Below are 286,619 nucleotides of genomic sequence, written 5' to 3'. Positions count from 1 at the left end.
ACATGACTGCTGGAGATTAAAGTCAGGTCCTTAAGCTCATGGGCTTTATTGACCGAGCCACCTCCCTAGCTCCCCTGACTCCCTTGCTCTTCATCAGTGTGTGGTAGTGTGAAATGGAAACATTAGGAGAAGCTGGGCAAAGGGACACAGGCATCTTCCCAAGCACACCAGCCTGTCAGCATTGCAACTTTGTCCTTTGTAAACTGTCATTTACAAAGTACATGCAACCAAGTCATTAAAAAAAAAAAAAAAGACGACATTCTTGCCGGGCGTGGTGGCGCATGCCTTTAATCCCAGCACTCGGGAGGCAGAGGCAGGCGGATCGCTGTGAGTTCGAGGACAGCCTGGTCTACAAAGGGAGTCCAGGATGGCCAAGGCTACACAGAGAAACCCTGTCTCAAAAAACAAAACAAAAAAAAAACCAAAACAAACAAACAAACAAACAAAAGACATTCTCATGATGAGTTATTAAGTAAAGTGGCAGTTTTGCACTGGGCCCTGTGCACAGCGGTCCTGGGGCAAGTGTCCTCCAGGGCCTTCAGGTGAAACAAGGTCTCTAGCCAAGGCCTCAAACTCTGTCAAGGATGACTGACCAGCTGACACTCCCGCCTCCACCTTATGAGTGGGGGGATTACAGGCATGTGCCGCCATTGCCTGTATACAGTGCTGGGGAGCGTGGGTGGGAGGCAAGCTTCCCTACCAGCTGGCTACATCACTAGTCCTCTTCTGTAAATCAAAGTTGTTGTTGTTTTTTTTTAATGTAAGCCAGGCACAGTGATGAATACCAGTAGCTGTAGCTAGTCAGGAGGTTGAGGCAGGAGGATTGCTTGAGCCCAAGTATTACAGACAAGCCTAGGCGATATAGAAAAGCCTCACTAAACATGTAAAAATTAAACGAAACAGGGACTGGAGAGGTGGCTCTCAATCATCAAAAGATCCACCCACAAATAACCGGCTTTGAGTGTAACTCAGTGGTAGAAGGGTTCCCTAGCAATGCCAGATCCCAGCAGAGAGGAGGGAACCCGGGTGGGGGGCTGGTGTTATGTATCTGTTTCCTCTGAGACTGAAGCATTCCATTCTCCCCAAAGCTCCTTAAACAGGAAGGTAAACAACCCAGAATGGCTTCAGGAAGTCCCTGAAACTGACCAGATTCCCTAGTCGCCTCCTGCCTAAGTATACAATAAAGGCTGCCTTATCCCTCCCAGACTAACTGAGCTAAACTGCTGAAAGAGTGGAGATCAGACCAGCCGCCTGCAAGAAACAGAAATGAGCCAGCCACCTCCAAGAAGTTTAGATTAGCTGAGGCCCCTGGAAAGGACACGCTCCAGCCTGTTGAGCTGCCTGCAGGTGCATCTCTGTGAGTTCAAGGCCAGCCTGGTCTACAAAGCAAGTCCAGGACAGCCAAGGCTACACAGAGAAACCTTGTCTTGAAAAATCAAAAAGAAAAAGAAAAAAGTAAAAGAAAAGAAAAAGAAAGAAAAGCTGTCTAGTGGTAGCCCACGTCTTTCTTTAATCCCAGCACTCTGGAGGCTGAGGTAAGTGAGTCTGAATTGGAGGCCAGCCTGGTTTACAGAGCAAGTTCTAGAACAGCCAGGGCTAACAGAGAAACCCTGCCTGAAAAAGAGAAAGAAAGAAAGAAAACAAAAGAGGCTAGGCATGGTACATGCTTTTTTTCTTCTTTCAGAAACTTGGTATTTATTATCAAAGTCATATTCGATGTTAACAAAATGCCACAGCTACAAAAAATTTTGCACAGGCTGCGATGTCGATGTAATCAGTCAAATGGAACCGCAGCCATTAAAAAGTTCTAGGCCGGCCCCTGTGCCTGGGAGCACCATGCACCCATGCTCAGGCCAATATGCTCAATGACAGGGCCCATGCATTCTGCACCAGAGCCCATGCGCTCAATGGTTTGGCCCACACAATCAAGGGGCATGGCCATGCACTCCGTGGTGCATGCCTTGGAGGCAGAAACAGGCAGATCTCTGTGAGTTCAAGACCAGCCTGGCCTTGAGTTCTAGGATAGCCAAGACTACATAGAAACTGTAGGGTAACAGGCCAGAGGAAAATCACCCTGCCCCTGGCCTGTCTCCTAGACCTGAGACTTGGAAATCTCAATCTTGTAACTGACTACGCTTTACCCACCAAATAATTCTTTCTGTCTCTCTCCCTCCCCCACACCCCCTCTCTCACCTAGGTTTTTTGAGACAGGATTTCTCTGTTACACAGAGCCCTGGCTGTCCTGGACTCACACTGTAGACCAGGCTAGCCTCAAACTCACAGAGATGTGCCTGCCTCTGCCTCCCAAGTGCTGGGATTACAGGCATGTGCCATCACACTGGGCTCACCAAACAATGTTTAAGCATTAACCAGCAAGCAATACTGGCTGCACTTTTCCCGCTAGCTCACTGTGAAAGAGCCAAAGGCCCTATACCCTCCTGCTCCTCTGCCCAGCCCATTGCTGTCTCCAAATTCTGTTCTTGTCCCCAATAAATGTCTTGTGTGAGGTTTGTTGTGTGGTGTGTAACTTGTGGTATTCCTTGGCTCCTGACTGCCAAGATGCCCCTACAGAGAATTTGTCTCAAAAAAACAACAGAAGGGGCTGGAGAGTTGGCTCAGAGGTTAAGAGCATAGACTGCTCTTCCAGAGGTCCTGAGTTCAATTCCCAGCAGCCACATGGTAGCTCACAACCATCTATAATGTGATCTGATGCCCTCTTCCGGTATGCAGGTGTACATGCACGCAGAGCACTGTATACATAATAAATAAATAAATCTTAAAAAAAAAAAAAAAAACCGAAAAGAAAAAAAGAGAGAGAAAGAAGAGGAAAGAAATTAAAATTCTATTTTAAAACTGAAATTGAAAAGAATGATATATACAGATAGATATATGTTTATATAAAATAAAAATTAATAGCCAGGCATGGTGGCACACACCTATAATCCCAGCACTTGGGAGGCAGAGGCAGGTGGATTGCTGTGAGTTCAAAGCCAGCCTGGTCTACAAAGCGAGTTCAGGACAGCCAAGGCTACACAGAGAAACCCTGTCTTGAAAGAACAAAAACAAAATAAAAATTAGTGTCAGGATATAGACCAAAATGTAACAGCGATCATTCTTTAGCTGATGGGTTATGACTCATTTCTGATTATCTTTATTTTTAAATGTTTCTACAATTAAAAAAACCACTATATTGACTATATGGGGGTTTTTTTGGTTTTTTTTTTGTTTTGTTTTTGAGGCAGGTTTTTCTCTGTGTATCCTTGGCTGTTTTGGGCTCACTTTGTAAACCAAGCTGGCCTCAAATTCACAGTGATCCACTTACCTCTGCACATGTGGGAGCATATTGGTTTGTGTGCATGTGTGTGGTGTGGGTGTGTGCATGCTGTGGCACACGTGGGAGCACATTTGTTTGTGTGCATGTGTGTGGTGTGGGTGTGTGCATGTTGTGGCACACGTGGGAGGAGAATGACAACTTGTGAGACTTGGTTTTCTTCTTCCACCTCGTGGGTCCCAGGGATCAAAGATGGTCAGGTGTGGCACCTTGTGTCTTCACTCTTGAGCCTTCTTAATGCCCTTAATTGGCTTGTTGTTCCTGTTGTTTTGGTTTTGTTTGTTTGTTTTTCAAGACAAGGTTTCTCTGTGTAGCCCTGGACTTTCTGGAACTTGCTCTATAGACCAAGCTGGCCTCGAACTCAGAGATCCATCTGCCTCTGCCTCTAGAGTCCAGGGATTAAAGGCTTGGGCCACCATTGCCTGGCTGATGCCCTAATTTTTGTTTCTTGAGACAAGGTCTACTGTGTAGCCCAAGTTCAGTCACCTTCATACTTGTTTGGTAGCACAGGCTGGTTGGACTTGCAATCCTGCCTCCTCAGCTGGAACAAAAGACATGCACCACCACGCCCATTTTAGCATGTTTTTAAGGTTCATCCAGGTTGTAGCATGTGCCAGGATTTCATTCGTTTTCAAGATGAATAATATTTAGGTCTGTGTATGCCTCACATTTAGTTCATCCAGTTGTCTGCACACAAGCATGGGCTGGGGGCTGAGTAAATGGCTCCATGGATAAACACTTGCTGTGCCAGCCTGAGGGCCTGTGTTTGGCCCCTACAACCTATCCGCAAAGCCAGCTGTGGTGCAGTGATTCTCTGATCCCATGACTCCTCAGGTTAAGTCTGAGGACCAGCTATTCTGGGATATCTAGCTTAGGAGCCGGAGCAAGAGAGAGACCCTGCCTCAGAACAAACTGGGAGGAAAGAACTGACTTATGAAATGTTGTTCTCTGGCACAATTGTGTCACACACACACACACACACACACACACACACACACACGCCTTTTTAAAATGTGGGTCGTTTCCACCATTTCACTATTACAGATATTTTCTGTGTCCTGCGTATCCTTAACAAGTACATTACCAACAAGCAATTACACTTACTTGGTAAGATTTGTCACACTCATTAATACCTCACCCAGGGCAGTCGAAATGCAAAGTTTGCTCTGTTTAATTCCTACTCCAAGTCACCTCCCAAACACCTTGCCTAAGAAAACAGGCACAGGGTTCTGCTGTGGGAGAGCAGGACTGGTCAGAGCAGAGAGGGATACCAAAGAGACGCTGTAGAGCCCAGCGCCCAGGAGAAACGGAGCAAAGCCTGGCTGGGGGGGTGGGGGGGGGGCTGCTCAAAGAGTTAAAGAACGGGGCCTAGATCTCAAAAACTCAAAGGAGATTTTGCCCAAACAGATGTATCAACAACTGTCACTCATCTGAACAAAGCCTGCCACCAGAAAATCCAGTTTGGCGGCTTCGAAGGCAGGGAAAAGCCAATGCTTCTGATTGGAAGATTGCAAACTCATCTGCACAGGACCCTCTCATAAGTCTGAACGTTTTTTTGTTTCTGTTTCTGTTTCTGTTGGTTTGTTTGTTACTCTGCTAATCCCTGCTCTGCTGTAAGCAATTTCAGAAATTAATCTGAGCAGTACAAATGCATAAATCATTCAGGTAGCCACAGATAGTCTTTCATCTGCTTTTGAAAATGCTTTCCTTTTCTCTTCCTTTTTTTTTTTTAGAATTGTTAAGGTTCTTGTTTTTGTTTTTTAGTTTTGTTGTTGTTGTTGTTGTGTGTGTGTATGTGTGTGTGTGTGTGTGTAACCTTGGATATCACTGTCCACCTAGTGTTTTTTGAGACAGGGTCTCTCACAATCCTAAATGTCATCAAGTAGCCCTGGCAACCTCCTGTGTCTGACCTGGAGCCTGACTGTAGCATCACCTGCACAGGCCAACACATGGATCTTTTTCAACATGGGCCAACATTGACCTAGAGCTCAAAGTCAGGCCTTCAGGCTTGTCTTACAAGCCCTTTACCAACTGACCTATCTCCCCAGCACTCCAGCTGGCTTCAAACTCTCAGAGTCGGCCTGTTCCTGCCTCCTAAGGGCTGGGATTAAAACAATGTGTCACCATGCCCAGCTGCAAAGGTTCGATAGCCATAGTCTTCCCCTCCCCCCCTTTCTTCATGGCCTTCTGCTCATGGTGATCCTCCTGCCTCAGCCTCCCTTGTGCTAGGATTGCCTGCATCTTTATACCTGGGGCTATACCTCAGTGGTAGGTTGTTTACCTAGCATGTGCAAGCCCTGAGTTTTACACACACGCACACACAATTAACTTCTGTGAATCTGAAGCCTTGGCCCACACCTGTAATCTCGGCACCCTTGAGCTTGTGTTTAAGGCCAACCTGAGCTACATACTGAGTTCCAGGGTAGCTTGAGCTACATGGTAGTAAGGCCCTGCATCAAATAAACAAACAAAACTGAATTTCTAAGTGGAAAATAAAAACTTAGAAATTTTTGACATTTGTGGTTGACAAAATGAACTTGTATTTCCAACGAAGCCTGAACTTGGCTCCCATCGTGCTAGGTTCGGGGTCCAGGGCCTTGTGCAGGCTCGACAAATACACTACCCCTGAGCTATCCGCAGCCCGTGAAGAGGGTTAAGAAGAAAGAGGCGGAGTGAGACTAATGGCTTTAGACGTATGTGAGGCCCAGTGGGATCCCTACCTAACATCATAAATAAAGTAAAAGCAAAAACAGTACTTACATGGACTAATAAGAGCTAGGAGTGTAGTATCTTACTTTGATCTGTATCTGGGGTGAGTAGGTGTCTGTTCATGTCTCCCCAGGAATAGAGTCCCAGAAGTAGAGGGAAAAGGCACACAAACACGCCCCTTAGATGAGAGAGACCATAAATATCAACCCAGGAAAAGGGAGGACCCATCCCAGAGATAGTAAACCGTAATCACAGGCTTAGTTCTGGCTGTGGGAACCAAGGAGACAGGAACAGGGTCTAAGGTCAGAGGCAAATCACCAGGCGATTGGTGACAATTAGATGAGACAGGTGGGCGGGGGATCAGGGCTGGGAAAGATAATGCGGCACCTTCAGGGGAGTAGGTCTGCCCAGCCAGTCTAGAGCTCAGGAGCTGTCTAGGAGGAGTCTCTGCGCAGCGGTAATTACAGGTCTGGCAGTACATGGATCTGCACAGGAGAATGCAGGAGGAAGAAACAGCGCAGCGAGTCTCTCGGTCCAGGTCCATGTGCCTCTCATCCCACACCTGGGCTGGACCGGTGATGCTCGCTGTTTTGTCTATGGTTTTGTTGGTTTTTGGTTTTTGGAGACATGGTTTCTCTGTGTAGCCTTGGCTGTCCTAGACTCACTTTGTAGACCAGGCTGGCCTCGAACTCACAGTGATCAACCTGCCTCTGCCTCCCGAGTGTTGGGATTAAAGGCGTGCGTCACCATACCCGGCTTTGTCTATGGTTTTGATTCTATGGGACTATCCACATTAAAAAAGGAATCAAATTGTGTACTTAAAAAAGAAATGGACAGCACTCGGGAGGCAGAGGCAGGTGGATCAATCTGAGTTCGAGGGCCAGCCTGGTTTACAAAGGGAGTCCAGGATAGTCAAGGCTACACAGAGAAACCCTATCTCAAAAAAACCAAAAAAAAAAAAAAAAAAAAAAACAGAAAAGAAAAGAAAGGAAGAAAGAAAGAAAAAAGAAATGGAGTATTTGGATGCAGTGGCACATACCTGTGATCCCAGTACTCAAGGAGGCAGAGGCAGGTGGATCGCTGTGAGTTCAAGGCCAGCCTGGCCTACAAAGCAAGTCTAGGACAGCCAAGGCTACACAGAGAAACCCTGTCTCGAAAAACAAAACAAAACAAAACAAAATTATGGAGCCAGGTGGTATGGAGCATGAGCATGCCTTTAATTCCAGCACTTGGGAGGAGGAGGCAAAGGCAGGTGGATTGCTGTGAGTACAAAGCCAGCCTGGCCTACAGAGCAAGTTCCAGGACAGCAAGGGCTACACAGAGAAACCCTGTCTGAGGGGGGGGAAAGCTGTGCGTTGGGAGGCTGAAAGATGGTACAGTAGTTAGGAGCACAGATTGCTCTCCCAGAGGACCAAGTTCAGGTCCCAGCACCAACATAGTGGCTCACAACCATCCACTCTCCAGTTCCTGAGGGTCTGATGCCCTCTTCTGGCATCCAAGGGCACCAGGCTCATATGAGGCGCACATACATATGTCTAGGCAAAACATTCATATGGGGGAAAAAATAAGGGAAAAAACTTGACTATCCATGAAAATTAAAACATAGGATGATGGGAAGAGTCAGATTCTGGGGCAGTTGATGGTAGTTAATAGAGTAATTTTTTTCTTTTTGAGACAGGGTTCTCTTTTATACAGATCCCCAGCTGTCCTGGACTCTCTTTGTAGACCAGGCTGGCCTCGAATTTACAGAGATCTGCCTGTCTCTGCCTCCCGAGTGCTGGGATTAAAGGCGTGCGCCACCACTCCCGGCTATAGTAGAGTAATTTTTTAAAGGAAAGGTTGGAGCCGGGCACAGTGGCACTGCCTATTATCTCAGCACTGCAGAGGCAGGCAGATCTCTGTGAGTTCGAGGCCTGTTTGGTCTACAAAGAGAGTCCAGGACCATCAGGGCTATACAGAGAAGCCCTGTCTCAAAAACCAAACCAAACCAAACCAAACAAAGCAAAAAAAAGAAGCCTGGGTTCTGATGACTCTCAGATGGCTGCTGTACCTCGATACAGGCTCCTGAGTGAGGCCTGGTGAAAGTACTGGACCATTGGACCTCAGGAACAGTTTCTGGATTCTTGGAAACATGGAGAACTTTTTTAAAGGTTTATTTATTACATATACAGTGTTCTGCCTGTACATATACCTGCACACCAGAAGAGGGCATCAGATCACATTATAGATGGTTGTAAACCACCACGTGGTTGCTGGGAATTGAACTCAGGACCTCTGGATGAGCAGACAGTGCTCTTAACCGCTGAGCCATCTCTCCAGCCCCAACATGGAGTTTTTTTTTAAAAATCTATTTATTCTTTGACAGTTTCACACAGGTATATGGTAGATTCTGGTCACACACATCCCCTTTGATCTTCTTGGCTCCCCCACCACGCATCCCACAAGTTTCCATCCCTTTTTCTCGTCTTTGTAGTTTTGTTTTTGTGGCCTGTGTGTTTAACCAGGGCCTTTCCAGCGGGCATGGGTGTGGAGCTACCCACAAGAGCACAAGGAACTCATCACTGACTACATCACTGGAGACCATGGCTCTCTCTCCCCAGCAGCCCTCAGTTGCCAATAGCTTCCCTAGACAAGGCTGGGCCCCATGAGCCTTCCCGGGACTATGCCTGACTGTTTATAGGTTCAGCCTTGTGCCGGCCCTGTGTGTGCAACCACAGCTACTGCAAATTCATGAGTGACGTGGTCATGCCATGCCCATGAAGCGCTTCCCAGGCCTCCTCCCCAACCTCCTGATCTTACATTGTTCTTTACCTTCTCATCTAAGGGACTCCCTCAGCCTTGGATAGGGAAATGTTGGTGCTACAGTTAAGGGTGAGCACTCAACGGTCAGTTGCTGTTCTCAGCGCAGTGACCACCAGCCTTGTGTCTCAGCATCTACCTGACATTCAATGCAAAGAGAAGCATCTTCAGTGAGGGCTGAGGACAACACTAGTCTACGTTTGGACAGCATGTCCATTCAGTAAAGAAAAAAAAAAGTGGGTTCACCTCTGGAGTCTTTAATCTCCCCAGACCAAGTCCACAGCACTGGGCCTGAGGCCCCTCCTGAAGAGGCGGCCTTAGATTTAATGGACTGACTATGTCCATGATAGTCATATCAGAACATACCTCTTGCCTAGCAAGTTTACACAGTAACATGCAAGATCCAAAGCTGAGAAAGCCCTTTGCAGGGGCTTCTCCAATTGCCTGCAAATGAACTCCTATGAAGGCTGGTCAGCTAGGAAGACGCTCGCTGCTCGGTTCCACTGTGATTTCTCTATGTTCTCCAGCTGGGGGGTGAGGGGTCTCCAGCAATAGGGTCTTACCATCCAGTCCCGTGGACTGTAACCCACACAGTTTGGGGGGGCGTGGCCCTGGGGGTTGCCTAGGCTATATCTGCTCTTAGGGAGGTGTACCACACCTGACACTTGGAGTTTTGTTTAATAGCCTGTGGCTTCTGGACTCATTACCCACACGTTCATGGTATATCTGTTCAAACTCTTTCTTTTCTTTTTTTTTTTTTTTTTGGTTTTTTTTTTTTTTTTTTTTTTTGGTTTTTCAAGTCAAGGTCTCTCTGTATAGCCTTAGCTGACCCGGACTTGGTTTGTAGACCAGGTTGGCCTCGGATCTTCCCACCTCTGCCTCCTGAGTGCTGGGATTAAAGGCATGTGCTACCACACCTGGCCAAATAAATAATTTTTAAAACAACAGCTCTTGCCTTAGCTGACCAGGAGCAAGAAGCCATCACTCTGCCTTTACCTTCCAAGTCCTAGGTTTACAGATGTACACAATGATGGCCAACTTGTCACTGCAGTATTTTAACAGTGTAGTGTGTGTGTGTTGGGGGGGGTGTTCATGCACCTATGCACGCATGTGCAGGTCAGAGGTTCGCCATCTGGGTTGCTTCTCAAGAACAGTACACCTTCTTTTCTGAGACAGGGTCTCCAGGGGTCTGGAGCACACTGATTGAGCTTGGCTGATTGGCCAGGAGCCCCTCAGGATCCCGCTGTCCACACATTTGGCATCTTTATGTGGGTACTGGGGATCAAACTCAGGCCCCCACACTTGCGCGGCAAGCACTTTACTGAGCTATCTCCACAACCTTTCACATACAGGTTTTAAATATGTTAAGGAATCAATAGCCTGGCGTGGTGGCCACTCCTGTAACCCCAGCACTCCGAGTCAGAGGCAGGTGGATTCTCTGGAAGATCCAGGTCAGCCTGGCCTGCAAAGCAAGTTCCAGGACGGCTGGTGCTACACAGAGGAACCTTGTCTCAAAAAAACACACAAACAAACAAAAATTTAAAAAAACCAAACAAATGTAAAAAGAATCAATATTACTTTAAAAAAATTCAGATTGTGGGGCGCGGGGCTAAAGAGATGGCTCAGAGGTTAAGAGCACTGGCTTTTCTTCCAAAGGTCCTGAGTTCAATTTCTAACAACCACATGGTGGCTCACAACCATATATAATGAGATGTGTTGCCCTCTTTTGGTGTTAGGTGTACATATAGGCAAAACATTATATACTTTTTTTAAAAAATATTTTTAGGTTTTAATTTATGTGCATTGGTGTGAGGGTGTCAGGTCTTAAGAGTTACAGACAGTTGTGAGCTGCCATGTGGGTGCTGAGAATTGAACCCGGGTCCTTTGGAAGAGCAGGCAGTACTCTTAACCACTGAGCCATCTCTCCAGCCCAACATTATATACTTAATAAATAAATCTTTAAAAAATAAAATTCAGATAGGGTCTCATGTATCAAGGTCCACATGTGGCCAAGGATGACTTTGAACTCATGACCCCCCAGCCAGCACCTTCTGAGCGTTGAGGTTATAGGTGTGTACGACCACACCCAGTTTGTGTGGCACTAGAGAGTCAATCCAGGGCTTCATATACTCCAGCCAAGCACGTTAAAATGAGTTACACCCCCAGTGCCAAATCTTATCTTTATAGCATTCTAAGCTTTTAATTTGTTTTCTTTTCTTTATTTTTATTTTTATTTTTAGACAGGGTCTCTCTGTAGCCTTGGCTGTCCTGGACTCGCTTGGTAGACCAGGCTGGCCTCAAACTCACAGCAACCCGCCTGCCTCTGCCTCCCGATCGCTGGGATTAAAGGCGTGCACCACCACCGCGCAGCTTGCTTTCTTTCTTCTTTCTTTTTTTAAGACTTATTTATTAAGTATACAGTATTTTGCCTGCATATACACCTAAACTCCAGAAGAGGGCACCAGATCCCATTACAGGCGGTTGTGAGCCACCATGTGCTTGCTGGGAATTGAACTCAGTACCTTGGGAAAAGCAGGCAGTGCTCTTAGCCTCTGAGCCATCTCTCCAGCCCCTGCATGCTCAGAGGGGAAAAGAACTATCTTTCTGTAGTGAAGTTGTTTTGCCTATAAATAAATACCAAAATATAAACAAATTTTCGGAGAAAAAGAAACTGTTGCCAAATGTGCTTACCGAAGTGGACTTTTCTAATTTAATGATATGCTTGTTTCTAAAATATTATATAGAGGACGTGGAGAGATGATATAGATGTTAAAGAGTGCCTGATGCCTCTGCAGAGGACCCAGGTTCCGCTCCCATCACTGACTGGCGGCTTACAACCAACTTAACTCCGGTTCCCAGGGACCTGGGACTGTTCTCTTCTGGTCTCCATGGACACCAGGCATGCACACTGCACACAAGACACTCACAAACACAAAGCAAAATGTAAAAATTGCAATTACATAGGGATGGCCAACGGTTTTATTACAACTTCATTTAGATTTCTGCTTACGGTGTTAGATAACGTTCTCGTGACAAAATACCTGACAGAAGCAGTTAATGGGAGGAAAGGTTTATTTGGGCTCACAGTTTGAGAGAACAAGGTGATGGGCAGAGGCGTGGGGCAGAGGCATAAGGCCACTGGATACATGATGGCCACAGCCAGGAAACACAAACCCTGGTGCTCAGCTTGCTTTCTCTTTCTCCTTTTTTTTTTTCTTGATACAGGGTTTCTCTGTGTAGCCCTGGATGTCCCTGTCCTGGACTCACTTTGTAGAGCAGGCTGGCCTCGAACTCACAGAGAGTGGCCTGCCTTTGCCTCCTGAGTGCTGGGATTAAAGGCATGCACCACCACGCCCAGCTTGTATTAACGTTTTATATAGTGTTTTCAGATATTAGATAGTCAGCATTGGTGACATGTATTAGGCAGCTAATGAATGTACTTCATTTTCAAACAGATCTGGATTCTTTTGAAAAAATTTTTATATGTTGTGGGTGCTTTGCTTGCAGGTTGTGTGGCATGTGTGTACAGTGCCCCTGGAGGCCAGAAGAGGGCGTTGATCCCCTGAAATTGAAATTAGACACAGTTGTGCGTACAGACAGTTGGGAGCCACCATGTGGGTGCTAGAAATGAAGCCTGGTCCTCTGAAACATAACCAGTGTTCTTTTCTTTTCTTTTCTTTTTTTTCTTTTGGTTTTATGAGACAGGGTTTCTCTGTGTAGCCTTGCCTGTCCTAGACTCACTTGTAGACCAGGCTGGCCTCGAACTCACAACGATCCACCTGCCTCTGCTGGGATTACAGGTGAGCACCACCACACATTTTCCATTTCTATTCAGCCTAGCACCCCAGGTGATGGGATGGTAACAGCTACACTCAGGGTGGCTATTTCCTCCTTAGTAACTAAGGCTCACACAGACAGAAGTGTGTCTCCTAATTGAGTCTGAATCCAGTCATGTTGACAATATAATTTGGCATCACTTTTAGTTAATGTCTAACCTAATAATGCCTTGCTTATGAACCAAACATTAAAGGATACGAAGTTTTATGATGAAAAATGTGAATCAGTGATTCTCACAGATTTATGTTAAACAACTCGAGTTTCCCTTGGATGTGTACAGTGTGAACACTTCTATTAGAAGTACCATTCTTAGCCGGGCGTGGTGGCGCACGCCTTTAATCCCAGCACTCGGGAGGCAGAGGCAGGCCAATCGCTGTGAGTTCGAGGCCAGCCTGGTCTACAAAGTGAGTCTAGGACAGCCAAGGCTACACAGAGACCCTGTCTCAAAAAACCAAAAAAAAAAAAAAAAGTACGGTGCTACTCACCTGTAATCCCAGCACTTGGGGAGACAGAGACAGGTGGATCGCTGTGAGTTCAAGGCCCGCCTGGTGTACAGAGTGAGTCCAGGACAGCCAGGGCGACAGAGAGAGACCCTGTCTCGAAGGGGAAAAAAAAAAAAGATGTAGCATTCTCAGCCCAGCTTTTGAAATAGTTCGTTCCTGTCCTCAAGCAGGGCTGAGGGGGATAAAAGACAGGAGGACATAGCAGGAGAAGGCACAGTCCTGGGCTGGGATAGGAAGACAGTGCGACTTGGCTTTCATGGTGCCACAGAGGAATCAGGGTCTCCAGGGCCCTTTGAACTGAAAGACAGAAGGATGGCTGCTTCTTTAAATGGTAGACCAAGGAGGAAGGTTCAAGGAAAAGGTACAAGGACAGGTATGTGTTTCCAACTTCAGCCACTAGAGGGCAGAACTGCAGCACTAGTAGCCGTGAGAGGCTTCCAGCCCCTAAGAAGCTGGTGGCCAAATTAGGGACACATCCAGTTGGTTGTTGTTGTTTGTTTGTTTGTTTTTGTTTGTAAAGAGAGAGCATGGCAATGGTGCACACCTTTAATCCCAGCACTCAGGAGGCAGGGGCAGGCGGATCTCTGTGAGTTCAAGGCCAGCCTAGTCTACAGAGTGAGTCCAGGACAGCCAGGGCTACACAGAGAAACCCTGCCTCAAAAAAACAAAAAAAAGAGAGGGGGATTGGGGAAGAGACAGGGAAAGGGAGAGAGAGAGAGGGAGGGGGGTAAAGAGGGAGAGAGAGAGGCACGGTGCAAGCCAGGAAAGGTACAGGAAACAAGGGCAGGGCAGGGCTAATGGGTGGAACCAGGGTGTGGACAGAGTAGGAACGCACTGCTGAGGTGGCACCTGACAACTGCTGATGGGACACACGGTGACCCCCAAGTCCTGGCATCGCCTCAATTGAGAGTGTCGAAGGTGTGTCCACCACAAACAAGAATCTCCGAGCCTGGAAGCTCAAACTTCTTCCAGAGTTGGGGGGTGGGGGTGGGGAGGCCACTAGGGAAGGAACTTTTCCAGGGGAAACTCCCAGGAACATTGGAGGGGATCCAGGAGCAAGTACAGGCAGAGCATGGGGGTGGCCTGTGAAAGGCAAGGGATGACTTTCCTGGGGAGTGGCGAAGAACTTCTCCTCAGTCGGTAAGATGATAATTAAAATCCTACCAGCCTGCTGCTTCCTGATCCCAAAGCTCTGATCAATAGCCAAGAAAGGCCGAGTCCTCTGGGTACCCGTCAGTCACCTAATGAATAGTGATACATTAATTGACGCTATCACGCACAATGAATATACAGTGAAAAGGGGTTTCAACTTACAAAAAGAAGTTTTAATGGAAACCAAGCATATTTGCATAGGACAGCAACTTCCTCAGGAAAATGAGGAAGGAGGGTCATTTGTTCAAGGCTTGTTGAAAACCAGTCCTGAAACAAAAAAAAAATTTTTTTTAAAGAAACAAAAAAATTTGTTAAAAAGAAAAAGAGCAGAGAACGTAGCTATGTGGTATAGAATGTGTGAGCCCTAGCAAAATAAAAGAAGGAAAGAAAGAAAATGGACATTTAGCCAAGTACGCCAGTAGAAACTGGTAATTCTAGCTCTTGAGAGAAAACATCAAGTCAAGGCCTTCTAGGCTACATCAGCATTTGGAGTCAGCCTGGGCTACCCGACACCCTGCCTCAAAATTAGTTCTACCCCCGGAATCTTGGGGGGAAGTTGAAAGCTAATTGAGCATATGGTTTGTGGGGCGACAGTAGCATTTTGGCTGCTTAGAACAGCAGATCATGAGAGACAAGAGAGGAGAAAGGAGAGCTGGGCAGGGTGGTGAGTCCTGGGAACATGTGGTGACAAGGCATCTCTCCGGGATGATGTCTGAGCCAAGGCTAACTGCTAGGGAGGTTGCAGTGCAAAGATCTGTGGGAAAAACCTTTCAGGCAGCCAGGGCAAGCACTGGACATGCTTAGGGCTTTATTATTACTTTTTTAAAAAGGATTTATTATTTATACAGTACTGTGCCCACACATGTGCCTGCCCACCACAAGAGGGCACCAGATCTCATTACAGGTGGTTGTGAGCCACCATGTGGTTGCTGGGAATTGAACTCGGGACCTTTGGAAGAGCAGATGGTGTTCTTAATCTCTGAGCTATCTCTCCAGCCCTATTATTTATTATTTAGACTTTGCAGGCTCTGAAATAAGGAGTTGGGTTTTATTCCATCACAAAACAGAGTCAGCATAGGATTTTAATAAGATGCTGGCTTGAATTAATGTTTATTTAGATTTGGGGTCAAATTCAGTCTCAAACATGCTAGACAAGGACTATAACCCAACCCCCAAATTCATCTCCCCCCCCCTCCGTTTTTAATAAGTGTTCAGTGGACTAGGTATGGTTCTCATGCTGTAACCCCAGCATTCAGAAAGCTGAGGCAGGAGAACCATAGCAAGTTCTAGGCCAGCCAAAGCTATATAAAGCAATCCCGTGTAAAATAGCAAAACAGGACTAGTGGGTAAAGGCACCTGCTGGCAAGTTTGATGATTTGTGTTCAATACTGGGGATCAGATGGAAGAAGAAGAGAACTGACCCCCACAAGTTTTTCTCTGAGCTCTACACACATGGCATGACATATAGATACACACATGTGTACATGTAGGCACACACACCATATATAACAACAAATTGTGATCAGCGGGATAGTAACCTTGAGGAGACAAGAATGGAAGCTGAGCACAGTGGCGCACACCTTTAATTGCAGCGCTAGGTAGCGGCAGGCTGCTCTTTGTGAGTTTGAGGCCAGCCTGGGCTGGGGGCGGGGTGAACAAGAGAGAAGAGAGAAAAAGAAGAGGAGGAGAAAGAAAAGACAATGACAAAGACAACAAGAAAAGAGGGGAAAAGGGCTAGGCTTCCTAGCAGAGCACTTGCTGGGCATGCAGGTAGCTTTGGGTTTCATTTCCAGCCCTGAGTTAAAATATGGAGCCAGAGGGGCTGGAGAGATGGCTCAGAGGTTAAGAGCACTGATTGCTCTTCCAAAGGTCATGAGTTCAATTCCCAGCAACCATGTGGTGGCTCACAACCATCTATAATGAAATCTGGTGCTCTCTTCTGGCCTGCAGGGAGAATGCTGTATACATAATAAATAAATAAATCATTTTTTAAAAATGGAGACAGAGACTAATTAGGAGCAATGACTGACCAGAGTTTGGACGAAAACTGACAGCACCATGATACGTGTTAGAAGCAGGAAGACAGGTGTGGGAGAAAATAAGAACCTTTCTCTTGAACCACCGCCCAGGTGAGGCGACAGCTGCCACCCAGATGGAGACCTGTTAAATGAAACAGAGCCAGGCTGGTGCCGTGGAGGGAGCAGGGAGCTCTAGTTTGAACGGGCACCTAATAAAACTCCAAGCAGGCTGCTCTGTAAAGCCTATTAGCTTGTTTAAAGTCAAATATTACCGTGGGATTCACCTATGGACAGAGTGTAGATAAAGCAGGAAGAAAAAAAACCAAACCAAACCAAAACCTAGAGTCCAGCACTGGAGAGATGGCTGTGGTTAGAGCCTTGGCACCCACATTATGCAGAGAGAGAAAAACAACCCTGAAAACGTAACTTCTGAGCACCACATGCATGCCACTGCGCTTGCATGGCCCACACACCATTTACATTTAAAACAAAACAAAAAAAGCATCCAACCAGAGCTCCTGGATATAAGGAAAACAAAGAAAACAAAACAAAAAGCAGAAAAGAACCCAGTATCAGTTCAGGACCCCCAAGAGCAAGTTTTCAGCACAAAAGAGATTTCTTTGCCCCAGAGGGACTGAGGGAAGGAAATAAAAGACAAATGACAGGAGACGGAGGTTGATAGAGAAGAGACGGGAACAGGGAGAGGGGCGAGAGGTGTTTGTCCCAGGGGACAAAGGACTGCATCTGGATAGAGAGAAAACAGACGCAGGCCAAAGGAGATGACAGTTTAAAGAGATAACAAGGGAAAAACAGTGTTAGGATAAAGTGTTTAGTTGTGTTGTTGTTGCTGTTGTTATTATTATTATTGGGTTTTTTTTGAGACAGGGTTTCTCTGTGTAGCCTTGACTGTCCTGGACTCGCTTTGTAGACCAGGCTGGCCTCGAACTCACAGCGATCCACCTGCCTCTGCCTCCTGAGTGCTGGGATTAAAGGCATGCACCACCACCACCCTGCAGAAGTGTTTGGTTTTAATTGAGTAGGTTAATTAGGTGAACCAAAGGGAGATTTTGGTTGCTGGACTTCGGTACTTTGATGGCTGGATCTTGGTGGTCAGTTTCAAGAGGAGGAAGTAGCTAAATAAGGGAGTGGGCTAGCCTTAGGAATGCAAGGCAGAGGGAACGGGAGAGAAAGGCAAGGCCTGCCAGAGTCGTGCTTGCTACACTTGAGCTGGCCGGAGGACTAGAGGGAGGGAGGGAGGGAGGGAGGAAGGGAGGGGAAGCAGAGAAATAATATTCTGAGGATTCTAAGACTCTCCCCTCAGGAAAAGGGTACCTGAGAGCATCTCTGACCAAGAAGTGTGGCCCAACATGCCAGCTCTATCTTTCAGTCTACTGCTTCAAAACTGTTGGAATGAGAGAATGAGGCAGACCAGGACAATATGGAATCCCATGCTAGAGAAATAGGAGCTCCCTGGACAAGGGAAATGACCTGGGGTGCTCTGCTTACAGCCCAGCCCTGAGAGGCAAACCTCTGTGAACGAGGCCTTACAGGAGACAGGAATACTTAAAGAGATGTCAGACCAAGTCAATCCAAGAGCCGGGGATAAATCCTAAGTAGGAGAGGTTCCCTCCTTGGTTGACTACCATAACCTTCCAAGGAAGTAAAACCAAAACATACTCGGCAGGGTCAAAGGTTAGATCGGGACCCACGCTCCTGCTCGCTACAGCCTCACTTACATTGTAAAGCCCTCCCTTACCGGATGGCGCCAAAACCGAGTTCCGGTGGCGCAGCCCCCTTCCGGCCAACCACCAGGCACTTGAACTACGACCTTATATGGAAAAAAGCCAGATCCTGCCATGTGCAGCACCCTTCCTTTTGAGTCTCGCATGACTTCTCTGGCCCCAGTGAACCTCGCCTGAGAGCTGCACCAATAAACCTGAGCTTGTTTGCTGCCAATTCGGTCTCATCTGGTCACGTTGTGTTGCTCTCGAGCCCCTCAGGTGTCCTGTGTCGGACAAGCCTGATGGTCTGAGTTACATCCTCAGGACCTGGCATGGTACAGAGTTGTCCTCAGACATACACACTTGTACATACACATCACAATGCACACACACACACATGTTACCACACAATAAAAACTTCCATTAAAATAATCAATGAGTCAGGTTGTGTCCCTGATGTCTGGGTCTTGCCTGTTGTGCTGTATACCACCCCTGGGTGTCACAGAGGACGACAGGATCTGGACCTTACAACCCCAGGACTGGCTCACTGCCTTCTGAGCAGGCTGGAAGAGGGCATATCTAAGCCTTACCCTTAGAGATACAGTTAAAGACAAGGAAGTGGATATCCCAGAGCAGACTTCCTAAAATGTTGCTGGCTTGAAAGCCAGGATGACCTAAATTACACTCAATACCACAATTAATTAATTAACTTTGGTTTTTTTTAAGACAGGGTTTCTTTGTGTAGCCCTGCCTGTCCTGGAACTGGTACTGTAGACCAGGCTGGCCTCAAACTCAGAGATCTGCCTGCCTCTGTCTCTCATGCACTGGGATTAAAGGCGTGTGTGCCAGCATGTCCGCAGACTGCAACATTTTTAAAACTCTTAAGTCATCTATTCTGATGCATTCTCTTTGAGTTTTCTTAATTCTGTGCCCAGATAGTGACTAGGGATAGTAGTAAATGTCAGAGAGGGTAAGAGAGGGAGCTCAGAGGTGTTTAAAATATATTTTTTTAAAAAGATTTATTTATTTATTTATACAGTGCTCTGCCTACATGTACACTTGCAGTCCAGAAGAGGGCGCCAGATCTCATTATAGATGGTTGTGAGCCACCATGTGGCTGCTGGGGACTAAACTTGGACCTTCAGAAGAGCAGGCAGTGCTCCTAAGGCCCGAGCCACCTCTCCAGCCCCGAGCTCTGACTGCTCTGGACTCTGAGGGCACCTGCAGAGGCACACACTTTTTTTTTTTTTTTAAGAAGAGAGGAAACTCGCTATGGTTTCAATGTGTGGGGTGAGGCAGTTGGAGCCAAGAGAGGCAATGATGACATTCTCCAAGCGACAACACGTGTGGCAGAGCCAGAGGTAAGGCTGGCCTTTACCCAGCCACCTGACACATGGCCGTCCTCCCTCCATGCCACAGGCTCCACCTGCACCCTCCTTTCTTTCTCTCTTTCTGTCCTATCGCTTTGGCTGCTTCTTTCTTCCCTACTTTCTGCCTCTTTTTCTTCACTTTTTTTCTTTTCTTTCTTTTTTTTTTTAAATATTTTTATTTAATTTAAATTTATGTACATTGGCGTGAGGGTATCAGATCTTGGAGTTACAGACAGTTGTGAGCTGCCATGTGGGTGCTGGGAATTGAACCCGGGACCTTTGGGAGAGCTGACAGTGCTCTTAACCACTGAGCCAACTCTCCAGCTTCTTCACTTTTTTTCATCTTGTTTTTTTTTTTCAAGACAGGGTTTCTCTGTGTAGCCTTGGCTGTCCTGGACTCACTTTGTAGACCAGGCTGGTCTCAAACTTACAGAGATCCACCTGCCACTGCCTCCCAAGTGCTGGGATTAAAGGCATGTGCCACCATGCTTGGCTTTGTTTTTCATCTTTTTGATATATCTTTCTATGACTGTGATCCCATTTTAATGAAAATAAAATATTCAAAATCACTAAAACCTAGCAAGGAAACCACTAGAGCCCAGAGACACATATGTTGGCGTTCAGTCCAGTTTTTCTGGTAGCCTTCATTGGCCTCCATTGGCCAACTCTCGTGGCGAGCGCTCCAGTGTGAAACAGCTTCCTGAGCAGCCCAGCTTTGCTGGTGGTCACAGAGCTGGACTTGCTGCCCAGGCAGGCACCTTCTCCACCTTGCCACCTGGCCTGCGGTACATGTTTCCTCACTGTCACAGGTGCCAGACCTTAGCACAAGTGACCCCATGATGGAATTCAAGCTATAAGCTAACTGTTCGTCCCCCACCGCCACCCCAAGACAGGGTTTCTCTGTGTAATAGCCCTGGCTGTCCTGGAACTCTCTTTGTAGACCAGGTTGGCCTCAAACTCACAGATATCCACCTGCCTCTGCCTCCCACGTGCTGAGACTACAGGCTTGCACCACCACACCCGGTTGGCTAGCTGAGGTATGTCAACCCAGAGCATGGGTTTGTGCTTAAAAGCTCACCCCGAGAAAAACTTAGGGTTCCACTGGGATCCCCAACACTCTGTAGTTGCTGGCCACTAGTAAAGACTTTCTATTGGCTTAAACTCTCGTCTGAGCAGTCTTCTCTGGTGGACGCCCCCACAACACTCACCTATAATACAAAAGAGAGCCACACCTCTGTCTGAAGCCATTTTCAGCTTTGTCTGAGTATGGGAGAACATTGGGAAGGGGTGACGGAGTACTGAGTAATCTAGGCCAAAAAGGAGAGCTTAGAGGGCCATGTCCTGTAGGCTAGGCGTTCTGAGTCAGCATGATCCCGGAGACCAATAGCCAAGCACGTGACACTCAAAGACTCTGCAGGGAGACACGTAATAATCCCATGTGGGCAGGACCTCTGAGTCACAGCAAGAGTGGAGGTGGCTAATCAGAAGAGGAGGAGTGATGGGACAGAATCATGAGAAAAGCAGGGCTTGGGCAGAATGACTGTCGCTGGAAAAAGGGGGGTGGGATGATTGCATCCCGCAAGGTACGAGAGGAGGTGATCCAAACAGTGGCAAGCAGAATGGAGGTGGCCGCATACTAGGACACTAAGTTAAGCCCTCTGTTTTTATCATTTGTCTAAGATGAACTGACAGAAGGGATACCCAACACCCCAAAGATCCTCTGGCAGCAGGAACCACACTGCAAGCCCATCTGGAGTGATGACTGCCCCTTGTCACTTCCGGGATATGCACTGTGCTAGCAGCAGGGGCCTCCTTGTTCTACAAATATATTGGCTGGGGCGCAAGTGTTCTGAAGTTACCTGAAGCCCTCCCTTGGCTAGCCAACTGTTGAAACATGGGAACCCGAGGGATTAGAAGTTCTGCAGGACCTCAGGCTGGGGAGGGAAGGAGCTGGCGGCTCGTGCCAGCCAGAGGAGGAACGGGTCTTGCAGGGCGGTATCTCTCACCGCCTGACTCTCTGTCAGGATACTTACATTCCTCATATTCCTTTCTCTGTGATAAAACACCATGTCCAAAGGCAGCACACTTTAAGGGAGGGAGAGCTGATTTTGGTTTACAGTTCCAGAGAGTCCGCCATGTTACCTAGGCAGCGCACAGCAGGAGCAGGGCGCCGAGAACACATCCTCCACTATGAACACAAAGCGAGGAATGAACTGGACACGAGACAAGGCTAGATAGAGCTCGGAGTACCCCTCGCAGGGACAGACCTCCAACAGCAAGGCCACGCCTCCTAAAGGTTCTATGACATCCCCCAAGGAGCACCACCAATTGGGACCCAGTGTTCAAACACCTGAGTCTACGGGCACATCTTCATTCCAACAACCACACCACTTTTCCGGAGAGACCGAAGCAATGGATTGTGATGGACCAGGATTGTAATCATGCTTACCTCTTGTCCTTTGTTTAAACATAAACCTCATGGCAGGATTTTGAAGATGGATTTGGGGGTGGAATGGGACACGGGATCTCTTTTTTGTTCCTTTTCCCAGTGTGGTCTCGCTGACTAAATCTCCTATCTCTGTTTTTTCTATTACATGTCTCTTTAATTGTCCTCTAACGCACTGGTGGCCAAGCCTGTCTTGTTAGGGCTGTCAGGGCCCAGACTTTGACCTTAGTAATTCTGGTAGTAACAATGTAGTGAAAGTGCATCTTTGCTGTGTTCTTTTCTTCCTCTTTTGGCCTTTACCTTTAAACCTTAATAGTAATATTGCAGGCCACGCGCATGACAAGCAATAAACAAGTGACTATCCAGTGAAAAGTGTTTGAGAACTTCTGTGTGAGCTTGCAGGATGCATCACTGCACTGCACAGAGAACGTTGGGAAAGGTAGCAAGAAGCAAGGCTGATTTGGATTTCCTGATTTTTGCTATGCAGATTTAAGGGGTGGGGATCAAATAACAGGAGAGTGTTGGACATAATAGATCATACCTAGAATCACAGTTCTTGGGAACTGAGTCAGAAGGAGTCCCCTGAGTTTGGGGCCAGCCTGAGCTACATGGTGGGTTCCAAACCAGCTTGGGCTGAGTTTCAGGGTACCATAGACTACAGTGTGAGATCCTGCCTCAGAAAGAAAAGGTTGCTCACCCCACCTTCCATTTCTCTGCCTCCTCCCTGGCTGGAGAGTGAGGCTGAAATGTCCAGCCCTCTAGTGTTTCTCTGGTCTTCCTAGTGACTGACTCCAGAAGCTACTAGAGCTACCAACCAATCAGCCAATCCAATAGCACAAAAATTAGGGCTTGTAGCCGGGCGTGGTGGCGCACGCCTTTAATCCCAGCACTCGGGAGGCAGAGGCAGGAGGAGCGCTGTGAGTTCGAGGCCAGCCTGGTTTATAAAGCGAGTCCAGGACAGCCAAGGCTACACAGAGAAACCCTGTCTCAAAAAAAAAAAAATTAGGGCTTGCTAGATCCCAGGGACTTTATGAGCTATTTGTTGGGACATGGATCCAAAGGCCAAACAAATATATGTCATATATTTTATCTCACATTATCCCAGGAATAGAGAATGAGGCTCAGCAGGAAGCCACCAAAATGCACTCCCAGAAAGAAGTGAAGGAGCAGCTATACACTCCAGGGGAAGGGGTGGGGCGGTGGGGGCAGAGAAAGGTGGATCTCTGTGAGCTTGAGGCCACCCTGGACTACAGAGCGATTTCAGGGTATCCAGGGATACCCAGAGAAACCTTGTCTCGAAAAAAATTAAAAAACAAAAACAAAACAAAACAGCAAAGGGAGGAGAAAGGTATGTGAAATGACGGCTTCTGGACATGGCAGAGCTGTTGTACGCTTGGACCCAGAGCAGTTGAAATGCATAGGATCTATACATCACTAGGCCCATCAACACTTTATCACGGAAGGAGAGGGGCTCTGCCCCTACCCGAGGACTTACACACAGTTAACAGCTGCTGGTAGAGGGAGAGATACTTTCTCCGTGGTGTAGCCACTGCTAAGGTGCTCCCAGCAACCCTCACTCATGCTCCTGTACACACCATAACGAAACTCCTTGAGACACTGTCTTAGTCAGGGTTTCTATCACTGCAACCGAAACACCGGCACCAAAAGGCAAGTTGGGGAGGAAAGCGTTTATTCGGCTTACACCTCCACACCAGAGTCCATCATTGGAAGAAGCCAGGACAGGAACTCAAGCACGGCTGGAACCTGGAGGCAGGAGCTGATGCAGAGGCCATGGAGGGGTCATGCTTACTGGCTTGCTACACTTGGCTTGCTCGGCCTGCTTTCATTGGACCACACTCCGGGGATGGCAGCACCTACAATGGGCTGGGCCCTCCCCCACTGATCACTAATTGAGAAAATGCACTACAGCTGGATCTCACGGAGGCATTTCCTCACCTGAGGCTCCTTTCTATCAGATGACTACAGCTTGTATCACATTGACACACAAAACCAGCCAGTATAGACACACACAGACATACACACACATACACAGACACACACACACAGACGTACACAGAAACTTACACATGCACACAGACAGACACACATACACACAGAAACACACACACACACACAGACACATACAGACATACACATACATACACAGAGACACAGAAACTTACACATGCACACAGACACACACAGAAACATACACAGACATACACAAACACACACACAGACATACACACATACAGACACACACAGGACATGAATATAGAAGGGGTGGTAGTTGGGAAGAGATTACTGAGAATGGTGGGGTGCACAAGAGAGTAATAGCGCTCGTGGGGAGAATATGATCACGATACATTATGTAGATATATGCAAATACAATGAAGCCCATTACCATGTATAATAAAAACATTCTAAAAAGCGTTACAAGGCTTTGTACTTTGTGTAATGCATTGAGCAGAAAGAGTGAAAGACAAAGAAAAAAGTCAAGCATGAAGCAGGATTTTACCTAACATGGCCCGGAAGAAAATTTACAAGGGTTAAGCTGCGTGCGGTGGTGCACGCCTTTAATCCCTGCACTTGGGAGGCAGAGACAGGTGGATCACTGTGAGTTCGAGGCCAGCCTGGTCTACAAAGTGAGTCCAAGACAGCCAAGGCTACAGAGAAACCCTGTCTCGAAAAAACAAACAAACAAGAAGGGTGAAAGGATCACCAGTAGAGAAAATAGTGAATTTGGGAACATGTGACATCTAAGTTGGTTTTGTTTTTAATATTTACTTGTTCCTTTTTGGGGGGGGGCGTTTGAGACAGGGTTTCTCTGTATAGACCTGGCTGTCTTGGACTCACTTTGTAGACTAAGCTGACCTTGGACTCACAGAGATCTACCTGCTTCTGTCTCCCTGAGTGCTGGGATTAAAGGTATATGCTACCATGCCCAGCTTTATTTTATTTTATGTGTATTAATGTGTTACATGTATGCATGTATGTATGTATGTATGTGTATCATGCACATGCCTGGTGCCTGCCAATGTCAAAACAGTGTTTCACTGGGTCTCCTGGGGCTGTAGTTACAGATGGTTGTAAACCACCCTGTGGGTGCTGAACTGAACCCAGGTCCTGGGCCAGAACAACGTGTGTTGTCTATTTGTATTTGTGTGTGTTGTGTGAGTCATGGTCACATATGTGAGTGGAGGTCAAAGGATAATTTGTGGGAGTCAGTCTCTCCTTTCACCATGTGGGGCCTAGGAATCAGAGTCAGGCTGTCAGGCTTGGTGGGCACTACATCACCCAAGACACCTTTAAAAGAAAAAAGACTCATTCTTATGTTTATTTCTTTTTTAAGGATTTTATTTATTTTATGTACATGAGTGCTCTATCTGCATGTACACCTGCATGCCAGAGGAGAGCATTAGAGGGTATAGATGGTTGTGAGCCACCATGTGGTTGCCGGGAATTGAACTCAGGACCTCTGGAAGAGCAGACAGTGCTCTTAACCACTGAGCCATATATCCAGCCCTCTTATGTTTATTAATATTTGTATGTCTGACTTACGAGATGCTATGGCCCTGCAGTGGCCAGAAGAGGAATTCCCCTTGAGCCCGAGGTTATGAACTACCCAACCTACCGAACTCAGGTCCTTTGGAAGAGCAGCAAGCCCTCCTAACCACTGAACAATCTCTCCATCTCGCTAAAGTCACCTTTTTAGTGGGTGGTAAAATCAGGGCTGAAGTCATGACGAAAGAGCTGGGTGAAAGGTGCACACTCCTAAATCCTAGCACTCAGCTGAGGCAGGAGGATAGAGTTTAAGGCCAGCTTGGACCACACAGAAAGTCGTAAGTGAATAAACAAATCAGTAACATCAGGAGTGAAGCCCAGGCTCAGACCTAGGGCAGACTAGCATAGAAACAAGACCGCCCACACCAACACCAGACTTCAGAGCTCATAAGCAAGTGACGTTCAGCTGGCACCAGGACAGAGCGTGAGAAGGGGGACAGAGTGAGATGGGCTTTAATGACAGCTGCTAACTGAGATAGGACAGTCTGTTCCCTTAAAAGCCAAGAGAAGGAAGAGGCACTGTATGTGGAGTGCCCTGGAGCAAGGGCTACAGGAGCAGCTTTGTGACTTAGCCTCTTCCGGTTCTCCACTTCTGCCAGGCTGTGCCGGCAGCTTGTAAAGGGACCTCAAACTACAAGCATGCTGGACGGAAACCTGGTGTTCGAAGGTTTGAGAGTGCAGTCCAGTGGTAGACAACTGCCTTAGGGATGCAAGGTCCTAGGTAGATCACCGATGCTGCAGAAACAAAAGGAGGGGAAGGAGGTGTGTGGGCAGAGGTCAGAGGTCAGAGGATCGCTTCTGGCTCCTCCCCTATGCTGAGATGAAAGTCACGTGTTGCCTCACAGTTTCCTCTGAGATTGAAACAATCCAAATGCAGAGAAGTTCCTTAAACAGGAAGGTAAACAACTCAAAACAGATTCAGGAAGTTCCCCAAAACTAACTGAATTCACCAGGCCCCTCTCCCTGCCAAAGTAAGCAATAAATAGGCGGGGGTCCCCTAGAAACTAGCCTACCAGAACAGAGCTGCCAAGAGGACTCGCAGGCAAGCTGAGCAGCAAAGAGGACGCTGAGCGCTGCCTGGAAGAAGTGGACATCAGCCAGCTTGGAAGTTTAGACCGACTGAGGCCCTGCAAAGGACACTCTCCAGCCTGTTGAGCTGCCTTGCAGGCTGTAGTGAGCTCAGGTGCCCAGCTTTTTGGAGCACACATTGCTGGGGTAGGCTTTGGTGCCGCAGCTGCTTCTGTAAATTACTCCTTACCCATGTTCCTGTAAGAAACTCCAATAAAAGTCATGGTTCCAAAAAAAGTCAAGGTTCACCTAGTTAGACTTCGGTGGCATCTTTGTTCTGTCATGGGTTTCCGATCTGGGGTGAGTAGAGTGTCTGTTGCATCTCTCCAGGAAATGTGTTTTGTTTGTTGTTGAGACAGGGTTTCTCTGTGTAGCCTTGGCTGTCCTGGACTTGCTTTGTAGACCAGGATGGTCTCCAACACACAGCGATCCGCCTGCCTCTGCCTCCCGAGTGCTGGGATTAAAGGCGTGCGCCACTACACCCGGCTGGAACCCATATTCTTATATATATAAAAAAAAAAAGTACTTGAGAAATTGCCCAAGAAGCTTACAAAGTGGTCCTGGCTATATGGTCCTGAATAACAAAATAGAAGACGTACTCCATGAATTAGAAGCGCTGGAATCAAACATTCACACCTCCCACAACCACACATGGCAGAATTTGTTTATTTGAAAACACAGTAACTTTAAGCTTTTATATATAGCAATATGTGCCAACAGTTGAGGTTGAGGATTGAGCTCAAAGCCACTCAGGACAAAGTGGGGGGGGGGGGAGGAGCGGACCGAGAAAGGGGTTATTTCACTCTAGATCCTTCTAATTCACATTTTCTGTTCTGTATTATTCATGGAGGGTCCCCACCCCCACCCCCTTACTCTAGCTAACCCTGAAGTCTAGGCTAGCCTGGAAAGTGCTGGGACTATGGGCCTGAGCCGCTGCTCCCAGTCTCCTAGTGACTCATTAGTAATTGTTAGAAAGAATATGGGCCGGCAACTTAGCTCACTCATTGAGTTTGTGTGAATGTAAGAATAATGACATCATTGTTAATCTCTTTAATATCTAAAATAAATACTCCTTTAAAAAGAAAAACAAAAACTCAATCACAGAGAAGTGATCTTTGGAATGAATGACAGTTCCTTTGTGGCCTGTGCTGATTGATCAGGCATCTATGCACTAGGCTATAGTCTACAGATTGCATTTCTATTCTCATTAACTCTGCACTTAAAAGTCTCATAGAAACCTATTTTCTCATCTCCATCTGCTGGCTTCCTTACTCCTTGATGGGTGTCTGCTTATAAAGTTGATGGGACATGCAGAAACAATTGACTCAAAGCTTGTTTGGCTTTTCAAGACAGGCTTTCTCTGTTTAGCCTTGGCTGAGCTGGACTCCCTTTGTAGCCAGGCTGGCCTCGAACTCACAGCGATCCGCCTGCCTCAGAGTGTTGGTGATTCAGTTTTAAAACAGCAAATCTAACAGTTCTCTGCTGCATTATTATTCACACACAGAAACAGCTGTTGTCTAGGAAGTCAGAACTTCCTGTCTGGCAAGGAGTAATGGGAAAAGCAACCAGTTAGCAGTCTTGGGGGGGGGGCAGTTGGGGGCAGGGTTAGGACTCCAAGCAGACTGTTGGCTACTACCTGTATGGACGTGAAGGAGTCGCTTCACACTCAGCAGCCTCATCGGGAATGAGGCCAGCACCTGCCTTGCATCATTCTAAGAGATTTGAGTATTAAGTGGAATATCGCATGTGAAATATTGATGTATGTATGTATGACGCCGGGATTGTACCTGTTTGGCAAGGGGTCTACTAAGCTACACCCCAATGTCCCCAATTCTTGAACAGTCCTATTCAAATGCAAGGCGTCGTCTCAAATTCTCAGAGAAATTTCCTGTGGTGTTAAGTCAAATAGAAATACCTCACCTAACAAGGGCCCTAGGACATCTGTCAGGATCAATTTGTTTATTTATGGGTACATCCAGAGCTGGGCACAGCCCTTGGGCAGAAAGTAAGTCCTGAATCAACAAAGGAAGAAATCTGGGTAGGAGGAGGCAAACAGGAGGTTTCTGGCTTTATTAGTTACTGGTTTTGTCTGTTGGTTCATCCATCCATTCTCTCTGTGGCGGAGAAAAACTGTGCAAAGGAAAACTGTGGCGGTTCTCTCCTTTTTGTTGTTGTTTGTTTTTTGTGACAGGGTTTCTCTGTGTAGCTCTGGCTGCCCTGGAACTCACTCTGTAATCAGGCTCAGAGATCTGCCTGCCTGCCTGCAGGGATCATTGGTGTACAGCGCCACCACTGCCTGGGTAACCCTCCCCCTTCTAACAGTGGGACCCAGAGAGCGACTCCAGTTTTCAGGTTTGGTGGTCAGTGCTGTCACCTGCTTAGCCACGTCACTGCCCCAAATAGGACTATGCTGATCTTAGATCTGTGGAAAAGTAGGGCAGAGTAACTGAGAATAGAGCACACCACTGTTTGTGTGTCAGAGACAGATGAACACGTTCCTGTCTGTCTACACGGTCAGACCTTATTGAACGACAATAACGTCACAATCTACTTGGTTCTGTTGGCTGCAATTTGTCATTTAGCCTCTAGTTCCCTTGACTGCTGGCCACTGGCCGTCACAGCTCCCTTATTCCAATCTTAATTACTAACAATGAGATGACACATCACACGTCACATAATTATAATATCTACCCAGGGACCAGAATGTCAGAGAAAGGGTTAAAGGCTTCCAGAGGTCAGAGCCAGGAGCTGGGACAGACAGGAAGAGTCTGTCAGCCACAGGTAATTGCTGTTCAGGTGTAAGGTGCCAGGTGTTTGCCTGGGCAGCAGGCCTTCTGAAGGTCAGCTAGAAGAATGCTCCTTGGAGCCAAACTGGATTCGAGCTGGGGCGTGGGAACAGAGGGAGGGTTTTTTTCTGTGATGTTTTCTTAGGTGAGGATCATTGGCAAATGTCCGGGTGACTAAGTATGCCTGCTGCACTGCAGTCTTAGGGTGCTTCTTTTCCATGGTCCCAGGTACGGTACTGTATCTGGTGTGATTGACAAGCTTGTGTCAGGTGTTTTCCCAAGACTTGATATATTTGCAGGGGTCACTTTTCATCGGCACAAATAAATGATCAGTGTGTGCCTCCTGGTATACAGACGTCGCTTGTGTAAGCAAGATGTAGAGTCATCGTTTCTTGGCACTTAGACTCAAAATGGAGTAACTCAGATTGCAGCTGTTGCTTCACAAAGTGGAGTCATCCAAGGCACGGCCTGAAAGCTGCTACTCCACACTATGCAAGTGATCCAAAATAGCCCTGCCTGTTCTCACGTGGTGGCCACTATAGATCTTGTGTGTGTGTTTGCACATGTGCATACTGGGGTGACATATGATAAACTTGTGCCTCATTGCCTAGCCACACCCATGTACCCCACCCTCAACTTTTAAGTCAGGGTGTCCAGAGTGGGCAGAGAAGGCTGTGGTCTGTCAAAGCTAGAGCTGCAGGGCTGGCAAGATGGCTTCCTGGGTAAAGGCATTTGTTGCCAAGCCTGATTCTCTGAGTCCAGTCCCTGTGACCTGCTTGGGGTAAGGGGAGAACGGATTCCTGAGAGCTGTCCTCTTGACTTCCACACTGCAGCGCACATATAAATAAATGTAACAAAACTTGGAGCATCTTGTTTTATTCCCGTTAGATCAATTTTACAGCTTTTGATTAAGCTAAGGAGGCAGAAAAGTAGAGAAAAAAAAAAGGCAGAAGCAGCATTTTGGCTAAGCCGCTGGGCCTAGGGCTGGGGCTCGGTTGTAGCCTCTGTAAGAAGTGCTTGTCCTTGTCAGCTGCTTAGCTCTTAAAAAGATTCCATCAGTGAATTAATTATGGGTTATCATGTTTTGTTTGTTTTTGCACTCGGGGGAAGGCATGAACTCAGGGTATCTCACATGGAAATATGAGCGCTCAATTGCAGCATCACACTTACACCTTCAAGTTTATTGCAGGGCCAGAATATACAGCCCATGTGAAGAGGAAGGGCACACAGTCTTAATTTACTAGGACAGGAATATGAGGAAACAGTCTTAATGCTATGCAAGAGGTTTTAAGGTCAGCTTTGACATACTGTTCACACACTAAAATGTGTCCTTTTTCAGTGTGTCTGTCCAAATGGGCTTTAGTATATCACCGTCTAAAAATCAACGTAACTATCTAATTCTAGAACATTCCATCACCCCCAAAAGAAACCTGAGATTCAGGAGCAGACATTTTCTGTTTCTTGCTCTTTTCTTCGAAGCCCATCGTAACACTTACTTTTGTCTCGATGAATATTCTTCTTGCCAGGTGGCAGTGGGGCATGAATTTAGTCCCAGCATTTGGGAGGAAGAGGCAGGTGGATCTCTCTAGAGTTCAAGGACAGCCTGGTCTACAGAGTGAGTTCCAAGGCAGCCAGAGTTACACAGGGAAACCCTGTCTCAAAAAACCAGGAGGGGAAAGTCTACTTCTTGGTATTTCATATGCACGGAGTCATACAATAAACAGCTCCACTGGTTGGCATATTTTGTATTTTCAAAGTTGATTCTCAATAGCACGTAGCAGTAATTCATTGTCTTAACAAAACCCTTTCCCTTTCTCCAGTGCTGAGGATCGAACCTAGGGCCTCTGAACATACACAACATATACTGGGCAGGCGCTCTACCGCCAAACTACTCCCAGCCTCTGTCACTGCTTGTCTGTAGCTGTGTAATACTCCATTGTAGGGGAGCATATCCTAACAGCTCCTGAGCTGGACAGCATCTGGGTTGTCTGTATGAGTGCTGTTGCTCTGAAGGTCTCTACACAACCTGCACAGGCCTGTACTTTGATGCTTCCATTCCCTCCTTCCTCCGTCCCCTTCCTCCCTTCCTTGTGGTGAACACTATATTTCAGCCTTGTGGGATTATAGGCAACTGTCGACTGCGCCATTTGTTTTCATGTTTCTTAGGTATGTACCTGACAGTACAACTGCCAGACCATATGGTAATTCTATGTTTAACCCTTTCAAAAGCTGTCAAGAGTGTCTTCCAGGGCCGGCATCCCACTGAGCAGTCCTTTATGCGACAAGGTAAAGGCATTCCAACAATCTTTGTATCTTACTGCTGCCTCTTTGATCTTAGATGAGCCAAGGAACCTAAACAGTGACTATTAACTAAGTATTTTCATGTGCTTTTGTCTAAATGCACAAATACACATTTCAGCACGAACACATCTGTGGCAGGGTCTAATTGTGTTGCAGAGGAATTGGCTTCAAATTCCCAATTCTCCTGCAGTCAGCCTCTCAAGTACACAAGGAGTGGGCTACTACTCGTTTGTTTGTGTTGGTTTTCAAGACAGGGTTTCTGTGTTAGCCTTGGCTGTCCTGGACTTGCTTTGTAGATCAGGCTGGCCTTGAACTCACAGCGATCCAGCTGCCTTTGTTCATATATATCCCCTCCCCCTCCCCCATTTTCTTCTTCAAATGCTAGGGACCCCACCCAATACCTTACTCACAGACGGCAGGCTTTCTCTCACTAAGTTTACACCCCTATCTCCCTGCCCTTTTGTATATAATCTGTAAGAATTTATTTACTAATGCCAGTCTTATGGTACAGGTCTGTAATGCTTTCATTCAGGGGAGTGACACAGGAGGCTTGAGAGTGTAAGGCTAGGCTGGGCTACATAGTGAGAGCTCATCTCAAAATAAAACAAAGCAGAGAGGGGCTTGAGAGATGGCTCAGAGGTTAAGAGCACTGACAGTCCTTCCAAGGGACCTGGGTTCAATTCCCAGCACCCACATGGCAGCTCACAAACTGTAATTCTGGTTCCAGGGGATCTGATACCCTCACACTGACATACACACATGAAGGCAGAACTTCCATGTACATTAAAGATTTTGAAAAAAAAAAAAAAAGCAAGAGTTTTGTGTTCCTGGGGCTGTGCTGTGGGAGTGTAGTGAGCAGAGGGCTAGACAGGCAGGCGGGATGAGTGAGTCAGCTCAGCAGGCAGTTGGCTACTTCTCCCAGGTAGGTGGCTGTCATCACACAGGAGCAGGGAGGCTGTGATGGAGTCATGGGAGGGACTCTGCATGCTCACTGCCAGTCAGCAGGAGTTGTGCCTTGGGGTGAAGAGTGCAGCCCCACTGCCTAATTAAAGTCGGTCTAACCAGTTGGAGGAGGTAATGAAGTGAGGACTCCACACAACAGATAGCCACACCGGACGCCAAAGGGTCAGAAGAGCCATCCCAGCCAGGTGTGGCAGCATCTGCCTATTGTCTCTCTAGTCTCAAGTGGAGGCAGGAGGACAGCTTCAGCTCAGGACCTACAGCTATCCTACAAGACCTCAGCTCTAACAAACGGAGGCGGCGGGGGTTGGAGACATTTGGCTAGGACACACAAGGCCCCAGGTTCAGCCCTCAGCACTGCAAAACGAGTGAATGAACAAACATTTCAGCCATGTGGGGTGGTGCCCGCCTTAATCCCAACACTCAGGAGGCAGAGGCAGCAGATCTGCGTGAGGCCAGCCTGGTTTGCGGTGAGTTCTAGGCTGGTCAGGGCTACATTGTGAGACCCTGTCTCAAACAAGTTAAACGGATAAGTAAATTAAATCTCTGAATATTTCAGAAAAGGAACGGTTATGTAGACCTCCCCATTTCCTGCTACTCTGAATACGCCATGCAACTGCTCCAGAGTCATCCCAGGAGGGCGGGGAGGACTGTGCTGGACAACACGGGTGACCACCACCTAGTCTGACATAAACAAGATCTCTCAAGAATGTGCTTTCTCTATCAAAACCTTTACCAAGAGAGCTGGGCTGTCTGTTAGGAGAGTGCTAGTGTACACGTTCAGCAAGCGTGAGGCCCCAGGTTTGTTTGCTTTTGTATGTATGAGTATGCTGTCTGCCAGTTTCATGCATTCATGTAATGAATTTCAGTAACTTTCATGCTCTATTATTTGGCCTTGGGTTTGAGCTGAGGAGAAACAATTTTAAGGAAAGCCAGCTACACAGATGTCTCAAATGCCTATCACCAAAACTTAGCGTATCCAGAGGGACCTGTCGGTAGCCATGAACACAACAGGGAAAGAGCATTGGCCCGGGAGAGCTGAGCACTGCGTACAGTAGTGCTACCAATTAGCTGTGTCATCTCGGCTGAGCAAGCCACTGCACTTCCTTGGTCTATTGCGAAACAAGGGTGTTGCAATGAAATAGATACTTGGCTATTCCTAATATGCAAATGTAAGGTTTGATTGATAGGTTTATTGCTTATTTTAGCTAGCATGGTTTTGTAAAGTTTTTTTTTTTTTTAAAGACGGTTTTTCCGTGTAGCTCAGGCTGGCCTTGAGCTCACAGGGATCCACCTGCCTCTGCTTCCCAAGGGATGGGATTAAAGGCTTGTGCTACCACATCTGCTTGTAAAGTTATTCTAGAGCAACTTAAGGTGTCTCAAATGTTCTTCACAATTCATGACTACAGTAAATAACGATGCCAGTACCACACAGAATTTACCACTTGACACTGCTTCCATAGTAAGTAGACTTACTGTAGCTTTCCGGTTGTGGTTTAGTATTGGGCACATGTAAGCTGACACATGGAAATATTTTTATTTCATTCATTCATTCATGCAGGTTTTTGAGGTAGGGTTTCTCTGTATAGCCTTGGCTGTCCTGAAACTCACTCTGCAGACCAGGCTGGCCTCAAACTAACAGAGATCCATCTGTTTCTGCCTCCTGAATGCTGGGGTTAAAGGCATGTGCCATCACTGGGAGATATTTTTATTAATTTTTTTTTTTCGAGACAAGGTTTCTCTGTGTAGCCTTGACTGTCCTGGACTCACTTTGTAGTCCAAGCTGGCCTTGAACTCACAGCGATCCGCCTGCCTCTGCCTCCCGAGTGCTGGGATTAAAGTCGTGCGCCACCACTCCCGGCTTATTAATCTTTTTTTTAACTATGTGTTTTGTTTTTTGAGACAGGATCTCTCTGTGTAGCCTTGGCTGTCTTGGATTTGATCTGTAGACCAGGCTGACCTCTAACTCAGAGCGATCCGCCTGCCTCTGCCTCAAGTGCTGGGATTAAAGGTGGGCGCCACCACACTCGGTTTAAACGACAACGTGTTTATGTGTACAGGTGTCTGAGTGTGAGGGTGCACTTGCTTTTGTGTATACTTATGAGGCCCAAAGAAAGCATCAGGTGTCCACTTCTACCACTCTGCCTAGTCCTTAAACCTTGGCCCTGCACTGTCTTGGCAGGGTGGATCCCTGTGAGCTCAAGGCCAGCCTGAGCTACACAGAAACACCGTCTTAAAAAAAAAAAAACAAAAAACCAACTTTACAAAACCATGCCAGCTAAAATAAGCTTGGCTGGAAGCTCTCCTTCTGCCTCTGCCTCCCTCAGGGCTGAGATTAGAGTCACGCACAGGAGATGAACAGCTTATTACATGGTGCTGGGATCTGAACTCAGTCCTTATCACTGTTCAGTGCGCATATGCTTAGCCACACACCTGTCTCTCTAGCCCTGAGAAGTGTTTATATGGCCAGTGAGCCAGTCCACATCCCCAGCAGTGTGGATGCCAGGGATCCAAATTCAGGTCTTGATGCTTACATTGACAAGCATTTATTTAATGACTGAGACATCTCTCCAACTCCTGGACAGTGTTTCAGTTGGTAACAGACTGCTCCAAGAGTTTCTCTCAGAACAGTGTGCCAAACATAATCACTGAAACTAGAGTCCCCTTCTTCCTTAGGAAAACACCAAATATCGATGCAATAGGAGGGTTGGGGTAGGGGTGGGGTGGTGGGCAGGATTAGGAGGCCCTGGTGGCAACAGTCTTAGGGGTCCTGGTCAAGGCTGCAGGGCTCATGGAGGCAAAACCGAAGACAAGGAGTGGATCCCTGTCACCAAGCTGGGCCGCCTGGTTAAGGGCATGAAGATAAAGTCCTTGGAGGAGATCTACCTGTTCTCCCTGCCCATTAAGGACTCAGAGATTATTGACGTTTTCTTGGGCACATCCCTAAGGATGAGGTTCTCAAGATCAGGCAAGCGCAGAAACAGACAAGAGCTGGCCAGCGGACAAGGTTCAAGGCTTTTGTCACTATTGAGGACAATGGTCACGCTGGTCTTGGTATTAAGTGCTCCAAGGAGGTGGCTGCTGCCATCCGAGGGGCCATCATCTTGGCCAAGCTTTCCATTATCCCTGTGCAGAGAGGCTACTGGGGGAACAAGACTGGCAAGCCACACACTGCTCCGAGCAAGGCGACAGGCCGCTGTGGCTGTTTTGGTGTGTCTCATCCCTGCCCCTAGAGGCACTGGCACTGTCTCTGCTCCTGTGCCCAAGAAGCTACTGATGATGGCTGGTATTGATGACTGCTACACATCAGCCAGGGGCTGCACTGCCACCCTGGGCAATCCACCTGCCTCTACCTCCCGAGTGCTAGGATTAAAGGCATGCACTGCTACACTTGGTGATGTAGTGATTCTTTAATATTAAAAACAAAATGTGTGGGGTCAGGGGGGGTGGAGAGGGCTTTAATCTCAGCACTTTAGAGTCAGAGAGAGGCAGATCTCTGTGAGTTCCAGGCCAGCCTGGTCTACAAAGCAACGTCCAGGACAGCCAAGGCTACAGAGAGAAACCCTGACTTGAAAAACCAAGAGAAAATAACAAAATAAAAAAATATATTGGTACGTTTTTTGGGTGGGGTCAGTTGGGAGGTGCACGCAACAGTGTGTGTAAAGTCGGGGGACAATTTGTGAGAGCCAGCTCTCTCATCCCACTATGTGGCTTCTGGGATGCTACTCAGTTTTAAAACTTATTAGCAAGCACCTCTTTCTAATAAGACCTCTCAGTGACTTCTCCCCACCGCCTCCCCACCACTTTATTTTCAGATAGGTTCATGGTACACAGCCCAAGCTGGCTTCATATTAGTGAGCCTCCTGCCTCAGCTTTCCAAGTGCTAAGATCACAGCCATGTGCTAAGATGTTGGCTGTAGCACAAGCAGTTTAGTGCTCATGTTTATTGACAGTACACACGGGTCAGTGTCTGCATCTCAGAAGGCCCCCTCTTCTCTAGGATTCCCCCACCCGCCACCCCAACTTAACTGAAACTTTTTAGGAAGGGATCTCTAGCATTTTCTAGCTGGACATCTTGTAACTATACATGCTGGCCCTTGTCCTCGTAGCCACATCACACATTTCCTGTGAGCCTCTGCTCAGCTAGTCACGTCCAGCCCAGGTTCTGGGTGCGCATCTTTGAGGCTAACACACCAGTCACAGCTGGCTTGCTCAGCGGCACTGGTCTACCTGATGCCACTAGGATGGTATAGGTAGATGTGGACTTGCAGTTTGTCTAAACACAGGCTGGGCAGCAAGGCTGTCAACCCAGTGAGCCGTCTTGAAGGCTCCAGGTTATACCTTTAGAACAACGTCTAACAGCAGGTAAGTGCACGGTGTTTAAAAATGACGCTATCTCTGGAAAACAGGATCAGAGTTTAGGAAGAGTACAGGGAAAGGACTGACTACAGAGTTCATCGTAAATCATGTACACGGAGCTGGGCCTGGTTGTTTAGGCCTGTAACTCCAGTGCTTGGAGGCTGAGGCAAGTAGGGTTGCCAGAAAATTGAAGCCAGCCTGGGGTACATAGCATCAGAACGATTGGGAATACAGAGCAAGATCCTGTTTTTTAAAAAAGAAAGGAAGAAAAAGGCCGGTGGAGAGATGGTTTAACGATTAGGAGCACAGGCTGCTCTTTCAGAGGGCCTGAGTTTGGGTCCCAGCATCCAATGTGCCTTACAACCATCTGAAACTCCAGTTCTTGCGGCTCCGATGCCTTTGCTGGGCTCTGCAGACATCTGCACCCATGTACATGCACAGAGACACATACACATAATTAATAATGAGTATTACAAGGCTGGGCATGGTGGTGCACGCCTGTAGTCCCAGCTCTTGGGAAGCAGAGGCAGGAGGATTGCTGTGAGTTCAAGGCCAGACTGGTCTACAAAGGGAGTTCAGGACAGCCAAGGCTACACAGAGAAACCCTGTCTCAACCGCCCCCCCCCAAAAAAAATTACAAACAGGGGAAGGTAGAAGCCAAAAATACCATGCAGCAGGACTGGGACACAGCTCAGTTGGTAGAATGCATGCCAAACCCTGGGTTTAATCCCAAATACAGTGCAAATGCTAGGACTACAGCCCAAGCCTGGAATCTGAGCACTCATCAGCAGAGCAGGAAGATCAGAAGCCAAGGTCACCCTCCACCATGAAGCAAGCTAGAGGCCAGCCTGGGCTACATGAGAGCCTGTCCTAACAACAACAAACAAACCATGTAAAGTATATAGAATAGCAAATAAATATACAGAAAACAAAAGTGGGTTTTGTTCGTTTTCAGAGAATATTAAGGTAATAGCTCTGAACCTTTGATATATGGTTTATCTTTTTTTATATGAAATTGATGCAACCAATTTTTCATAAAAACCAAAAGTTCTTTATTCTTGATTAGTCTTTTTGATATCAAAGCTTCTTGTTAGCTTTTTTTTTTTTTGGAGACAGGGTATCACTATGTAGCCTTGGCTGGCCTTGAACTCAGAGACTTTCCTTCAATTTAAATTCCTTCACTGAACTTGAGGTAGCCAAAACTGCATTTTATATGAAATGATATTAATTCACACTCACTATTTTTTTTAAAAAAGTATGTATTTCTTCAGGCCAGTAAGATGGCTTAGTGGGCTGGGCAGTGGTGGCACATGCCTTTAATCCCAGCACTCGGGAGGCAGAGGCAGGCGGATTGATGTGAGCTCGAGGCCAGCCTGGTCTACAAAAGCAAGTCCACGACAGCCAAGGCTTCACAGAGAAACCCTGTCTCAAAAAAAAAAAAAAAAAGATGGCTTAGTGGGTAAAAAGCAATTGCAACACAAGGCTGGTGCCCCAATTTTGATTCCCCAGAACCTACATAAAAGCCATGTGCAGTAGTGTGCACCTGTAATTGCAGCTTTTTTACTGTGAGATGGGACGCCCAGGCAGAACTGGCAGAAGCCCAAGGGCAGCTGCAGGGACGAGAGAGACTCAGCCTCAGACACAACCAACAAGGGAGAAAAACCAGCTCCCAGAAAGCTGTCCTCCGATCTCCATAGGTGTGCTCTGGCACACGTACACCTGCACTCACACAGAAAATTAAAGAGCCAGACTCATGACATCAGGGACGCTCCATGCACCCTGACGACCACTTGGACACAAGTCCAGAGCAGCTCCCAACCTCTACTCTGCAGACTGTCACCTTTCCTTCATTGCTCCAGTATGCTGTGAGCCCTCCCTACCTGCTTTTAAGTGTGCAAACAGAACTCTTTCCGTTTTGGATACTGCACTGACCAGGGGACTGGAATTCAAAGGCTATTTCTGATCTCCCTGGAGGAGTAACGTGCATCCCGCCATGGGGTCCCAGAGCCTGGATGCTGGCAGCACTGGGCACTGCTTTTTCGAATAGCTGTTCATCTCCTCCACCGACCAAGGACCAGGTTTGTTGTTAATCACAGTTGAGTGCCCAGCGCCCAGCATCTAGCTTGGTGCAAATGAGCCTGTCTACAGCAGGAGATGAACAACTGACTGCGTTGAAAGTCCACAGGTGAAAAAGAACAGACTACACTGTAAACAGCAAATATAGACCCATCATAAAGACTACCTTCCTTATCCTCAAACAGCGGTTTCTGCCAAACGTACTCTCTCAACGTAACACTGTATACTTTAGACATGCACGCAGCAAGGAGAAAACTATTTCCTGGTCCCAGGGTTATATTTTGCCAGACTAGCAGCATTAGCCCTTTATTGGTCAAAGGGGTACCCAAGCTGCCAAGGAAGCCAGAGACTTAGGAAATAAGAGTCAATACTAACTTTGCCTTTAAAAAATCAGTATACATTAATTTTATGTAGTTTCTTTATGACACTGCCATCCACGTACATGTTCTTTTTATCATATTCACTCATGTCCTTTACCTTTGTCGCCTTCATCCTCCTTCTGGCCCCCTCCCTGTAGTGGATGTAAACATGTTTTAATCCCAAGTGTGGGACCTGAAACACTCTTCTGTGAGGGTGTGTGGTATTTTTCTGCTGGAAACAGACTTGTGAGAGAACAGGTGGCGTTTGTCCACTGGAAGAGGAACCACCTCTTGCCAGGGCATAGCCTTTGCCAACTGATAAACATCCTAGTATGTTTATCTTAGTATCCTAAGAGGAGATATATATGGCCCCAAACAAGAAGCTTGGCTTTTTTTCTTCTTTTTGGCTCCATCTCCAAATGCTCCTAGAGAGAACTGCTCTAGAGGACGCTTCTAGGTTCCGGCTGCTGCTCCGGGTTCCGGCTGCTGCAGCTGCAGCTACCTTTGCAGAATTGCGGGTTTGCTATTCAACATGTCTGCTGATATCCTGACTGTGAACAGAGTGGAATCGCTCCAAAGAATGGAGTCTAAAAAAGTCCCATTAACCTCTTCTCTTACCTAGGGTAGGTGGGTTGGAAGGGAGGTATAAACATTAAATATCCCCAAATAAAGTAAAAAAACTTCAAAGCCTACATTTCCTCTTTCTAAGGCCCTCCTCCTTTTGCTTCTCCTGACTTTGAATTTTATCAGCATTGCTTACAGGAGGATTGTCACAGGGAGAGGAGCTGATGCTCCTGTTGCTGATGCCTCTAAATGTCCACCTGTCCACCCCACCTTGACGTAAAAGGTTAAGCCTGCTGCTAAGCTTCCACTTTGGAGATTACAGAAGCAAACCCACTTCACTGGGGATCTAGGTGGGGTGCGATGCCACCCAGACCTCTGTGTGTGTTTCTCTCTCTCTCTCTCTCTCTCTCCTTACTCTGACCTTTTTGTACAAATACCCTCTTCCGACCTGTTCCTTACCTGGGCCCCCTTTACAAATTCCAAAGTGGAAGCTTAGCAGCTTTTCTCTAAATTTGACTATGACAAAAAGGGTGTTGTGGCAAGGTCTCATTTAAACACCTTGACAGTGTCTTTTGTATAGGCTGAAACAGGGTCTCAATACGTAGCCAAGGTTTGCCCCAAACTTCCCATATCTGGAAGACTGCTAGGCTTGGTGTCCACCCCCACCCCCCACAGGGTTTGTGTAACCTTGGTTGTCCTGGATTCGCTTTGTAGACCAGGCTGTCCTCAAACTCATAGTGATCCACCTGCCTCTGTCTCCAGAGTGCTGGGACTAAAGGTGTGTGCCACCACTACCACTGCCTGGGTAGGCTTGGGGTCTTAAGTTAAGGCAGAGCGGAGTGTCAATAGCTCTGTGGATACCTTGGGCGAGCCTGGCCCTCTTAATGAGTCCTCTAAGCAGAACCATCCTGGCTCTTAGGCTTATTCTTTGTAAGGAGATACTTTACACGTCCTCATTTCCTTAAAGCCTATGAAGTCCTTGGTACTCCACTTTCACAGGTGAGAAACCAAGTCCCTTTGAGACTAAAGAATAAGCCCAAACCACAAGATAGTGGCAGGGCAAACTATGAAACTTATATTTTTCTGTATAGTCTATAATAATGGCTATAATAAAGGTTTAGGCTAGTAGTTTGTTTAAATGTGGAATACATAGAATAATTAATAGAAAGTTATAATTTAGTCACCTGACTATCTTTTTTTTTTTTTTTTTTTTAGCTTTCCACTGTGAGATTTGGCCTGATAAATGTGGAGTTAAAAATGAGATCTACAAGCCCATCTACAGTGGACATCTCAGAACTATCAAAGACTTCTGAGAGCCTCAGAACATGGATTTTTTTTACTTGATATTTTAAGAGCTGAGATGCCAGTTACATACTACAGTATTTTTCCTCCTCAGGGCTACAGTTCTATAGTTCTTAGTACACTCAAATGCGTACAGCCATGAGCACTCAGCCCTCCATCAACTCTGTCACGCTTTGCTTTCTGGAAAAGCAGATAGGGAGCGGCAGGGCTCCTGGCAGGCTGGAACTGGGTAGAGGGACATACACGTGGATCTGAGCTGGTTGCGAAATCATGGCAGCTCTTGACTACCCACTACAGAACATGCGTGGACACAGGTGTCGGTCTCACACGTATGGTTGCAGTTTTCAACATCTTAACCTCAGTTCCTATCTGGGAGAGAGTCTTTTTTTTGTTTGTTTGTTTTTGTTTTTTTCGAGACAGGGTCTCTCTGTGTAGCCTTGGCTGTCCTGGACTCACTCTGTAGACCAGGCTGACCTCGAACTCACAGAGATCCACCTGCCTCTGCCTCCCGAGTGCTGGGATTAAAGGTGCGCGCCACACAGCTGGCTCACTTTTGAAGGCTTGCATAGGTAACCACAAATGAGAACTCTATGAAAGGCGTAGAGGTTGCAAATGAAATTGTGATCGTCAATGTGGCCGCCCTCTGGCCTCCGCAGAAAACACACGCTCTCAAAGTGGCAATGTTCAAGGCCAGCCTTAGGCACACAGAATTCAAGGATATCCTAGGTTATAGGCACCCTTTTTCAAAACAAATGAACCCCCCCCTAAAATAGCAAGAAGTTCAATTACCAGCACCACGCAATACACACACCACACACACAGACGTTAAAAAGCAGAATACAGACAATCAGAGTGCAGGAACTGAAGAGGCTGCAGCTGTTCAGTCTGGGAAAGGTCACTTAAGAGCAACCTTACAGCATATGGAGACTGTTACGCAGGACAAGGGGGTGGGGGGGGGCTGGGGAGACAGCCCTTCAGAGTACTTACTGTTCTCATAGAGGAACGAAGTTTGGTGCCCAGCACTCAGGTCAGGTGACTTAGAACCGCCTCTAACTCCAGCTTTGGGGACTACAACACTTCTCTCCTCAACACGCACGTACTCGTGCCCCGACCCCAATTAAATAAAAAAATTTAAAACAAAAGAAAACTTTTTTTCCTTTACCTTTATTCTATTCACTAAAGTAAGGCAACAGAGATATATTAATTCGGGCTAGAGACCTGGCTTAGCTGTTAAGAGCAATGGCTGTTTTAGAGGACCCCGGTTCAATTTCCAGCACCCATAGGGTGTCCCATAACTACCTATAACCCTGGTTGCAGGCGATCCAACATCCTTTTTTAGCCTTAGCAGGCACCAGGCATGCAAATAGTACATGGACACATATGCAGACACAACACCCAAACACATTACATCACCACAGAAGAAAGTGGTGGCAGAGAGACTCGCTAAACACCTGCGTGGCCGCAGCAAAGGGCAAAGAGAGGCTGTAACAAAAACTAAAACAAAACGGTGTATGTCTGAAGGGACTGCAGCCTCACAGATGTTACAACCAATACTACAGAGGGTTCTCTCACCTGTGACTGAGGCTGCAGAGCTCTTATAGCGCGTGTGAGAAAACAAGACACTGGGACTGATCCCCAGCATTGGGAAGAGAGAAAAAAAAATCCCTCATTAGATTCTCAATATTAACATCCTACTGCATTTGTTTCATATCTACAAGGAGTTTTGTCTGAATCTATAGAGAGCAATTTTCAGACATTTTTCCTTATCCTTAATATTTTCATTCATACTTCCTTAAAACAAAGATATGCTCCTGCCTAAGCAGTGATATCTAATTTGTGAAATTAAGTGATACCACACTATTTAATTTACAGATTTTTACTGAAATTTCCTTGCTTTAAGTTTTTAAAATCTAATTACTTGAGACAGCATCTCTCCTATGTAGCCACGCACAACTCCCTAAAGTCTTTAAAGTATGGTGTGGGGGCGGGGAGTAGACCTGGGCTGCCAAATTATTTTTTTTTTCTTTGGAGGCGGGGTGGTTTCCAAGACAGGGTTTCTCTATGTAGCCTTGGCTGTCCTGGAGCTCACTCTGTAGAGCAGGCCAGCCTCAAACTCACAGGGATCCTCCTGCCTCTGCCTCCTAAGCCCTGGGACCAAAGGAGTAACACCACCCAGTTTGCCAAAGTCTTTACAGAACATTTGAGACTTCATCCCAGCACTTGGGAGGCAGGCAGAGGCAAATGGACCTCAGAGTCTGAGGCCATCCTTGTTTGTAAGTCAAGTTTTAGGACAGCCAGAACTATACAGAGAAACCTTGTCTTGAAAAAAAAAGTTTTTTCTGTAGACTGTCAGATGGAATCTTATCTTTACAGCGGTGACTTAACACCTAGGCTCCTAAGACAAGAGCTGCCAATTTGGGTGCATGTTACTACAATTATGCTAGGTCTCAAACCCAGGACAGGCTGAGCTGCCTATTAACTATCCAAACTGATGGCTCTCAGTAATCAACCACTTTCGTCTCATGAAAAATGATTGGATTTTAAAAAGGGCTTAAAGGTTATGTAAGTTTTGATGGTCCAAGAAAGTGCTCTAAGGCATATAAATACAAATTGTAAAGGTCTGAGGATATGAAAACTTAAGTAGTGTATGTCTTAAAAAGTGTTTTTAAGATGTGTAAATGCAAGCTATAAAGGTCTATGGAAGTGACTTAAGGCATTACGAAAAATGAGACCTGTTTCAGATTTCTTTCCCTTTCTCTGCTGTTATACTATTTAAAAGCTCAGGGTTTTAAGGTAAATCAACAAAGTTCTGATAAGCTATTACTCTAGCCCTGGTACACTGACTACATCTTAGTCACAGGCTCACGATTTTAAAGCTTCTTTGGCTATCTCCTAAGTATAGATTTAAAAATGCTTCTTATTGTGCTAAAAGCATCACTAAGCTTTAAAAATTCATATAAGCGTCAGAGAGTCGACTTGGATCCATCTCTCACAGGTCAAAAGGACTCCAGATAAGTACTGCTAATCAACAGCCTACTTTTCCCCACTATCTATTCTGGAGGGTGGGACTCCCCTCTACTGCCTACCAGAACCATGGGCCTGAAAGTGTACATCCAAGATAAAAATTCCCTCTCAACTCCCAAACTTTACCTTCTCTCCCTACTCTCTGTCTTAGCCGGTCCCAGGTGTTCCTTGGGAATTTACATCCCAGACAGCCCCAGAGCTGCTAGTCCTAGGAGGTCCAGCTACGCAGACTGCCCCACAGTGGCCTGGGCTGCCCTAGCTCCAGGAGGACCCGCAGAACCTGTGCATCAAGCACTCGACTCTCACTTCCCAGCCTTGGTCAGCATTCCAGGGTTTCTGGTCCCCGGACAAGGCCCCAATTTCAGCCCTGTAGTTATAGAAGAGACATCACACCTTTACCAACAACAAAAGCCTGGAATGTTAGGTCTTACCCCAGAACGAAGGGCTAACTGAGGTGCCAATTAACATATCAAAGCTGATTCTGCCTGCCTGGTTCTCCAGGATCTCTCAGTCCCAAACTGTTACAGGGTCCTCTTGGCTGGTATACCTTCCTTGCCCCCAACCAGAACTCTCCAGGCCAGTAACTGGGCTGGGCTGCTCTTTCCCCAATAACACAGACATTCTGACTATAACAGTAATTCCTCACCCCCAACCCCCGGCCTCTTGGACACGGATCTTGGTTTTGCTCCATCTCCCATCCTCAACCGGCCTGGCTCAGTTCACCCTATAGTCAGTCAATCAATCTCTCTCCCCCCCCTCATCCCCCGCCCCCCCATTACAGGGTTTCTCTGTGTAACAGCTCTGGCTGCCCTGGAACTTGCTTTGTAGACCAGGCTGGTCTCACTGTCTCTGCCTTCGAGATAGCAGGCTAAAAACTCTTCTCAACCAGCACCTAAAGCAGTCATATGTCTTCCTTTCCTTTTTTTTTTCCCCCTTCAAATTATTCAATAAATATTTGTTGAGGGCAGAGCATATGCCAGGCTGTTACAAACCCTGAGAATCTACCCAAGAACAGCAAAACCCGTTAAGGTGTATCAAGTTTGACAAATTAAACTAAATTTGAAAAAAAAAACAAAACAAAACAGAGAATCCAGCTTTTAAAAATGGGGAATGTAAAATCTCTTCAAAAGAGGGGCAGCTATGAGATTGGTAACTCTATAGTTTTCTACTGAGGCGGCACCTCCTAGAAAAAGCGCTGACTTTAAGCCTTCGGATCTTTGAAACTCGTTATACAAACGATGAATCCAAACTCCAAAGTACTGTCGGAGCCGCTTCAGGTGCAGTTGTAATCACTTTCTCTGCAACATTCGCTTGCCTGACGCGGGGCCTCCCAAGCCTGGTGTGCTGAGCGTTCCCGCCGAGTCCCGAGCCCTGTCCAGGTGTTGCCTCTTCCGTAGAGCTGAGCAACAGAGAACAGTGCGTCCAAAGAGCCCTGGGGCGATACGGCTCGGGGGAACCGGCTCCTCCAAGCGGCCTCGCCCACTGCAATGCAATCTGGGTGGTTTTTCCAGATTCCCCGCCCAGTCCCAGCCCCCGCGACTCCTAGGGACTAACAAGTCTGGCCCGGAGACACCGGGGCCAGGGCGGGACTGAGGCACCCAGGAGCCCTGGGGAGGCAGCCGACGACCCGGGGTACCACCAGCACGCTCTCGGGCTGAAAGCAAGCCAGGGCTCTCCCCCCCCCCCCCCCAGCTCTCCCGGACGCGGCCGCTACCTCCCCTCCGGCCGCACCTCGTGTTACCTGCAAACACGCGTCGCCGCCTTCGACTCCTCTCCCCCCTCCCCCCGAGTCTCTGCTCCCACTGGGAAAGTCTAGTCTTTAGTTTCTCCTGACAAGCATCCCCAGGAGGGTGCCGACGGGTTCCTGCGGTTGCAAGGGTGTGGCGACTTCATTTCTCTTCGAGAATATGCAAGGCCGCACACCTGGCGCCAAGCTAGTAGTATTTCAGAGGGAATTCGGCTCTCAAGAATAGACCGGTTTGAAACAGAAAACTCGAGGGAACTACACCTCTGGCGCTTTTCTAAAATGTCAACATGACCTACCTTGCCCCGTGGTGGCTCGTGGCAGGGCTGGGGTGGCTGGTGGTGGCGCTAGAGTCTGTGGGCTTAAATTGAGTTGGAGCCCTTGGTCAAGTCACACACTCCAAGAAGAAAAATCAAAAGGCAGGAGTGGACAGGGCAGGAAATCTAACAAAAAATTTGTTTAGCCTGATTCAGGAAAACCTTTATGAGGCCCGTGGGGCAGATGCGTTTTATTTCTTATCCAAGGCAAAACACAGTAAACTCTGCCCCAAGTCTTGGAGGGCGTTCACGGTCTCGGACTAGCAGCCAGCACGAGGAAAATGTGTAACAAAGTGTTTGATAGGGGTGTTCTTCCTCCCGGGGGTCCCACGGGCTGCTGGGAGGGCTGTGAGAGCGTCTCGGGACTACCCTAGGCAGCCGGGCGTCGGGTTCTGCGGCTGGGGGAGGGGGTGGTCCTCGCCCCGAGGTGGAGAGAGCGAACGCCAGCCTCCCGCGCCGCGTGGGGCAGGGCCCACAGGACTTCTTCCTCTGTCAGTTGGCACTGCAAGGTGTGCTGGGCTCGGGAGCGGCTTTTCTCGGGTTCCGCAATTGCCCGCACCCCCTTCCCGGGCCGCTGTAGACTGGTCCCTCCCAGGCGCCGCGCCCTGGGCCTCACCTCTGGCCTTCTTTTGCCTCTCGGGCGCCGTGGCCTTTTGCGCGACCCCTCAGCTTCTTTTCCCTACCGCCAAACCTTCCCTCCAAATCCCTCAATTCTCCGTCCTCGAGCAAAGACCCTTTCCCGCCGACGCCACCCAACCCCCCACCTTGATCTGGCCTCCGCTACCCACCCGGTGACCACGGGCTCTTCCCGGCCCCTCCCCTTCTCCGCCCCTCCCTTTCCCTTGCCTCCCCTCCACTTCCCTCCTCCTCTCCAGCTCTGGCCTCCCCATTCATCCAGCCTTTGTCTCCCGCCCCCTCCTCTCCCTCCCCCAGGCCCCCCCCCACCTCTGCCACGTCGTGGTTTGAAGGAGCCAATAGGCGGGCTCCGCCAGGTGTCTCTTACCTGCACCACGTGGGGGAGCGGGGGGGAAGGGGCGGGCAGGTAGAGCCACATCCCAAAACAGAAAAGCTTTCAGCCATTGCGCGCGCCTCCCGGGGGTGCAGCCTGGCTTCTCGTTTTTTTCATAGACGCACCGGCAATTGGATACAAAAAGGGCAGGCCTGCAGCTCCCTCCTTCCACCCCCCTTCCTGCCCAGGGTGTGGAGCGCCGGCCAGGTGTGGGCTTGGGTGGCAGGTTACCGCCTTTTGCCCTGGCGGCCGCGAGGAGGGGGGTGGGCGCTTTCTTTTTCTCTTGTAAGAGGGTTTTAGCACAGGTTTTCTCGTTCTCGCTTCCAACCCCACCTCGCCACCTCCCGACCCCCTCCTCCCCCTCCCCACCTATCGTCATGACGGCGTCTCCGGATTACTTGGTGGTGCTTTTTGGGATCACTGCTGGGGCCACCGGAGCCAAGCTGGGTTCGGATGAGAAGGAGCTGATCCTGCTGTTATGGAAAGTCGTGGATTTGACCAACAAGAAGGTACTTCACAAACATGCAGTGGGGCAACAACTTTATTGTAGAAGTTGGAGAAGGGGTAGAGGATTTTTGGTTTTATTATTTTTCCCCTCTTTTTTTAAAAAAGGCGTTTGCACGCTTATGAAGCGGGCCCCCGAGGCCTAGGGAATCCATAGTAGAGCCAAACCTGTTGGCCAGCCACCTGGGAGACATTTAAGTCTTCCGAAACCTGGCCAGGTAGAAAGGTCTCGCGCTGCTGAGCCTCGTTCTCTGCGGGTCGCGGGACGCCTATTTCTGGGGCGCTAGGGTCCCCTCCAGGGCCTAGGCGACTTGATCCGGGTAAGGGTGGGGGTGGGGCGGGGGAGCCGCGATAAGATCCCTAGGCGTCTAGGGAGCTTTGATTCTGCTGCCGGGTACCTGGAGAGCCTCGCGCGGCCGGGAGGAAGCCGGGGAGGAGGCAGAATTAACAAACTGAAAAGGGGGGGAACTCACCCCTTATTCTCCCCCCTCCCCAACTCGAGGTGGGACAGTTGCACGAAGTACTAGTTAGACCGGATCAGTTGGAACTGACGGAGGATTGTAAAGAAGAAACTAAAATAGACGCCGAAAGCTTGTCTTCCGCGCCGCAGCTGGACCAAGCCCTCCGACAGGTGACAGTTTTGGTCGGGCCTCGCCGCCCACCCCCATCCCGGAGGCCCCCCAAACCCGACCCAACCCTCGGGCTCCACGCCCTCGTGGGGCGGTCTCCGCTCGTTTCTGGGGCGGAGTGGCGAGATTCTCAGCCTTGTGTGTGGGTGTCTGCCCTGGGGGCGGGGGAGGGCCGCTCTGGAGGGGCTGCTGTGCTTGGCCTCCAGGCCACCAGGGTGTCGAGATGGAGATTCGCCCGAGTTCCAGTTTTCTTCCTAGTAGTTCTTTGGGCGGGAGAATCATTCGCGTTTTATCCTCCGGATCGCCCAGCGAAGTTTCGCCGGCTCCAGCAACTCTAAACTCAAATCTTGGCGGGTCTGGGTCTATAAGCCCAGCCTCTGGGTTGGAGGGGCAGACGGTCAATCACCACCCCGTGCTAGCGCTAGCCAGGGCCATAGTTTGATTTGCACCTGAATGCCCTCCTGATTTCAGCCGGGTAGTCTCAATTTCCAAAGGCTCGGCTTCTTCATTTCTTCTTTAGTGCCTTGATTGGGGATCCCGGGGAAGGGCTGCAAGTACAGACCTGTAGGGCTGTTTGTTGGGTCACCGTGGAACTGGCGGAATCCCATATTGGAATTGAGGTGACCTAAAAACTGGCTGCTCGCTGTGGGTTGCTAGAATCCGGGATAGGGTGGGTCTCAACACCTGTGTAGCTATGTATGCCCTGCGCCCTCCCAGCCTCTGCTTTAACACACGAGCTTCCAATTAAAGGGATAAGTTATTTCTGGAGTATTTTTCTAAGAAAAGTGATACCCACCTTACATAATAACTGCTTTTTCTTTACTCCGATAGTTTATCGGAAATGGATGCCTTAAACCTGAAGCATCCAAACATTGAAAAAGTAACATAAAATGATGTAATCCGAAGGCAACCTGTTAAAAAGAGACCTGATTGAGTCTCACGCTGAATATAAATAAGGGCTGCTGCAAAGTGACTTCTCCCGAACAAAAACTGCAGATTGTCCTGAAAGCTCCTTGCCTAGGGGAAAGGGGCAGGTTCGTGGGAAAAGGCATCTTTTGTGATATTGCCCAGATTCCTGTGTCCTGCTTCAGTCTTAGGGACAATTTTTTTTATTTTCTGGGCACATTGTTCTGCTTACAAATCCTGCTTTTGTTGCATCCTCCGTGTGTCTCTCTCCTTCTTGCAGTTTAACCAGTCAGTGAGCAATGAACTGAACATTGGGGTAGGGACTTCCTTCTGCCTGTGTACTGATGGGCAGCTTCACGTCAGGCAGATCTTGCATCCCGAGGCTTCCAAGAAGGTAAGAGTTCCGGCGTCTGGAAAAAGAGGATGTCCTCTGAGAAACAAAAACAAACGGTTTGTCCAGATCTGTTTGTTGTTCTGGCTTCTGGAAGGACGGCTGTTCCATCCTCCGAAATTATCCTACCTTTAAAGAAGGCCAGTGCGGAGTTAGTTGTTTAATGGTGCAGATTTTCGTTTTGGAAAGAAAAAAAAAAAAAAGCTCTGAATCAGAAGGATGATGCTGACAGTTGCAGAGCGTTAGTGAACTTGATGCCACTGCAGAAATGAGAGGCTGAGTGTGGAGCTTAGTGTTGGCGCTTTAAAAGGGTTAACATGGCAGTTTTGACGTTATGTGTATTTTACCACAATTAAGAAACACGTGTAATTCTTATGGAGATGTCTGGGATGGCAGTAATTTCATAGATATCCTTTGGTGATTTAAAACATTTTCTTTGTTAAGTTTTCAGCTTGACATTTCTCCATTTTCCAAAGCTAATATAAGGTCTGAATTTTTGTCAATTAAAATAGAAAAGCCTGGTATTTTACTGCAGTGTGATAATTTTTTTTTTAATGTGAAATGCTTTATCCTTCAAAGAGAATCAGAAACCTTCTAAACTCCTAAATCCTTATATTTCAGGCTGCTTAGTAACAATTACCAACATATGCAGTAAAATTACATTTTAGAACACTTCCCTTGCATATGAAGTAAATGTTCAAAACCGAATTTGAAAAGTCTTGATGATGTACTTTTGTATATGGCAGATTTTTTTGAGACAGGATTTCACTCTCAAATTTGTGGCATTCCTACCATATCTATGTGCTGGGATGATAGGGGTGCCCTGAAACCTTGTGTCAGTGGGGTTACCTTTACTGCCTTGTTTCATGTGGAGAAGACTGCGCAGTAAGAACAGTGCCTTGCCGTAGATCTACTGTTTGTTTCCTGGGGAAGAATATTTTTGTTGGACGACGAGGAGCATAGACAGCTCACCCAGTGTAGCCAATTTGTGCTGATGTAGTTGCTATTAACAATTCAGGTTAGTTGCGCCCACTGCAGTAGGCAGGCACTGGGGTTGAAAAGGTAGACTCTGTTCAGGGTACTGTGTGAGGCCGGGAAGTTGGTAGATTGTAGAAGATGGCACAGGCAGGGCAGGTCCAGTCAGTGCTGGCTTAACTTGGCTTTCATTCTCTGAAGTGGGGGAAGCTGGTAAGATAGCTAAACTATACTCATTTGAAAAGTCTGTTTGCAGGAGAATCCCCAGGGCCTCCCCCTTGAAGGTTGATCCTTTTACAGTAGTCTTAGTAACCAGTTGCTGTCACACTGCTAACTGTGTCATTGCCTCCAAAGTACAAAGGGAGAGTGTCCCCTCCCAAGTCACGTAGGAAGGGTCAAGAATTAATTTCTTCTTTCAGTATTGGCAAGAGAGGAATGGCTTTATACTATTTTCCACCCCTCGTCCCCACACAGCTTTTTTTTGAGGTCTTATAGCCAGGGTAGCCTTTCACCTCCTGCCTCGTTTTCACGTGTGCTGGGTTACCAGAAAGAGCCACTGTTCCCAGCACAGTTTCTTTTATTATTATTTTTAGGTGGATTGCTTTGTAGGGGAGAAAAGTTGTAGGGAAAAATTAAGGTAGTTTCCTGAGCCATTTCTATTAAGATAAATTAAATATTTTTTAAAAAATATAGAAGAAAGTGTAATAAAAATTATGTTCATGAAGGGATAACAATTGAGATGTAATCTGAATAAATTATTTAAATAAGATTTAAAAAAAATCTCACAATTCCTTCCCCCCAAAATTATATTCATATATTTACAAAATGGCGAAACATGAAAGAAAATAACTCAGAAAGTTTTCCTTGACATTAGCATATTACATATTTTCTGGACTTAAGTAGGTAGCATCCCCCACCCCCGAGACAGGGTTTCTCTAAGTAGCCTTGGCTGTCCTGCACTTGCTTTGTAGACCAGGCCGGCTTCAAACTCATAGCAATCCTCCTGCCTCTCTGCCTTCCGAGTGCTGGGCTTATAGGTGAGCACCACCATGCCCAGCTACATACAAAATTTTTAAAAATAAAAAAAGCCCATTATTTCCTTAAAACAAAAAACAAAAACCAGTAAACTGAAACTGCAAGTTAATGAGCACAAGTGGTGGTGGCCTGTCTGAAAAAACAAAAAACAAAACAAAACAAATTAGGACTAGAGATGGCTCAACAGGTAAAGATGCTTGCCTCTGAGCTGGAGGAAGTTCAGTCCCAAGACCCAATTGGTAGAAGGAAAGATCGTGACTTTCCTACATTCATTCAGTGACAGGTTGTGCCCACCCACCAAGTAATGTTTAAAAAAAAAAAAGCGAGGGGGGGGGATTCTAAATTCTGTCTTGTAAAAAGTTAATTTTAGCCAAGAATGGTGGTTCATACCGGTAACTCCAGCACTCATGAAGCCAAGCCAGGATAAGAGTTCAAAGCCAACCTGGGGTTAAGTAGTAGGTTCCAAACACAAAAGCAGAAGCCAAGAATGACCTTTCAGGGCTGTGTTTGTCTGGCATTCTGCGTTCAGCCCTGAGTCTGCATAAAACTAGGTGTGGGGGCACATTAAAGGGAATGCCAGGAGATGAGAGTCAAAAGTTCAAAACTTAGCCTTGTATGGTGCTGCATACCTTTAGTTAGTTCCAGCACTCAGGAGGCAGAGGCAAGCCTGGTCATAGGTCTATGGAGAAAGACCCTGTCTCTCGGAAACCTTAAAAAAAAAAAAGTTCAAGGCTTTTATAGCCTTGAGTTTGAAGTCAGCCTGGGATTCAAGGAGACTCTGTCTTTAAGGGGAAAAAAACCGTTCTGAAATTTGCGGTCAAATGGATGAAACTGGAAATGATCATAATGAGTGAGTTAACCCAGAAGCAGAAAGACTCACATGGTATATACTCACTTATATCTGCATATTAGTCCAAGGGGCAAGTCTCATGAAAGCCTTCACTTACCAGGAAATTGGGATAGATGTGAGGACATCCTATTGGGCCTCTAGGTGAGAGAAGCATGGGAGAATGGGGAAATAGAAGGATCCAGAAGGTCTAGAAACCTAAAAGAAGAACATTATGACAGGCAGATCTGGGCCCAGGGGTCCTGCTGAAACTAATGCACCAACCAAGGACAATATGTGCAGTAAACTTTGAACCCCTATTCAGATCTAGCCGATGGACAGGACATTCTCCACAGTTGAGTGGAGAGTGGGGACCGACTTTCACAGGAACTCTGGTGCCCCATATTTGACCACCTCCCGTTGATGGGGAGGCCCAGTGGCACTCAGAGGAAGGATAGCAGGCCACCAAGAAGAGACTCTATACCCTATGAGCATATAAAGGGGGAGGAGGTCCCCCTCAGTCACAGACATAGGGGAGGGGAGTAAAGGAAAGTGGAAGGGAGGGAGGAATGAGAGGATACAAGGGATGGGATAACAATTGAGTAATATGAATAAATTAGTTAAATTTTAAAAGGGGGGGGGAACCCCAAAGCAGTGGCGTAATATTTATTTGCACAAGGATCCATCCAAGTGGTGCTCAGAGCTAGGAATGGTAAGTAACCCCTTCTCCTTTGCTTGACTAAAAGTACCTTTTCTTTTTGGTCTGTTGCTAGGGACTGAAGCCCTCGTGCCTTGCAAATGCCATTCTTAGCTCTGGCCTCTTTGAGGTAGTCTGAGTTTGTCCCTCAGGCTAGGCATGATCTCGAAAGTTCTCCAGCTTCCACCTCCAGAATTGTGTGCCCTCTCTGCCTTGTCCAGTTGGGATGCCTTTGTTTTTAGAGTGCTAGCATGCCACGGGGTACAGGCTGAGGTCTGGGTAACTGAAACTCGCGGGAGTCCCTTCTCTCCTTCTGTAGCATGCGTTCCAGGGATCAGACTCAAGTCATCAGATTGAAGCCTGGCCCACTGAGTTAGCTTACCAGCCTGTGGGGTTTTTGTGCGCCTTTTGCCTGTATGGATTGTGTGTGCCTTGTGTGTGCTTGCCTGTGGAGGCCAGGAGTGGGTGTCAGCTCTCCTGGGCCTGAGGTGATGATGAGTAGCACGTGGGTATTTGAAATTGAGTAAGTGCTTTTATCCGCTGAGTCCTCTCTCCAGCCCCTGCGACACATATTTTTAAAATAAAATGTGAATATTCAGGTATAGCCAGAATGAGCAAAAAACTAATAGGGAACTGTAGTTTGGCACAAAAGTAATCTTTTCCAAAGAACAAAGACTATATTACTCCTTGTTTAGTACCAAATATACACACATTACTGGAACTCAACAGTAGTTGGAACTATAAAATCTTACTATTTAATCTTACTCTAAGTTTATCTAAGTTTATATAAACTGATACCTGAAAACACAGATAGTCTAAAATGGTTATGCCTGGCGAAAGGTCTTTTTTTCTTTTTCTTTGAGAAAGGTCTTTTACAACCTGAAAAATAAAAGGACAATAGTTCAAATATGTAACAACTTCAGAAGGGGCTTGGGAAAATCAACAGAGACCAGAGGACCCTCAGATCTGGCAGCCCACAGTTCCTGCAGCTTCTATTCCAGTGGCTCTGACAACCTCTTCTGGCCTTTGTGAGAACCCACACACATCTGGTACACCTGCAGACAAATAGAAATGTATACACAAACTAACAATGGTTTGATTAGAAGGCACAGTGGACCATAAATATTATCCATTTCATTAAAATGAGACAACTTTTGTGAAATTGCTACAGGATCTAATGCAATATTATGACCGAGTTATTCCACACTGAATTTTATATTTCTAAAAATTGTTAGGTAAAATGTTACCTATATTCCATTCTTAGGTTTCTCATTAATAGAGAAAGGGGCCAGATTTGCCTAGTTAACAACCTCTACCTTATCCTCCCTCAGAATGTATTACTACCTGAGTGCTTCTATTCCTTTTTCGATCTTCGAAAAGAGTTCAAGAAATGTTGCCCTGGCTCGCCTGATGTCGACAAGCTGGATGTCGCAGCAATGGCAGAGAGTATCCTTTCAAGTCACTTAAGAATGTTTGGTACCCTGGCCCCACTCTTCTCTCTCTCTCTCTCTTTCTTTCTTTCTTTTTGTTGTTGCTTTTTTTTTTTTTTAAGTTTTGGAGCTGGATCTTGTTATGGCCTGGAATTCATTATGCAGTGGAGGGAGGCTGCCTTCAAACTTGCAAGGGTCCTCCTGCCTCAAACCTCCCCAGTGCTAGAATTAAAGCTGTAAGCATTGGACCTGCCTCAAGAAAAATGCTTGAAACTTTGTCAGTGTGTGGATGAAACTGTTCCTGTCCAAAATGTGTCAACATACTGTACCAGGAAGAAAGAACAGTCAATATAAACTATAGGCGTCTTTCAATGTTGTGAGGACTGACTGATCGTGAGCAGTCAAATGATTCTACAAGTTTATGGTTGTATTTCTGACAATATATGAATGGTGAGTGAGTGAGTGAGTGTGTGTGTGTGTGTGTGTGTGTGTGTGTGTGTGTGTGTGTGTGTGTGTGTAGAAAGAGGCACATATATTTGGTAGATTAGATCTACAGCCCCAAAGCTACTTGTGCTTTGATTACTTTGGTCTTGGGGTCTATTTTGGCTGCTTTACAGTAGATAAGATTTTGTTTTGAAGAACCCTTTAAACCTTTTGTTTCAAATACATACCAATCAGATTTTATGGTTATAGTAAGAAATATGGGCATACGATAAAACAAAGGGACCACACCAGACGTGTAGTGCATACCTTTAATCCCAGCACTCGAGGCAGAGGCGGCTGTGTTTAAAGCCAGCTAGAGAAGCCAGGCTTGGTCACATGTGCTTTTAATGCTAGCACTCTGGAAGGCAGAGGCAGGTGGATCGCTGTGAGTTCGAGGCCAGCCTGATCTACAAAGTGAGTCCAGGACAGCCAAGGCTACACAGTGAAACCCTGTCTTGAAAAAAACAAAAAACAAAAAACAAAAACAAAAACAAACCAGCTAGGGATACATAGACTGTCTTAAAGAACTGGGAGACAGAAACATGTTGTTTTGAAAGTATTTACTCACAGAGATAATATTTTTTATTTTTTATTTTTTTTTAAATTCCAAGACAGAGTCTCACTATGTAGTTCTGGCTCTATTGGATAGAACTCATTCTGTAGCCCAGGCTGGCTTCAAACTCAGAGATCCTCCTGTCTCTGCCTTCCAAATGCTGAGATTAAAAGTGTATGCCACCTGGCTATGAAGATAGTCTATTGAATGCTTCATATATTGTTAACTTGTTTTAATACTTAGGAATTTTACAGCTTGAATACCCATCGTCTTGCATCTATGGAATCTCTTTAATGTGCTAGCAAGTAGTCATGGTCATGTATTAACATATCAGGAGGGACGCTGAGGATGTGGTTAGGTTGCGCCTTGAAAACGGGGTAGGGGTGCAGTGGGGTGGGGGGTGTCTTGGGGTGCTGGAGCGGTGGCCCTTGCTTCAGTTCTCAGTACCCAACATCTACCTAGGTGGCTCACAACCATCAAGTGTAGGTTCAGGTGGTATTGTCATCGTATTGGTAAAATGCCTGCTGCTGTGTGCATGGGCCCTCTGTGTAGGCGTAGTCCGACATCCCTTTCTTCTGGCAGTCTTCTAGGCGCAGGTAAGGTTGCGGCTGTGGCAGCGGGTGAGGAGTGCTTCTTGGGTGCGCCCTTGCCCTGTGCTGGACTTCTCAGAGTCTTTCAGTAGCTGACCCCGCGTGGGTAGCGTGGTGTCTCAGCAGTTTTGTCTGCTGTTCCCGCTAACCCTACTTCTGTAAGCGTAGGTTGGCAGCTCTTTTTCAAGTGCGTGATGATAAGAATCAGAAATGTTTGTCTCTAGTGAATGAATAAATTGTGACTAAGTCAAGCTGAACTTCTTCCTACATGCGTTAGCCTCGAAACTGGAAGTGTAGCTCATGGGGCTGCTTAGCAGTGCATCCTATTAAAACAAAGACAGGATTTTCTGTTTCTTAAAATGTAGCCTGTGTAGGGGCTGGAGGTATAGCTTAGTCGGTAAATGCCTGCTGGAGATCGGGCTCTGGGTTGGATCACACCTGTAGGTAGTCTCAGCACTTGGCAAGAAGAGGATCAAGGTTATCCTCAGCAAGGTAGCAAATTCCAGGCCAGCCTGGGCTACTGGAGACCCTGCCTTTAAACAGGAAACAAAAATGGATTCTCACTTTAAATGTTTTGATTGTTTGTCTTTCCCCCTTAACATTTTAGAAATGCTATTTCCTAGCTGTTTTTCATTTTTTCATTCCTGCTGAAATCAATCTTTCTATTCAGAGAAATAAGATAATTTCCCTGACTGGGCTGCCAAAGCAGTTTCAGAGGTCAGAACAGCTCTGAGCATTGGCTCTGTTCATCTGTCTGAGCGTGTCTGAGCTGGAGAGCTGGGTTCTTTTAAACCTCTAGGTATTTTCCTTGTTAATGTGGGAATGGTCCTGAGTTTGGAAACACGAAGATAGTCATTAGCCGTATTTGATGGTTTTGTCAAATGGAGACTGTTCGCCTGTCTGTCTGTCCCACTAGTAAGACGTAACGTTGAAATATTTTCTTGATCTACAAATAGTTGGATTTTTATTATTAAGTCTTACTAGGTTTTTTGTTTGTTTTGTTTTTGTGACAGGCTTACATAGCCCAAGCTGACCTAGAACTTGCTGTGTCATCAAGGATGGTCTTGAACGCCTGATCCTCCTGTCCTGCCTCTTAAGTGCTGGGATTATAGGTATGCACTGGCTTGCCCAACCTGTTTTTTTTTTTTTTTTTTTTTTTTCTTCTTCTTCTTCTTCTTCTTCTTCTTCTTCTTCTTCTTCTTCTTCTTCTTCTTCTTCTTTTCTTCTTCTTTCTTTTTTAAAAAATTGAAGTGTATTGGTGGCGCAAGCCTTTAATCCCAGCACTTGGGAGGCAGAGGCAGGCGGATCTCTGTGAGTTCAAGACCAGCCTTGGATACAGGACAGCCAAGGATACACAGAGAAACCCTGTCTTAAACAAACAAGCAAACAAACAAACAAAAAGCAAGTGTAGAGATGTGGATTTGTTTGGAGTGCCAGTGGCTGTAATACTATGTTGGAAATACTTCTTCACTTTGTATCCAATTAAAATGTAAATTCCTGCTTCTGTTGTTTTTGTGTCATTTTGAAATGGGGGCTTGCTATGTAGTTTATAAGCAATGCGTCTGCCTCCACTTCCCTCTGGGGTTCTCTGGTTATATGCATGAGCCAATACACCCAACCAAAAAAAAAATTTTTTTTTCCAAGAGTAATTTTAGATCAGAACAAATTGAGCAGAAAGAACAGATTTTCCATTGTGTCCCGTTCCCCCATCCCTGTGGCACATGCACATAGTTTGTTAAAACTGAACCGCCTTTGACACATTCATTACCTTCAGTCTACATTAGCTGTGTGTGTATGTGTGTGTTTGTATTTTTGTTTTTTGAGACCGGGGCTCTGTAGCTTTGGCTGTTCTGGACTTGCTTTGTAGACCAGGCTTACTTGTTTGTTTCTGTTTGTTTATTTGTTTGTTTTTAGAGACAGGGTTTCTCTGTGTAGCCTTGGCTGTCCTGGACTTGGCTTTGTAGACCAGGCTGCCCTCGAACTCAGAAATCTGCCTCCCTCTGCCTCCGGAATGCTGGGATTAAAGGTGTGTGCCACCACACCTAGCTGCTTCCATATATTTTTATGGCTTAATAATTCAGATCCTTTTTTGTTTATATATATATATATATATAAATTTTATTTATTTATTTTCTGTGTAGCCTTGGCTGTCCCGGAACTCACTCAGTAGACCAGGCTGGCCTCGAAGTCACAGCGATCCGCCTGTCTCTGCCTCCCGAGTGCTGGGATTACAGGTGTGGGTGTGCACCACCACTGCCCAGCTAGTTCATCTCCTTTTAGTGATGGATAATAACTGTCTGGATAGAGCACAGTGCATTCACTCTCCTGCTGAAAACATTGTGGATTTTCTTTTCTTTTTATAAGATTTATTTATTATGTATACAGTGCTCTGCCTCCATGACAAAAGAGGGCATCAGGTCACATTATAGACTGTTGAGAGCCACCATGTGGACGCTGGGAAATGATTGAACTCAGGACCTCTGGAAGAGCAGTCAGCTCTTAACCTCTGAGCCATCTCTCCAGTCCCAACATTGTGGATTTTCAGTTATGACTATTATGAATACAGCTGCTGTAAACATCTTTGTACATGATTGTGGGTAGATACAAATTCTTAATTCATTTGGGCTAAGGATGGAGAATTGCAATTACAGGATTATATAGTACAGCTACAACTGCTTTGTCTTCATGCAATTTTGTGTTTGTTTTCTGTTGTTGTTATTGTTTTGTTTTCATGTGTAGTAGAGAAAGCAGAGGCTTGGAAATTAAAAAAAAATTTAGAACTTGATTGTGTGATTTTTTTTTTTTTCAAGGTAAATAGGGAAGATGGGAAAAATATTGAGCACGCTGTCATTTTCTGTGCAAGTGTTTTATCTCTCAGCCCTTGCTCTACTCCAGCTGTGGCCCCAGGGTTGGCATTTTATGGTAGAAAAGGAAGCTAAAGGTGCTGATGAAGTTTTGTGGCTGGGTCTTGAGGGCTTGCTACTCTAACTTGCTGTGTTAAGCTGCCGATGACAGCTTTGTGGACCGTATCACGCCATGGAGATGAAGCAGCGTGGCTGCCGTGAGGAGCGGAGGCACAGGGAGGGTGGCTGCAGCTCTGCTTCCTTCCTTCCGCACTTTCCCCATCATGTGTTTGCGTCGAAAGCTCTTTCTCGTCTCAGTGTAGGCTTCCAGAGTAATTCCAGATGCAGGTGTGCTAGCAATTTTTGAGTTACACAATGCTGCCTGGATAGGCCTTATCTGTCAGGTGAACTGTGCATTGCAGTGCATTCAGTCAAGCAAGGTGGGGACAGCATGATGAGGGGGCAGTGCTTTTTTTTTTTTTTTTTAAAGAAATTATACTAGTTTACTTGGAGAAATTAATACTAGCTATTTTCTATTGACGTTTGGACTATAGAGCCATTTCTATAAAAGTCTTTTCAGTAAAATACCTGCTTTTTTTTTTTTTAAATCCCTGAAATTGAATTATTTCCTTATGACTTCTGAACCTTTGGTTTTTTTGTTTTGGTTTGGCTTTTTGTTTTTGTTAAGACAAATGTATGTGTGTAGTCCTGGATGTCCTGGAACTCAATATGTAGACCAACCAGGCTGGCTTTAAACACACAGCCTTCCACCTCCTCTGCCTCCACAGGGTAGGAGTTAAAGGTGTGCACCATCATGTCTAGCTGGTTCTGAACCTGGTTTTGGTTCAATTTTCAAATCATGAACTGATTTATTTTCATCAGTGAAGACATATAGCAATATAAATGTACTTTTTTTTTTTTTTTTTTTTTGGTTTTTCAAGACAGGGTCTCTCTGTGTAGCCTTGGCTGTCCTAGACTCACTTTGTAGACCAGGCTGGCCTCGAACTCACAGCGATCCGCCTGCTTCTGCCTCCCGAGTGCTGGGATTAAAGGCGTGCGCCACCACGCCTGGCTATAAATGTACTTTTATTGTCAAGTCTTGTTTTAAAATTTATTATTTATTTTAATTTTATTTTATTTTGCCAAACTTTTATTAAGGACTTAACTTGTAATAAATATAATATAAAGAACATATGAAAGAAAGGACACTCAGGCTAAGACTTGGTGGTAGAGTATGCACTTAGCCTTTGTGGGGTCCTGGCTTCAGGGCCAGCATCCACACCCGTACACAAGAAGATACCAAGAGCCAGGCTCAGTGGCATATACCTATAATCCCAGCACTTGGAGGCAGAGGCAGGCAGTTCTCTGTAGATTTGAGGCCAACCTGGTCTAAAAAGTGCATCCATGACAGCCAATGCTGTCTCAAACCCTGTCTCAAAACAAAACAACAAAAAAAGAAAATAACAAAAGTCTTTTACCTGTTGACATAGTAGCCTCACAGAAGCTCACTGAAAGGGTATTACACCACTCTGTAGCCAGAGAAACCGAGAGGTGGGCTTTTTGTAGTTTGTTTTGCTTTTTGTTTTTTGTTTTTTCCCAAGATAGTGTTTCTCTGTACAGCCCTGGCCGGCCATAACGCATATTGTAGACCAGATGTCCTTAAACTCAAACAGATCCACCTGCCTCAGCCTCCCAAGTGCTGGGATTAAAAAGTGTGCATTACCATGCTGAGCCTGAAGTAGAGGTATTTATTTATTTATTTATTTATTTATTTATTTATTTATCATAACTGAGAGGCTTTAATATATTTCAGATACAAATATCCTAATCATTCAGAGAAAGAATTTTCTTTTTTGAAGCAGGGTCTTACTGTGTAGTTGCAGGCTGGCCTAGAACTCACTATATAGAACAGGCTGGCCTAGAACCCACTATAGAGAGCAGGCTGGCCTAGAACTCACTATATAGAACAGGCTGGCCTAGAACCCACTATAGAGAGCAGGCTGGCCTAGAACTCAAAGAGACCTGCCTGCATCTATCTCCCCAGTGCTGGGTTTAGAGTTCACGCATCATCATATCTGACATACTATATGATCGAGACCAGTTGTTGACTCCTTAAGTAGCTGATGCCTCTTCTGAATAGCCTTTCCTGTTTCTGTACTGCGGTGCTTCTCTGAGCAGATAGCAGCTAAGCCTCTCAGTGGTAAGGTCATAATGAGATCGTGAGTCTGTGTTGTGCACTATGGTGTAGTCTGGAGGCTCACACTGGTTGACTGTGTTCTGTGCTGCCCCTTGATGGCTGTGTGCGATTTGGATGTGTATACGTGTTGCTGCGTTAGCCTGTTTTTCTTGTAGGTTAAAAACAGAAATTGCACAACATAGTGCTTAAACCCTGCTCCCCTGGAAGAGCAGCAAGTGCTCTTAAGCTCTGAGCCATCTTGCCAGCCCTTTCTTCTTCTTCGTCTTCTTCGTCGTCTTTGTCATCTTCTTCATCTTCTTTTTAATGTACATTGGTGTTCTGCCTGCTTGTGTGTGTGTGTGTGTGTGTGTAAAGGTGTCAGATCCCCTGGAGCTGGAGTTACAGACAATTGTGAGATGCTGTGTAGGTGATGGGAATTGAACTTGGGTCCTTTGGAAGAGCAGCCAGTGCCCTTAACCTCTGAGCCATCTCTCTATCCCTATATTCTATTATTGAAAAAAATCTATACAGCGCCTGTTACTTTCTTCCTAACCCTTCTTCCTGTACTTGTGGGACTGTTGGCTCTTGGTGCACTACTGCTGTTTTAGTATTAAGTCTGGTGACGTAAAACACTGTAAATACGGCAGGGAGCTAGCAAGACTGTCTTTTGATGAGTCTTGGGCAGGGCTTTGATAGAGAATTTCTGCTGGGGTGTGAGTCTGAGGCTTCCCTAACTCTTGACATACTTGCTGGGTTTTGTGTGATTGTCTTAGATAGAAACTAAAAAAATGTACGTTGAGAGAGATGATATTTATGTGTGGGAAGTAAATGCGTTGCAAGTGTGCCTGTTCCCTGGCAGTCAGGAAAGAGGTCAGTTTAGTGAGTAAACTGGTATAGATGAGCTTTATGGGGCTCAGCCCTCAACCTGTCACCAAAGGTGTGGAGGTAAAGACAAGACTCTTGCCATTTCAGCAGCGTTACCTACCTGCTCCAGCCTCTCCGTGATGGGCACTTGGTTCCGTACAGCCTGAAATGTAGGTTTTTGTTCCCACTGTGCTAGGCTGTAGTCGTCTTTACTCCCTCCTGACATTTCTGGCTTGCGAAACTGGCTGAGCCTGTCTGTGCTGTTGTGGCTGCCTGAGGGTACAGGGAGTGAGTTATGTGACGAGCTCTGCAGTGAACCAGGAGGCACAGGCTCACCCCACCTTCTCTCAGGACCTAATGTGCAGCTAGTGATTCAAAGTGAAATTTACTGTGATGGAAGAAAGTATAGGTGCTAAAGCATTAGGGAAAAAAGCCCCAAACTCACCTAGAGCTAGGGCTGTGTATGTAACTCACTAGTAGTGTATTTCCTAGCATGCACAAAAGACAAAGAAAGACCCTCCTTTTATTATCTGTGTTCAGTTCTGGTAAGGAAACAGAATGAACAAATGTAAGAGATGAATTTAAGTGACTGCATGTGTGCTTGGGCCACCAGAAGACAGCACCAGATCTCATTATAGGTAATTAACAGCCTCCATGTGGTTGCTGGGAATTGAACTCAGGACCTCAGGAGGAGCAGCCACTACTTTTATCAATTCTGCCCCAAGGGACATATTCTTACCTAAAAATGAGAAGTTAGCTGCAAATCTGTTTCAACACAAAAAGGAGACTTTGCATTTTCACTTTCCATCTCTCTTTCTTGGGGTGGGGTTTCTTCGAGACAGGGTTTCTCTGTTCTCTCTTGTCTGTTCTGGACTCACTTTGTAGACCAGGCCAACCTGGAACTCATAGAGATCCACCTGCCTCTGCCTCCCAGAGTGCGGGGATTACAGGCGTATCTTGCCCAGCTTGATCTCTCTTCTTGACTTACGATTTTTTTTTTTTTCCTCAAAAGTATCACTCAAGGCCAGTCGTGGTGGCACCTGCCTTAAATCCCAGCACTTGGGAGGCAGAGGCAGGTGGATCGCTGTGAGTTCGAGGCCAGCCTGGCCTACAAAGCAAGTCCAGGACAGCCAAGGCTACACAGAGAAACCCTGTCTCGACCCCCCCCCCAAAAGGTATCACTCAAAGTAAAACAAATGAAGCAATCATTTTAACGTAGAGCAGGGACTTCTATAGTCAGTCAAAGTGTGGCTGTATTAATACTCCATCACGAAGCTGAGTTGGGGAGCCTCTCTCCATCTAGTGTCTTCATTTTATTTGTGTTGATGATGGGATATGTAAAAAGTGAAGGAAATGGACGATGGCATAAAATGTTTGAAATGCCTTTATGTCTGTGCACACAGGTGCACATATATATGTATGGCTGTGTATATTTTGGTGGGGATCCTTCAAGTAGTTCTCCTATGATATGATATGTCATGTGTGTGTGTGTGTGTGTCTGTCTGTCTGTCTATCTATCTTTAAAGACAGGGTATCTGTAGTCTTGATTGTTCTGGGGCTTGCTATGTAGACTAGCCTGGCCTCAAACTCAAACACTGGCTTCTAGAGAATTATGTATATGTTTGATCTACTTAATCATGATATTAAAAGGAATAGTAGAAGTAGGATTAGAAGCTGGGCAGTGGTGGCGCACGCCTTTAATCCTAGCACTTGGGAAGCAGATCTCCATGAGTTTGAGGCCAGCTTGATACAGAGTCCAGGACAGTTAAGGCTACACAGAGAAACCCTGTCTTGAAAAACAACAACAACAAAACCGAAACAGTAGTAGTAGTAGAATAGCAAACCACTGGGTGCTGGTGGTGCACATCTTTAAATTCCAGCACTCGGGAGTTGAGCAGACAGAGCTCTGTGAGTTCAAGGCCAGCCTGATCTACACCCTGAGACTTGTTCTCAAACAAACATGTTAAACCGGTGCATGAGATAAAAACTGTAGTTCGTCTCTTGTCACGGGGCCTCTGTACATGATGACAGTAGGTGGGGGTGGTACTGGTGCCTCATGGCCACCTAGACAGGCACGCCCCCCAACTGGTGACAGCCTGCAGCGTTGTCTTCAGCACCCTGGATTTTCTAGCCATACCGCCTACTTGCTGCTCAGGCTGTGAGGACTTGAGCTTCCGTTTTCTTGTCCCATTACTACAGTGATGTTCGAGAGTGAGTGAGCAAGAGCAAAGGAAAGTGAGGTCCATGCTCAGGAAATGTGGAATACAGGACACTGGGTGGCAGAATTGCTGACTGTGGCCTAGAGCGCCTGTGGAAGGAAGGCTTCAGTGTTGTTGGGTGCCAGTTACTCTGGGCTAAATTGGCCCAGGGATTTAGAAGATGTGTATTTTATGAACCTTGAGTGTTTGTAGAAAGATGAGCTAATGAGTAACTTGATCAGAATATCCTTTTACTGTGCCACCTGTTTGCCTAAACCTTATTCTGTCCCTTGGTCTTCTTTCTCGGGGTGGAACATTAGGATGTGGTTAACAAGGCTGCATGTCAGAAGTCCACAAATGCCTAGGTAACTCGAAATTTAGGGTCTAAAATCTATTCTTGGTCCTGGTGTATAAATCCTTTGAGGAGCCAGTGCCAGCTTTGCTAGAAACAGGTGTTTTTCTCTGGGTTTTTGACGGTGCACACATGTGTCAGCTCATGGAGTTGTTTGTTGTTGTTGTTTGTTTCTTTTTTGGTTTTTCGAGACAGAGTTTCTCTCTGTAGCCTTGGCTGTCCTGGACTCACTTTGTAGACCAGGCTGGCCTTGAATTCACAGAGATCCACCTCTAAATTCCACTTTTTAGAGAAAAGACCACATACACAAATAAAATGTAATGCAGATTTTAAAAGCCCTTAAGTTGTTTATAAAAAAATTTAAATTGTTAAAAAAAAAGTTGTGAGGGCCTGTAGAGGTAGATGGCTGCTCTTCCAAAGGCCCTGAGTTCAATTCCCAGCAACTGCATGGTGGCTCACAACTATCTATACTAAGATCTAGTGCCCTCTTCTGGACTGCAGGTGAAACACTGTATACATAATATAAATGAATACATCTTTTAAAAAATAGTTGTGATTTACACATAATACAAATTGTGGTTTACCCAGAAAGTATATTGACATGGTCAAGGAACCTTGGGATTGGACTTGGTGCGTACCTACATTCTCAGAACCTGCAGAGGGAGGATTGCTTGGGCAGCACAGTGAGGTCAGCTTGAGTTGCTGTCAGAGAACTTGCATTTGTATATATTCCCATTGAAGGTGAGCTATCCCAGGTGCTCTGCAAGTATTTGGAAAGAGAAGTTGTGAGCAGAAGCACGGTGTGGCTGGTGCTCTGGCAACCGCGTCTTCAGTATGTACAGTGGTAAAGGGTCCTAATTAGTTGCTTTCCCTGATTGACACGAAGTGCGCACAGTCTTCATGCACTTGCTGTTTTCCTAAGTAAACCAAAGTTTCCATTTGGTAATGCCCCAGGTTAGACTCACTTGGACACTTGGTATAAGAGGGCTGAGAGGGAGACCTCAGGATTGAGGGTCCTGGCTGCCATGCTAAGATTTTTTTTTTTTTAAAGCACTTGCCTGCCTTTAAGTTTAAATTCTGCCTGGCAGAGTAGCCTTCCTTTACTGCTCCGTCCCAACAATTCCTTAACTCAGCCCCGCAGGCCTAAACTTTGAGAAGAACGACTCTGTCTCCCGATACGGAGCCTCTCAAGTTGACAATATGGGGAACATAATTTTAACAATGATCTCAGAACCCTACAGTGAGTAGTACCACAGCGGGCTGGGATTTGGTTCCCGTCGGCTGGCTTTCCGTTGCATTGCACAGCTTCGCTGTCCACTTGCCAGAGTGATGACTGTACACTATCATTTCAGATCACAGGTTTTCAGATCCAGAGAGAGTAAACTACAAATTCGAAAGTGGCACTTGGTGAGTGGTTGAGTACTATTCATTTGAACCTTAAGATTTGTTCTTATTCACGACATTTAAGTCCTTTTATATTTTCCTAATTTTATTAAACCTCTGCTTACTACTTCTTACCGTTAGGTCATCTGTTACTTAAAGCAAGCTTATATAGATTGAGATTAAAATATAGCAACCTGTTGGCATCACTAATTCCTCATTGACTTGGGTACATTCTCTGTTGAATTTGTGATTCTTACTGAAGTCTTCATGTCTGTCTACCCTTCTAAAGGAAAAGTCAAAGGATTTGAAAGTTCTGGAGGGAGTGGAAAGATGATTAAGAGTGCTTACTGCTCAAGGGTAGGGCCTGGGGTACGTTCCCACATCAGGCAGTTGTTCACAGCTGCCCGTGACTCCAGTTCCAAAGGATTTGAATGCTCTCCAGTTTGTACATGCGGTCCACGTACATTCATGTAGGCACACATATGTACACACAGTAACGTAAATGGATCTTTAAAGGTGCTCTTAATGGACATGGGATCTACATCTCGCAATGCACATCTAGGGAGGTGTCCGAAGTGTCTGTGATCCTAGGTGACTTGGTGGTTAGTTGGTCACTGTCGTGAGCCCTGGTGGCAAATAGGAACTTTGACAGCTTTGCCAATTGAGACTGTAGCACTGATTTTTGTTGTACAAAAAGTGACTCATTGGGAAAATGTCCTAGGATTACTGAAAACATGAGCAGGAGAAAGAAAGAACATCAGAAGGTGTCAGAATGTATAATGGGTGATTTGCAAGTGACTCAGTAAGGCGTGGAGACTCCCAGGTGTTTCCATAAACACCCTGTGCTTGCTGGCACTCCTGTGTGATGAGGGCGATAACTCTTAATAGTCTTCTGACCACATGCTTACATTCCCAGTGTGGGCTAATTGTAGCTTTATTCTGATCCTTGCTGTCAAGCTGGATTTAGCTTTTAGACTGTGCTCCCCACGTGTGAACAAAACCTGAAGTCACACCTCACCCCCACTTTACTCAGTGTGGTCGCTCATGGTTAAGAATCTCAGTACTCAGAAGGTGAGAGAGGAAGTTGTCAAGTTCAAGGTCAGCTGGGTTATTTATTGAAATGGCTGTCTCCAAACAGGAACAAAACCAAGACAAACAAGAAAACCCTTCTTCATTCTAGGTCAGGCCATTAAGGGTATTGAGACAATTGTGCTTCCTGTAAATGGATCTCAGGTGGTTTTGAACTTATGGCAAAGAGAGAGCTATTCACTTGAGAGTTGGTTTCCTGGCTTGCTAGCTGTCTTTCTATAGTCAGTGTAATCTTCAGCAGGCCTCACACGTAGCTGAGCACCTTACCTTGCATTAACTGGGCAACATGAAGTTGTGTTTCGTTCGCAGCAGCAAGATGGAACTTATTGATGACAACACGGTTGTGAGGGCTCGAGGTTTGCCCTGGCAGTCTTCGGATCAAGATATTGCAAGGTTCTTCAAAGGACTCAATATTGCCAAGTTGGTTTTGTTTTCTTTGTTTTACTCAGCTCCAAAGGAGTGCAAGGTTTTCTGCCACTGTGGTTACCCCACTTGCCATTCGTTTTGTTGTCTTTCAAAGGGGCGGTGCGGCACTTTGTCTGAATGCTCAGGGCCGGAGGAACGGAGAAGCTCTGGTTAGATTTGTAAGTGAGGAGCACAGAGACTTAGCCCTCCAGAGGCACAAACATCACATGGGGACCCGGTACATAGAGGTACGTGTTCGCACAGCCCGACACACTTGACCGCTCCAGTGGTTATTAGTATATGGTGGGTGGTTTGGAAACTGTTTTAATGTCTCTTTATTTTCTTAGGTTTACAAAGCAACAGGTGAAGATTTTCTTAAAATTGCTGGAGGTGAGTTGTTTCTTTTACGCAGTGCAGATTGCGTTGATACACACACACTGAGTACATGCCTGTGACCATACATGGTTCTTTCCTAGTAAGACATGGGGGCTGTTTTATAAATAGGGAGAGGAAACTTCCAATACCGCTGGTGAATTTAATGTACTGTAACAATTGCCCTGAGGCCTGAGGCAATCTACTATGGCTAAGTAGCCATTAAGACTGAGACCACATAAAGGTGAATGGGTCCCTACAGTCACGTATAGAGAGTGGTTGGGAACAGCCACCTGCTGTACCTGAGGCTATTAAAGATCTACTTCTAGATAGAAATTTTAAACTCATCTGTGCTCAGGTTGGTGGTAGGTTTTTTGGGGGGCGGGTTATTGTATGGATTCTGTTGTTTTTTGGGGGGGTGGTAATTGTATGGCTTCTGTTTCTCCTTCCACTTTATGTGGGTTCTGAGGAGAGAACTTCTTGTATGTCCAGCTTACACTGCAAATGCTGCTCACTGAGCCACCCTGACAACCCCAAGCCATTTACACAAATATGAATAAAGATATTTAATTATTTTTTTTTTAGAGATAAGGGTTCCTCTATGTAGCCTTGGGTGTCCTGGATTTGCTTTGTAGACCAGGCTGGCCTCAAACTCATAGAGATCCAATTGCCTCTGCCTCCCTGAGTGCTGGGATCACAGGCATGCACCACCACACCTGGCCAAGATTTTAACATGGTTTAGGTTTCCAATTTTCCTTATTAGAATGTAGTATATAGTAAGTTTCATACACATTTTCATTCATACATGTAGCATTTTATTGATATTAATGCCTAAGATAGCACTTCTATCCAATTTTTGAGTGAGTCACAGCTTTTAAACCTAAGATGCACAAAGTATTAATTTTTGTATTTATTTTAGATTTAACATTTTTAAATTGTATATGAGTGAATGTTTTGCCTGCATGTGTAATGTGCCATGTCTGTGCTTGGTGCCCAAGAAGGCCAGAGGGTATGGAATCCCCCTGGAAGTGGAGTTACAGACAGGTGTAAAGTACCCCCTGGGTGCTGGGTCCTGAACCCAGGTCATTTGGAAGGTCTGAACCATTGATCAGCTCTTGTTGGATTTTTGATATGGTTTGGGTCCATAGCCCAGGCTGACCTGGAACTTCTTTGTAGACCAAGTTGGCCTTGAAACAACAGGCAATTCTCTTGCCCCAGCCTGGCAGTGCAAGTATTATAAACATGAGCCATGATGCCGACTGATTTTTTTAAAGAAAAATTCTTATTTGTAGTTTTGTGAATGAATGTTTTGCCACATGTGTGCCGGGTGTCTCTGGAGGTCAGAAGAAGACACTGGCTCCTTGGAACTGGAGTTGCAGGCAATTGTGAACCACTTTGTAGGTGCTGGAAATTGAATCTTGGTTCTTTGCAAAAGCAGCCAGTGTTCGTAAGCTAGTATTCTTAAACCCTATTATTTATTTATTTATTTTTGGTTTTTTGAGACAGGATTTCTCTGTGTAGCCTTGGCTGTCCCGGACTTGCTTTGTAGACCAGTTTGGCCTTGAACTCACAGGGATCCTCCTGTCTCTGCCTCCTGAGTGCTGGGATTAAAACCGTGCCGGAGTTGTTGGAGTCTTCCTGCATCCTGGGCTCCGGTGGTGGACACAGTACAGACTGGGGCAAGAAGTAGCTGGGTTTCATTGTATGTGCAGTGTGATGAGCATTGTCAAGAGGAAGCGGTGAGAGCAGGAGTCGGCAGCTGCTCATTTCAGAGCTTGTTACGTGGCGGTACTGTACAGATGCGATGGTGTAGGCAGAGTGTTGGTGAACACTGGAACTGTGCATACGTAGTTTTCAGTATTCTCTGCAAAAATTTCTTAGAGATGAGATATGATAGGTAATGATTTTCATTCAGAAATGTAGACCAACAAGACAGGAAAGATGTTTACTTCAAGTTTGACCATTACAAATGGCCAAATCACTATGACTGTAACATTTATATAATTCCTGATTGTCTCATGGTTCTTCCTGCTGTATGTGGTTTATTTTATTCATGTGTAATAATATAAATGTATATGTTAAAAAAGAAACATAATTTTAAAAAGATACTCTAAGGGGGGGGGAATTCTTAATTAAAGGCAGTGAGGAAATTATAAACACAATGTACTTTATTAACCTAGTTTATCCTCGTAGTTTATGAAGTACTTTAGCAGATGTGGAAACTAAGGCACAAATGTTAAGCTTGAGTAGAGTCGTGCCCTAGCAGACAGGAGAGCTGAGACCTGGGCATTCTGGACCCAGGGCTTGTGCCTCTTGTTGTTAGGTAGTTGGACATTGAACTCAGAGGCACTGAGCCATTTGCTCCCTACCCTGCCTACCCAGGACATGTGTGCCTTTCACCATAGAGTCTCAGTGGCTCTCTGTGAGAACAGGTGGGCATTCTGCTTAGTCTGACCAGCTTCGTAACAAGTGCTATGGGAAGTTTCAAATTTGTAGGAAGAGGTTTCTGAGTCCTAGGATATGATTATTATGAGTCCAGTAGTGGAATGGATTCCTCCCCCCCCCCCATCCCCCCGGACAGGGTTTCTCTGTGTAGCCCTGGCTGTCCTGGACTCACTTTGTAGACCAGGCTGGCCTGGAACTCAAAGAGATCCTCCTGCCTCTGCCTCCCGAGTGCTGGTATGGATCTTACTGTGACCTCAGAGCTTTGCCAGAAAGGACTGGGATGTGGCTGAGAGATAGAGCACTTGCCTAGTAGGGTATGGTGCTGGCTTTGATTCCCAGCAACACAATACACAAACTGCCAGGAATTTTATCATTTTAAGTCTGGTAATGTGGGTATCCTAGCTCTTTCTCCCTTTGTTTTTGTTTTCTCTAGGGACATCCAATGAGGTGGCCCAGTTTCTGTCCAAGGAGAATCAAGTCATCGTCCGCATGCGGGGCCTCCCTTTCACAGCCACAGCTGAAGAAGTGGTGGCCTTCTTTGGACAGCATTGCCCCATCACTGGGGGCAAGGAGGGCATCCTCTTTGTCACCTATCCAGATGGAAGGCCAACAGGAGATGCTTTTGTGCTCTTCGCTTGCGAGGAATATGCTCAGAACGCCCTGAGGAAGCACAAGGACTTGCTGGGTAAAAGATACATCGAACTCTTCAGGAGCACGGCAGCCGAAGTTCAGCAGGTCGGTCCTAGAGGGTCTTCCGGGACCTCTGCGTTAGCGCTTTTCTTATTTATTACGTTGTGGTATGTAGTCGTAAATACTTCCTAAACAGAAATTACATACATGGAGATAAGAAATTAGTAAAAAATATTTTGCAGCTGACATGGTGGTACCTGAGGCCAGTCTCTTCACTTTTCAGTTCAGAGTTGCAGGGCGAAGATGCTATTAAGGGAAGACTATGCGAAATGTACTTAGTGAAATGGAGTTGAATAAATTACCCCAATTGCAGTACGCCTAGATTTTTAAATACATTTACCCAGATAGACACTACCTAATAAGTACATTGTATTATATGGAGTGTGTGCCTTATTTAATTTAATTTAATTTAAAAAAAATTATTATATATATAGTGCTCTGTCTGCATGTACACCTGCCAGGCCAGAAGAGGGCATCAGATCATATTATAGATGGTAGTGGTGACGCCCCATGTGGTTGCTGGGAATTGAACTGATGACCTCTGGAAGAGCAGTTAGTGCTCTTAACCACTGAGCCATCTCTCCAGCTCCTTAATTTTATTTTTTTTTAAATATTTATTTATTTTATGTATATGAGCACATATATATTTCCATGTACATCTGCATGCCAGAAGAAGGCATCAGATCACATTATAGATGGTTGTGAGCCAACATGTGGTTGCCAGGAATTGAACTCAGAACCTCTGGAAGAGTAGTCAGTGGCTCTTAACCACTGAGCCATCTCTCCAGCCCTTACTGTTTTGTTTTGTTTTGTTTTGTTTTGTTTTTAAGACAGGGTCATACTTTGTAGCCCTGGCTGGCCTAAAACTCGCGATATAGAGCCGACAGACCAGCCTTAAGCTAATGGATAACATTCCTGCATCTGCTTCCTGAGGGCTGGGATTATAGGCGTGTACCACCATGCCTCTCTTTACCTTTTTGTATTTGATAGAACTTAAACTTCCTGGGAATGCATGCGGAAATGCATGAGCCCTTCATTTGGGGCTTATTCAACTTCCTTGCACTTAATGAATTCCTCAAAGGGTCTCCTGAGAAACAGAACCATATTTTGTAACAGTTCTGTGGTGGGACATGATTATGCCCTGCCCCTTCCCTCTCCCTGAGTCTTTGGCTCAGGGCCTCACGCATGCAAAAGAATGCTCCACAGCTGATAAACACGCACACACTGGAATCTGCACTTTTTGGTTTTGTTTTGTTTTTCAAGGCAGGGTTTCTCTGTGTAGCCTTGGCTGTCCTGGACTCACTTTGTAGACTAGACCAGGCTGGCTTCGAACTCATAGCCCGGCGGAGTCTGCACTTTGAATCCTTGGAGATGCTAGTGGTAGTTTGTGGGACAGCATGGGAGCAGCAAGACTCCTAAGTCACTTGCGCTTTGCCTTGTGTATAGGTGCTGAATCGATTCTCATCAGCCCCTCTGATTCCACTTCCAACCCCCCCCATTATCCCAGTACTACCTCAGCAATTTGTGCCCCCCACAAATGTAAGAGACTGCATACGTCTGCGAGGTCTTCCCTACGCTGCCACCGTAGAGGACATTCTGGACTTCCTGGGGGAGTTTTCCACAGATATCCGTACGCACGGGGTTCACATGGTATTGAATCACCAGGTAAGGAGGGTTGTTTGTTGGGAAGGGGTTGCTTATTCTCTCTGGTGACCAAGTGGGGACCCCCTCCTCCCCTGTCTACTAAGTCTTACATCATCTTGAGGAAAAGATTGAACTGTAAGTGTAAGAATTCTTTAGGATTAGCCTGCTGAAGTATGGCAGTTGAAATTCAGCTTTGTTTTCTCGCATCGCCGAAGTCTGTCCCATTATCAGCAGCATCAGATAGGAGGCCAGTGTATTATGAGTGTATACATCATTTTCCTGTTGTAGCTACCGAGTTCTGCAACTCTTCTGTTTTGGTGCGAGAGTGGTCAGAGACCAAACGAGCCAAGAGCATGCCTGTGCTTTGAAGCCCTTTATCCACAGACACAGCGAATAACTTACTTCAGATTCTTTTTAGATAGGTGTTAGACGTCCAGTTACATACAGTAGGATGAGGCCCCTCAGCACTGCCCTGATCTGAGACTGACCTTAGTCTCAGCTGCATCAAGGGATAATTGTGAAGGTTTTCTGTCAGGCTGACTAGATTCTTTCTGTGTGCCAGGAAGTATTTATTAGCTTGGTGCTACTTGAGTTTTGGTTAAACAAAATTAATCCTATTAGGTAATGGACTGTTGACTAGTATTTTGTGCTGCCTTAAGCAAGGCAAAGTTTTGAATACTTACAGGCCAAGTAGCACTAGTTCAAAAACTTCAGAACTCTGTTAAAAGCAAAAAATTTAATTTTAGAAAACAAACCTTTTATTCAGAGTATTCATGGATTGAATATAGACTTAGAACAGAAATGTTGTCTGTACTGACTTTGCACTTAGAGGTATATTCGCTTTTATAACTCTCTACTTACTGGAAGGTGCATGCTGTTAGGTACATGGAGGCACAGCCTCCTCAGCCCTCACACTGTCTTTGACACCAGCACATGTTAATTTAACACTTTGTTTGTGTAAGCCACACACCTTTTTCCTCTGACAGCTCATAGCTCAGGTTACAGTGGAAGTCCTTTGAAATAGAACTATTCAGCATCACTAGGGAATTCTTTCTTTCAAGTCACTGTTTTCTAATAACTTCGGGACCATTGCCCTTTGATGAGTAGCAGCAGTCAGATTTGTCTCTAGTTTGACCTCCATGACCTGGAGGAAAAAAGCTTCTTTAATGATGGCCAAGCTCTTATCTGCCTGGAAGATGTTAGCTTTCCATCTTTCCATCTTGGACTGGGTTTGTTGCTAATTTCCATGGTATGTGACTGTTAATGGTAACTTGCATGGTAATAATTTGTAAGGTGGTACAATATAAATATTCCCTGGGATTCTCAGAGCACTAACTCAAGATAGTCCTATAAACTGGTTGTCTTTTTCTCCCTCCAGCGTTGTTCATGTAAAAATGTTCCCAAGGTATTCCAGTTGTGTGCAGCACAGACAGAGGCTTGGTTTTCAAGAGGGGAGTCAGAGCTAACAGAAGCTGCCTCTGAATGCTCATCTGAGCCCTTTACTGAGAAAGTGGGAGGGGATGTGGGCGGACATGGCTTCCCACGTGGCAGATGGCATCTAGCCATGAGCGGCATACCCCGCCTTCCCACGTGGCAGATGGCATCTAGCCGTGAGCAGCATACCCCACAGCTCCCTGTCACCCTCAGGATGCATTCGAACCTAGTAGGCTTTGAGGGATGAGGGACATGGTACAGGGATGTGACAGGTCAGAGAGGAATTAACCCTGAGATTCAAAGGACAATACGGGCTTGCTTAGCTTCCTGTAGGAGGATATATTACTAGCTTTTATCATCAAATGGTATTTAATCGGATTTTTCAGAAGGGGAAAAAAGATCCAATATATAAATCCTATACAGTCACAAGGAGGCCTTTTAAAAGTCCTGAAAATGTGATACTAACTTAATAGAAACCAAAAGGGATCACTTTCAACCATGACCTCTCAGAGCTTTTTCTTCAAGATTTTGTGGGCCATTCTGGTGATTAGGGAATGAAATCCAAGTCAGATTTCAGTAGATCACACTGTCACCCAGATTTTGTGGCTAACCATGTCTTTAGTACTGTGGGTTATTGTCACTTGGAGTGCCTTGTAAGCAGCCATTTACTTCCTTGTTAGAGGAGACAGCCTCCTTTTGTTTCTTCCCTCCCACCCTCAGGGACGCCCATCAGGAGATGCCTTCATCCAGATGAAGTCTGCAGACAGAGCTTTCATGGCTGCGCAGAAGTATCATAAGAAAACCATGAAGGACAGATATGTTGAAGTCTTTCAGTGTTCAGCTGAGGAGATGAACTTTGTGTTAATGGGGGGCACTTTAAATCGGAATGGCTTATCCCCGCCGCCATGTAAGTTGCCATGTAAGTTTTTCTTGGGTCTTGGCGCTGTTCTACGCTGTGTGCTGGTACGTGCTTAAGCTGCCTCCGTCACTCCCTGTGCCCGTGGTTCTTTCTCAGGCAGGCAGCGTGGTTACGTAAGGCTTTCCCACCTGAAATCACTAGTTTCTGGTAATCATTTAAGACCTTGGTTGTGGACACCCATAATTAGAGATGCTGCAGACACCTCCTTTCAAATTACCTCCTTGCTTTTCCAGTGACGAGCACTTGGGTTCTGAAGCTTAGAGTGCTCCAGATAAGCACTGACTCTGGGGGGCCAACCTGGATATGTAGCTAACTTAATACGCATCGGAAGGTAAAACATACATCTGGCCGGATCCTTTCCTTTCTGTCTTTTATTTATTTATTTATTTTTCTTTTACACATTAAACTTTTTAAAAGGATGATTTGATGTCCATTTTGGATTCTTTCTTTTTCTTTTTCTTTTTTTTTTTGAGCATCAAATGATGTCATTTAAAAATGATAACCTGGAAAGTGTTCCTGTTGCTTTCCAGGATATCTGGAAGGACCAAGTTAGTAAACTACATTTATGTTCAAGTGCGTAGTTGATTTAGCCACATTTGATTGGACCACAGGATCAGTGCTTAAATCAAGCTGTGCTCTTGCTCACTGGCAGCTGGGTGCGAGCCATCTGGAACTCTGTTTGAGAGGAATAAGCCCCGTTCTGGTCGGTGACTAAGGAGCCTTTTTAATGCAGTTCTGAACCTTTAAGTTGACATATCTTGTAGGCATGCTGGATATGTTTAAAGAACTTGGGGTTGAGTTCAAAGATAACTGGAAAAGTCCATTGGGCGGGTTTGCTTGATTCTGAGGAAGTGGGCAGTTTCAGGCATTGAGTTTTCAGTTAACTGTTTGACACAGTATTGTTTGTATAGTGTTTGGTGGGGCTTAGTCCTTTTCCCCTTGGAATTCCTGACCTCTAATATTCCATTTACCTGCTGCTTGCTGTTGGTTAATATTTAAATGTTTATTCTTAATAAGTATAAAGTTTTAGAAATCTATGATTGAGTATAAAAAAAATACTTGAGGATAATACTCGAATGCCTTCTGTCAATCATCATTTGATGTCAATACCATTTAGCATACTATCCCTTAGTGACCGTCTACCAAGCATCATGTTTTCTTGTTTATTGTACACCCCTTTTACCTCCTCCTCTTTACAAGCTCTTTTGAGTTTTTTACTGCATCCCAGCCTGGCCTGGAGTTCAGTATGTAGTCCATACTGTCCTTGGAGCTTTATGGCTTTCCTGCCTTATCCTCCTGAGAACTAGGACTATATGTTTGAGCCTAGATTCTATTCGGGAAAGGAGAAACTTTTTTTCCTCAGACAGAGTTTCTTTTTGTTATCTTGGCTGTCCTGGGCTCATTTTGTAGACCAGGCTAGCCTCAAACTCACAGTGATCCGCCTGCCTCTACCTCCTAAGAGCTGGGATTACAGGTGTTTGCCACCATGGCCTAGAGAAAAGGAGAGATTTTAATCCCTATTTTCTGTAGGTAAAATTATGTTTCTGAAGACCTAGTTTCTTTAAAAGCATTTTTAAAGACTACATTACTGCATCTTTTAGTTATTTTGGATACTTCCAAAAGATGGAGACAGGATTTTTATTTATTTATTTTTTTACCTAAAATTTGGTCGTGTCTTTTTAGCAGAAGAATTAATTTTGTTAAAAATCAGAAGTTTGTGTTCATGTGCGTGCATTCTGCCTATTGATGCCACGTTTAGGTGACTACCTAAAAGAACTTGCCTTACTTTGGTCTAATCTCAAAGATTGAAAGCAGTCTCAGTACTGGTGGGGTTGACACTTCACTGAAGACTTTCTCGATGAGTTTGGCAGCAGAAATGCTGGTATGGTCTTAACCTATTACAGTATGGCACCTTAAGTCACCTAGAAATTAATATAAGCTGGGTGTGGTGGCGAGTACCCTTCCAAGCCAGCAAAGAGGCACGGGACGTAAGAGTTTAAGGCCAGCCTGGTCTACATAGCTAGTTCCAGGGCAGCTAGAGCTCAAAAGCAAAGGAAAAAGCTCAATTTCACAGTCATCTTTATTTTTCTAGCCTGTGCACAGACACCTGATTTCTCTTCTAGGAAAATAAGAAGTAGCCATTTATCTACATGATGAGTGCCCAGATCTCCTCATCTCTTGTTGATTTTTATTCTACTTTTTTATGTTTTGAAGCATAATATATACATACGCATAATTTCTCTCTTTCCTTTTTTTTTTGTGTGTGTAGTTAAAGATCAGATTCAAGGTCCTGATTGTGCTAGACAAACGCGGCCCACCAAGTACAGGCCCAACACCTGTACCTGTCTCAATGGCACATAACACTTTTGTAATGAGTTGCTTGACCTGTAAGCAAGTTATGAGCATACACTACGGAGTGTTATGTCATGCTTAGGATCTGGAGGGGTTAGTGTGTGATGCTGAGGACTGAGGACCCCAGACCTTTGCCATGCTCCAGCACTGAGCCACGTGTCTCGCCCAGTTATCTCTGGTGGTGATGTTGGTGTTTTCTCTGGTCCTGAAGGCCAAATAACATAATTTAACAAATTTATCATTGTCTCTGTTAGCAGAGTTGTCAGTGATGTGAAAGAGGTACCCACAGCCACGTGTGATTGTATACACCTGAGTCCCAGCAATGGCAGGCTGAGGCAAAAGGGTTATGAGTTTGAAGCCAGCCTGGGCTATATAATGAAACTGTCTCAAAAGTTCAGTGTACCATGCTTACCTAACATGCACCAAGCCCTGGGCTGGGCCCGTGGCGCTGTACCAGATGAACATACATACACACTTATCTTTATTTGTTGAGCCAGAAATCCACAGTGATAACTGTTGGCCTTATTCTTTTCTTGTTGTTTGTTTGTTTGTTTGTTTGTTTGAGACAGGGCTTCTCTGTGTAGCCCTGGCTTTCCTGGACGCACTTTGTAGACCAGGCTGACCTCGAACTCACAGCGATCCACCTGCCTCTGCCTCCTGAGTGCTGGGATTAAAGGCGTGCGCCACCATGGCCCGCTCACTTATTCTTAATAGTGATGGAGAAACCCCTAAGAACAAAGACATCCAGAGACTATCTCGGAGATTTCATGTGGAAGTTACCCTTTGGGTCTCTGCTACTTATAAGATTTAAAGGATGTCAGTAAAGTCAGGGGTCCCTCATCGCTCAGCTCAGTTCTCTATCTTCCATCTGGGGCGTATGCTTCATCTAGTGTATTCATGCTACCTGTGGAATCTAGCGGCTACCAGCAGCTCCAATTTAAGGGATATCTGATCAGAGAAAATGCAGGGTATCTAGAAGATAAAGGAATTTTCTGTCTGGCCTCCCATGGTATGGGGATTAAACCCAGGACCTCACTCAGGATATGTGTGTGATCCATCACCTAGCTATACCCTCAGCCCCTAGATGTAATTAATTAAAAATTTGAGCCGGCCGGTGGTGACACACCCCTTTAATCCCAGCACTTGGGAGGCAGAGGCAGGTAGATCCCTGTGAATTCAAGGCCAGCTGTGTCTACAAAGCAAGTCTAGGACAGCCAAGGCCACACAGAGAAACCCTGTCTCGAAAAACCAAAAAAAGAAAAGAAAAGAAAAAAAATTGAAGCACCTTTTTGTATATATGGGTTTTGGTTGTGGTTCAGTTTTGAGACGTCGTCTTAATATGTAGCCCTCGTGGCTGGCTTGGAACTTGACTATATAAACTAAGTTGCCCTTGAAGTCATGAAGATAAAGCCTGCCTCTACCTCTTAAGTGCTGGCAATATAGAAGTGCACTACTGTGTCCAGTTAAGCCAGCTTTTTATCAGCTGGTTTGGGGAAAGACTTTAGTATCTGTTTCCTCTGGACTGTTTCTTATTGGACTTTTTAAAATAAGTCTGAGGGTAGGATTAGCTTCAAAGCCTGTCTTTTGGATTGCCTGTAGGTGAGCATACTGTGGAGTTGATCAATTCCCTGTGGAGCAGTTGCTGTGAGACCCAAGCACTTTAGCATAATGAATGGCACAGCATTTTATCCTAATCTCTTGAATTTCATGTCATGCTAAAGGGTAAAAAACATTCATATAATCAAAAGGAAGTTGCTTGGGGTGTAAAGAACCGTGGTGGTCTTTTCCTTTAAAACATATAGTTGAGGCCAGGGTGATGGCTCACCAGTTAGGAGCATTTACTGTTCTTGCAGAGGACCTGGTTTCAGTTCTCAGCACCCACATGACAGCTCACTTTTGAACTCCAGTACTAGGGGTCTAACACCCTCTTCTGGCTTCCAAGGGCTCGTGCATGATACACACATAAAAACGATCTTTGCGAAAATACTTGGGTGGGACAGTGACTATAGCGTGAGTGCTAACGCCCGTGTTAGCTGTTAAGAGCTTGTCTGAGTCTCTCTCTCTCTCTCTGTTTAGGCCTGTCTCCTCCCTCCTACACTTTCCCAGCTCCTGCAGCAGTGATCCCCACCGAAGCTGCCATTTACCAGCCTTCTCTGCTCTTGAACCCACGGGCACTGCAGCCCTCCACTGCATACTACCCAGCAGGCACTCAGCTCTTCATGAACTACACAGCTTACTATCCCAGGTAAGGTTATACAGGAAGTGACAGCAGGGGCGGAAACAAAGGACTCCTTTGATAACCAGGGCTTGAGCTCACAAAAGAATATTGTCTGCCTTGATGAAGGTTAACATGGCCGGCCACAGCGTCTGGTCATATCTCTGTCCAAATAGGTTGTTTTCAGACAGACTGGATGAGGTCTGTTCATTTGTTTGTTTGTTTGTTTTGTTTGTTTGCTGTGTGTGACCAGCATAGTCTTTAAATTACACACGAATTCAGCTTCCCACTGTCTGGTATTGGACTGTAGGTAGGTAACAACATGGAAACAGATCACAGAACAGAATAATTCATAATGGGAGCGATTGTATTATTTTTGGTTGAATGTCAGCCCATAATAAATATAACTACTTTAAATTTTCCAAGGCTTGTATTCTTTGCTTCTTAAATACTTACTGTAAACAAACCCAGAATGAACTTGCTCACTGTTTTCCTAGGAGCTACACATTTTGTCTCTGCTTTATTTCAGTTGCAGTCTGGGAGGTCGTCACACTGTATACATGGAAGAGTATATATTGGGGGGTTAGAAGTTTTGTGTTTTTATTTTCTTCAAGACAGGGTCTTTCTGTGTTACCTTGGCTGTCCTGGACTCACTTTGTAGACCAGGCTGGCCTCAAACTCACAGCGATCCACCAGCCTCTGCCTCCCAAGTGCTAGGATCAAAGGTGTGTGCCACCATGCTCAGCTGGTTGGAAGTTTTAATGTTGGTACTTTTTGTTCATTTGCCTCATCTTTTCTTTACCCCCTCCATTCTTTAAGAACAGGGTCTCACTTCTGACCCCTTGATCTCTATGTACTGGCCTCATATTGCCGCTAATCCTCCTCCTCCTGCCTCCCCTAGTGCTGGGATTACAGGTGTGTGCTATCATGGCTAATCTGTATTTCTTTAAAATTACGTCTATATGTATTTGTGTGCGTGCGCGCGCGCGGCAGGGCAGCCTATACATGAAAAAGTTAGAATTGCTTGCAGACTCCACTATGTAGGTCCTAGGGATGGAACGAAAGTTATCTGTCTTGGATTTTATAAAATGATGCAATTGGTGGAGATTTTGGAGTCCCTTTCATATCTCTGCCTGTGAGTCTAACTTGGAGATATGAGGAACAGTTCTTCTTATAAGTTTAAAAAAAATTTTAGCACCTTTGTTTATCCCTGAGTCAGTTTCTTTATTCATTAAAAAAAAAGGTTCACTTTTGTAAAGCATTAGGTGCTTTACAAAAACAGAAGTGTTTATAGCAGGGTGCTCTTTATTTTTTGGTTTTTGGAGGGGAGCGGTTGAGACAGGACAGCCAAGGCTACATAGAGAAACCCTGTCTCGAAAAACTGAAAAAAGAAAAAGTATGTAAAATATACATTAGGATCTGATGGAAATACAGACGTGAAGAAGCGTTTGTACAGTCTGTCTGCAGAGTCCTCAGGTAGTTAGGTCATTGTAAGGGGCTGGGCAGAGCAGCCCCCAACACATACTAGGTAGCTGTGCCTCAACCTGTAAGTTCAAGGAAAAGAAGTCTTAACTTTCTAGGGATGGGAGTTCTGTGTTTGAAAAGGTTTTTACTGAGTGTAGTGCGAGGCCGGGGCTAGAGTGGAGCAAGCTTTAGATTTCATAATAGCACTCATGTGCTTTCTTGATGTTTTTGTTTTTTAAGATTGATTTATTATGTATACAACATTTTGCCTGCCCACCAGAAGAGGGCAGTAGATGTGGTTGCTGGTAATTGAACTTAGGACCTATGGAAGAGCAGACAGTGCTTTTAACCTCTGAGCCATCTCTCCAGCCCCTTCTTTGTGATTCTTTAATTAAAAAGAAAAAAAAAAGAAAAAAGAAAGAAAGAAAAAATAAGTTTCCTACAATGTGTTTCCATCTACTCGCCCCCACAGTCTCCCAACTCTTCCCAGCTCCACACCTCTTTACCCACCTCTAACTTAATGCTTTTTTTGTTTTTGTTTGTACTTTTAATAAGTTATTTATTCCAATTTGTGTTGCCCATATACTCCTGTGTGTGGGGCTGTACACTGGAATGTAGTTGGCCTACGGAGAGCCACACCCTTAAAGAAAACTCGTCATCTGCTGTCCGGATCTCCTCTGTTAGGGGTTTGGACTGACCGCTGACCGACTTGGTCTTGCTCAGGCCCAGGCTGTGCACCACAGAGGCTCAGCATGGGTGTGCAGTTGCCCTCCCATCCCCGTCCTCCCCATCTCCGGCTCTTAAACTCTCTTGTGTTCTCCCTTCTGTGCTGGCCCCTGAGCTGTGGGAGGATGTGGTACAGCCATCCCAGTGTGGCTGCACACTCCACTCTGTCTGCGTCTTGACCAGTTGTGGGTTTCTACGTTAACCTCTGCTCGCTGCGCAAACCTCTGAGGAGGAAGGACCCTGTGGTCCGTGTTCTTGGTGCACCTTGCGCAGAGGGAGCCGCAGTGTCATCCGACTTCATCCTTTTCTTCACAGCTGTGGTGATGCGGTTGTTTCCAGAACGAGAGCCTTTGTTTTCTCTTTCCCTCATTTCCTCTTGCACCATCCTTCATCCAGGCCCGTTGTCCTCCAGGACGTGTCACCCAGTTGAAGCTTGTTTGCCGGCTCCTTCCATGTGGAAGGAAGCACCTTGAGTTCTGCGTTGCCTGACACGCTCGTTCGGTCTCAGCCCTTTCATTCTTTCCTAGTGCTGTCAAGTGTTTAACATTTTTTAGAAGTTAAATTATTAATACCAAGTGTACACGAGAAACATACATTGGTGCATGAATATCTAAAACTTCAAAACTTACTGGCATAGTTTGTAAACTTGCATGTGTTCCTCTTGTCTCCATGTTACTGCCTAACTGTATGTGATAACGTCCCTATTAAGATAATAAAGTAGATATGTACTCCTCTTTTGTGCGTAACATATGCCAGGCCACTGTGAAGATACGTGTTAAAATATTTGTGTAGATCCAGACTCTCTATTTCTGCCTTTTTGCATTTCATTTTTGGTGTCCGAACTTAACCATAGGTATAAACCTAATACTGTTTTCTTGTGTTTTTATATTTAGATAAATAACTCAATTTGAGTTCCCTCCCTCCCTCCCTCCTTCCCTTCCTTCCAGTTTTTTGAGACAGGGTTTCTCAGTGTGTAGCCCTGGAATAACTGCAGACCAGGCGAGCCTCAAACTCAGAGATCGCCTCACACCCTGTTCAGAGCACAGCTTTCTGGTCCTTTATATGGGCTCTAGGGACTGAGTCATCTTGCCAGGTACATCAATTTGAGTTAGGTTTTTTTGTAGAATTTCTGGTGGAGTCTAAATCAATCCTATTGTTCTTAGATGTTTGTTGTTCCATAACCACTTAACAAACTGAACTTTGTGTTTTGTTACTTTTGGGTTTTTTGTTTTTTGTTTTTGTTTTTTGCTTTATTTTGTTTTAGTGTTTGTAAATTTGTGTGTGGCCAGATGGTGGTGGCGCACACCTTTAATCCCAGCACTCTGGGAGGCAGAGGCAGAGGCAGGCAAATCTCTGTGAGTTCAAGGCCAGCCTGGTCTACAAATCAAGTCTAGGACAGCCAGGGCTACACAGAAAGACCTTGTCACAAAAACAAAAAGTTTATGTGTGCACCAAGCACATGTAGAAGTCAGGACAATCTCGAGTGTCCTGAGGTCCACTCTCCCTTCTTATTTGAGGCAAATCTAGTTGACCTTCCACAGATCCACCTGTCTTCACTCTGTATCTCAGCACCCCTGAGATGCCAGCACACAATCACTCCTACATCCAACCCTTTACAAGTTGTGGTTATTTGAACTCAGGCCCTCAAACTGCTATGGCAGAGGCCTTACCTCTTGAACCATCTGTCTTGCCTTTTGTTTTTACTGGTGGTACTGAGTATTACACGGAAGTTTTTGTTCAAGTTCAGCACAGTCTCTACCACTGAGCTACACTGAAACTATAATGCCTGTAATCCTAACACTTAAAAGGTTGAGGCAGGAGGATTGCTTGTTTGGGGTCAGCCTCAGCTATTTACTACACTTGATCTTAGCCAGAAAACACGGGTTATACTGGGCAAGCTTTTTAGCCAATTGCAATTTTCATGGTGCTTTTGCAAATCAAATTGGTGAAGGATCTTTTTAAAAATTTTTTGTGTTGGCTGCAGCCCGGCCCTTGTCATATTATGTGTTTGGACATTAGCAGAAAGCCTTTGGCAGTTAGCCTCACCTTCTGCTTTGTTGAAACAAGATCTCATCTCTGATGCTGGGTAGTGTCCACCATAAGAGTGCTCAGATTACAGATGTGCACCGCTGCATCCAGGCTTTTGATGTGTGTTCCAGGTCAGTGGTCTTTAATCAGCTGAGGCATCTCCCCAACTCAGGTAATGGAGAATCTTAACCAAGCTCAGTCTTCTGTTTACAAACCTGGGCTTGTCTTGGTTCTTTGAAGCAATGTCTAACATAGCCCAGGCTGGCCTAGAATTCACTGGGTAGCTGAGCATGACTTTTTACTCCTGCCTTTGAGTTCCCAAGCTCAGCCGAATATAAACTTTTAAGTATATAGTGTACAACTTTCCTGATGCTTTTTTAAAGAAAAGATCCTTTTGCTGTTACTGTAAATAGACATATTTTCAATCTTGTTGTCTTTGTTGTCATATGTAGAAAAGGAGTTGATTCTTTAAGAAGTTCCAATTTAGCTGGGGGGTGGTGGCACACACATTTAAGCCCACCACTCGGGAGGCAAAACAGCCTGGTCTACACAGAGTCTATAGAGTTCCAGGACAGGCAGGGCTACACAGAGAAACTCTGTTTTTTAAAAAACAAAGCAAAAGCCAGGCCTAGTGGTGCATCCCTGTAATCCCAGCGCTCTGGACAGCAGAGGCAGGAGGATGACTGTGAGTTCCAGGACATCAGGGCTACACAGAGGAACCTTGTCTCAAAAGAGAACAAATCAAAACAAAACAAAAACCACAGACACACACACAAATAAAAAACAAAACCATGACATTAGTGCGGTTTCCTAGTTGGACAAAGTTGTAGCTGATATGTGGTCAGAAGGAAATTATTTAACTTTATTCTCTGTCACCTCAGTTAAAATACGAAGGTGTTGGCTTGAAGGGTGTGCAGTGTTAAACTCAATTTAGCACACCCCTCGTTTCTAGTGTTGGTTACACGGGTCTCTTAAGCAGTGATTTAAAGTTTGATTTTTATTGGAATCACTTGGGTTGCTGTAAAATCTGTTGACACAGTAATGTAGCATTTGGCTTTCTCCAGTCCTTAATTTGAGGGGCTAGCAAGCAGGCTCTTAGCAGAGAGGTGAAAGATCTTCCCAGGTGTTTCATATTTGTTACATAGTTGAGGACTACGATTAGAGATTAAAAGGGTTAGTGTCTGATGCTGTTTTCACACTTCTATTATTTAATAAATAATAAGATAACAAAGTAAGCTATGTCATAGAATCTTTGGGGGGGGGCGAGACAAGGTTTCTCTGTATAGCCATGTAGACCAGGATGGCCTCAAACTCAGAGAGGTCCACCTGCCCCTGCCTCTTGAGTGCTGAGATTAAAGCTCCCAGCCTCATAGAATCTTATGGATATGTTAAACCATATTCTGAAAAAGATTGCTGTGAAACTGAAGGTGTTGAACATCCCCGTTAAACAAATGGAAAATTTCTGGGCTAATTAGCATAGTCTGTGGGCTAGAGGCACATCTGGTAACCTCGTTGTTACATAGAGTACATCCTCTGAAATGGTACAGTTAACCTCCATGAGAAGATGTCTGGGAGTTCGTAACCTAACATTGGAGTCTGTATTGCTTCTTAAATTTACGACTGTGTTACAAAATGTTTGTACATATTTTAAATTGTAATTATCTGGTTGTCAGTTACAGAAAACCGATTGGGTGGGGAATCTCACAAAGCTGGCTGACGAGCTACTTAATGAGACTAATGGGTATTACTAGAGGTACCACACAAGTCAGGCACTCTTGGGGCTTACGCTTCTTGGAGGAAACTGCTGCAGATAGAGCCAGGAGGCTTCGTCCTAAAGTCTTCCCACTTGGGTGATCAGTCTGGCTTGTTAGGTTTCCCTTCTGCCTCTTTGCCTCTTCTGCCTTTCGATTCCTGTTGGCAGGAGTTGCCTGGTGCGTTCTGCTCTGCTGTGTGCCTCCTGGGCTTCATCAGGCCCTTGTGCACGTGGGGAGAGCGCTTGGTTCTCGGGAGCATCACTTTGAACACTTCCCGTCTCTGGCTGTGCTTCCTATTAGTCCTTTACAGACATGCGTCTTCCTCTTGCCTTAATATTCCTGGAAATGGGCTGTCTAACAACCATCAGTGCGCTGGGCTTGGGAAGTGGCTGCGTGACTAAAGAGGCTTACTGCTACGTTCCTATCCCCTTGAGAACTTGAGTGACTAGGGGAAAGTCCTGCATCTAACACCGCATTAACCCCACTGTACCTCCACATGGCTGCTGTGACCATGTGAGACAGAACCTTTGTGGCATTCTTCCCTGTCTTGGGAAAGGTAGCTCAGCAAAGCAAAAGAAGCAGCACCTTCAGAAAGTCGGGTTCTTAAAGTAATACATTTGAGAGTAAACTTTTCAACGTTGTGTGTTCCTGTTGGTTCACTGTGCTTTCTCTCCCTCTAGCCCCCCAGGTTCGCCTAATAGTCTTGGCTACTTCCCTACAGCTGCTAATCTTAGCAGTGTCCCGCCCCAGCCTGGCACGGTGGTCAGAATGCAGGGCCTGGCCTACAATACTGGAGTTAAGGAAATTCTTAACTTCTTCCAAGGTTACCAGGTCAGTAGCTTGAAGAAGAAAAATCCTCAGTGCCCTTATTATTATTATAATAAGTCGATTTACCTAAAGAATGCAGCTAGGGAGGAAACTGATTCTCCAAAACCCAACATGGGTCTCTGCTAATGGATTTGCTTGCTTTGGAGTTCTTGGATCTAGATCCGGTCTCAAGTGTTGAGGACCTAACTCCAGGTTCATCCTCTTGACAAGATTAGGGCTTATCTATGCTGTCATATTCTTGCTACATAATCCTCTTTCCCTGTGTCTTCCGGTGCTTTGTCAAAGCCAGTGTGCTCTGAGAAGGCTCATCAGGGCAGGCAGCTTTCCAGGCGCTTGTGTGAAGAGCAGGATTGACCACAGAGGTGTTTTCCTTGAGATCATCTGTTAATTCCTTGACCTAAAAAGTAAAATGAGTATAGTGGTGTACATGCCTTTAATTGTTGGAAAAAGCAGGCAGACCTCTGTGAGTTCAAGTCCAGCCTGATCTACATAGTGAGTTCCCAGCCAGCCAGGAACACGAAGTGGGACACTGTCTCGAAACAAATAAGCAAGTAGGTAAATAAAGTAAAATACTGGGGCTCAAGAGATGGCTCCCCTGCTAATTACAGTGCTTCTTGCTCTTGTAGAGGTCAGTGGTACAGTTCCCAGAAACCCACATGGCTGGCTCATGACCATCAGTAAACTCCAGCTCCAGAGAGTCTGTGCCTCAAAGGGAGTCAGGCATGCACATGTGTACATGTATACATGCATGCAGGTGGGCAAGATATTCATACACATAAGAGAAATGTTTTGTTTTTTTAGACAGGTCTTACTATGTAGCTTTGGCTGCCTAGAACTCACTGTAGAGCAGCCTCAAACTCAGAGACCTGCCTGCCTCTGCTTCCAAAGTGTTGGATTAAAAACATGTACCTCCACACCCACCCACCCACCTTCCTGCCTCCTTCCTTCCATTCTTTCTTTTTTCTTCTTTTCCTTTTTTTTCTTTCTTTCTCCACCCCACTCCATCTGTCTCTCTGTCTCTCTGTCTCTCTCCCAGCACTAGGATGGCAAAGGTAGGTGGCTACCCTGTCTAAAAAAAACAGGAAGAAGGCCTGGAGAGATGCCTCAGCGGTTGGGAGCACTGACTGTTCTTCCAGAGGACCTGGGTTCAACTCCCAGCCCCCACATGGCAGCTCACAACTGTCTGTAACTCCAAAATCTGACACCCGTAGACATAAAATGCACATAAAATAAAAATAAATAAATTAAAAAAAAAAAAAGCACTTACCACCAAACCTCATGACCTGAATGTGATCCCTGGGAGATTCCTATGGTAGAAGGAGAAGATTGTCCTCTGACTTCACACACCCATGTGCACCCCCACCCCCAATCAATACACACACCAAATAAGTAAAGGTAATTTAAATTTTTTAAAATAAAGGAGTAGCTTAGTGGTGCAATATTTTTAATCTCCAGTACTGCAAATAATAAGAGTAAATAAACCAATAGAAACATTTAAACAAGGAATTTCAAGTTGAGTATTTAAAAATCAAAAGCTCTCTTCTAAGTGCACTTTAGAAAAATGAAAATTAAAAGCCCTTGCCTAACCTTGGAAAAAGGAAATAAAGCAAGCAAACACCCCAGCTAACAGACTTGTTTGGGTGCTGGGACTGGAGTAGAAGATTGGCCTCCAGGAAATGACTCATCTGCTACAGCTGCCTTTGCTCTCGTCTTTTTTTTTTTTTTTTTCTTTCTTTTCCTGCTGCCTGTGTCCATCACTGTCTTCTGACTTTAAGAATAAGTTTTTCTTGGTAACAGGTTTGTAACAGTGATACCTGTTTCTTTCCAGTTCATCTGAGCAAAGTCTGTTTCTTCTTCATCATCATATTCTTCTTCCTCCTCCTCCTCCTCCTCCTCTTCGTCCCGTCTACCACCCTAACCACCATTGTCTTTAAGACTTTAACATGCAGGGAGTGTTTTCTATCCGTGAGGAGGAAGGTCGCTTTTCTTTCCTCCTTGCTTAGCATGTTCTTCAGAAGACTAGTACTCAGTGTTCCCGATGGGTCAGTGGCCGGGTACTCTTCTCCGAGTGATTGGTCAGCCACTGGAGGGCTGGAAATGTAGAGACTCTGGAATTTTCAAGTTTGACCATCAGCTGGGCTTAATGGTTTAGCTTGGTTGGTCCAGTTTCATTTTCTTTCTTACTGAATAAAATCAAACAGTCCTATACATACGTTCATAATGAGATTAAGCAAAGTTAATCTTGTAGAGAAAGTACCGTGGTTGGCGATTGTGGGTACTTATTTCCCCTCAAACACATGAGTAGGATCATTTCTAGGACTGACAAGGTGGCTTGGGGTAATGGTGCTTGCACGCAAGCCTGGCCGCCTGAGCCTACATGGTGGAAGGAGAGAGCCAACTCCCAAGGGTTGTCCTTTGATCTCCATATGTGTGCTTAAGCATGCCTGCATGTATGCACATACACATACAAAATAAGTCAATACGAGAAAAAGTGGGGAAGATACAAAAATGTTAAAATCCGACATGCTTGAAAAGTGAAGTGATAAAGTTTATGGCCAATGTTGTTGTGTAGTTTCTAGAGTCATTCAGGGTTAGAGTGCTCTGTCATCCTTAGAGCACCGTGATGCTGCATTATTTCTTCTCTTGATATTTGGCTTTTATTTTGGAAGTGTTTGGGATTTATTTTTATTTCCTTATTAAATTAGTTTGAGGCACGCACACTCTTGTGTAGCTTGGTTGAGCACTATGTAGATCAGGCTCGACTTGCCTGGCTCAGCTCCCAAGTGCTGAGCGTCCAGGCATGCACCACACACCTGGCAAGGATTCAGGATTTACAAACTAGATCAGCGAATCAGGGCTACACTGGGACCCCAGTCATCCAGACGTGTAGTTCCAGCATCTGCCTTCAGCAATTCAAGCTGTGGGGCATGCATTCAGAGCTGTATGCCGAGTCCAACGTCTTCTCATTCTCACATAAAGCCTAAGATTTTTCACTCTTGTCTTTAATTTTTTTCTGAAACAGAGTTGCTCTGTGTAGCCTTGACTGTCCTGGACCCACTTTGTAGACCAGGCTGGCCTGGAACTCAAGAGAACCTTCTGCCTCTGCCTCCCCTAAGTGCTGGGATTGTAGGTGAGTGCCACCAAGCCTGGCTCCTACTGTCTTTTTAAAAGTCTATGCCACCTTATTTGTTGTTTGCCCTTCAGCGAACAGCTGGTAATTATAGGGCGCTAGATTCCTTAAATTTGGCTTTGTCACAGGTGGTAAAATCTGTAGATGACTCCTTAAAAATTGTTCTCTGTTTATGATTTAAGTGTGTAGCCTTGGCTAGCCTGGACCTCACTATGTACACCAGGTTGGCCTGGAATTCACAGAGGTCCTACCAAGTACTGAGACTAAAAGTATGCATCCCCATCTCCTGTTACTGTTTTCTCAAGACAGGCTGTCCTTGAACTCACAAAGATCCATTTACCTCCCCCTCCCAAGTGCCACCACCGCCCAGCTGCTATTGTTAATCTTAATACTTGTCTTAATTTTATTTCTGATTCTTTTTGATTAGTTTTATATGATGATGATTACATTGATATACTTAAAACAGGTATCCAAGAAATAATTGGTTCATTTTGCCAGTGGTGTCCAATTTTATCTTTTTTTTTTTAATCCAGTTTTATCTTTTAAACAAATATAAAACCATAATAGCAAATGTTATTTTAGAAATGCATTATCTTAATTGGGTGTAGTGGTTCATACCTTTAATCCCAGCACTCCACAGACAGAGATAGTTGGATCTCTGAATTTGAGACCACCCTAGTCTACGTAGTGAGTTCGAGGACAACCATAGCTACATAGTGAGACCCTGTCTTATTAAAAAAAAGAGAGAGAGAGAGAGAGAGAGAGATGGATAATTTTTTTAAAATAAAGAATTTAGATATATTTCCCCCATTAACTCCACATCATTTCTCTTATGAAACTATCCCAGCTTTGTGAACTCCCTAGTTATAGGGATAGGGGATACAAAGCTAGGAAGGCCAAGGGTTTCTGTTGGGCAGAGTCAGATGCAGGGCACAGGTCCTGCTGTCACACCTGTCATAGTTGAGTATGGTGGCACCCACTGTCATCCCAGGGCTCAGGCCCAGGAGGAGAATTGAAGCTAGCCTGGGGTGTGTCACAGGACTTTATATCAATAGAAAAAAAACAAACCCGGGGTGGCCTTCCAGCTCCACTGCTGGAGTGCTTGCCTAGGGTTCAGTAGCACTGAGTTTCACCCCAGCAGCTTGTAAAACCATCAAGGTGTGGCACCCACCAGCAGTCCCAGCACTTGGGCAGATCAGGTGTTCAGGGCCACCCTTGGCTACGTGGTGTGAATAGTTCTGCGTAATTGCTGACGCCAGAGCACCTGACAGTAAGAGGATTGTGTTGGTCATTAAGATAAGGGCACTGGTGTTTTGGGTGGTGGCTTGCGCATCCTCATCTCTTGGGGGAGTCCTTACACCTCTTTAACACTTCATTTGCTCTTCTCGCTTGCTGTTGCTTTTCCATGGCTTTGAGTTTTCAATAAATACTGAGTTTCTTCCTCAACATTTTGACTTTGTGTCTTTTGATGACTCATGCAAAATTTATTATTTAGTACCCAACTGAGAGAATTTATTTCAGATATAAAACTGTTTAAAATTAACTGGGTTTAAGTGTTTATGCTCAAATAAGTAATATCCTATCATACCTGAAGTTTACTACTAAGAAACAAGATTCTGGGCTGGAGAGATGGCTCAGCAGGTAAGAGCACTGGCTGCTCTTTGGGGGTGTTGAGTTCAATTCCCAGCACATAGACCCTCACAACCATCTACAGGATCTCTTGATCTCTTCTGGTACATGCAAACAAAATATTGATACGTATAAAAAAAAAAAAAAATAAGCCAACTGGGCGTGGTTGTACACACCTTTAGTCCCAGTACTCAGAAGGCAGAGGCAAGTGGATCTCTGTGAGTTCAAGGCCAGCCTGGTCTACAAAGTGAGTTTAGGACAGCCTGGGCTACCCAGAGAAGCCTGTCTCTCAAAACCTAAATAAATAAATAAATATATATTTAAAATAAGTATTTTTAAAAATCTTAAAAGGAGAGAGATCAGATTTGATCCCCCTTAATTATGGTCTGGTGGGTTTAAGTTTTAATACATGTATTCAGTGTAACATGCCTCCTAAAAGAGATTTTGCTAAGTAGTAAGTGAAGCATTAGAGGAAATTCATGTGTGTGGCTTGCAACAGTGTCGTTGGCTAGGATCTAAATGTCATACTTTTGTTGATCTGTCTAGTTAAGTAACATCCATAGTGACAGGCTGTCCATCTTTTGATCCTGTTTGTTTCAACTTGCATTTTAGTATGCAACCGAGGATGGACTTGTACACACAAATGACCAGGCCAGGACTCTACCCAAAGAGTGGGTTTGTATTTAAGGGCCCCAGCAGTTAGAGCGTCCTCAGAAAGAAGGTAAGGACCTGTCATGTCAGCTAAACCAGCGAGGCCCGAGTAGAGAAGTCAAGAACCTGGGGTTTCTTTAGGAGCAGGTGAGGGCCTCCGCTTTCCTCTTTGTGCTACGCAGAAGACCTTGAAGGAGTGGGGACAGGGAGGAGGTTTGTGGTCAGGAGCACAGTGTCATTGTCGTGTGTGGGTGAGAGCTGTGTGCTGCTCTGCAGTGAGGGCCTTCTTGGACATTTGTTTATTTCTCAACTGTGGGAAAGAGTGCTCCTCCTCCTCCACCTCCTATTCTCCCCCCTCCCCCCCCCCTTGGTTTTTTGAGATAGAGTTTCTCTGTGTATCCCTGGCTGTCCTGGACTTGCTTTATAAACGGGACTGGTCTCGAACTCACAGAGATCCGCCTGCCTCTGCCTCCGCAGTGCTGGCATTAAAGGCGTGCGCCACCATGCCTGGCCTTCTTCTTCCCTCCCTCCTTCCTTCTTGTTCTTCCTCCTTTTATTTTCTTCCTTTTCCTTCCTCCTTTGTCCTTTTTCTTTTTTCTTTTATTTTTTTTAACTTAAGGTGGCTGCTTAGCCTGATAACCTGAGTGTGATCCCTGAGTCCCACCGTGGCAATTGAGAGCTGACTCTGAAGGTTGTCTTCTGACCTCTACATGGGCACCACACACACATGATACAGAAAAGAAGACAGGGCTGAAGAGATGCCTCAGAGGTTAAGATTGCTGTCAGTTCTTTGAAAGGTCCTGAGTTGAATTCCCAGCAACCACATCGTGGCTCATAACCATCTGTAATGAGGTCTTGTGTCCTCTTCTGGCATGCAGGAGTACATGCAGGCAAAAACACTGTATACATAATAAATCAATCTCAAAAAAAGAAAAAAAAAAGCCAACAGGGCGTGGTGGCGCACACCTGTATTCCCAGCACTCGGGAGACAGAGGCAGGTGGATCTCTGTGAGTTTAATGCCAGCCTGGTCTACAAAGCGAGTCAGGGACAGCCAAGGCTACACAGAGAAACCCTGTCTCGAAAAACCGAAGGGAGGAAGAGTGAGTAAGTGTGTGAGTCACAGTTCTAGAAGACGATACATACTTTTTGCTTGTCCAGCTCAGCCAGGTGCAATTAGGTGTACCTGCCGTTCCCTTCCAGTAAGATCCTGGACAACATTGTAAGACTCCTGTTAAAAACAAAAACTGGCTTTGTTCAAAAATTACTGAAAACCTTTCATTGTGTGTCTTTTTTTCCTCCCCTATTAATCTAAAGCTAGATAGAATATTGATAGAATTAGTGGGTTATTATCAGGAAGGACTCTTTCCACTAACTCACGAGTTTTCCCACAAGGATGCTGGCATTCTGTGTCCGCCGAAGAAGCCTATCGGTGTGGCTCATTTCTTCACTTTGGTGGTTAGATTTCCAAACTTTGTTTTCTAATTTTGTTAGATGGTTGTGAGCTTTAACGATGTGGAATCGGAAGTGGAGATGTAATTGTCAGTATTCCGTCATCTTTGAGAAATATGAATCTCTGTGTGGCTCCTCATTCTGAGTATAGTTTCGGGCGCGGGTGAAGAGTTTGACATCTGCCTTTTTCAGTGAGACTTTACAGTAGCTGGGGCCCCTCAAGGATCATTCTGTTCCTCACAGTGGCAGTGGGAGTGGGGCCTGCCTTCTCCCAGGCCCCGTGCTGCGGCGCATCATGTAGCTCACTGATACCCTTCTCTCCCTCACTCGTCTCTCTCCGTGATCACAAGAGACTGTGAGAGCACTTCCTGAGTTACTGAGGATGCCCAGAGGACCCCGATCCCTGAGAAGGAGGCTTGATACCTGGCTGGAAGAGATGTCTCCCATGTAAACGGACACATTTTTAATTTTTCTTACCCCTCCTGTGGGACCAAAGATAGTGTTTGCACCTAAATTTTGGTCTGTCAGTATTGCTTACCTACAGATGAGTTCTGTTCTCATACAAAGATGAGACTAAGTGTGGCATTTCTCTGCACTGTAAAATATGTAGAAGAATCAATGCTGCATATTTAACTTAACTTTGGGGAATCAGGTGGATTAATGTAAACAAAAATGCAAAGTGTGTTTTTTGTGGAGCTGGGGACAAAACTCAGGGCTGTGTGCATGCTAGACAAACTCTTTTTACTGAGCTGTATCTCCACCATTCCCAGCTGTAAGGCTTATAAAGTTCTGTGTTAACATTATTGCCTTTAGTCGGGCGTAGTGGCACACGCCTTTAATCCCAGCCCTCGGGAGGCAGAGGCAGGTGGATCGCTGTGAGTTCAAGGCTAGCCTGGTCTACAAAGTGAGTCCAGGACAGCCAAGGCTACACAAGAAACCCTGTCTCAAAAAACAAAACAAACAAAAAAAGAGACTTCTCTAGTTTTTCCACACACATCCTTTAGTGCTCTAGGCTCCGACCTTTGACTGAATAGTCAGTCCTACGTCCTCAGTGGCCTCTGGTCCATGCCAGCTTCTCAGGCTGTTGGGTTTTCCTGACCTTGCCCCTTTGTGATATATTGCTTTGGAAGCATTTTTTGAACTGTCCTTCAGTTGGGATTTCTTTGTTTTGGTAGGTTTGAGGAAAGATCGCATGTGTGCAGTTCCCTGGTTGTTATATGCTGCCTAGGGACATGTGGTGTCATGTGGCGTTCCTGGGTAAATTAGCATTCACCTCTTGGTTCAAGTTGCGCCTCCTACCTTTCTTCACTGGGAGGCCATTACTGTTTCTTTTTTGTGCTGTTTGGAAGAGAATCCCTCTCCTGCCCATGTTCCAGGAAAATGTTTTCCTAGTGCGTTATTGGGAATTGTTTCCCATATTGCCCTACCATATTTCTATACCAGCATTGGCTCTTGCATATTTATTTGCTACTGGGGGGTCGTCCAGGACTGACTTCCCTTTAGGCTGCTGAGAATGTGTTTCCTCCAGTGCTGAGGAGCTCGCTCTGCTTAGCTTGTCCCTTTAATACGCTTTCATCCGTTTAAGATTTTACCTTTAGTGTCCTTGAATGTAACTGACCTAGGCTCCTGACTGTTTGGTCTCCTGTCTACTTTGGATTTTAAGTTTCTTGAGCTCTGTTTCCTTTGGCCTTTTGTCATCGTGCTGCCGTCTTCAAACAACATTTTGCCTTTTGGAAGAGTTTTCTATTCCTTCCAAAGAATCTTGGGGGCGGGGTATTTTGCCTAGGTGTATGTCTGTGCACCACGCTCATGCCTGGTGCCCCACAGAGGCGGGTAGAGATCATTCTTTGTGATGACTGTCTGTGATCCCAATAGCTGAGAGATTGAAACAGGCAGTGCAGAAAATTCCAGGCCAGCATGGACTAGGGAGTTGGAGTCCGCATCATGCCGCAGAGGATTTAAGCAACACAACTCATCAGGACTTTAGGCTTCTGGTTTTTCTTTTTTGTTCTATTGAGAAAGGGTCTTGTTAAATAACCCGTGCTAATGTTTTATACCTGGTGAAATCCAGTTATCTTTAAGTTTTTCTGTGTAAGCTCAGTGTCTTGGTACGCATTCACAAATCTAGTACGTAAGAGGCAGAGGCAGGAGGATTTCCAGAGTTCCAGACCAGCCAAGACTACACAGGAAGAACTGTAGCTCAAAAACTAAACAAAACCCCAGATAACAAGTGGCTAAGGTGATTTCACACCTTTAATCTGAGGTCTTGGAAGAGTTCGAAGTTCAAATCTCACCTGGCTACCTAGTGAGTTCCCAGGTAGCTTCAGGCTTGTCTGCAGCACAAGGCCTTCCTTGTTTCTAAAATGAAAAGGGAAAAAAAAATTCTCCTGTGTACATAATACTTTAATGATAGTGTATGACAAAATATAACATTGTTTTAACATCTCACTAGAAAGGAAAGACAGGTTAGAGAGTGTTTGCATTTAAATTTTTTAAGTTGCGAGACCATGGTAAGTAATTGATAGATTCCCTTATCTGTGTCTGGATCACAGTATTGATTTTTATCGTTGCTTCTGAGATTGTTTTTTTCTGCCAGCCGTTAAAGATGCTAAAGCTTCTTCACTAAAACGGAAATGCCACTCACATCTCTGAGATTATGAGGCAGGTCTGGCCTGGCAGTAATGCTGTGCACACACCTGTAATCCCAGCAATTGCGAGGCAGAGGCAAGTGAATCTTTGTGAGTTCGAGGCCAGCCTGGCCTACAAAGTGAGTCCTGGATAGCTAAGGCTACACAAAGAAGCCCTGCCCTCCCCCTATCCCCACTCCCCCCCCAAAAAAAAACAAGGTTTGAGGAAGCTAAACATTTAACATCCTTTTTTATCATTCTGTTTCTTCCGCACAACAGCTTGGGATGGGCATATATTTGTAGGTGCCACAACATGATTTTTAATATAATATAATGAGCTTGGAATAGGAATGGTATTGATTGATCGCTGACAGGCCCAGCAGGTTTGACTGGCTTCGTAGATCGAGGACCTTGCTTTAGCCAGGTTCACATCATGCAGTACCCAGCAATGACATTCAAGTGAGGCTCACTGCTGTCTTAATGTGCTGGATAAGGCAGGACTTTCCAGGTCTGCCTGAGTTTTCTCGTAGCTGCTTGTAAACTGGCCTTGCCATGGTCTTAGCAGTGGGAGCGGCGAAGTTCTTTAGGGAAAACTAGGGTGTGTTGGGCATTTCGAGAGCGAGGTGAATAATTGACAGACTTCCTTATTTGTGTGTGTGTGCGCGTGCGTGCGTGCGTGCGTGCGTGTGTGTCCAGAGAGAGGCTTCTCCATGCATAGTGTTTTAAGCTGAGCACTAACTTGTCTCTTTGTAAATCACATTTTAAACATGAATGCTAACAATCTGGTATTTGGCTTAATTTTGGAATACTTGGTTTTAAATTTGTGCCAACTGTAGGGTTTGTTACTTAATTTTGACAAATTTTCAAACTGGTTACATGAAATTCAGCTGTAGCCATTTCCATTTCTATCTTTATCTGTTTCTCATTTACATTTGATTTGATTTTGTTTTTTGTTTTGTTTTCGAGACAAGGTCTCTCTGTGCATCCTTGGCTGTCCTGGACTCGCTTTGTAGACCAGGCTGGCCTCCAACTCACAGTGATTCGCCTGCCTCTGCTGGGATTAAAGGTGGTGTACCACCACTCCCAGCTCATTTACATTTGAAAGTGTGCATAATTCCAACCGTTATTTTAATTTTTGAGGTGTTTGGGTTTTTCTTTTTCTTTTTTTAATATGCCATGTAAATAAAATGGCATAGGAGGAAGCTATGTGTGTAAAGATTTCCACCTAGGTCTATCTGTTCCAGCCAGCCCTGGGATTTGACTTAAACCTCATGTACCACAAATCCACACATAGTCCAGACCTTCATATACGGTTACATAGCATCAGCTTGTAGCCTACATTTATCCTCCCATATACTTTGAATTATTTCTAAACTAGTCATGATACAATGCAAAGTGATCAGCTGGGTACAGTGGCGCACACCTCTAATCCCAGCACTCAGGGAGGCAGAGGCAGCTGGATCGCTGTGAGTTTGAGGCCAGCCTGGTCTACAAAGTGAGTCCAGGACAGCCAAGGCTACACAGAGAAACCCTGTCTCGAAAACACGCAATACACACACACACACACACACACACACTGGTGTTGCTGTGTCCCCTGGCTATTCTGATACTTTATATATAAGCCCACAGTGGCCTTGAGTTTGGGGTCGGTGCTCCTGTCTCATCTTCCTGAGATCGGGGATTACAAATGTGCACTGCCAGACCTGGCCTGGTTGCCGCTGTTGCCACCGTTGCTTATTTGGAGAATAGTGACTAATTGGTTGGAGAAATGGTTCAGTGCTTTACTTAAGAGTACACACTGCTCTGTAGACAAGCTGAACTTGGTTTCTAGACGCCATGTCAGGGGGCTAACCACCACCTGTAACGTCATCTCCAGGGCATGTTCTCACCTCCTCCATCACCTGCACGCACATGCACGTATTCCCAGACAGACACACATGAATACATGTAACTAAAAATAATACAAAATAAAATGTTTTAAAAGAAGAAGGGGGGCGGGGCTGGAGAGATGGCTTAGCAATTAAGAGCACTGTCTGTTCTTCCAGAGGTCCTGAGTTCAATTCCCAGCAACCGCATGGTGGCTCACGGCCATCTATAATGTGATCTAATGTGCACTGTATACATAATAAATAAACAAATCTTTTTAAAAAAAGAAGAAGGGAAACTGGGCATGGTGTTGCATTCCTTTAATCCCACATTCATGAGGTAGAGGCAGACTGATCTCTTGGATTCAAAGGCAGCCTGATATACACAGGGAAACCCTGTCTCAAAAAGCAAAAGAAAAGGAAACAAAACAAAACAAAAAAGGAAGGGGAAATGACCATACAAGAGCCTGTACATGATCAAGGCTGATGCTTGGCCCTTCTGATAGTCATCCCCAGCTGTTTGAACTTCCACATGTGGCTCTGCGGGTAGAGATGGCTTCTTGTGCCAGCTTACACTGACTGACTGCTTCCCGCTCCCCATCTTCGACGTGGCCATAGGGACTGGGGGTGTGCTCCGTACCCTAGTGTGTGTGAGGACCTGAGTTTGGTCAGTGGTTTAATTGACTATCAAGGTACATCGTACCACACCTAAAAGCTACGCTAAGGTTCTCTATCTTCCTGATGCTGCAACCCTTTAACACAGTTTCTTGTGTTGTGGTGACCCCAACCATAAAATCATTTTGTTGCTACTTCATAACTGTTCTTTTGCCGCTGTTATGAATTGTAATGTAAGTTTTTGTTTGTTTGTTCGTCTTGTTTTTTTAGAGATAGAAGTTTGCCAAAGGGGTCAAGACCTACAGGGTGTGTGAAAATGAACTGTTTGACAGTTTATGTGCCATCGTCATGGCTGGTGCTGCTTATTAATTTTAATGCTTTTGCTAGAAAACATTTGAAATTTACACTAGAATTACAGGATTTTATTTATTTATTTATTTATTTATTTATTTATTTATTTTATTGAGACAGGGTTTCTCTGTGCTATCTTGGCTGTCCTAGAGCAGGCTGGCCTCGAACTCACAGCGATCTGCCTGCCTCTGCCTCCTGAGTGCTGGGATTAAAGGTGTGCGCCACCACGCCTGGACCTAAAGTTTATTGTTCTTGTTGTTTTTCAAGATTTTTTTTATTTATTTGTGTGTGCATGCGCATACACGTAAGTGTGTACATGGTTGTCCATAGAGGCCAACAGAGGTTATCAGAACCCTTAGAGCCGGGGTAACAGGCAGCTGGGAGCCAAAATCTAGTCCTCTAGAAGAGCAGCAGGCAGTCCTAACCACTGAGCCTTTTCCCAGACCTGTGTTTTCATTTAGTTTGGTTTGATGTTTTGGTTTTTTTGTTTTGTTTTGTTTTGAGACAAGATCTCTCTGTAGTTTTGACTGTCCTGGGGCTCACACAAGTTCTGCTTCCAATTTCACGCTGCTGGGATTAAAGGTGTATGTATGCCACCATATCCGCACTCCTGCTGTGTAAAGCCTCTAACACTGAGTTGAACGTCTAGTGCTAGAAGAATGTTAGACACTGAGCCACGCGGAAGAGTGTGTAAAGTGGAACCCAAATGAATTTGGCAGATGCAGTGTCATGTGTTAAGTACGTTCAGTAATACAAAGGGAAGGGAATTACAAGAAATGCCAGCGCCATACAGACCTCTCTGCTAGTCTGTTACACTCCACGCATTGCCTGTGTGAATGCCACTGTGAAATAGAAACTGTCTGAAAGATGTTAGTCTCTTACGAATTTGAAAAATTAAGTTTAGAGATTATAATATTCTCTCTCTCTCTTTTTTTTAACCCTTTCAGTGTTTGAAAGACGTATGGTGATCCTGAAGCTATCAGACAAGAAAACTTCTAGCAATTTCAGGGGATTGTTTGTCTACGCTCAGGCTGCAGGATTTTCAGCCAGCATGATTGGACAGTAGGCTAGGCTTTATCTTCTGGTGGAGTGAAAAAAGTTGAGCCAGTGACGCCAAACCTTAATAGCAAGCAGCATGCACACACGTGGCTCCTTGCTGAGTGCAAATAGGAATTTAAAATGTGAATTTGAAGTCAAATGTTTCACTTCCAGCTAAAGTGGCATCAGTTGTTTCCTAAGTTTAAGCCTTAGAGTAAGAAAATTCCACTCGCATCCACCATGCACCATTAAGTGCTATGGAAGCTTCATTGTGTATTCCCACTTTTCTAGCTCGCTGTGTTCTGTAAAATAAAACCCCGTTGCTAAGTAATTTAAGTGTAACTTCGTATAATACTTAAATTCCAAATTAAGAAAAGGAATAAAATTAAAACTAGTATTTTCCCCAAATATTAGTTTTCTTCACTAGGCCATCATGGTGCCTTATAGTTAAAAACAGAGATTTTTAAAAACAACCTCAGGCAGGCTGGGCCTGTAGCTCGGTGGCAGAGAGCTTGCCTAGCACGCTTGAGCCCCGAGTTCTGTCCCAGTACCCCGTCTTCACATACGCACCCGGAGACTCCCCTTCCACACACACACCTAGTTCAAGGGCTTGGCTGTTTTCCTCAACAGGTACCAGTTGTAAATAAGAATGAAGTGGGGGCCAAAATTTGAAACCAAAAATGAAGCAGCTACGTGTAGTTACTAATTCCTAGTTTGAGCTTTGACTGAATGTTCGGCTTCATGCGTATTATTTTATATTGTACTTTTTTCATTGTTGATGGTTTGGACTTTAATAAGAGAAATTCCATAGTTTTTAATGTCACAAAAATAAGACTATTTGGACAGTGTATTCTGGAAAGCAATATACTAACCGAAGTAAATGCTTGTATATATTAAGGTAGCCCTTTTCTGTAATGCCTCAACTGTGTAATAATTAAAACCTTCAAAAGGTAAACCTGTAGTAAGCATACTGGACTGAGGTAAACGCTGAGCAGTTAGCGCTCAGGGTTTAGCAAGGGGTGTTTATCTGTGTTGATGGCTCCAGAAGTGCAGTATTAGGCCCTAGCTAGTACTGCTGCCTCTGTCACTCAAGAGGAAGGTGATTCAATTAGTGCACATGTTTTTGTTACCCATGTTGTCCTCGTTTAGATGCAGTGCCATGCATGCAGACTTTGTGGCTGCTGTTTTCAGTTTGCATTAACACCTTGACTGGGAAGTCAAACCTTACCCTCTTACTTGACCAACAATAATAGCCCTTCAACTGCAGTGGGAAGAAAGAAGAAGAAAAAAGCATTTCGTGTGAAGATTGGTGAGATCTGGCACTTGAGATAAATAAGAAAAAAGTTCATACTTGATGCCTTAAGCTGCTCCTGCCCGAAGCTCCGAAGGACTGATGGGCAGCGATGCGCACTACAGTACTACTGCGTTTTTTGTAGAATTGTTACATTGATAATAAAACTTGCCTGCTTAATCTCAATCTTTGTGTTCTTTTTGTTTTTGTTTTTTTGAAGGCATGTGGTGATGATGGCAGGAGGTAGGGAAGTCTGCCTATTCTCTAGGTGGTAGGACCTTTGCCCTAGTTTACCATGGAGACACAAAAGCTTAGTGAGTTTTTAAGTTCTGACAGCTGCCAGAAGTCTGTGTGGCAGGTCTGAGGGGCTGTACAGGTGCACATGTGTGTGGTTAGTTAATCCCTTCTCCAACTGACTGAGATGAGGATTCTTCATTAAGCCTGCAGTTCAGTGCTTCACCTCCTTAGTGCGAGACCACTGTGCTTGGCTTTTTCTGTGGGTGCTGAGACTCCGAGCACATCCCTCATGGCTGTGCACTGCATCTTGACTGACAGAGCCTACCCAGCGCCAGTGTTTGCATCTTATTTTCAGTTCTCTGTATTTGACAACGAGCTGGGTGTGACTAGCCCAGTACTTAGGATAAGGCAGGAGGGATTCCAAGCTGGCAGTCAAGATGGAGGCACAAAGTGAGACTGTGAGACCCTGTCACAAAAACAATATGGTCAGGCAGTGGTGCACGACTTTAATCCCAGCACTTGGGAGGCAGAGGCAGTTGGATCTCTTTGTTCAAGGCCAGCCCAGTCTACAAAGCAAGTCTACAACAGCCAGGGCTACACAGAGAAACCCTGTCTCGAAACACTTCCTTCCCCCCCCCCCCCAGCTCTGAGACTATATAAGCATGGGCCACACAGGCAAACCCTGTCTCCCCTCACCGCAAGTAAAGATACAGTGTGAAACCCAGTCATGCCATACATAACTATACCCTCCTTGTTTGCTCACTGAGTTTAATGTTCTCATTTGTATTCTTTTAAATAATGCTGACTTCTAACATGTCAGAAAAGCAAGGATCACCAGCATCACTTAGCTGGCATGTGTGTGCTTGCTCTAGAGCTCAGGTGTCTTGGTTAAGTGTACCTGCTTTCTTCTTCTGTGTCTCGAGCATTCTGTTCACCTGGAAACAGGACCAGTCTTTACCAGCATCATTTCCTAACGGGGAGATGTCTACACTTGGTCTTTGGGCCCTTCTCCATCATGCAGAGCAGAGACAGCAGTGTTCACTTAAGAAGCTGAAACTGACTCACGTGGTGGTGTACACCTTAAATCTCAGCACTCAGGAGGCCGAGGCAGGCGGACCTCTGAGTTCCAGCCTGTGAGTCCAGGACAGCCAAGGTTACACGGAGAAAACCTGTCTGGAAAAACAAAAACAAAGCTGAAGCTGTTCCTCGATTTGCTGTCTCCGAGAGACATAAGGATGTTCTCTGCTTTTGGCAAAATCAGTGTCCTACAAAGCTAGAGGTCTGTTCCCATCTTGTTGGAGACATTCCTGGTGCCACTGTTCTTTTCATAATACAGACAGTTTAGGGACTGGTGGGTAAGGGTGCATACTAGCAAGGCTGAGGACTGAGTTCCTGCCCTGGTAGGCACACACCTTGGAGAGAAAGAACCAACTCTTGTCACTTGCCTCCAGTTGTATGTATGCTTCCTGCAGCCCCACCCCCTCCACACAACCACAAAATAAGACTTGTAAAAATCTGATAAAGAAATACTTGGAATATTTATAATTGAGTAAGGGTGATGGAGTAAGAAATGAGAAAGAACCTGAATGTATTAAAAAATAAACCACCTGAGTGGATTGTGGTGGCACACAGCTTTAATCCCAGCCCTTGGGAGGCAGAGCCAGCCTGGTCTTCAAAGTTGAGTCCAGGAAAGCCAGGGCTACACACAGAAACCCTGTCTTGAAAAACCAAATCAATAAACCACCCCATCAGTTTTATAGTCTCTCAGCCTTTCCAGCCCTCACACCCAGGAGCCACAGAGAATGAGCCTCACTCAGTCCTGGGCTCCAGTGGCCCTGCATGGTTGGGACTCTAGGCCCCAGGCTCCAACCAGGTGTGGCACTGTAATTTTATTTTATTTTTTATTTTTTTATTTTTTTGGTTTCTTGAGACAGGGTTCCGTGTAGCCTTGGCTGTTGTCCTGGACTCACTTTGTAGACCAGGCTGGCCTCGAACTCATAGTGATCCACCTGCCTCTGCCTCCCGAGTGCTGGGATTAAAGGCGTGTGCCACCACGCCTGGCTGGCACTGTAATTCTTGTTACCCACTATGTAGTTTGACTACGCAGAGCTTGCCATGCATGGTACACAGTAAACACTAGTTGAGTGGATATCTTAATTACTTTTCTATTGTTATGGAAAAAAACGGACAACTCATAGAAGAAAACATTTAATGTGAGGGCTCATAGTTCCAAAGGGATAGGATCCATGACCATCATTTCTATGAGACTTTGATAGTTTTGTAATCTTCGGCTGAGGTTCTATTTCAGTGATAGAGTACCCTGGGCATGATACCCAATATCAAAATAATAGTAAACAGTTTCTAAATAGCAGAATTTCATTTGAGTACTGGCTAATGATACATAGGCACGGTTCTGATTTTTATATTGAAATACTAATGTGTTCGAAGAGTTGCTTTTCATACTCTCCTACGCTTCTGTGTTTGTTTTACCTGACACTTTGTTTGCTTCTGGGATCTACTGGACACACAGTGCTACAGGGCTTTCAGGAGCCAGTTCCCAGCCAGTAAATACTTATCCAAGATTCTAACAGGATTTACGAAAATCTGACTAAGACTGGCATGGTGGTGCACGCCTTTAGTCCCATCATTCGGGAGGCAGAGGCAGAGGCAGGAAGATCTCTTGAGTTCGAGTTCAGCCTGGTCTGCATTGCAAGTTCAGGATATCCAAGGATAGATAGACAAAGAAATCTTGTCTTAAAAAAAACAAAACAAAACAAAACACAAAGGGCTGGAGAGATGGCTCCAAAGAAAAGAGCACTGGATGCTCTTCCAAAGGTCCTGAGTTCAGTTCCCAGCAACCACATGGTGGCTCACGACCATCTATAATGAGATTTGGGGCCTTCTTCTGTTATACATGCAGGTAAAACATCGTGAATATATGATGAATAAATTTTTAAAAAAATGAACCCATGGCAGGTAAGTGTGCTACCATTACCTACAACTCCAGTCCTTTTCATGTTGAGACACGCAGTCACTAAATTGCCCCAGTGAGCAGTTCCCCAGCTTTGGCTCCCTGAGTAGCTGGGATTACAGGCATGTGCTTGGCTAAAACTGTTTGTTAGGAAATAATGTATTTATTTGCATTGGTGTTTTGACTATATGTAAGTTTGTGAGAGGGTATCAGATCCTCTGGAACTGGAGTTAGAGACAGTTGTGAGATGCCATGTGGATGTGGGGAATTGAACTCAGGACCTCTGGAAGAGCAGCTAGCGCTCTTAACTGCTGAGCAATCTCTCCAGCCCCCCAATTTTTTTTAATTTAAAATTTTTTGTGCTATATATGCTTATCATGGTTTCCCCTCTCCTCTCCTTTAAGATCTTCCAACTCCACAGACCTTCCCTCCTTCCTGCCCCCCCCCAAGATTTATGTATTTATTAGCTGGGCAGTAGTGGTGCATGCCTTTAATCCCAGCACTTGGGAGACAGAGGCAGGTGGATCGTTCTGAGTTCAAGGCCAGCCTGGTCTACAAAATGAGTTCAGGACAGCCAAGGCTACACAGAGAAACCCTGTCTCGAAAAACCAAAAATAAGTAAATAAAATAAATAAAAGATGTATTTACTTATTATTATGTATACAATGCTCTGCCTGCATGTACACCTACAAGCCAGAAGAGGGCATCGGATCATGTTATAGATGGTTGTGAACCACCACGTAGTTGCTGGGAATTGAACTCAGCACCTTTGGAAGAGCAGTCAGTGCTCTTAACCTCTCCATTTCTCCAGCCCTCCTCCCCCCTTCTCTCTCTTTAGAAAACAGGCAAAAAAGAAAAAAAGCATGAGAAACATACACAGAAACAAGAACATAACAAGAACAAAACCCATAAAAGGTGACATTTTCTGCCATTTGTTTGTGTCTTAGAGGGCAATTTGGGCCTCCTGATGTAGAAAAGCAATACTATGATTCAAGCCAGCCTGTTCCCATGCCACGTGGTAGCCATGTTCCTGCCTTATGTTCTCTGTTCTCAAGTGGCGTTGACACTTACCCTGAAGTAATTAAGTTTTCCTTTCGAAGTGATTCCCCGCCCCCCCCCCCAATTTAAACTGTTTTGTAGTGATGTTGCCCCGAGATAGTTCATGCAAATGCTGTGCACTCATTCAATGGAATTAATGATGGAACCCTGACTTTTTTTCCTGATATAAAAATATCGAATCATAAAAAAAAAATGCAAAATTGGGAGCCATAACACACAAGAGAAAGACCAGTAATGTTTTATTTTGGTTTTTTGAGACAGGGTCTCTCTGTGTAGCCTTGTCTGTCCTGGACTCACTTTGTAGACCAGGCTGGCCTCGAACTCACAGTGATCCGCCTGCCTCTGCTTCTTGAGTGCTGGAATTAAAGGCGTGCACATCCACGCCCAGCTCTAACTTTTTTTTTTTAAAGATTTATTTACTATGTAGTATGTATGAGTACCCTATGTGCATGTACACCTGCATGCCAGAAGAAGGCATCAGATCCCCTCATAGATGGTTTGGAGCCACCACGTGGTTGCTCCGGGACTAAGGAGGAAGGGTTTGTAATATGGATAGAGTTTATCGGTGGAGGATGCAAAGCACAAGGGACCTCTTTCATATATAAGGATGGCTCCTGTTCACTGAGAGACAAAGCCCAGGATTAGTGCCTAAACAATGCTCAGGGTTTGGGGGAGACTCAGGTGGAGGCTGACTCTAAAGAGACCAGGCATCACTCATTTCCTTCTGTTGAAGAAAATAGACCTGTGTGATCAGCAGTCCTGGGTTCTCCCATGCTTACTCTGAGCTGTACCTCCTACACCCAGGAAGAGGCCCTATCTTTAAAAAAACCAACTAGGGTCATCCAGACAGTTCAGTGGGGAAAGGTGCTTGTGGGGCAAGGCTGGCAATCTGAGTTCAATTTCTTTTCTTTTTTTAATATTTTTATTTAGTTTTAATCTATGTGCATTGGTGTGAAAGTGTCAGATCGTGGAGTTACAGATAGTTGTGAGCTGCCATGTGGGGCGCTGGGAATTGAACCTGGGTCCTTTGGAAGAGCAGACAGTGCTCTTAACCACTGAGCCATCTCTCCAGCCTCTCTTTTTCTTTTTCTTTTCTTTTATTTTTTTTTAATTTTTATTTATGTATTTATTTATTTTTTGGTTTTTCAAGACAGGGTTTCTCTATGTAGCCTTGGCTGTCCTGGACTCTCATTGTAGACTAGGCTGGCCTCAAACTCACAGGGATCCATCTACCTCTGCCTCCCGAGTGCTGGGATTACAGGTGTGCACCACTGTGCCTGGCTCCCAATAAATATCTTCCATTAGGTCTGTTATGTGGTGTGATCTTTGTGGCATTCCTTGCCTCCAATCTGCCGAGGTACCCTTTCTCTGAGAAACTAACATTCTGGCCCTTCACGCGTGTGTGCACGCGCGCACACACACACACACACACACACACACACACACACACACACACACACACACACACACACACACACACACCGGGAATGTTTGGCAATGAACAACTAACTTTTAGTATGTACCCCAAATATCAAATGGTACATTTTTATTTTATCTGGCAATGCTAATAAAATTCGACTTCACAAATATTTAGATGTTTCACCTGGGATTTTTTAAAACTTGGTTTTTCAGTCTAAAAGTTGCTTATTTAGGAGCTAGAGAGATTGGCTCGGAGGTTAAGAGCACAAAGGTCGTGAGTTCAGTTCCTAAGCAACCACATGGTTGCTCACAACTGTCTATAATGAGATCTGGTGCCCTCTTCTGGCCTGCAGGCATACATGCAGGCAGAGCACTATACATAATAAATATTTTTAAAAATTATTTTGTATGTATGTGAAAGAGACTCAGTGAAGTGATTCAGGTGAGATTGTTATTGACAACTATGCTAATTAAACCAATTAAAAGTATATGTGGCCTTGCTGGGCTTGGTGGCACATGCCTTTAATCCCAGCACTTGGGAGGCAGAGATAGGCGGATTGCTGTGAATTCAAGGCCAGTCTGGTCTACAGAAGCGAGTCCAGGATAGCCAGGACTGTTTACACAGAGAAACCTTGTCTTGAAAAACCTAGTGTGTGTGTGTGTGTGTGTGTGTGTGTGTGTGTGTGTATAGATAGATAGATAGATAGATAGATAGATAGATAGCCTTTTATTAGCCAGGAACCAAGAGTGAGATCATGCCTCAGAGTCTCTTGGTGTTCAGTGTCAAGGGTATAGTGTCTCTATTTATTTATCTTTTTTTTTTTTTTGAGACAAGGTTTCTCTCTGTAGCCTTGACTGTCCTGGACTCACTTTGTAGACCAGGCTGGCCTCAAACTCAGCGATTCGCCTGCCTCTGCCTCCTGAGTGCTGGGATTAAAGGTGTGCGCCACCACGCCCGGCCCTTATTTATCTTTTATTTTCATTTTTGTTTTGTTTTGTTTTTTGAGACAGGGTTTCTCCATACAGCCTTAGCTGTCCTGGACTCACTTTGTAGACTAGACTGGCCTCGAACTCACAGAGATCTGCCTGGCCTCTGCCTCCCGAGTCCTGGGATTAAAGGCGTGTACCACCACTGCCCAGCTTTTTTTTTTTTTTAATATATAGTGTTTTGCCTGCATGTACAACTGCATGCCAAAAGAGGGCACAGATCTTATTATAGATGGTTGTGAGCCACCTTGTGGTTGCTGGGAGTTGAACTCAGGACCTTTGGAAGAACAGCCAGTGCTCTTAATCTCTGAGCCATCTCTCCAACCCTAAGTTATGTTTTGTTTTGTTTTGTTTTTGAGACAAGTTTTTTTTCATAGTCCTGGCTGTCCTGAAACTCACTCAATAGACCAGATTGGCCTCAAATTTGTATCTGCCTCCTGAAATGCTGGGATTAAAGACATGCATCACCATTGCCCTGAACCGGATACAGTGCTTTTATTTATTTATTTTTTCGAGACAGGGTTTCTCTGTGTAGCCTTGGCTCTCCTGGACTCACTTTGTAGACCAGGCTGGCCTTGAACTCACAGTGATCTGCCTGCCTCTGCCTCCCTGAGTGCTGGGATTAAACATGTGCGTCACCATGCTTGGCTGGGATACAATGTTTAAAAGATAGAACTGCCTGGCATGGTGGCATCTGCCTTTAATCCCAGCTCTTAGGAGGCAGAGGTAGGTGGATCGCTGTGAGTTCAAGGCCAGCCAGGTCCACAGAGTGGACTAGAACATCCAAAGCTACACAGAGAAACCCTGTCGTGAGAAACCAGGGGGGAAAAAAAAGACAAAACCATTAGTTGAGGGAGTAAGTGGCTTAGCAATACCTGTTTGTTTGTTTGTTTGTTTTTCAGAGCTTTGCAGTATTTTCTGATACTACATGACAATTACTTTTGGTTTATACTTCCTCTGTTGTTTTAGATTTATATTTTAGCTTGCATAGACATCCATTATTTTGGTTAATATGTCTGGACCGTGGTCAGGGTCATGAGCAGTTCCAAGAGTGTGGTCAAAGCAGATGTGGCTATTGGGGGCTAGAAGGCTGAGGAAGGAAGGTCTAGGCAGTCATAGCACAGGGTTAGGACAAGATTGCCAAAATACCAGCCATTTCTTTTACACACTGAGCCGTCTATCTGGCCCTGTCTTGTTCTGGTTTTTGTTGTCCTTTTAAAAATATCTAGATATTTATTTAGAGACAGGGCCTCATGTAGCCTATAGAGGCCTTGAACTCACTCTAGCTGCGATTAGCCGTGAATTCCTTTTTACCTGTCTCCCACATGCTATAAGTGTAGGCATGTACCACTATGCCTCCCTGTCTCACCTAAGAAGGTTCTGATGCTAGGCTGCTTGGTATTTATAATCTCTTGGTACCAATATATATGAACATTGTGTCACATAACTAGTCTGAAAATGTCTTTCTAGAAGTGTTTTGGCTGGGAAAATTGTATTTTAATAAGTGTTAAGATGTTTAATATATACAATTCAAAATATACTTTAATAAGAGGATAGAGAGATGGCTTAGCTGTTTAGAGCACTTTCTACTGGTACAGAGGACCCAGGAGCAATTCCTAGCGTTCATATGGGGGGCTCACAATTGTCCATAACTGGCTCCAGGAGATCCTATACTGTCCTTTGACTACTAGGGACACACATGGTGCATATACATGCATGTAAAACATTTATATAATAAAATAAATCTAAAATATTTTAATAAAACACACTTTTTTTTTTTGAGAAAGGGTTTCTCTGTGTAGCCTTGGCTGTTCTGGCCTCACTTTGTAGATCAGGCTGGCCTCAAACTCACAGCGATCCGCCAACCTCTGCCTCCCAAGTGCTGGGATTAAAGGCATATGCCACCACTGCCCAGCTAATAAAACACATCTTAACTTTCTTATTTATTTATTTATTTATTTTGAGACAGAGTATCTCAGTTACACAGACCCCTGGCTGTCCAGGACTCTCCTTGTAGATTAGGCTGGCTTTGAACTCAGAGATCTGCCTGCCTCTGCCTCTTGAGTACTGGGATTAAAAACATGCCTTCACCTTCTAATATTTGTGCCAGAACCGAAAAGGAGCCTGCAGTTAGTTGCACAGGAAGAGTCCTGTCAAAATGTCTATTGGTGTGCTGATTAAAGTCTTGCACGAAGCTAAGGACCACATAGTAACACATGGTTAGAGTCCGGGTGATCTGCTGAAGAAAGACTCCAAGGCAGTATGCAAAAAGTGTTTTTATTCTAACCTGATAGGATTGCCTCTCTCCTCTAGAGGGCGACCCCCAAATGAGCATGCAGGCTCCATTTATAGACAGTTGGAGGGAATTTGTGACAAGTTTTTTTGATTGGTCAGAACTGAGTCAGAATGTAAGAGGGGATTCAGGACTGGCTGTTTGTTTGGTTCCTGGGAATTTTTTGAGTCACTGAGATTTTGGCTCTTACTTAGGAGTTGGCCTTTAGTTTGGTTGGATGGGGTCAGCTGTGTTCTTTACCAAGGCCATGAATAAAAACATGGTATCTAGTCCTTTTGTTCTATAAGCTGATTAGCTGCCCATGAGCTGCCCATAACTTGTGGTTTTTCCAGGAGTTGTTAGAAACTTGGCCTAGTTAGTTTTTACTCTTAAAAACCTGAAGCCTATCATGGAGTTGGTCTAGTCAAGCAAACTGGGGTCTTTGGGGGGTTTGGGGTCCCTGGGGGAGGGTCCCTTCCATGTGAGGCTAACACTGGCTGGTGGGGTGTACAGAGGGAAGCTCATGGAAGCCGAAGATAACATGAAGTGCCAGATGTTCAACATCACAGTCTTGTACCGAGATGGCAGAGTAGCACAGCTGGAACAGATGTACATACGTGGCAGCAAGATCCGATTTCTAATTTTGCCTGACATGTTGAGAAATGCACCCATGTTAAAGAGCAGGAAAAATGAAAGCCAAGGCTCAGAGGCTGGCCGAGGAAAAGCTGCTGTCCTGAAGGCCCAAGTGGCTACAAGAGGAAGAGGGCATGGAATGGGGCGTGGAAACATCTTCCAGAAGCGAAGATTATTTTCTCTTGTTGAAGAGAACTTTGTCTTTTTTCTTTTAGATTTTGGGAGGGTATTTGGTGGGCAGAGAGGTTACATGTGCATATGTCCTACATTTTCTTTTGATATTTCTCTTTGTATCAGAGAAACCGTTAAGCTAAATAAAATGTGGTTTTGTGAAAAAACAACAACAACCTGATATTCTATTTTTACTATACCTGGAGGCATTAAGTCTACATGGCAAAATGCCCTCCTCCTCTTCTTTACTGTGTATCTTTTGGGGTATTTATTTTCAGGAATATTCTACACAAGTTTCTACAAAGTATGTACAGGTCTTATAAGGATCATTAACATGTAAAAGAAAGAAAGAAAGAAAGAAAGAAAGAAGTTTTATCTCACTTGAAATAAGTTTTCTCATATTTTTTACAATGAAAAATTAAGTGGCTCAGCACTGGCTCTTCTCAGAAGTGTTATTCAGCACACTGTATAGTGAATGAGACATGCACAGTACAGCAAACTGAAACTACACTCTATTGTTACAGAATAATCTACATTATTACTATTGTGCTTTCTTCCAGAATATTGACATGCACAACCATCCCAATAAGCCAACTTGATGATTGGCACATTGCTTTCTTGTGTATTTCCTTTTTTTTATTTGATAATAATTTAATCTGCTTATGTAGCTGAGGGACAAGCTTCTTTTCTGTAGCAGTGTCTACTAAACCAAACAACGGATCACTCTTGCCACTGCAGCCGTCAGGAACCTCAGGCAAGAGGGCTGCAAGTTGAGACCAGCCTGGACCATATAGTAAGATCGCACGCGCGCGAGAGAGATAGATATCAGAGGAAGAGAGAAGGAGGAGGAGGAGGAGGAGGAGGAGAATTAGAAGGAGGGAGGAGAGGCGGAAAGAAAGATATCAACCAATAAATAACCAACCAACCCGAAACCTACCATTTCAAAGAACCTGCCTAGAACGTTTTGCCAGGCTCTGCAATCACTGTGAGAACACTCAGGCACTGACAGTAGGTCGGGTCCAGGGTTTCTGCTGCTCTTCGCTTGAACCTCAGTTTTCTGTTAGTAAAATGGGGACGGGCACGGGGACTGGATCTGGCCAACAGTCTGTGACTTCCTGAATCCAGAGTCACGAAAAGCTCGCTCTAGCTCCTGCTTTCCCGTGAGGAGGACCACAAGGGAGGGAGCGCGACGTTGGGCCCAAGCTCCTCCCAGGAGCACAGCCAACACTGGGCCACCGTGGGCTTGGCCCAGGCGCGCGGGCGAAACGCTCCGGCCGGCCTCCGCTCCCTGCACTCTGGTTCCCAGAGCGTCTGTGGGTGGGTCGGGGGGGACACAGTTGGCGGCGACACCTGAGGGGGGCGGGTCAGGAAGTGGGGGCGCGGCAGCCGGGAGCTGGCCTGGGCGGCCCCAGGTTTTGGCGACGCGGAGGTTTGGGAGACTCCGGGCCGCTCGGGAGCGGGAGAGCCACCTGGGCCTCCGCGGGGACGATGGCGAAGGAAGAAGGTGACAAGGCTCCGGCGTGCAGCGCGCCAACCGCCGCGGCGGGCTCGGGAGAGGGGGCCGGGCCTGGCTGCGGGCCGCAGGGAGCAGGGCGGGCGGGGGCGCGCGCCCCCGAGTTTGCAGAGAAACCGGGCGCGAGCGGAGAGGATGGCCCAAAGTTTTGTCTCTCGGAGTGGGAATCAAAGGTGGAGCTTGAAGTTGGGGAGTCTCGGAGCTGCTGGTCCGGAGTTGCCCCGCACTGGAAAACGGGACCAGGTTGGGTGGGTTCTGGTGCACGCTGGTAGCTTTGGATGCGCACTGCGAGGGATCGCACCCCGCGGCGGGGAACTGAGGCAGGCATCTGAGGTGGACAGGCAGAATCTTAAGTTCATTTTTTTTTTTCTATAAGGGATAAAGGATGGCAAAGGGCGGGGGCGTGTAGGTGGTTTTAGGGGACGAAGAGGCCAAAAGGACTTCTAGGGTTAAAATTGATGGACTGGAGAGAGCTCTGCATGCCCCTCAGGGTCCGGTCAAGGAAATTCATGATTTAGCCAGTAATTTATCCAGAAAGGATGCCTACAGTGATAGGAAAATAAGCGGCAAGAAACTTAGCAGCCAATGATACATAGTGTAAAATACTTGTGGCGTGGTAACTTTATGGTTCGGCTAGGAACGATTGAGCCCTTAGACTTTTCAGGCTTGGCTGAGCAGCTATGTGCTGCATTCGGCTGGAAGGCAGTTCTTGTCTTATAAAGTGGAGTTGTGACTGTGATCGTTAGTTCATCGGATATAGATTGAAGTCGTTGGATCAAGAGTACAAGAAGGGTGTTTGAAGAATTCAGTGGGAAGCCATTTTTCAAAAGATTTTTAGAAGTTAGTGCTGACTGGGACTTGATGTCCTGACCCTGAGGTCACGATTTAATCACTCCTCCTCTTCCAAGATACTACCTAAAAACAGCCTCAAAAACAGGTAGTTAGTAAGGAAGAGTGTAATTCCGCTTGTTTCTTTAGCTTTACCAGGGTTTGCAATGTGGTATCATTTGAAAAAAATTTTTTTGTAAATTTTGTGTTTGTGATTAGTTACAAATCTGTGTGGGTAGGTTGGTAAACCAGTTTGTCCTTGTCAGCATATTCATACTTAAAAAATGAAAAAAAAATACAGAGCTACTAAAACTTGATATTGTAGATGTGGGAAATGCCATTTAGGATGTAATTATTATGCTTAGTAGCTATAATGTGGAACCTGCTAAAAGACTATCATTTTGTAAAAGTATTTGGCTATAAACTGGTAACTGATTTTTGGTTTTACAATTATAGGTAATCCAAAAGGAAATGTGTCTTATTTGGGACAATTAGTGATGGCAATTTCATTAAAATATGCTTTCTTTCAACAAACGTTTAATTCCATGGCTAGGCCTCTACTCTTTTGGATGTTGGGAATAATATTCAGCAATGAATGAATGAATAAATATTTATTGTAATGAAGCTTGTGATAATATTTACAGCAAATATGTCTGTGTCAGGTATTCCCCTAAATAATTTCTGTTTACATATCTTCTATTTATTGTGTTAAAATTAGGCCAGTCTCTATATTTTTATTTGAGTTCAGGTGTACTTTATAGCTTTTGGCTTATTATTCACAGGTACTTGGAGCTTGCATGTTAACCAAGCTGTCTCTTTTAGTAAGTGTTCTTCCAGACATGGCTCCTGGTGCAGCACAAGTGGTGCTGGCATTTCATACTTCCTGAAACACACATAGAGCAAAGGAAGGAACACCAGGCTCTGAGTGGAACAGCGTTGGCAGTTCTCTCACATCCTCTGTGTCTCCTCTAGATGGACAGCTAGAAGCCTGTTGGTAGCTATTTCCTGTGACGATGTCGGGAGTGGAGATTGAAGTAGCAGATTATTCTTGTGGCTGTGTGATCATCATTTAGTTTGGGGGCAGCTGCTTTTTCTTCTTCTTTTTTTTTCTGGGTTGTTAGTTTTGTTTTGTTTGAAACAAAGTTTCTCTGTGCAACCCTGACTGTCCTGGAAGTCAACCTGTAGACCTGGCTGGCCTCTGCTGGGATGAAAGGCATGTACCACCTCAGGCTGGCTTTTTCTTTTATAATGCTAAAAATATAACCTGTTGAAAAAGGAACTTGGATTCATCTCAGAGATTGCTTTTAGCTTTGCTGTTTCCCACCTTGGGAATGCCACTTACTCCTCTAACCTCAGCCTTTGGCCAGTGTGAGATCAGACCAAGGCCTGATAAGCTTTGCAGCCTAACAGCACCGTCCCTATGCCATTAGTTTTGTCTTTCAGGTGTGACATTACACGAACAATGTAAAGTGAGAAATTTTCATTCATTTAGCTTCTGTTTTTAGTAACAGGCAAAAACTTGTTTTTATTGACAAAGTACATAATTAAATTGGTTAAAATATGTATTGTCTTTGCCAGGTTGTACTTTTTTTTTTTCTTTTGAGACAGGTCTTACTGTGTAGCTCTGGCTGGCCTGGAACTGGCTTTGTAAGGCCTTGAGCTCACAGAGATGTACCTGCCTTTAGGGTTGGGTTTATGGCAGTGAATCACCACACCAGCTCAGGGTGTACTCTTTGTGCTGCTGAGATTTGATGCAAGTAAACTTGACAGTAAGAGTCAGTGATTTTTTTTTTCTTTTTTCTTTTGTTTTTTCGAGACAGGGTTTCTCTGTGTAGCCTTGGCTGTTCTAGACTCACTTTGTAGACCAGGCTGGCCTCCAACTCACAGCGATCCATCTGTCTCTGCCTTCCAAGTGCTGGGATTACAGGCGTGCGCCACCACGCCTGGGCCTTTTCTTTTTCTTTTTTAAAATATTTTTTTCTTTTATATTTACCATGGTAATATAATCACATTACTTTCCCATTCTGTTTTCTCCCTCTAAACCCCCATATATAACCCTTCTCGTTCAAGTTGATAGCCTCCTTTTTCATTAATTGTTAGATGTACATACATATATGCATATGCATACATATAGTCCTAAATATAACCTGCTTGGTATGTATATGTGTTCAGAGTTGAGCATTTGGTATTGGTGGACTCTTCCCTGGGTGTAGACTATTTCTCCCACTCTCAGATTTCCTTAGTTGTATTTAGTTTTTTTATATAGGGTTAAGGGCTCATGGTTAATCCCTGGCCACTTTTTTCTTTTCTTTTCTTTTCCTTTTTTTTTTGAGACAGGGTTTCTCTGTGTATCCTTGGTTGTTCTGGAACTCACTCTGTAGATCAGGCGGGCCTCAAACTCAGAGATCTGCTTGCCTCTACCTCCCTCTGGAGTGCTGAGATTAAAGGCATGCGCCACTGTTAGTGTTATTTTTATATAACTGTGTTTGTTTCTCAATTTCTCTCTTTTTGTTGTTGTTGTTTATTATGTATACAGTGCACATTAGATCATATTATAGATGGTTGTGAGCTACCATGTGGTTGTTGGGAATTGAACTCAGGACCTCTGGAAGAGCAGTCGGTGCTCTTAACTGCTGAGCCATCTCTCCAGGCCCTCCATTTCTCTCTTAACCCAGCTACCACACAAATAATTGAAACTCTTTTATATTTGTTTATTAATAAGCTTCACAACACAATAACTGTGCTTTTACTACTCTATTATTAACCCTTTAAGTTAACCTGGTTTCCTCTCAGTGTACATCCCGGAGATAATTGCACTGTGTAGCTTTCCTGTTCCAGCTCCTTTCCTGATGTTACTTGAACCTCTCCCGCAGCTGAATCCCTACTTCCTCAGTTTCTATGCTAAAGTTAAAGAGCTGTCTGTTTGATCAGAGTAGCCTGTTCTCTTTGCTGCTGATCCCTTTCTTTGGTCTTACATTTTATAGCTTAAAGACATAACTATGAAAAAGGAAGAGAAATAAAAGCCTGGCTCACACTATTAACTTGACAAAACAAAACAAAAGGAAAAGAAAGAAAAAAGAAAAGAAAGGGAAAAGTTATGTTATCTATCTCAAATTACTGTTTAATTTGGGGTCTCTTATTTTTTTTATTTGGAATTTAATGTAGTGGTTTAGAGGTAACATGCAATATATATATATGTATATATATATTATTTTTTTTTAAACACATGGCCTTTATTTCTTCCAGATCAAAGATTTTGGTTTTGATCATATAAAGATGAAGAATCAATCAAGTTTTGCAACTGAAAAATATTCACTTATTAAATCCGTATTAGTACTTTAGTAACTATACAAAAAAGATAAGGAGACAAACATGTACATTTATAGAACTGCATTTCAGTCAGGCCAGATCCTGCAGAGGGACTTCCCGGCATGACCTCATCCATCTGTGAGGACACAGAGCAGTCCTTGGTTAGACATACACCGTCTTATCTTGCGCGAGCCGCTCCTCACCTCTTGATGGCTTCCTTCTACATACGTGCATGTCTCCTTGTCTGCTTCTTAGAGCAGACATTTACCTTCCTCATCCACCAGCCATTGGAGGATGGCTGGGGCTACAGAGATGACTGATTCGACCCATTCTTCGTGGAGGGTTTCCTGAGGGCCCTCTTCCATCGTCGTATCAGGAATCAGAGGAGCTGCCATACTCTCTTCTTTTTTTCACATTTGCTGAAGCAGAGTTTTGGAAAAAACAAACAAACAAATAAACAAACAAACCACAAAGTCTGCTATTCCCCAGAAGAAATCTGTTATAAAAGACAGTCTCCATGTGGACTGATTCTGGCTGTCCAACACTTGTCCATTTGAGATGTAAACCATCTTTCCTCTGATTGCCCGCCTCCAAGTGACTCTATTTTTTTTTTTTTTAAATTAGAGATACAGGGCTGGAGAGATGGCTTAGAGGTTAAGGGCACTGACTGCTCCTTCAGAGGTCCTGAGTTCAATTCCCAGCAACTACATGGTGGCTCACAACCATCTATAATGTGATCGAATGTGCGCTGTATACATAATAAATAAATCATTAAAAAAAAAAAAGAAACCTAGCACCTGTATTTGTGGGAGTATACTGTGATACACAGCTGTGAGGGTCTGTGGAGCTTCCAGCACTGTATTGTGGGAAGAAGCTGGGCAGTAGTAGCTCAGCAGCTGAGCATTTGCCTAGTATGCTCAGGACCCTTTGTTTAGTACCAAATCCTGGAAACTAAATGATGCTGTGTACCTGTAATCCCAGCATGTAGAAGGCTGAAGTGAGGGGAAAGAAGAGTTTGAGGCTACTCAAGAATCTACCTTTAAAAAGAAAAAGCATGACTTTATGATTAATACATTGTATTTTGATAAAAATAATTGTTAACCTATATGTTAAAGTTGCTTTTATAAACCTGAGGTTGTTTCTCAATTTCTCTCTTAACCTGGCTATCACACCAATACTGAGACTCTAATATATTATTTAAACAAGCTTCACAGCACAAGAACCGAGCAGTTATTACTCTGTTATTAACCCTCTAAGTTAACCTGGTTTCCTCCCAGTGTACATCCCAGGGATACTTGGACTTCGTAGCTTTCCTGTTCCAGCTCCTTTCCTGATGTTACTTGGACCTCTCCCATAGCTGAATCCCCTACTTCCTCTTTTAACTCCTCCTCCTCTGGCTGGCAGGAAGTCCAACCCTATTCTCTCCCCTGCTTAGTGATTGGCTGTAAGCTGATTTATTGGCATATCAGGGGACATTGTGGAACAGTTTTTATAGTTTGGGACAGGAGAGTCTCAGAACAAGGATTATAACCAGATATAGAGTTACAGAAATCAGCATTTAAATTACACAATAACTTTATGTCTATACCTACAAATGGTTGATTTGATAATCTCAGATAGTTAACATAGTAAGGTGAATAATCCCTTAAAAATTTGGAAGGAAATTAACTTATTTTGGGACATTTTAAAATAGCATCGTTTATAACCTTTTATCATCTGGACTCTGAAGACATGAGTGGCAGTGGTGGTGGTGGGAAATATACATTTGTTGTTTCTGTTTGTATACTAAAGATAGTTTTGAGAAAACTGTTAAAAATAGTTACTTCAGGCACTCATGGGTCTCAATGTGTCTTGCTTTAGTCATAAGATTCCAAAATTTGTCTTTTTGACATAGAAGATATACTTGATTACTTTAGTACCAAAGCTGTGCCATTTGTGGTTTTATCAACCAGGGACGTTCATTAGAGGCAGGGCTTACATTTTCTACTGGGATCTGGCCATGTAGACAACCTTTGTTTGTCACATAACAAAACTGATCCACTCTAGATCCCAAAGATGGATGGACATATTGTAATAAAGTAATCAATATTTTTAGGATCACCTGTAGAACCCCGCCAAAGGAAAAAGTCGAGGACTTCAGGAAATCAGGAAGCCAAAGCAGAGAAAAGCCGCAGAACTCCGGCTCCTGAGAGAGCTCCAAAGTGTAAGTCAGACGGAGCCAGTGTTTTACCACTCAGATAACCATGCTGAACAAAGTATGTTGTCATCAGCATCTGAATATGTGAACTTTCTTTCCTTTTCTTCTTTTTTTTGTTTGTTTGTTTTTCGAGACAGGGTTTCTCTGTGTAGCCTTGGCTGTCCTGGACTCGCATTGTAGACCAGGCTGGCCTCGACCTCACAGCAATCAGTGTACTGTTTTTAATGTTAAGCATATTAACCTTGTTGTGAAACAAATCTCTAGAGTGTGTTCATCATGTAAAATACAGACTTAAATTAATTATTTTTTGCTCTGTGTGTGTGTGTGTGTGTGTGTGTTTGCACATGTGAGCATACATGAACAGCTTTTGGGGATTAGTTCTCTCCTTCCACTATGTTGATCCCAAGGATTAAACTCAGGTCATCAGGGTGGAGGCTAGTACCTGTTCCTACTAATCCTTCTACTAGCCCCTAGACTTTAGTACATCTTTACTTTTTTAGCATTTTACACTGGTGTGCCACATTTGCTACAAATAATAAATGAGGAATATTAAATAAGGCTTATACTTTATTCAGATATTCTTAGTTTTTACCTTATGTCTTTTTACTTCTGTTGCCATGTTGGTTTTGGACTCCATGCTCTGACAGCATCCTAGGTTTTGTTTCTGATGACGCTGACATCCGTCTGTCCTTCTTGCCTTCTTTCCTTTGCTTGTGGTGGGGACTAGCCCAGGCCTCACATAGGCCAGGCAAGCATTCCAGTGTAAGCTCTCACTGGGAAGCGTCCTGCTGAGGGGTCCTGTAGGGGGTCCTCTATAGGAGGTTGGCATTTTCTCATGATTAGACTGGCATTATGTTTTGGGGAAGAAACCACTGAGCTGGGGTGTCTTTTCGTCACTTCATTTCAAGACCATGTGTTACTTTTTGATTATCTTTAGTGTTCTTTTTCAGATGTATCATTTCAACGTTTTGCAAAGATTTTCATTGGCTGTCTCGCAGCAGTTATTAGTGGTATGATGCATGTTTTCTACTTATCCGCTTACCATGAACGGAAATTCTGGTTTTCCAACAGACAGGTAAGAAGAATTTTGAGATTATGAAAAGTGTTTTCAAACTTACTAACTTGAGTGTGTGTTTCTTAGGAGGTCTTATATATATATTTGGTAAGTATAGCAAGTGCTGGCTTATTTATAGGTGTTAGCAAAATGCTATAGCACTTTTGAGACACAGTTACAGTATCCACCTTAAAACATTTAAGAAGTTGGGCATGGTGGCGCTGGCAGGCAGAAGTAGGCAGATCTCTGTGAATTCTAGGCTAACTTGGTTTCTACAGCTAGTTCTAGGCCCACCAGGCCTACATAATAAGGTAGTTTATGAAGTAGAAATTACTAGGGTGCTCTCCTTGTACAATTCATTTATCTGGGACTGTCTCGGGAAAATCTGGTTCAAGTATTTGAGAACTGGCTGCAAGAGGCACCAGACCAAAGGGACAGGCAGATCCAAGTTACAGAGAAGTTGCGGGTGGGGCCATTTGTACAAGTGAGTCCTTGATATTGGGCTCACAAGCAGGAATCCTACTTCTGCAAACTGAGTGTGCCTGGCTTGCCGTTAGCTAATGCCAAGGACACAGGCACACTCGTGGCGCTTATGGTGCAGCGTGCAGGTCTTAGAGCTCATGTGCCACTCTAGTAGTTTTGCCTGTTTGGGCTCTGCTGAGAATTGGGAAGAGAGGTGAGAGCCGCCCAGGGGCAGTCATGACGTCTGTCGGAAGCGCAAGCTCACTCTAGGGACCCTCAGTAAAGTGCCGTGGTACTGGTCAGCCTCTTAGGAACTTTGGTAGCTCATATCTCAGACGTATGAATCTCAGCATTAAAATACTTTAAATTTTAGATTATGTAATTACACTTGTATAATCCAACTTTAGAATTAGATTTTATAATTACAATTTTGGGAAAAGGTTGAAAATGATTAACTAAGTATAACAGGATTTACATTTTAAATTCTATTACATTTTCAAATTTTCAAATTACATTTATTAATTTATTGTGTGTGTGCTTAGCAAGTATCTTGATCCATTGAATCATCTAACTGGCTCCAGTAATAGAGCTAAGATGTTGCCTCGTGTTTAATCTTTGGCTTTAAATCTATGTGTATTTCCCAGAAACCTTAATCACTATAGTTATATTTGAAATTGTCATGATTTGACCTTTGAATAAATTTGCACTCAAAGTTCACTTGGCTATATGGAGTTTTAAATGTTTTGAGCTCATATTAGTGTTTTTTGTTTGGTTTTGTCACTGTGCTTATTTTTGAGCAAGTGGTTAAGCTGACTGAAAGTTTTTAGAGACTGACTTGTGTAAAACCACTGACCTCATCTGTCTATTGGTTTAGTTATGGTAGCCTGTGCTTTCTCTTTAAAAGTCTATGTTTTAAGCTGGGCATAGTGGGCATACCTTTAACCGCAGCACTCAGGAGGTTGAGGCAGGTGGATCTCTGTAACTGTGAGGGCAACCAGGTTTGCATATATTCCAGAAGAGGCAGGGCTATATAGCAAAATCCTGTCAAAAAGCAAACAAAAAGCCAGAAAACAAAAACCAAAACAAAAGAACTCTGTCATTATAGTTGTCCCTGACAGGTGTAGAAGGCCACCCAGGGAGCTGTCGGAAAGTGACCTCTCTCTCAGGTTCTTCAGGCTGTCAGTCTGCAGTGGTGGGATCAGGGACTGTCTTGTATAGGGAGAACTGAGGACACCAGAGGCCTGAGAGCGTAGGTGTTGGTGAAGAGCTTCGTCATCACAGCCTCGTAAGCATGTGAGGGGCACTGACCCTGAGAGCATCTCCAGAGCTGCAGACCTTAGAACCCACTGTAGAATCTGTCTATATTTTAGTAAGCTCTTATTTCTTTGTTTGTTTACTTACTATCTTGGGTTTTGAGACAGCGTTTCTCTGTATATCCCTGGCTGTCCTGGAACTCGCTCTGTAGACCAGGTTGGCTTCCAACTGAGAGATCTGTGTGCCTCTACCTTCTGGGTGCCCTACACCCAACGAGTTAGTAAGCTCTGTGTGTTTCATATGCAGTTAATTTTAAAGACGATGGTTAAGGTTTAATCATGGAAATCTTGCAGAGAAACAAGTTCTGTTTTATTGTTTTGTTTTTGAGACAAAGTTTCCACGATAAACTTCAGGCTAGCCTGAAACTCACTAGATATGGTCCAGTCTGGTCTCAAACTCAGTGATCCTGCCTCATCCTCTTGGGTGCTGGAGTTAGAAACATGACCTACCACACCTAGCAGGAAAAATCTTCCATCCCAACAAATTTTTTTGTTTGTTTGTTTTTCAAGACAGGGTTTCTTTGTGTAGCCTTAGTTGTCCTGGGCTCACTTTGTAGACCAGGTTGGCCTTGAACTCACATCGATCCACCTGCCTCTGCCTCCCAAGCGTTGGGATTAAAGGCGTGCGCCACCACGCCTGGCCCAACAAATGTTTTTAAGAGTTCACTTAGGTCTGTCTTAGTATATTTGGGCTGCTAAAACAGCATACTATAAGTTAGGCTTAAAGGCCAATGTTAAGTCACCAGCAGATTAGCAGATTCAGTATTTTGTGAGCGTGCTCTCCCCCTCCCCCCCTTTCCCCACTTCTCTCTCTCTTTGCTTGTCCCCCTCCCCGTTACTTTCTGAGACAGAATCTTACTATATAACACTGGCTGGCTTAGAACTCAGATCTTTCTGCCTTCGTCTCCAGAGAGCTGAGGTTAAAGGTGTGCCACCAGGCCCAGCCCAGGAGTTCCTTCTTGATCCATAGGTGACCATCTTACTGTAGCAGAAGGGATGAGGGAACTCTGGGGCCTGTTTCATAAGGACGCCAATCCTGTTCAGAAGGTTGTGTCCTCACGACACACCCACATTCCAAATGCCCTCTTTCAAATACCATCACACTAGTGATTGAGTTCCACATCCAAAATTGATCCCTATCTAGGGACACTAGCATCCAGACCATAGCAGTTTTTAAATGGAAGAGTGATTCGTTGGGTAAAATAGACCTGGAAAACATTTCCTCTTGGATACTAACAGTGGAAAACATATATGGAAACGGAAATGGTTTCCACTAAAGAAACTCATAGAAATGTTTAATCTAGCTCTTTTCAGAACTATTTGTGTTTTTAACATTTATTTAAAGGCAGAGTCTTGTTATGAAGCTTAGGCTGGCCTTGACTTCTCAATCCTCTTTGATTGACCCTTTAGTGCTAGGATTATAGACATGAGCTCCAAACACTTAAAAGTTTTACTTCTTTCTATCTATCTATCTATCTATCTATCTATCTATCTATCTATCGTGTATGTGCTTGCTAATATGGTAATTAAGGAAAATTTAAATATCTCCTTGACTAAAATGGCAAATCTAGGCCATATCAATTTAAAATATGAAGGAAGGAAACAGAACCAAAATGCAAGAAGATGAGGGAGAAGAAAGAATACAGTTAACATTTAACACGGACACATACTTATTTCATTGTAGGAACTTGAACGAGAAATCACATTTCGTGGTGACAGTGCTATTTATTACTCCTATTACAAAGACATGTTAAAGGCGCCTTCATTTGAAAGAGGTATGATCAACCACAGTTGTAATTGTGGTAGTGATACTGTTCTAAAATAAAGCACTATTGTTAAGACTAAGAGCTTTGGGATGCGGGAATTCGTCTCCGAATATAGTTACTTCTCCTTATGTACATAATAAAAAAGTTGGGGAAAATGAGGCATCTAGTGTTGTATTTGAATGTCTTTCTTTTCATAGTAATTGTGATGACTAATAAATTGAATCATTGTCAAAGCAGAACAGTAGTATGGAGAGAAATCTTTATTTATTTAGGTGTTTACGAGCTGACACACAATAACAAAACCATCTCCCTGAAGACTATCAACGCCGTGCAACAGATGTCTCTGTATCCTGAGCTTATTGCCAGTGCTCTCTATCAAGCAACTGGTAGCAATGTATGTATTTTAGTTTTTACTTTGTTATTTTTGTTAGATTTCCTTCATGAGTGTTTTGCTTGCATATCTGTGTGTGTACCACCTGTGTGCCGGATGCCCTCAGGGTCAGAGGGCATTGGGTCCTCTAGAATAGTGGTTCCTAACCTGTGGGTCTCAGCTGCTGTAGGAGTAGCGTGTCACATATTTACATTACGTTTCAAAACAGTGGCAAAACAATAGTTATGAAGTAGCAATGAAATAAGTTTATGGTGGGGGAGTCACCACATGAGGAACTGTACTAAAAGGTCGCAGCGTTAGGAGGTTGAAAGCCATTGCTCTGGACATTATAAATGGCTGTGAGCCACCATGTGGGCAGTGAGGACTGCATTGAGGTCCTCTGCAGGAAGAAAAGATGTTCTCACTTACTGAGCCATCTCCAGCCCTCTTTTTTCACTTTAATGTCCATTTTCTTACATAGTTTTGTATCCTCAGGTTCTTGAACGTCATCTCTTTATCATTCCATCTCTTTTGCCCTTAGGAAATAATTGAACCAGTGTATTTCTACATCGGTATTGTTTTTGGATTACAAGGAATATATGTTACAGCTTTATTTGTTACAAGTTGGCTTATGAGTGGCACTTGGCTAGCAGGAATGCTTACTGTTGCATGGTTCCTAATTAACAGGTATGAAAGGTTTAATTGATATTTACATTTTTTTGTGTGTGTGGCTGTAGTAGTCAAGGAGTTCAAAAATATTCTCATTCTTTTTCTTTTCTTTTCTTTTTTTTCCCAAGACAGAGTTTCTCTGTGTGGCCTTGCCTTCCTGAACTCACTTTGTAGAACAGGCTGGCCTCGAACTCACAGAGATCTGCCTGCCTCTGCCTCACCGAGTACTAGGGTTGCAGACTTGAGCCACTACGCCTGGCTTTTGAATTAAGGTTTCACACAGACCTGGAGTACCTTAAAACTCAGCCAGGTGCATAGCATAGTGGACCATGGAAGCCCCAGGACAACTTGTAAGCATCCGTTCTGTTGGACCACCATACGGGGCTTGGTGATCAGACTCAGATTCTCAGGCTTAGCAGCAGCCTTCTCACTAGCTCGCTACATGCACAAAGAGTTCGTTTTTTCTTTGTCTCAAGGCAGTGTGGTCCAGTGAATCCTGATCATCTCTGAATCTCTCTGACATCACTACTAATACCAGCTAGAGAAAGCTCTCTGCTTTGTTTTACTGTCACGTGTATGTGCTTTGTCTCAAAAACCAAAAACCAAACCAACTACAAAAAAACTTGACTCAAAAAACTTAATCCCACCTGTTGTAATGGCCCACACTTTAATCCTATGCATGCAGGTGGATCTCTGTGACTTTGAAGCCAGCCCATTCTATATAACAGGTTCCAGGACAGCCAGGGTCCCTTTATACTACTGAGGAACAACATTTAGCTTTGTACAGGTAGGCAGGGACTACCACTGAGCCTGTCCCTTGGCTGTTTTTTATTTTGAGACAGAACCATGCTATGTTGGTCAGGCTGGTCTCAAACTTACTATGTAGCACACTGTGGTCTCAAATGCAGTGTTCTTCCCAGTGCTGAGATTACAGACTTGCACCCCTGTGATGCTGGAGATTGAACCTGGTTATTGTGCATACTGGCTGAGCACTGCACCAACTAAGCTATATCCCTGGCTTATTTTTCTTCATGTTCTTACGTTTGTGTGTTGCACTTTGGTATCACTTGGTTTGGATATCTCTTCTGGGTTACTTAGGAAGTGGGCTGTCTTATTTTATTGATCAGCTTTTTTTTTTTTTCTTGTTTGTTTTTCGAAACAGGGCTTCTCTGTGTAGCCTTGGCTGTCCTGGACTCGCTTTGTAGACCAGGCTGGCCTCGAACTCACAGCGATCCACCTGCCTCTGCCTCCCGAGTGCTGGGATTAAAGGCGTGCGCCACCACGCCCGGCCTTGATCAGCTTTTTTAAAATAAAGATTTATTTTATGCATGTGAATGTTGCTTTGCATCACATGCATTCCTGATACCCCCAGAGGCCAGAAGAGGGGATCCGATCCCTGGGAACTTGTGAGCAGCTGTGTGGGTGTTGGGGAGTGAAGCTGGGTCCTCTACAAAAGCAGTCAGTGCTTTTACCTCTGAGCCATTTCCCCAGCCCCCTGATCAGCTCACTCTTGGAGGCTCTATGCTCTGAATGACTCAGCAAGGGGAAAACAAACTGCTCTGGAAGCAGCTGCTGGCTCCTCTTGCACAGGAGCTGCACGGCTAAAGCTGTGTTCAGTTTGTTTTTCTGTGTCCCCTCCTTCTTCTCTGCTCCCCCCAGGCATCCTTCTACTTCCTTCGTAGATTGTTCTGGGCAGTGATTGAAACCTAGGGGGGCCATGGACTCTGGCCTTCCTGTCTTGGCCTCTTGTGCTCTGGCCACCATCCCAGATCCTGTTTTCTATACATTGCTCTCCTTCTGACTGTTGAGTTGTGAGAGTTTTTAATACAGTTACACATGGCCTAGCACTGGTGGAGGGAACGCATGGTGGCAGTTCTGTGTGTGGGCTCTGCTGTTGGCACAGTAAAGTCACTAACTGTGCGATTCTGAGAAGGTTTCCTGTCCTGAAATGATAAGTGGTGACATACAGTATAAGTCAAAGTTCTTCCTCGGGCCAGGGTGGGGTGGGGGCGCCTTGCAGATGCTTTCTTTCATGTTTTGTCATTCTCAGGGGGGTGTGTTTCAGTTTTTGTGTGAGTGTGCTTTGTGTTTTTCTCCTCTTCCTCCTCCTCTTCTTCCTCTTCTCCCCGCCTCTCTCCCTCTCCTCCTCTCTTTCTTGTTTTTGTTTCTTGAGACAGGTTCTTACTATGTAGCCCTCGCTGTCCAGAACTTTCTATGTGGACCAGGCTGTCCTCAAACTCATGGAATTCACCTGCCAGATCCACTTTCTGAGTGCTGGCATTAAATGCATGAGTCTCATGCTTGTCACAAACTTTCTTAATAATGAAAATTAACAGCTTTAAGCTTTGATGAAGTCTAGTGAGTTGAGTTTTGTGGCTCTCTTCCTCATTCCTGGCGTCATTGGCTCCCAGGACTTGGTGGCCTGTGAACACTAATGGAAATGACCTTCCAGGACCAGCTTCGGGAGGCAGATCAATTTTATTCGGGGTGAATGCGGGTTATATAGAACTTTGAGGAGGGGACAGGGCTTGGCAAAGGTTATTGGTTGAAGGGCTAAGGTACTGAGATGCATCATTTACGTGGAGAGGCATTCCAGGAATCCCCGGTGCTTGCTGAACAGGTTCACCAGGCCCGTACATGGTATACAGAGAAGCATGCAGGTAAAACACCATATACATAAAATAGAAAAATAATAGTTTAAAAAACGAGATAAAGAGAAAAGTGTAGGGTTACACAAGTGTATGTCTCACTTTTGGTGTTCCTCTGTGGTTTATTTTAGGGTGGATACAACAAAAATCGAATACTCTATTCCTTTAAGAGAAAACTGGGCTCTACCATATTTTGCATGCCAAGTTGCTGCGCTTACAGGCTACTTAAAAAGAAACTTAAATACTTATGCAGAGGTAAGACATAAATCTGTTTTATCATCATAGCTAATTCTGATGTTTGCAAATGTGGTACATGCTTTGAGATAAAAATCTCTTGTAGTGCAGGCTGGCTTCAAATTTATCATGTAGCTGAGGCTAGGGCTTGAGCACTTAGTCCACTTGCCTCCATGTAGGATCACAGTGTGCACCACCATGCTGGGTTGTGGTGCGTAATTTTAAAGTAAATCATATTAGGAATTAAGTTATATTCAATGAAGCATGTTATTATGTAACATGTAGTTAGGTAGTTGTTACGTCATGGTTTTCTGTAATCTGATGACAGCCAAATATTTTTAGGAAAACAGATGTTATATGGTTTTAGTATGGTTACTTGACAGTTACATGAAGATATCTCATTTTGGAAGTTAATATATCCGAGTGTTGTTTTTGCCATTTCTCTTACTTCAGGAACATTTATGTCCTTTAGTCATCAGAACTTAAAGAAATATTACTGAAGATACAGCGGTGACCGAGGATGACAGTGGCATAAACTTTGATGGCAGTATGGCATATTCTTTTGTTCACTCACAAGTCTTCCCTGACTGAGATGTAGTAGGTCAGTCAAAGTTGAAGGAAATGTCCGTTCCAGATTATTTAGATTCTTAAGTTTTGTTACTGTTATTGCCACAATCCTATTGGCAGTTTAATATAGCCTATAAACTATGTCACTGAATAACTTTAATAAAATGTTTGTCTTCAGAGACAGTTCATTATATTAAAGTTGGATGAAACATAGCAGTCCTTTGGCACTCTGCCTGTCTTAGATAAAAAAAATCCTGACTAGAAAGAGACCAGAGAGACCAAAAAAGTCTTCTAAGGAACCTGGCTGTCTGGAGTGCAGGGCAGGAATTAGGGCTGGGTGTGGTTCCACGGTAGCTGGCCTGTGCGCGGGCTAGGTCGCCTGCCCTAGCACCGTAACCAGACACACACCACCGGAGGAGCTTGTGGGGTCCTGCCTCTATTTTAAATCCCCATGTGTGTTGTACGTTAATAAGAAGTAAGGTAATATTCTTTTTACTGTAGACTCATTTACAATGATAGGATTGTTTTTGACCATGTGTATGATATAGTATAATATGCATATATACATATAATATGTATATAATTCAATTTTTAAAACTTAAGATAATAAGCCAGGTATAGTGATGCATCTCTTTAATCCCAGCACTCAGGAGGCAGAGGCAGGAGGAGCTCTGTGAATTTGAAGCCAGTTTGGTCTACATGGTGAGTTCCAGGGCAGCCAGAGCTACATAATACAGAGTCCCTGTGTCAAATGAAAAAGCTTAGAAATAATAAATGTAGCCGGGCGGTGGTGGCGCACACCTGTAATCCCAGCACTCAGGAGGCAGAGGCAGGCGGATCTCTGTGTATTTGAGGCCAGCCTAGTCTACAGAGTACGTCCAGGACAGCCAATAAAAGAAAAGAAAAGAGAGCTCAAGGATGTTCTTAGCTACATGGTGAGTTTCAAACCCAGCCCTGCCAAGAAAAATAAAACAAAAATAATCCCCCTCAAAGTAGAAGTAAGCCTAGATGGACATGAAGGTGCACACTTGTAGAGCCAGCACACAGGCAGCTGAAGCAGCGAGACTGCCACAAGTTCAAGACCAGCTTAGGCTCCAGGCACTACACCAGCCTGTCTGTACAGCACGGCTCTGCTCAGAGGCTCTGTAAGCCTAACAGCTGAGTGTGATTCCCTCGGCCCACATAATAGTGAGAGAGAACTGGTTTCTACAGTTTACAATCTCAGGGATCACATAACCTGCAACACACCACAGAGTTGGCCTTTGGCCTTTGCATGTGTTGCCCCCCCACAAATTACATACAATAACAAAACATTTAAATATGTTTTACTTTAAAAGTTAACTTTTTTATGCAACAGTTTGTTTTAGTTCAAAGTAAATATCATAAAATCAGCTTTGCCAGTTCATTTTTGTACACGAAGAACTCATATTTAGCTGGGCGTGGTGGTGCACGCCTTTAATCCCAGCAATTAGGAGGTAGAGGCAGGTGGATCGCTGTGAGTTCGAGATCAGCCTGGTCTGCAAAGCGAGTCCAGTACAGTCAAGGCTACACAGAGAAAACTTGTCTTGAAAACAAACAAACAAAAACCCCTCATATTTAAAACTAAACAGACCTGGGGTGCAGTTGCCACTCCATGGTAGATTTCTTGCCCAGCAAGTCTGAGGTCTTGTGCTTCATCCCTGGCACCAGAAGAAAACCCTGAGTTATAGGAAATAGCCATTTCAGATCTGAAGTGTGTTCATGTTGTTTTACATGAAAATGAGACATTCAAGGTATAAAAATTCAGCAATTAAGTTTGCTGTTCTCAGGGTGTGCATTCCTAAAGGAGAAGGAATTGGATGTTCAAAGATACAGCTCGGGCTGGCCTTGGGTCCTCTTGCTCTAGTTCTGAGAACGGATATCAGGGACGCGCATCCCTAGGCACGGCTCTTTTTCAGTATTAAGTAGAGAAATAGTGTCCAGTTTTTGCATGGTTGATATGGATAGCACTGGAGGAAAATAGGCCAAACTTCATTAAGAGGAAAGCCTCGCTTGGCCATCCAGACTCTTGATAGTTTTTAGTAAAATAAAATTAACATGGATGAAAAATAAAAATACTATTTTAGGACAAAGAAAACTTCCATATTAATAAAAGCTTGCTAACCACTCTAATATTAAATACCAGTTTGTTTTAGGTTTTGCTTCCTCTCTTGACATGGAAAAAAAAATTGTGCTTGAGCCCCACCCCCTTTTGTCCTGCTGCTTTGCACTATAATATGGAAAGACTGGTACTGCTTTGTTAAGATCCTGCTGGGTTTGTGATATTTTTGTTTTGTTTTGTTTTAAAGCAGGCACTCTCTACATGGCCCTGGGTGTCCTAGAACTTGCCTTGTAGACCAGGCTGGCCTTGAATTCATAGATATCCACATGCCTCTACTTCCCAAGTGCTGGGATTAAGACATGCACCACCACCCCTGACTGGTCTTGTGATTTTAAAAATAGCTTCAAGTACTGTAGCTCTTGGGTTTTTACAGTAGTAAAGTTTCTGATGTTAGTGATGTTTTCTTCTCTAGAGGCTTTGCTACTTGGTGATGAGTGCCTCGACGTACACTTTCATGATGATGTGGGAGTACAGCCACTACATCCTGTTTCTTCAGGCAGTCTCTCTGCTGCTGCTAGATGTCTTCTCCGTGGGTCTCAGTGACAAGGTAGTGTGACGCTTAAATGAGGGCTTTAAATGCACGACCGATGCTTACAGTGTTGTCTCTCAAAACCTCCGTTCTGTCTCTCTGTCTCTTATCTTTAACTGTTCAGAACTCTGAAGAACATCAAGATTTAACCAAGACTGTGCATGCAGTTCAGTGGGAGAACACTTTGCTTAACATTCGAAGGCTCTGTTTGCTTTCTAACAATAAATTCACAACTTAATCACTCTCCAAAACAATGGTTAATCAAGAATAATGTTGTTGTCTTAATAACTGACTAGCTGAGGGAGGAACGGGAGGATACAAGTGAGGGGATAACAACTGAGTTGTAATCTAAATAAATTAATTAAATAAAAAATACATAAAAAATTGACTAGCTGTAAGGGTAATGATAAAAAGGGGTATTGTGGAAGTAGCAGCTGCTGGGAGCAGGGGGGCTGGAGCTGCGTGGTCACGTGTTGGAAAGGAATGCCTGCCTTCTCAGCCTCAGTAGGAAGGAACTGTTCTGTGCGGTCAAGAACTGACAGTCTTAGGTAACGTGTGACAGAAGTAAGAAAAGAGCGAGCCTTTCCCTCTTGAGCGTCACACTCTTCCTGAAGCCTTTCTTAACATCAGAGCTTTATCTCGAAAAGAGAAGTGTAGACAGAAGGGAAAGTGGGCTGTGATGCTGAGAGTTACTCTGTAACTGTGCACACTTGTGTGGAATCAGCCAAGTCAAGAATTGAACATTACCTGTTACACTCTCTCCCAGGCATACGTTAGCATCTCCAAGGCTATCATGACTTGTTATAGTAAGATCACTCTTTAAGGTTTATTTTTTTTAGTGTGTGTGTGTGTGTACATGTGAGGTGTACGTGTGTGGTCCAGAAGAGGGTGTTAGATCTCCTGGAGCTGGAGTTAGAGCTGTTGGATATTGGAACTGGGAATTGAACTTAGTTCTCTGCAAGAGCTGTAGCCACTCCTACTCACTTAGGCATTTCTCCAGCCCCCTTATTCTTTCTTTGTCTTACATTTTTAAAAAAAATTTAACATTTTTTGATTGTGCGTGTGGATATAAGTTTTACCTGCGTATCAGTGTACCACATACCTGCAATGCCCTTGGAAGCCAGCAGAGGGCACTGCATCCCTTGGAACTAGAGTTACAGATAGTCACAGCCTTCTAAGATCTGTACCACACCTCCACAGATCTGACTCAATAACAGAAAGACTAACAGAAACTACAGTATGTCGTTAACGAAGGTTCTTTCGCTTTCTCTTAAGATTTTTCTAGCTCTTTTCTTTGTTTCTATAGAATGCTAAGAAGAAAGTGGTAAATTCATTATATGCCATGACGGTAAAAGTACAGATTGAACATTTCCTAGCACTGTCCTAACTATAGTGGAGCACTTACTTATAAGTATTATTTATTTATTTATTTATTTATTTTATTTTTTGGTTTTTTGAGACAGGGTTTCTCTGTGTAGCCTTGGCTGTCCTGGACTCCCTTTGTAGACCAGGCTGGCCTTGAACTCACAGCGATCCGCCTGCCTCTGCCTTCCGAGTGCTGGGATTAAAGGTGTGCAGCACCACTCCCAGCTATAAGTATTATTTATTTATTTATTTGTTTCTTTGTTTTTCAAGACAGAGTTTCTCTGTGTAGCCTTGACTGTCCTAGACTCGCTTTGTAGACCAGGCTGGATTGCAACTCACAGCGATCTGCCTACTTCTGCCTCCCTTACTGCTGGGATTAAAGGCGTGCGCCACCACACCCAGCTATATTATTATTTTTAAAATTAATTTTATTTAGGGCTAGAGTGATGGCTCGGGAGTTAAGAGTAGTGCCTGCCCTTCCAGGTCCCAAGTTCAACTCCCAGCACCCACATGGCAGCTCACAACTGTTCCAGGGGATCTGACTCCCTAACATAGACATATATGCAATCAGAACACCAAGGTACATAAAATAATTAAAAGGGGGGGGGCGGGAGCTGGAGAGATGGCTTAGCAGTTAAGAGCACTGACTGCTTTTCCAAAGGACCCTAGTTCAGTTCCCAGCGACCACATAGCAGCTCACAACTGTCTGTAACTCCAAGATCTGACACCCTCACACAGAAATACATGTAGGAAAAACACCAATGCAATGTGGTGGCGCACGCCTTTAATTCTAGCACTCAGGAGGCAGAGGCAAGCGGATCGCTGTGGGTTTGAGGCCAGCCTCAGCTACAAAGCGAGTCCAGGGCAGCCACGGCTGACACAGAGAAACCCTGTTTCGGAAACAAACAAACAAACAAACAAACAAGTTTTATTCTCATTTATTTTTGTTCCAACAGGTTTATGAAGTATATAAGATCTACATATTTTCTCTCTTCCTTGGATATTTGCTACAGTTTGAGAATCCAGCTTTATTGGTGTCTCCTTTATTAAGTTTAGTAGGAGCATTTATGCTTGTTAAGTGCCTTCAGGTAATCAATGTTGCCTTCTTTAGAAAGTAGTCTTATTATTTTAAATCATTAATTTATACCTCACTTCTTTGTTCATGTGATTTTGGTTTTTCCTTTGTAGCTGAATGGAAAAAAAGGAACTTTTGTGGCTAAAGTAATCAAAGTGTTTGAATTTTATTTGTTATGTACTCTGCCAGTGACTTTGAATTTTATAATGAAGGTAAGTAATTCTTGAGACTCATGTCCAGATCTGCTTGAGCAGAAAAATATATTATGGCAGCTGTAGTGAGAACGATGAGCTAACAAAGGAGAATAGCATAGAGAAAGTTGCCCTCAGCCAGGCGTGGTGGCACATACCTTTTATCCCAGAACTTGGGAGGCAGAGGCAGGTGGATTGCTGTGAGTTTGAGGCCAGCCTGGTCTACAAAGCAAGACCAGGACAGCCAGGGCTACACAGAGCAACCTTGTGTTAAAAAACAAAACAAAAAAAAGAGAGAAAATTACCCTCAACTACACGGTGAGTTCGAGGCTCGCCTCCCCTACATGAGACTGTGTCAAAAACCAAATACACCAACAAAAATGTCCTTAGGAGCTGGAGTTATTTCAGTCAGCTGTCCTAGGTTGAAATTTTCATATTCTCAAAATACCATTGTATTTTTATTCCTAAACATACAGTAAATTTATTCATATTGCACACCGTGTTATTTTACTCACTATTCTTTTCATCTGTCTGTGTCTTCCATCATTAGCAATTGGAAGTGAGTATACTTTAAAAGCAAGGCATAGGGAGCATTTCGGTGTTTACATAATGTTTCCTCTTCTGTGAGAATGATATCTCATAACTTGGCCATGGTGCCTGATTCTCTCTCTTCTAGATGTTTGTCCCACACAAGGAAAATGAGCATGTGATGAAATTTCTTGAAATAAAATTTGGACCAAATGTTACTAAGTAAGTTTCACATTTACAAGTTCACCTCATCTGTTAACACGCAGAAAATAAAAGAAAACACTTGATGAAGGGAGTGTGCGTCTGGTTACATGCACTTAGTTTTTATCCCAGCACTTGGAAGGCAGAGGCAGGTGTATCTCTGTGAGTTCGAGGCCAGCCTGGTCTACAGAGCCTGTTCTACACAGTGAAACCCTGTCTCAGAAAAAGAAAAAGAAAAAAAAAAAGAATGAAAGAAAATCGTTTTGGCTATTATATAGAAGGTAAATTTTTGGTTTTGTGGCATTGAGTATTGTTTAAAGGGCCTTGTGAATTATAGGCGGTATCCCACTACACAACTATAAACCTAGAATTCGAGAATAAAGGTATTGATATTTGGAGTGATGGGGTGGAGGTGGCGGAGTACGGCATAGCTAAGTTTGTAGAGTGCTTGACTGATATCTACAGGGTCCCAGTTCTAAACCCAGCACGGCAGGAAAAAAACACATGGATAGCACACTTGGGACTGCAGTTTGAATACCTTGCACAACAGTATAAATAAATAAATTTCTAGTCTCCTAAAAAGAAAATATACTTAAGCCTTTAACAGCATTAATTATTTATTGTCATATGTGGATGTGTTGTATCTGTGTGAGTAGCGTCTGTTTGCCACAGCACACATGTAGAGACAGCAGAGAGCAGGTTTTGGGAGTTAGTTCTTTTCTTCCAACATGGGCTCCAGGAATCTGACTGCGGTTATCACACTTTTGCACTGTGTGCTTTTGCCTGTGAGTCATCTACCAGCCTCATAGTGTTGCTTTAAACATGTGTTTATGTTATTTATTTATTTGTTGGTTGGGTTTTGGAGACAGGGTTTTTCTATGCAGCCCTGGCTGGCCTGGAACTCATAGAGATACACCTGCCTCTGTCTCCCTCCTGAGCACTGGGATTAAGGTGTCACTACCACGTGGCTATATTTTCTTTTTATTTATATATGTTATGTGTGTGCAGGCATGTGTGTGTGCAGGTGAATGAAGAGACTAGATTTCTTGGAGCTGGAGTTTCAGGTGGTTGTGAGCCATCTGATGTGGGAGCTGAAAGCTGAACTTAGGTCTGTTGCAAGAGCCACAGGTACTGTTAAAGTCTATCAAAGTACTTTTAAGGCTTTTTCCTCTGGTGAAGACTAATGGCTCGGTTTAAAGTTAGGATAAGCAAAGACTTGAAATGGGGGCTGCGGGTGTAGCTAAGGGGTAGAATGCTGGCCTAGAATGCACATAGCCCTAGGTTTGATCTCCAAATAAAACAGCCAATAACTACTATACCAACACTGTGGTTACCTTTAAAAAGGACAGCAGGTGCTGGGCATGGTGGCGCACACCTTTAATCCCAGCACTCAGGCATGCCCAGCACCTAGGAGGCAGAGGCAGGAGGATCGCTGTGAGTTTGAGGCCAACCTAGTCTACAAAGTGAGTCCAGGACAGCCAAGGCTACACAGAGAAACCCAATCTAATTTTAAAAAAAGGGGGGGGGGGGAGTGACAGCAGGCTTGGAGTGTAGCTGAATAATCAAGCATTTGCCCTAAATGTGACAGGCCCTGTATTTATCTCCAGCTGCCAAACAAGAGGAAAAGAAAAGGGCTGAGCATAGGCAGGAAGGCATTTGTCTCATGTTGGGTTTATACAATATTTATAGTATAATAATTAGACTAAAAGCCAGCCAGGTTTTGATTTTTTTTGTTTTTTGGTTTTTTTAGAGATTTTATTTATGTATAGTGTTTTGCCTACATGTACACTTGCACGCCCGAAGAGAGCACCAGATGTCATTTTAGTTTTTTGTGAGCAACCATGTGGTTTCTGCGAGTTGAACTCAGGATCTCTGGGAGAAGAGCCAGTGCTCTTAACCTCTGAGCCATCTCTCCAGCCCTGATGTTGTTGGTTTTGTTTTGTTTTGTTTTGTTTTGTTTTGTTTTTGAGACAGGGTTTCTCCATGTAACAGCTCTGGCTGTCCTGGAACTCCCTCTGTAGACCAGGCTGGTGGATCTCACAGAGATCTGCCTGCCTCTGCCTGCCGAGTGCTGGGAATAAAGGTGTGCGCCACCACCGCCCCGCTCCTGATGTTGTTTTTAATTAAAAAGTAATGTTGTATTTCTAGTTATTGTTTTTGTTTTGCTTTATGGAACAACATGAAAAGAAATGACTTAATGTACTGATAGTGTCTGTGTAGAACAGATGATATTTGCTTACACATGTCTCAAGTTCTGAGAAAGGATGGAACCTTTTGCTCACTTACATTATTATATAGGAATGTAGGTTGAGTTTTTTGTTGTGATATAGCATTTAGCAAATGAAATGTTTGATGTATATATTCATTCACTACAGTAAAGGATCCTTTATAGGCCTGGTACATGAACAGTAAAAGCTGGGGCAGACCTCTGTAAGGGACATCTTTTTCCATTACTTTACTTCTAACCCAGAGTTTATCCTACAGTCTTCTAAGGTTGAGAACTGCTTTGAGCCAATGTTTATTAGTTGATATTTATATATTACCCTGTAGTAAACATGCCAAGTATTAGAGTTGCTTTATAGGGTTAATACATTAAAAGTTTTACGGTTAAGACATAGTCTTTTCTCTCAAAACCATTGCCTGTTTTGTTTTGTCTCCTTGTTACTGTAGCTTGAACCTAGGGCCTCACATGCTTGCAGGCTCAGTAGCTCTGAGCTGCATTCCTAGCCGATTTGTTTTATACAACAGTCAATGGTATGGGTGCTATAAATAGCAAGTTTACGCCTTTAATCCCAGCACTTAGAAGGCAGAGGCAGGTGGATTGCTATGAGCTCGAGGCCAGCCTGGTCTACAAAGTAAGTCTAGGACAGCCAAGGCTACACAGAGAAACCCTGTCTCAAAAAACAAAACAAAATGAAAACTAGAAAGTTTATGCTTAGATGTGCTAGCTATATGTTGGGATTTGGAATTCACCAGAATTTCAAGAAATACTTCTCTAGGAACAATGTTCTAAGAACCACCAAAGACACACGACTTAACGGTTAGCAACACTTGGTGCTACATGGTGGCTCACAGCCATATGTGACTCCAGTGTCAGTGCATCTGACATACTTTTCTGGCTTCCTCCAGCACCAGCCACAAATATGGTAAATATACATACATGCAGACAAAACACACAGAAAATAATAATAGGGTAGTCTTAATTAAAACAATTAAATTAATAATGTTTTTGTTGTTTGTTTAAAATAAGAAACAGGGCAGTGGTGGTGCACATCTTTAATCCCAGCACTGGAAAGGCAGAGGCAGACGAATCTTTGAGTTTGAGACCTTGTTTACAGAGCAAGTTCCAGGACAGCCAGGACTACACAGAGAAAGCCTATCTTGAAAAACAAACAAACAAAACAACAACAACAACAAAAAGAACCACCAAAAACCTAGATGGATGCATAAGAAACTAGTCCAAGCACTTGGGAGATAAAAGAAGTCATTTCAGTCTGGGGTTGCAGGTGTATACAGCCTTGGGTTCAGTCCCCGCACCACATAAACTGAGCATAGTAGCACATGCCTGTAATCCTGATTCTTGGTAAGGGAAACAGGAGGGTCAGAAGTTCATCTTCAGCTACATAGTGAATTGGTGTTTATGCTGCCTTGTGATACATGAAGTCTTGCCTTAAACAATAGTAACAACAACAACAACAACAGCAGCAGTAATAATAATAATAATATAATAATAATAATAATAATAATAATAATATGGTAATACTACCACCTTGCCTTAAAATAATAATAATAACAACAGCAGTAATAGAATCCGTGACTCCTATGTAATATATTTTGGTTCCATCAACTTGGTAATACTGAGATACTATTACTTATCATGTTGTTGAGCTTTAGCTTTTTTTTTTTTTTTTTAAATACGGTCATTTTTGAAATAGATACTTTTATTCTACCCTTGAATTTTTTTTTTTTTTTTTTTTTTTTTTTTTTTTTTTTGGTATTTCGAGACAGAGTTTCTCTGTATAGCCTTGGCTGTGCTGGACTCACTTTGTAGACCAGGCTGGCCTCGAACTCACAGAGCTCCACCTGCCTCTGCTTCGTGAGTGCTGGGATTAAAGGCATGCACCACCACCGCCCGGCTACCTTGGAGCACTTTTAAAATTTTGTTTTTTTACATTGAAGAGTGTTTGCCTTCTTGTATGATGTACACCACATGTGTGCAAGTGCCCTTGAAGGCTGGAAGGCAGCACTGGATCCCCACCACTACCACCTGGGCTGTTAATTGCTGAGCCATCTCTTCAAGTGTCTCATGAGCATTTCTGAACATCATTCCAGAGGAGTGCTTGCCTTGTGTACATGAGGGCTTAACCCTCAGCTCAGCAACTACAAAAAGATGTTTGCATCTGGCTTTACAAGTGGTCACATTTTCAATGTCTTAGACACTCAACAAAATGTCTATGTTGGCAGCTTAAAGGAGTAGTAGACTTAATTTTGCTTACAGTTTCATAGACTTAAGAATTTTTTGTGCTGGAGAGATGGCTCAGTGTTTAAGAGCACTGCCTACTCTTCCAGAGGTCCTGAGTTCAATTCCCAGCAACCACATGGTGGCTCACAACCATCTATAATGTGATCTGATGCCCTCTTCTGGCCTATAGGTGTACCTGTAGGCAGAGCACTGTATACATAATAATGAATAAATAAATCTTTAAAAAAAAAGAATTTTTTATTTGGGGCTGGAGAGATGGCTCAGCAGTTAAGAGCACTGTCTTCCAGAGGTCCTGAGTTCAATTCCTAGCAGCCACACAGTGGCTCACAACCATCTGTAATGAGATCTGGTGCCCTCATCTAGTGTGCAGGCAGAACACTGTATATGTAATTTAAAAAATCTTTTTTTTTAAATTTTATTTATTTATTTATTATGTATACAGTATTCTGCCTGCATGTACACCTGCACACCAGAAGAGGCACCAGATCACATTATGGATGGTTGTGAGCCACCATGTGGTTGCTGGGAACTGAACTCAGGACCTTTGGAAGAGCAGACAGTGCTCTTAACCCCTGAGCCATCTCTCCAGCCCATAAAAAAAAAATCTTTAAAGAAAAGATTTACTTACTTATTTTTATTTTATGTGCATGCTGTGTTGCCTGTGTTGTCTGTGAACCACTTGCATGCCTGATGCCTGGAGACAAGGAGAGGAATCGGAGCTCCTGGAGCTGGAGTTAGAGCTGGCTCATATCCATCATGGGACTTGAACCTGCATCCTGTAGGTTCAAGCAGCCAGTGTTCTTAATCACTGAGCCATGTCTCCAGCTCTGAGGTTTTTTGTTTGTTTGTTTTATTTTTTGAGATAGGGTCTCTGTAGCCTTGGCTGTCCTGGACTCAATTTGTAGACCAGGCTGGCCTCGAACTCAACAGTAATCCACCTGCCTCTACCTCCCAAGTGCTGGGTTTAAAGGTGTGTGCCACCATTCCTGGCTCAGCTCTAAGTTCTTTAGGAAATTTTAATAAGTGTGTGTGTGTATGTGTGTGCGCGCGTACATGAGTGCAAGAGAGAATACCATGGCATATATGAGGAGGTCAGAAGTCAAATTAGTTTTCTTTCACCATGGCTTTAAACTCAGGTTTTCAGTATTGACAGCGAGTGCCTTTATCCACCAACCTGTCTTTTTTTTTTTTTTTTTAAGATTTTATGTATATGAATGCTCTGTTTTTCATGCACACAGACTAGAGAATCAGATTCCAGTATAGATGGTTGTGAGCCACCATATGGTTGCTGGGAATTGAACTCAGGACCTCTGGAGGAGCAGCCAATGCTCCTAACTACTGAGTCATTTCTCCAGCCCCCTTCTTTTTTTAATATATTCTTTTCACCAAGCTGTCTTACTGGCTTCAGTTTTATGATTGTGGTCATTGGTCAGTGTTTCTGATCCACGGAGACTAGCATATGATGGAAGAGTCTAGAAGCAGAGAGAGAAGACAGGGAAAGGGACATCCATCCATGTCCTACTCTCTCCTAAGGTTCTTACTGCGTGGCAGTAATGCCATCAGATTATGAATCCATCGAGCCTGTGCCCCAGGCAGTTCCTTTAGTCTCTACCCAGAGCACTGCTATTGCAGTGAAGCGTTCCAGGCACAGCCTTTCTGGAGGGACTAGATTTCCCCACTGTAACTCTGGCAAGACAAGCAGCAGCATTGCATTGGTGAGCAGTTTAGGTGACGGCACGGGCTTCACTGTAGCCTACGCTCTGCTCTATAGTGTAGCGTCTCATGCTGTCATGAATGAGTGGCCTTAGAAATTGTGTTTTAATCCCAGAACTCGGGAGGCAGAGGCCAGTGGATTGCTGTGAGTAAGAGGCCAGCCTGGTCTACAAAGTGAGTCTAGGACAGCCCAGACTACAAGAGAAACCCTGTCTCGAAAAAAAAAATGTGTTTTATCTTAATTTTTACTAAGATTTTAAAGATTCCTTTATGTTCAGTAGTTTAAAGCACATGTGATTTCAATACCATACATTTTATCTCTTGCAGGAATTTTACATTGAACTGGCTCCTTTGTCAAGAATCTCTACAGCCGCCGTCTCAGGACTTTTTTTTGCGGCTGACACAATCTTCCCTATTACCATTCTATATTTTAGTGTTAATCACTTGTCTTCTTTCTATGACACACGTTATTTTTAGAAGAATGTGGTAAGTGCTTATAACAGTCAGTTGTATTATATAATTAATGTATTTTAAAGATATAAAGTATTTTGGGGGATGGAGAGATGGCTCAGAGGTTAAGAGCACTGGCTGCTTTTCCAAAGGTCCTGAGTTCAATTCCCAGCAACCACATGGTGGCTCACAACCATCTATAATAATAAGATCTGGTGCCTTCTTCTAGGTGTGTCCACACATGCGCGTAGAGCACTATATAAATAATAAGTAAATCTTTAAGAGGGAGGGAGGGAAGGAGAGAGAGAGAGAAAGAGAGAGAGAGAGAGAGAGAGAGAGAGAGAGAGAGAGAGAGAGAGAGAAATTATTTTAAGTATGCTCTGCCACTAAGGTGTACCCAGATCTTTTTTTTTTTTTAAGAGACAGGGTTTGGGCCCGGGTGCAGTGCTATGGTAGAGCGCTGAGCTAGCATGCAGGAGGCCTTGAGCTCAGTTTAAGGGGGAAAGGAAGGAAAGAGAGAGGTTTTGCTGGGCTGCCCCAAATGCCTGGAACTCATATTCTCAGGCCTCCAGATCATTTAAGACTGCAAGTGTGTGCCACCTCACATCTTTCCAATACTGTGTTTACTTTAGAGCATCTAATTCTGCTCTTTGTTTATTGGTCAGTATAAATTAATCAGGAAAGCAAATGTTTAACTTTGTATATCTGAGTATGGAAAGTAATTAAGCTTTGCAGACTTGTTTACTAACTTACTAAAACTTTTACTTAATTAAGAATAATATATTGGGGCCAAAGAAATGCCTCAGAGGTTAAGAGCACTGGCTACTCTTCCAGAGGTCCTGAGTTTAGTTCCCAGCAACCACATGGTGGCTCACAATCATCTATAATGAGATCTGATGCCCTCTTCTGGTGTGTAGGTGTACATGCAGGCAAAAATACTGTATATATAATAAATATTTTTTTAAAAAGAATAATATATTGCCTGGGTGTGGTGGCATATGCCTTGAATCTCAGCTTTTCGAAGGCTAAGACAGGCTGATCTCTTTTGAGGCCAAACTGATCGACACACCATGTTCTAGGATAGCCAGAGCTGCATAGAAAAACTCTGTCTCTCTGAGGTGGAGTGGGGATGTGTATGTGTATGTAACTGTGTAATTTAATTGAAATGAAGCTAGTAGTGTACTTTGAAATTACTGTAAATTTTTCTGAGTATGATGGGGCATGCCTATAATCCAAGCACTCAAGAGACTGAGCTAAGAAAATTATGAGTTCAAAGGCAGTGTAAGCCACATAGTCAGACCCTGCCTCGGTGGGTGGGGGAGGGGGTGGGGGGTGGGAGAGAAGAGAAACAAAAGCAAAAATAATAACAAAATAAAAAACCCTATGAACACAATTGCTTTAAATATGTTTATCATGCTACAGAGGTGGTAATGGGTATTTGTAGTACACCTATAATTCCAGCACCTGAGAGGTGAAGACAGGATCCTGAGTTCAAGGCCAGCCTTGGGTACATAGCAAGTTCAAAGCTAGTCTGGCTACATGAAACCCCATATGTATTTGAAAAACCAAATATAAATATATACAAGAAATACTAGCAGTTACTTCCCAGTCAGCTGACCTACTTTGTACAGTGCGTGCTCTCTTATAGGCTGACAATACACAGAGCACTTATGTAATGTATAACAACCTATGCTTGGTGATCCCTAGCACTAAATAAAAGAAAAAAGTAACTTGAGCCGGGCATGATGGCATACGCCTTTAATCCCAACACTTGGGAGGCAGAGGCAGGTGGATCTCTGTGAGTTCAAGGCCAGCCTGGTCTACAAAGCAAGTACAAGATAATACAAACACTGTCTCAAAAAACAAACAAACAAAAAAGTAACTTGAAGCCAGGTGTGGTTGCTCACACCTGTAATCTCAGCTCTGTAGCCTACAGCAAAAGGACGGCCTGGAGTAGAGCAAGCCCAGCTACACACAGAGTGTGTTCTAGGCCAGCCTGAGCTGGTGGTGAGTGAAGCCCTGTGTCCAAACAACATCAAGAACCAACAAAACAAAAAGGAAGATGGTTAATTAGAGCTTCTTCTCTTCATAATTTAAGTATATTGATTACCATTGCTAGTTCAGGCATATTTGATCTTAGAAAAGGAGAAGAAATTCAGCTTTAGGTATAGCCTTCAAAGATGATAATGTATCTTTGGTTTTTCATGTATTTTTTCCAAACTATTAAAAACATGTTTTTTTATATAGTGGTAAATCCCAGAAAGAAGCTGCAACTCTTGAAGATGGAAGAATTGGAGAAAGGCCAGAAGTAATTTATCATGTAATCCATAGTCTTGTACTGGGCTCTCTTGCGATGCTTATGGAAGGGTACGTGCACTTGTTTGATCAGTTTGTTGTGATAAAACTTGTCTTTTCTACTGATAGCTAGCAAGTACATTTAAAACGGTTTGGAAGACTATTTAAGAAAGTATAACCTTTTTAGGATGCCATGGCCTTTAATCCCATTCCCTGCAAAGCAGAGGCAGGTGGATCTTCAGGTTCAAGAGGGAGTTCCAGGACATCCAGGGCTACAAGAGAAACCCTGTCTTGAAAAACAAAACAAAACAAACAAACAAAAACCTTTTAGGAGCTAGAGAAATATGGCTTATTGGCTAAGGGCACTTGCTGCTCTTGCAGAAGCCCAGCACCTACATAAATCAGGTCTTTAAAAGCCATCTGAAAAACCCCAGTTTCAGAGGCTCCAACACTTTCTGCTGGCCTATTCTGGCACATACATACACTCAAGCAAAACATTCATACATGTTAAGTAAATAAATAAAGGTCTAATTTTTAAAAATACAAACTTCTAAAATATGTGTCATTTAAACATTTTTAAAATATAGCAAACTGCCAGGAATGGTGGCGCACGCCTTTAATCCCAGCACTTGGGAGGCACAGGCAGGCGAACCGTTCTGAGTTTGAGGCCAGCCTGGTCTACAAAGTGAGTCCAGGATGGCCAAGGCTACACAGAGAAACCCTGTCTTGAAAAACCAAAAAATAAAAAATAAAATATAGCAAACTGATATTTAATTATTCATTTATATATTAAAACACTGTCAATGTCTTCTAAGATTTATGCATCGTGCTAAATACTCAAATACAGTGGTTAGTATCCTGAACGCAGTTTCTGCCTTATGTAACCGTTGGCCTAATGGAGCCAACAGATGTTAATTATACAGAACTAACGTTATAACTTGGAGTTGAAGGAACAGTAAATGCTCTGTGAGAACATTTGAAGTCAGGACATGGCTTGAAAAGAGCGTGAGTGAGGCCTGAGTGGTAAGAGTGGACTGTGAACAGGAGAGGCAGAGTTTTCGGCAGAGGGACTCACACTGCTGAGCTCGGTGAGGAGCTGTGGTGAAGTACAGTGGCCTGCAGTGGTCTTACAGTAGACTGGCGCTGGGGTGGGGAGCAATGGGAATGGGGTTCTTTTGGTTTTGTCCTGACCTTTTTTTTTATTGCTTTTAAATGCACATGAACCCTTTATACTCTGAAGCATGGGGCAAGGCAGAATGTTTACATTTCATTTCTTTGTTATTGTATGTTTTAAATTTGCCAAGGCAGCTGTGACTTCACATCAGTCTAGTAAGATGCTCACTGTTGTGTTGCCGAGCTTCACAGGTGTGGCTGCTCACACTCACACTGCGAGACCTCCCCAGGGCTCGCTGTCCTGTGTACAGGCTGCTGTTGACCAAGACACCAGTATGTGCCATGCTGCTGTTAACAGTCAGTGAGTTATGTCGCAGTTACACAAGAGGCAAAGGCAGGTGGCTCCCTGTAAACTCAAGGTCTACATACCAGGTTCTAGACCAGCCAGTGCTGCATAGAGAGACATCTCTCCCAGTAACAAGACAGAAACAACTGCCACCCTAAAACCATATCTCTAACTGTTTGTAAGTCTCTTATCCTGCTTCTACATAAAATCATGCCAACTTATTAATAAACTTTATGAAAATATATTCATTGAACCAGAAGGGGCTTTTTGTTGACTGTTTTGTTTTGTCTTGAAACAGTGTCTCAAGTCTGACCTTGAACTTGAGAGCATCAAAAATCTGTCCCCCAACCCCTTTTGTGCAGTGCTAGGGCCTCAGCCCAGGACCTTGCACATGCTGGGCAAGCAGTATACTCTGACCTATACATTGTATGCATGGTTACCACATAGTTCAGTGAAACAGGCCTATGTAATGAGCAGATGAAAGAGACACAGAACAGGGTCTAGGAGAGACACAGGCATAGGCAGCTATGGTCAAACTGGAGATGCGTAAACACTACCTGCTTCTCAGAAGCAGTGCTAGCCTTGTAGTACACAAGGGACACAACTGTCAGGGAAGCCCAGTTGTGTTCAGGCGTTTTTTGTTTTTGTTTTGTTTTCGAGACAGGGTTTCTCTGTATAGTTCTGGCTGTCCTGGAACTCGCTCTGTAGACCAGGCTGGCCTCTATCTTATAGAGATCCACTTGCCTCTGCCTCCCAAGGATTAAAGGCGTGCCCCACCCCCAGCTTGGCTCTGTGTTCAGTTTTTATTGGTGCTCAGCACATATGACGTTGGCCCTTTGTGTGGCTGACCTGATTCTGAAGCCTTTGCAGAGACAGAACTTAGGCTGTGTGGCCCCACAATAAAGCACGCTCTTAGCATAACTCGAAGGCATGGTCTAACCTTCCCAACTACTAAAGGATTTTCTTGTCAGGCAGGCGGTTACCTCCTAGGAGTAGGGGACAGAGGTCAGATCACTCTTTGTGGGAGATTAAACATTTATTCACAATAAGTAAGATCCGTGAAAACGAATTATGATGAAAGGTGATTTGTGAGGCTTTTTGCATGGTACTTTATTATTATCAAATAAGTTTTTTAAAAAAAGATTTATTTATTTGCTGGGCGTGCTAGAGCATGCCTTTAATCCCAGCACTGGTAGGCAGAGGCAGGTGGACCTCTGTGAGTTCTAGGCAAGCCTGGTCTACAACTTGAGTCTCAGACAGCCAGGGCTCCACAGAGGAACCTTGTCTCAAAAAACAAAACAAAACAAAACAAAAAAGGGCTTGAGAGATGGCTCAGATGGCTGCTCTTCCAAAGGTCTTGAGTTCAATTCCCAGCAATCACATGGTGGTTTATAACTATCTATAATGTGATCTGATGCCCTCTTCTGGTCTGCAGGTGTACATGCAGGCACAACATTTTATACATAATAAAATTTTTTTAAAAAAGATTTTTTTTATTTATTTATTATTTGTACAGTACTCTGCCCCCATGTGTGCCTGCAGGCCAGAAGAGAACACCAGATCTCATTACAGATGGTTGTGAACTACCATGTGGTTGCTGGGAATTGAACTCAGGACCTTTGGAAGAACAGACAGTGCTCTTAACCTCTGAGCTATCTCTACAGCCCCATAATAAAAATCTTAAAAAAAAGAGATTTATTTATTTATACATTTGCATGCCAGGAAACAGCATCAAATCCCAGTATAGTTGGTTATAAGCCACCATATGGATGCTGGGAATTGAACTTAGGAGTGCCATCACTTCTCTTAATCAAATTGTAATTCAAAGCAAAATGTATCATTTCCATTTTGTCCCTTTTCTCTCCCTCCATCCTTTCTTAATTGTTTCCCTGTGGTGTTGGGAATTGAATTAGGGCCCCATCTGTGCTAAACAAACACTATCACTGATCTATACCCCAGCATATTTTTTCTGTTTAAATGAAAACAGATTAAAACCTGGGCAAGGTGACTCATACATAGTATTGCAGAAGTGGAGGAAGAAGAATCAGAAGTTCAAGGTCATTAGCTTGGCTGCATTGCAAATTCCATGCCAACCTTTGATACTTGAAACCTTACCTAAAAAAATAAAAAGAAAAAAAAATCAGGTATGGCAGCTCATGTCCTGAGAAGGCAGAAGCTGGAGGATTGCTTTGAGTTTGAAGCCAGCTTGGCCTACAGAGTGAGGTCCTGTCCCAAAGACAAAATGAAAAGCCAGGCATAGGTGGTGGCTCAGCGTCTATAGTCCCAGCATTCTGTCAGCTCATGCCTGTAGTCTCAGAAGGCTGAGGCAGAGACTCACTGTAGGAAATGTCAGTTCCAAAACAGCCTGGGCTACTGAGTGAGATCATCCTGTCCCAAAGAAGAAGAAAGAATGGGGGGGGGGGTGAAAGAAGAAGAGGGGTACATGCCTTGAATCCCAGCACCTGGAGGCTGAGACATGTGCATCTGTAAGCTTGATGCCAGCCTGGTCTACGCAATAAAACCTCGTCTCAAAACAAACAAAACAACAACAAATTAGGTACTAATCTATTGCTGAAAATTAGAAATAAAGATTGTTTTCATTCTTCATTAATATTTTATGGGTAGTTAAACATAATTTAGAAAAAAGAAATCAAAGTTGGGCGTGGTGGTGAATGCCTTTAATCCTAGCACTCAGGAGACAGAGGCAGGTGGATCTCTGTGAGTTCAAGGCCAGCCTGGTCTACAAAAAGAAAGAAGAAAGAAAGAAAGAAAGATGAAAAGAAAAAAGAAATCAGATAATGATGTGCTATAGGATGTGTGATATGTGACTTTTTTTTCCCTAGCTTGAAATTCATTTGGACTCCTTACGTGTGCATGTTAGCAGCATTTGGTGTATGTTCCCCCGAACTCTGGATGACACTTTTAAAGTGGCTTCGATTAAGAACTGTACACCCAATACTGTTGGTGAGCCCTTGTTATTTTGTGTTTCATACTCTTTATCTGCCAGTTACATAAAATTAAATGTTAGGGCCATAAAGATGGCTCTGGGGGGTAAAGGCACCTGCCCCCCAAGCCTGATGATTTGAGTTCAATCCCTGGGACCCACATGATGGAAAGAGAGAACTGATTCCCGTTAGCTGTCTTACATGCGCGCGTGCACGTGCACACACACACACACACACACACACACACACACACACACAGGTAAATATAATAAAAAAATTTATTGCTAGTAAATGAAAACCGAGACAGCCAGGTGCTGGTGTGCATGAGCCTGTGGACATTAGCAGGTGTTACAGTATGCTGTGAGCCACCGTGTGGGTGCTGGGAACTGACCTTGGTTCTCTGCAAGAGCAGTAAGCAGTCTGTAACTGTCTTGAACCATCTCTTCAGCATCCAGCCGTATGTTTTGTTGTTTTTGTTTGAGATGGGATCTCACTGTGTAGCTCTGGTTGGCCTAGAACTCAGTCTGTAGACTAGGTGACCTTGAACTCAGTTCTGTCTGCCTCTGCCTCCTGAGTGGTGGTTTTAATGGCATGTGTCACCACACCCCACTCCATTTTTTGAAGGTCTGCCTTATATAGCAAATATTTTTGCCACTACCTCATCTTAATGTGATTGAAACACATTAATCTTCACTCACTTCACTTTGAGTTAGATTAATGTCAGTCTCAATGATTGAATTTTATAAGTGTAAGGATATTTAGTTGGTCATAGTCAGTGCTAATACCTCTAGCATATATTGTAAAATATGTTGATCCATAACTCTTTTTGCTTTACTGTTTTAGGCTCTTATTCTGAGCATGGCTGTGCCCACTATTATAGGTCTTAGTTTGTGGAAAGAGGTAAGAAAACTGAAATTTTATATTATGAAAATGTGCTTATTTATAAGATGATAAATTTGTGTGTGTGCGTGTGTGTGTGTGTGTGTGTGTGTGTGTGTGTGTGTGTGTGTGTAGGAAGCTTCTGTCAAGATGCTGCGCTAACGTAGCTGATGTCCTTAATGTTGCTGCTGCTGTTGCTTCCTAACAAAAGAGCCAGAACAATTTTCTTTCTTTTTTTTGTCTTGGTTGTCCTAGAATTCATTATGTAGATCAGGTTGGCCTCTAACTCAGAGATGTGCTTGCCTCTGCTTCCTGGGTGGTGGGATTAGAGACGTGTCCCACCAACTTTCTACTTCTAAAATGCTTTATTTATTTGTTTGTGTATTTTATATATGTGAGCACTCACTTGTCTTTTGAGACAAGTCTCAGCATGTAGCCCACAGTGGCCTTGAGTTCAGCAGCTCAAGTCCTGGGGTTACGCATGCACCCTATCAGGTCCAGCCTGGAACACCTCTGGAAGCCATCTAACACAACTTCCATTAGCCTTTTGCCATTGTAAAGTCTTACCATAATTGACAATATTATTGACTAAGAAATAAGTCTTAATATTTAAACATATTTTGGTAACTCCAATTTTAATATCTGTGAAATGAAACAAAGTTTTGGCTTAACATAATGTAGCAGGAAACTAAACTGCCAATAAATCTGCAAAATATTTGTCCTTGAATTTTTTTTATTCGGTATGTCTGTGCATGAAAGCTATAGCTGATGTTTTTTTGGTAATAGCATTAGTTGAAGTGAGTAAACTATATACTTGTAATTATTCAGGTTGGAAAGAGTGAAGAGTGAAGAGACCTGGCAGCTGTGGTAGTCACAGTGCTTCCAGTTAGGCTTTGGAATTCTCTGAAACAGCTTTAAGCTTTCCAGTTACTTACACCTCTGGGTATTTTGTTTTGTGTTTTAGTTTTTTCCACGATTAATTACAGAATTAACAGAACTACAAGAATTCTATGATCCAGATACAGTGGAACTAATGACCTGGATAAAGTAAGGACAAAATTGCCCAAGACTTATTAACTGTCATTAATTAATTATTGCATGCCGTCTTGTGAATTCACAGACAATAATAAATGAATTGTTCACATTCTTTTATAAACTCAGGAATCATTACTTAGTAATTTTTTTGTTTTGTTTTGGTTTGGTTTTTTGAGACAGGGTTTCTCTGTGTAGCCTTGACTATCCTGGACTCACTTTGTAGACCAGGCTGGCCTCGAACTCACAGCGATCTGCCTGCCTCGGCCTCCCAGTGCTGGGATTACAGACGTGCGCCTGTAATTCTAAACTTACCTACATAAGCTAAATAAACTTGCCTTAACGTTGAAACAACAGTGGTAAGGATGAGACTGGGGCTTTGGAGACCTCCCTTCCATACAGCAGAACTTTGGACTCCAGGGGCAGACATCCTTTCTTTACTCAGGGACCCAGCGAAGGCTGTATTGCCAGTGAAAACATTGAGAAATCAAATGTCCAAATAGCCATGCTCCATTTGTTAGCTCCTGATTAGAAACAACCTCAACAGTAGAAGTCTCTTTCATCCCTGAGTTTGTAATGAGTCTGAATTCACATGGGCTTGGAGTTTGAAATGTCCCTAAAAAGTAGTCCTGAGTTCGCTCCTCCTCGACTCAGGTTATACAGCATTACATAAAGAGTTTCATGAACTCCAAAATAACAAGCAAATGAGAAAACAATTCAGCATAGCACATATCAGCTGTTATTATTGTGATAAACAGTGGAATTGGACTTTAGCAATTCCTGATAATTTGTGTTCTTTCATTTTGGCATGTAATGGACTGTCATAACACTTTAGCATTATAAACAATCAGGAGTTAATGTTCCGTACATTTTTGAAGGTCAGCAAGTGATAACACAGTGGAAAAGATTCTTCTGGCCTCCGCCAGCTCAGGTGGGACTGAGCAGTCAGGCATGGCCTCTTCTACTTGTGTTTGGCTAGTTGTCACTTGGGATCAGATTAGAGTGGCCTGTGTTCTCATGGTATTCGCACCTGTTTATGACGCAGTAGCTGGGGAGTTCCCAAAGGCAAACAGAATGGGCAGGGTTCAATGTAAAGCACACAGTCTATAATACTTTGCTTGCATCTTAAGGTTTCTATTGCTGTAATGAAACACCATGACCAAAAGCAGCTTGGAGAGGAAAGGGTTTATTTCATCTTAGACTTTTATAACACTGTCCTTCATTGAAGGAAGTCAGGACAGGAATCTCAGATGGGAAGTGATGCAGGAATGCTGCTTACTGCGTGGCTTGTTCAGCCTGCTTTCTTAGAGTACCCAGGACCATCTTCCCCCCCAGGGACAGTGACCTGGGGCCACTCATCTCAATTGTGAATCACGAAAATGCACCACAGACTTGCCTAGAAGCCAATTGTATGGAGACATTTTTTCAGTTAAGAATCCCTCTTCCTAGCTGGGTGTGGTGACGCAGGCCTTTAATCACAGCACTTAGGAGGCAGAGGCAGGCCAATCACTGAGGTCAAGGCCAGCTTAGTCTACAGAGTGAGTTCCAGGACAGCCAGGGCTACACAGAGAAACTCTGTCTCAACCAAAAAAATCCCTCTTCTTAGATATGTCTCTAGCTTGTGTCAAGTTGACATGGAGCTAGCCAGCACACACAGCTGTTGTCCTATTGATGTAGCAAATCACATGGCCAAGACTAGCATTCCACTACATATCCATGGCCAAGAGAGAGAAGAAATAATGCAGCCATTTTTTTTTGTGACCAATCTATACCTGGATAGAGATTTCCAAATAACTATGTTGAAAATTGTTAAAGATCTAATAAACAAAATACAAAAAGGGTAAAACCTGGTGGTGTATACCTAGAGTGTTGAGTATTCAAAGACTAAGGCAGGGCAATCACTGTAAGTTTGAGATTGGCCTGAGCTACAGAGTGAGATCCTGGTGGTAGTGGTGGTTGTTTTTAAGGCCTGGAAAATAAATCAGATGGAACAAAAAATATAGGAATGACAAATTTATAGCATGAGTACACAAAAGTGAGGATAGGTCTTATAATGAGGTCTTATTTCTATAAAGATGTTCCCCATATATATAGTCTTTTTTTAGGTTACTTAACCATTGCTACTAATACTTATAATTATAATAATACTTAATATTATAATATAGTTGTTGTTGGAGGCCATGACAATACAACATTGTGTTGTCACTAACAAAAAAGAGAGCTGCATCATATGTGTGATTTACCAAAGCCAGGAGGAGGTGGTGGTGGTGGTGGTGGTGGAGGAGGCAGATGCAGGGGGATCGCTATGAATTCAAGGCCAGCCTGGTCTACAGAGTGAGTTCCAGAACAACCACAGCTACACAGAGAAACCCTGTATCAAAAAGCAAAAGCAAAAGCATGGCAAAGGCCTGAACAGTTTGATGTTGGATAATTGGATATTTATCTGAGTATAATTAATTTTTTAAAGATCTACTTATTTTATTATGTATACAATGTTCCACCTGTGTGTGTGCCTGCAGGCCAGAAGAGAGCACCAGATCTCATTATAGATGGTTGTGAGCCACCATGTGGTTGCTGGGGATTGAATTTAGGACCTGAGAAGAGCAGCCAGTGCTCTTAACCTCTGAGCTGTCTCTACAGCCCAAGTATAATTCTTTTTGTCTTGTTTCCTTACTCCTGAGTCTTCCATTAGGACAGTAGCCAGGTGCTAGTCGTCTTCTTCTTCCAGAGGTTAGCTCTGTCTGTCGTACATAGCAACCAGATGTGGACTAGTGCATGTTGGGATGAATAGGTAAATTAGGTATAGCTGGAGGTACAGCTCACAGGGAGAATTCGTATGTACATGTGTGTGCCGCGGCATGTGTGTGGAAATCATAGGACAGTTTTCAGGAGTAAGTTCTTCCCACTATGGGTTCTGGGGATCACGCTCACGCCTTCAGGTTTGGCAGCAAGTGCGCCCTTACCTGCTCAACGCTCTCTCCAGTCTGTGAAGCACTCTTGACCATGTATGGAGGCTCTGAGTTTCAGCCTAGCACCGTGAAAATAAATAGAAGGATAAATAGAAAATGAAATAGAAGGAAAGAATTTGTTGGTTCACTGCCCTGTGAGTGGCACCTGAGACTTTGTAGTGGGGTAGTCTACACTGTTGTCAGGGGACAGGAGCAGGAGGGTGAATGGATGTGAAGGATTTGAGTTATGGGAGTTAGTGTGTGCAGAACAGGAGTGTGAGAGCCAGCCACCCTATCTTTTTTTTTTTTTTTTTTTTTTTTTTTTTTGGTTTTTCGAGACAGGGTTTCTCTGTGTAGCCTTGGCTGGCCTGGACTTGCTTTGAAGAACAAGCTGGCCTTGAACTCACAGCGATCCACCTGCCTCTGCCTTCCGAGTGCTGGGATTAAAGGGGTGCACTACCATGCCCAGCTCCTTCCTTCCTTCCTTCCTTCCTTTCTTTCTTTTTCCCTTCCCTCCCCTCCTCTTCCCCTTCCTTTCTTCCCTCCCTCCTCATACTCCTCCTCCTTTTTTTCCCCCAAGATAAGGTTTCTGTGTGTGGCCCTGGCCAGCCTGGAACTGGCTCTATAGACCAGGCTGGCCTTGAACTCAGAGGTCAGTCTGTCTCTGCCTCCCGAGTGCCAGGATTAAAGGTGTGCGCCACCACTGCCTGGCATATTCTTCTTTCTTATCTCTACTCCCTTTGTTTAAATAAACAAAAAATTGTCTGTGTTCAGTATTTAAAACAGCTGCTGGCATACAGTAGGTGTTCAGTCTAGCCTGCTTTTTAAAAAAATATTATTCAAATTACATCCCAGTTGTTATTCTCTCACTTTTTTCTTTCCATTCCCTCCCTCTGTCCCTCCCTCTTTCATTCTATTTCCCTCCCCTAGACTTGTGACAGAGGGGACTTCCTCCCCCACCATATGACCACAGCCTATCAGGTCTCATCCTAGTAGGCTGCTTCCCCTTCCTCTGAGTGTCACCAGGCCTTGCTACCAAGGGGAAGTAGTAGTCAAATAGGAGCACCAGAGTTCATGTCAGAGGCAGTCTCCGCTCTCCACACAGCTGTGGCGAAGGAGCTGTCCATTGCCTAGATCTGAATAGGGGATCTAGGTTTACTGCATGCATTGTCCTTGGCTGGTACGAGCCTGCTTTTAAATGAATACAGAAATGAACCACATTTAACGATTTGAAGCTAAGTGTGCTACACATCACAAGTTGCTGGTGTTTGAGGGTTGGTATAAATCAATGATCTTAATATTGTATTTGCTCTTTCATTATATAATCTTTTGGTTCTCTACAGGAGGCAAGCTCCAGTTGCAGCTGTGTTTGCAGGAAGCCCACAGTTAATGGGGGTGATTAAACTGTGTACTGGGTGGATGGTGACAAGCTTGCCACTTTACAGTGATGATGAGCTTCTCAAGAGAAATGAAAACGTAAGGCATTTCATGTTCTACATTTGAGTCTTTAAAATTAACACTGTACTTTAATCTTGATAGCTAGGAAAGTATAATTGTCAAAGATGTAATTCACTTCAGTTTTTAAAAGTGGTTGTTAGGTTGACACAGGAGGGCGACTCTGAGTTTGATGCTAGCCTGTGCTCCGTAATGAGTTTGATGCTAGCCTGTGCTCCGTAATGAGTTTGATGTTAGCCTGTGCTCCGTAATGAGTTTCAGACTAGCCAGAGCTACATAGCAAAACCACCTCAAAAGTGAAAAATAGAAAAAGGAAAAAAGATAAAAGTTGTGTGATTAACTTTACCAAGACAAAATCCCATGTGGCAGCTCACACACAGCTATCTGTAAGTCCAGTTCTAGGGGATCCACTGTCCACTTTTGGCCTTAACAGGCACTGGTCATGCACATGGTGCACAAACATACATGCAGGCGAACACACACACATACAATAAAATATGAAAAAATTTAAATGTATTTAAAATACTACCCAGTATGGGTGCATGCCTTTACTCTCAGCACTCGGGAAGCAGGGGCAGAGGATCTGTGAGTTCGAGGCCAGCCTGGTTTATCTACATGGTGAGTTCCAGGACAGTCAGGACTCTGTGCCAAAAAAACAAAAACAAAAACAAAAAAACTTTAGTCTAGAATTAAGTGTCTGGACTCAAATGTTAGTCCTGCACATTACCTTAAGTAAGCTATTAAACCTGGAAATAGTAGTAACAATTTTTACTAAACCACAGTAAATTAAATTACTAAACAGTAAAACTTCAAAGTTAACTTTTATATTTTACTGTCGACTCTTTCTGTTTGTTTGCATTCAGGGATAGGGTCTCAAGTTGTGTATGTAGTCAAGGTTAGCCTTGAACTCAGCGTTCTCCTCTACACCCCCGTTTGCTGGGACTGTAGGTGTGCTCCATTCAGTGCTCAGAATGCACTATTAATCGTAATGTATGTACGCGCATGCACATAGACACCCTTGAGGCAGCTGTGAAACATCAAGGGCTGAACAGTTAAGTGTTACAGTGGAGTAACTAGATGTGTTCAGAGTTGTCTGTGCGAGATGCCATATGCCTGTAATCCTAGCAGTTGGGAGACAGAGGCAAGGATTGCAGGAAGTTCAAGGCCAGCCTGGACTATAAAGTAAGCCTGTGAAAAAGCCAAAAAAAATTTAAGTTTTTAAAAAGGGACAGAGGAAAAGTTAAGTATAGTCACAGCAGAGCATACTGAAGCAGGCAGAGGGCAGATATGGAGACAAACCTGAGTGGGCGTCAGGGGGCAGCAGTCCTGAGTAATGCCTGTTGTGCTTCAGAGAAACGGCCTTGTTAGTTATACTATGCACAGGGAATCCCTAAGGCTTATTCCCGTGCCCCCTCCCCGTCCATCTAAAAACAATCAACTCGGGCGTTTTGTTTTTGTGACAAAATACCGCTATGTAGCCCAGGTTTCCACAATGCCCAGATTCTTTTGTTTGTTGTTTGTTTTTTTGATAGGACTTTTTCCCAGCGTGGTGTTTCAGAATCTTTTGTTTTGTTTTGTTTTTGCAGGCAGGGTTTCTCTGTGTAGCCCTGGCTGCCTGGACTCACTTTGTAGAACAGGTTGGCCTCAAACTTACAAAGATATGCCTGCCTCTACCTCCAGAGAGCTGGGATTAAAGACCTGTGCCACCATGCCTGCTTCTCAGTCGAGTCATTTGTAATCAGAATTCCAATTAAATATTTTATGTTTTATGGAAGTTGCTCCAAGAATAGGAGCCATGCTTTGTTTTGTTTTCTCTTTTCAAGGGTTGGCTTTCTCTCTGGTGTCTAGTAAACAGTAGTTAGTGGATTATTTTATCTAATCACAGTCCAAGTGAAGCCGCACTGACGAGATGGTGCTGTTTAGTTAGACAGTGTCTCCTGTATAGCACATGGCCTACCCATCCTGTCAGCTCAGGATGGTTTTGCCCGGAGAAGACATTTGGTAATATCTTGACATATTTGGATGTCATAACTTGAAGTAGGAGTCTATGGGCATCGAGCAGCTGCAGACCAGGGATGTGGACAGCACAGCCTCTGCACTGTCCCCAGTGAAGTACTTGTCTAGCCCCTTAGTAATGTTGTTGTTTCACAGAAATGTTATTTTAAAGATTCTTTTTAGGTGTGTGTGTGTGTGTGTGTGTGTGTGTGTGTGTGCGCGCGCGCGCGCGCGTGCACATGCATGAGCACACACACACACCACACATGCACGTGCATTTGCCAGAAGGCGGCATCAGGTCCTCTGGGGCTGGAATTTAGGAGGTCCTATGCTGGAGCAGGAAGAGCTCTTACCTGCTGAACCATCTCTGCAGCCCCCAAAAGTATTTTTAAGGTCCTAAGAGTTTATAAAAATGTGTAAGCAACTGTCAACAGATTTAGGCTTGGATAGACTAGAAGTACGTCATTTAAACAGTTTAGCAAAATGAAGTAGCAATTTTTCTCTAATAGGCAAAGGATCTGTATTAACAATCTTTTTTTCCCCAAAGGCAGGGTTTCTCTGTGTAGCCTTGGCTGTCCTGGACTTACTTTGTAGACCAGTCTGGCCTCAAACTCAGAGAATGGCCTGCCTCTGCCTCCTGAGTGCTGGGATTACAGGTGTGCGCCACCACGCCCAGCTTGTATTAACGTTTTATATAGTGTTTTCAGATATTAGATAGTCAGCTTTGGTGACATGTATTAGGCAGCTAATGAATGTACTTCAGATAGCTCTGGATTCTTTTAAAATTTTTTTTATATGTTGTGGGTGCTTTGCTTGCAGGTTGTGCGCCATGTTTGTACAGTGCCCCTGGAGGCCAGAAGAAGGCGTTGATCCTCTGAAGTTGAGATTAGACACAGTTGTGCTTACAGACAGTTGGGAGCCACCATGTGGGTGCTACAAATTGAACTTGGTCCTCTGAAACATAACCAGTGTTCTTTTTTCTTTTTTCTTTTTGGTTTTTCGAGACAGGGTTTCTCTGTGTAGCCCTGGCTGTCCTAGACTCACTCTGTAGTCTAGGCTGGCCTTGAACTCACAGCAATCTGCCTGCCTCTAAACCCCAAGTGCTGGGATCAAAAGTGTGCACCACTATGCCTGGCTTATAACCAGTGTTCTTAAACACTGAGAAATCTCTCCAGCTCTGGGATCTTACTCAGTCTAGGTATTAGATCTTGATTTTTTTTTTTCAGAATAAATAGTGTGTAGCACCATAGGTCTGGAAAGTTTGTGATGAGATCTAATCACACCCCAAGTTTTAAACACCCTTTCTCATTATTTCTGAATGGCAATTTATTTATTTATTTTTTTAAGATTTATTGATTTATTATTTATGTAGTATTCTGCCTGCATGTATGCCTACAGGCCAGAGGAGGGCACCAGATCTCATTATAGATGATTATGAGCCACCATGAGGTTGCTGGGAATTGAACTCAGGGCCTTTGGAAGAACAGCCAGTGCTCTTAACCTCTGAGCCATCGCTCCAGCCCCTGGCCAAATTTTCTTGGTTTTTTTTTTTTGTTTTTTTTTTGTTTTTGTTGTTGTTGTTTGTTTGTTTTGGTGTTTTTGTTTTTGTTTTTGTTTTTTTTTTGGTTTTTCGAGACAGGCTTTCTCTGTGTAGCCCTGCCTGTTCTGGACTCTCTTGTAGACCAGGCTGGCCTCAAACTCGCAGGGATCCGCCTGCTGATCCCTGAGTGCTGGGATTAAAGGCATGCGCCACCACCGCTGGCACTTTGTTGACTCTTATCTCATGGAAAATGAGCATTCTGACACATGGCAATAAAGAACTATAGGAACTACTACAACTCAATAGTAAAACAAAGCTGGGCGGTGGTGGCGCACACTTTTATTCCCAGTACTTGGAAGGCAGAAGTAGGCGAATCCTTTTGAGTTGGAGGTCAGCCTGATCTAGAGTGAGTTCCGAGACAGCCACGGCGACACGAAGAAATCCTGTCTCCAAAGACTCTGATGATGATGATGATGATTAAAATTTGAAAATAGGCAAAGGGGGACTGGAGAGATAGCTCAGAGGTTAAGAGCACTGACTGCTCTCCCAGAGGTTCTGAGTTCAATTCCCAGGAACCACATGGTGGCTCAGAACCATCTATGATGTGATCTGATGCCTTCTTCTTACATGCAGGTGTACATGCAGGCAGAGCTCTGTATATATAATAATAAATAAATAAATCTTTTAAAAAAAAGAAAATAGGGAAAGGACTTCTATGGCATTTTTTTCAAAGAAGTGACCAATTTGCCTGTGAAAAGGTACACAACGTCATTAACCCTCAGGAAAATGAAAATCAGATCCACAGGTAGATAGCTCTACATACCAAGTAGCATGGCTATCATCAAGGGACACGTGAGCCGGGCTTGGTGGTCTATACTTTAATCCAGCACTGAAGGTTGTGGTGGGCAGGGGCAGGACAATCTCTGTGAAGTCAAGGACAGCCTGCTGCTCTTCATATTAAGTTCTAGGACTGCCAGGGCTACGTAGATATTCTGTCTCCAAAACAGGCTTGAACCAAACCCTGTACACAGATTGTGGGAAACTAGTCAGAGTCTTCGTAAGATTAATTGCAGTTAACCTTCTGACACAGCAATTCTGTTAGAAATGAAAATCTATGTCCTGCACAAGACTATATAAATATTCATCTATATTATCTATAGTGGCCCCAAACTGGAAGCAACCAAAATGTTTATGACTGATGATAGATAAGCAAAATGTCTTATCCTGGGCTGAGAGATGGCTCAGAGGTTAAGAGCACTGCCTGCTCTTCCAGAGGTCCTGAGTTCAATTCCCAGCAACCACATGGTGGCTCACAACCATCTATAATGAGATCTGGTGCCCTCCTCTGGTGTGCAAGTGTACATGCAGGCAAAACACTGTAAACATAAATATTTTTTAAATGTCTTGTCCTTATGTTAATTACTTGTCTTTGACAGATAAGGAAGTACTTAAGCATGCTACAATACAATATGGATTAACTAGGCAAGGGATATATGCATGTGACACAACTGTCTCAGGGGTCCAGAAGAGGATGTCCTAGACCCTGCAGATGGAGTTAGAGCAGGTGTGAACTGCCTTGTGCAGGTGCTGGAAACCAAACTCAGGTCTCCTAACTGCTGAGCCCTCTCTCCATCTCTGTTAAGTGTATTTTATTAAAGCTGTGTAACTTTAATTAACAGGTGCTTTCAGTGTCTTTTAAAGTTTCTTGTAATTATTTCCTTTCAGATTTACCAAATCTATTCCAAGCGATCTGCTGAGGATATTTATAAAATACTGAGATCTTACAAAGTTAACTACCTAATTGTAGAAGATGCCATCTGCAATGAGGTCGGAACCGGGAGAGGCTGCAGGATTAAAGATTTAGTAGATGTTGCAAATGGACATGTAAGTAACCATTTGAAAACTTGGTCATTTCTGACTTTGTGTAGCCTAATCATCTTCCTAAGTGAGTTTTAGCTGCCACCTTCCCTCTCAGCTTGCAGTAGATCCACTACATTATCCAGTAACCAAGACGGCTTACAGGAGAGTTTGTAAGTCTGACAAATAGGCCTGGTGGGAACAGGTGCTTTTACTCCTGAGAAAATTAGGCTAGAGGATGAGAAAAAGATCAATAGATCACTCTGAGTTGTAGGACAAATTCTGTTTAGGTCGCCAGGATTTAGGATTTTTTCTGTCCCTTCTGAAATAATCACGTTTGTCTTAGTAAGCCAAGGCCAGTTGGGAGGTGAGGATTTTGCTTTCACAGTTCCCATTTTTCAGGCTTGGAGAGGTGGCTCGGCATTAAAGAGCCTTCTTGCCCTTAAGAGAACCCAGGCTGAGGTCTCATGGTTCACATAGCAGCTCACAATCTCCTGTTAACTCCAGTTTGAGGTGATCTAATGGCCTCTGCTGGCCGGTGATGGTACTGCATGCATGATGGATGCATATATACAGATAGGCAGAAACACTTATCCACATAAAATAAAAATAAATCTTTAAAAATTTCCCATTTTCAGCTGAGTGGTAGTGGTGCACGCCTTTAATCCCAGCACTTGGGAGATACAGGCAGGTGGATCGCTGTGCGTTTGAGGCCAGCGTGGTCTACTAAGTGATCCAGGACAGTCAAGGCTACATAGAGAAACCCTGTCTCGGAAAAAAAAAATCCCATTTTCCTGTCTCCATGACTAAATAGGCTTACTTTATGCTCCATGTATTTTTAAAAATATTTAATTTTAATTTATGTGTGCTGATGTGAGGGTGTCAGATCTTGGAGTCATAGACAGTTGTGAGCGCTGAATATATTTTGAATGCTATCAGATGGTGCTTGATAACATGACTTTGATTTATTGGTGGCAGAGGGGATGTAATCAGGAAGTGATATTTAGTAATTACTAATTTGTTTGTGTCTGCTCTCTGTTGCCTTTCTAGTCTTTATCACCCTACCTTTCTGCTCTTTCCCTCATGTCATAGCAGGCATTAACTTAGCTACTATACTGTGAATGTTGGCTACCTAATGTCTATTACAGGTGTTACAATAATATTATAAAAACCAGTGAGCAGCGTTAGTGGGCAAAGTGTTTTGTTTCCAAGCCTGAAAACCTGAGTTTCAATCCTGAGACTCCTGAAAGTTGCCTCCTGATCTACACACACACACATACACACATTCACACATGCATGCAAACATGTAATTAAAAAAACCCTACAACTTAAACTTAGCTGAGCTCTGGTGGTGAGCGTTGTGGATGGGAAGGTGGAAGCCTCACACACACGCGCGTGCTTGTTCAGTGACGACGGCCCTACACACGGAGATGTGATTGTATTGGAGGGCAGCATGCTCCGTGCTTATCCTTTGAGGCTGTATGAGAATTCTTCACAGTGCTGGCAGGAGAGTATAGAAACTATGCCAGCTAAATTTTAGAACGAAATCCTTTACAGACTGCAGACATTTTATGTTTATTTCTCAAGATCAGTGTTCAGGAATTTAGTGGTTATGGGGATTTAGGAAAAGGCTTAAATTTGGTAAATACCATAAGATATTTTACATTTATGTTTAACAGTAATTTTCATATATGTGTGTGTATATGTTCCATAGTAAAGGATTACATCATAAAATTTAGTAAGTTTTTAATATTGTGCTTCTTATTTTTTGACAGGTGGTTTGGGAAGAAGGTGACAAGTTAACCCATTCAAAATATGGACGATTTTGTCATGAAGTGAAAATCAACTATTCTCCATATGTGAATTACTTCACTAGAGTACACTGGAACAGATCCTACTTTGTATATAGAGTTAACACTGTGATATCCTTCCAATCTTGAAAAATAACAGAACCTCCATTTCAAAGACGTGTTACTTGAAGTAAAATGCTCTTTCCTCGGCCCTGCCCGGTGTCTTGGAGATTGAGTGTGGGTATTTGAAACGCTGCTACTCCCCACCCTGCCGATGCCTGGCTTTAGGGTCTTCTTGGAAGTAGATGGTCAGACATTGTTGTCTTTTAGTAAAGTGTCAGATCCACCACTGCCGCCTTCCTCACAGCTTTCTTCCTTGGTATGCGATGTAAAGATTTCCCTGTTGCAATGTTCCCTCATAAACTTTATTCTATAATATTGAACTTTAATTTGAATATTTTCAAGGTCAGTGTTTACTTTGAAAACATAATTTTTAATAAGTACTTCATGTGATTTAAGTCCAAGAGAAAATTCTCCAAGCAAGTTTGTAACAGATGTAAATTTTTTACAATTAAAAATAATTTAAATGGCCGGGCGTGGTGGCGCACGCCTTTAATCCCAGCACTCGGGAGGCAGAGGTGGGCGGATCGCTGTGAGTTCAAGGCCAGCCTGGTCTACAAAGTGAGTCCAGGACAGCCAAGGCTAACACAGAGAGACCCTGTCTCAAAAAACCAAACCAAAACAAAATAATAATAATAATAATAATAATTTAAATGTTAATTAAAAATATGTGACATTTAAATGAAAATGGAAAGAACATAAAGGAAAATGAGTGTTTTTATGACACTGTTTCTATCATCTGCTGCAGTGAGAGTACGTTCTTATGATACATGGGACAAATTAGTACATTTAATTGTTTCATGACTGTTACGTGATTGACTTTTCTCACGTATGTCCATTAAGTTGATAACAATGTAATCATGCTAAAACAATCACTCTTGTTAATATATACACACATATATATTTATATTAGTGGACATTTAAAAGAATTTTATAGTTTTTTTGGGTGTGGAGTATACAATCTAATTACATTTTCTATGGATATATTAAGTAAAAAAATTAACACCGTCACAACAATATGTACACTACCATGGGCATCTGTTTCAGGAGGTATATGCAGATGCATTTAAACCTAAGAGCAAATTGAGAGTTAAATAAAATTTTCAACAGTTCAGAGTATAAATGGTATATTCCTTTGTGTATTCTCATTTTTGAATCATTAAAAGAGATTCTAGGTGTAGTGGCACACGCCTTTAATCCCAGCATTGGGAGGCAGAGGCAGGTGAATCTTTATGAGCTTGAGGCCAGCCTGGTCTACAGAGTGAGTTCCAGGGCAGCCAGAGCTACACAGTGAGACCTTGGTTTTTGTTTTTTTTTTTAGGGGTGGGGGATAGGGAAAGAAATTCTAAATTAGTTTGACCTCTTGAAGACATCCAGGATAAGTTGGGTGTGATGGCGCATGCCTTTAGTCTCAGAACTCAGGAGTCAGAAGGAGGTGGATTTATTTGAGTTCTAGGCCAGCCTGGTCTCCAACATGTATCTGGGACAGCCAAGGCTATACAGAGAAACCCTGTTTTGAAAAACCAAATAATAATAATAAAAAAAAGAGGAAGATTCAAGATAAAGCCTGTAGAAAAATGGTTTGATAAGATACATATTTAATTTTACGTGATACAGTTGTTCAGTGAACAGTTCTATAACTTTTTGTTTGTTAGAGTACTGTAAAATTGCATTTGATCATGTTTCCTTTCTTTTTGTAATATATATGTACTTTTTTTTCCAAGTATGTGCATTTCGAGTAACTTTCGGAGCTTAGCTGGCGTCTGTCGCATCTTGTAGTTTAGTCTACGTGGTCCTGTTCGCTCCTTTACATCCTTGTTTTACCTGTAGACAGCAGCCGTGGCAGTGGGTCTCAGCCTGACTCCGAACATCCTGGCAGTCATAGTGTTTAGCATCAGGCCTTATGAAAAACTACCAGCTACTCAAGTACACAGTGAAAAGCCCATAGTCATTTTGTGATCAAAGCATGTAGAGACAGTTTTTATATTGTAAAGGGGAAGTACACACTGAGTTTCCCTTGTAATATGAAATAGTCAATTAAATTTTTATTGACATATGCTAAATTAGTTTTAGTTTTGTTTGTTGTATTAATAAATTGCTTTTGTTTCTGTCAACTTATTTCTGAAGCAGGTACAGTGAATTTTTTAGTTAAAAGTTTATAATTAGTCCCAGGCATGGTGGTTCACTTTTTAATCCCAGCACTCAAGAGGCAGAGGCAGGCAGATCTCTGGGTTCAAGGAAGCCTGGTCTACAGAGTGAGTTTCAGGACAGCCAGAGCTACAGAGTGAGATTCTGTCTCAAAAAAACAAACAAAGTTTATAGTTAACTTTTCACTCAGCATCAACTAAAGCGAGAAGTAAGTTTATTATAGAAATGACAGTATTAGCTGAGGATGTGCCGATCTGTGGCAGAGCATTAGGTTGGCGTCTACAAGGCCCTGGGTTCAGTCCCCAGCACTGTGGGGGGCAGGGGAGGGGGACACCAGTGAAAGAAAGAGAAGAATAAAGTGATGACTTCACTCCTGTGTTCACTGTCACTAAGACAGTAACACTGGAAACTATGTTAAAAGCATTTAAAATTTCCTGTAATTTGTAGAGTAAGAAATGAAAAGTGATTGTAACTGGGTCCCCCGCAGCTGCTAGATCCCACGGGAAAGCTGCCTCGAAGGAGCAGAGTTTATGGGCCTGGGGTGGGAATTCCTCAAAGATATAAAACGCATTTGCTCTTAATATAACATACCCTTTGAAGTAAGTGCCTTAGCATCTTTATTTCTAAATTCATTTTATATTTTGTAGCCTATTGCCTATTTTGTTTTCCAAGAGAAAACGTTGGTACCTTTTGCCACATCGATAAACTGTAGGAAGGCTGAGAAAGTCGGTCCACTTGGTACCGTCCTTGTGTCCGAGTGTCCTGGTGTATCTGCCTAGTGTGCAGGGGCTTCTGGGTTGTTCCCCAGCAGCAAGAAACACAAAGTCCCCATGCCACTATCACTGTTAACTTCAACTCAGTAATAAGCAAACCTTTGTCAAGAACTTCTTGTTTAACCTCTCAAATGCCAAATAGTCCAACAAGTGAAACTTACTTGATAAGGGATGTGATATGGACTCTATGAGTTTAGTACTTAAAAAAAAATAACTCCGGCAGCTGGGCATGGTGGCGCACACCTGTAATCCCAGCACTCAGGGAGGCAGAGGCAGGCGGATCTCTTGAGTTCGAGGCCAGCCTGGTCTACAAAGCTAGTCCAGGACAGCCAAGGCTACACGGAGAAATCCTGTCTTGAGAAACCAAAAAAAAAAAAAAAAAAAAAAGGATGATGATGGTGGTGGTGGTGGTGGTGATGATGGTGATATTTGGCATACATGTCTTCTTGGTGTTTTGCATTAAACTGGTACAGTTTTACACTCTAAGTAGTATGTCCTATATTCCAGCACTAACTTTACACACACACGTGCACACATGCAAGCTCACAAAGGCTTGTCTTTCCAGGATAGTGACCCTGATTGCCAATATCCTCAGCGTTCTGACACTCCTTCATACTGTCCAGATTGAGGCAACAAAGAATGGAGAAATGGGAGCCAAAGTGTGTTAATAATTTTGGCCTAAAAAACACGCCTAAAATACATTACTAATTTCTTGTGTAACTTTCTTAGGTTTCTTTAGTCTTGAGAAATGTTTCTTGGTGCCCATTATTTTTGAATTGGTAACAGATTTTGATGCCTCTCTTTGTATAAAGGTAGTTTTGGGGGGTTTTGACAGTTCTTTGTAAATTGATTCTTTTGATAAATTTATTTGTAATGCATGAATATTTATAGGACATGTGCTACTAATTCTGTATATTTAGGAACTTTTTTAAAGCTAATAGCTACTTTCTAATTTATATTTTAGCATGTCCCTTCTTCTTTTATCTAGTTTTTAACATATCTACTTTTGCCATGTGTGGTGGTGCACTTGAGAGGTAGAGACCGAAGGATCAAGTGTTCAAAGTCATCCTCAGCTACATAAATGAGCTTGAGGCCAGCCTGGGCTGCATTCACCCCTATCTGAAAAAAAAAATCAAAAAATTAAATACATAGTCTCTATTGTGACTATTTGTGATAGCTTTAGATTCAGTATGTATTAGAGTTCTGGGTCTGCGAATTACAAGGAAAATTAAACAAGTTCTTACCTAAATTACTGAGTTTTTTTTTTCAATGTATAGAGTTAATGCTTTAAATTAGATGCAGTGTTGCAAAGGGATATATATATTACAGCCTTGCATCTGTAATAAAAAGGGCATTTTGGAATCAAATGTGTTGAATTAAGTATAAAGGTTTCTCTGGATTATTTCTGTTTATATCTCCTAGGATGGCAAAGTTGTAATCTTACATATGGAAACTATGTGCAGTTTTATAAGAAATAGACTTTACTTGTGACCATTAATCTATATTTTGTGTAGCAATGGCATAACAGAAACATTCAGTGTCTCATAAGTTACCTTTTCCTGGTTTAAGCCAACAGCCTTGTACAGCCTCTTAACAAGAGTGAATACAGCAGCCTTTAGTAGGTTGGTCTCTGAGTCATAGCTACCATGAAGTGTATTTGGAGTAAATGCATTCCTTCTGTAACTAAGGTACATCTTCGCAAAATTATAAGGCACCAGTAACTGCAAATGCTTTAAAGGAGTTGTTTATAACTGTAAGCAGTTTCGTCCCAGATTTTGTAACATTAATATCCTTTTATCAATAATGAAGTTCTTTTGTGCTCATTTACCCTCCTTGTTTTGTTTTCATAATAAAACGTCTCAGAATTTTAAGCTGTCTTTAACCTGTACTTGAACTTTGTTGTTAAGTTTATTGAGATAGAATCAGTTGTTCAGCTCTCTCACTTAAGTATACAGTTCAGTGGGTTTCTGTAGTATTCCCTGATGTGCAGTTATCCCCACAACCAGCTTCAAGACACTGGCCACAAACAAACTCCATCCTTTTTGGCTGCCAATTGCAGCCACTTTGTCCTCAGCTTTAGGCAGCTCCCACTAACCTGCACACGTACCTTCTCATCCTAGAGTTTTGGGAAGTAGGTTACTAATACCGATTACTAAACCGTATAATTATTGCAGCAGTTATTGTTGACCCACTACCATATAGATAAAGGACACAGATACCTGATTTATTTACTGTGTACAGTGCTCTGCCTGCATGTGTGCCTGCGTGACAGAAGAGGGCACCAGATCTTATTACAGATGGTTGTGAGCCACCATGTGGTTGCTGGGAATTGGACTCAGGACCTCTGGAAGAGCAGTCAGTGCTCTTAACCACTGAGCCATCTGTGATAGGTTTTTTTTTTTTAAAGATTTATTTATTTATTATTATGTATACAGTGCTCTGTCTGCATGTACACCTGCATGCCAGAAGAGGGCACCAGATCTTGTTATAGATGGTTGTGAGCCACCATGTGGTTGCTGGGAATTGAACTCAGGACCGTTGGAAGAGCAGGCGGTGCTCTTAACCTCTGAGCCATCTCTCCAGCCCCATAGGTTTTTAATAAGTCTATTGCACCTGGGAATGGGCAGATATTAACCCCTAAACTACCTCATCACCTCCCAGTCCCACGTCCCGTGCCGTTTTCTCTTATCATTCCTATCTGGGCTACTTCCCATCCTTACACATGCTTTCCCTCTGGGCCGCTTCTCTCCAGCCGCGCTGATCCTCAGAGAAAATTCCTCCCAGCCATGTGGTTCTTCCTTATGCTAACCCATGCTGGCCTCTCTTCCTTCTCGTACCTGTCTCTCCTGATGACACTGCTTTCCTCCAAGCCCTTGACTTTAGCTCTGCCTACCTCACTTCTGCCCTGCCCAGGTATGTAGGCATTTAATTAGCCAATCAGAGGTAATTTGGAGGCAAGGATTACAAATACCATTTTGGGTACCTAAGTGCCTGCTTGTAAAGGACAGCAGGCAGATCTCAGGGAGCAAATTCATTAATGTTAGAATATTTAGCACCAGACCAACCCCAACATGTAATTGATGGTATTTGATGGTCTGGTCTATCTACATAGTGAGTTCCAGGACAGCCAGAGCTACTAGTGAGAATCTTGTTTTTCTTTCTTTCTTTCTTTTTGGTTTTTCGAGACAGGGCTTCTCTGTGTAGCCTTGGCTGTCCTGGACTCACTTTGCAAACCAGGCTGGCCTCGAACTCACAGAGATCCACCTGTCCCTGCCTCCCAAGTGCTGGCATTAAAGGCGTATGGTACACGCCCGGGGAGACTCTGTTTTGAAAAACAACAAAGGGGTGGTCACGACAAATGGGACGATTGCCACGCTCTTTGATGGCTCCTTTCCTTGTGTGCAATGTGGAGAAAGCAGACTTCAGGGCATCCTTCATCCTCAGTCTCTGCAAGGCAGCTTTGCCTCCAGAAGAGGCTGACAAAACTCCAAAGAGCTGTATGATGGAATTGAGTGTTCTGACATGCCAAAACAGCATTTTTTTTCCATACAAAACTTTTGTGGATTTGTTTTTTTTTTTTTCTGGAAAATACAATGTTACTATACATAGCAGAGAATTTTTTTCTTTCATATAAATTCTCACAGGTCCTTAAATTATGTTCAAGAATCAGGTTATTTTTGTTTTTAGTTTTTGCCTTCTAAATCCCTTATAGATTGGTAAGTGGTCTGTTGTTTATGACTAATTTCTAGCTCAGATTATATGTTCAGTTCATCACTCAGGGTCACCAGTACCCAAACATGTCTATATCTGCTCAATTATTTGTGACCACTGAGCATTCCCTTGGGTACAGGACAAGTCAGGCTGTTGAAAATTTTCTGAATTGATAGTCTCATTGTGACTACTTCTTTCTTTCTTTTTCTGTTGTTTTTTGTTTTTTTGTTTTGCAAGACAGGGTCTCTCTCTGTAGCCCTGGCTGTCCTGGACTCACATTGCAGACCAGGCTGGCCTCGAACTCACAGAGATAATACCTGCCTCTGCCTCCTGAGTGCTGGGATTACCATGCCTAGTGCCAGTACTTATCTCTTGATAAAGCCACAGTTCCAGAAAGCTAGAGTTTGTGGTTATCGTGAAAGAGAGGGTGGCAGTGGGCGGGCAGGCACCTTGCTGGGAGAGTCGCTGAAAACATACACGATCCGCAAGTGTGAGGCAGAGAGAACTAACTGAGAATGGCATGGGCTTTTTATTTTTATTTTTTGCTTTTTTAAAGACAAGGTTTCTCTGTGTCACAGTCCTGGCTACCCTGGATTCACTTTTTGTAGACCAGGCTGGCCTCCGATCTGCCTGACTGCTTCCCAAGTGCTGGGATTAAAGTCGTGCACCACCATGCCTCCCTTGACGTGGGCTTTTGAACCCTCGAAGCTTACCCCAGTGACACCACAGGCTTCACCTCCTAATCCTTCATAAACAGCTCCACCAACAGAGGACTCAGCGTTCCAATGTATGAGCCTGTGGGGCCGTTCTCATTCAAACCACCACAGAGACCCTTGGAGGATCTTCTCTGGAGCTGTCTTAGGGTTTCTATTGCTGTGGTAAAACAGCATGACCAGCCACAAGTTGGGGAGGAAAGAGTTTATTTCAGTTTACAATTTCACAGCGGTCAATCTCTGTGGGAAGTCAGAGCAGGAACTCAAACCCCGCAGGAGCCTGCAGGATGGAGCCCATGCTAAGGCCAGGAAGAAGAAATGCTGTTGACTGACTTGTTCCTGTGGTTCCCTCTGCTTGTTTTCTTAAAAGATCGAGGATCATAGGTGGCACCATCTCCAGTGAGCTGTACCCACCCACATCAATAATGAATCAAGAAAGTGCAGGTCAGGGGCCTGGAGAGATGGCTCAGTGGTTAAGAGCGCTGCCTGCTCTTCCAAAGGTCCTGAGTTCAATTCCCAGCAACCACAGGGTGGTTACCATCTGTAATGTGATATGGCGCCCTCTTCTAGCTTGCAGGAGTACATGGAAGCAGAGCACTGTATACGTAATAATAAATCTTTAAAGAAAGAAAGAAGGAAAGAAAGTGCAGTTCAGATTCTCAACTAAGAATCAAATGAGGGAGCTGAAGAGAGGGCTCAGCAGTTAAGAGCACTGACTACTCTTCCATGGGATACTGGTTCAATTCCCAGCATCCACATGGTAGCTCACATGTCATGCAGGCTAAACAGTAATGCACATAAAGTAAAAATAAATAAATTATGGAGAGAAAAAAAAAAGATTCCCAAATTACTCTAGCTTGTACCAAGTTGGCTTAAACCTAACCAGGACAGTGGGCTGATAGCACTTTGTGGGCAGCATTTAAGAACTGTTCGTCATGATGGTGCACGCCTGTAATCTCAGTATTCTGGGAGGCAGAGGCAGGTGGATCTCTGTGAGTTCGAGGCCAGCCTGGTTTACAAAGTGAGTCCAGTTCAGCCAGGGCTACACAGAGAAACCCTGTCTCGAAAACCAAAAAAGAAAAACAAAACAAAACTCTATTTTTGGGGCTGTAGAAAGGTTCAGAAGTAAAGAGCACTCGTGGTCAGATGAGCTGACGCAGGCACTAACATGGCTTTATTATAGCTTTAAATGTATTGCTGGCTTTTCAAAGCTGCGATAAAGCTGGGACTAGAGGCAAAGGCTTGTCATCCAGCTTTCTGAAGTTTGTAAGGCCCACCTCCAGAGTGCTTACAGGCTACATTTACATAGACTATACAGGGTTGTATTTAATTCTTCTAAAAGGAAATCTAAAGGGCTGGAGAGATGGCTCCGAGGTTAAGGCTGCTCTTTCAGAGGTCCTGAGTTCAATTCCCAGCACCCACATAATGCCTCACAACCTTCTGTAACAAGATCTACTGCCCTATTCTGGCATACAGGTGTACATGCAGCTACAACATTGTAGACATACATAAGTAAATCTTTTGTTGTTTTTTTTGTAAATGATTTATTCTTATATTTTATGTACATTGGTGTTTTGTCTGCATGCATATCTGTATGAGGGTGAAATCTTTTATTAAAAAATTTAAAAGCAAAGCAGCAGATACCCACCAACAAACCAACAAACAAAAAACATGGTGACCTATAGACTGATGCAGGCTAAAGTTTGGCCTGGGCTAAATAGTTTCAGGCCGTTCTGGGCTACAGAGTGAAACCCTGTTTCAAACAAATCAAAACAAAACTGAAGGAGAGGTATCTACACGAAAGTGACTAAATCTGAATTTCTGTGTTTTTCAGGGTCCCTTATGAAATCAGTCATCTGTAGTGATTTGTGAAATTTTCTATGGGGTGTGTGTAGGGCCACAGTAGGCGTTGGGAGTTTTCTCAGTTTCTCTCCTTGGCCTATTTGGTCTAGATCAGGCCCCAGGATCCCCGGAATGCTATGAAGACCAATCTGGCCTTTAACTTGAGGCGATCTTTGGCTTCTGTCCCCCGGTGCTGAGTTTTACAGGCATGCTCCACCACACTTTGCTCTATAGTTTTGTTGATAACGATACTTAAGAACGTTACAGAATGTTGGCAAATGTAAAATAGTGTTTACAGACTGGAGATCGTAGGAGGATTAACTAATACCGAGTCGCAGAAAAATTGGATCTTACGGTATGCAATCTGCATTTAGGTAACGGGGAGACGTAGGTGGGAATGAATCTCAGAAAGGTAGACAAAGCAACAAGATCTGGTCTCGTTCGTCTTATTACGAAGAAGAAGACACCGAAGTCCTTTTGTTTTTGTCTGTGATGGCAGTAACTCCCAGGGAACCTGGAAAGCCCCGCCAGCCAGAACCTAGCTTCTGAGGGGCAGGGAGACTCCATGCCAGGCAGGAGGCGGAGCGGCCTGATGATCCCGCCCCTTTCCTCCGAAGTCGAACAGCGATTGGTCGAGAGCTCGGCGAGCGGCAGATCCGGGGACGGGCTCGAGCTGGCTACTCCGCCATCTTGGGCCGTGCGAGCGTGCGATCCGGAGGTTCTGGGCCGTTCCGCTGGACGCAGGGTCCGGCGAGGGTCAGGTTGGAGCCGGGAGGCGGCGGGAGCAGCGGCGGCGGGGGCAGGATGAGCGCGGAGGCGGCGGACCGAGAGGCGGCCACCTCCAGCCGGCCCTGCACCCCGCCGCAGACCTGCTGGTTCGAGTTCCTGCTGGAGGAGTCGCTGTTGGAGAAGCATCTGCGCAAGCCCTGCCCGGGTAAGCGAGCGGGCGGGCGTGGTCCGCGGCCCCGACGGGCCCAGCTTGATGGTGCCTGGGTCCTGGGTGTCGTCGCGGAGCGGCTGAGACAAAGCTCCGGACAAAAGGCTCGTCCGTCAGCCGCGGTCCTCACAGCGTGGGGCGCCCGCACACGCCTGAGGGGGCCGGGTCCCCCGAGTCGCACGGCCCTGGGGGCTGACGGCGCCGCGGAGCCAGGAGCCAGCCGCTCTAAGCCTTCGGTTCTTGTGTCCTCACCTGGGGGATGACGAGCCCCGACTTAAAATAAAAATCCCCGAAAGCAGGAACTGCGATGCAATCGCCAGGTGGTATAGAGATATCAATGTTTGCATAAAAACATGCTGTTTTCCTCTTTCAGGGCATTTCTGTAAAGATAGAATGTAAGCTCTCTACCTTTAGTTTGCTCAGTTCTAATGCAAATTTGTCCTCGGACTTGTAGGAGACTACTTTGGGAAAGTTGGCACCGTTAGCGGGGCGGGGGGGGGGGCGGCGGACGGACAGTTTTATCAAGAGTAGCTTAGGGCTTTCTTATTGACACATTGTTAAGGGTTGCGGGGTGCCAAGCCACTATGCTTAGTTAGCTCTACACCCCCACCTTACTTAATGAAGCCTTTATAATGCGTGAAGTGGCGTTAGCCTCTGCTTTTCAGTGTGGGAAACAAGGGCGGAGTCATAACTCAATAAAAGACCCTAACTGCCAACACAATAGTTCTGCAGCCTGCGCATCTTTCCTCTAATTAGCCCTGGTCATAGGATGGACTGGACCCTGTAGTGTTCAGTTCTTCCGTGTGAAATGCTTTGTTCTGAGCTCGTTTTTTAAAGTCTCTTTCTCCTCACTCTACCCGCCCCTTCCGCTAGTACTGGGAATTGAACCCAGGCCCTCTTGCCTATTAAACAAGCTGGTAACCACTAAGCTGCAACTATCTCTGACCTCACTTCCAGATGTTGCCCCTGCCCCCTTCTTATGCATCATATTTTTTAGTCAGTATACCTACATAGCTGTTTTGTACTGTATTTTTCTGGTGTGTAAGACAACTTTTTTTAACCCCCAAAACTTCTATGCCAAAGTTGGGGTCGTCTTATATGCCTGCTACTTACCTGTGGCTTGCTTCCCCTTGTGCGTATAGTGAGGGGGTGCCAGGCAGGTTCACCGTGGAGAGGGGGTGCGGCAGGCGCGGCAGGATATGAAGCAGAGAGGAGCAAGCTGCATATATCTTCCTGTACCTCAAGGAGAAGGGGAGCAGGGTTTGACTTTGAGGGCTGCAGGTATTCAGGGTGAGCGTGGAGCGCCCCTTAAAGGGGCAGTGTTGCCTGGTACTGGTTGGCTGCCAGCATTAAATAAAGCACCTGGCTGTCTGTGCCCTACCTGCAAATAGACAGCTGCTGGAGTCTGCTGCACAGGGTGATTGATACAGCAAGTATATTCCAAAAATATTTCAACTGGAAAAGTTGGGGATTGTCTTAGATGCTGGAAAATACGGTAGTACTTTGTGGTTAAGAACAAAAACCAAAAACAGTGCAGTAAAACAAGCAAATAAAAACCAAACCAACCAACCAACCAAAAAACCAAAAAAAAAAAAAAAAAAAAAAAAAACCAAACCAACCAACCAAACAAAAAAACAAACCCAAAAACCACTGCAGTGAATCTTTTTGTATATTTTGTTTGTGTGTTTTTGGGAGGGTTTGGTTCTTGTTGTTGTTGGTTTTTTTGTTTGTTTATTTTTTTGTTTTTTGAGACAGGGTCTCTCTGTGTAGCCTTGACTGTCCTGGACTTGCCTGCCTCTGCCTCGCAAGTGCTAGGTTTAAAGGCATGTGCCACCACAGCCTGGCCTGGGGTTTTTTGAGACAAGGTTTCTCTGTGTAATAAAAACCTTAAGAATTTGTTTTCTTTTAAATCCTAGATCCTGCACCAGTTCAGCTTATAGTTCAGTTTTTGGAACAGGCTTCCAAACCTTCAGTTAATGAGCAAAACCAAGTCCAGCCTCCTCCTGATAACAAGAGAAATCGCATCCTAAAGCTTCTTGCTCTTAAAGTTGCTGCACATTTAAAGTGGGATTTAGACATATTGGAGAAAAGGTATAAAAACTTAAATGGAATTTCATTTGGAGCACTATTTAGATATCTTTGTTTCTGTCTATATTATAGTGTTTTTCTGATAGTGTCGTAAAATATATTAGTTTTCTGCGTGTTCGTGGCAAAATATTCAAGAGGTAGGTTTGTTTGGTTTTTTTTTTGTTTGTTTTCCGAGACTTGGTTTCTCTGTGTAGCCTTTACTGTTCTGGACTCACTTTGTAGAGCAGGCTGGCTTCGAACTCACAGTAATCGCCAGCCTCTGCCTCCCTTACTGCTGGGATTAAAGGTGTGCGCCACCACTGCCCAGCTATTTTTGGTGTTTTTTTGAGACAGGGTTTTTGTCAGGTTCCTAGAACTCCCTCTGTAGACCAGGCCTTTTTGTTTATTTTCTAATTAAGTAACTGAATTTAATTAATTTATTAAGTAAATTGATAAAATTAGTTAATTTTACTCTATGAATAGCTTGCCAGCATGTGTGTCTATGTATCACATATGTGCATGGTGTCCTTGGAAGTCAGAAAAGGGCTCGGATCCCCTGGAACCAGAGTTACAGACAGTGGGAGTGGTCATGTGGGTGCCGGGAATTGACCCTGCGTCCTGTAAGAACAGCCAGTGCCCTTAAAACCAGTGGCCCATTTCTAGTTTTCACTGTTATAAACTATAAGATCTTAAATATTTTGCCTAAACAGTCGTTCACTGTGTAGCCCAGGCTGGTTTCAAATTCTCCTCTCTCTGCCTTACAGTTGTATGTCAGCACACCCAACTTCTGAGATTTGTACTTTAATCAATGTATTTCAAAACATTCTTTTCCACCATGTGTTCTTCAGCATTTAATATAATTTTAAAGGTACATTTATTATTTTTTGGTTGTATAACCCATGATCTTATGTAGCCTGGGTTGGTCTCAAGCTCTGTAGTAGATAATGGCCTTGGACTCCTGGTATCTTTTTTTTTTTTTTTTTTTTTTTTTTGGTTTTTCGAGACAGGGTTTCTCTGTGTAGCCTTGGCTGTCCTGGACTCGCTCTGTAGACCAGGCTGGCCTCGAACTCACAGCGATCCGCCTGCCTCTGCCTCGGACTCCTGGTATCTTGCCTGTGCCTTCCAGATGTTGGGAATATACGTGTGTGTGGTACCATGCCTGGCTTCCAGGATTTAATCTGAGGGGAAACCTGACCACATTAATAGACAACAAAAGGTGGCTCATGCCTTTAATCCTAGCACTTGGGAGGCAGAGGCAGGCAGATCACTGTGAGTTCGAGGCCAGCTCGGTCTACAAAGTGAGTCCAGGATAGCCATGTCTACACAGAGAGGCCCTGTCTCAAAAAAAAAAAAAAAAAAGAGAGGACAAAAGACATATGCATCCATGATAATGTATGGGGTATTAAAACGCACATGGTGGGGCTGGAGAGATGGCTCAGAGGTTAGGAGCACTGCCTGCTCTTCCAAAGGTCCTGAGTTAAATTCCCAGCAACCACATGGTGGCTCACAACCATCTATAATGTGATCTGATGCCATCTTCTGTCCTGCAGGTGTACATGGAGGCCAAACACTGTATAATAATACAAACAAACAAAAAACTCACATGGTATATATGAAACAATTAGAAAATTGAGCACCTATTAGTTTTTCTGTTGCTGGGAATTGAATCCATGACCTCGTGCATGCAGGACAAGTAAACTACTGTTGGCTACACGCCCAAACCTCCAGTTAGTTATTTGATGATAATCAAATGTAAATTATTGGTTTTTTTTCTTCTTTTTTTGGGGTGGTGGTGGTAATGGTGGTGTAGAGACAGGACTCACTATATAGACCAGGCTGTCCTAGAAAACCCAGCGATCTCATGTTTCTTCCTTCCCAGTGCTGGGAAATGTAGATTATTCTGTGTGAAATTAATACTGCCAGTGGGGTGGCAGAAGCAGGAAGATCTTTATGAGTTCAAGGCCAGCTTAGTCTACAAAATGAGTCTATGACAGCCAAGGCTACACAGAGAAATGCTGTTTCGAAAAACAAAACAAAAAAAATTAATACTGTCATTTTGTTAAGTATTCACTTTTTAGGCAGGTAGTAGTGGCGCATTCCTATAATCCCAGCAGTCAGGGAGGCAGAGGCAGGTGGGTCTCTGTAAGTTCAGGGCCAACCTGGTCTGCAAAGCACATCTAGGACAGCCAAGGCTACATAGAGAAATCCTGTCTCAAGAAACCCAAAAACAACAACAACCAAAAAAACCATTTTTTGCAGGGTGTGGTGCTGTACTCCTGTTAAGCCAGTACCTTAGAGGCTGAGACTGGAGGAGGCTGCCAGTTTGATACCAGCCTAGGTTGCATAGCAAGACCCTATTTGAAAAAAAGGAAAGCTACATTTTTTAGATGGAATCTGAATTCTGGAAATTTGAGAAGTGGGTAAGAGAAGTGCAAGAAGATTGGTAATAGGTTGACTAGGTAGATGCATGATGAATGCTCATTACATATTTGCCCACTTTCGTATTGCTTAAGTTTATGGTGAAAGGTCGTGGAATCTAATAGGTAAACCTGCATATGTGATCCTTGAGCAGTGTAATTGTTTTCACTCACAGTAGACATTTGTGTAGCTAACGTATAGACATGCACTTTGCTTCTCTCAAGCCTGTCCGTTCCGGTGTTGAATATGCTGCTGAACGAGCTGCTGTGCATCAGCAAAGTCCCTCCTGGGACCAAGCATGTGGACATGGACCTGGCAGCCCTTCCCCCGACCACTGCCATGGCGATCCTCCTCTACAACAGATGGTGAGCCCCGAAGCCCTCTGCTGGGTAGCCTCCTTTCTGTGCTTGATGCCTTTCAGCATCCTGCTTTTACGATCTCCTTTTGCTCCAGGGATCTCGCTGGGCATCTTTGGAACTGTGAGTCTGAAAGTGGAGACATTTTATTTATGTCTGTGTAGATAAAAAGCATGCTGCTGAAGCTGTGTATGAAATCTCACGTTTGTTAGGTTATTATATTGGTTATGGTTGAAGTGACCTTCTTGTTAATTTTTTCTCTATCTTTTCTTTAGGGCAATTAGAACAATTGTTCAAAGTAGCTTTCCTGTCAAACAGGCTAAACCTGGACCCCCTCAATTAAATGTGTAAGTTGGCTGACAACCCTTACATGTGACAAATTTCATTGTAATTTAAAATTGTTTCATAAGCCTTTCAACTCATGTTAGACAGGATGTAGATCAGAGATAGGATGAAGGTCCGCACGGAGGTTGGTTTGAAGTGGCTAAGGGGCTTGGAGAATTAGTGTTGTCCCTAGGGAAATTATTTTAATATTTGTAAGTGATAACAGTATGAAGTTCATTAGAAACGCTTGATTGAATATGGAGTTTTTAACCCCGATTCATAAATTCTAGATGGCAGCTCACCCCACATGGGAGCAGACACCATAGTTTCTGACTGGGTAGAAGGGAGATTTACTTACTTGCACTTACAGAGAGAATAGACTTATTTATGGCTTGGGTTTGAGTGGTTAGCCACATTCTTTGGGACTTGTGCCAGACTGCAATTGTAGGGATCTGTCAGGGCAAATGGTTCACTTCATGATCCAGGATGCTGACGAAGAGAGGATGGAGCAAGGGCCGATAATTACCTTTGGGGGCACAGTCCAGTTCTTCTTGACCTCCCACCTCCCACAGGTCCACAGTACATCCTGGAAGAACCATCTAGGAGCAAGCTTAACAAATGTACCTCTTGAGGAAACTGCCAGTATCCCAAGTAATGACACTATTACACCAGGGCATAAACAGTAACACAGTTCTTTGTAATATGACCTATTCTTTATCACGATTTTTTATTTCTGTTTAAGTATTTATTATTTTTAATAGAGTCTTACTATGCAGCTCTGGCTGGCCAGCCTGGAATTTACTAAGGTAGACCAGCTGGCCTTAAACTCACAGAGATTTAACACCTCTGTTTGCTGAGGTTTTGCCACAATGCCCTGCTCCGTGTGTGTGTGTGTGTGTGTGTGTGTGTGTGTGTGTGTGTGTGTGTGTGTTTCAAGACAGGGTTTCTCTGTGTAGCCTTGGCTGTCCTAGACTTACTTTGTAGACCAGGCTGGCCTCGATCCGCTTATCTGCTTTCCTGAGTGCTGGTTTACAGTCATGGCCACTGTGGCTGGCCCCTATGGCTATTTCTTAAAAGAATAAAAACAAAGATTCAATTTAATTTTATGCTGCTGAGTGTTTTGCCTACACATATGTAATTGCATCATGTGCTTGCCTGATGCCCTAGGGCAGAAGGTCCAGAACACCTGGAACTTCAATTGCAGTAGGTTGTGAACCCCCGTGTGGGTGCTAGGAAACGAACCTGGTCTTTTGAAAGAGTATCTCTCCTGTCCCCTCTATGTCTTTAAATAAATGAGCTTTTGTTGTCAATAAGCTTTATTACTTTTTTGTTGGTTTCTTCTTTTTTCTTTCTTTCTTTTCTTTCTTTCAAGACAGGGTCTAATATAGTTTACGGTAGCCTCAACACTCAGTTTTGTAGCTCAGGTCTTTCCTGATACTCTAGTCTCCACTGCGCAGGCCTGGGTTGTAGGTATGCATTGTGCTTAACCACTTTTACTCCTAAATTGAAAGTTTTATGCAAAGTAATTGAGAAAGTCTGGCATATTAATGGTCAGAATAATATGTGCTTTATTTTTAAACAAACAAACAAAAATCAATGTTAACATACTTAAAAAATAAACTCCATGCTGAAGAATGACAGTCTTAAGTGTTGACTTCTACAGTTGTGTCTTGATAATTATATTTCTTCATCTTTTTCTCTGTTAGCATGAATCAGATGCAACAGGAAAAAGAACTAACAGAGAACATTTTGAAAGTGGTGAGTATTGGCAGTGATCTCAGTGTTGGACTTAGGGACAGTTGTTAGCATGTAGAGATACATCTTCTAATTGTAGGTTTGTGAGAGTGTTAAAGGGCTAAGTACAGTGATAGAGTTTTGCTTTTAGCATATAAGTAAGGTTTGTGTATGTGTGTTTTGCTTTTGTGAGACAGTCTTATCATGTAGCCCAGCTTGGCCTAAATTTCCTATGTTGCCAAGATGGTCTCTAATCCCTTATCTTCCTGCCTCTGACTCATAAATGTTAGGATTACAGACATGTGCTGCCATACTTGGCCTGAACTGTACAGTTTTCAACACTATTGGTACAATACTTTATCATCAATTCGTTTGTTGAGTATGTCATGATACTTTAATAACAGACACTGTTAGACACGTGTTATACTCAGCCAACCAATTGTTAGAGATGATTTTTATGGGACTGTGAGAAGGCTTAGTTAGTCAGAGCTTGCTGTGGAAGCATAAGAGCCTAGTTTGTTCTCAGCATGCGAGTAAAAGCCAGATGTCTCCTTGTGCTTGCCTGGAATCCCACCACTGCAGAGACGGAGACAGAAGTTATTCTACCTGGATTACTGAGCTCCAAGTTCAGTGGTTGAATCACCAAAAACTAAGCTGAAGAGTAATTGAGAGAGACAACCCAGCGTCACCCTCTGGCCTTGACATGCGTGCACTTAACATGTACATACAGACAGACACACAAAACCGAGTGTGTAGTGTACTCGGTACTCAGAAGGTGGGGCTGGAAGATCTGGAACTCAAGGCCATCCCCAGGTTTGTGGGTAGCCTAGACTACATAAGGCTTTGTCAACAAAACAGAATGGGTGGGGATATAGCTAAGTTGGTTGAACACTGGCCCGGCATGGCCAAAGCCCTGGGTTTGACCCCTCATACTGCATAAACTGCATAGTGATGTGTATCAGCTACGTAGGAAGGCCAGCCTGGGCCAGAGATCTTGCTTCAAAAGAAAAGAAGAAACTAAGAAAAACAAAACACCGATTTTTTTTTTAAAGGTGCTGCTGTTATACTTTTTGTGCTTTTGTTTTTTCTAAGATAGGGTTTCTCTATGTAGCCCTGGCTGTCCTGGACTCATTCTGTAGACCAGGGTGGCCTTGAACTCAGAGATCTGCTTTCTCTGCTGGGATTAAAGGTGTGTGCCACCTCCATCTGGCCCTCTTTGTACTTCTTAAAAATTGACAGCAAATATGTCAGAAAATTATAGCAAATCTTGAATGTATGTGTGCATATTTACTAGGCAGTGCTGTGCCGCTGAGCTGTATGTTACCCCAGAAGGGTTTTTTGTGTGTATGTATTTTTTTTTTCCGGTTTTTCGAGACAGGGTTTCTCTGTGTAGCCTTGGCTGTCCTGGACTCCCTTTGTAGACCAGGCTGTTGGCAAACTCACAACGATCTGCCTACCTCTACCTCCCGAGTGCTGGGATTATAGGTGTGTGCCACCACGCCCAGCTGTGTGTATGGTTCTTAAATTTGTATTAATTTTCATGTGTGTGTGTGTGTGTGTGTGTGTGTGTGTGTGTGTGTGTGTCCCTGTCTGTCTGTCTGTGTCTATGTGTGGGTACTATGCGTGCATAAGTGCAGATGTCTACAGAGGCCAGAGGTGTCAGACCCTTCATGCGCCTGGAGTTACAGGTGGCTGTCTATTACCTAATGTAAGTTCTGGGACTAAAACTCGAGTCTGCTGGAAGAGCAGTTTACATGCTGCTAAGCTAGTTCTCTAGTCCTCCATATTTAAATTTTATCTCCTCAACATAAAAGAAATTAGAAGCCAGGCGTGGTGGTGCATGCCTTTAATTCCAATAGGTGGATGTCTGTGAGTTCGAGGCCAGCCTGCTCTACAACGTAAGTCCAGGACAGCCAAGGCTACACAGAGAAACCCAGTCTCAAAAAAAAAAAAGAAAGAAAGAAAGAAAGAAATTAGAGATCTCTATCTGGGGGGGGGATACACACACACACACACACACACACACACACACACACACACTGTAAATATTTCACTCCTGTTCTGAAGATAAGTAAGATATGAGTACTGTGAAGAAGTGAGAATAAAAGAAAAAAATTGATGTGAAACAAACATGCAGTAGGGCTTGTAGGATTTTGAACAGAGAAACAAAACCTTGTGTCACTTTATTGTTTATTGTAGTGCTTAGGAACATGATTTTGCACAGTGTAGGATATACAGATAGACCCATTGCATAAACTAAAGGACAGTAGTGCAAATCTTTCCTATATTTTGTATCCAGCTTTACAAAGAAATGTTCTGTATTTTTAATGTTTAAGATTATTTACTTTGGCTGGGCAGTGGTGGCGCACAGCTTAATCCCAGCATCCAGGGAGGCAGAGACAGGCTGTCTGTTGATTTCTGAGTTTAATGCCAGCCTGGTCTACAGAGTGAGTTCCAGAGGAGAGCCAAGGCTACACAGAGAGATCGTGTCTTATTTTTTTTTAAAAAAAATTATTTACTTTAAATAATTTTACCTGTTAAAATGTCTACAATTTTAGTACATGAAACTACTAAGTATCTTGTAAGATTTTTTTTGTTATTATAATCAATTACTATTATTGCATTTTCATTTGTTTATTGATTTTTTGTAGCTGAAAGAACAAGCTGCTGACTCTATTTTGGTCCTGGAAGCAGCCCTGAAATTGAACAAGGATCTGTATGTTCATACAATGAGAACCCTAGACTTACTGTCCGTGGAACCAGGCATGGTGAATGGAGAAACTGAGAGGTCTACGGCTGGCCTGAAAATCAAAACCGAGGAGATGCAGTGCCAGGTATTGCTTTATTCACTCAGCCAGTATATTGGAAACTGCATGGTAGATCTTGATGTTTTTAGTTAGATGTAGTTGTGTTCTACCCTTGTTTTTGTGATTTAGGTTTCAGTTTGAGTTCCTTTTTTTCTTTCTAAAGAAACACATTAATATAGCAAACGTTGGCTTGGATCTTGCTTTGTGACCAGTACTTGTCTTGAACGTCTGACCCTCTCAAGTAGCCCCTAAGTGCTGGGATTAATTGGCATGCACCACCAGGGTTATTGCATGTAGATTTTTTGTTGTTGTTGTTGGTTTTATGAGACAGGGTCTCTCTGTGTAGCCTTGGCTGCCCTGGACTCGCTTTGTAGACCAGGCTGGCCTCAAACTCACAGCGATCTGCTTGCCTCTGCCTCCCAAGTGCTGGGATTAAAGGCGTGTGCCACCATGCCCGGCTGCATGTAGATTTTTATTGGCAGTTATGTCTTAGAAGTTTTATTGGCTTTTACATGATTTTTCTAAAGAAAATGGGAAAAAAATTCATGGAGTGTGTTATTTTTGAAGTAGTTTCTGAACTGATTTGCCATACATTTATATTAGGAATGTAGTTAGATACCCCAAAGACAACAAAAACTAGTATTGTGGTAGGCTGAAACTGTAGGCCTCCAGCTGGGTGTGGTGGTGCACGCCTTTAATCCCAGAGACCTCCAAAGCTACATTTTAGATTTTTTAAAAATGTTTATTTATTATTATGTATACAGTGCTCTGTCTGTATGCATGCCAGAAGAGAGCATCAGATCACTTCATAGATGGTTGTGAGCCACCATGTGGTTGCTGGGAATTGAACTCAGGACCTCTGGAAGAGCACTGCTCTTAAGCTCTGAGCTATCTTTCCAGCCCCCCATTTCAGGTCTTTTAAAGGATCTTGTCTCCTTCTCTGACTAGTTCCTTTGACAGTTTGTAGTTTTAGCCAGGCATGGTGGTCCGTGCTTTTAATCCCAGCACTGGGGAGGCAGAAGCAGAGGAGTTGAGGCTAGCCTGGTCTACATAGCAAATTCCAGGACAGATAACATATTTAGAGAAGCCTAGTCTCAAAAAAACAAAAAAAGTAATTTACTTTTATTGTCAAATGTCATTTTTCCTGTTCAAGCCTTCATTCTCTTTACTAGGTGTACTGGTTAGTTTTGTTTTGTTTTGCTTTTTTCTATCAGTTTGATAAAAGCTGGAGTCATCTGGGAAGAGAGAAACACAAGGAGAAAAATGCCTGTGTCAAAGACCTGTTTTGATAGGAGCAGGGGGGAAGCGGAGGCGGGTAGACACCGTGTCAGAGATTTGATAGCAGCAGGGGGGAAGCGGAGGCGGGTAGACACCGTGTCAGAGATTTGATAGCAGCAGGGGGGAAGTGGAGGCGGGTAGACACCGTGTCAGAGATTGGGGGTCAGTCAGACTGGTGACTGGTGTCTCTCTCATTGGGGTCAGTCAGTGACTGATATTTCTTGTGATCTCTACCTAAATTCAAAACCCTTTTAAATTTGACTGCAATAGGCCGCCAGTAAGGATGGGGAAGAGGGGAGGGGGACAGGGTTTCCTCTTTGTGGCTCAAGACCAGCTGTTCTGCCACTTAAACCACTTTTTTCTTGTAGCCAGGGTTGCAAAGGCAGCTTGTAGCCAAAAACTGCAGGGGATTGTAAAGGAGGCTCTTTGAGCTGTGTGCAGCCTCTTTGCTGAGATCTCTGGTAGGCTGGAGTATGCTGCTGGTGGTAGCGCCCTGGGTCTGTTAACTTAATTGTGACTCTACAGGGAAATAAGAAATAAGAGATAGAAACAAGACCACTCACACACATAAACACCCGAGGGCGAAAATGGATGAGCGAATGGTCCCCAAAAGCTTTCTTGTTCTGTTTACACCTCTTATACCCTGAGCAAAGGCTCTTTACCTCAGAAAGAAATTATCGTGGTCAAAAGGACTTATCCCAGAGACAGACAAAACCGTCAAAATGGTAGGGCTTTTAGTGATTATGTTTTGGTACTAAGCTAAACGTTTCATTATCTAGGCTTATATTCCAAGATACAAAGTAAATTTAGAACCACAGTGTTTTATGCCATAAGCTGACAAGGTAAAAGAATTATAAGAAATAGTTTTTCTTTTTTGACATTGAGGTTTGTACTTAATTTTGACATTTCTTGGTAGCCCTGTTATAGTCTGGGTTCATGGGAAGTTTAAACCAACTTTCCTACATGTATGGTTTGTACCAGGACCTGTGATACCATCACTAGAGTGAAAGCTTACATGAAGCCGCAGATCTGTCTCAAGCCTGTCTCCTAATGAGGCATCTGGAGGCCCACAAAAGTATTTATTTCAGCTGTAAACTTTCTACCAACTTTTAACTTTTTAACCTCTAAAATTGTTTGAATCAAAGCAAGAATTCCATAATCAGGAATTAGTTATCTGAATAGCATTGAATCTTCATAAAGACCCTATGGGAGGATTGTTCAGTCAGAGTGGGTAAATACTCAGAAAGTGAAGGTTCACACCATGCTAGATTTTTGAGAGATTGAGCAGCACAGAAAGGAGGGGTGTCAGGCTGAAAACAGTTTTGGGGGTGTATCACAGTACAGACCTTACAAAATACCAGACTACTTTCCAGAAAGGCCACATACCTACTGAACTCCCCCAACTTAATGGGATCATTTTCTTGATTGAGGATGGATGTGGGAGGGCCGTTCCCCTGTGTGTAGTGCTGCCCTTGGCTGGTGGTCCTGGGTTGTATAAGGAAGTGGATTGAGCAAGCCAGTGAGCATCATTTCTCCATGGCCTCTGCCTCAGTTCCTGCATCTATGTTCCTGCTTTGAGTTCTGCCCTGAATTCCTTCAATGATAGAATGTTATGTGAAAGTTGTAAGATGAAATAAGTATTTTTCTCCCCAGGCTGCTTTTGGTCATAGTCTTTATTACAGCTATAGACATCAAACTAAGGACTGGAGAAATGGTTCAGCAGTTGGGAGTGTTGGCTGCTCTTCCAGAGGACTGGGGTTTAGTTCTCAGCATGTCAGCCCACGGCTGTCTGTAACTCCAGTTCCAGGAGATCATGGCACCAGGCATACATGTGGTGCACATATTAGTGCATGTAGGCAGAATACGCATACACATAAGATAAAATTAAGTAAACTGTTAAAAAAAATAGAACTTAGAAATCAAACTAAGACTAAATTATTAAGTATATGAGTCTGCACATTGCAGCTTGTTTCCTAATGCAGACCTAAGGACAATAAGAGATTTAAAACACTCACTGGTTATCTTTTGGGGACTAAAATCCACTAGAGATAACGATATTAAATTTTGGGTTCTCAAGACAGGGTTTCTCTGAGTAGCCCTGGCTATCCAGAAGCAATTTCTGTATACCAGGCTGGCCTTCAACCTCCCAAGGACTAAAGGTGTTGAGCCACCATGCCTGGCTTGATCGTAACTGTAATAAAGGCTATTCTTATTTCTTTATTCATACAAATAAACATGACATCATATACTATTTCCCATTTTAAAAAGAGGTGGAAACGAGACTGTTATGCAGGGTGTCTTTTCGGTGTTGGGAATAGCTGAAGATAATATTTTTTTTCAAGATACGATGAGATTTATGGGAGTTGTTTACTTACTTTTGGTATTTACAAAAATGAATCATTGATGATAGGGTTTGAGCCTGAACTCTATGACTTGGTGTTTTGCTTTTTATTTATTTTAGTTTTTAAAGATTTATTCATTATGTATAGTGTTTTGCTTGCATGTATACCTGCATGCCAGAACAGGGAACCAGATCACATTATAGATGTTGTGAGCCACCACGTGGTTGTGGGAGTTGAACTCAGGACCTTTAGAAGAGCAGCCACTGCTCTTAACAGCTGAGCCATCTCTCCAGCCCGGTGTTCTGCTTTTTAATGTAGTTTTCTTAATGTTGGTAGTATAAGAGTGGTTTTTTGGATTAAATCAGACTTCTTTGAAAGTTTATAGTCAGTATGGCCATCAATCTAAGACAAAGTTCTTGGAGGCTGGTGATGTAGATGTTGGTAGAGTGCTTGCTTAGCATGCGCAAAACCCTACGTGTGATTCATAGCTAGCATCACATTTTAAAATAATAGAGTAGTGATGCATGCTTGTAATTTCAGCACACACATATGGAAAGCAAAGTGTCAGAACTTCAAGGCCATCCTAAGGTACACGTGGAGTTTGAGAACCTGTCTCACAAGAGGGCTGGTAGGGATGAAGATAGGGAGGGAAAGAAAAGGGACTGAGGGCAAGAGAGGTGTTCTTGGAAATCATACACATATTACAGTTAGAAGAAAAATGATTATAATTTTAGTCATCTTTCTCAACTCAGCCTGTTATGGTAGACACTTGTCTTCGTCCATTTTGTGGTGTGCTTCCCACTTTTGTCCTCTTCTGTGACTTGAGGAATCTCACCTGTTGAATCAGGTAGCGGGCAGTGGAACACTTTCTCCAGCTTGGAAGCAAGAATGTTCTACAGATAGATATGCTTAGTTTAGACTGCGTCAGGAGCTCATAAGTCAGAGATGTGGGGATGGTAAGGAATCTGGCTGACAGCAGCAGTGACAGGTAATGTGGTTTCCAGGGCCAGGGAGGAGTCCTGGAGGCCGTGGGGAGCTAGTGTGAGTTGTAGCATCTGCTTTGGAGAATGGCCACAGTGCTACTGTTCTCAGAGCAGTTTGACTTGGCATTTTTCCTGTTCCTTCAAGAAATTTTCTGACCCACTTCTTTGGCCTTTCAAATAGTTTTGTGTGTTACCTGAACTCTTGTTAGTTTTTGGTTTTGTTTGCTTACGTCCAAGTTGGTGCCTATTGTTTTTCTTTTGATTACGTTTTTAACTTGTCTTCCTTTTTCAGAGTTTTTCTACCATTAAACATGAGTTGGAAGCCGGGCGTGGTGGCGCACGCCTTTAATCCCAGCACTCGGGAGGCAGAGGCGGGCGGTTCGCTGTGAGTTCGAGGCCAGCCTGGTCTACAAATGAGTTCAAGACAGCCAAGGCTAACAAAGAGAGACCCTGTCTCGAAAAACCAAAAAAAAAAAAAAACAAAAACAAAAAAACAACAACCATGAGTTGGAACCAGGGATGATGGTGAAGGCCTTTAATCCTAGCACTTGGGAGGCAGAGGCAGCCAGATCTCTGTAAGTTTGAGTCCAGCCTGGTCTACATAGTGAGTTCAAGGACAGCCAAGGCTATGTAGAGAAACCCTGTCTTAAAACAAACAAATGAATGAATAAATAATTTTGAATTTTACCACTGTTTTGTTTTGTTTTTCCAGGCCCAGCTTCTCTGTGTAGCCCTGGCTGTCCTAGAACTCACTCTGTAGACCAGGCTGGCCTTGAACTAAGTGATCTGCCTGCCTCTGCCTCCTGAGTGCTGAGATTAAAGGCATGTGCCACCACCACTAGCTTTTTTGTTTTTTTGATTTTTCAAGACAGTTTCTCTGTACCCTTGGCTATCCTGGACTTGCTTTGTAGACCAGGCTATCCTTGAACTTACAGTGGTCTGCCTACCTCTGCTTGAGTGCTTGGATTAAAGGCGTGCACCACTATTCCTGGCTTTATAGGTATTGTATTTTTAAAAAAGACTTATTTGGGCTGGAGAGATGGCTCAGAGGTTAAGAGCTCTGCCTGCTCTTCCAAAGGTCCAGAGTTCAATTCCCAGCAACCACATGGTGGCTTATAACCATTTGTAATGTGATATGGCGCCCTCTTCTAGCTTGCAGGAGTACATGCAAGCAGAGCACTGTATACATAATAATAAATAAAAAAAAATAAAAAATAAAAATAAAAAAGACTTATTTATCATATAGTGTTTTCCCTGCATGTACACCTACACACCAGAATAGGGCACCAGATTTCATTACAGATGGTTGTGAGCCACCATGTGGTTGCTGGGGATTGCAGTCAGAGCCTCTGGAAGAGCAGCCAGTGCTCTTAACCACTGAGCCATCTCTCTAGCACTATATATTTTTAACCCTCTTAAGCCTTGAGTCATCATCTCTCCTGCTCCCATGCCTGTCAACTTTTTTTTATTAAAGATTTATTTATTTATACACCTGCATGTACACCTTCAGTCCAGAAGAGGGCACTAGGTCAGGGTATAGATGATTGTGGGCCACTATGTAGTTGCTGGGAATTGGAAGAGTAGCCAGTATTTTTAACCTCTGAGCCATCTCTCCAACCTGCTTGTCAACTCTTTTCTTTGTTTCTTTTTTTTTTTAAGACTTATTTATTTTATGTATTTGAGTTTTCTGTCTTCATGCACACTAGAAGAAGGATTCAAATTTTATTACAGATGGATGTGAGCCACTATATGGTTGCTGGGAATTGAACTCAGGACTTCTGGAAGAGCAGCCAGTGCTCTTAACCAGTAAGCCATCTCTTCAACCCCTCTGCTTGTCAAATCTTAGTACATAAAAATTAGGAAGCAAATTGGTGTTTTGTTATTTCAGGTGTGTTTTGATTTGGGCGCAGTGTACTTCCAGCAAGGCTCTACAAATTCAGCTGTCTATGAAAATGCCAGAGAGAAGTTTTTTAGAACCAAAGAACTAATTGCAGAGGTAAGTACAGTCATAAATGTTACTTAATATTTGGTCTCTGTTACAGAGTTTTTTTTGTTTTTGTTTTTGTTTTTGTTTTTTTGCTTTAATTAAAAAAAAGAAAAGAAAGAAAGAAACCTGTATAGGATACTAGGGTATAACCTGTTTGGTTTTTAAGACAGCTTCACTCTGTGGCTCTGGTTGGCCTAGAACTCACAATGTAGACAAGGCTGGCCCACGTGCTGGGATTAATAGGTGTGTAACACCAAACCCAGTTTGGGGATATGGCTTCATGGTAGTATGTGTTATTAGCATGCAAAAGTCCTTTGGTTCAGTCCCAGCACCAACAAATAAAGCCAAGTTCCCACTGCAGAAAGTTGGGAAAGTTAAAAAGAAGCAACATTATTTTTTTCCATCTATTTTCTTGTTGTCTTAGTTAGGGTTTCTGTTGCTGTGAAGAGACACCATGACCATGCAACTTTTATACAGAGAAACATTTAATTGTGGCTGGCTTACACTTTGCCACCACTATCCTCCTGGCGGGCAGCATGGCAGCGCGCAGGCAGACATGGTGCTGGAGGAGGAGCTGAGAAGAGTTCTACATCTTGATCCACAGGCAGCAGAGGAGACTGTGCCACACTGGGCAGAGCTTAGGCATAGCCGACCTCCAAGCCCACCTCCACAGTGATGCTCGTCCTAGCAGTGCCGCTGCCTGTGGACCAAGCATTCAAACTTAGGAGTGTGTGAGAGCCATCCCTATTCAAACCCCCACACTTGTTACTTAGTTTCTTTTCCTGTTGCTGTGATAAAATATCCAAAAGCAATTTAAAAGAAAAAGTTTACTTTGGATTGTAGTTTGAGGTATAGCATGCTGGGGAGTCAAAGCAGCTGTTCACAGTGTCCATTGTCAAGTAGAATGTGAGCTGGGGTGCAGTGCTGCATGGCTTTATTCTCAGCACTCACGGAGGCAGAGGCAGGTGGGTCTCTGTGAGTTCAGGGCCAGCCTGGTCTACATAACAAACTTTTTATGAGTCAGATGACTATATTTTTTTAAAAAATTCTTTATTTTTTACATTCTGGTATGTGCTTATATCTGTGTGTGGTATGTGCCTGTGAGTGCTGGTTCCCTCCCCTGGAGCTGTAATTATGGGTGATTGTGCGTCACCCATCGTGGGTGCTGGGAACCAAACTCAGGTCCTCACTGTGTGCAGAGCCATCTCTTTAAGAGCCTCAGATGATTGAATTTTTTTAAGTGTGTGATTTTTTTTTTAATTCCAAGAATCTAGAAAAAAAATCTGTTTTGATTTCCTTTCCTCATTACAAAAATTAATCAACTACCCCCAAACCTTAATTTATTCTATTTGTTCATCCACTTTTCTAGTGCCAGGGCTTGATTGAGCCCATGGTTTCAGGCTTGCCATGGAGCTGCGTGGCTAACCCTAGGCTTAGTCTACCTAGAGCTATTATAAGTTGCTAATTTTGTTGAATGATGGGTATAATTATTTAAAATTCATTTAAACATGTGTATTTACAAATGTTTTTGGTGGTAGCATTTCTAATGTTTTTGAGATTTTTTTTTTAACTTTCGTAAATCTTCTTGATGTGTAGATTTTACAGTGTGTAGGCTTGCAAGAGTTTTCACCAGCATTAAAGCCTTATTGTCATACTTACTGGAGCGACAGTAAGTAAATAATTAGGGGGGGGGAGAGAGAGACAGACAGACAGGCAGACACACACACACACACACACACACAGAGAGAGAGAGAGAGAGAGAGAGAGAGAGAGAGAGAGAGAGAGAAATAGAGACAATAAATAGTGAGGTTTTGTGGATCACATTTAGTCTGTCTTGGGTGTTCATTGTTTTCAACCCTAAAAATGTTTTTAGATCAAGGGACATGTAAGTGGATCACAGATTGTATTTGGTTAATGAACAATGTTTTTCTGATCTGTGCTTAAAACATTTAGCCATGTTATTTGTGGTTCCTCCAGGTTTGAATTGTCTTTATCGGTTTCTTATACTGTTAAAATGCATTAAGGAGTACTGATCTTTTGTGTCTATTTCATTAATGGATAATGATGTATAACTCTTACTTTACAGATAGGTTCATTATCTCTTCATTGTACCATAGATGAGAAGCGGTTAGCTGGCTATTGTCAAGCATGTGATGTTCTTGTACCTTCCTCTGATAATCACTCTCAGCAGTTGACTCCATATAGTCAAGTCCATATTTGTTTACGATCTGGCAGCTATCAGGTAAGATATGACGTGGGACTACAGAGGTACAGTTGATAAGTTATAGAAACAGACTGAGCTCAGATCTTGTACCACCATTTTCAAATGTGACTTGGAGCCAGATACCTACATTGTAAGCCAGGACTAAAAGTAATATAACCCTTAATATTATCTTTTTTTTTTTTTCCCTTTTTCTTTTTCCAGACAGGGTTTCTCTGTGTAGCCTTGGCTGTCTTGAACTCCCTTTGTACACCGGGCTTTCTCCAGCCCAGCTTTGTGTTTCTTAATTGAGTTTTCATCTCAGATTTATAATTCATTATCTTCATCTAAAATTTCATTTCGGGGCTGGAGAGATGGCTCAGAAGTTAAGAGCACTGGCTGCTCTTCCAGAGGTTCAATTCCCAGCAACCACATGGGAATTGAACCACCATCTATAATGAGATCTGGTGTCCTCTTCTGGTGTGCAGGTGTACATACAGACAAGAACACTGTATACATAATCAATAAATCTTAAAAAAAAAAATCCATTTGTAAAATTTCATTTCTTTGCCTACCCAAAAATACATGAAAAGGAAGATTATATACTTTTTCTCTTTAATTTTTTTTTCCAAAATATTACTTTGTTTAGAGTAGGAATTTAAGTTTTCTTGGAATTGATTGATGGGTACTGGTGAATTAATCAAAGTATAGACATCTTTCAGTTAGTTCTCAGCAATACAGGCTTACAGAGGGTTAGGAGCCCCTTGAGTAATGGTTCTCCACCTGTGGATCCCCATCCCTTTGGTGCTGGATGGGGACCCGTTCACAGGGGTCACATATGAGATATCCTGCATGTCAAATATTTACGTTATTCATAATGGCAGCAAAATCACAGTCATGTAGTAGCAACTAAGAAGTAGCCAGGTGTGGTGGCATGTACCTTTAATCCTAGCATGGGAGACAGAGGCAGGTGGATTTCTTTGAGTTCTAGGCCAGCCAGGGCTGCATACTAAAGACCTTGTCTTTCTAGAGATCAGCTCTATAAGACCTTCGCAGTATTCCTCTTCCTCACGTTACTGGGAATGCAAATGGTGCCCACATAATGGATCAGGAGCATAGGTATAATGCATAGCTAAGGAGGGAAAGAACAGTTTTCTTACAGTTGCATGTGCAGACTTGTGTCTGTTAGACGTTGTATTAGGTTTTTATTTCAGGAGGACTCCTTACATGAGCCCCATAGTTTTGTTTTATGTTGGTCAAGCTATAATCGGGAAGCAGCTGGAAGAACGTGGCTCACAGCCCTGCCATGCCACATTTTAGTGGGGAGATGAAATGGTGGGGGATCTATAATTTTGAGACCACTTGCTTCTCTGTGATAGTGGCTGATTAGCACAGATTTTTTGTTGTTGTTGTTTTCTTTTTAGACAGGGTTTCTCTGTGTAGCCTTGACTGTCCTAGACTCACTTTGTAGACCAGGCTGGCCTCGAACTCACAGTGATCCACCTGCCTCTGCCTCCCGAGTGCTGGGATTAAAGGTATGTGCTACCACGCCCGGCTAGCACAGGTATTTGTAAAAATCCTTTTCCCACATTACATCCCTTCTTTTATCTTTTTCCATTGCTTAAGAAAGACCTGTAAAAGGGTTTGTATATAATACTTAGATATTTTTTGTAATTTACTAAATAATATATTTTAGAACACTTAAATTTATTGGAATTATTTCTTAGCATGCTTTTTCCAGATGATTTAATTATTTTAAGCTTTTTTATTTTTTTGGAGTTTGTTTTATGAATAAAACCTTTAAAGTTTATTTGAAAGGGTTTTTCTATTTTTGTTGTTCTTGTTGTTGGCTTTTCTTTCTTATTTATCTATTTAGCTGAACTTTTTGCTGCGCAGTCCAGGCTAGTCTTTACCTTTGATCTTCTTGTCTCAGCCTCCGTGCACTACAATTAGAGGTATATGATCGCGTTCTTGGCTGAAGTGGGTGTGGTTTTTGTTTAGTTTCTGGTTAGAAGCTAAGGATTCATTAGTTTGTTTCAGAAACTATTTCTATTAGTTAATTTTAGAATTTTTGCCAGGTGCATGCACGGTGGTGGTGCATGCCTGGTAGCGTACGCCTTTAATCCCGGCATTTGTGAGGCAGAGGCAGATGGATTGCTCTTGAGTTTGAGGCCAGTCTAGTCTACAAAGTGAGTCCAGGGATACACACAGAGAAACCTTGTCTCAAACCCCCCCCCCAATAAAGACTGATTTTTCTAGTAGTACATCTTTTTATAATTTTCTTTAACTCAATATGTAGCATAGGATAACTTTGAAGTTCTGATTCTCCTGACTCTACTGCCTACTGCTGATATTACAGGCTTGCACCACCATGGACATTGAGCCCAGGGCTTTGTCTGTGCTGGCAAGCAGGGTTTCTGTCAACTGAGCCACACCCCTACTTTGCAGAAAGTGTGTCTTAAAGAAACTGCTGTGGTTTTCACATGGATGCAATTTTCTGTCTTCTTTTTAGGAGGTAGTGCAGATTTTCATTGAAGATAATTTAACCTTCACTTTACCTGTCCAGTTCCGCCAGTCAGTACTGAGGGAGCTCTTTCAGAAAGCTCAACAAGGGTAAGTTGAAAACGTAGTTTTGACTTTGAGAAATAGAACAAGTGTTCAGTGAGCTATTAAATCAACTTGCAGGTTACATGCAAGTGATTGACATTATTTTCAGTTTTACTGACATAAGGGACAAAATGTGTGGCGGAGACTTTTAAAGGTTTATTTATTCATGTATCTTATGTGGATGAGCGCTTTGTCTTCATGCACATTAGAAGGGGGATTCAGATTGCATTACAGATGGTTGTAAGGTAGCATGTGATTAGTTGCAGGGAATTGAACTCAGGACCTTTGGAAGAGCACTCAAGAACTTTTAGTTAGCCTGCCGGGCGGTGGTAGTGCACGCCTGTAATCCCAGCACTCGGGAGGCAGAGGCAGGTGGATTGCTGTGAGTTCGAGGCCACCCTGGTCTACAAAGCGAGTCCAGGACAGCCAAGGTTACACAGAAAGACCCTGTCTCGGAGGGGGCGGGGGAGAACTTTTAGTTTTTGAGTCATCTATCTTTCCAGCTTCTGTGGAGACATTTTTTTTAAAAAATTACTTATTTTGATATATATGGGTGTTTCCCTGCTTGGGTGTGTGAATCCTGTGCAAGCCTAGTGTCCTTAGAGGCCAGAAGAGGGCGTTGGAGCCCCTGGAGCTGGAGTTACAGACATTGTGAAGTGACATTGAGCCCATGTCCTCTGAAGACAGTGCTCTTCCTCACTGAGCCAGCCCTTCAGCCCTCCCTATTGGAGACACTTAAAGTTTTTTTTCTCTTAGTTCCTCTTAAAAGTGATAAAAAAGAGCTACTTGAAACACAATTCTCTTCTTATACTTAATCTTTAGAATTAAGATATCCTTTTTGTACATTTTTTTGATATAGTGTATGATATTTAGTAGTGTACTTGAACATCTAAGTGTTACTTCTCAAGAAATGGCTCTACCCCTTTAAATTTTGTTTTGTAACACAGTTCCATTCACATTTTATAACAAAAACATTCATGTTTCTGCTTTTGTACTCTGTAGAAATGAAGCTCTAGATGAAATCTGTTTTAAAGTTTGTGCGTGCAACACAGTGCGTGATATACTGGAAGGCAGACCAATTAGTGTCCAGTTTAACCAACTGTTTCTTAGACCAAACAAAGAAAAAATTGATTTTCTCCTTGAGGTAAGACATTTATTTCCCTGTGGTGCTTACAGCGTTGCTCAGTTCACCTGTGGCTCTCCAGTGCCCCTGCTCTTCCTTTTCTGTGCCTTAAGGTTGACAGTATCAGCACACTGAGCAAGGTGCCTCTCCTCCCCTTCTGTTTCCTGGTCTCTCTCCCCCCCTTCTCCTCGCTCCTCCTACCCTTTCCCCCCTCTCCCTCTCCCTCAGGCTCTTATTCCCCCTCACCATTCTTACTCTTTCCCCTTATCTTCTCCCTCCTCTCTGCCCTCCAGCGCCTCCCCTCTTCCTCCTCTCTCTCTTCGTTATCCTTCTCTCCCTCCTTCTTTTTCTCTCTTGGATCTTAGCGAGGTGTGATAGTGCACAACTTTAGTCTCAGCACTCTGGAGGCAGAGGCAGGCAGAGCTCTGTGAGTTCGAGGCCAGTCTGGTCTACAGAGTGAGTCCAGGACAGCCAGGGCTGTTACATAGAGAAACCTGTCTTAAAAAACCAGAAAAGAAAGACTGGATCTTGCTGTGTAGCCAGGCCTCAAGTTCTCTGTTTTTCTTGCCCACCTCCCTGTGGTGAGGTAGGCATGTGCCATCATATTTTGTTCTGCTTCATCTTCAGACAGCTCTTTTCTCTTTTTCCTCTGCTCGCATTCTCCTAGGTCTTTCACTGACTTTACTACAGTTAGGGCTGCATGCACCCTAATGTTCTATTGTTCTACCATTACGATAGAATCCTGCTGCAAAGGCCAGGCTGGACTCAATTTACAGAGATCCACTTGCCTCTGTCTCCCAAGTGAGATACTAAATAAAGACTTATAGGACACTTAGCCTAAGATTTGTTTATTTTCAGGCCGGGTGTGGTGGCGCATGCCTGTAATCTCAGTACTTGGGAGGCAGAGGCAGGTGGATTGCTGTGAGTTCAAGGCCAGCCTGGTCTACAAAGGGAGTCTAGGACAGCCAAGACTACACAGAGAAACCCTGTCTGGGGGTGGAGGGGGAAGATTTATTTACTGTGTATAGATATGTGTGTTTGCCTGAGTTGATGTGCATAATGTGTGTAGGAGCTTACAGAAGCCAGGAGGCATCAGATCCTCTGGAACTGGCATTAGAAGGAGCTGTGAGCAGTCTGTTGTGGGTGCTGGGAAGTGAGCCCAGGTCTTCTGCAAGAGTAGTATGTGCTCTTTTTTTTTTTTTTTTAAGATGTATTTATTTATTATGTATACAGTGTTCTGCCTGCATGTGCCCCTGCAGGACAGAAGAGGGCACCAGATCTTATTATAGATGGTTGTGAGGCATCATGTGGTTGCTGGGAATTGAACTCAGGACCTCTGGAAGGGCAGTCAGTGTTCTTAACCTCTGAGCCATCTCTCCAGTCCCAGTAAGTGCTCTTAACTGCTGAATTGTCTCTCCAGGTGCCAAGTTTTTTGTTTTGTTTTTTGAGATAGGGTCACTACATAGTCCTGGCTGTCTTAGTACAACCTAGGTAGCCAAGCTGGCCCTGAACCTATGGAGATCTTCCTGCCTCTGCATCCCAGGTGCTATGATAAAAGGAGTGTGCCACCATGCTTGGCTTCAGTCCCCAAGTCTTAATTTTAAAAAGTTTACTAGAAGTGTTTTGTTAAATTTATGCATTCGTGTATTGCATGTATATTGTACTCACAGGCAGTTACATACCTGTAGAGGGCTGAGGATAACTGGCAAGCTCTCTTACTTATGGAGCCATCTTGTCACACATAAGGATTGACTTTTATTTATTAGTGTCTGAATGAACATGCACTTATGTGTATATACCTGTGGAGGAGGTGTTGATGTCCTTTGTCGGTCTCCTGCTCGTCTTTTGAGTCAGGGTCTCATTGCTGCTCCTTGGGCTTGTATTTTTTCCACTTGGCTGGAATCCAGCAGTGCTCAGGGATCCTCCTGTCTCTGCTCCCTTGGAGGACACTGAGCTTGTTACATGAGTACTGGAATCTGAATTCCGGTCCTTAGGATCCTCAAGAGTAGTTGCTGAGGAGCTTCTCAGCCTTTATGTTTTAATTGTTTTCTTCTGAGAGACAGGCTGCTTGTTTAGCTTAGGCTAGCATCAAACTTGAGAGTTTCCTACCTCAGTCTTCTAAATGCTAGGATCATAGGCATGTGCCATCTTGCCTGGTGTTATATGTTTTCTTAGTTTGGATTTGATGCGTTGATTACAGGCATAATAAACTTTCTACATTTTGTACCCAACATCACTGCTGATCTCTTATGTTTTCCTTACTGGACGAAAGATGTAGATGAGGTAGGATGCATACCTAGTCTGTACAGGGGCCCTGGGCTCGTCCCTGTCAGCATGGAAAGCTGGCTGTAGCCATCAAGTCTGTAATGCTAGGACTAAGACAACTGCAGGGCAGTGAGAAGGTCAGAGGACTTGTCAGTTACAGCTGCATGACAAGTTGCAGGCCACCCAGGACACATGGAGCCCTGTCACAAACAAACAGAAGAAAGAAAATGGGTTCATTTTACAATTTAAAAAGACATCTGCCAGGTGTGGTGGCACACACCTTTAAACCCAGGACTCAGGAGGCAGAGACAGGTGGATCTCTTTGAGTTCGAGGCTAACCTGATCTCCAAGGCAGCAAGTCCAGGGCAGCCAGGGCTACATAGAAAAACCCTGTCTCTAAACACCAAACAAACAACAACAACAAAAAACCCCAACAACCCCCCCCCCCAAAAAAAACCGGCCAATACTCATTGTAACTTTGTTAAACATCTCAGTCTCGCTATTCTGCTGTCATGGGCATTCGGACTCCTTCCTTTTTTGAGGGTGTTTGGTAGTATTTTTCTCTTTTGATGTGTTAGAATTCTTAACTTAGTAGAAGGTGGATCCTGTCCTCCTTAATAGGAACTTAAAGTACCAAGTTGTTATTCTTAACTATATATGCCTGAATTTATTCAAATGGTTGGTCTTACTCCCTCTAATGGATCTTGTTTTTGTTTTTTTTAAGATGTAGTTATTTATTACACCTACAGTGCTCTTGCACACCAGAAGAGGGCACCAGGTCTCATTATAGATGATTGTGAACCACCATGTGGTTGCTGGGAATTGATCTCAGGACCTCTAGAACAGCAGTCACTGCTCTTAACTTCTGAGCCATCTCTCCAGCCCTCTTTAGTGGATTCTTATATTGATTTTCGTGTTAAATAACTTAAGCAAATCAGTGATAAGTGATCGAAACATAAAAGGTCAGTTGTTTGTGGCATTGAAGAGACTGCTCAGTGGTTAGCAGCGCTGGCTGCTTTTCAAGACGATCAGGCTCAACTCCCAGCGCTCATAACCATCTGTGACTCATTCCAGGGAATCCATCCAGCACCACTTTCTGGCCTCTGCAGGCATCAGGCTTGTGCGTGGTGCACAAGTAGACATCCAGGCTACATTTCTATACACATTCAAAACAAACAAACAAACAAAAAAGCCCAAAGTCCAGTTGTTTGTAAATCTCAAAAATTTAAGCCAATATCCATATTCAAATGAAAATTACTCAAATTCCTAGGTTTGTTCAAGATCCATAAACATAGAAAAGGCTTCCGATTCTTTGAAAGGAAACATGGCTGCTTTTCTAAAGTAAGTACCTTTCTTTTTTGTTTTAAAGTTGAAACTTAATTTCATGAGAAAAGTATCTTTCTTTTTTCAGATGTTTTATTTTTTAGATTTTACATGTGTGTGTGTCTGTGTCTGTTGAGCACACATCACAGTGTGTGTGGAGGGTAGTGGGCAAGCTGAAGGGTTCTGTTCTTTCTTACTATCAGGTGGGCACTGGGAATTAAATTTATCTTAGCAGCAAGTGTTTTAGCCTTCTTGAGCTACATTGTCCTCCATAACCCTCTCATGCCCACCACTCCATTTATTTTTTGAGATAGGGTTTTGCTGTGAATATCTAGTTATTCTGGAAGCTGAGAGAGAGAGAGAGAGAGAGAGAGAGAGAGAGAGAGAGAGAGAGAGAGAGAGAGTGTGTGTGTGTGTGTGTCTGTCTGTCTGTCTGTCTGTCTGTCTGTCTGTCTGTCTTTGTAGTGCTGGAGATTAAACGAGACTGGAGCTCACCACCTAACTCCAGTTGGTCCCAAACTATCAATTTTCCTTCCTTTGTTTTCCAGATGATGAGATTACAGGTGTGTACCACCATGCCCATCTTGAAAACTATCCTTTTTTTTTTTTTGGTTTTTTTTTTTGAGACAGGGTTTCTCTGTGTAGCCTTGGCTGTCCTGAACTCGCTTTGTAGACCAGGCTGGCGTCAAACTCACAGCGATCCGCCTGCCTCTGCCTCCCAAGTGCTGGGATTAAAGGCGTGCGCCACCATGCCCGGCTGAAAACTATCTTTTAATAGCTGTGTTTATACTTTTACATTTGAAAAATCAATTAAGTTGAAATTTGTCAAGAATTATGTAGCTTTAAGATTATATACTCACTAGGTGCAGTGGTGCACTCCTGTAATCCTAGCACTTGGGAGGCAGAGGCAGGCAGATCTCTATGAGTTTGAGGCTAGCCTGGTCTGCAAAGTGAGTTTAGGACAGGAAAGGCTTCTCAGAGAAACTCTGTCTCGAAAAAACAAAAAAAAAAAAAAAACCCCAGAGTCTTCATATACAGAAAATGCATACATAAATCTTTAAAGAAAGGTGGCTTTTGACCAGTAATTGGTTGATACGAATGTTTTTCCCAAACAAAAATGTACACTTTTGTTTTATAATGTTTCTTACTGCTCTAGGAATGTGTGTCTGGGGTTGGAAGATCTGCAGTATGTCTTCATGATTTCTTCACACGAGCTTTTCATTACACTGTTGAAAGATGAAGAACGAAAGCTGCTTGTGGATCAAATGAGGAAGAGATCTCCCAGAGTAAATCTGTGCATTAAACCTGTGACTTCATTTTATGATATCCCAGGTTAGCCCTATTCTGCTAGCTCATATTTTGTCTCTTTTCAAAGGCTTTCTTTGAATTTTAGTTAGTATTTGTGTGGGTAATTAATAGAGATGAAATCTGTTTGTTGTAGTCAGGCTTCTGTGTGAGCAGTTCTTGCTTTTTAGCTGAGCCACAGGCTCATGGATATGTAGGTATAATTTATAAAAGGGTTTAGCTGGGGGATAGACCCATATAACAGTGCTAATATCTTCTTGAGGGGGCAAGTGTTAATGGAGAGGAGATTGGTAAAGGGTGCTGGGACCAAAAGTAATTGTGCTAGTCAGCCAATATGGCTGTGCTGCTCACTGCTAGATAAGAGAACATTGTCAGTTTATCTTAATTGTTTTCCCCCCATTTTTGACTTATCAATATGGATGTAAAATATAGTTGTCTTATTAATAAGAAACATTAGCCATGAAACCACACAGGTGGTAAGTCATTTACTTGGTTTAACAAAAGCAGAATTTTAGCTGTCTTTATCCTCAGTGGCTGCAAACTGTCTGAATGTTCAATATAAAGAATAATATTAATACATGAAACTGCCAGCTATATATTATTTAAGGCTGATAACTCAGCTGAAAGTAGATTTTTAGTGGTCATGGTCTTCCTTTTTTCCTTTATAAAACACACATCTGGGCTGATAAGGTGGCACCTCCCACTAAGCTTGATGACCTGAGTTCAGTTTCTGAAACCTGTGTGGTAACAGGACAGAACAGCTCTTGAAGGCTGTCTGACTTGACGTGTGGGCGCAAGAGTATGCACGCATGCCCGTTCACACAAATACCCCACCACCACCACCACCACTTCTTTAGTATTTGCTAATAAAGAGTTGTTGCATATACACTTTTATTAACACATGTCTACAAGGGGAGAATCGTTTATATTAGTTTCTTTTTTCTCTAATTCTTAAAAATTTTTTTCATTAGTTTCTTTTTAAAAATGTGGTCTGTAAATTCTTTCTGTGAGCCAGTTAATTTGACTGTTAATTTTTTTCTGTGTATTTTTTTAGATGTATTCAATTTACTAAGTGCATACAAATTGTGGTAGGTTTTCTGTGTAAAGTTAGTACATAATTTGAATTATATAGATAATTCCATTCTCTAAATGGTTTTTACTTTTAACTTAAGACATATGTTCACATATGTTATTTCTTTCAGTTGTATCATACTTAAAATTTTACGTTTAACTTTGAGTTTAATCATTAGCTGAAATAGAGCTCTCTTCCTTAGCCTCAGCAAGTGTCAACATTGGCCAGCTGGAACATCAGCTCATACTGTCAGTGGATCCCTGGCGGATCAGACAGATTTTAATTGAATTGCATGGAATGACCTCAGAGCGACAGTTTTGGACTGTGTCAAGTAAGGTAGGAAGTTGTTACTTCATTTGTTTTATACTGTAATGTAGGAAAAACTTTAGCTTCTGGCTTTTTTTCTTTTTCTTTTTCTTTTTTTAAAATAAGGACCCCTTTAATAGTTTAAGACTTTCACATGACCACAATTGCACCTTTAACATTGACAGTGGGGAAAAAAAAGGAAAACATACAAAAAACACCCATTTGTTGTTAGTGTACCTCCATGCATTTTAAACACAGCTGTAAATATAGGTAAATGTATATATTATTCATACTATCTCCACCTTACAGGGGTCAAGGCGTTTGTTGTTGTCATTTTGATTATATTTCTGTGCATTGAACCCAACTCACTCATGCTGAGCAAGTACTAGACCACTGAGCTATACTTCAAACCCTTGTAATTTTATTTATTTGTTTGTTTGTTTGTTTTCAAGACAGGGTCTCTCTGTGTAGCCTTGGCTGTCCTGGACTAACTTTGTAGACCAGGCTGGCTTTGAACTCAACAGCGATCCAGCAGCTTCTGCCTCCTGAGTACTGGGATTAAAGGTGCGCACCATCACGCCCAGCTGTATTTTTATTTTTTGAATTTTTTTCCTTGAATATTTCACACATGTAGAGTGTATTTTGATCATATTTATTCCACTCATTTTCAGCTCCTCCCAGACCTTCACCTGAAACTCCTTCCCAAGGTCAAGTCTTTTGGTTTTTCTTTTTATAACTTCTTGAATCCAATTAATACTACCCCTATCTACAAGGACATGGGGCAACCTAATGTAGGATGGGCCTGAAGAAAGTGGATTCTTCCTACCCTAGCATCCTTTAGCCACCAATAGTTCCTCAGCTAGGGGTGGGGCTTTGTGAGTCCATCCCCAGTCTAGGCAGGGACTTGGATGCACTTGATCTCTTGCTAAGAGTTTTTTACTTTCTGCCAGGTGTGGTGGCACACACCTTTCTTCTCAGCACTTAGGAAGCAGAGACAGTCATGTTTCTTCAGTTCAAGGCCAGCCTAGTCTACAGAGCAAGTTTCAGGAGAGCCAGGCCTACATAGTGAAACCCTACCTCTAAAAAAAAATAATAAAAGTTATTTTTGGTCAAAGAAGGTATTTTTGCTTTTTTTTTTTTTTTTTTAATTTTATTTACTTATTTTATGTATATGAGTGCTTACCAGATGAGAGAATCAAATTATAAGGATTACAAATGGTTGTGAGCCACCGTGTGGCTGTTGGAAATTGAACTCAAGACCTCTGGAAAAGCAGCCAGCGTTCTTTAACTGATAAGCTATCTCTTCAGCCCCTTATGCAAGAACGTAAATCCTTGGCCGTCCTGGTACTCACTCTAGACCAGGCCAGCCTCAAATTTCCAGAGATCACCTGCCTTTGCCTCCTGAATGCCGGGAGCAAAGGTGTAGGCCACTGTCTCCTAGCATGAAAATAACTTTTAAAGTAGCAATTCAAGCTAAAAACAAAGGTTCACACCTCTAATCCCAGCACTCAAGAAGCAGAGGTATGAAAATCCAAAGTTTGAGGCTAACCTGGGTTACAGTGTCACCAAGAGGAAAAATGCAGGTAGAAATATTGCCAAAGGGCTAGAAGATAACTCAGCTGTTAAAGGCTAGGCTCAGCCTTTAATCCCAGCACAAAGGCAAAGGCAGGCAGATCTCTGTGAGTTTGAGGCCAGCCTGGTCTACAAAGTGAGTTCAGGACAGCTAGGGATATACAGAGAAACCCTATCTCAAAAAGTAAAAACAAACTAACAAAAAAGTAGTAAAAATGAAAATACATAAAAACACTCTTTTTGTGGGTTGTAGTTTATAGTGCAAAAGGCAGTAACCATGTAGCCACTTCAAATAGTATGGCAGTATTTCTTGACCTTTTGGTTGTATGCCTAGCTCCCCAACCCGTTCTTTTGAGATAGCATTTCCCTGTGCAGCCCTGCCTGTCCTAGAGCTTTCCCTGTAGACTAGGCTGGCCTCCAACTCAAGAGATCTATCTGCCTCTGCCTCCTGAGTGCTGGAATTGAAGGTGCGTGCCACCACTGCCAGGCTGAGCCTAGCCTTCAATAGCTGAGTTATCTCTCCAGTTTTTCCTCTTGGTGACATTGTTTAGGAAAAGCCAGAAATTCATTTATATTTTATAAGGCTTAAATACATAAATGCTGTGACATGGAAATATTAAGAATTCTGGTATTTATGGTATTTTTATTGGTGTTAATTTTAAGATGGGGTTGGGTGTGGTGGTGCACGCCTTTAATCCCAGTATTCAGAGACAGAGGCAGGGGGATCTCTGTGAGTTCAACGCCGGCCTGGTCTACAAAGTGAGTCCAGGACAGCCAGAGCTCTGTCACACAGAGAAACCCTGTCTCAAAAAAACAAAAACAAACAAACAAAAAGAGGCAAATCAGGACTGCTTTCCCTTTTCTATACTTATTGGCTGCATGTATTTCGATATGTCACTTCTGTGTGCCTCAGTTTCCTCATTTGTAAAGTAAAGACTAATAATACCTATCATTGTTGTGAGATTAACAAGAGTTAATCTGGTTGTTAGATTTTGTGGGTTTTTTTGCCATCTTGTGTGTGTTCTATGTTCAACTGTCATGGTAGCTCTGTGTATCCTAGCATGTATTGTGCCGCTGTTGGTTCTGTTTGTCTTGACTGTGCATCATCCTCCAGGAATTTTGTCCCTTCACTGGAGCTCTACAGTGAAACTTTACTTGGATTAACATTTTTTTGCCATTTTTCTTTTTGTTTGAAAATTATGTGTTGCAGAGACAGGTGAATTGATGTGAGTTCAAGGCCAGCATGGTCTACAAAGCGAGTCCAGGACAGCCCAGGCTACACAGAGAAACTCTTGTCTTGAAAAAACAACAAAACAAAATAAAACAATCTTTAAAAAAACAAAAAGCAGGGCAGTGGTGGCGCACGCCTTTAATCCCAGCACTCGGGAGGCAGAGGCAGGTGGATCTCTGTGAGTTCTAGGACAGCCTGGTCTACAAAACAAGTCCAGGACAGCCAGGGCTACACAGAGAAACCCTGTTTTGAAAAATCAAAAAAAAAAAGAAAGAAAGAAAATTATGTTTGCCCTTTTAACACTTTTTTTAAAAATGCAATTGAAGATCATTGAGAGATTCTTGTCTAGATTTGCCTTTTTCTGTGTGTGCTTATGAATTTTATTTGCTTCTATTTTTTAGTGGGAAGTACCTTCTGTATATAGTGGTGTTATCCTAGGAGTTAAGGACAGTTTAACAAGAGATTTGGTTTATATTCTCATGGCCAAAGGTTTACACTGCAGTACTGGTAAGGTGAGTGAAACTGCGTATGAAACACTTGTGCAAACCTGCTTCCGTGTTTGGGGGCATTGCTCAGAGCATGAAGCCCTTGGTGCATGGGCATGAGAACCTGAGTTCAAATCCCAGAACTCACACGGGGTGAGACGTGGTAGCAGGACCTGATATCCTAGCACTCCTAGGGTGTGTTGGAAGGCAGAGACAAAAGAAGCTCCAAAATTCTAGGGTTAGCCAGCTTGGTATACGCAAAATGCACAAAGAGATCCTGTCGCATACAAGGTAGACGATGAAGAGCAACCTGAGGTCATCCTCTTGACGTCCACATGCGTACCGAGGCATGTGTGCCACACACGGATGTGTCCACCCCCCATACTTCCCTATGCAGAACAAAGTGTCCTGCTTTACAATTTCAGGAGAAAGGAATCAAAACTGATTGTTTCCTGATTATGAAAAGGATTTTTACTTTTAATTATGTATCTATGTGTGGGCATGTGCATGACGTGTACAGGTGCCTCGGGTGCCAGAGGCATCGGGTCCCCTGAGTTGAGAGTTACAGGAGGTTAGGAACTAGGAGACACAAGTGCTTTGACCTGAACATGGGTACTCTTTGAGAACCATATATGCCCTTACTGCTAAGGTATCTCTCCATCCCTGGTTTCCTGATCAATGTACTGGGTGAGATTCTGGAGCAGAGCATCATCAAGTCCATGAATGATGTGCTAAGTATGGGTACCATACAGGTACAAAACAGGAGAAGATAGCAAGTCTGGAAAGGCGGCTCATCAGTTAAAAGCACTGACTGCTGTCATAGAGGATCCTGACTCTATGATTTCCATTACCCATGTGGTAGCTTACAAGAATTGTAAATTCATTTCCATGGGATCTGGTGCCTGGTTTATGGACACAGCGCACATACGTACAAGCAAAACACTCATATGCACAAAATAAAAATAGTAAGTCTCCAGTCAGTAGTAGAGCATACATTTAATCCCAGTACTCGGTAAGCAGAGGCAGACGGATCTCTTGAGTTCTAGGCCAGCCTGGTCTACAGAGTGAGTTCCAGGCCAGCCAAAGCTACAGAGAAACTGGTCTGAAAAAAACTACATCAAAAAAGTCCTTAAGGAAGAAAGAAGCATTTAGATGTGATGGTGCGTGCCTTTAATCCTATCACTTAGGAGGACAGAGCTCTGAGTTTGTAGCCATCCTGGTACATATAGGAAGTTCTAGACAGCCATGGCTGCATCATGAGGAAGCAAACACAAAGCCAAAAACCGCAGCAGAACCCTGGGCTGCAGCCCTGATTCCAGCAAGGAACTGAGAAAACCTTTTATTGTGAGGGCTATTACCCTGCAGTGACTAGGGATGTCGGACTGTTAGAACGAGAGAGGGCTGAGGAGAGGCAATAGGTGGTTGGATGCTAATTTGCATTGGATGGGTAGAAAAGGATGTAGATTTGTATTATTAATTAGCTAGTTATTCAGTGTAATAGAATGGTATGCAAAGAGTATGGAATGGGAACCCTATTTCTGGGTCATGCTTGAATTCTGAGTCTCTTAGTTAAAGAATGGTTCTTGTCATAAAATTTTATATTTGTGTCTTTGTTACTGTGTAATTTGTGTTTAGTAATGCATGCATTATAGGTATTTATTGTAATAAATTAATAATAAAATAAAAGGTAATCTTGCCTCACTTGCCTGGATAGGGTTAACCATTTTAATTATACATTCTCTTTTCCCATGGATGTGTCTTTCTGTGAAGATACATACTTTCTCTCCAGAGGACTGACTCTGCCTATATTTTTTATAGGACTTTCCCCATGCGAAACAGCTGTTTACAGCTTGTTTGGAGTTAGTAACAGAGTTCTCACCGAAACTGCGCCAGGTCATGCTGAATGAGATGCTACTTTTGGATATTCGCACCCATGAAGCTGGAGTGGGGCAGTCAGGAGAGAGGCCTCCTTCTGACCTGATCAGCAGGGTGCGCGGGTATCTGGAAATGAGGCTTCCTGGTGAGACTGGTTCACAAAGTCAGTCCGTGATTGTGTGGGTCTGTTGTGTGGGTCTGTTTACTTAACTCTACCTCTAGTAAAGTTTCTGTCCTGAAGCAATTTGGGTTTGGAGGTGTCTTGAGAACATTGATGGCAGGGGAGAAACTTTCTTCCCTAGGGTTTCCATAACAGCGATGCAAACTGGGTAACTTAAAATCTGAGATTAAGTGATTCAGAGCCACAGCCCCTCTGACCAGTGTGGGGAACAGCTTACCTGCTTCTTCTAGTTTCCAGTTGCTGCTGGATTAAAGGCACGAACCACCACCACCTGGCAGAAACTAGAAGGATGCAGTTATGGCCAAGTGATCTCAAGACTGCCAGCAGCAACTGGAAACTAGGAAGAAGCAGCTAAGCTGTTCCCCACAGCATTCAGTTGTTTTGAAACAGAATCTCTCTGTGTAGCCCTGGCTGGCCTGGAACTTACCATGTAGACCAGGCTGCCCTCAAACTCAGAGGTCTGCCTGCCTGTGCCTCCTGAGTGCTGGGATTAAAACCATGTACCACCAAACCAGGCTTCTTAACAGGACATCATAGAACTGCAATGTAAACCTGGGTGTGGTGACTCGTTCCTGGAATCCCAGCAGAAAGAGGTCCAGCTGTAGGCCAGGCAGAGCGGCACATGCTTGTAGACCCAGTACTTGCTGCTAAGGCAGAAGGATCACTTGAAGCCAGTATGGGCAACAATTTAACAAGACTATGTAGAAAATAAATAAAATTACGACATAAAGTTTCTACAAGATGTTGAATGGCCCAACAAAAACTCATTCCACCCAGTGACACCCTACATCCACACTGTATATTGTCGACCCCCCCTCCTCTAACTTCTGATTGTAATCTTACTAAGAAATAAGATTTCTGGCCGGGCGTGGTGGCGCACGCCTTTAATCCCAGCACTCGGGAGGCAGAGGTAGGCGGATCGCTGTGAGTTCGAGGCCAGCCTGATCTGCAAAGTGAGTCCAGGACAGCCAAGGCTACACAGAGAAACCCTATCTCAAAAAACCAAAAAAAAAAAAAAAAAAAAAAAAAAGATTTCTGCATATGTTATCAGTGGATTGAGGTTACACTAATTTAGGGAGGACCCTAAATGGAATCAGTGGTGTACCTCTCTCCCTCCACCCCCCCCCCCTCCTCTCTCGTTTTTGGAGATAGGGTTTCTCTGTGTAGCCTTGGCTGTCTTGGAACTCACTCTGTTGACCAGGCTGGCCTTGAACTTACAGAGATTTGCCTGTCTGCCTCTGTTAGTTACATGTTCTAGTACAGTGTAGGAGGGGCCTATACAGGCTGTGGACAATAGGAAACGGGGGTCATGGAGACATGTTGGAGCCTGGCCCCCACAGTAGGAAAAGGAGGTCTCTGTGCTTCGCTACAGTGGGTGGAGTATTTATTCTGCTTGCTTTATTCCCTGCTTCTTAGCTGGGGAAAGCGGCTCCTTATGCTGTAATGAGATATGAAAGTACCAGAAACATTTACACATGGCTAACATGTAGAACAATAAGGATTAATGGAGAAGAACAAACTTTATTACGTTTGTGTATATGTATGTGGCCCTTCGTGTGTCACGTGGTCATGGGTGGCCGTCAGAGGACATCTTGTGGCAATTAGTTGTCTTCTTCCACCATGTGGGTCCCCAGGGTTGGCCGCAGTCTTTCCAGTGAGCCATCCTGAAGCCTGGAGTCTTTGGATTTTGTTTTTGGAGACAGGGTTTCTCTGTGTAGGCCTGGGTATCCTGGAACTTGCTCTGTGGACCAGGTGAACTTCGAACTCACAGAGATTCACCTGCTTCTGCGTCCCAAGTGCTGGCATGCGCCACCTTCCCTGGCAGGAAGCCTGACATCTTAAACTTGAAAATAATGCTAGGATATGCATGTAACATACTTTATAAAACTCAGGAAATATATAGGTAAGCCCAAACTTCCTGCAATATCTCTGTCCTAATAGGATCCTAAATTTAATTGTTGTTTTGTTTTGTTTTTGAGATAAGGTCTTTGTGTAGCCTTCGTTGTTCTAGAAGTAGCCCTGTAAACCAGGCTGGCCTCTGCCTCCTGAGTGCTGGAATTAAAGGCACACACCACCACAGCCCAGCTTGATGGGTTTTTGTCCTGTTACTATTGTTCAGAATAAGAGAAAATTATATATTATTTCAAATGTTTTAGAGAAAAACAAGGAAATGATCCCCACCCCCACCCCCAAAGGTACACTTCCTGTCTTTATCTGAGCCATCCTGTATACTTAGGCATTTGTTGCAACACACCCAGTTAGTGCCCTGTAATAGTTGGAGTTGGTAGGCTTGGTAACTGTGGGTCAGAATGTGAGAGGGAAAGTGTTTTTCTGTAAAAAAGGAACAAAACCAAAAAAACCCATTTGTCTTGTATATGTACATGTGTAGGGGTATCCTTGCAGATTCAGGGAGAGAGAGAGCTGCCTTTACATAAATAGTGAGTGACGGAATGGAGAGATGGCTCAGTGGTAAAGAGCACAGGCTGCTCTTACAGAGCATCTGGGTTCAGCTTCCAGCACCCATGTGGTGGCTTACAACAGTCTAACTCAGTCCTAGGAGATGCAGTGGGCCTGCCTCTTTTGGCCTTAGGCACCAGATTCATTAGTCTCCCCCATGGCAGTGTCTTGACATTGGGTCTTAGGATAGATTATATTCTTACTCCTAAACTACATTAAAATCTAGTTATTGCTTTAGTCACAACATGCTTGGGTATATTTATTTAAAAGGAAACAATAGTAAAACAAACTTTGGAGACCTTTTTTCCTCCTCACTAATTTTGCATTTTATTTATTTATTTAAGATTTTATTTATTTGTTTAATGTTTAATGTGTGCTCTATCTGCATGCATGCCTGCTGGCCAGAAAAGCAGTCAGATTCCAGTACAGATGGTGGTTCCTAGGAACTGAACTCAGGACCTCTGGAAGAGCAGACAGTGTTCCTATTCGCAGAGCCATCTCTCCGGCCCTACTTTTGTATTTTAAATTATTTCTAGTACATGTTATTTATTCAGTCATTCACTTATTCCTAGATAAGGTTATTAATAGCCCAGATTGCATTTGCACTGGCCTAGCCTAGGATGACCTTGAATTTTGATCCTCTTATCTCTGAGTGTTGAGATTTACAGACCTTTGTCCCGTACTTGGCTTTTCCAACTGTTTCTTTCCTTGCTTTTTAGATATTCCTCTTCGTCAAGTTGTAGCTGAAGAGTGTGTTGCTTTTATGTTAAACTGGAGAGAAAATGAATATCTTACTCTGCAAGGTCCATCGTTTTTACTTCAGAATAATCCATATGTAAAGGTAATTACTGTTTAATCTGAAGTGATTATCAGAATGCTGCTATTTTATGTTATTAGTACTCTATGTCTGATTGTACCCATTTCATTAGTTTCTACTACTCTGAAATTTGTCTGATTTCTGTGATATCATGTCAGTTAAAGCAAGCCCTTGTCAGTTTGTAGTGAAGTACATGGCTTTGGACTGGGAGTGCAGCTTAGTTTCTAGACCTCTTTCCTAGAGTGTTTGATGATCCTGTCGCCCTATATAGTGTTAGCTAGTACAGGCCACTTGACTTTGTTCTCCACTGCTTCCTAATAGCTCCTGCACAGCATGTGAACATGCACACATAAGTTATGGGGTTCAGCAAACGTGTGCTGTAAGAGAGCCGGCAGTTTGCTGCCATTTCTTATTTTGAGTGCTAAGGTCAGACTCTGAACTGGTGGAAAACATGGCTTCTCCTCATTTTTCCATTTGAACAGTTACCCAGCTAGTCTTGATTTTGCTGTGTGGCCAGGGATAACCTAGTACCTCTGCTTCCAGGTACTAGTCAAGCTTGCACTTGAGCTCATTTGAGTGTAACCCTTTGAAATCTATCGATGCTTTAGTTTTCTTCCTCCTTTCAGTTCACTATTGTAGTGGTATATTTAAATTGCCTTTTCTTTGAGATTTTAGATGTTTGTTATCTCTTTAGTGAATTTTCTGGAATATGAGTACTGATATCCAGAGTACTTACCTGATAATGTCCAACGATTTCCCTAGGACCTTTAATAAAAATCTCTATTTTTTTCCAAGATTACTTTTGCTTCAAAAGTCAAGTCTGCTGTTCATTGTTAAGACAGCACAGCGGCCTCTGGCAGCAAGTCTTTGGGTTCATGTACCATGAGATACAGGCAGGCACATGGCTTATGTAATGCTTTTGTCATACAATGTGTAAGGACACAGGAAGTTGTGTTATAGATTGCATAAGTATGGAACAAATTCTCTCATTGCCTCCTGCAGTTCCTTGATGTAGCCCAAAAGGGAGAAACGCATGTGATGCACCTGACACTAGGATTATGATGTCTCCTTCAATAGTTGGCTCCTTCCCCTTTGGATTACATTAAGAAAGAAGCAGACGCTGGGTGTGGTGGCGCACGCCTATAATCCCAGCACTCGGAAGGAAGGGAGGCAGGCGGATCTCTTGAGTTCAAGGCCAGTCTGGTCTACAAAATGAGTCCAGGACAGCCACGAGGACGAGTACAAGAGAAACCCTGTCTCAACAAACAAACAAACCAGAAAGTAGAAGTGTGGAGTGAGAACTACCTTGAAAATAGGATTCAGAGCATTTTCTTTTGTTTTTGTTTTGTTTGTATGTTTGTTTGGACACAGGGTTTCTCTGTGTAGTCTTGGCTGTCCTGGACTCGCTTTGTAGACCAGGCTGGCCTTGAACTCACAGAGATCCGCCTGCCTCTGCCTCCCGAGTGCTGGTAATAAAGGTGTGCACTACCACGCCCAGCTTTTCAGAGCATTTTCTTAACTTCCAGTTTGGTGTGGGATATGTGTGTGTAAGACGGTAGAAGGATGAAGACATATTATCTGTCTCTGAGAAGTAGAAAATTAAGTGACTTTAGTCTTGTTTATGTTCAATATTACACATACTTGCTTTGTTTTTATGACACTGTAAGTCTGGCTGCCTTGAACTCAAGATTTTTCTACCTCAGTTTCCTACCAAGTGCTGTGGTTAGATGTGTGCAGCTTCTGCTGCCCCCTCCCTTCTGTTTTCAGTAATATTTGTCTATTAAGAAAGAAGCAGTCTTGATAGTGTGCCTGGGCCAGTGGGCTTGAGGGTAAAGCCCATGTTTTCTTTCACACAGTACATAGTGTATAATAATCAAAGGAAAGGGAACATTTTAGCGGATGACTAAAATAGTCACTTTTGAAATGATGCAGAACCATCTAGTTTTTAAAACCACGTACGTGTATGGGTGCTTTGCTTGCATGCATGTCAGCGCTTCTTACATGTCAGATGTTGTTAAGGCCAGAAGAGGCTTTGGATCCCTTGGAACTTGAGCTCTAGATGGTTGTGACTCACTGTGTGGGTGATGGAAATTGACCTTGGATCTTCTGGAAAAGCAGCCAGTGCTCCTAAGGCTGAACCGTCTCTAGTCCTACATTTGAGGTTTTTTTGTTTTTTGTTTTCCCTTCGGGACAGGGTTTCCCTATGTAGCCCTGGCTGTGCTGACTCACTTTGTAGACTGGTCTCGAATTTATAGCCTTCTATCTGTCTCTCCCTTCCTAGGGCTGGGATTACAAGTGAGGCCACCGCTCCTGCCTCATATTGAGATTTTCAATCTGACCTCCTAGGCCCTTTGAGGTGTGAGTGCTGCTTTGGCAGGTGCATGTCCGATGCAGCTCTTTTGTGCCACCTCTGCTGACAGCTCACAGTGCCCCATGATGCTTCTCATGCGGCTGTTCTCCTTGCTGGAAGGGCCCTTCCCACTTTGGTTGTGTGTTGGGATTACGGGGGTATCCCAGCACACCTGGATTGTGTTTATTTTCTCTTAAGCATGGGTTTTAGGGTTTACACTGAGGTTGTCAGGTACAATCAGGCTTGCATGGCAAGCACGTTTACCCACTGGGCCATCTCATTGGCCATGAATTTAATTTCAACTTGTATTCTTCTGTGTATGGGGCCCATCTTTTCTCTGCCTTTTGATGTCGGTTCTATTCTTTATTCCAAAGTTGGTCCTGAATCTTAGGGCCTTATGTTAACTTTAGTTAGATCAACTACCTTCTGTAATCTTAATTTTATTTTGACTGAGGCTGATGAGGTGGTGCAGCATGTAAAGGTGCTTTTCACCTGGGCTGACAACCTGAGTGGGATCCCTGGAACCCATGTGGTGGAAGGAGAGTTCTCACACATTCTACTGGATAGAATACTGAGCCGGTTTGAGTGTCTGTGAAGGTACCTGTCTTCCCTTCAATGTGCCCTTATAAAACTGTCATGTGAATTAGATTCTTTTTTATGTATTTTTGTTTGTTTTTCACATTACAGGTCGGACAGCTATTAGCAGCCACCTGCAAAGAACTTCCAGGCCCTAAAGAGAGTAGACGGACTGCTAAAGACCTCTGGGAAGTTGTTGTTCAGATCTGCAGTGTGTCTAACCAGCATAAACGCGGAAATGATGGCAGAGTTAGTTTAATAAAGCAGAGGGAATCTACACTAGGCATAATGTATCGGTAGGTTTCTCTCGATGAGGTTTTTCATTTTCTTTAGTTACATTGCACATACTTTTTCACGAACATCTTTTTCCTGTAGATTTATAAAGATAATCTTAGGTGTCAGTGTAGCTCATTGGGAGAATGTTGCCTTGGCAGTTTGCCAAGACTGTGGGTTTGTTTCTGCATACCACACACAAAGTCACACACCCAAGATGTATAATCTTCAGAATGATGGTGGCGCACACCTGTGATCCTAGCACTTGGGGGCAGAGACAGGCAGATCTCTGAGTTTGAAGCCAGCCTGGTCTACAGAGCAAGTCCAGGACACCCAAAGCTACACAGAGAAAACCTTGTCTCAAAAACCAAAAGACAAAACAAGGAATTCCATTAATCTGTATAGCACCATATACTTTTAATCCCAGGAGGCAGAGGTAGACAGATCTCTGTTTGAGGCCAGCCTGGTCTACATAGTGAGTTCCAGGGCAGCCACAGCTACATAGTGCGATCCTTTGTCAAAAATCAAAAACGAAAAGAAAAAAAAAAATTCTGGCTTGGTGAAATGGCTTAGAGGTAAAGGCATTTGCCACCAAGTCTGACATCTCAAGTTCAGTCTCACTCACATGCTAGAAGAAAGAACTAACTCCTGCCAGTTGTCCCCTGATCTCCACAGTGAACCCTGCAGCCTATGCCTATGTGTGTGCACTAAGTGTAACCAGAAGAGTTCTAAGGTGCTCTCTTCCCCTCTTCCACTCTGCCTGGCCACTCCTGGAAATACCTTTTTGTTTAAGAAGACTGTCTATCAGCAATTTAATTAATTAGTTAATTATTTATTTGCTTTGTTGAGTAGAAGGCTTATTGCATGTATGTGGCTGGGCTAGTCATACTTTTCTTTTTTGTTGTTTTTTGTTTTGTTTTTTGAGACAGGGTCTCTCTGTTAGCCTTGCCTGTCCTGGACTTGCTTTGTAGACCAGGCTGGTCTCGAACTCGTAGAGATCCGCCTGCCTCTGCCTCTCTTCCAAGTGCTGAGATTAAAGGTGTGCGCCACCACACCCAGCCCTAGACATACTTTTCATAAGTGGAATTATGAGAGGGAAAGAAGCCATCATCATTTGTACTCTTTATCTTATTTTAATGTCTGATATTAAGTATATATACTTTTTTTTTGTAGGAGTGAATTGCTTTCTTTTATCAAAAAATTACGGGTAAGTTTTTTAATGTAATTACTGACTGATGATTTCAAATGCTAGTTTAATAACAGACATGAAAGTTTGTAGTGAATTTTTTTGAGCATAGGATAATCTGAATCAAGAGATGAATTTTGTACTTTCTGGTTTTAATAAATATAGAGAGGTCTTTTTAAATTAAGAGTGTCTTGGTGTAAATGTGCACCCTTGTAATCCAAGCCTTTAGGAAGCTGAGATAGGATTTCAAGGTCTAAAGCCTAATCAATTGAGCTATCCAGTCCTTCTACAGTTAGGAGGGTTTTAAAATTGAAGTCAGCCTGGGTTAGTTAAGGAGACCTTGTCTCAAAAAAACAAAAACAAAAAAAACTATATACAAAAATAAAGCCGCTCTCCCAGCCAATGCCCGCCCCCTCCCCCCCATACAACATCTCTATAAATGTGTGAGGGAGGCTCTCGCTTACTTTTTTACTTGATAGCAGTGTCATGTTTACTTCCTGGTCATCACCCAGGTTTCATCTTTTAAATATCACCTAAAATGAATACACAATTCAATTCTTTGGAAGTAGGTAGAAGTGTCCTGGTTGGGAGATATCAAAAGCCACATAAAAGTGGATGCTGGGATGTATTCAGTGGCTGAAGATTTCCTTGGGGTGGGTGTGGGGTGTGGGGTTTGATTCCCTAACATTGCTCTCCCAAACACATGAGAGAGGAAGAAAAAAAGAACAAACAACAACAATAAAAATGATATAATAGTAATTTATAAGCTAGGAATATAAATATGATTTTTTTTTTTCTGAGATAGGGTTTCTCTGTCCTTGGCTGTCTTACAACTCACTATGATCTGCCTGCCTCCCGAGTGCTGTGCATGTGCCACCACACCTGGTTCTAAATGTGATTGATGATTTTAATGTATATTATGTACTGTGATTTTTATTGTGAAACTGAAAATGATATTTAGTGTGCTCTACTGTAGATGACAGATTTTCAAAAGTTAGAAGTTTCTTATAAGAAAATATGTGCCATCCTGCAGTGGTGGCATACACCTTTAGAGAGGTAGAGGCAGGTGTATCTCTTGGGTTCTAGGCCAGCCTGGTCTACATGTGCGTTCCAGGAGAGCCAGAGCTGCACAGAGAAGTCCTGTCTTGAAAAACAAACAAACAAACAAAAATCAAAAGAAAGAAAAGAAAATATTTGGTGTCTCTGAGGTTGACAATACACACGTGTGCACACACACTTTTTAAAGTATGCTTGTGTTTTCTTTCTCATAGGAGCCACTGGTTTTGACTATTATTTTATCACTCTTTGTGAAGCTTCACAATGTTCGGGTCAGTACTTTGTAATTTCATTTAAGATTTATTTGAAAGAAATTTCTTTAAATCATACTGCTTAACAATAAAAAAGGACATTTTTCTTTCTAAAAGGAGGACATTGTGAATGACATCACAGCTGAACACATTTCTATTTGGCCATCTTCCATTCCTAAGTGAGTAGTAGTATATACTTTCAATAAATGATGCATTTAGAAAATATCCTGTTTGATATAGATACCCTGAGATAATTAAAGGCCATAAACGTGTAGGATTCTACAGATGTTTTGGTGTTTCTCAGCTACTGTTGTTATTTTCTTCACAATTATAAAGTTATTTGTTTTATAATTCCCTATAGAACTCTTGTACTCCTGTGATTTTTTTTTTTTAACTCCTGTAATTTTTTATCAGTCTCTCAACACCTTTAGTTGTCATAAGACTAACCCATCCATTCACCTTCCTTCCTTTACATGGAGTCTGTTTTTGTAGTCTAGGCTGGTCTTGAACTCTTAGTCTCCCCAGTGCCAGGTGTGTAATATCATGCCAGTTTTATGGCCCAAAGTTTCTTTTTCCAATTTCTGACATTCCTCCTAAGTTTACTATGTGCTTGAAGGACAAGTTCCAGCCTTATTCTTTCAATTTTAGTGACATCTTTGGAAAAAGGTTTTAGTAGGCAGGTAAAAAGATACTACAGTGAATACAAATAAATTTATTTCCATATCACAGTTAGAGATTAGAAGTAGTACCAGGTTGTAGTAGCCTACACCTTTAATCCCAGCACCTGGGGGGCAGAGGCAGGAGGATCTCTTGCGTTCCAGGCCAGCTTGGTCTACAGGGTGAGTACCAGGACAGCCAGGGCTACACAGAGGTAACCAGTCACACACAAAAAAAAAAAAAGAAAAGAAAAGAAAAAAGAAGAGGAGAAGGAAGAGGAGTCACATGAGCTTCATGTAGTGGGCAAGTGGCGAGAGCATGTTTTTTCATAGAGGCATAAATAAATAACAGTAGCCTATTGTATTGAATAATCTGAAATAAATTCACTCCTATCCATTTTCCTGTAAGGGGCACAAAAGCATAATCCATGAACAGTGCTGTGTTTTTTAAGAAACTCGGGTCATAAGACTCTTGTCTTGGTTTCTTGAAGTTTTCTCACAAGCACTCAGAATTCTCAGTTGGACCGTGTTCCCGTAGTCGCGTATGCCTGTAATCCCAGCACTCAGCAGGCTGGTGCAGGAGGATCATTGAGCTTGAGGCCAACTTGGGTTACTTAGTGAGATTCCTCCCTCCCCTCAAAAAAAATACAAGAGTGGGAGAGGTGAGAGCAGCCGTGTCACATACAACAGTCTGGAGAATTAGAGTGTATCGCTGACCTATTGTCCACTTGCTTGTTTCCAAAGGAGCACTATGCACCAGGACTGCAGATTCTACTGTGTGTGTTTCTGATTTTATACAATTTTCTTTATACTACAGCATTCCAAGAATCAGGTAGAATCAATTTTGTGTCCTGCTTCCTTGTTTTGACTGGTGCTGAGAATTGAACTCAAAGCCAGTGCAAGACAAGCACCCTGCAACTGAGCTACATTCTCAGCCCTTAGTTTTGTCTTTTTTATTATGTAAACAGTGCTCTGCCTGTATGTACACCTGTACTCCAGAAGAGGACACCAGATCTCATTATAGATTGTTGTGAACCACCATTTGGTTGCTGGGAATTGAACTGGGGACCTTTGGAATAGCAGCCAGTGTTCTTAACCTTTGAGCTATCTCTCAAGCCCCCTAGTTTTGTCTTTTTAACTGGTGGCTTTTGTGATTGCATTTGCTACCTTTAGCACCTCTTTGATTTAAGTTCAGACTGTCACAATTGACTTCTCATTCATGTTCGTAAACAAATATGTCTCATCTTATTGGAGCCTGGAAGCGTGTCTGTGCACTAGGCACAAGACCTCAGCAGCTTGCTTCTTGCTAAATTCGGCTTTAAAATAGGTATAAAAGGGCTGGAGAGTTGGCTCAGAGGTTAAGGGTACTGACTGCTCCTCCAGAGGTCCTGAGTTCAATCCCAGCAACCACATGGTGGCTCACAACCATCTATAATGTGATCTGATGCCCTCTTCTGGTCTGCAGGTGTACATGCAGGCAGAGCACTGTTTACATAATAATAAATAAAATAAATCTTTAAAATAGGTATAAGAATAGTATTTACCCTTGACATGGGAGAGTAATTAAGTTAGTGTGGGGTTAACTGCTGTCTTTTATAATGGTAATAGTTAGCCAATTACATGTTTGACCAGAAAACATATTTCTTCTGGGCAAGAGTCCTTATGGATTCCTAACATGGCATTCCAAGAACAGTGTGGACAACACTGGGTTAACTGTTACTATTTTAATACTTGTTGCTATGTAGACAGGACTGTTAGAACTGCTAACATTTTATAGATTCAGTAAATTTAAAATAACATGTCAGTTTAACTGCTTTAGCTCTAAAAATAGGACTGGTTGTTTGTTCCTTCCTCATTGTACCAGGTACATTTGTGGGTCATGATAAAATCTAACCCCTTAGGTTTACAGAGTGGCTTTGTCATGTTCCCTTGTAAATGGCCATGATGTGAATGTGTGCTTGGGTTCCTTTCACTAAACTTTTAGTTTCTAGGAAAGAGGGGCCATCAGCTGTTTCCTTAGGTGCTGACCTGGCCTTTCTGGTTCAGCAACTGCAGGCTTCCACGTTGACCCCAGACAGCGTTTGGCCCTTTCCCCAACCGGTATTGCTGTGTTAAGCACCAAACTGGCATGGTTGCCACCTCTAACCTATAACCTCAATATGGCCTGTGAGAAGTCCTGAGTAGATTTATGGTCACATAGGAGTATTATTAGTATTCGAGCCCTTGGGTTTTTTTCTGACTTCTAGAAAACAGAATTTTGTTGTTGCTCTAAGTAAGAGCAGAGGTTAAGGTCCTATCATACTGTGGCTGTTAAGACTTTGGTTGTATCTTTTGTTTTTTAATAAATATATTTATGATATTTGAAACAGACTTTGAAAATAGAGATTAATGCATAATGTTTTCCTTCAGCCTCCAGTCTGTGGATTTTGAAGCTGTAGCAATCACTGTGAAAGAGCTAGTCCGATATACACTCAGTATAAATCCAAACAATCATGCTTGGTTAATTATTCAAGCGGATATTTATTTTGGTAAGTGAGATATCCATTGCTTTATGTTTTATTTGTGTAGTACTTTCAGAAGTCAAAGTAAGGATATTATTACACATTTTATTATGAAGCTGCATTTTACTTTATTTTTTTTTAGCTTTTCAAGACAGGGTTTCTATGTTTTATCTTGGCTGTCCTGGACTCCCTTTGTAAACTAGGCTGGCCTTGAACTCATAGTGATCCACCTACCTCTGCCTCCCAAGTGCTGGGATTACAGGTCGGCCCTACCACGCCTGGCCACATTTTACTTTATTAAATGTTGAGAGTTGACCATCTTCCTTCATAAATCAAGAGAATAAATTGAATTGTTTCATTTATGCTATTTTGGTTTAGATGTTTTGTTTGAGACAAGGCTTCTCTATGTAGCCCTGGTTGCCATGGACTCGATCTGTAGACCAGGCTGTCTTCAGTCGCACAGAAATTCGCCTGCCTCTGTCTCCTGAGTGCTGGGATTACAGGCTTATGCCACCATGCCCATCAGGTTTAGATGTTTTTAATGTTATGATATCTTTTTAAAAACTTTTTATTGATTCTTTGTGAATTTCATATCATGCACCCCTGTCCCTTTCATCTCCCTGTCCGTCCATATTTGCCCTCCACTCTTGCAACCTCCCCCTAAAGCAAACTAAAACTAAAATAAATTAATTAAAAAATTAAATAGAGATAAAAATATCTTTAAAACATTTTATTTTACCTTTTATTTGTGTGTGTGTGTTTATGTGCATGCGCATGTGGTGCCTAGGAGAGAGCATCAGCTCCCCTGGAGCTGGAGTTAGGGACAGTGTGAGCCCTCTGCCATGGGTTCTCTGGAAGAGAGCAGATGTCTTAACTGCTAAGCCGTCCCTCTAGCACTGCCTGCTTTTAAATAGTGGGTATTTGTGGGTTTCTGTTTTATTTTGTTTTGCCCTGGGGTTAAGTATGAGAATTTAATTAATTGTGGTTTCTTTTCCTTATACTCTCAAGCGCTTGGGAGGCTGACTTAGGGAGATTGCTACAAGTTCAAGATACATAGTAATTAATATTCAGGGCAGCCAAGGCTATGTGGTAAGGTCCTGTCTCATGACTCAGGAGAGCATGCATATATGTACATTCACACATGGCGCGGGCACACACACACACACACACACACACACACAGATACATATATAATTCTAAAATCTGTATTCTTGGAAATTAATTTCTACCACCCCATAAACAATTCTATGTCACAAGATTTTCCAAGTCATATGGAGTTTTCAAAATTCATACTACTATACAGATAAAATTTCTGACTGTTATCATTTTGGGGATCAATGTTTTTAAAATAAGAATTTCAAAATTTAAAGGCTCAAGAACTTTCATGTATCTAAATTTTTTGGGGTGCAAGGGTTGAGATAGGGTCTTTGCAGCTCATTCTGGCCTCGGATTCATAATTTAGCTGAGGATGGCCTGAAGGCCTATCATGATGGCTCTGCTTCTCAAATGCTGGGATTATAGGTTATAGGTGTGCACCACCATAGCCAACTAATTGCTGTTCTTTTTTGGAGTGGGGTGAGGTAGGGTGGGGCTTATCAACGGGGGTTTCCTCTGTGTGCTTTTGGCTGTCCTGGAACTTTGTAGACCAGGTTGGCTTTGAATGCAAAGAGCATTCCGTCTCCTGAGTGCTAGAATTAAAGGCTTGCACCACCACCACCACCACCACCACCACCACCACCACCACCACCACCCTGCTAATTGCTGGTTTTTAAACACATTTTCACTCTAGCTTCCAAAAGAATACATTGCCAAATCTGAATGTTTAATTGCACTATGATACCTTTAAAAATTAGGATATTTTTCCTTGTTTTCTTTTCTTTCTTTCTTTTTGTTTTTTGTGTTTTGAGACTGGGTCTCTTTATGTTAGCCTTGGCTGTCCTGGACTCACTTTGTAAACCGGGCTGGCCTCGAACTCACAGTGATCCGCCTGCCTCTGCCTTCTGAAAAGTATTTTTCTAGTCTGGATATATGGAGAATAAAAATCTGCATATAATAAATCTTGTAGCATAAATTTAATGAGAAATCTGGGCTAGATTTTGGCTAATCAGTCTTAGGAGGTAAAGTTTTATCATTGCTCAGCCAAATACTGAGTTTTACCCTTTTTAAAAATTACATTTGTGAGTGTGTGTGTGTGTGTGTGTGTGTGTGTGTGTAGGGGGCAACGAACACATGCATGTGTTGTGATTGTGGCATTCAAAAGAAAGACAGTGTGTGGGGGTCATTTCTCTTTTACCCTGGGGATCCTAAGGATAGAGCTCAGGTGGTCAGGCTTGGTGGCAGCACCTTTACCTGCTGTGCCACATGGTTTTATCTTTAACTTATTGTTCGAATCTGTTTCAACTCTTGTATTTTAGTGGCAAGTAACTCTTTACCCCCGTTTTCTACTTCAGCAACAAACCAGCATTCGGCAGCTCTTCACTATTACCTCCAGGCAGGAGCTGTGTGCTCTGACTTCTTTAATAAGGCTGTGCCCCCTGATGTATATACAGACCAAGTAAGTTGTCTCGTGAGCTTGCTTCCCTGTTCCTACCTACGTGTTTTCCTTCCTGAGCCACCTTAGGGCAGAACTTACCTAAATCTGTGACTATGATGATAGTGGCTTTAGACCAGAATGCTCTCCATTTGTTTTTGGCCTTTTGGAGACAGTCTTGATGTGTAGCCCAGGTTAGCCTTGAACTCTAGTGATCTGCCTGCTTCAGTCTCCCCAGTGGTTGGATTGCTGGCACATGCCACCAGGCCTAGCTTGTGTCTGCTTTTCAGTGCCAGTATCTACAATGTTGTTGCTGCTTTGGTACCCCCACCCTCCCCCCAGAACTCCTCAGACTCAGTCTGTTCAGAACTGATTTCAGTGTCTTACTTTGCCGTGTACTCTGCTAACAAACCGACCTCCCCTTCCACAAAGCTGTCCAAAATACCAAATGCCTTTAGCATTTGAGTTCACTAACCCAATAAGAGCACCATGGTTGGTTCTTTTCCTCAATTAATCCTGTTAGACTATCCACTTAGCTCTCACATCTTACAGATTCTGTTGTCTAGCCCTCCTTATGTGTATACTTAAGGCAGAAAACATGTTTTGATAAACCTAAAAAGTGATACTGCAGTAAGTGTCCATTGCCTTCTATAGTTATCCTTTTTGTGATAAGAGTACCTGAAGGGGAGCTGGAGAGATGGCTCAGAGGTTAAGAGCACTATCTGCTCTTCCGGAGGTCCTGAGTTCAATTCCCAGCAACCACAGGGCAGCCCATAACTATCTACAGTGAGATCTGGTTCCCTCTTCTGGTGTGCAGCTGTACATGTAGACAGAGCACTCATACACAAAATAAACAAAATCTTCAAAAAATAAAATAAATAAATGAAGAAAACATGAAGCCTAGCCAGGCGTGGTGGGCACACCTTTAATCCCAGCACTCAGGAGGCAGAGGCAGGCGGATCAATGTAAATTTGAGGACAGCCTGGTTTATAAAATGAGTCTAGGACAGCCAAGGCTACACAGAGAAACCCTGTCTGGAAAAACCAAAAAAAGAAAAAAGAAAGAAAAAAAGAAAAAACCCAACAAAACCAAAAACCCTAGCTAGGCGATAGTGGCACACGCCCTTAATCCCAGCGCTCGGGAGGCAGAGGCAGGCAGATCGCTGTGAGTTCAAGGCCAGCCTGGTCTACAAAGCAAGTCCAGGACAGTCAAGGCTACACAGAGAAACCCTGTCTCGAAAAAACAAAGACAAAAAACCTAAAGCTATTTTTAAAAGAACAAACAAAAACCTCCCTAAAGTCCACTCTTCGTTTGTTTTTAAGATAAGGTCTGTCTACATATTCCTGGTTGTCCTAGACTTTGCTAGGTAGACCAGATTGACCTTGAATTTAGAGATCTGTTTGTCTTCCTACGTTCGTGTCTTCTTTCTTTTTCTTTTGTGTGTGTGTGGGGGGGGGGTAATTCAAGACAGGGGTTCTCTGTGTAGTCCTGGCTGTTCTGCACTGCCTGACCTTTACTTAGTTTCTTAGTGCACATTGTAGTACCATTATGATTTTGGGATGTTGGAGCCTCACTCAGAACTTTGTATGTGCTTCTCAAGACCCGCACTGCTGAGCTATCCACCCTCCAGGACAACTTTTGCTCTTCCTTATGCTGGTCATTAAATCTCTGGATATAATCATTCTTGCTAGCTTCCTACATGCTTTTTCTCCATCTTTACCTCATACTGAATTATGCTTGGCTCTTTTAATGTACATTACTGTTAACTCTGATTTAGACCATTAGTATAATGTAACAAGTGAAAATTTAAAAAATTTTTAAAACTTAACAAGTTTTTAAGTAAGAATTAAAGATTGTTTAGTAGTTTATCTCTTTATAGCACTTCTAAATTAGCAAAATTGATTCAGAAGTGGGCTGGAGAGATGGCTTAGAGGTTAAGAGCACTGGCTGTTCTTCCAAAAAGTTCGAGTTCCAGTTCCTAGCAACCACATGACTGCTTACAACCATCAATAATGAGATCTGGTGCCCTCTTCTGGCGTGCATGCACACATGCGGGCAGAACACTGTATACAAAATAAATCTTTAAACAAAATTGATGTGGAAGCCCTGAATTCTCTCATAGTTGCTGTCCACCCTTATCCTTCCTGCTTTTTATTCTGTTGACTTCCTGTATCAGAGTGGTACATTTATTACAGTCAATGGTAGCTAGTTTTTTAAAACAATTATTGTCTTTTCTAGGTGATAAAAAGAATGATAAAGTGCTGTTCTTTGCTGAATTGTCACACACAGGTTAGTTTGTGATACTGTAGTATTGGCTTATTTTTATGTGTTAGATTTTATTTGTTAATTCATACTGGGAAATAGGTTTTATTTTGTATCAGAATAGCTGTTAATAGCTCAGAATGTTTAAATTTCTTAGTAATTTATAGAACTGAACTATATGCAGGTAGGAATTAGTAAACATTGACCATTGAACTTAACTGGAAAAGAAACACTTTATGTATGCTTTCTTATACTTATGATGACATCTGTATACTAGTCATTGGGGAAGTACAAATCAGCCAAGGCTATAGAAGAGTTGGAACCCTGATGCTGCAGGAGGATGAAAAGGTGCAGCTTTGGAAGTTCCACTTCTGCTTAAATACTCAAGAGAATTAGAAAAGGTTGTACTTGTATGTTCATAACAGCGAAACATAGAGGGAAATTCCTAGTGTCTGGTAAGTAATGGTTAAGTAAAATGTTATGTATCTATACCCCAAAATCTTGCAGCTAATAAAGGAATGAATTACATATGTGTACTACACCTTGGGTGAACTGAAAATCTGCTAAGTGAAAGACAGGGTTATACATAGTTATACATTGTAAGAAAGCTCAGAACAAGCAGCAAATATGGTCTGCTTCTTCCCAGAGGCTCCGTGGAGGAGAACGGAGGGCAGCTGCTGCTGGGCACTGGGGTTCTCAGGAAGGGTAGTGAAGTGCTTTAGAACTTACGGTGATGCTTATACAAATTTTATAAGGATGCTAAGATATATGTGATTTCTTTTGTTTTCTTTATGTTTTTGGTCCCCTCGTCCCCAGACAGGGTTTCTCTGTGTAGCCCTGACTGTCCTGGAACTTACTGTATAGACCAGGCTGGCTTTGAACTTAATAGATCTCCCTTGTCTCTGCCTTCCAAGTGCTGGGATTAAAGGCAGCACTGCAGCCAACACCACCACTAGCCTTTTTTTTTTTTGGAATTTTTTTTTTTTTTTTTTTTTTTTTTTTTTTGGCTTTTCGAGACAGGGTTTCTCTATGTAGCCTTGGCTGTCCTGGACTCGCTTTGTAGACCAGGCTGGCCTCGAACTCACAGCGATCCACCTGCCTCTGCCTCCCGAGTGCTGGGACTAAAGGCATGCGCCACCACGCCCGGCCTGGAATTTTTGAGACAGTTTCTCAATAACTCTGGCAGGGTGCTCTGCGTTTTGTTTTAGATAATTTCTGTGGCACATAAAGTAATACAAATATTCTCTACTTAAAAAAATTTTGTTTTAATTATTTTTTTTGTTCTTTTGAAACAGAGTGTGTGTAGTCTCAGCTGTCTTGGAACTCCCTGTGCAGACTAGGCTGGTCTCAGACTCATAAGAGATCTACCTACTCCTGCCTCCTGAGCCTAGGACTAGATATATAGCACCATGCCTGGCTTTAGGCACTTAGTTATCCACACATCCACCTAGGTGCCTATTTATTTATGGTTCTTTGAGACAGGGTTTCTCACACCCAGCTTTCAAATATTCATTCATTCATTCATTCATTGTTTGTCTTGGAACTCACTTTGTAGACCAGGCTGGCCTTGAACTCACAGAGACCCACCTGCCTCTGCCTCCTAGAGTGCTGAGACTAAAGGCATGTATGACACGCCTGACGCTTTTTTTTTCTTCTAACTTTTAATTTTTAATCTTTGCTTTGTATAATACTAGCAATTAACCCCAAATTTCACATATATTAGCAAGTGTTAGAACTCTGACCCATATTCCCATTTCCCTCCAAGGTGCCTGCCTGATTGAACTGCATGCTTTGTTTATAGACTGGTGACTTAATATTTTTAAAAATGACCTTATCTGTCAGCCTTGTTTTTGTCTTGGATTTTTTAAAAGACTTATTATGTATACAATGTTCTGCCTGCATGTACACCTACATGCCAGAATGGGGCATGAGATTTCATTAAAGATGGTTGTGAGCCACCTTGTAGTTGCTGGGAATTGAACTCACGACCTCTTGCTCTTAACCACTGAGCCATCTCTCCAGCCCCTGTTTGGATTTTTTCAAGACAAACTTTCTCTCTGTGTAGCCTTGACTCTCCTGGACTTGCTTTGTAGACCAGGCTGGCCTCAAACTCAGAGATCCTCCTACCTCTGCCTCCCAAGTGCTGATATTAAAGTCATGGCTTATCTGCTAGCTTTTAAAGGTACAATTCCATGTATATATGTCCTTGAATGCTAGGACATTTGCTTGGCAGTTTTCACCTTCAGCTTCTCATTCAAATGAAGAAAGACCTAAACATTGTGATTTAGGTCACTGATGAATTAGTTTATGGCTAAATAAGACACAAAAATGTTAGGTAAAGGGTTTTGAAATGAAAATTAAATGGTATTCTGGAATAAGAGCAGACTAAGTCTTCCTAAAAATATACTTGAGTGGCTGGAGAGTTTTACTCAGTACCCATGTGTCAGCTCACAACCACCTGGAACTCCAGTCTGGGGGATCGCACATCCTCTTCTGGCCTCTGCCGGTCGCAGCACAAGTGCTCAGATGTACATGTAGACAGAACACCTGTAGACATAGAATAAGATAAATAAATAGGAAAAAATAAAGATTACCCTCATAAGCCAGGAAGGGTCATGGTTAACTTTTAAAATATTTGTTTATGTAGGTGGCAATTTTATGTCAGTTCCTCCGAGAAATTGACTACAAAACAGCCTTCAAGTCATTGCAGGAACAAAACAGGTACCTTTTTTTTCCCTTTAAAAACATAAGGCTGAAGCTTTTTTGCATAAGAAGTGATAAGATTCTGTTTTGCAGCCATGATGCTATGGACTCCTACTATGATTACATTTGGGACGTCACGATCTTGGAGTACCTGACTTGTATCCTTCCATCAGAGCATGTGATATCACAGCAGTTCATGTCTTTTTTTTTTTTTTTAATTTTTTATTAATTTATTTTTGTTACATCTCAATGGTTATCCCATCCCTTGTATCCTCCCATTCTTCCCTCCCTCCCATTTTCCCCTTACTCTCCTCCCCTATGACTGTGACTGAGGGGGATTTCCTCCCCCTGTATATGCTCATAGGGTATCAAGTCTCTTCTTGGTAACCTGCTGTCCTTCCTCTGCAGTTCATGTCTTTTTAAAGAAGTTTTTCATAGAACATTTTCTCAGCTAAAATAGAAACAGTACAGAATTTAAAAAAAAATCATTATATATGATTTTGTGTGTGTACGGAATCCACAGTGTTTGTGTGTGAATCATATATGAAGAACAACATTGAAGTTAATTTTCTTCTGCCATATACGTCTTGAACGCACGTCATCAGACTTGGCAGCAAGCACTTTTTCTTGCTGAAACTACTTTACCATTGTCAAACAGTTGAGCTCCTATCATGACATAACAATCAATTTTCTTATTCTTAACTGATACATTTAGATCTTCATCATAAAAGAGGAGAGACTGACAAAAGACAAATTGCAGTAAGTTGCCTTATTCCTTTCTTCAATGTTGTTTGCAGATTACACAATTTAGATTTGTACCATCAAGTAAAGATCTTTTTTGTTGGCTTGTTTGTTTTTGATATAGGGTTTCTGTGTAGCCCTGGCTGTCCTAGACTTACATTGTAGACCAGCTTGGCCTCAAATGCAGTGATTCGCCTTCCTCTGCCTCCCAAAGTGCTGGGATTAAAGATGTATGCCACCACACCGGGCGAGCAAAGATCTTGTTTGGCCATTTACTGACGAAATTTAGTTATAGGATTCACTTGTAATGTTGAGTTTAAAATATTAGAACATTTTATATCTGTGTTCTAAATGTTCAAATGTTCTTTCATCTCACAGGAGCCTTACAGCGGCTTACTGATTTGATTTTCTCTTTTGCTCACTTCAATAAAAGCATTCCTCATTATTACTTGCCCAGCATATGGAAAATTACTTTTACTGCAGATATTTTTTGCTTTCACTCATTCATAAAAGCATCTGTTTTGCAGGGTGTGGTGGTTCACGCCTTTAATCCCAGCACTCGGAGGCAGAGGCAGGCGTATCGCTGTGAGTTCGAGGCCAGCCTGGTCTACAAAGTGAGTCCAGGACAGCCAAGGCTACACAGAGAAACCCTGTCTCAAAAAACAAAAACAAAATATCAAACAAAAAGCGTGTGCTTTTAGTGCTTTTAAGACATACTTGGAAGAAAGTATGACTATTATTAAATACCCTTTAAAAGACGCGGGGGGATTTCACATGAAGTTAGCCACCTTGGAATGCCATACGTTCTCCCATTTTTTTCCTTCTTTAAATGGTATGTGTATATTGTGTTTGTAGTGTTTAAATGTGGGCATGCATGTACCATGGTGCACATGTCAAGGCAGTCAGGAGGACAACCTTGAGTGTTGATGCTTGCATTCTACCCTGAGACAGGGTCTTTCGTTCATTGCTAGGTGCATCAGACTAGTGGGGTCGGCGGGCTTCTGGGAATTCTGTCTTCACCTCCCGTCTCTCCATAGGGACAGGCTAGAATTGCAGATAGATGTGTGTGCTGTTGTGGCTAGCCTTTATGCTGGTACAGAATACCTGACTGAACTCAGTTCAGGTTTGATTGGGTATAAGGACAAATATTTAGAATGTAGTTAGGAAATATGCTGGTTTAGTAAAGTGGTGTTTATAGAGTACCCTGGACTATCTTAACCACTAGATGTATTTGATCTTTTGAGCCCTAGCTGGCCTTGAACTCACTATAGAGACCAAGCTGACCTCAAACAGAATCTTCTGCCTCTGCCGCTTAAATGCTAGGAATAAAGGTGTGTACCACCACATCTCTCCTCTGCCCCCCCCCCCAAATTATTTTTAATACACCTCCTTCAAAGGCTCTACCTACATATCCTTATTGTCTCATTTCGCGTCCTGGTTCTGCACTGAGAAGTAGGTGTTTATCCTTTATCCCCACAATGTAGAGGCCCCCCTCAGCCAGTTCTACTTACTCCCTGTACACTGTTCTTCTCAGGGGTTTATGTGGTCTTATTACTACTCTAACCTATTATGCCCATAGCCTTTTCAGATTTCCTTGCTTCTGAAAATGGAGTTTGAGAGCCCCTCATCAGCCAGCTCCTTCCAACCCCCTTCCGCTCCCTCACCTAGAAGCACAAGGACAGTTTGTGCTCAGCAGCACTGATAGTCAGACAAAACTTTTTCATTACTTTTTAAGTTTTCTAGGTTGTCTGATAGTGAGCCAAGTGTGGTAACCAAACTGGTTGACTGCTGGAAATTAAGATTTGGATTTTGTGTCTTCACTTTCTGTACCTCTCGGAAAAAAAAGCCCTAAGCATAGACTTGCCACTAACAAACCAAAGTCCATTGTTAACCAATTTCCTCAGGCCTTTTCATTGTTTCTTACTAGCCTAAATATTCTTTTTGTCTGCTATTTTAGACTTTTCATGTTAAGTTCCTATTTTGTACATTTTGCATTTTTAATAATTTCCTTGGCTCTTGTTTGCTCGGAATAGATTAGAAAATAGACCAACCCCCTGGCTGTATGGGGATTAGCCTTAATAATTGTAGACTTAATAGCTGTAAACCAGGTGACATCCTGGTTTCTAGTTACTCTTCACCTTGAAGGTCACTGTATCCTATCATTAAACTCACTCTTGAGGGCTGGAGAGATGGCTCAAGAGGTTAGGAGCACTGAGTTCAATTCCTAGCAACCATATGGTGGCTCACATCCATCTATAATGTAATGTGATCTCTTCTGCAGATAAAGCACTCATATACAATAAATAAATCTTTTTAAAAATTATATATATAAACCCAACTCTTGAGACAGTAAGAAGGTATACTGCTCTTGATGAAGGCAAGTTTTGATGTTTTTGATTCTGTCCCCTCTGGCATTTTAGTTAACTTCTGTAGCCTATAACAGAGTTCACCTTTGACATCAGCCCTCTTGACTGTGCTTTACCTCTGGCCACGTCTGGTCCCTCTAGGCTTTTAAAACTTCCCACTCCATACAGTTAATTTTTGCTGTGACTACCCTTTCAAAAGTTAACAAATGCAAAACCCAGTGAGTGCTTTTCAACCCTTCTGTTTACTATTTACCTGTGGCTTCTTCATTGGATCAATGACCTTTCTATTCATTCCCCCCCCCCCCCCGCCCCTCCCCAGCTGTACTTCTGTGCTTGTAGTTAGCTCCTGCTTATCCTTAGATTCATTTTCCAGAGTCACTCTTTGGGCTTTCATTTGCTCACCCTTGGTTGTTTTAGTTTCAGAGCTAGGGACAGACTGATGGGCTGCTCCCTCAGCCCCATTGTTCCTTATAACCCTTTCACGTGAGGCATATGATTTCTCTCAAATCCCTGGCCTTCTCTCCCAATTCTTACACTTTGGACTTTGAACTAGTGATCTGAGATACCATGTTTAAAGATTGTATCACCCTACTTTGCTCACATGCATTCCTTGATCCAGCAAGTCCTATTCTAATCACAACTTTCAAGATACAGTCTTGAAATTCTGCACTAAATAATATGGCGGGGAGGGACAGGTGTGATGGTGTACACCTTTAATCGTAGCATTCAAGAGGGAGAGGCAGATGATCTCTGTGAGCTACAAGGTTTTGACTGAGGCCAGAAACTTAAATTTAAAACTAGATTCTTAGCCGGGCGGTGGTGGTGCAGGCCTTTAATCCCAGCACTTGGGAGGCAGAGGCAGGTGGATCACTGTGAGTTCAAGGCCAGCTTGGTCTACAAAGCGAGTCCAGGACAGCCAAGGCTACACAGAGAAACCCTGTCTCGAAAAACCAAAACTAGACTCTTAGGTCCCATATTTAGTTTCCATTAAACACTCCACAGCAGAAAGCCACTATGAATATTTAGTAGGTCATGGTGCTTCTTTTTAATTATGAAAAGTTGAGCCATAGTACACTTTGTACTGCTGAGCACTTAGCTATTTTGCACATTTATGAAACATGATTTTGATGTTTTTCAAACTATTCTGTTGGAGTCTTAGTTTAACTATAAAAGAATAAAAGATGTCAAGTTACTAAAGACAGATATTTTGAACACAATCATATAAGCAGATAAAACTATAAATTATAAATCAATGTTAATTTTCTCTGTAGCACTTAAATTTAATAATTCAATTTATTTATTCTTTTGGTTTGTTTTTGAGACAGGGTTCTCTGTAGCCTTGGCTGTCCTGGACTCACTCTCACTCTGTAAGACCAAGCTGGCCTCCAACTCAGAGATCCACCTGCCTCTGCCTCCCAAGTGCTAGAATTAAAGGCATGTACCACCATACCCGGCCCGTTTAACTTTGACTTATGTATACTAGTAGGAAGACAAATGTTTTTCAACCAAACTTATAACAATACCTTTCTGTTTTAAGATCAAAGCCATTGGTCAAACAGAATTGAATGCAAGCAACCCTGAAGAAGTACTACAGCTGGCAGCACAGAGAAGGAAAAAGAAGTTTCTACAAGCAATGGCAAAACTTTACTTTTAAGCAGTTAGTTAATTTTTTAAGCTTTTATTTTTTAAACAATGGACTAAAAGTAAACAATATATATAATACATATATGTACAATTTAGTGGTGTTTTCTTTTCAGACCAAAATACAAAAACAAAAACAATTAAACTCAGGGTTAGAAAAAACTTCATACCTTAACAATAGTTTACAATTTCTTCAAAGAGAGAAAGGTTCATTTGTTTGGTAATCTGATACATTTTTCTTCTTTAGGCCCAAATTTCCTTTTCAAAGGCTAGCTTGAAATATTTAATGTATAAGTACCTATTCTATATACAACAAGTTTAAATAAATAGATTCCTAGGAGTCAGTATACATTTAATATTTTTTTGCCATAAGAAAATAGAAGTTTAGGTCACACATTTAAGTTTTACCATGTTAACATGGTCCTCATCTCATAATACGGGGCTTAAAAACAGACTGCCAGTTTTGCAAACATAAAACCTCAGTCACTACATTTTAAAAAGTACTCAGTGTAATAAAGTGACTTTCTTATATAGTTTACCCAAATTGTGATACACAAAAAGATTACAAAGCAAACTTTCTATTAAGGAAAACCCTAGAGTAGAAGCCAAAGCATTTATCTTGTTTATAATTTCTTTGGTTCTCCCATTGTTTAGAGCAGTTTAAGCATTTGGTTCAGGGCCTTACTGATTAAGAAATATGGCAAGGTAAACAAAGGACTTAAAGATACATTGAACTTCACCATTTGTAAAATTTCAAGTTTATCATTGTTTGTTACAAACAGCTTAGTCACTTTATTACAAAACAGTCTTTGTAAATAAGCTTAAATTCTATTTTCAAAAAACAAATTGCACCATTCACAAGTATAGGAATTTAAGAATCTAAGATCTAGATTCAAAGTTGTGTCAGCTAATGTATCCTTTAAGGTAGCACTAGTCTAGTCCATATTCCAATGATAAAGTTCCTGGTTCATAAAGAAAAACACAGTAACACACAGAAACAATTACTATAGCATTAATCATTGCTGGCTTCCATCCCACTATCCTTGGGAGTGATAGCACCTTTGTAAACAAGTCTTCTTTCAAATAGCCACTATAGGAAATTTCTTTAGTGCCAATTTTTTTGAAGTTTGTTTTGTTCTTTTGTAGTGCTGGCAATTGAACCCGGGGCTCCCCGGGCATTTAGTGCCAAAGTCAAGTAAAAGAATGGCAGTGTCACTCCTTAGTAGGCAAGGACCATAGCACTACTTTCCTGTAAAACTTAACTCATTTGAATGAAATTCTACCCAGTATTTGCTCAATTCCAATTTGTTGTTAGCTTCAGTACTTTACTGGTGGCTTTTCAGTACTCTTTGGTGGTGTTATGATGCCTCCATTACACACTGGTGACAACTGCCCGCCTTTCCTGAAGGTGTTGACATAGTTTACTTCATTCTGTACATGTGAAGAGATTATTCGATAATTAAGTTAGGACAAAACAATTATATTGTAAGGTAAAATCAGACTTCCGCCTACTTGTTTAAAACTATTTAAGCCTAAATTAAGAGTCTCTGTCTTAGCTGGGTGGTGGTGCTGCACACCTTTGATCTCAGCTCGTGGGAAACAGAAGCAGGCAGATCTCTAGAATTGAGGCCAACCTGGTCTACATAGCTATTCCAGTAAGAATGTGTTTCAAAACAACAAACCTATGTTCCTAATTTCTTGTCTGGACTGCTCGTCTATATTTTCAGCTGCTTCAGTAGTATTTTTCTTGAGACAGGGTCTTCCTTCCTGTGTGGCCCAGGCCAGCCTGATACTCCTGCCTCAGCTTCCCTAGCACTAAGATTATAAGCCTGTGCCTTAATTTCATTATCTCCTTTATTATTTTAAAATCATCTTGCCTAGGGCTAGAGAGGTTAATAGCACTTAGCTGCTCTTCCAGATGTCCTGAGTTCAATTCCTAGCAACCACATGGTGGCTCACAACCATCTGTAATAAGATCTGATGCCTTCTTCTGGTGTACATGAAGACAGTGTACTCATATACATAAAATACATCTTTTTTAAAAATCATGCCTATCACCTTCCCCTTAGCACATTATATAACTGTCTTAAGTTGTAATGCACGGTATCATCTCCATCAGTTTCAGGACTTAAGGGAAAATTCACCATCAAAAACAAAAACAAACCAACAAAAAAACATACCAGCAAAGCCAAATAATTTGTGTGGGTCTGGATATTGTGTCTGTCTTCCATAGGAATCTTCTTAAAAGTCTTCAGCTTCACTGGACTTACACTCTTTATTACACTGACAAAGGGCACCATCCAGTCTACACATTCTGAGATGTCATCCCATTCCAAACCTAGATTTAAAAAGTTAGTAAGTTACACACCAGAAATTACCTTAATATGCCTAGCGTAGAGCATTTAAAAACTCAAGGAAATAATGACATATTTATTAAATTATGTTTTTTACATGACTTTAAAACTGAAAAGAATTGATAGTTTTCTCAAGACTTATTCTGTAGCCCAGGTTGGCTTCTTTCTTGGGGAAGTGCTAGGATTACAGGGCTGTGCCACTCATCTGACTCTCTTGAGGATTTTTTTTTTGTTTTGTTTTAATGATTTACAATTATTTTTATGTGTGTACATGTACACAAGTGCCCACAGAGATCAGAAAAGGGTGTGAAGTGCCCTGGATCTAGAGTTGCAGGTGACTGTAAGCTACTTGAAATGGGGGCTACGAACCAAACCTGGGTTTTCTCCAAGAGCAGTATGTGTTCTTAACTACTGAGCTGTCTTCGCAGGCCCACTTCTGAGCTTATTAACCAGTGCCTATTCATACAAAGTAGAATTGTGCTTTGAATCAAAGATACTTAAATTTCACTTGGCTGTATTGGTTAGGAGATACTAACAAACAAAAATCACTAAATTGTTGAAACTGTGTTTGATAAGGTAATAAAGTTCCTGTAGTTCCATTAAAAATTGTGAACAGGTAAAAAGTCAACAAAATAGTCTTACCTGAGGCTTTCTTAACCACTTCAATGGAGGTAAAATGGCATAAGGCAGCAGCAGCCAGAATTCTGTATTGGAATTCTAATGAGTCGATGGCTAAAATACACAGATCTAAAAGCTGACATGGAAAAACGAAAGTGTATGTCACTTAAGAGAACCACGAATTATGTCCCTACTTTATAGGTAACTCTAAAATAGTATTAGAAGGGCGGTGGGCACTTCTTCTAGACTGGAAAAAACTAGTGAAGGCTTCTAAATTGGTGAGTAGATAACACTTAGTATGAAATACGAAAGGAACACCTTCCTTCCCTAACCAAGGTAGGCAGTGGAGAGCAAGGAAAAGCTAGAGTAGCCTAATTACATTATAAATGGCCTTTAGAATTTGGAGCACCACTACTTAAGCTTATTGAAAAAATCCACTACTTAAGCTTATTTTAAATCCAGAAAGTTACACTTTTTAAAAAAGGACACAGTAAACTGGACAGACTAGAATGCAACATTCTTAGCAACTAGATAGTTAAGTGGTATAATCTTGGTAATGCAAGGACTGGGAAAGCCCTTGGGATGAAACATAAGGCTAGATTTCAGAGGTTTAAGGTGACTCCTGTTCAGTGAATAAAACTTAAGTGTTTGTTCTCATCAGGCAAGGTGGGGTGGTGCAAACTGGAGGAGTTGCAGATGAAATACTACCACAGACTGAGCAATCTTTAAATAACGCATGAGACCAGTGTTTTGGAATCTGGATGGTTTTGGATTTTGAAGTATTTGCATGTCAGAACTTAATACCTTACATACATATATACTCACTTAAAAAATATGTATTTATTATTATGTATATACAGTGCTCTGCCTGAATGTATACCTGCAGGCCAGAAGAGGGCATCAGATCTCATAGATGGTTGTGAGCTACCATTCAGAACCTCTGAAAGAACAGCTGGTGCTCTTAACCACTGAGCCATCTCTCCAGCCCTGTATATACTCAATTTTATAGAGTATTTTTAGTTGCCTGTTCTTTGTGACCATGAGGCATTTTCAAAGTTTTGGAATAGAGATATTCAACAAAAGAATACTAAAAATATCTACATCTTTGTAGATTTGCATACTTAGAACACCAGTTCTAATCCACATGACTTAATATTTATCACCAAATGCGAATTTCACATCCTACATAGAATAAAACTGAACGTTTTCTTTATATTTATGTATGGTAGAATTTGCAGCCTTCAGATCTTACTTACATTGCAAAGAATGGGATCCTTAACCTCTTTAGTTACTTTGTTAGAATATGTTTGGCCTAGGAGAATTAAAGAACAGCAGGCCAGGCATAAAGGTAAACACTTTAATCCCAGCATTTGGGATGCAGCAGCAAGCTGATCATTGTTAAGAGCCAGCCTAGTCTACATAATGAGTTCTAGGACAGCCAGGGCTACATAGAGAGACCCTGCCTGGGGAGCCTAAAGACAACTAGGTGAAAGCATTTCTCCCCATTTATAGTAATGCTAATCCCAAATCCTAAAAAATGGAAATACTGATAAAAGTTTAAGATTTTTCTTTTCTAGAATTATTAAGCAATGTAAATACTGGGAACAGAGGTTTATGGGTCAAAAGTGTTTCTTACTAACTAAGATTTAGCTCAGTATGCCATTTTGTTACATAGTTCAGGACATGATATGTATACTAAACAAGTCTACCTGTGACCAACAAGAATATCAGCTAGTGTATGCTGAGTACCAGGGCCAGTACCTGAGCTATCTGGATGAACGTCTCCTGAGAATACTGAGGTAGAAGAACCTTAGGAACATCTTTAACAGCATCAACTTGGAGAAAAAGATTCAACCAGGAGATGACTGTTACCGGACAAAGTTCCCATTTTAAAGCCTGTCAATGAAAATTAAAAATGCCCATTAATTACAGCATATATATGTATGTGTTATATATACTGCATTATGTACATAGTGGAGGCTAGAGGTTAAGTAACTTCCTTACCAACCATCAACCAGTGCCGTCCTTTTGCTGCATTAGCCTTTTAGAATTGTGTACTCAGACTAAAACCACAGCTTGGCGGGGGCACCTGCCATGACTTACATGTGGACGTCAAAGGATACGTTTTATACCATGTAAGTCCCCCAAGAACCAAATGTACTGTTGGCTCTTTGTTATATCTGAGGTTCACTCTTAATTACTATAACACAAAGAGGCAACCAAGAAAAGACATTATTACCTTTAATATAGAGAGTTCCATCTTTAAGATATCTACTTCACTGCAAGCACCATCAGTGACATAAGCAAACTCCTGAAGTTTGGGAGCGTAGATTTCCTTTAATTTAGAGAGTTTTTTTATTAATCACAATTTAAATAAAAACAAAAAAACTATATAGACTACAGTTAGGCTTCAGTTTTAAGGACAGCTTCACAACGTGATTAAATCAAAATCATATACCTAAGGTTTTTTTTTGTATGTAGTTATCTGTGGCTAGCTCCTGTACTGATTTTCAAGGTTTGTTTTTCTAGAGTTGACCTTGTCTTTTAGTTAATAAACAATGAGTATCTTAATCTGTTTTTTTTTTTCAATTAAGCAAGAAATAATAACTTTCTTTAATAGTGTCTAGTCTGGTGGTCATACAAGAACAAGACTCTACAAGCAGGGCTAGGGCTGGGGAAGTAGCTCGTTTGGCTGAGTGCTTGTCTGATGTGTAGGAAGCTATAGCACTTCACTTAGGCCTGTAATCCTGTCACTTGGGAATGGAGGCGGGAAAATCAAGGTCATTTTCCAGCTGCAGAGTGAGTTTGAAGACAGCTTGGGCCACTCAGAACATCTCAAAAACAAAGGTCTAGAAACTAAGCACATTATCTTAGCACAAAAGTACATTTATCAAAAAATACTGGGCTAATAATGCTTGCTTTAGTAGCGCCTGTATTTTAAAATACAAAGCAAGGCCAGGTATGGTAGCACATATTTTTAATCCCAGCATTCAAGAGGTAGAAGCAGACAGGTCTGTGAATTTGACATCAACATGGTTTATGTATCAGGTGCCAGGCTAAGCAGAGGCCGCAGCATCCTGAGACCTTGTCTCAAAGCGCTTGCCAAAGAACAAGCCGCTGGACTCAATCCCCCGTATAGGCAGGCAAGTCAAGAAACCTGACTAAAGATTTCAATATAGGTGTCTGAAACAGGACAGGCCGACTGAAAACTGATAGGCCACATGTTTCAGAACTAGGAGATAACTTATAAAACTCTAAAGATACACTTGGAAAAAAATACATAGGATATTAATGTATTCATAACCCCTCAAAATGATACCAGCTTTGAAGAGCATTGGTAATAGCCAACTGTGTGTTAAAATGATGGTAATTACATATTTTTGAAAGTTTGAGGCAATGAGTTTTCTTCTAACTTGATACCAGCATCAGACAAGAAAGTATTAGGCTGGACAGACCATTATTTTTACCCAACTTAATATTTCTTTTGTATGTTTAGGTTTTAAAGGCCATTCTTTTGATCGCAGGTGCTATATAATTATGTAACAACACTTAAAGATTCTATCTGGTGAAATAAGCTATTCTACTAGTAGAAACTAATGTACACTGTAATAAATAAAACAAGCCCCGCCCCCTTTTTCTGAGACAGTTTCTGTGTCTGTCCTGGACTGTGTAGTCCAGGCTGCAAACTCTCAAACTCACAAAGATATGCTTGCTTCTGCCTCCCTAACTGTTGGGATTAAAGATGTGTGCCTCAATTCAGAAAATGATAGTATCCTAGGATGAATGGGTTCTTCTAAAAACTATGTTTACAGTAAATATATCTGGATGAAATTTAAGAACTTACCTCAAGTTTGGAAGCAATGAACAATGAGGTAATCCCAATGAGTTGAAGCATATTTTTATTTACATCCTTTTGTGTCAACATAAATCTGTCAAAAAAGTCCTGGGCAAGGTAAAATGTCTCCCTATGAAGTGTGTATACTTCACATACCTGAAGAAACAAATATTCAAATATTATCTCCAGAATTTATCCAAATTAGAAAGTCATCTTTGTTATACCAGATTATGAACTATTTTGAAGCTAAATTTTGTTTTTTTAGGATGCCAATATTAACATAAGGGAGGGATTAGCAGGTACTGATAGGATGCGCTTATTATCCTCCATCTCCTAGTTTTATTACAGTTTTTCCATCAGTTTTTTTTTCATATTTTACTGGAGGCATTGGTGATAAAATCTTCCCATGTTTTTGGCTTAGAGGGAATTGCCCACATGTTTCACTATTGTCACACTTACAGCAAAGTTTAATTTTCAGAGTTACTCCATGAAACAAGTGCTATTATCTCCTCTTTGGAAATGAGAAAACAGGAATAATAATGAGTCTGAAGTAAACACTAAGTATATTAAAGAACTACTCTGTTCCTATCTTATGGAATATGACGCCTAGAGAATGGCTCAGCAGCAAAGAGCTTGTACTGGTTCCTAGTACTGGAGTCTAGGCTAGTAATCTCAGTGCTAGGAGATCTGGTGCCCCCTTCTGGTCTCCCTGGGCACCTGCACTTATATTTACACATAATAAAAAGTAAACTCTTAAAACCAGGAATAGATGTTGTATTTCAAAGAGACATCTTTCCATGTGTTGACATTTTAGGATTTGTTTCCAAGACAGGGTTTCTCTATGCAGCCTTGGCTGCCCTGGACTCACTTTGTAGACCAGGCTGGCTTCGAACTTACATCGATCCACCTGCCTCTGCCTGCCAAGTGCTGAGGTTACAGGCATTTTAGGAGTTTGTGAACAATGAACTTTTCTTTTTTTACATTCTTAGACTGAAGATATTTGTGTCATCATACAAAGTAAAAACTTTTAGTTAACATAATTCTAACTACATTGATGCCATTATCATTAGATGTTCAGAAGCAGACCTTATGTTCAATTTTCAAATCCCCTAAAAGAAAAAAGGCAAACCCAACAACTTTGTTTCCTTTCCATGATAATCTTTAAGGGCAATGACCTGATAACAACCTTATTTTATATAGTCCTGGAAACATTTATGATATCTACCATATGTTACTGCCAAAAGGCCCACCTACAGTTTTCCTCCCTTAGAATGATTCTATACCCTCCTGCCAATATAGGCAAGCATTTTGCCACTAAGCTACCCTGCCCACCTGCCCCTTATTTTATATTGAGGCAGTTTCACAATAACCTGCTCTGGCTTGCTTGAAACTTGCAGATCCTCCTGCCTCAACTCATCATCTCCCATCAGACAAAAGCAAATATCCATGTTTGGCAGAATATCTGTTTAACATCAAGTAATCATTTCCTCAGCAATGATTTGAGGAATTTACAGTAATACAGAGAAAGGGAATGGACCCAAATAAGAAAAAATGCACAGATTACTGATACTCCTTTAAATCAATGGTATGGTATGTTTTTCTATTTTGAGGCCAGGTTTCACTAGTAGTCCATATGACCTCAGCTTGATCTCCCTGCCTCAGCCTTTGTGGATTACAGGCATACACCACCACACCCAGAGGCATAGTATGTTTCTGAAAGGAACAGGAATACATTATGAAGGAAGCTAAATGGGATTTAGAGGGCTCAGGGCCGCTGGGTATCCTAACACATAGAGACTTCTCAGTTGGGTTTGGGTTGTATCAAAGATGTGTTCTTAGGATTTTGCTCTTTGCTTTGGTACTGAGGACACACTACCATTGAACTATACTCAGCAACTCCTGATTTTACTTTTAAAAAAGGTAGTTGGTCTGGGCTTGTAGCTCAGTGCTGGTCTAGCACACATAACACTTTGGGTTTAATCCCCAGCACAAGGGGGGAAAAAATCAAGTCATACTCTACTTAAAGGTGCCACATTACTCTGGTAATGGACAGAATACTTTGGAAGTACACATCCCATATAAATATTTTTCTATCATACACACAAAGGAAATTTCTATTTTTAGTACATACCTCTAAAAGCCAGTCTAACAGTATTGACCTCATCTGTGGTTCCAGGTCTGAATGCAGAACTTCAAAATGTTTGTCATGCACATATCTGCTTTCCTTTTGTAACATGTTTTGCCAAACTTCCTGTGAACATCCCCAGCTACATGAGGGGCGGGGGGAAGAAGAGCACATAGTTTATATTTTGTGATCTACACAAGCTCTGCTTACAATAGCATAAATCCATCTTTCAAATATCCTCCTCCAACTTGCAGTTACAAATGGAAAGTAGCTTTTGGAGCCAACCAGGAAGATTTCCACCTAACTGGTAAATTTCAGGAGTGCTATATAATCCCATTTTCTTGTAATTTATAAAAATTATGGTTTAAGATAGGTGGAACAAAGTATCAGGCATAGTGATGATTTACTTAAGTATGTGACTCCATTAATTTGCTTATTCAAGTCAAATGTCACTACTACATAATGATTTCCATACGCTGTACCTCTTAGTCATAACTGATATTAAGCTTGGTAAGAAATAAGTAGATTGATAAGTCAGTTGAAAATTCCTGTCCATTTAAAATTGCTCCCATTTTAATTAGGCAAAATTTAAGCTACACTTAAAAAGCAGTACAGCTCTGCTATATCTAGAAGCACTTACCAGCAAATTAAGAGAGTCTGGGTCTTAAATGTATCGCTCCCTATCACTCGCAAATAGTACTGTCTCATGTAGAACAGTACAGGCTTGCTTCTCAGTAAGGTAAGTATTTTATAATGAAGTCAAAAGAAAATACAAGGCATTATTTTAAATTCACTATTTTAACCGTTAGTATAAAGTTAGTGAAATTTCTTACCTTAAATCTGGCAGAGGTGAGGGATTAATAAAAAGATTTTTAAATCTGTAATTTGTAAATCTAGAGAAGTCACTTGTTTCTATTTCTTTATGGGGTGTTTCAATGATAATACAAGGACTGATTCCTCCAGACAGCACAGGTGGCCAACAATTCTGTCATTTGTAAACAGAAAGAGGAAAACCTATTATATTAGTGCATCAAGAAACTGTGGCTTTTGTTCTGCATCTTCAAATGGTAACCAGTTTGATATTCATATTTAAGAATTAAAGCCATACAATTCACGTTAGTCTTCATAAAGTAGATAACAAATCCTGTTTATACAAGACATTAAATACTGAAATAATGATTGCATTTGTAATGTAAAATAATTCTTAAAAAAGTAGTTGCATCTAGAAATTTTAGCAAGAATGCTTTTTTTTAAATCCCTTTTTCTAATGCTTGAGAATACTTGAATGCAAAAACTCACTCAAGTGGAGTCACTTAGAGGATCTTTTTTAAAGAATTACCATCTCCGAGTGAGTACATAGGAAGGAGGAGTACCAAAGCCTGGGTGCCAGGCTGTCAGTGATCTCACATCCTTTTTATGCCAATCAGTAGCTATTAGGACCCTTCACTGCAGTCTGAAAGTGAACAAAGAGCAGTATATAGGCGGGCCCTGGTCCACCAGCCAGCTTCTAGAGGGAGGGATTTATAAAAAGGAACCAGCTGCTTCTAGGCCAACCACACTGCAGCTGTAGGATTCAGACATATATGAGCCTTCTTCCTGCTGGCCTCTAAGATCTGTAGACTCTTCCTACAGTATGGCAGTAACACGATTCCGACCTTCTTCTGCCCAGCCCACCCAGTCCAGTTCTGCCTTACCCTAATCTCATACTGATGCTTCTTGGTCATCTCCTCGTCCCTTTTTTTGACATCCTGGAAAACAGAAAAGAGCATTGTAAACTAAAGCCCCAGTAAGGAACTTCCTCCCTCCCTCCCTCATTTTCCTTAAGTCACCTGTGCTGTTTTTCTCTTCTTGGCCTGAATTATCTGTGCTTCTTGCGGAGAGTCTGGCTGGTTGGGTTGGGCATGCTGTTGCTTAGCTTGTAAACGGCTACTGTGAAGAATTTTAGAAAGGAAGTTTAATTAGTAAGTCATGTACTTCAAAGGCAGCAGCTAATTTTGAAACATGTCGGCAAGACTTAACAGTGTACCTGCGTCTCGACATTCTCTTCTTTGAGGCCTATGAAACCTCTAAATGGGGGAGAAGAAAAACCAAAGTCAGGAACATAGTCATCCATATTCAAATTCCAACTAAAATTGATTCAGAAGTCAACAGTCAATGTTACCAGAAGGTGGCCTGAGCCTTTAGAAAAGCACCAGCCTGCCTTGTGAAATACATTATCTCCGTAATTTTACATACACGTCTTCATTTCCTCAACTGAATGTACACTCGGAAAGTGAGTGCGTTCGGGAATTTGCTAAGTACCCTAGCACCCCTTAGATGACCTTCGGGGCCATCCATGCACTTCCCAGTACAACCAGGCGGGGGGAAAGGCACGTCCTGGACGCGGCCCGCCAGGCGCCTGGTCGAGCCTCCAAGAGCGGGCTGTAAAGAAGCCGGTTCCGCGCCAATTTGGAGAGCGGCAGTGGCAGGGAAGTAGGGGGTGGAGGGAACCAAGGCTGGTGTCACGTCCTCCGGGCTCCTTTCCCTCCTTCCCAGCCCCACCCGGCGGGCAGCGCCGCTTGCAGGGTTGACGGGACCCCAATTCCAGAATAAAAAATGGGGAATTAGAGGAAACTGCTCAAGCATTTGTCCTCCGTAAGGGTACCCACAGCCCCATCCTCTCGCGCCGGAGACCTTCCCCAAATGAGGGTGAACAGAGAAGCTCCCAGAAAAGCTTTCCCGTGGCCTCTCATTTGGGGAAGACCCTCCATCCCCTGGCCTCCTGACAAGGATCCTGACAGGGACCGAGCTCAGGGAACCCCTTAATCCCAGCCTCCTGGTTCTTGTTCCGCCCTCTCCCCCGTTTTTCCTCTCCCATGGCTCCGGCCAGACAAGGTTCCTTTTCCCTCCCGCATACCCCTGTCCCGAACACCTCCTCACCGCCAGACCCTCTACAGCTCGGCTCAGCTGGCGCCGGCGCCAACTCAATATATAGGCCTGGCCCGGACCGCCCCGCACGCATGCGCCGCAGACTGACACCTCGGACGGCGCCTTCCCCTCCCCCGCCCGCCCAGCTCGCCCGCGCGCGCCGCGCCCTGCCCTGCCCTCAGTGCGCGCGGGCGCCGACCGTCCGCAAGGCTGCCCTCCCGGACCGTGCTCCTCCGCCCCGCCCGGCGCTTCACCTGCGCGCGCGGCGGCTGCAGCCGGAGGCTCCTCCCCCGTGCCGGCTCCCCGCCAGAATCCCGCACGCCCTCCGGTTCACTCCTATCCCCCCCCACCCCCTACCCCGATAGCTCTTGGATCTCGGGGTGTCAGGCAGCGGTTCAGCTCCACATTTCAGGGATGGGGTGGGGGTGGCGACGCGGTCCCGCCCAGGCCTGGGGGGGGGGGGGGGACTCTTGTCTTCTCAGCGACGCGGGAGCGGGAGCCCGAGGGCCCGCCCCTGCGGGAGGAGCGAGGAGCCGGCCAATGGCAAGAGAGGACGGCGGCACAACGTGGAGCGGCCGCGGAATGTAAACACGCCGGAGCGCGCGGCCCGCCACGTGCGGAGCGGGCGCCTTCCGCGGGGCGAAGGGCGGCCGCGCACAGGAAGGCGCCTAAGCCCCGGGAGGATGAGGTACGTGTGTGTCAACCCTGCCCTTGCGCCCCGCCGAGCGGCCACTGCGCTCCTGCCTGCGGCTCCCTCACCCAGGCCCCCGCGCGGGAAAAGTCCTGCGCTGCGCGCCCTGCCCTGCAGGCCACTCTCCCGTTCTGGGCGCTAACCACCTCTCGGGGCTGAAGCGGGCGCCCTCCCCATCCGCACGAGTGGCGGGGGGTCTCTGGGGACCCGGCCGCAGGGCAGGACGGTCGGGACCACGTGCGCGCCCGCCCCGCCCCGCCGCCAGCGCGCCCTGCGGAGCCCGCGCGAACCGCCTGCGCGGGAGAGCCGCCCGCCTGCGAGCGCCGCCGGGACGTGGCGGGGCCGCGCCTGTATCCGGGCACTGAAGCTCCGGGCTGCGGGCTACCTCTCAAAGCCCCGCACATCCTCAGGCCCGGTGTGCGGGTGACAATCCGCACACTGTCCCCGTGGCGGGACGCCTCTCCGGGAACAAAGATCCACACCCGGACGGGCGTTGCTCGGTGCTCGTCCCGAGTGGGACGGTGCGAGGGCGCCGAGGCCGCCAGCGGCGCGGGCCGCCCCTTCCCGAGATGCACCTGGGGGCAGCCGGCCGCGGTGGCCCCTTTGTGCCGCGCTGCTCCTGAACGCCCCAGAGCCTGGGCAAGACCTCCGCTTTCCTCCCGCAGAGCAGCACTCTTTTCACACACTTTTCTTAGGGTGATCTCTTAGGCCGGCAAAAGCTTTCCTTCCCAGACTATGCTGCAGGAGACAGGATCAGAGGAGGGGAGGCCCAACACCTCGTCTAGGCCTGAGAAAGTTCCATCAACCATGCTTACTGTGTGATTCTAGAGAGGGCGGGCCTCCCTTTACAGCTGTCATCTTGTACAGCTTCTAGACCTAACCGGTTTGGGCAAGAATGCAGAGGGGTGTGTGTGTGTGTGTGTGTGTGTGAATACCTTTCAATAAATGTTTGCCAAATGAGTAGAAGCAAAACTGATGGCCTACAGCCTCAGTTCCCTATGGGAGTTCGAGACCAACTTAGATTGTGAGACGCTGTCCTAAAAGTCCCATCTTGGTGGCCTTTCAAGATACCCTGAAAACAAGGGATGCCCTTAACATGGGGTTGGTCTTGGAGTGCCATGCTGAGCAGCATAAGTTAGTGTCAATTAGTAGAAAGGTACTATGGGCGTAGCCTTAACTGATGAGAGCCTGGAAAGCAAAATTAGAATGGTTCTCCTGCCTACATACCCAAAGGAATTGAATCAGCAAAGGTACCACGCTGGGCAGTGATGGCCCAGCACTCAGGAGGCAGAGAGAGGCTAGTGGCTCTCTGTAAATTCAAGGCCAACTTCAGCTGTAGAGTTAAGGGCAGCCAAGGCTACACAGTGAAACCCTGTTTCAAACAAACAAATAAAAACAGTGGTACCTATAAACGTTTATTGTGGCACCGGTATTCACAATACCTAAGTCCAGAAAGACAAGTATGACATGTTTTCTCCTTAGAAACCTAGATTAAAATTAAAGATGGAAGCGGGTCGTGCTGGCACACACCTTTAATCCTATCGCTTGAGGAGGCAGAGGCAGGTGGATCGCTGAGTTCGAGGCCAGCCTGGTCTACAAAGCGAGTCCAGGACAGCCAGGGCTATACAGAGAAACCCTGTCTCACAAGCAAACAAAAAGATGGAGGAACAGTTGGGTGGTAGAGCACTTGCCTGCCGTGAGCTTGATGCTCTTAACACTTGGTGGGGGTGGCATGAGACAGATGTGGGACTGATTTATAAGGAGAAACAGCAAGAGTAGATAATGGGGTAAACATGACCAAAGTTAGTTAGTTTGTTTTTTGAGACAGGGTTTCTCTGTGTGTATCCCTGGCTGTCCTTGAGCTCTCAGAGATCAGCCTGCCTCTGCCTTCCAAGTGCTGGGATTAAAGGCCTGCACCACCACCCTCACCTATGCTCAAAATTTTATTCAGGCATAAAGTGTGATAATGAAACCTTTGTGTATGGCTAATACTAGCTATAAAAGATTAAAATTGATAATGTATAGGGACTATATATCAACCAGTCTCATAGTTGATAATCAACAGACACAAGCTATTCTGAAACTTACACACCCCTCCTCCTTACCAGAAGTTAAGAAACAGTTTTAGCCTTCTGTGGTAGTACATACAGGCCTTCAATCCTAGCAATCAAAAGGCAGAGGTAGTGATGGCTGCGAGTAAGGTCAGTCTGGTCTGCACAGCAAGATGTCCGCAAAGAACTTGTTGGGTATTTCCTTAAGCATCACTTTAAGTATGTAATCGTGCATATTTTAAAGCTCATTTTTAGTGTCTTTCTTCATCTTAGTCATTCCAGTTTTACATTTACCTGTTTGAAAATGTATAAAATTCTGGCCGATGTGGTGACCCACACCTTAATCCCAGCACTTGGGAGACAGAGCAGGTGGATCTCTCAGTTTGAGTCCAGCCTGATCTACATACTGGGTTCCAGGTCAGCCAGGGCTATGTAGAAAGACACTGTCTCAAAAACAAACAAACAAAGTATAAAATTTCCTTTTTTGGAGGGGTGTTTTGTTTTGATTTTGTTTTTCAAGATGGTTTCTCTGTGTAGCCTTGGCTGTCCTAGACTCACTTTGTAGACCAGGCTGGCCACAAACTTGCAGCCATCCGCCTGCCTCTGCCTCTGGAGTGCTGGGATTAAAGGCGTGGGCCACCACACCCGGCTAAAATTTCTTTCTACATTTAGAAAATTTGGCATTTTCTGCATGCAGAACCTATTGTGCATGACCTAAAATTGTGTTCTTGTGGCTAATAAACTGTTAACCTCTCTAGCAGTTCTTGAAGTGATTATTTTGATTGTTTCCATATTCATTTTCAGGAAAGGAAAAAAAAAAACCCTACAGAGGTTCTTTGAGGCACAAGTCTGTTTTCCAAAAAGCCAGGGTTGTTTGTTTGTTTGTTTTTAACCTGTTCTGCTTACCCACAAGCTGAGGCAGAGTTATTGTTAGAGCCCAAGGCTAATCTGGGCAGGGTATAAAACTCTGTTTAAACTGAAGTTAGACCCAGCAGGCATACTTCTTTGCCACGCCCTCTTTTTGTAGCCCTCTGAGATGCCTGATTTTTTTACTCAATAGCTCTTTCCTCTAAACAAGACAATAGGTTTGGTTACCAGTTTCAGGACTAAGCCCAGAGCCTCCTGCATAAGGGCTGCATCTCTTAGCTGTTTCCTGGCCACAGTTTTCAGGTTTATTTTTTGTGATTCTCAGTAGGTTTCCTATGCTTGTCTTGAGTTTACAACTCCTGCCGTAGCTTCTGAGGAAGCTGGGATAGTACAGGCCTGCACTACCAGGCCCAGCTGTGGTCGTCTTTTCATGGTCAACTCAGAGGTTTAGAGACATACGTAGTAGGACCTTGGTAAATGTTAATGTGATAGATGGGCAGGAAAATTACCGCAGTAAGTAACTAGGCCTTGTTGCTAAGGTTTTGAGACAAGGTTTCACTGTGTAGCCCTAACTGATGTGAACTTGTTATGTAGCTCAGAATGGTTTTAAACTCACAGAGATCCATCTGCCTCTGCCTCCTGAGTGCTGGGCACTTACAGGTAGAGTAGAGCTCTCATGTGTCCCTGCCCTCATCACACACGTGCCCTGTATGTCATACTCTAACTCCTTGGCATGATATGTTTGTCACTAGTGAGTCAATGCTGAGGTCTTATTATTAATTAAGTATACTTTAGCTGGGCATGGCGGTGCACGTCTTTAATCCCAGCACTCCGGAGGCAGAGGCAGGTGAATCTCTGTGAGTTCCAGGACAGCCTGGTTAGCAGAGAGTTCCAGGACAGCCAGGGCTATTACACAGAGGAAAACCCTCTTTAACCTTTAATCCTACTACTAGGAGGCTGTGGCAGGCTGATGGCTATGAGTTCGAGGCCAGCCTGGTCTACAAAGTCAGTCCAGCACAGCCAAGGCTAATACAGAGAAACCCTGTCTCAAAAAACAAAACAAAACAAAACAAAAAAAAACCACCACCACCAAAAAAAAAAAAAAATATATATATATATATATATATACACACACACACACACACACACTGTATTCAGATTTTCTAAGTTTCTACCTAATGCCTGTTTGGTTTCGTTTTTTGTTTTGTTTTTCTGAGACCAGGGTTTCTCTGTGTGGCCTTGGCTGTTATGGACTCACTTTATAGAACAGGCTGGCTATGAACTTACAGTGATCCACCTGCCTCTGCTCTGAGTGCTGGAATTAAAGGTATGCACCATGCACCACCACGCCCGCCTCTTTTTCTGTTTCCAACCTTGCCTTGTTTTTCATGACTGACAGTTTTAAAGAAAGCTGATAAAGCTGGGCACACCTTTAATCCCAGCACTCCGGAGGCAGGTGAATCTCTGTGAGTTCCAGGACAGCCTGATCAGCAAGCAGAGAGTTCCAGGACAGCCAGGGCTATTACACAGAGGAAAACCAATTAAACAAAAAAGAAAGAAAGCTGATAAATGTTTTGTAGGCTGCCCTTCTTTAGGAATTTGATGGGGTTGTTTATTTATTTATTTGGATTTACTTAATGTGTAGAGTACTTTGCCTGCATGTATGTATGTGTACCATGTGCTTGCCTGGTGCCCACAGAGGTCGGAAGGCACCGATCACGTCCCCTGCAGGCAAGAAGAGGGCATCAGATCTCTGTCTAGATGGGTCCGAGCCACCATGTGGTTGCTGGGAATTGAGCTCAGGACCTCTGGAAAAAACAGACAGTGTTCCTTTTTTTGGGGGGGGGGGCGAGTTCGAGACAGGGTTTCTCTTGTAGTCTTGTAGTACTGGCTGTCATGGACTCAGTTTGTAGACCAGGCTGGCCTCGAACTCACAGAGATCCGTCTTCATCTGCCTCCAAAGTGCTGGGATTAAAGGCGTGTTCCACCACCCTGACAAACAGTGCTTTTAACCTCTGAGCCATCTCTCCAGCCCTCAGCAGGTATTCTTAACTGCTAAGCCAACTTCCTAGCCCTGCTTTGTTTTTCTAGTCATGGTTGGGTTATGTAAGATGCATTTTTTGTCTTTCTTTTTAAAAAAAATATATTTATTTATTTATTATTTATTTATTTATATGAGTACAATGTCTTCATGTACACCAGAAGAGGGCATCGGGTCATAATACAGATGGTTGTGAGCCACCATGTGGGTGCTGGGAATTGAACTCAGGACCTCTGAAGGAGCAGCCAGTGCTCTTAACTACTGAGCCATCTCTCCAGTCCCTTAAGATGCATTTTTATTTCATTGAATTAAGGTGTCTACTGCCATAGTTTATCACAGTTGGTGCTGACTTTGATCACTTGTCTGAGTCAGTCTTTGCTGTTGTAAAGTTAGTCTTTTTCCCCATTCCTATCTGTGCTCTTTGGAAGAAGTCAGTATGTGCATCTCATCTTTAAGGATCGAGGAAATAATCTCTCTTCTCCTTTAAATTGAAGTATCACATTAGTAGTTTCCTGTATTGAAGATTTGTTCCTGTATTGAAGGTTAATTTACACATAATACAGCACTTAATCTTGTTGCTCAAATTGTATAAAGCTTTGATCTTTATTTTTTAATTAATTTATTTATTATTTATATAGTATTCTGTCCTCATATGTGTCTACATGCCAGAAGAGGGCACCAGATCTCATTAAAGATTTATTTATTATGTATACGATGTTCTTCCTGCACTCTAGAAGAGGGCACCAGATCTCATTACAGATGCTTGGGAGCCACCATGTGGTTGCTGAGAATTGAACTCAGGATCTTTGGAAGATCAGCCAATTTCTCTTACCCTCTGAGCCATCTCTCTAGCCATGATCTTTATATTTTTAATGCTTTTTAAATCTTGAAACTAAGAAAAAATGAATTTTGTATATTTATAATTAGTATGTCTCACATAATAAGGAACCCTGAGGTGTGCTTCAACGGACCTAGGATCCGTGTCTGGACTTACCTCAGCACTGCCTGGAGTTGAAGGGAATGCTTGCCCATCTAATAAAGCCTGCTAAGCCACGGTGACCACATATGCTCATAATCCAGACAGGAGGGGGAAGCGGGAGGATTAGAAAGTCAAGGAAACTTTTAACAGACAAGGCCTGTAGCACCTTTGCAAGCCATCTGGCCATGCACTCTTGTTCACACGTGTGCCCTCACTAAGGTGCCCATCCAGCCATGCACTCTTGTTCGCACGTGTGCCCTCACTAAGGTGCCCATCCAGCCATGCACTCTTGTTCACACGTGTGCCCTCACTAAGGTGACCGTCCAGCCATGCACTCTTGTTCGCACGTGTGCCCTCACTAAGGTGCCCATCCAGCCATGCACTCTTGTTCACACGTGTGCCCTCACTAAGGTGACCGTCCAGCCATGCACTCTTGTTCGCACGTGTGCCCTCACTAAGGTGACCGTCCAGCCATGCACTCTTGTTCGCACGTGTGCCCTCACTAAGGTGCCCATCCAGCCATGCACTCTTGTTCACACGTGTGCCCTCACTAAGGTGCCCATCCAGCCATGCACTCTTGTTCACACATGTGCCCTCACTAAGGTGCCCATCCAGCCATGCACTCTTGTTCACACGTGTGCCCTCACTAAGGTGACCGTCCAGCCATGCACTCTTGTTCGCACGTGTGCCCTCACTAAGGTGCCCATCCAGCCATGCACTCTTGTTCACACGTGTGCCCTCACTAAGGTGCCCATCCAGCCATGCACTCTTGTTCACACGTGTGCCCTCACTAAGGTGCCCATCCAGCCATGCACTCTTGTTCACACATGTGCCCTCACTAAGGTGCCCATCCAGCCATGCACTCTTGTTCACACGTGTGCCCTCACTAAGGTGCCCATCCAGCCATGCACTCTTGTTCACACATGTGCCCTCACTAAGGTGCCCATCCAGCCATGCACTCTTGTTCACACGTGTGCCCTCACTAAGGTGCCCATCCAGCCATGCACTCTTGTTCGCACGTGTGCCCTCACTAAGGTGTTTGACCTTTCATTCTTCCACTGCACCCTCTCTTATCCCCTGCCATTTATCTATTCACATTCCTCTTCCAGAAAGCTGTTTGCCTGCCTACACTGAGGTATTTGGGACTTGGAAGCTGTGCTTACCTCTGCCAGTGCCCTTACTGGCCTGCTCAGAGCGGCACTGGTCTGGAGTCTGCCAACCCCAGCCTGCATGAGGTAAAAGCTGGCAGCAGAGGAGTGTGCACCATCCTGGGAACCAAGGTCTGTGGGAAACTTTGAGCAGGTCCCTTGATAGGCTCAGCAGTGTCTTGCCCTCTGGAAGGAGAGATGCTCCTGACATCTCGGATGACAAAAGCCTGGCCTTTTAGTAGGTATGCCCCTGCCTCTGTGGACTTGCCCTAGGAGTTAAGGTAGAAAGTCACCCCAGCTCTTGGGCGATGGAAGCAGGACTATCAGAAGGTTAAAGTCATCCTTGCCTACAAGTTCCTGCCTAAAAGCAAAACAAAACAAAGGAAAAGAAAAACAAGGCAGGCCTAGTGAGGCAAGAGCTAGAACTCAGTGCAGGGACATTGGGTGTGCTTATCAGCCTTGCTGATGCTCCATGGGGAGAACAGGCTTGCAGAGTGCGAAACTGTAATTCCAGAAGATGCAGGGAGAAGCCCAGTAGGGGACAGGGCGCCAGCCATTATCAGCACTTAGCAATAAGTTATCTCAGGGCCAGTGAGACACCTGCTGGAAGTCTGACCTGAGTTCACAGGTTGTTCTCTGACACAGAGGCAAGTGTATGCACACACAACTTTTAAAGTCAAAATTATTTCTGCCCACAGAGTTTACATTCTATGAGGAAAGGCACATAATAAGTGGGTATCTTGCTAAGCAGTAAGGGGAAAAAATTAAGTAAGATGCTATCTTAGAGAGGAGTGGCCTGGGAAGAAAACAGACATTTTGTTCTTGAATTCATTACTGCAACAGATGCTAGTATGTATATTTTGACTCCTTGGAGTGTTCCTGTCAGGAAAGAGCAATGACAAACCTGTGCACAGTAGTGGTGACTATAAGTGAAGGCTTCTGATGTGATGTTTGAGCAGAGAATTATGAAGTCGGACCAAGTCATACAAATAAGGAGGAATGTTCCAGGTAGGGAAATGACCGGCCCAAAGGACCTCAGCATAGTTACACGAGGAGAGCAGTGTGATTGGTGGAAGTGGGCAGGTGAGATACATGTAGGAGACTGATAAGGGTCTGCACTCTTTGACACCCAGCCCCAAGCAGGAATAGAACACAAGTGGGTCTAGTTGGGAGACCAGTCCAGTGAGATGCGGGTCGCTGGGAAAGGGTGAGGTGCCCAATCCACAACATATGTCAGAGGCAGAGCTGAATGGTGTACTAATAGAAGCTGTTGGCCACAGAGAGACCCCAGAGTCAGAGGCTAGCCAGAAGTGAGTAGCTTGTTCCTTGCTGTCAACATGATGAAATGTTTTGGACAACTTAAATGTTGAAAAGTTTCACTTGGATTTTATCACAGAAAGTTTGAAGTGTTCAGCAAAGTTGAAAGAATTTTATAATAATGAGGACTGGAGAGATGGCTCAGCGGATAAGAGCACTGTTTGCTCTTCCAGAGGTCCTGAGTTCAATTCCCACTGTGGCTCAAAAATATCAATACTGAAATCTGATGCCCTCTTCTGGCCTGCAGGCGCACATGCAGATAGAGTGCTCATACATAAAATGAATAAATCTTTTTTTAAAAAAAAGCTTATGCTGAATGCCCATGTACCCACAACCAGAAGCTACCATTGCCATGTCCCTGTGTTTACTTTACCATCAATATTCCCATCCATTCTGTCTTATTTTGAGGAGAGTTTCATTCTTTCTTCCTTGATTTTTTTTTTTTTTTTTTTGTGGGGGCTTGAGTTTTGGTTTTTCAAGACAGGGTTTCTCTGTGTAGCCTCAACTGTCCTGGACCACCACGCCCAACTAGATTGGGCATTTTTTTTCTTATTAATTTATTCATATTACATTTCAATTGTTATTCCCTCCCTTGTATCCTCCCATTCCTCCCTCCCTTCCACTTTCCCCCTACTCCCCTCCCCTATGACTGTGACTGAGGGGGACCTCCTCTCTCTGTATATGATCATAGGGTATCAAGTCTTCTTGGTGGCCTGCTATCCTTCCTGTGGGTGCCACTAGGCCTCCCCATCCAGGGGACATTCTTAAACTGAGCATGTCGACACATGCCTTTCATCCCAGCTCTGGGAAGTGGAAGCAGGAGGATTCTGAGTTTGAGGCCAGTGTGTTCTACAGAGCTGAGTACCACAATATCCAGGGCTATACAAAGAAACACCTTGAATAAACAGACAGGCAGAAGATCAGGCATGGTGATGCACCCCTATAGTCCCAGCTCTAAGGTAAAGCAGGAGTACCAGTCCAAGGTCCTGGACCCTTGTCTACATTGTGAGTTTGAGTACAGCCTGCACTACATGTGACCCTGTCTCAAAAAGGTTTACATCCTTTCTGATGTTTCAGGCTGAAGGTACAGCATAATGGGTGGTACATTTAGCATGTGTAACAACCGCCAGCACTGAGAAAGTTACACTTTGTGTAAAGGTCTTTTTATTTTTAGAAACCTCCCCCAAGATGGGTGTGGTGGCACACACCTGTAATAGCAGCACTTAAGGAGGCAGAGGCAGATGGATTGCTGTGAGTTCGAGGCCAGCCTGGTCTACAAAGTGAGTCCTGGACAACCAAGGCTACACAGAGAAACCCTGTCTAAAAAAAAAAAAAAAAAAAAGCCCAATTTTAAGTTTTTGTGTAGGCGAGTTTAAGTTTGTGCATGGCTGCTTTGGCAAGAGATCACCTCCAAAAACCTTGTAGGTCTGAGTGATCTGGCTGGAAGATAGACACACCTTTAATTCTAGGACACAGAGGCAAGCAGACCTCTTGAGTTCAAGGCCAACCTGGTATAGAGCAGGTTTCAAGTACAGAAAAGCTTAGGCCTAGGTGTGGTGGTATAGGCCTTTAATCTCCTCCCTCAGGAGACAGAGGTGTGCCGATTTCAAGTTCTGATCAGTGTGGTTGAATCAGTGTGTTGAGAGCAGTGCAGTGGAGTTGAGTTGGTGGGGATTCGGTTCACGGAATTCAGAGGCAGTTTACAGGGAGAGTTTTACAGAGACAGGTGAAGACAGAGTGAGCCAGAGAATGAGAAGTAGCAAGAATATTAGAACAGACTGTTAGGGTTTTAGGCCAAGCAGAGCACTTCTCTTAGAATCTGAGAGAAGCCAGATTGAATCAGTCAGCTTGAATAGGAGTTTGAGCCAGAACAGCTGAGTTGAACAAGCCAGCCAAAGCTCAGAAAAAAACAAGAAAGGGTGAGTTTATTCAGCCGTAATTCTCAGAGACTGAAAATATTCTAGGCCTAGAAGTTAGGTGTGTGTGTGTGTGTGTGTACGTGTGTGTGTGTGTGTGTGTGTGTGTGTGTGTACACACGTGTGTAATAGAGGCAGTTAGCATTGGGTGTCTTTCATGGGATAAGGGGAGTACTTTCTTCCCACCTCTTCCTCCTGGCCCACCATCCCCAGAAAGGCCAGATGCATCAGCCTACCTGTCACTCAGTAGTGCCACTTTGGCAACAGTGATATTTTGGGGACTAGAGCTAGCTGAGAAGCCTACTGTATCTCTGAGGTCACTGTTGTGGGATGTTTACCTGAAGGAATAGCTTGACAAAGCAGAGAGGCTGTCAGTGTGTAACACACACCGTTCTGCTGCGTATTCCCATACACCATACTGTATTCCTTTGTCATGTGCAACTGAAAGAACCCTGAGATGAACCCCACTTGTCCTTACACAGGCCGGCTGCCCTGACTGTCCTACCTCATTCATACTTTGAGGGCATCGTGACTGCTTTTTTATCTGCCTGTATCTCCCACTGAAAGCACTTTATTGCATTTATCTGGTACCTAGCATTGCATCTGGCTAGCACTGGTCAGGGAGTGAAAATTCAGTTGAAAGCCAGGAATAGTGATGAAAGAAGTGTGCTGCAAGTTCTAGGCCAGCCTGGTCGGCATAGCATGTTTCAAGCCAGCCAGGCTTACATAGCAAGGCCCTCTCTTAAACTAAACAAAAACCAAAAAACAGGGTCAGGCATGGTGGTGCCTGCCTTTAGTTCCTGTGCTTTGGAAGCAGGGGCAGGCCTCTGAGTTTGAGGCCAACCTGTTCTATATAGTGAATTCCCTGCCTGCCAGGCAGACCACAGGAGAGATAACTAAACTAAACACAACAACAACAACAGCAACAAAAAAAGCAGTTTTAAAAAATTGAACTGGAAAAAAAATTTTTTTTAATTGAACTGAAGGCATATTTCCACTTTGCAGGTTCTTCCAAACCCTTGCTAAAGCCTTCCTCTATCGTGAGCGTGCTTTGCAGTGTCTAGTACAGAGCAACCCTGTCTACCCTAGTCACCCTAGTTACACATGGCTCAAGTATTGTGATGTTTCTTAATAAAGTGAACATTTTTGAGAAGCTATAATCTGTTTTCTATTTTGCGATGTTTGCCCGTTGCATCACTTAGTTGTGTCTGTAAAGGGGAAACAAGATACACCCAAGACCCCAGAGTAGTGAGGCTGAAGGAGATGGAGCACTGTAAGCCTCCTCCTGGGCTGCTCTAGTTTTCTCTCCACACAAGTAGTTTGGTGGAGCATTAACTCATGGGCTCAGCTGCTGCCTGGTGTTCTTGGCCCTCAAGAGGTAGATTCGTGTGTATCTGTTCCCTTGAATCCTAGATGACAGAATAAAATGCAACAGGCCTTTGCCCTTCAGGTCCTGTGTTCTTTTTTAATTTTTTTTAAAAAATTTTCTGAGACAGAGTTTCCCTGTGTACCTCATGCTGTCCTGGACTCGCTCTTTAGACCAAGCTGGCCTCAAACTCATAGAGATCCACCTGCCTCTGAGTGCTGACAGATAATAGTAACGGAGCTGAGAAGAAAGGAAAAAAGAATAGGGCATCTGCCAAAACAGCTGTCACATGTCCTAGCTTCTGGCCTTGAGAGATGGCTCAGTGGTAAGAGCATTAGTTGTTCTTCCAGAGGACCTGAGTTCGAATCCCAGCAACCACATGGCAGCTCACAACTGTCCGTAACTCCAGATCCAGGGGATCTTACTCCCTCACACACATATACAAGCAGGCAGAACATGAATGTACATTTTTTAAAAAAAATTTTTTTAAAGGTCCCAGCTTCCACCATCTCATTTGTTCCTGTTTCAGAAAACCCAAAGAAACCTTTCTAGCTTCCAGTCACCAGCAAGGATACAACAGCCAGCAGCCAGGGAGCAGAGGGGACAGTCTGGACTGAGCCACAAGTATTTAAAACACTGTCCTTTTGCTCTGTGTATTTTTATGCTAATTACTGTTTGCTGCCTCTGCCTCACCTGTACCTTGCCTAAGAGCCTAACCTGTTTGACCAATAAAAAGGCCATCACACCTGGGCAGGGCAAATGGGATAGGCGTGGCTAAGGTTCCAGGGCTTGGTGGGGAGGAGAGGAAGAAGGAGGCTGCGCTATGGGGTAGGTGGAGGAGAAGCACGAGGCCGGCGTGGGTGTGGATGGAGACTTGGTCCAGATGCTGATATTTAGCAAGTACATGGGATTATGGATGGGAGGTAGCTTGATAGAAATAATTAGAAGCAGATGGCATGAGATTGGGACAGGGATTCCATACACGCCCCACTGTGGGAAGTAGTTTACGGGGTTAATATCGGCCCTGCCCCAGATTAAGACTACTTTAAAATATAACAGGTGTCTGGGTCTTGATTGCTAGTGGGTTAGAAAATACTACCGTAATAATAATTACAGGCCTAATAATGAGCATTATTAGGCCATACTGTTAAAATAACTGCAACACTGTCTGAAACACAAACTGTGTTCACTGTGAATTGTCCTTCATCATGGCAACAGTTCTGGCTTGCTTTGGCCTTGTAAAGATCCCTAATTACATCATGACTATCTGTGGTGGTATGAATAGGTACGGCACCCATAGACTCATGTATTTGGATGCTAGGCTCATAGGGGGCGGCACTGTTAGGAGGTGTGGCCTTGTTGGAGGAGGTGTGTCGCTGTGGGGATGGAGCTTCCAGGTCTCCTATGCTCAAGCTCTGCCCAGACTGACACACAGTCTCCTTACGCTGCCTGCAGATCCAGATGTAGAACTCTTGGCTCCTCCAGCACCAGGTCTGCCTGCACGCTGCCATGCTTCCCGCCGTGATGATAATGGACTACACCTCTGAACTGTAAGCCAGTGCCAGTTAAATGTGGTGTCTCTTCGCAGCAATAAAACCCTAACTAAGACACCATCCAAAAGTATTTGCACCACGCTTTGTTGTCTTTCAGAGGTTGTTTGTTTGTTTGTTTGTTTGTTTGTTTTTGCTTAAAAAGTAAGGGGGTGTGTGCGCGCCCGTGTGTTCTTTCAAGAATACAGTGACCTGGGTACCACTAGATAAAAGCACAATGGCTGCCTATATAGTTTAAAATATGCTTAGCCCAATGTGTGCTCATTTTCCTAATGATTATTCGTGGGAATTGAACCTAGGCCTCCAGTATGGTAGGTAAGTACTCTACCACTGAGCTGTTCCCCAGCTGTCTTTGTGGCCAGGAGGAAGATTCATACATTTAAATAGAACAGCTAGTCTGTCCATACAATAAAATCAAATTAGTGGTTCATAGGCAGCTATCACTTCTAAGAAACAGCAGTACATTTAAAGTGAAGGGGTGGGGTCTGTTTCTTTGTATGCACACTCATAACTTACTTCTAGTTGATGGAATAATGTATTCTAATGAGTAAACTGTTAGGTACAAGGATGATGCTAAGGATGTAGGAGAGAGCTGGACATGGTGGCACAGCACTCAGGAAGCAGAGGCAGGTGGAGATGTAAGTTTAAGCCCAGTCTGGTCTACAGAGTGAGTTCCAGAACAGCCGAAGCTGTCTTAAACAACAACAGAAAGTATGTGGGGGGAAAATGTATGAGATAATCTGTTGTCCGAGAAGCTGATATCTTCCCTCTAGGAGCTTCTAGTCCAGCCCTATTTTACCTTTTATTTTGAGACAGGGTCTCACTTAAGTTGCCCAGCTGGCCTTAAACTCACTGTGTAACCCAGGCAGATGTTAAGTTTGGAATCCTGCCTTAGACTCTAAGGTAGCTGGAATTTCAGGCCTGTGTCATCAGACCTGACTACTGTCTGAGGAGAGGTTTACAAGCTGTAATCTGAAATTTTGGAAACTGGATGAGTTTTGAAATTACATATTTTTAAAATGTCCTGAAAGCACATAAGTGATGTATATTTATGCCATATTTCTTGATAGCCCAGCAGGGCCTGAAGTCCCCAACAGCCAAATATACAACATTTCTTTATTTAAAAAAAAAAATACATGTATGTCTTGGGAGGGACGTGCATGTAGGTGCTAGGGATCAGAGCTCAGATCCTTGTGCTTGCATGCTAAGCGCTTTAGCAACTGAACCATTTCTCCAGCCCCTCCTGTTTGTTTTTGGTTTTGTCTGTTTTTCTTTCTTTTTTTAATGCTGGTGTTTTGCCTGCCCTGTGCACCACATACATGCAGTGCCTTCTGAGGCCAGAAGAGGGCATCCGACCCTTTGGAATTGGACTTACAGGCGGAGTGGCTGTACAGGTGTGCATGGATCTTGCCACAGATGCTGAGGTGTGACCGGAACCCGGGTTCTCTGGGAAACAGGCCAGTGCTCTCAGTGGCTGAGCCCGCGCTGCAGCCCGCCACCCCTGTCTTTGACTCTATTTAGTACTTCATGGTTACACAAGGACAAAACAGCAACAGAACATCAGCACAGGGAGAGGCACAAAGAATGTTGTGACAGCTGAGTTTTAGGTCAGTTAAGGATTTAAAAATAAATTTTAGCAGTAAATTTGTTGCCAAACTTCGCAGGGGTAGGAGGGGGTGATGGTGGTAGTAGGAATCTTAGTTTTAAGGGCTTCTTACACTTGAATATTGCAAATAAAGAATTATGGACTGACTTTTTTCCCCTTGAGACAGGGTTTCTCTGTATAGCCTTGGCTGCCCTGGAACTCACGCTGTACACCAGGCTGGCCTCGAACTCAGAGATCCGCCTGCCTTTGTCTCCTGAGTGCTGGGATTAAAGGCCTGTGCCACCACTGCCATGCTCTGAATTTAAGGTTTTTATTTTTACTGGTATGTATATAAGAGATTGTGGGGGCACCTGTGCCATAGCACACTTGTGGAGGGCTATGTTTAGGGGTCTGTTCACTTGTTCACCATGGGATCCAGAGACTGAATCCAGATAGTCAGGTTTTCATGGTAAACAAGCGCTCTTTTGGGGATTGGTTGGTTGGTTGATTTTTGGTTTTTTGAGACAGGGTTTCTCTGTGTAGCCTTGGCTGTCCTGGACTTGCTTTATAGACCAGGCTGGCCTTGGACTCAGAGAGGTCCACCTGCCTCTGCCTCCCCGAGTGCTAGGATTACTGACATGTGCCACTGGCTTATGGCAAGCACTTTTACACACACACACACACACACACACACACACACACACACACACACACGGAGTGGGGAGCACCCAACTTAAATCTACAAGAAATGGTCCAATCTTGTTACTCTTACTCTTTTTTGGCAGTGCTGCAGACCACACTCTGGGCCTCCTGCATAATAGGAAAGGACCCTGACTCATGACTAAGCTGTATCTCTAGTCCATAAGGCAAACAGTTTAGTCAAAGCATAAAAAGTCTTGCTTTGTAATAAATGCTATGCCATAAGATTTAATGTTTTATCAATCTAGTTCTATGACAAGGTGTACAAGGACAGTTCACATTGTTCTAAGAATTAGAATCTGAACTTCTGATCGTGCCTACACCTACCCAGTGCTGGGTGGGATTACAGGCACATACCATCATACTTAATTTTATCCAGTGCGCCCAGTCTGTGTGTGTGTTAGGCAAGCATTCTACCAAATGAGTTACATCCTAACTCCTGTTAGGTTTTTTTCTTAAGTGCAAGGATGTTAGTGGACGATGCTTTAGGCCAGTGGTCCCTTAGGCATTTCTGTACAATTCTAGGGCTGTAAGCTGATATTCTCCATGACGTTTGTTTAATATTTTCAGATCAGTAAGGCTTTCTTTTGAGCTAGATGTGGTGTACACCTGTAAACTCCAGCACTAGGAGTCAGGCAGGAAGAGAGCCACAAGTTTGAAGCTAGGCTGGGTTATATATTGAGATCCTGTCCAACTGTCCCTGTCTGTAAAACAACAAAAATCTTTCTTCTGAAAGTTATTTCTTTTTGTTTTTGAGGGTTTTGTTTGCTTGTTTTGTTGTTCTTTCTGGTTTTTCAATGTAGCCTTGTCTGACCTGGACTCGCTTTGTAGACCAGGTTGGCCTCAAACTCAGAGATCCACCTGCCTCTGCCTCCCCGAGTGCTGGGATCACAAGTGAGCGCCACCACTCCCAGCTTAAAAAAAGTTATTTCTTATTTTTAATACTTTCAGACTTGTTGTGAGTCAACATCTGATTTTCTTCAGAATTAATGAAATATGATTGAATGAATCAGAATGAAATATTGACTCCTTAACACTCAGATACTTTGTTTTTATTTTCAGACAGGGTCCTTTGTAGTCCAGGCTGGCCTCAAATTTATTATGTATCAAGGATGACTTTGAGTCCCTGATCCTAGTAAGTTTCTCTGTTTAACAAGATATTCAACATCACCAGGGAGTCCTTTCCTGAGTGACACAGTCCAGGCTCCTCAGAGAAAAAAACACCCTCAAATGATGACACTGTGTATTTGTCTGTCTGCACACCCTACAGTCACCCCCCTCAGGCTGTGTTGTGATTTCAGAGGCTTGGCTTATCTCAGAAAATGCATGGTCAGCTCTCTTAACTGCTAATCATTTTCATCCATGTAAACTTCCCCAGGGGCATGTTTAGAATATGAGACCACTGAATAAAATATTTTTAGTTCTGTATTGTTAGGACAATTAACTCTTGAGTGTGATTGCCAAAATTTTGATGGGTAATTTTCATCCTGTAATTTGCCTTTAGGTGCTGGTGGACAGGTACCATAGACCAGTGTGCTCTGCTTGTGTCCCCAGTACCCTGTACCCGCTGCTACCATCCTGCTACTCCACATGCCTCCCCTCCACTCCAACCTGCACACACACCTCTTTCTGTTCCCCCATTCTGGAGTCTCCTGCTGTCTCCAGTGTCTTATTTTTGAGAGATAGTAAATGCTGAACGGATAAAATGGGTTCCTCCTTTTTAAAAATTTTGAATATGATTAGCCAGGCATGGCAGTGCATGTCTTTAATCTCAGCACTTGGGAGGCAGAGGCAGTCATTTCTCTGAGTTAAGAGGACAGCCTGGTCTACAAAGCAAGTACAGGACAGCCAGGGCTACACAGAGAAGAAAAACCCTGTCTCAAAAAATTAAAATTCTTTTGAGTATGACAGATTTTAATTAAGTTAGCTGTTATATTTTACCTAAAGCTTTTAGACCAAAATTTATCGAGCTAATTCTGAACACATCCTTTTTTGGCAAAACTATTCAAGAACAAAAAAGACTTCGGGCTACGAAGATGGCTCAGTAAATCATTTGCTTATGCAATCATGAAGACTGGAGCTAAGAAAGAACCCCAGCACCCACATAAATAATTGTGGCAGGGTCAGGGATCCCTGGAGTGTGCTGTTTAGTGTAACTCAAGGAATTGGAGAGCTCTAAGTTCACCTGAGACCCTGCCTCAGCAAAATAGAGAGCCACTGAGAAAGACACCCAGCATTAAAATTTTTATTCATGTTTTTTGTTTTTGTTTTTCAAGACAGGGTTTCTCTGTGTAGCCTTGGCTGTCCTGGACTAACTTTGTAGACCAGCCTGGCCTCGAACTCACAGTGATCCACCTGTCTCTGCCTCCCGAGTGCTGGGATTAAAGGCATGCGCCACCACGCCCGGCTAATAATTCTTCCCTTTTAAAGAATTGAGTCTACAAATAGTTTATTTCTACCTTAATTTGAAAAATAACAGATTAGAAGTTATATAGGTCTCCCCTCCCTCCCATAGACCCATGTGTTTGAATGCTTGGCCCATGGAGAGTGGCATGCATTAGGAGGTTTGGCCCCCATAGACGCATGTGTTTGAATGCTTGGCCCATGGAGAGTGGCATGCATTAGGAGGTTTGGTCTTGTGGGAGGAAGTGTGTCACTGGGGGGCCAACTTTGAGGTCTCCTATGGTCAAGCTCTGCCCATTGTGAGACAGTCTCCTGCTGCCTGTGGATCAAGATGTAGACCTCTCTTTGGCTGTCATGCTTCCCACCGGGCTGACAGTGGACTCAATCTCTGAAACTGTAAGCCAGTCCCAATTAAATATTTTCCTTCATGCTTTGGTCATGGTGTCTCTTCATAGCAATAACACCCTAAGTCAACCAGTCTGAGCTATCTCAGACACTGTCTCAAAAAATTAACTTTGGAGCCTAAGAGATGACTCAGTGGTTAGGAACACTGCACTGGTTGATCTTCCAGAGAACCTGGGTTTGATTACATGGCAGTTCACAGCTGTCTGTAACTCTAGTCCCAGGAGTCCATCACCCTCTTTTGGCCTTCACAGTTACTGTGTGCAAATGCTATACAGACATACATGTAGGCTAAACACCCATGCATTCTTCCCCCCAAAAAAGAAATAGATTGATTAAAGGAGAAAGTACTAGTTTGAAGTCCCTGTCTGTTTAAATTACTTTTCACTTTATATGATGTATGTATGTATGTATGTATGTATGTATGTATGTATGTATGTATGAACAAAAGGCTTTTTTAAAAAGACAGGGCTGTGCTATGTAGCCCAAGCTGGCCTTGTACTTGCAGCAATGCTCTTGCCTCAGCAGTTCTTGAATATTGAGATTATAGATATTCACCTCATGCCTCTAAAAGAAGTGTATACAGTGCTTATTAAACAGCTTTTTGCCTAAAGTGTTTTAGGAATGTTTTATTACTTTCAAGAGGAATGACCATGAAGATAAAAGAATCCAACACATGTTAAGTTAAAGGACATTTTATTTACTGACAGATTAAAAAACTGTAACTCTGGGCAGTGCAAAATGCACAACTGAACCCATTATAAAGAACTGGTGTTAATACACAATGTTTAAGCAATGCTACGTGTTTTTGGCAAAGTGCTGTGCTGTTCATTCTGTATAAAACTGACCATCTCTGACCCAATCAGTATAAAAAATTTATGTAAAAAAACCCCAGAAAAACAGTTAGATAGTGGCTCAAGAAAACAAGCTGCCGTTTATGCATAGATTGATGTACAGTATATAACCTAACCAAAATGTCCCTTTTAAATTTCAAGTTGATGAGAAAAAATTGTGCCCATAAACACATTACGAAGGCACATAGTACAACCTACAATACTTTTCAGTATCCATAGTTCATACCTTCCCTTCAGAAGGCAAATGTGTTCACAATTTTTACTAGAGGAAAAAATAAAGCCACTTCTTAAAAATAACACACACAATTATTGACTAAAGTTCAAAACTTCTGGAGGAAAACAAAATACACACACACACCTGAGGCCCCGGAACACACACACCTAAACTCATCAAGCACTGTTTGTTTTTTACAAGTCCACCTAGAAAACAGTACAGAACATCAGGCAAGTACAGAGCCAAACTGGGCAGTTAACAATTGGAAACATTTTTCTATTATCACAAGGAAACCTACCAATGCTACACAGAACAGCATCCATTTAGCTGCCTTCCTCTGAATAGTAATGTCTCTTCTACATAAAAGGGACCGCTGCAAATAAGAAAAGACACTATTCTTGGTGCCTCTGCACCTATTCCTGCCTTTCTGCATCTAATTCCTGGTGTCTCTGCACCTAAGCCACTTGAATTGGTGTTGTATTTCAAGAGACACTGGCCTATGACAAAGACGACAACACTGTGTCATATGTAGATTTGTTAAATACACAAGCATTCATGGAAAATTTTTTCAACATTAGAATTACGTAGCTAGGGTTGCCATTTATATTACATCAGAAGCTGATGGCATGAAACTACCTAACTTTAAAGAATATAAAGGTGATAGTATCTATAGGCCTTATAAAAGGATAACACAAGGCAACTATGGAAACATATACTAGTATCTCCCAGTCAAGGAGCAGTCTCCTAAGTCTCTAAAACAGAAAAAGGTAGAAATTTTTCCTACTAGTCTATTTAAATGTCTATCTTCTAGTTGTAGTCCTTCATACTTTTGTTTTGAATTAAAAAAGAAATGAGGATAAAGAAGATACCCTCCATTGTTTTTTTAAAAGAGTATACAACGACTGTATGCCTCTGTGAGAACAGAGCAAAATAGCAAATCAATTCAGATTGTAACAAAAATGAAGACTGCAAACCTGTACAGATTTGAGAAGCAAAAACAAGCAGGCATGCAAGCAAGCCCTTGCAAGTTTTATGTAAACACTCATCTTGCTAGAACCAAAGAACTAATAAAACAAAAACAGTCTGCATGGAAATTGGAAAGATATACAGAAAGTTAACGCTTTGTTTTTTTAAACTTCCTGCAGTGGGAATTAAAGATCCAATCTTTTTGCATCTCTGCAAAAAAAGCAAAAAAAATAAAAAAATAAAATAAAATAAAAATAAAAATCCCCACCTACCAAACTATATAAATTGCCATAAAAGATAAATATGGCGAGCTGAGCAGCCATCTACAGTGCAGAATGTAACTCAGGAACAGTAACTAACAGAATACACACTCTAAAATGTTTAACATAAAACAAACTTGGGGGAGTGTGGGGTCCAGTATAAAAGCTAAAAAACATACTCCAGGTAAACAGCGGATACACACCATGTATGTCAGACTTTGCAAGCAACATTCTAGGTTATCAGTTTAAAAATGGTCAGTGCTACTAAATTCTGGAGCCTTGCTTCTTTGTTCTGTTTTTTAACAGTGCTTGGGATGGAACTCAGGACCTTACACATGGTAGGTGAGTCCTCTACCACTAAGCTACATCCCCAACTCTTGGGGTCTTCCTTCCTGCTTGTACTTGTAATGCACTGAAGTATACTGTAAACCACTAGTAGTTGCAACAGCAAAATGGTGGTGATGATAATCAATGAGTCTTCAACTCATAAAATGCATTTTGGCCATGTTTCAAAAATGTTAAATAGGTTTAACATTGTCCTGTGTTATTAGACACAAGGTAACTGCCCAAACTTCAACTGGGCTGTGTAACCTTTTTCAATTCTTCTATGTGCCAATTTTAGACATAAACTTTAGATTCTCACACAGAAACCACAATGTGTAACCATCTGCTATAGGTGGTGTGGTCTTAACCCTAAAGAAAAAAATCCCAGTAATTGATGCTTGCTGGTTTTCAGGCACAAGGCAAATGGAAAGTAACTGAAAGAGATGTAAATATACTTAAGGGCTAAACAAATTTTGGGGAAAATTGTTTTAAAAAAAACAACAAAACACTGTAATTTAATACACAGATCTGTTCATGCTGGCCAAACAAATTCTGATGGCTGAGCCTCAGCCTGTGAGACACAGCTTCATGTGATGTAAGGGAGCAGGAATAAGGCTACATGTATTCAGAAGACACATAGCTGGTCTATTTTCAAGTAACCAACACATGACCCCACAAAACATGCACACCGCCATAAAAACACAGATAGTAACAAATAACTTTTACATTTGACGAACTTACAGACTTGGCCCCTTACTTAGAAAACAAATAAATAAAAAGGGAAGTCAGTATGGAAAAGGTTTAAAGGAGGAATCGAGATTTCTGTTCTAAAGAGACGTCCTGGCACATAATAGTCACAGCCAGTGTGAGAACACCCCTCACCGTCTAACTGCCCACCCTCATCAGAGAGCACTGCTCCTCCTCAAAGTCCCCAGGGTTCCCTGCATTAAGCTGCTGCAGAGATGATACCTTCCACAACAATATGCTGCTCTTTCCTTGGAGTTACTTCATAAGCGAATGTTAATTAGGGCTGCAGAGGGGATAGGGAAGTGAGCTGTCTGATAGCACAGGCAATGGTGTTATTTCAGTAGAGTGTACTTCAAGATGTAAATTTGTTTTAATTTTCCAGAAAGTTGGTTCCAAGTGTGGATGGCTCATCAAAATCCATCAAAATTGATTTTTAAAAGAAGTGACTGGTTCGAGGTAAGAAAATGGACTTTCCTTTACATCATGTTAACTGGCCCGTATGAGTGGATCCCTGAACCCTGGCCTCATTAGCACCAACCCTGAAGAAAAATCGTGGCAGAAAAACTGCCATAGCCTCCCACCACTAGGTTCAGTAGAAAGGCCTGCAAGTTCACACGAAGTTCAGTTCTGACAGCCCCACTTCCAAATCAGTATATAATCCTCACAACTTTGGGAGGGAGGTAAGTATTATTACTCCCTGCTGTGGAGGAAACAGAGGCCAAAGTGGTTAAAGATATTGTGAAGTTAAAAAAATGAAAGCTTGCAGAAACCACAACCTATCAGTCTTCACTTAGGTGCTACAAACACACCACCATATGTCCCGTGTCTCCAGTGCTCTCTCCTGGGAGGACAGGGCCATATCTGAGGAGTTAGCACACTATCTCTCCCTTTCTTATGGCAGACATAAGCATGACGTCACTAGGTGCCTGGGCAAGCACTGGTGCATGTCTAGCTGAGCTGGCAGTTACAGATACCTCCAAATACTGACTGCACTGTGGGTTACCTACAGACAGATTCCAAATATCATCTCACAGGTCTAATTTTTCCCTTTGCACATGAAACAAGTGCTTTTGTCCATGACAGTTATAGTATCTGTACCATTTCGTGGAGTCACATCAGAATTACCTAATGTGTATTGTTCACAAAGTGAATGTACCTGAATTCCACAATCAACTGCAATGACAAATCTGCGGCAAAAAGAACCATACATATAGAAATATATCAAGTTTTCTTTTAAAAGTAAGTTCAGCCATTAATTCCAATTTATCCATGGCAAAAATCACCTGTTAATGCTCATGTTAGTGTGTAAAAATGTACTTTATATACAGAAAAAGACTATCAAGTATTGGTCAATAAAGTATATGGCTGACCCTGAGAATAAATTTTTCCTTACACAAAAGATTAAATAATACAAAATACATGAAATTGAAAAGATGACTATTCTTATACTTGGGGTAAGAAATGTCCTTAAGATGCTGACTAACTCATATATATACCTTACTAGACAACCCCAAACACTGTAACTGTATTGTTATGTTTCCAAAAATATTCTGAAAATGTTTTTTAAAAGTTATTGTCAGGAGCAAGGCATTATGTGATACACAGCACACAGATCTGGTTGTGATAGTGTCTAAACACACTGATACACTAGGCAATTCGTCTTCAGTTGGCTGGAAGGTGACAGCATTTTCGTTGTACACACACAACATCCACAAACATGCACAAACCCAAGGAAAACCACCAGCAATGTTCTCAGTAACTGTACTGGCGTGGGCAGGGCTGGTGAAGCACCCAGCCGCTGTGCTTCATTTGTCGAGTGTGGCAATCCCTGGCAAGGTTCTGGCGACGAAGGCCATTTCTGTTCAGAGGCTGTCTTTCAGCGTGTCCTCTTATCCACTGGGAAGGACGGAAGCTCTTGGGTTGTTCCAAAAATGTTGCCTGAGCAGCAAACGCTGCAACACAGCAGTGAATGTGCTTCCCCACCTCACTGTGTGCTTCCATTCTGAAACAGAACACAGTGGAGTGTATCAACAGCAGACTACATTACTAAAAACATTACTTAGTAACCTGATTTTCTACATTTATTTGTCTGTGGTTGGTAAGGACTTAGCATCTTATGACTGGTAAACAGATTATTTTGTAGGGTCTTTACTGAGCCCAGGCTGCCGCTCAAATTCACTATCCTCCTGCCTCAGCCTCTCAAATTTTGGGATTACAAATATGTGTCATATCTCCTAGCTGAAATGTTAACTTTCAATAGAAACATAGGCTATTATGTCCAGAGATGGCTAACTGGGTTGTATATTAAAAATGTGCTTGATACTCTGAGTGAATTTAATATGGTTCTCCAGAACTGATGCCTACTGAACATCTGTAGTTCTGCTTAGTTTTCTGAGACAGAATCTCTGTAGCTTAGGTTGGCCTCCAATTTGTCAAGTGGGCAACACTGGCCTTGAATTTCTGATCCTCTGTCTTGGCTTGGCAAGTGCTGGAATTACCAGGGTGAGCCACCACACCCAGCTTTTTAGCTGTTTTTAATTCTCAGATTTCTGGCTACAAGTAAAATGTCCTAGGTAACATGTGAGTCTGTATTTCAGAAATGTACGTAAGGACACTAACTTTACATTTTCTAGGCAAGAAGTCAATGCCTATTACACACGTCAGTTGGTGTTTTATTTATACCACAGAAGAGTATGTTTTGGAATGGCATTTACCTGGCAGTGTTTCAAGACCTAAATATTAAGCCAGGCTATGGTGATGTACATCTTTAATTCCAGCACTCAGGAGGCAGAGGCAGATGCATAGTGTTGAGGCCAGTGTGGTCTACAGAGCTAGTTCCAGCACAGCCCAGACTACACAGAGAAATCCTGTCTCAACAAACAAACCAAAGCAACAAAACCAACCTATCTTAGAACATGGTTGAACATAGTAAGATAAACTATATTAACACATAAAATAAGTTAATTTTCTGCAGTGCTGTTTATCAGGCTCAGGCCCGTGCACCGTTGGGCGGCCCAGGGTAACTGTGATGATGACATAGGGTATGTAGCTCCAGCTTTAAGCCCCCGGTGTAGCCTGCAGTGATCTTGATCGTCCACCTCTACCCCTTCAAGGGCTGGGTTTACAGTTTATTCACTGACAACTGAACCTACGTTTTCTTGTGCACCAAGCAAGCAAGCATTCCATACACTGAGCTATACCCCAAGTCTGAGTTTTCTGTTTTTTGTTTTTTACCAGTTACTTTATTCAGGAAAGTCAGTTACATATTTTGTCTAAAAAAAATCTCAGGAAACTATCCACACGTGCACTCAGAGTAGACTAAAACAGATCCCATTAAGAAATTAACAGAGAGCAGGCATGGTAGTGCGTGCCTTTAATCCCAGCACTCACGGAGGCAGAGGCTGGTGGACCTCTGTGAGTTCGAGGCCCCCTGGTCTACAAAGTGAGTCTAGGACAGCCAAGGCTACACAGAGAAACCCTGTCTTGAAGGGAAAGAATGAAGGAAGAAGGAAAGGAAAAGAAAAGAATGAAAAACCATACAAATAGAAAAAGTTAATATAAACTCAATGATTTTTAGAAGGTGGGCATTTGAGTTCCTAGCCTCCCTGTTCTCCCTGTTCAGCCTGAAAACAGTTCATACATTCTCAAAGTGAACATACTTACTCTGTGCTCGTGAGTCTTATAAGCAGCTTTTCCTGGCCCTACAAATGTTAAATGGTGAACTATTAAATCATAGTAAGATTTAAAATGCCATTTTAATTTTACCACTAGGACATGGTCATTTTTCTTTATTAAGACTGATTTATTATGGGCAATTGATGACATATATTACTTAAAATTATGGTTACTCATAAACCTTCACAAACAATATTTAAAGGCTACGATGCAATAAAACATACACTCTAAAGCCATTATAAGCACTTAGCTTCATACTCAAGTGGTTTATACTAATATCCCTGAGGACAGACAGAATGGAAGTAATATATTTGAAAGACATGGTTTATTGCTTGCTCAGAAAGAACAGACTGTTGACTACATAAATAGTGCCGTTTTGCAAACATTTGGTTCTACCTTGATTTAAAAATACACATACACACATAGCCCCTTTGACTGTATCTCACTATGCATTCCAAGCTGTCCTTAACACTAGTGATCCTCCTGCCTCACCCTCCTAAATGCTAGGATTACAAGCATGTACCACCATGCCTTGCCTTTGATAATTCAATTATGAAAAGTGTGTTTGTTGGCCCTACACCCCCATGTTAATACTTACGGTGTAGGAATGCAAAACCAACTTGTGGCATCAAGTCGCAAACACTTAAATCCTAGCTACAGTGCATAGACACTGGTTTGGATAAAGCTGATGAAATACTCTCCAAGGCTAGGCTCTTATGGAGAAGATTAGAGTATGATTTGGGAACCAGATGAAGTGAAAATTTGCTGAAACACAATAATGGTATCATGTCAAATAAAATAGTATAGAAAGCATGGCCCAAAATGGGCTCAAAGTGGTGTGAGCCCATATAGTAAAAACATTCTAGGTCATGCCCAGGATGTTAATGGTATTCATGTCTACTGTAATATATTACTTGGCAAAGTGGCCAATTGTACATGCACAAATGTGCTTTATATTGAAAGGTAAGTATCAAATGACAGTAAACAAATTCAAAGTGACCACTTTTTAATCAGGTTAAGTTTTTTTTTTAATTGAGATTTTACTTATTTGTTTCGTGTATGTGTTGCCTACATGTAAAATCTGTGCACCAATGCCTGCAGTACCCACGAAGCCAAAAGATAGTGTTATCCCTGCTCTTTCATGTGGATGCTGGGAACTGAACTTGGGTCATCTGAAAGAGCAGCTAGGGCTCTTAACAACTGAGCCATTTTTCTAGCTCCTGGTCATGTTAAATTCTTGTGTGGATTCCTCAGAGGTACAATTAGAATCAGTAGGGAAGAGTTTTTAAGAAGTACGCTTAAATCGACTATAAAACAATTAGATCAGCCCCTCCAAACAAATTATAAACAGCTCAGCAAAATTACGGCTTTCAATAAAGTGCCACTTGAAGTCCTAGTTTATTCCTGGCATAATGTGACTGTATAAAAAACAGGGTTTTTGTTTTGGTTCAAGAAAGAGGAAATGTATTTAGCCTTGCTAAAGTGCATCTGTAATACTGGGACAGCATTGCCTGGGTTTTGTTTATCCTCTACAGATAGGAAACAAGCTGTACACAGTGGTCCTGCCCAGAAACAAGGCCTGCCCATCCAAAAGGAGCCCTTTGGGTTACAGTGCAGTCCTCGAGGATCCAGAGTCACCTGAACCCGCTACCTAAAGAAGGAATAAGTCAATGGGGTATTACAGGGCCTGTCCCACCGACATGCATGATGGCCTAGCCAGACAAGACTCTGAGCAGATTAGATGGAGAGGACAGTGTGGTTTTCATAGGTGAGAATCATCTCGGATGTATTCCTGAGAATGTTCTCTTCTGGAAGGTTCATTTGGAACACATCAATCTTCGCTGGCTTCCCTTCCCTGAGCTTACTGGGTCTATCTGCCATTTTGGACTGCCATATAATAGCACATCACTTTAGTATGAAATCTGGGGACAAACCTTGGAACAAATACTTGGATTTTCAAGATTAAGCACTATTTAAGGTGATTTAGCTAAGAACATGTGTAAGAAAATGAATTTTTGAGACATATTTTAGGTGAAATTGATACCCTAAAATAATCTAGTCTATAACATACACCAGAATTACATTCTAGTTTGCTTATCAAAAATACTAATCTTTCCTAAATTTCCCTTCAGTAGTGTTATTTTTTAAACTGAGCCATGCTACAATAAAACTCCATCCTACCTGCATACTGCAATTATAACCCCAAACAAGTTACTTAAGTAAGTCTCTAACACAATTACTTTTGTTTCTTTTAAAGCCTTAGCTTTGTATTAGAAATAAATTTTTTTGGTTAGCAGACTGCTTGTGCTTGTTCTTGAAACGTACCTGGGACTACTTGGGTTATATTCTTCATTCCCACAGCTGGCCTCACTGAGACCAGGACAGGAGTTGTGCAAAGCATAGACAGACATGCTGGGATGTTCAATGAGAAGGTTTTCCATAGGACTTGTTTCCACCTTGATAGTGGTTAATCCACCTGCTGTAAAACATGGAGGAGGGGTAATGAACCAGCTCTCCTCCATTGGACAGGACTCAAACTGGAGGAAGCAGGAATCACTGGTATCAGCCAAGCACTCCAGAGATGCAGGTAAACAGGAGAAGACTGAAGTGTGTTCTGCTGGGGACTCTTCACTGATGTCATCATCTTCCTCCTCTTCCTCTGCTGAGAAACCAGTGCAAGTATCTAGATTGTGATCCACATTGCACATGGGAAGATGAGTAGTCAAATGTGGTAGAGTCATCCATCAAGTTCAAAACACAGGAAAAAGGACAATACTATGTTAACAGATGCTCACCAAGGCACTTGTATTTGCTTATAACAATTACAATTACAACCTCTGACCTCTGTGTACAATTACACTGGCATTGAAGAATGGCTTTAGGATTTTCTATTATAGCAAATAGACATAATATGAGCCCTGTGGGTTCCTGCTGCTCATATGAGGGTTTCCTATTAAAGCACCCCTGATTGGACCAGGCTTTAGGAATTGCAAAACTGGTTATCTGACATCACTAACTCAACTTTCTGGCACAAAATGTTTCCTGAATGTCTTTAAAGATACCCTTATTTTACTTTTAAGCCTTAAAAACTACTCTTAGCTGGGTGCAGTGGTGCATGCCTGTAATCCCAGCACTCTAGGAGGCAGAGGCCAGCCTGGTCCAGGACAGCCAAGGCTACACAGGAAAACCCTGTCTTGAAAATTCACATTTCTATGTATGTATATATACATTTATGTGTGAGGGTACATAAGAGAGGGTGTGTGTGTGTGTGTGTGTGTGTGTGTGTGTGTGTGTGTGTGTGTGTGTGTGTGTGTAGAAGCACTTTACTGAGTCACCCACAAGCCCCAGGAGTTCCCACTTCTGAGCCAAGTATGCTGGGGTGTGCCTATAACCATAGTCTTGGGAAGTGAAGGCAGGAGATCAGGAGTTGATGGTTATCCCCGGCTATATAGCTTGCTGATGCTACCTCTGTTGTGTTGCCTTACCTATGAAGTCAACAAGAATCCACTCATCATCTTCTTTCTCACTAAATTCTGGTTCTTGGCTGGAAGCAGTAGTGACTTCACCTACGAACATTTTATTCAGTCTCTGAAACATTGTTAAGGCAGGATTGAGACTTTGGCTGGATATTATCTTTATAGCTGAGATTTTGAAACCCTGTCTTCAGTTGGCCTGATGGCACAGACAGGAGATTAAAGTGCACAGTGTTTCCTCAGAAGACGTAGGTGAAGAGCAAGAAGACTCATCCCTAAAATAAAACAGAAGACGGTTATTTTTATTTGCTGTGAGGTTTTTGAGACAGGGTTGGCCTCTACTTCTAGTCCTTTGTCTTCCAGCATGATGCCATGCCCTCATCCTCCCCACGCGTCGTCCTGCTGTTTTATATTCATTGTGTATGGCTTTAAGCATGCCTGATTATTTGAAATCTGCAAGAACAGCGTAGTTTGGCTTTTGAAACAATCCGTATTATTGGCATGAGGAAATTTACACTGTAGAAACTTAACTGTGCAAGAACTAGGACTGGAAACACTGTGGAGTGTTCAGCAGTCAGTGTGTACATGGGACTCAAGTGTTGCTTTCCCCCTCTCTCACTTTAAAGTTTATATGGTTAAGATCATGTGTTGCGCTTGCAGATGACCAGTTCAATACCCAGCACCGAAATGGTGGCTCACAACCATCTGTTAACTCCAGTTCCAGGGGATCTGACACCTTCTGACCTCAGAGGGCACCAGGCATATACACAGTACATAGACATACATGCAGGAAAAACTAAATATATCTGAAAGGGGGTGAAAAGGCAGATGAGGCAGTGAGATAGCTCAGTGGGTAAAGGTATAGAAGGCATGTGACCTTGCCTTAGGCTGAGCCCAAGGTAAAAGGAGTCTTGGGTGGCTTGACCCCACTGAGATAAAGATCTTACATAGGCACAGAGAGACTCTTGAGAGGAAGAAGAGAGTCCGGAGGAGAAGAGAGGAGAAAGAAGGCCACCATGGGTTAGATGGAAGAGAAGCACATTGTCAGCATGGATGGAGACAAAGAGCATTAGCAAGTATTTGGGATTATGGATGGGAGGTAGCTTGATAGAAATTATTAGAAGCAGATGGCATGAGATTGGGACAGGGATCAGATACCTGCCCCAGGTTAACTAAGGCTATTTTAGAATATAACAAGTGTCTGTCTTGATTGCTAGCAGGTTAAAAAATACTGCTCTAATAATTATTAGGCTTAATAATAAACATTATTAGGCTGTACTGATAAACAAGTGGCACTTGATGTGGGGCAATTATTAGATAATACTGGTAAATCAACAACCACATAAAGGCCTGATTACCTAAGTTTGACCCCTGGAACCAACATGGTAGAAGCATAGAGGTACAGATGTAAGTACCCATTTCTACCTGGCTACCTAATAGCATAGAAAATTGAACATTTTCTCAAGAATAGCTTTTTTTCTTTCTGCTTCCTACCAACTCTGATACCACTCAGTCCCTTTTCTAAACCACCAGCAGGTTGTATGGACTCAGCTATACAGATAGCCTACATCTACCTACTGTTCTTAATTGCTCTCATTCTACTTTAGGCCAAAACCATTCTCCCTGATCTACTCTTCCTCAGTGAGATTATACAGGCGGTACGCTTAGCAAGGGCCTCTGGACGATCAACTGTTCTTCTACAAATAGTGAGTACCTCCTATGTATAAGGTATAGTTCTAGGCACAGGGGAGGCAGCAGTGACCGAGAACCACACAGGAAACGAAACTGCAGTTTGGATGTAGCAGAAAGAATACTAGATGGTCCTCAGACCTCGCTGGTGCAGCTTTCCGGGAAGTGGTCTTGGATAACTGAGAAGATGTGGAGTGGGGAAGGGGCAGACCATGAAAGCCTGCATAGGAGTGAGAACTCAAGATCCAACCGGGTCACAGGAACAGTCTGGGGGCCAAGCAGGACCAGACCCTACAGGACCTTACAGGGAAGAGGTTGAGAAGCCCAGGCACGGGGGCACATACCTGTAACCTCCATGCCTGACAACACTGTGACAAGAAGCTCAAGATTTCTTGGCTAGCTTTGGGTACTAAGTGAAATCCTGTTTCAAAAAGGTAAACCTGGCCATGGTGGCACATAGCTTTTATCTCAGTGCTCTGAGGCAGAGGTGGGCAGATCTCAGGAGTTTAAGGACAGTCTGGTCTACAGAGTGAGTCCAGGACAACCAAGGCTACACAGAGAAACCCTGTCTCAATAGAAATAAAGGGGGGGAGGTGATGTCAGGAAGAATGGGACCACTTAGGGGACAGGTGTGGTTTCAGCCAGGAGTGTAAATTTAGGAGCTATCAACACAAGGGAATGACAAATAGGCTTCCCTCCCCCCCCCCCCTTTTTTTTAACATAGTCTCACTCTGTAGTCCTGGTTGGTTTGGAATTCAGTGATCTTTCTGTAAGATTATATAAAGTGCTGAGCTCACTTTTTAAAAAACTTCTTAATAGTTAAGCTGTGCTGCTAAAACACCTGGTTCTGTTCTCTGTGTATAGAATAGGTTGCAACAACTATTTGCATACAAGGGTAAAACATCTCAAACAAATGACATTAATATACTCGGGTTTTAATGCATCCTCCTCAGCCATTAATTATTAAAAGCAGGTAAACAATAAATGTCACTGCATAACCAGTTTTCCTGAAACCTGGAAACAGCATGGTAAGATCATGAGGGCTGCAGGCTAACAGAAATTATAGAAAAAGTGGACTTTGCAGTGTGCTGGGCTCAAAGGATGAGTCATTATGAGGTTGTGTGTACATGAAGGGTTTTGAGCATGTAAGAGAGGGAGCAAAGATACATTTTCAAACTTCCCCAATTTCTCTTAGGTTATCAGCCCAAGTACAACTGTGCTGAATGGGCTAAGAAGCCATCACCATTGTCAGGACTCTTTAAGGGTCTTGTATGCCCTAATTAACTAGAGCTGCTATGGAGTGGCGAGAATGCCACAGGGGAATTCTTCAGTCCTCCTGAGTGACAGCCTTGTCCTCTACCTGTGATACTGTCTTGGGACAAGGCACTAGGACTCAGGCCATATCAGTGACTACAAGCCACAAAATGTGGCTGGCTCAAGGGTAATGGAGCAGCTGTAAACTGCCCCCTTTGGCTACAGCCAAAACCAGAGAGACTGGCTATGCCTGTAATGTCTGGACCCTGCCACAGACAGGACAGCCATGAGACACACCACTTGGTTTCTTGAACAGGTTCGAGGCCATTTCCAGGTGACCTGTTTCTCTGCAAGGACCAGCAGTGGGAAGGAAAGAACTCCCCTTCAGGCATAGTGTCACTGCTGGCATTTACATGACACATCTGGAGGTCTTGAATCCCACAAAGAAGTTTGGGAGTGCTTTCCTAGGAACTAGCAGGGGACGCTCTAGCATTATAATGGGTGGCTGTGGTTGAGCCTTGTCTCACTGTGAGAAAAACAGAAACAGGATTACCTCAAGTAGGGGCCACAATTTACAGTCCTGATGTGAGGGAAGTCTATGTGATGCTCTCTGGCCCTACCTTCTGTAGGTGTTGCCAGGAATAACCAGGTGCTAGAGATTCACACGCTGCACCAGATTCTGTGCAGACGGCCACCAAATTCATCAGATAAGCCATTCCATGTGTAGTTTTATTATCTTTTGAGACAGGGTTTCTCTGTGTAGCCTTAGCTGTTCTGGACTTGCCTTGTAAACCAGTATGGCCTCGCAAGCACAGTGATCCACCTGCCTCTGTCTTCCCAGTGCTAAAATCACAGGCGTGCGACACCGTGCCTAGCTCCATCCCATGTATTTGACTACTGTGACCAAGACACTTGGGGAGAGGGAGAATGAGACAGGGTTTCTCTGTAACAACCTTTGCTGTCCTGGAACTCAGTTTTTAGACTACGTTGGCTTTGAACTTACAGAGATCCATCTGCTTCTGCCTCCTGAGTGCTAGAATTAAGGGCATGTGCCACCACACCCTGCTTGAATTTTAACTTTTAAAACTGTGATGTTGGGTTAAGGCAGGGGGGAGGGGTTGTTTGTTTTAGGGGGGTTGTTGAGTTTTGTTTTGTTTTGTTTTGTTTGAGACAAGGTTTCTCTGAGTAGCCCTGGCTATCCTGGAATGAACTCACTCTGTAAAACAGGCTGATCTAGAACTCAGAGGTCCACCTGCCTTTGCCTCTGCCTCCCAAGTGCTGAGTTTAATGGTGTGTACCATCACTACCTGGCTAAGTTTTTTTTTTCCTCCCCTCTCTGTGTAGCCTTGGCTGTCTGGGACTCTGTAGACTAGGTTGGCCTCAAACTCCCAGAGATCCACCTGCCTCTGCCTCCCCGAGTGCTGGGATTACAGATGTGCACCACTGTGCAAGGCTTTAAAATATATGTATGTCTGTAGACTCACTTAACTGTCCTGCCAGTCCCTCAATTTTATTTCTTTAAATTATCTATGTAGACCTGGCTAGCCTGGAACTTTTGATGTAAACCAAGCTGGCCCCAAACTCATAGAAGACCTAACTATCTCCATCTCTCCAGTCCTGAGATTAAAGGTATATATACCATACCCACCCCTGAATTTTAAAATGAGTCAAACTGAGGAAACTTTCAGTTATCTGGAGTGTGAGCCTCCTGTCTGAACAATAAACTTTTTCAATCAAATACAGAGCCAGGTAGGGAATACTCAAGCTTTTGTTCAGCCAACTGCTCCCTTGTATATTCAATAAACCAGTCTAAAAGGAAAAGAACTAAAAATGGCTCAAGTATTTGGAGTGAGAACTTTGCATCTGATTATGCCACCTGTATAAGGTATATACTAGAATGTATTGGAAAGAATTGATTCTAAAAGCATTAAGTATATCATTAATCAATTGTCATACATCTATTACATGTTAGTATAATGATGTTTTTGATAGTTAACATAGGCACTAGAAAATTTTAGCACCCACATAGGACAGTGCTATTGTGCTTTTTAAAAAAAAGTTCCTAGGCCGGGCGTGGTGGCGCACGCCTTTAATCCCAGCACTCGGGAGGCAGAGGCAGGCGGATCGCTGTGAGTTCAAGGCCAGCCTGGTCTACAAAGAGAGTCCAGGACAGCCAAGGCTACACAGAGAAACCCTGTCTCGCAATCCAAAAAAAAAAAGTTCCTAAGGGCCGAAGAGAAGTAGGCAGTGTTTGCTGGCCCACAAAAGGAGTAGCGTTTGGTTCCCATCACCCACAGGTGCTCCCAGCTCTTCTAACTGCAGCTCCAGAGGATCCCATGCCCACTTCTGGCCTCTGCAAGCACCTACCTGCATGTCCCTCATCTGGCTAGTCTCTGTATACTTGTGTGATAAAAAAGAAAACATCTTTAAAAATGCATCTTCCTAAACTGCTAACACCTGGACCTCCCACAGAAGACCCAGAAAATGTTCTTCCTAACAGTCACTATTGCTTTTGACACCTACCCAGATACAGTAGCCGCAGAGGGGAGCAGGTGCTATGTGCAGACAAATAGCAAAGCAGGGCTTCAGAGTTTCCCCATGTGGTCACTGACTTAGATTCACAACTCTAGGGCAGTAGTAAAACTATAATGAAAGTTCCAGAGATAACATGAATCCCCAAGAGGAGACAAATATAGCTTTGGAATTTAGCAAAGAGGCAAGAAATGCTGTAGGAGACAGCCTGCTACTCTGAGGGACTTGGAAGCCTCTGGGCAGGAAAAGGAAACAAATTATCTGGGCCCGAGTGTTAAGCAATGCAGACTTACCCATTACTGCTTGCTTGTTTTAAGGTACCTCCACCCATCATTACAAAAAGTACATTTTTTAAGAAGTAAGATGAACAAAACTACATCATAGAAGCTGAGACGGGTGGGCTCCTCTATTCCACTGTCTTATTCAATTGTTGTGTCTGGCCCATTTTCCTTTAGTTTTTTTGGGGGGGGGGGGGTTGTTTGTTTCTTATAGGCACGTTTTTGTTTTGTTTTAGTCTTTTAAGACAGGTTTCTCTGTGTGGCCCTGGTTGTCATTGGAACTCGCTCTGTACACCAGCTGGCCTCAAACTCCTGAGAGATCTGCCTGCCCCTGCCTCAGAGTCTGTGTTACCACCACCTGAGACGGTTCTCAGTTTTGAGATACATACCCAGGAAAAGAGGGTGTGGTGTAGACTCAATTGCTGATTTTAGAAACCTGGTCCTTCTGCTACCATGTGTGGGACTGAGATTTGTTGCTTGTTTCTGTAAAGGGCATATAAGAATATACACGGGTACACACACACACTGACTAGTTATCTAGAATTTCAACTTGCAGAATGCTTATGGTATGTGACAGACAGTTGAGAGATCTTTTTCTCTGCTCTGTGATGAGGAAACTGAGTCCCAGGAATGAAGATAACTTGCTCAAAAGCAAGACGTCTGCTATCTGGCGGGAGCAGCAGGGCAGGAAGCCTGCAGCCTGGTTCTAAAACCGTGAGGGACCAGCACTTCTCAGTGGTTTGGGCTGCCAGCAGGGGGCTCCAAAAACATTTTAAAATTAACAACAAAGGCACCCACAACTTTGACGAGTGCAGTTGTGGCTCCTCAACAGTTTTGAAATACCAGCTGGCTAAACATACCACTGAAAAGCAACCTAAAAACTACTCTCAGGGATGAAGCAACAAGTCTCAATGTTTGCTGGCAAGCCTGATGCCCTGAGTCTGATCCCCAGAATCTGCATGGTGGAAGAAGAGAACCTACCGATTCAGAAAAACAAAGATGCTAATACAAGTGTTTGTTCTTTTGGTGAGAGACAAAACTGCTGGCCTTGAACTCCTGATTCTCCCACCTCCACCTTCCCAGTATTGGAATTACAGGTGTGAGCCACCAAACCTTGGCTTTGATTCAAGTAGTTTAAAAGTCAAATTTGAACTGGGGGTGGGGGGTGGGAGAGCAAACCAGGCCAAGAAAGTTGATTTGGCTCGTTCCACCTCTACTCTATTTAGCTAATTTACAAGATTATTCCCCTGTGGGCTCACCACCTCCTGTTCTTAAGTCTAAAGATAGCGAACAGAGAGCACTTAGGTTGGTAATCCACTGCTTGTTAACCTTGACTTTTGAAAGCAGAGCCATTCCCAAGAGAAATACAGCGGAGAGCAGGCAAGAATAAGACAAGATGAGAAAACAAAAGAGGCATGGGTCAAGTAAGTTAGTAGGCCACGGTTTCCAGCAAAGACTTTAAAAATTGCAGTTTTGAATTTTAGTGGCTGAGGCTGCAAAGGCCGCCTGGTGTTTTCCTACCTGCCAATAAAAAAAATACTACAATGGAAAGTGTTACAACCACCAAGCATGGGATTTCAAGATTTTGGGGCATTTGTAATGATGTCGGTTCAAGGACCAAAGAGTCACACTCTCCTCTCTCAAAACTACTAAGCATTCTAAAGGGCTCTTTCGGCCAGGAACGCCACAGTCTTTAAGGGTTACAGGTGGAAAGGGGTTGTTCCCACTTATTCCACTCTGAACTTTTACTCGGAGTAAACCTGTCACGAAAGTAGAAACAAAATGAAGGCACTGCACGTGAAATCTCTCTGCAAACAGTAAGCACCGCTTCCTTTTAATTAGCTCTGTGGCCTTAAAATTACTTAATTTCACTGTGCCTCCAAGTTTCCTTCGTTTAAATAAGCAAAGTTGGGGCCTCACAGGGCAGTCGCGCCGGTCTGGGATGAAGTATTTGGAAGCCACAGCAGTCTCTGGCGCACCCCAAGGGCCCGTGCTCAAACTGATCCGCACCGAAGCGGCCGGAAATGCTCTTCCCACAGGTGCAGGCTCGGTGCTGAGCGAGGTCAGGAGGGGCCGGGGCGGGTCTGGGGTAACGGAGCGGGTTTCCCGTCACCCGCAGGCTCTCGGTGTCGTCGGGTGCGCCGGGGAAGGGAGAGGGCCCGTCAGGGAAGGTGGGGAGCAGGCACCCAGTCGCCGCCCTGTCGCCCGCACTTACGTGAGCCGAGCGGAGCGGCGGGCGCTGAGGTAGCTGCGGCGGCCCGGCTCCTGCGCTGCGGTCGCTGCCCTGGCGGCCGCCTGCCCGTCCGGGTCCTTTTGTTGTTGTGCAGCTCTGGGAACAGCTGATCGGCTTCCCGGCCCCGCCCCGAGCCGCGCCAGCCCCAGGTCGACCAATCGGCTGCGCGGGGACTCCAGGGGGCCGCCCTGCGAGAGGTTGTCACTAACGCACGTGACCTGGCACCTGGCCCGCGGCGCGCCCGGGGCAGAAACAAGCCCGGGCAACAAAGCGGGAGCCCGAGCGCTCTCCGGGCTAGCGGGAGGAGGAGAGAAAACGGGGGCCGGGGACTGGCCGAGATGGGAGCCGCCAGCGGGAGCGAGGGGAGGAAGGGGAAAGTTGAGGAAAGAGCCCGACCCCCACAGTCACTGTGGATAAGTGAGGAGCCCAGAGTGTGGGCATAAGGCACTCAGACCCCTCTTTGCTGAGGGGGTGGTTGGAGATACCAGTTGCTCGGCTACCTCTGGGCGTTCCTCGGAGTACGCAGGATGCCTGTAGCCCACTCACCTCCCACCTCTTAGTAAGACAACAAGCCAGGGCCCCCTCTGCTTTAGGAACATTAACTGGGAGCTCACGATCTTGCCTCCAAGAGGTCTGGCCTAGAAAGACAAAAGCACAGCAGAGGAGCGCCCCCCCCCCCTTGGGGCTTAATGGCCCCTAGCTTCCGAAAAGAGGAACCCTGAGTGAAGAAAATTTAGCTCTGTTTCCTCCCAGGGGTCTGCATCTAAGTTGTCATATGATCCGAGGTTATGACCTCTTTTGTTTATATGCCTGCAAAATGTAGATATTCACATGAGACCTACCTACTCACCAGCTATTTGTAGTGAGAAGAAAATGAGACACTGTACTTACAAAGGGTTTCCAAGGGAGGCAGAGGCAGGCGGATAACTTTTGAGTTCAAGGCCAGCCAGGACTACACAGAGAAAGCAAAACCACAACCAAACCCCATTACCACCAACTAACAAATCCCCCAAAAGACCTGTCACGGCACGTCCAGCTCTAATGAACAGGCTTTTATTTTGTTTTTTCATCAGGCCACGCAGAGTCATGTCCGAGGCCCTGGGCTCATCACCCAGCACCACAAGAGAAAAGGAAAACCAGATCTTATTTCAGGTGTCGGTTGCTTTCTGTTTACTCTTGCTGATTTATAATCTTACCACTTGCCATGATGTACCAAGAAGCAAGGGGTTGGGGTTTGTGCAAAGTTCATATGTCTGTCCCTATAAGGAAGGGGTATTTCATCACTCCAGACATTGTCTAAGAGTAAAAGGAATATGGCTCTTAGTTTTAAACATAGTACTTATAGAAATCACCAAAACCCTTCAGTGCCTAGCGGATTGTTCCTGCTGCTTGGAGCTCTCTGGTTTGCGTGCTTATATGAAGTAAGACTCGAGAGTAAGGCCACTTCCACAGTACGGAGCTGTCTGCATGCAGCCGAACTCAGTCACACAACAGCAACACAATCTTTTCTCTGTTGGGTGACAAAAGACCTGGCCATTCCCTGTCTTTGCAGACCCCTTGAATGCAACCATCCTTTAATTCATAGGCTAATTCTGAGTGTTGCTATAGTGCCCAGTTCCAGGCTGCCCGCTGCGCTGCTGCGTCGGGTCGGTCGACTCTTTTTCCCCATCTGTCAGAGTACCCTTGTCTGTTTTCCCTGGCGCTCAATACACTCCCTTATCTCCCAGAACAAAAGGAATTCAACCTCAAGTTCTGTTTGAAGGAACACAGGACTGGAACACATTCATGCCAGCATCCAAATACAAGGAATGCTCCTGCCTCCTGCTCACAAAAGTAGGTTGTGGCTGTCCTCCTGCCAGCCACAATGAGATTGCTAAAGACTTATTTCTTTCCAAGCCACAAAGGAGGACCCTGCAGACCCTCTCCCAACCTAAAGCACCAAGCTGTTCAGCTACGCTGTAGAAGTGTAGAGAATTCCAAAGTAAAGTCTGCTCTGTCATTTCCAATCTGCGTACCAACAGAGCGGGTCAGCAGGGCTTTGACTGTGGACTGTTGCCAGGTGTCTAGGAAAAATGTAAAGTTGTTCTAGATTGCATTTAAGAGGTTCGATCCCAGCTGGGCGTGCTGGTGCACACCTTTAATCCCAGCATTCGGGAGGCAGAGGCAGGTGGATTACTGTGAGTTTGAGGCCAGCCTGGTCTACCAAAACAAGTCCAGGACAGCCACAGCCAAGGCTACAGAGAGAGACCCTGTCTCCAAAAAAACAAACAAACAAAAAGAGGTTCAATCCCTTAAAATTCCAATTAAATCCATTGTTCCAAATGAAGACGAGAATAAGTCAAACTGGACCAGAAAGGCTGGAAGAGAAGTGTGGTGGCTTGACTGAGTGTGATGGCAGTCTTTCTCCTGCCTCCCAAGTGCTGGGAAAACAGGTGGAACTCTACTCTCTAAAGGAAACAATGAAAACAGAACACTTAACAGGGCTGCCACTTATCTCCTTAGGAAGATGTTAGGGAGGGATTAGTCCAGGACTATAAACACAACAGCTTCTCAAGACCTCGTGGCTTTGGGCTGGGAGTGTGGCTCGTTGGTAGGGCTTGTGCCTAACATGCATAAGGCTTTAGGACTCAACCTCTACACCCTAAAAAAAGATAGCATGGGTGGGAGTTCTGTAACTTTGTAAGTTCTGTCAACTGTCTTTTTTATTTGTTTTGTGTTTTGGTTGGGTGGCTAGAACTCAGGGTTCTACACATCCTAAGCATGAGCTCTACCTTTGAGTTGCACCTATTTCTTTTTGTTTGATTGGTTGCTTGGTTTTTCTTTTCTTTTCTTTTTGTTTTTGTTTTTGTTTTTGTTTTTCAAGACAGGTTTCTCTGTGTAGCCTTGCCTGTCCTGGACTAACTTTGTAGACCAGGCTGGCCTTGAACTCACAGCGATCCGCCTGCCTTTGCCTCCCGAGTGCTGGGATTAAAGGCGTGCGCCACCACCGCCCGGCTGGTTGCTTGGTTTTTCAAGACAGGGTTTCTCTGTGTAACAGCCTTGGCTGTCCTGGACTGGCTTTGTAGACCGAGCTCACAGAGATTGCCTGCCTCTGCCTCCCTGTGCTGGGATTACAGGCATGTGTGGAATCACACAGCTATTTCTTTTTAAACCCTGGTTCCATATGGCGATTATGAGTAAACTGTTTGGGCTTGTGTGATGACGTATGTTGGATCTTGGAGACCCTCATAGTGGAAGGAGAGAACTGACTCCCACAAGTTGCCCTCTAATCTTTTCACACCCACGCAAAAATGTAATTTTTAAAAAAGTGAAACAAATGCTAATAAAATAGCCACACTTGGGAGGTTGAGGCAGGAGAATACTGAATTTGAAGTCAGCCTGGACTATATCTCAAAAAAAGAAAAACAAAAAAAAACTAAAATAAAAAAAGTGTACTGGAAGAAGCACTAGAAATTAGTGAGGCATGGTGGGTGCCGGGGAGAAGTGCCCTCAAGAACTGTGGACTTCATGTGAGTATTATGGCACATACTCATAGTCCCAGTACTCAGGAGGCTAAGGCAGGGGGATTACCATTAGTAACATGAGAACAGCCTTAGAGCCAGGCATGGTGGTACATGCCTTTAATCCCAGCACTTGGGGACAAGGTTTCTCTGTTTAGCCCTAGCTGCCTTGGAACTCACTCTAGACCAGGCTGGCCTCAAACTCAGGAGATCCTCCTGCCTCTGCCTCTCTGAGTAGTGTACCACCACTCAGCTCATTTATCATTTTTGTCTTGTTAGTGCTGGGATTTGAACCCAGGGCCTCCTACTCCCTAGGCAAGCACTTTACCACTGAGTCATCTCTCCAGCCACCTCACTTATCATTTTAAATGAGCACTTACACTGGGCCACTTGCCAGAGCAGCACTAAACAAAACAGCTTTGACTCTCCAAAACCTTCTATCTAGCGGAGGCAACATGGTGACCATATATGTAGAGGGTGCTATGAAAAAACTTTTAAAGCTTGAACGCTTTAATGGCTCCTGAAAATTTAATCCCAAGCCCATCAGAGTGAAGAACCAAAGATCATTCTCTTCTTTTAGTCTATTAAAATAAGAAGCACCCATAAAGGTGCCTAGACCCATAAGTGAATTTATGCTTCCAAACCCAAGTCTTCATTGTTGGTTTTTGTTTGTTTGGGTTTCTGTTTTATTGTTTCAGACAAGGTCTCATTACATTGCTTAGGCTAACCTCGAACTTGTGGCAGCTCTCCTTCTTCATACTTTCAAGTGTGGGAGGAAAGGCGTATTAGGTGCTGAGCTGCACCTTGTGTTGTCTGACTGTCCCTCTAGCACACACTGATGCACCTGAGTGACTTTATCTGCCCAAACGAAAGTGCGATCGAAACCACCAGCCCTGGAAAGCCAGCCCTGCAGAGCTATAGTGCCCATAACTCAGAATAGAATTGAAAGTGAGTACTGGGAAGTAATGGTTTAGAGGGCTAGTTTTGGACCTTGCATTTAACCTCTCTTCACCTTTATTTTTTGATTATAAAATAAGGATTTTTTTTTTTTGCAGGCTCTTTAAAAGGTGGTTCTGAGGGCTGAGATAATACATATGAAATATCTGATACAATGTTTGGCACATGGTTTGGGTGTTAACTGAGTGTGCTGGCTCCTCTGACCTTTCAGCAAGTGCTACGTGAGAAGAGGGGCGCAAGAAAGGCTGGCTTTCCAGACCCGAGTGTGGTGGCGCACGCCTTTAATCCCAGAACTCGGGAGGCAGAGGCAGGTGGATCCCTGTGAGCTCGAGGCCAGCCTGGTCTACAGAGTGAGTCCAGGACAGCAAGGGTGACACAGGGAATCCCTGTCTGAAAGAAAGAAAGAAAAAGAAAGAAAGAAAGAATAGAAGGAAGGAAGGTGTTTCCAAAAGGTGAACTTTGAGCCAAACCCTAAATGACCCAAGGAGCAAGCAGGCTCTGTGAGGCCGTAAGAAGTGACTAATAAGAGAAGTAGAAGGAACGGTGAGTCTATAGGCGCTACTACCACCCCAGGTCACTACAGGTGGCTGGCAGTGTAGCCGAAGGGCTGCGGGGGAAGGTAGTGTGTTCACTTAGCCAGACAGGGTCACTGCCAGAAGGGAACTTGCACTGTGTCCAAGATGTGATGAGAAGCCAGGCTCCAGTATGGGTCTCTGTCATCCGGGTCTGTCAGAAGCATAGGCAGGAAGATTGCAAGTCCTGCCCGAGCAGCTTACCAAGACCTTGCTTCAAAATAAAGAGTTTAAAAGATTAAGGGCAGGCGGTAGAGCTCAGTGGCCCACTGCTTATCTGCAATGCACAAGGCTCTGGATCCATAATCTTCCTTAGTGCACTCCACGGCTCTACGTACGACAGAAATGCTGGGAAGTCACACCCTTACCCCAGCCTTTCCACCCCTCCCTGGAGCTGCGGACCAAACTGTGCATTGAAAAAGAAAAGTTGATGAGAGGTGAACAGGCTCCATCTCCATGACCAGCAGGCCCTCCGTCAGGGGGACAGCCCAGAGGCGAGCAGGGAAGTGGGATGCAGGGTGAGACTGTTTGTTCACAACAAAATGGCAGCTGCAGAAGTTGAAATCAGGGTTTATTTTAAGGTTGAGGTGAGGCTGTTAAGTGGTCTGAGGCAAGTATAGGAAGGTAGTAGGATTCTGACTTTGCTGGTGAATGGTGACACCATTAAAGGGAATGGAGAGGCAGGCAGGTGTTGGACCGGAAATGCTCTTTAGGTCTTTGATTGGAGATGATGTCCAGGGCCATTGCACAGTTCAGTCTGCAGCTGCAGGGAAAGGTGGAAAGGCTGAGGTAAGGGTGTGACTTTCCAGTGTTTCCCTCCCATTCACGGCTGTGGAGTGCGCTAGAGGAGGGCTGGAGCCTGAAAAGAAACAGCCCACCAGAGAGTGGAAAAATGAGAGTGTCATGCTAGAGTTCCTAAAAATAGTTTCCTCCAGAAAGTCTGAGCAGCTGTAAAAAAAAAAGCCCCAGCGATAGATAGATTTCAAAATGACAGCCCAGTGACTGAATCTGTTGGATAGTGGTCAGTGGTGGCCCTGACAGCAGTCTGTGGGGACGGGTGGGATCCTGGTTGGGATAGGTTAAAAAGAGCAATAGAAAGTCTAACTGTGGGGCTGGAGGGATGGCACCATAACTAAGAGCATTTGTTCTTTCTTCTTCTTCTTCTTCTTCTTCTTCTTCTTCTTCTTCTTCTTCTTCTTCTTCTTCTTTTTCTTTCTTTCTTTCTTTCTTTCTTTCTTTCTTTCTTTCTTTTTTCTTTTTTGAGACAGGGTTTCTCTGTGCGGCCTTGGCTGTCCTGGACTTGCTTTGTTGACCAGGCTGGCCTCGAACCCACAGAGATCTACCTGGCTCTGCCTCCCAAGTGCTGGGATTAAAGGCATGCATTTGTTCTTAAAGAGGGCCTGGCCTTGATTCCCAGCACCCACCTGGCAGCTCACAACTGTCCTTAACTTTAATTCCAGAGAATCTGATGCCCTTCTCTGTGAACACCAGGCACACTTACGGTTCACAGACATACATGTGAGAAAAACACTCCTATGCATAAAATAAATAACTCTTAAAAACAAAATTTTAAAAATTTACTAACTGTGTTTGTCTACTCAGCAACCTTAACGAGGTTCCCAGAACAGGCAGGTCACACAACAGTTGATACTGTCTTACCCTTTGGAGGGTAGAAACCTGAGATCTTGACCAGATCAGTACCTACCCTAATGGTCTGTTTCTAACTTGTCACCTTTCCAAATCTAGCCACACTCTGAAGTACCAGGGACCAAGCCCCTTACATGAATTTCAGGGTGTGTGTGTGTGGGTGGGTGTGTGGAACATTTCAGTTCATTCAACTATGCAATCCTTTTTTTTTTTTTAAGATTTATCCTTAGTTTAGGTGTATGCGTGTTTGCCTACATGTATGCATGAGCACCATGTGTGCCTGGTGTCCATGGTAGCCAGAAGAGTGTGTCAGAGTCCCTGGAACTGGATTTATAGAGAGCTGTGAGACAAGCTGTGCGTGCCGGGAACAGAGCCTGGGACCTCTGCAAGAGCAGCATGTGTTCTTAACCACCAACTCATTTTTCCAGTCCCAAGAAATCTTTTTAAAAGAAAATTTGAGCCAAACGTGGTGGTATATACCCCTGTGCCCTTGGGAAATAGAGGCAGGGGGTTGAAGGCTGGAGGCAAATCTCAGCTACATAGTGCGTTGTACATAGGGTCTTGGGTATCTGAGACTCTCTCAAAACGAAACAAAAGTGAGGAAAAAGAAAGAAAATGCTAGAGGAGCACACAGGGCAACTGGAGGGGAGTGGGAAGCCGGGAAATTTTGGTCTCATCTCAGATTTCCATTAGGGGAGAAATGACACCCACGCATTGCTGATGAGAAGCTGAGACTGGCTGCAGAACAGCTGGGGGTAATTGCAGCAGCAAGGCCTACCTGAGAAGGGACAGGATCAAGAGGTGTTAAATGACTCACTCGTGTCACATAACCTGCGAGTCACTGGGGCCTAAACTTGACCCCCAGGAATTATCACCCTGCAACTGTTAAGAGCCACCAAACTACATTTTGATCCCTTCTTGGAGAGGCACTGATAGAATTCTTCTCCTTCAGGATCCAGAGGAGGAAACCTGTTCCTTATCAAATGTCAGCTGCCCTGGCGACCTACATACTAGATACTCAGGGCTCATGAGGTGAAGTAGGTCAATGGGTTCATGGCAGGAGACAGGGAGGAAAAGATAGGCCTTGTTTGCTTGTCTGACAAACCCAAACACCTTAGCAACCAGGTCCAAAGATTGACCCAGCCTTGGCCTGTTTGTCCGAGCTGAGCTCGGTCAGCTTGATGGTGAACTTGGCAGGGCTCCCTCAGCCGTTTCAGAGGGTTACATCATGGGATTTCCATATGCAGATCATACCCTCTCTTAGTGCCAAGGGATAAGTGGCTTTGTGACGTTGCTTCTACAAACTCTCTTATCACAGCACTTGTGCGTTGCAGCCCAAATGTTAAACAAATCAATAAACAAATAGACCTTGGCTTCACATTTTGTACAGAGCAACTGTACAGACACAGAGTCTCCTAGCTACT

General features: G+C 43.5%; 5 protein-coding genes, 3 long non-coding RNA genes and 1 pseudogene across 23 annotated transcripts; 4 read left to right on the top strand and 5 right to left on the bottom strand.

The window, feature by feature from the left end:
- Nucleotides 1-14,515: 14,515 nt before the first annotated feature.
- Nucleotides 14,516-18,624, bottom strand: LOC311593550. The gene is made up of 3 exons (XR_014777747.1): nt 18,106-18,624; nt 16,438-16,491; nt 14,516-14,598 (listed from the first exon to the last, which is right to left on the bottom strand). It is a non-coding gene; the product is annotated as an uncharacterized lncRNA (long non-coding RNA).
- Nucleotides 18,625-45,333: 26,709 nt separating this feature from the next.
- LOC311607416 lies at nt 45,334-47,176 on the bottom strand. 2 transcript variants are annotated; one of them, XR_014782585.1, is made up of 2 exons: nt 45,991-47,176; nt 45,334-45,648 (listed from the first exon to the last, which is right to left on the bottom strand). It is a non-coding gene; the product is annotated as an uncharacterized lncRNA (long non-coding RNA). The 2 variants fall into 2 exon arrangements; XR_014782586.1 differs by having other exon boundaries at nt 46,293-47,176.
- Nucleotides 47,177-47,408: 232 nt separating this feature from the next.
- Nucleotides 47,409-101,352, top strand: ESRP1 (epithelial splicing regulatory protein 1). Of its 6 annotated transcripts, none has more exons than XM_084798927.1 (16): nt 47,409-47,828; nt 48,326-48,454; nt 49,639-49,752; nt 54,614-54,728; nt 65,913-66,011; nt 66,124-66,178; nt 67,556-67,663; nt 67,764-67,896; nt 67,996-68,038; nt 70,899-71,200; nt 72,602-72,820; nt 74,954-75,152; nt 79,581-79,749; nt 86,372-86,522; nt 91,891-91,999; nt 99,785-101,352. In XM_084798927.1, exons 1-15 carry the CDS (start codon nt 47,697-47,699, stop codon nt 91,963-91,965), a joined length of 2,043 nt encoding a protein of 680 aa, XP_084655053.1. In that variant the 5' UTR covers nt 47,409-47,696; the 3' UTR covers nt 91,966-91,999; nt 99,785-101,352. The 6 variants fall into 6 exon arrangements, with proteins under 6 accessions (XP_084655053.1, XP_084655054.1, XP_084655052.1 ...); XM_084798928.1 differs by having other exon boundaries at nt 47,411-47,828; nt 67,553-67,663; nt 74,954-75,140; XM_084798926.1 differs by having other exon boundaries at nt 47,411-47,828; nt 67,553-67,663.
- Nucleotides 101,353-111,805: 10,453 nt separating this feature from the next.
- DPY19L4 (dpy-19 like 4) lies at nt 111,806-165,627 on the top strand. Of its 2 annotated transcripts, none has more exons than XM_084798910.1 (19): nt 111,806-111,923; nt 118,661-118,768; nt 119,713-119,837; nt 123,276-123,366; nt 123,630-123,751; nt 124,269-124,414; nt 127,176-127,299; nt 130,398-130,532; nt 132,836-132,967; nt 133,068-133,166; nt 133,822-133,895; nt 140,398-140,556; nt 142,768-142,887; nt 147,118-147,238; nt 148,063-148,119; nt 149,063-149,145; nt 153,422-153,554; nt 158,794-158,952; nt 160,701-165,627. In XM_084798910.1, exons 3-19 carry the CDS (start codon nt 119,775-119,777, stop codon nt 160,863-160,865), a joined length of 1,983 nt encoding a protein of 660 aa, XP_084655036.1. In that variant the 5' UTR covers nt 111,806-111,923; nt 118,661-118,768; nt 119,713-119,774; the 3' UTR covers nt 160,866-165,627. The 2 variants fall into 2 exon arrangements, with proteins under 2 accessions (XP_084655036.1, XP_084655035.1); XM_084798909.1 differs by lacking the exon at nt 111,806-111,923 and adding an exon at nt 112,277-112,419.
- On the bottom strand, nt 116,465-118,613 carry LOC311607412 (selenoprotein K-like; annotated as a pseudogene). The gene has a single exon. The product of its transcript is annotated as a selenoprotein K-like (transcript).
- Nucleotides 165,628-170,672: 5,045 nt separating the features above from the next.
- INTS8 (integrator complex subunit 8) lies at nt 170,673-229,249 on the top strand. Its single transcript, XM_084798884.1, has 27 exons — nt 170,673-170,956; nt 172,876-173,050; nt 175,669-175,809; nt 176,076-176,147; nt 177,831-177,882; nt 180,510-180,692; nt 187,157-187,264; nt 189,342-189,497; nt 191,968-192,068; nt 193,065-193,206; nt 196,721-196,791; nt 197,930-198,105; nt 199,353-199,486; nt 202,661-202,771; nt 204,563-204,764; nt 207,977-208,098; nt 211,112-211,296; nt 212,447-212,480; nt 213,731-213,787; nt 213,884-213,945; nt 216,832-216,950; nt 219,374-219,477; nt 221,692-221,742; nt 224,363-224,436; nt 224,512-224,576; nt 225,134-225,177; nt 229,063-229,249. Exons 1-27 carry the CDS (start codon nt 170,827-170,829, stop codon nt 229,177-229,179), a joined length of 2,988 nt encoding a protein of 995 aa, XP_084655010.1. The 5' UTR covers nt 170,673-170,826; the 3' UTR covers nt 229,180-229,249.
- CCNE2 (cyclin E2) lies at nt 229,184-241,135 on the bottom strand. 5 transcript variants are annotated; one of them, XM_084798957.1, is made up of 12 exons: nt 241,018-241,135; nt 240,125-240,164; nt 239,928-240,027; nt 239,793-239,846; nt 238,932-239,083; nt 238,105-238,240; nt 235,983-236,129; nt 234,378-234,473; nt 233,900-234,034; nt 232,163-232,274; nt 231,347-231,504; nt 229,184-230,597 (listed from the first exon to the last, which is right to left on the bottom strand). In XM_084798957.1, exons 2-12 carry the CDS (start codon nt 240,136-240,138, stop codon nt 230,484-230,486), a joined length of 1,218 nt encoding a protein of 405 aa, XP_084655083.1. In that variant the 5' UTR covers nt 240,139-240,164; nt 241,018-241,135; the 3' UTR covers nt 229,184-230,483. The 5 variants fall into 5 exon arrangements, with proteins under 5 accessions (XP_084655083.1, XP_084655086.1, XP_084655084.1 ...); XM_084798960.1 differs by having other exon boundaries at nt 239,928-240,024; XM_084798958.1 differs by having other exon boundaries at nt 240,995-241,046.
- Nucleotides 241,136-241,490: 355 nt separating this feature from the next.
- Nucleotides 241,491-254,989, top strand: LOC311607432. Its single transcript, XR_014782596.1, has 3 exons — nt 241,491-241,693; nt 248,744-248,869; nt 254,837-254,989. It is a non-coding gene; the product is annotated as an uncharacterized lncRNA (long non-coding RNA).
- A 5,710-nt stretch (nt 254,990-260,699) lies between these two features.
- On the bottom strand, nt 260,700-278,625 carry TP53INP1 (tumor protein p53 inducible nuclear protein 1). 4 transcript variants are annotated; one of them, XM_084799038.1, is made up of 5 exons: nt 278,502-278,625; nt 270,546-270,808; nt 269,386-269,743; nt 267,049-267,086; nt 265,318-265,387 (listed from the first exon to the last, which is right to left on the bottom strand). In XM_084799038.1, exons 2-4 carry the CDS (start codon nt 270,655-270,657, stop codon nt 267,065-267,067), a joined length of 492 nt encoding a protein of 163 aa, XP_084655164.1. In that variant the 5' UTR covers nt 270,658-270,808; nt 278,502-278,625; the 3' UTR covers nt 265,318-265,387; nt 267,049-267,064. The 4 variants fall into 4 exon arrangements, with proteins under 4 accessions (XP_084655161.1, XP_084655163.1, XP_084655162.1 ...); XM_084799035.1 differs by lacking the exon at nt 267,049-267,086 and having other exon boundaries at nt 260,700-265,387; XM_084799037.1 differs by lacking the exon at nt 267,049-267,086 and having other exon boundaries at nt 260,700-265,387; nt 269,386-269,539.
- Nucleotides 278,626-286,619: the final 7,994 nt, after the last annotated feature.

The sequence above is a fragment of the Acomys minous genome, assembly GCF_964271855.1.
Source record: "Acomys minous genome assembly, chromosome: 1".
Classification (NCBI taxonomy): Eukaryota; Metazoa; Chordata; class Mammalia; order Rodentia; family Muridae; genus Acomys; species Acomys minous.
The sequence above is the reverse complement of the archived record's forward strand: the minus strand, read 5'-3'. Positions and strand labels throughout refer to the sequence as shown.

Coding starts and splice junctions, on each gene's coding strand:
- DPY19L4 (XM_084798909.1), top strand. Junction 119,838..123,275: donor TCTGGTTTTCCAACAGACAG/GTAAGAAGAATT, acceptor ATTTCATTGTAG/GAACTTGAACGAGAAATCAC. Junction 127,300..130,397: donor ACTTAAATACTTATGCAGAG/GTAAGACATAAA, acceptor TTTCTTCTCTAG/AGGCTTTGCTACTTGGTGAT.
- TP53INP1 (XM_084799035.1), bottom strand. CDS start 270,657: ATGTTTCAGAGACTGAATAAAATGTTCGTAGGTGAAGTCACTACTGCT. Junction 269,744..270,545: donor GATTCTTGTTGACTTCATAG/GTAAGGCAACAC, acceptor ATCACAATCTAG/ATACTTGCACTGGTTTCTCA. Junction 265,388..269,385: donor TATAACCCAAGTAGTCCCAG/GTACGTTTCAAG, acceptor GTTCTGTTTCAG/AATGGAAGCACACAGTGAGG.
- ESRP1 (XM_084798926.1), top strand. CDS start 47,697: ATGACGGCGTCTCCGGATTACTTGGTGGTGCTTTTTGGGATCACTGCT. Junction 67,897..67,995: donor TGGGGACCCGGTACATAGAG/GTACGTGTTCGC, acceptor TTATTTTCTTAG/GTTTACAAAGCAACAGGTGA. Junction 71,201..72,601: donor CGGCAGCCGAAGTTCAGCAG/GTCGGTCCTAGA, acceptor CCTTGTGTATAG/GTGCTGAATCGATTCTCATC.
- CCNE2 (XM_084798957.1), bottom strand. Junction 234,035..234,377: donor TGGAACTCTCTATATTAAAG/GTAATAATGTCT, acceptor TTTCATTGACAG/GCTTTAAAATGGGAACTTTG. Junction 232,275..233,899: donor CGTTCATCCAGATAGCTCAG/GTACTGGCCCTG, acceptor TTTCCATGTCAG/CTTTTAGATCTGTGTATTTT.
- INTS8 (XM_084798884.1), top strand. CDS start 170,827: ATGAGCGCGGAGGCGGCGGACCGAGAGGCGGCCACCTCCAGCCGGCCC. Junction 180,693..187,156: donor CCGAGGAGATGCAGTGCCAG/GTATTGCTTTAT, acceptor TTGTTATTTCAG/GTGTGTTTTGATTTGGGCGC. Junction 204,765..207,976: donor TCTGGAAATGAGGCTTCCTG/GTGAGACTGGTT, acceptor CTTGCTTTTTAG/ATATTCCTCTTCGTCAAGTT.